Raw genomic sequence first — 288,358 nt, forward strand, 5'->3', positions numbered from 1 at the left:
CAGAAGGATCTAATTGTGAGATACTCTGATAATAAATGATTTAATATCTCTTGTTCAGGGACCTGAGGTTAATTACTTTCTACAAGTGGATTTAATCAATTCATCAACAAGCCACAATTGTTGCAATTAACAAGGCACAGTACAGTCATGGTAATTAGGAGTTCTATACAGAAGTCTGATCCCAAGCAGGAGCATGAAATGAAATAAGTCCTACTTAGCTTGTTATGACCTACAAAGGAAATAAGGGAATTGAAATGCTGATATTTCTCCCAAAAAAACCCAGATCTCCTGATTAGGGTATAAATGTGGTATACAGAAATCTGCTGGAGTCACTCCTACTAATTCTCTTTATCCACTCATTCTCTTAAAAAAAATCAAGTGTGTATGGGATGATTTGCTGTCTATAAACTTGTTTCTACTGGTTGCTTCTAAATAAAAGAAGAGCAGAAACATATGTCTTACAATAACTCTGTGTAATTGGTCAGTGTCAGGAAACTTTAAAATAAAGCTAATAAGAAAACACACATCTCTAAAAGTGACAGAGATTAAAAGAGACACCCAGAAATCTGTAATAGTCAGTAGTCTCATGAAGGGAACTCATATTACACTAAAACATTTATATACCCTGAATGCCTATTAGTTAATCTGTTCTCAAAATTATTTTAAATATCTAATATATAACAACACAATAGCGGAAATGCTAGCATTATTTCAAAATGTGGGAAAGGACAGATCAAGTTTATCATCAGTAAAAATTAATCTCAGATCAGACTATATTAAAGAAACAAACAAACAAAATATATAAACAAATAAATCTTATTTTTATATCTGGATATCTTTTTAATTTAATGCCTGAGACTGCATACAATTTAACTTATTCCACTGGAAAATTTATACTAGCAATAATTTTTCTTGACTTCCGTGCTTTTATTGGCAACGATGAGAGAAACACAGTTGAATTTTAACTTTTTCACTCTAACACTATTAAAACTAAAGAGTATCTCAATCAGAACTAGCAAATAGAGGTATAATTTTAGTCTAGCCATATAATTTACCACATGTATGTATATATATTTAAAATCATTGTCTATGCAAAGTTGAATGAAACATCAGAAAGGTTCTTAAATACCAGCTGGGAAGCTCTTAAAATAGTAATTAAAGGCCATCTAATTACTCTTTCTTCAGTACACTTGTAAAAAGATGAAGCCCAACAAACAGAAACTACTAGATCAATGAAACGGCTTAAACAGACTCCGGCAAAACACAACATCACCAGGTGTACATAGGTAACCAATAAATGATAGATGGAAATTAAACACCTAATTAATAGAATGCATCATGGGCTAAGAATAATTAGGCACATTTTTTTTCTGAGAAAGCAGGCAGCAAAGCAGACAAGGTTGCTGGAGCCTATTAATTCTTTTCTAAAATTGGCTCCAGGCAATGGGTTTCCAATATTGTGACCATAGTACAAGAGACTGAGAGTTTCTATAAAAATCTATACAGCTTCCAAGGCATTGATGACCTTCAATCCACAAACAATCTCCTAACAAATGTGGAGCTTTTATACTGCATGTAAATTAGCCTACAAAATCTAGTCAAGACTATCCCTGTTGGGGAAATGGAAAATCACTTTAAAATGCATCTCTGTAATTAATCCCCAGGTCCAGATGGAGTCTCTGTAGAATTTCACAAAACCATAACTAACTTACCAAACACTTACCTAAAGCTTAAAATTACATCAATTGCCCACCTAAATGCTTGAAGCCCAAATTAGAATAATTTTTAACTAACCAGCCCCCAAGTGATATTTAAGTTTACCGGCCTGCAGGACTACTGAATAGGGTGAGCAACATTGCAGTTTAAATGTTAAACCACAGGTTTGAGGAACATCTCCATGTAATAGTTAAAGACGAGGTTGTTCCTGTTTGCCCCAGCCCTCCCAGGCTGCTAGATAGGATTGCCAACCCTCCAGGAATTAAAGATTAATCTTTATTTAAACATGACATGTGATTAAATCTTCAGGAATATGTCCAACCAAAATTGGCAACCTTACTCCTAAAATGACCCACATTAAACCAAATGGGAACATGAGTATTAGCAGCCAGGCAGAAATAACTAAGTTCAGATTGGTTTAGTTGGGGTTAATTAAATTTGTTCCATGACTTAAACATGACAGTTAGTTTTGACACACAGAAGAGGAATTTCTGCACAAAGATTAATGTTTTAGTGGCAGATCCTGTTTTAAAATACTATGAGACAAATAAAGCCTGCAGGAGAAAAAGATAGAACTCATAAAACTTCATTAGGCTTTTCTTCCTCCCTGCCACAAGTTCCACACATGTTAGTCACACATGGTGGACAAGGGGCCTTCAGAACTCAAGTTTCTGGAGGAAAAGTGAACTCCAGCCCTGCAAACCCCTAGGGCCGCCACACAGATGGATTTACCCTTTCAAGCTGGTACCTCCTCTGCCCCTCCTCCCAGCATCATGCTTCCTTCAGCTGCCAGGCTGCAGTCGGGTCCTTCAGTGACACCTATGCCTTAACTTTTTCTGCATTTAGAAGGGAAACTGCTGTCACTGAGCCCAAATTAATGCTTCTCTCAACAGCATTAACTCTTACTGGCTTTTCAGGAAAAGATAACCTCTATGTTTGAAGGGAGAATACCATGTGGAGTAGCTGCTCCTTAGCTCCATGCTTTCATGGCCAAATAAATTCCCTCCTATGTATCACTCTGAATCAGGAAGCCACAAGTGAGTGGTGAATTACTAATAGTATACAATGAATAGCCAAAGCGAACAGTTTGCAAACATTCCAGAATCTAAATTCTGTTCAGATAATCTAGCATTTGGGGAATACATTCACAGAAATCAGAACAACATTTTCAAATGATTCACAGACAGAAAAAGGGCTACCTTTGTTAGATGATTTATTTGTAAAGAGTAACACCTCAATGTAGTGTATTTATAATGTATAAATCTTTCTAAGGTATTTAAAAGGCATCTGTGTATAACAAGGATCAGATTCTTGGTTGGGATATATGAGAGTGATTTCAAAGAGTTTTCATGTTATAACTCAAAGTCCTACCTCAATAAGATGCTTTGCCTGCTACGTACAGTTCTTTTAATATATCGTTAAATTTCCTTGCATGACTGAGCCTTAGGGGCAGTTTCCCCAATTACAGAAAGTCAAGAACGGTTAGCTCTCTTTGAAGATTCTAGCAGAATGGTCATGTGCAACAGGAATACATGGCTCCATCCATCAAGGTTCTGAGAACTCCCAACTTCCACCAACCTCGGTGGGAGCGGTGGGGAGCTCAGCCCCACACAGAAGCATCCAGCACCTTGTAGGCTCACAAACTCAGTGTTCCTTTTAAAGAAAACCTACAACATTGTTCTGTATGTTATACTGCTGCTCAGACTGCCCCAAGACTGTCTGTGAAGTGTAATATGTGGCAGCAACACATGCGACTTATCCCATGGAAGACAATTTGAAAACCTCATGAATAGCAGCAGCTCAGAATAGCTTAAATGTTTGGAGCAGATTTAGTTTAAAGCAATTTAGCTGGCTCTTTTTTTAAAATGGACATCAAAGAAAAAAATCATTTTAATCTTTGATGTGCTCTATATTATATTTGTTCCTAAGAGATTCCTAACACATGACTGGGTGCCTGAGAAATAATAAATAAGAATAGTAATAGCAATTCCTTTTAATTGCCAACTGCTGTCTCTATCATTTTAAAATGCACAGACTTTGAAAGCCATTGCAGCCATAGGAGATTTATTAAAGGTGCTGCTTTCTCATCCAAGGGTTAGGTTTCTCTTCCAGTAGCCTTGAGGAGGGTCTCAGTAGTAGCACAGCAAGAAGTAAAGTGCTATATTCTTACAGGGATTTAGTTCTTGGCACACATGATCTTTCTACCACAGTTTTCAAAGAGAAATTGCAGGGTGTGTATTTTGGTTTTTTGTTCTTTTACTTCCTGCAGTTGGAAAATCTGCCCCAGGGACCCATTTGGACCAAGAAGATGACATTCAAAGAAGGCTGCTTGCACTAAAAGAACAATTTAAAACAGTAGAATAGCTAATCTTAAATTTTCTACTTAAGGCAGTAAAGAAGGCCTAGTAATGGAAACTTTCTATTATCCACACACAAAATCTAGATTCATATGTTTTAATTACGATAATTAAGTCTCACTCCCTGCATAACAGAAGCCAAAGAACCCCCCCCCCCCAGTCATTTCTGCAGCAAGCCCAAAATATGTCTGAGCTATAACATACCTTAAAGATCGCAAGTGATGGTGAGTGAGTCCATCACATTCCTCAGTAAATTGTCTTTTTGCCTGGTTACCCTGCTGCACATTTAAATTCACAAAAATCTCAGGAAGTGCAAGTTAAAAATCCAATACACCATGAAGACTGTTTAGATGCTTCAATATGTGATGAATTTTATGCATTCTCATAGACTTTCCAGTGCCACCTACCGTCACATCTTCATAACAAAAAAAATCCAATAGCTACATTCACCACCCATATAAAGTCACCAGCAGAGTTGGCAATTAAGGAAAACAATGCAGTAGGACCTCATTTACCCAAAGCAAGCTGGCCAGCCATCCTGATTTTAGCCCACAAGCAAGATTCAATGAGGCCAGCCAGTTAGCAGAAAACAGTGGTAGATATAATCTAGGACTTCAAGACAAACATTTATGCACTCGAGTCAGGCTGCTACATAAAAGCAAACAGGCAATAAGGATGGGACATTAATTCAGATCCCTGATGAGAGGTCTTATATGTGTACGCTTGTTTTCCTCTCATCCCTAAAATTGTCAGTGGTGGTAGATGAAACAAAGAAGGAGAGTATGACAGTGATTATTTTGTTACCAACCAGCGCTGGTGGTGTTGGGCAGATTATAGAATTTTATTATTGATGACTTTGTGGAGCTTCAATTTTGTAAAGGTGCCCAGAGCACATTGGTTTTATTGTTTGATTGTAAACCAAACTAAAACTGAAGTGTGTGAATATACACATCACTTTGTTCTACAGCTGAAAAAGCTGTCTCTGATGCTTACCCCCAGCAACTATGACCTCGTGCTTCTCAGGCTTATATCTTGTGTCAACCATTTAGATTTCTACATTTGCAACTGAAATCTAAGACATTTGTGTTCTTATGAACCCAAACAACCCCAGGACTGTTCCTTGTGATGTTCCAGACACTCTTGATTTCTTGATGCTTTCATTTAATTACTGCTTACTGTTTGAGGCAGTTTTTCATCCAACAAGCTCTTTCATACACCACTCAGTACCCTAGTCAATGACGACAGTATCTGACATGAAACTTTGGAAATTGTTTACTGAAACTCCACATGTATTTTGTCTGTTTATGGTTTCATTAATGGGATATCTTCAAAACACACCAGCAAGGTTAGTAAGTGTGATCTCACACTCATATCACCATGCCAACTGTTTTAATCAAGTTATGCTTTTCTAATATTCAGATTTGTGAAGCCCATATTGTGCTTTACTAATAATTTTCCTACAACTGATGTTAATGTACCAGTTCAGTTGTTATCTAACACCACACATCTCATGGCCATTTTCAGAAATGACATTCTGTTTCCCACTTTGCAATTCCTTGGAATCTGGATGTAAAGTAGCAAAATTTATAAATATGTCAGTCGACACTCTGATATTTGCATGCTGAGGATCAGAATTAAGCCCCGTGATCAGTGAGACTTGCCTATTATGCAATCATCACATTTTGCATCCTGTGTTTTTGAGGGTGAGAGACCCAATGCACTCAGAGCCTGAGATTTGGGTCAGCTCAGTGGGGAGGAGAGCTAGAGGTCTACGCCATCTCCACAGTTTAGCACCTAAGTGTATATTTAGGCAATGTATGTTCACACACCCTGATCTAAAGCCCATTGCCTTAGTGGGAGTCTTTCAATGGGCTTTGGATCAGACCCAAATGTAGCTGCTTCATCTCTCACTTGCAAAGGAATACAAGAACAGCCCTGCTGGGATCCATGCAAAGATATTTACAATTAAGGCCAAGATGGAAATTAGATTCAGTATAATCTCTAGATCAAAAAGAAACCATAAATAAGAACACTTCTTGACTGCTCTTAACTGATTAAATGTGTATCAGTTAATGCTAACAAGATGATAGGATGCATAAGGAACAGGATGGTGAATAACACAAACATATTACGTCTTTATACAGATCAATGGTGTGGCATCATCTGTAATACTGTGTGCAGTCCTGGTCACCCCATCTCAAAAAAGATACTGCAGAATTAGAGGGGAGGTCTGAAGTGCAGTGAAAATGACCCAGGGCCTGGAAAAATTCTCATAGGAAGAGAGATTCAAAAGATTGGGATTGTTTATATTAGAAGAGATGAATAAGAGGGGACATGGCAAAAAGCTCAGTAACTTCTTTTCTTACGGTCTGATAATACCAGCACATGGAAGCATTCAATGAAATTAAAAGGTGGGAATTCAAAACTGATAAAAGGGAATATGCTTTCACACAACTTGTTATTAAATGTAGAAAACTCATGGCTTCAGGAAGTCACTAAGGACAAGATATTAACAAGATTCTAAAAGGGATTGGACATTTAGATGGATATCAAGAATATCCAGAGTTGTCAGAATGAATAGTAAATTTAGCATAAGGGATATTAAATCTCATGCTGATGGGCAGAGGTAGTCAATAAGCAGACTGTGGGCCAAATATGGACTACTAGACACTTTTGATCAGACCCTGAAATCTTTTTATTTACATATATATATATATATATATATATAGTTTTTGCTCTAGAGTCTGGACCTTGACCTTGATCAAGAAATTTGTATCTCGACAAAATAAATAAATAAATAAATAAACTGTCAATTAATTGCAGTTATCTCAAGCAATTAACACAGAACAAATTAACTTAATTTAAAAAGTTAGTTGTGATTAATCACAGTTTTAAAAGCAGTTAAACAATAATAGAATACCTATTTAAATTTATTATAAATATTTTGGATGTTTTTCTACATTTTCAAACATATTGGTTTCAGCTATAACACAGAATACAAAGTGTACAGTGCTCACTTTATATTATTTTTTATTACAAATATTTGCACTGTAAAAAGATAAAAGAAATAATAGTTTTCAATTGACCTCAGACAAGTACGGTAGTGCAATCTCTTAATCATGAAAGTGCAACTTACAAATGTAGAATTATATTTTTTTAACATAACTGCCTCAAAAATAAAACAATGTAAAACTTTAGAGCCCACATGTCCACTCAGCCCTATTTCTTGTTCAGCCAACTGCTAAGACAAACAAGTTTGTTTACATTTACGGGAGATCATGCTGCCCACTTCTTATTTAGAATGTGACTTGTGTGACGTTATTGATATAAATTGGGACCATATAGAACATGGGTTGCAACCAAGGTCCTGTAGTGGCACCAAATCTTAGGTAAAGGGGGTCATATAAGGTGTCTAAGACCAGGTTATGGGTTGCTGGTTATAATTATGCTGTCTGTATCATTTTTAGTTGAAGTTATAAATGTTGGCTCTATGCTGTTTGTATTTCAAGTTGGTGCTGTGCTTCTGGGGGAAGCATCCCAGACAAGCTGGTGTTAGCTCTGCTTAGCCTGCTTGATGGCCCATTAAGGACCATCAGCTACACAATTGACCCATGGAGAGAAGGCAGACACGCCTTGTGACTCAGCAAGGTATGCAGAGACTTGTCCATGTGACTGCAGACTCCATTTTGCTGGGATTTTCCACAGTAAGAACAAAGAGATTCTTACACCTGGAAAAGCCTATATAAGGCTGATGCATCATCTCCATCTGGTCTTCAACCCTGCTTCTTACCTCTGGAGGGACTTTGCTACAAGCTGAAGCTCTGCACAAAGGACTGAGGACCCATCCCAGCGGGGGATGTACTCCAAAGACTTAATTTGAACCTGCAGTTTACTCCATCACTGCTGCAAGCCTGAACTAAGAACTTTGCCATTACTGTATGTAATTGCAGCATGAGCTTTCGTGGGTGAATACCCACTTCTTCGGATGCAAGCAGTGGAAATTTCCAGGGGCAGGTGTATATATAAGCAAGCAAGAAGCAAGCTAGAGATAACGAGGTTAGATCAATCAGGGAGGATGAGGCCCTGTTCCAGCAGCTGAGGTGTGAAAACCAAGGGAGGAGAAACTGGTTCTGTAATTGGCAAGCCATTCACAGTCTTTGTTTAGTCCTGAGCTGATGGTGTTAAATTTGCAGATGAACTGGAGCTCAGCAGTTTCTCTTTGAAGTCTGGTCCTAAAGTTTTTTTGCTGTAGGATGGCCACCTTAAAATCTGCTATTGTGTGGCCAGGGAGGTTGAAGTGTTCTCCTACAGGTTTTTGTATATTGCCATTCCTAATGTCTGATTTGTGTCCATTTATCCTTAGAGACTGTCCAGTTTGGCCGATGTACATAGCAGAGGGGCATTGCTGGCATATGATGGCATATATTACATTGGTGGATGTGCAGGTGAATGAACCGGTGATGGTGTGGCTGATCTGGTTAGGTCCTGTGATGGTGTCGCTGGTGTAGATATGTGGGCAGAGTTGGCATCGAGGTTTGTTGCATGGGTTGGTTCCTGAGCTAGAGTTACTATGGTGCGGTGTGCAGTTGCTGGTGAGAATATGCTTCAGGTTGGCAGGTTGTCTGTGGGCGAGGACTGGCCTGCCACCCAAGGCCTGTGAAAGCGTGGGATCATTGTCCAGGATGGGTTGTAGATCCCTGATGATGCGTTGGAGGGGTTTGAGCTGGGGACTGTATGTGATGGCCAGTGGAGTCCTGTTGGTTTCTTTCTTGGGTTTGTCTTGCAGTAGGAGGCTTCTGGGTACACATCTGGCTCTGTTGATCTGTTTCCTTATTTCCTCGTGTGGGTACTGTAGTCTTGAGAATGCTTGGTGGAGATATTCTAGGTGTTGGTCTCTGTCTGCGGGGTTAGAGCAGATACGGTTGTACCTCAGTGCTTGGCTGTAGACAATGGATCTTGTGGTGTGCCCGGGATGGAAGCTGGAGGCATGAAGGTAGGCCAAGCACTGAGGTACAACCGTATCTGCTCTAACCCCGCAGACAGAGACCAACACCTAGAAAATCCCAGATTGGCAACAGCGTGATTTGTGGGTAAGAACTGATGTGTATATTGACCTGGGTCTGGGGCTTGGTCCTTTGGGATCAAGAGAACCTTTTTCTTTTATTGGGGTGTTGGTTTTCATAACCAATTATCCCCAGGACGAGTGCACTGGTGGTGATACTGGGAGACTGGAGTGTCTAAGGAAATTGCTTGTGTGACTTGTGGTTAGCCAGTGGGGTGAGACCGAAGTCCTTTTGTCTGGCTGGTTTGGTTTGCCTTAGAGGTGGAAAAACCCCAGCCTAGGGCTGTGACTGCCCTGTTTGAGCAACTGGTCCTGATTTGGCACTCTCAGTTGGGTCCCGCCAGCACCGCACCGTCACAACTTGAAAGTGAGAAAAGGCGTTCACATGGCACTTTTGTAGCCAGCATTGCAAGTTTTTTACATGTCAGATATGCCAAACATTCGTATGCCCCTTCATACTTCAGCCACCATTCCAGAGGACATTCTTCCACGTTGATGATGCGCGTTAAAAAAATAATGCATTAATTAAGTTTTTGGTTTAACTCCTTGGGGGAGAATTGTATGTCTCCTGCTCTGTGGTTTTCCCCACATTCCGCCATATATTTCATGTTCTGGCAGTCTGGGAAGACGACTCAGCATATGTTGTTCAATTTAAGAACACTTTCACTGAAGATTTGACAAAATGCAAAGAAGGTACCAACATGAGATTTCTAAAAATAGCTACAACACCCGACCCAAGATTTAAGAATCTCAAGTGCCTTCAAAGTCTGAGAGGGACAAGGTGTGGAATATGCTTTCAGAAGTCTTAAAAGAGCAACCCTCCAACTCGGAAACTACAGAACCCAAACTACCAAAAAAGAAAATCAACCTTTTGTTGGTGGCATCTGACTCAGGTGATGAAAATCAACATGCATTGGTCAACACTGCTTTGGATCGTTATTGAGCAGAACCTGTGATCAACATTGAAGCATGTCCTCTGGAATGGTGGTCAAAGCAGGAAGAGGCATACAGATGTTTATCATATCTGGCACATAAATACTTTGCAACACTGGCTACAACAGTGCCACATGCACATCTCTTCTCACTTTCAGGTGATACTGTAAGTAAGAAGTGGGAGGCATTATCTCCTGTAAATGTAAACAAACTTGTTGGTCTTAGTGACTGGCTGAACAAGAAGTAGGACTAAGTGGACTTGTAGGCTCTAAAGTTTTACATTGTTTTATTTTTGAGTGCAGCTATGTAAAAAAAAATTATAATTCTACATTTGTAAGTTGCACTTTCATGATTAAGAGATTGCACTACAGTACTTGTCTGAGGTGAAATGAAAACTACTATTTCTTTTGTTTCTTTTTTACAGGCAAATATTTGAAATAAAAAATAATATAAAGTGAGCACTGTACACTTTGTATTCTGTGTTGCAATTGAAAGCAATATATTTGAAAATGTAGAAAACATTCAAAAATATTTAAATCAATGGTATTCTATTATTGTTTAACAGCGTGATTAAAACTGCAATTAATCACAATTAATTTTTTTTACTCATTTGACAGTCCTAGTTTAAACCAATTTCTAATAACTAGAGATCAAAATGACACCTAATATTTAGAGCAGATTTTATCATAGCTGACTATTTTGGGGTGCTTACACTTTCCTCTGAAGCATCTGATATTGGCCACTCTCAGAGACAGGATAATGGATTAGAGGGACTTTGGGTCTCATCCAGTACAACAGTGACTATGTTCCTGTCCTGTTCTAGCTGCAGCCTGTAGGCTCCACTTCCAACTCACCATAAATAAAGCAAATGGCATGTGCTGCCATCATCACATTTTCAACAGAACGCCCACCAGCTGTGCATCTCTGGCACACAAATGTTCTCCATTCTCTCCCTGCATCTGTCTTAATTTGCAAATCATTTACATCCATGGTTACAAATTACACAAATAATCCTTCTTCATAAAAGAGTCAGGGAATGAGCTCTTCTCATTAAGTATAAAAACACTAGCCAAAGATCCCTATTTTCTATGATGCTGACAAGAACTAAGGAATGGACAAGGTGGTGCAGGAAAAATATAGAATTGAACCAAACTTTTTTAGGAATTCAAAAATGAACTGTTTTGTCTCCCTTTTTAACACTGTTTCTCAACTCTGCTTTTTCCAGTTCTATGCAGGGCTCAGAGTAAAAGTGCAAAAACACTTTTGAAATAATACTCTTTGTGAGATTTCTAGCCAAGTTCTGCAAACACAAAAGTTTGGATTTTTCATATAATTTTCGATATCATGAAATTCACCAGCCTGTGAGGAACTACTGAGATACCTAGTATTGGCAAACCCAAGCATTCAAACATCATGAATCATCTCACTCCACTTGCCCCTCAAAATCATGACTTAAAAATGGGAGTTTTTAAAAAAATAATACATTTTAAAGGGTTGTGGGGTTTTTTTTGCTGGGGTGGGGGTCTTATGGTACATGACCCTTATGATTCATGTGGGTATTCTCAGGCCACATTTTTCAAACTTCCCCCACCCCCAACCATGAGAGCTAGACTCTTGCTTTCTTTAAATATAAATAAATATATAAAGAAAGTTAAGGTGTTTATAGGAACATATTAATTCTAGCAACTGGGGTTTAAGCAAAATGCCAAAGAGCATGAGATTTGCCATAGAATGATGAGAATTTGCAACACTGGCCATCAATGACACTACCTGAACACTCAGACATGCCTATTTTCCCCCTCATTCTATTCTTTACTGATCAAACTCTAAAAAGATCAAGACCCAGAGTAAAATCCTGGCCTCATTGAAGCCAGTGGCAAAACTCCCATTGACGTCACTGGGATCAGGATTTCATCCTGAGTTGTTATAAGACGATCAAGAATTACACCCAAAACCTAAACAGTCTTCAACCAAACCAACACCTTACCTGATGACAATCTCAAGAGTCTCGATTTGGATAAGCAGGTAAAAGTTTGAAAGGACTCCTTGGAAATGAAAAGGTGACCAGCTCCATTATAAAGGATGAATGCAAATAAGCTGAACTATCCTAGTTTTTCAAGTCATGAACAGATTCACAGAGCACTTTAACTTCCCCTTTCAGGGATATTATTTTATTGTGCTGAATAAAAAAAAATTGCACGCTCTGCCTTCTCTCCTTTTTCCCCTCACCCTTACCTGCAAGCACATATGGTATCAACCTCTAGTGCATGGGTAAGATGACTAAAAGTCTAGGGGTTTTTTGGACTGTTCCAGGTTCCTGGGGTGTTCTGATTGATTGTACTGAAACTGGCATTTTGTTCAAGCTTCAGTGTCCAATCATCTCCCCAACTGAATCACAATTCTCCTACTCAGCCTCTTCAATACTACCTATCCATTGCCCTCTCCCTGGTGATAATATTAAGTGACGCCAATTTTTAAAAGACCGTTCATGAACACACATGCCCTGAAAGGCCAGGCTTCGTTGCTTTGCCTGTAAAAGACTTGTCCATACTAATCTATGCTATTTTTGGCACTTAGAGAGAGAAGTCAGCAAGGTTAGATACATGGCCTTCAAAGAGACTGGAGACAAATTCCCAAAGATCATTCCAAAAAGACAGGAGGAAAAGGAATGATCTGTTTCATTGGCTCCTTCCATTCCCCCTGCTATCTTGGTCACTACTGAAGTCTAGCCACTCTGCATTTTTGTGATTTCCTGATTGCTAGGGGTTCTCACCCTTTGCCTTTCCAGAGGCACCATGGGGAACAGCTGTTGTCATTTAACTAAAATAGTGGGCTCAGGGATCCAAACCAGAACACATTTATGTTTGGGACAGAAAAAGATACAAGGTGGAAAACATTAACTAGAGCGTTGTTTCTTTTGCCACAGATGTTTAAACTATGTGTATTACTTTCTGTGTTTGCAATGTATATACTTGCGGCTCATCAAGCAGGATGCATTGGTGTGGATCTGGATAGTAAACACTGACTAAGGTAAAAAGGGGAAGCATCTTTTCGGGTGGTGCATGCAATGGAGCTGTGGTTTAGGATTCCCAGTGATCATTTACCTTTACCCAGATGGCTGGTTGAGACTTAGGAATTCCCCTTGCCTGGGTTTGGGACATGCCATTAATACAAGTCACATAACTGGACTTGTACACTCTTATGTCTTGTTTTTAATTTGCGTCTTGTTACTAATACGTTCCACAACTTCGTGACAACATATTTCAAGGAGAAAACAGAGATAGGTTATTTAACCAAGTTAGTGCTGTATCCAGCAGATGTATCTGGAGAGAACACACATGCTGTGCTGCCACATGTGAATATAACACATATGGCCTAACATTCCATTCATTGAAAAGGAATGTTAATGGACAATGGTAGCTCCGTAGGTGCAATGGAGAACCACCAGCATGCTCCAACATAGCTTGGAATCAAGTCTCCGGTAGGTAGGCTCTGGCCTGGGTAGCATTGAGCATTACGCCTATAAACTCTATTCTCTGAATGGGGTTCAGAGTAGATTTTTTTTCGTTCATAAGCAGGCCCAGCTCCTGACAAGTGGCTTGTACCAAATTGAGGCTGTGTTGTGTTGCGTCTCGATGCCTCTCAGGCGGGCATGGGCAGAGCCCAACAATCAATGTGATTGGTAGCAAAGTCATTTATTTCTCTCCAGCATGCTCTTATATACAATTATGGCAGGCAATCAAGCAATTGCTAATTGGTTAATAAGATACACACAGGCACAGCTATAAATTGTCATCCTGTACAACTTTCTGATTTATTATCCTGTTTACTGCCTACTGGCAGATGAGAACCAGCCCAAGGCCAGCATCTCACTACACAGTTCACAGCCTAATTAGCCCGTCCTTGGAGTCTAAACACTTCAGCTCTCACATACCCATCTGCCAAGTTAGCAATAGATTCCCACAGTGTTGGACCTGGGCTTGAGACCTGCCTCTGATAAGCCAGTTATTGAGACATGGATAGATCTGTACGCCTCAACGTCTCAGATAAGCTGATAATGGCTCTGGCCTACCACAAATCGGAGGAATCTCCTGTTTCTGTGGAAAATAGAAATATGGAAGTAGGGGGTCTTTCAAGTCGAGGGTGGCATACCAGTCTCCTGGATCCAGGGAGGGAATGGTGGAGGCCAGGGAGACCATGCAGAACTTCAACTTCTTGAGATATTTGTTGAGGTGACACAAGTCTAAGATAGGCCTGAGGCCCCCTTTGGACTTCAGGATTAAGAAACACCAGGTATAGAAACCCTTCCCTCTCAGCTCTTGAGGAACTTCCTTCACAGCTCCCACACATAGAAGGGATTCCACCTCCTGGATGAGGAGCTGCTCATGAGAAGAGTCCCTGAATAGAGAGGGGGGAGGGATGGGTGGAGGAAAACTGCAAAGTATAACTAGCTGTTATGGTGTGGAGCACCCAACAGTCCAAGATAACCTGGACCCAGGCAGTAAGAAAGGGGAACAAACCATCCAAAAATAAAAAAGGGGTGGATCCTGAGGTAAATCTGGTACACCATCCTCAGGTGCCCCCTCAAAATGCGTGCTGTGGGCCCCAAAGTGGTGAGTGGAGGGTTGAGAAGGGTGGGGCATTTAAAGTCTCCATCATTTGTCCTATAGGATCCCTGCTGAGGCAGACCCAAGAATCTCGGTGGCTGTGGTAGTGTCTCCACAAGGCCAGTGGTGTATATAGCCTGACAGAGCATGGGGTGGCCCTGGAGTCTTTCAGGCTGTGCAGCCTGGTGTCTATCTGCTCCAAAAATAGAGTGTTGCCCTCGAAGGGGAGATCCTGGATGGATTGCTGGACCTTATGAGAGAGTCCCAAGGACTGCAGCCATGAACTGCTCCCCAGAGAAACAGCCAACACCATAGACCACACCACAGAATCAGCCACATCCAATACTGTCTGAAGAGAGGCCCTAGCCACTGCCTTGTCCTCTTCCATGATGGCCAAGAATTCCTACCTTGACTCCTGGGGCAGTGAGTCCTTGAACTTAGCCATCAAGTCCCATGTATTGTAATTGTATTGCCACAACAATGCTTGCTGATTGGCAGTATGCAGCTCTAGGCTGGCAGGGGAGACACCTTCCTACTGAAAAGATCGAGTTTCTTAGCATCTTTATTTTTTAGGAGTTGCGCTAGATTGCCCAGTCTGTCCTGTTCATTGGTGGCTGAGACCACCAGTGACCCTGGAGGTGGGTGAGAGTAAACGTACTTGAAGCCCTGGGCAGGGATGTATTACGTTTTCTCTGCCCTTTTAGATGTTGGGAGCAGAAAAGATGGGGTTTGCCTCATTGTTTTGACAAGTTTTAAAACTCCATCATGCACCGGTAGGGCCAACTTGGAGGGAGCCACTTCAGCTAGAGTGTCAAAAATGTTGTTGGTAGGCTCCTTGAGCTCCTCCACCTCTAATCCCAAGTTCAAGGCAACTCACTTGAGGAGTTCCTGGTGGGCCCTAAAATCGTCTGGTGGCAGCAGGTTGGCAGGTGCCGCAACTGCCTCATTGAGGGAAGACGAGGAGGAGACTGTCACTGCCAGCGTGGCTGGCTTTTACTCCACTGCTGGTGTTGATTGTGGCAGAACCGCCAGGTTTCGGTACCAGGGCCTGGTTCTGAGTCAGTCTCCAGTGCTGATCGTGTCGAAGCCAGGGCCCATCCTTCAGAAATTACTGAGGACGCCTGCTGGGAATATGGTCACAGGATGGGAGAGAACCCCCAACAGTTCCAATAAGGCTATTGGGCCAGCCACTGAGCTGATGACAGACCTGCAGCAAAATTGGGCCCATAAGATTCGTGTCAGTGCGGTCTTGGAGGACGACTGGGTTCACTCTCAGACTCCGAGGAGGACACCTCCCTCGGATCCCAAGGAGGAGCTGTCTCTGCCACTTGCTGGCAGCTATGGTGAGCCAGACAGTAGTGCCACACTGGGAAGCCGTGATGCATGTTTGGTGACTAGTGCCTCGATGTTGGAGACATTTGAGGCAGTGCTAGAGATCAGTGCCAGGCAAATGATGCAGCGGCAATGGGGAACATCAAGTGGGAAAGCCACAACATCAATATTTGCCACAACAAGGCCAACAAGGTGGCCTCATAGTTTTCCCCCTCGAGTGGCCTGCCTTCGAGGACTGCCCCCAGAGCTGGGCCCGGGTCTCGAGGCATAGGCTACACTGGGAGAGACATCAGGTCCCTTGCCGCCTGAAAGCCTTCCACTGTAAAGATGGCTGGTAGATGCAACGGGCCCTGACTGCTCCTAGGATTCCGTGGCAGGTCTCAAACCGAGCTCGGTGCCCTAGGTGTCCTCACCATCGGATGAGTGTCCTGGCATGGGTCTCGTTTGGAGACTCCCGCATGGCTGTCCCTGGTACTAGAGAGCATCCCCTGTCAATCCGTAGCTTCTCGTGCCTCTTCTTGGGCACAGGGGAAGGGGAGCGGTGCTGGTGGAGCATTCTGCACCGAGTCAGACACGCTCTGTGCCAACTTGGCGTGGCACAGTTCTGAAGCTGGGCGGAGGGTGGCTTCCATCAGCAGGGCTTTCAGCCAAATGTCCTTGTCCTTGAGAGGGCACGGCCTGAAGCTCTTGCAGATGTTGCACTTCTCTTTAACATGTGCCTCCCCGAGGCACTTAGGCAGCTCTTGTACGGGTCACTCACAGGCATAGGTTTGTGACAGGCAGCACACAGCTTAAAACCCAGGGACCGGGTTTTAGAGAAAGTCTAAAACAGTCGAAGAACCAAAGGTGAACCACTAGGGAACTTGCAATTGCAAGGAGCATTCCTGCAACCATCACAGGCAGTAAGAAGGAACTGAGAGGGCGCAGGGCCAGTGGCACCCCATATACCAGCACATGAGCGAGGGGCTCCAGGGGCATCACAGTTGGCCCTACGGATATCACTAAGGGAAAAATCTCTGGAGCGCATGCACCTGGGCAAGCACCCACCTAACATGGAATCGACATGAGCAAGCACTCAAAGAACAACACATAGTTCTCTATGCACAAACGAACGTATAAGACGGATGCCAAGGTTCGGTGAGTAGACTTACCAAGGAGGGAAGTAGAAAAATGGGCAACCTTAATTCTGGCATAACTCCACTTGGTTTTGACTGCTTGATTTTGCAATCTTAATATTTTTAGTGCAGGTTTGGGGTATGGATTATTTATATAATGCCATAAAGTTACACAGCATTTTACAAAATTACATATGTTCACTTATCAGAACTAAAATTTATATTCTACGAAAGTGTAGTGGGTGATCACCCACTCCTGCCTGGGAGGAGTTAAAAGTAGTCTGGGGAGGGCTGTTGCAGGGGGAAGCAGCTACTAGGCTGATTGGGGAAGCAGCTGCAGCTGGGCCATACCCCAGTCAGGCCTCAGCTGGCCCTATATAAGAGGCTGGGAGCCAGGAGCTAACAGTCTCTCTCTGCTTTCAGAGAGAGAAGGACCTGGCTGCTGGGAATCTCAGGGTACCTAGAGTGAGGCAGAGGGAAAGGCCAGAGGGGCTGGCGAGCACCAGGCTGGCAACTCCCCAGGCTTCAGGGCCTTGTCCAAGGCCCTATAGAGGAACTGGGTTGCAGAGAGAGGCAGCAGGTGTGACGGAGCGGTTCTGGCGGGACCCAACTGAGAGTGCCAAATCAGGACCAATTGCTTAAACAGGGCAGTCACAGCCCTAGGCTGGGGTTTTTCCACCTCTAAGGCAAACCAAACCAGCCAGACAAACAGGACTTTGGGTCCCAATTTATATCAATAACGTCACAGCAGGACCCAAACCCCCTTGCCTGTGATGAGTGGCTTATACTGCAGTCTGCTCTAGGGCGCGGGGGCTAGTTGGTGCGAGGTAGGGATAGGGGGTCAGTGTTCCCGGGGGAGAAAGGGGTTGCTGCCAAGAGGCAGCACCCCAGAAAACGAGGCACTGGGTCCAGGAGGGACACAGGGGCCAAGCGGCAGCCGGACTCCGGCCTGCAGAGGGCGCTCCGGAGGCTGGATGAGCTAATTCCCAGAGACAAACAACAGGAGGTGCCGCAGGGGTGAGTCCCACATCACTACAGAAATAAAATAATTTAAACCATAATTTGCTTTCAATAGCTGTTTATTTCAATTTCTCTTTCACTGCCACAACCATGTTAAAATTACATACATACACTGATACTGGCACTTAGAAAATGTTCAGAAAAGGGCAATTAAAATGATTAGGGGTTTGGAGAGGGTCCCATATGAGGAAAGAGTGAAGAGGCTAGGACTCTTCAGCTTGGAAAAGAGGAGACTAAGGGGGGATGTGATAGAGATATATAAAATCATGAGTGATGTGGAGAAAGTGGATAAGGAAAAGTTATTTACTTATTCCCACAATACAAGAACTAGGGGTCACCAAATGAAACTAATAGGCAGCAGGTTTAAAACAAATAAAAGGAAGTTCTTCACGCAGTGCACAGTCAACTTGTGGAACTCCTTACCTGAGGAGACTGTGAAGGCTAGGACTATAACAGCGTTTAAAAGAGAACTGGATAAATTCATGGTGGTGAAGTCCATAAATGGCTATTAACCAGGATGGGTAAGGAATGGTGTCCCTAGCCTCTGTTTGTCAGAGGATGGAAATGGATGGCAGGAGAGAGATCACTTGATCATTGCCTGTTAGGTTCACTCCCTCTGGGGCACCTGGCATTGACCACTGTCGGTAGACAGATACTGGGCTAGATGGACCTTTGATCTGACCCGGTATGGCCGTTCTTATGTTCTTATACTACAGTATAATATAGACAATTAGTGGGGCTGGTAATGTAATTATTTTTTTTCCTCTTGTCTGTTTGCAAACGGCCCATGAACAGATTGTATTCATTGATTACAATTATACACTGAATAATTTAGGCTGTAGCATGATCATGAGTGGTTCATTGCAAATATTTGAGCGGTTTGGATTAAGCATGTGTATATGTTTTCCTTCCCCTACTAGAGCAATATAACTCAGGGTTTGCTTATTCCTGGGGGGTGAGGGAATGTATGCGCATGCACACACGTATACCTATTACAAAATTCAAAATTCACTTTCTTCAAATATTCATTTTAAATTTGCTGTTTCAGCAAACATTCCTGACTGTAAACTTGTTAGGTTAAGCATGAAAAATGACCACCAGGAGGCCATAGTCCAAATGAAATCATTACATAAAAAAGCGAATAGCTGTGAAAATTTATTGGAAGTGTTCAGCCAGTTATACTACTTCAATAATCTTTGCCAGAATAACAGAAGGTCTATGATTTAAGGAGTGCTGAGGAAACAAGCTTTGAGGAAAAGTTGGAAACTTATCTCTCAATTATTTACATGGCCCCACTACTGTATTATCTGAGCACCTCACAATCTTCCATGTATTTAGCCTCTCAACAAAGTAGGGAAGTACTGGTATCCCCATTTTACAGATGGGGAATGGAGATAAAAAAACAGGCTAAATGACTTGTCCAAGGTCATACAGGAAGTCTGTGGCAGAGCAGAGATTTCAGCATCAGGTCTCCCAAGTCCTAGCCTGCCTCCCAAGCACTGGACCTTCCTTCCTCTCAGAGGGAAATCTACTGATAGATACACCATCATCTGTTATAATAAAATACAGGTTCTTGTCTCAGGCACAGTTCTTTGCTGAGAAAGAAGGCCGGAGGGGAGGTTAAGAAAAGTAGTGGACAGATTTTTGGAGGGTAGAAGGCATTGGCCATGCAGATGTTTAACATAGGCATTAGTCACTACCATAGTAACAACTTTATACCTATCCTTACAGGGCACCAGGTGAGGAGAATGGATCCAATCACAGGGGAGAAAAGCCGATCAAGAGAAGACATGCTTTTCTTAAGAGAGTGAATGGTCTCAATAAAGTCCAGAGAGGAGGAGAAGATATTGGGAGCAGCAGAGTTGTCGTCATTAATTAGGCACCCTTAGACAAAATAAGTGACAAAGTGGTGGATAAAACCAGAACAGCTTTCTTATTGAGGTGTGTAACAGGAGCCACTGGATAGTGAGCCCTGCTATGTGACAGGGGATAAACTTGTCAAGTCACAGAGCCAGGAAATAAAGAACAGTAGTTTACCAGTATGTCTGTGACCCACGTCTTTATTGCAGGGAGGAAAGAAAGGAATGGCGAGTGGCCAGGAAAGTGTTTCAGAAGGGAGAACATTGCAGCAGAAGGAATGTTTCGGGGAGTGTGAGCAATAAGGTCTGATTTTGTTTCACTGAATTCAGTGAGAGTTTTGCCTTTCACTCCACTGGGTGCAGGATCAGGCCTCAAATGAAGAAGTCGTTTCCACATTCCCCGTATCTATATACCTCATTAGACACAGAGCTTGCTTACTAAAGCATATAAAATGCCAGCCCTACCAATCCCAAAGGGCTCAAAGTAGATGCATGCCTAATTCTCTGGGCAGTACTTTGAAAATGTGCCCCAAAGTATGTGAAGTCAGATGGATGCGATATTGCACTTCTTACCAGAGTTATATATTCAATGCAAAACATTGCCCTCAATTCACACAGCTAACTCCCATTGACATCAGTGGAAGTTATGAGCCTGACTTGAGTGCAGTATAAAGGTTGCAATATAGAATGCAATGCTCAGACTAAGCCTGTTTAATATGGGTATGAACACACAGCAGTTACGCAGTTGTCTCTAACATGACGAAAGTATCGAAGGTGAATGGTTTTTTGTAGACATGGTTTATATTTTGTGACATACGCACGCTGACATTTTCCTGAATCGTAAGCATAACAGCTCTTTATTTGTGGGTTTAGAGCTCTCCTCTGTGAATGGAAACATTAGCTACTGGTAAAAATATTCATGTACTCTTTGTCATGCTGTTTTTATGGATGGAAATTCCATCTGTATCTTGATCATGAACTGACAAGTAAAATAATCTTTGGTCTTGAATGTTAGTCACATTTTCCCTGATGCCTTTCATAGAACTAGTGGCACACATGTATTCGATTCTCTGTAAATATTCAACTGTACCTTTATCAGATGCTATTATTTGGAGCAACCATAGGTGCTTATAACTTTTTAACCATGGGGATAAAATTTCTCAGGCTTACTACACATGTACAATGTGACTTTAACCAGAGCTTGTTTTAGGTGTATTCACCCTAAGGCTGATTTGAGCATAACTGTGGCATTATCCAGAGTACAATCTAGACTGATGGAAACTGTGTTCTCTCAATTCTCCAACCTGGGGTGCCTTTTACACTGCTTCACTGTGAAAACCACTACTCAGTCTGCTCGGACACAGCCTCCAGCATGTAAATCACTCCCAGCTATAGTGTATGAGTGCTATTGCTGGCCACTCATGTATTACACTGCAAGGCAATACCAGCAACCCCCAGTTCCAAAATTTCCCCAGGAAATCTGTGTTGTGTACTGCCCAGCATCCTCCTGTACAATACAAGCTCATATAATGTCCATCATTTTATTAATAGAAAATGATATGGGCAAATCCTCTTATCTCAAATGAAGTTTCCCAGGCACTTCAATCCAAATACACAGGTTTAGATAAAACAATAAAACAAGTTTATTAATTACAGAAAGATTTTAAGTGATTACAAGGAATGAGGCATAGAAGTCAGAATTGCACAGAAATAAAAGGCAAAATGCAACTAATACCTAACTTAAGAAGCTAAATGAGTTCAAAGCAAATGTCTCTCTCACCACATGTTCCAACAGTCTTACTGGCTGAATCCTTCAGTCAGGATCTCCCACCACTCCAATACGGCTTTCTTTCTTCTTCAAGTGTTGGTGATGCTGTTGGTAGAAAGAAAGGGAGAGATGATTTGAGGCCCTTGTTCTGTCCTTTTATAGCCTTTTCTCTTGAGCAAGAATCATCTCCAGTTGATATTCAGGAGACAGAAAACTCTATGGATAGCAACCTTAATCTACTACTTTGTCAAAATATAGATTTATTTTTTTTTGCCCACATCCTCTCTCCTGGAGAAGAGTGGTCACTTAATCAAGTGATGGGCCATTTGATCTTGTTAACACCTTGCTGAGCCATTGTCCCTGGGAAACTAGTTTGTGACTGCCCTCCAGAACATGTTGGAGCATAGCCCAGTAATGTCATACAATAGAATCTTTTACCACTACAATAATGATCAGCAGTATTCAGGAGTAATGATCATGAATATTCAAAGATACATAATTTGTACAAAATGTATCATAATTCTATGAACATAAGAACGGCCATACTGGGTCAGGCCAATGATCCATCTAGCCCAGTATCTTGTTTTCCGACAATGGCCAATGACAGGTGCCCCAGAGGGAATGCACAGAACAGGTAATCATCAAATAATTATGAAAGGGGTGAATGTAGGAGTACAGACCGTCACAATAACAAATACAGAGTTTGGATATCCTTTTAAGGAACAAACCTATAAAAATTAGGCATTCCATTTTTAATTATAGTTTTTTAAGTTACTGCATGAATATGTTTATTGTTTTGTGTGCAGATCTTATTGTCTAATTTTCTTCCAGTTAATGTTATTAGTGAAGTACAACTATTTCTCAGAGGAATTACAGGATATGATATATCTGATCCATTGAAATCACCAATGTGCATGCTTTTTTCTGTAGGCCAATAAATGATTGCTACTGTAAATATTTATCACTTATGTAATATTGTTCTTCCAGGTATTCAGACTTTATGTGACATAAAACAAAGCAATGATGTGTATCATAGCACTAAATCTGAATGGTTTAATATTTACATACATTTTACAGGATATTACAGTAACTATCTTATTAATTTTTATATAGAGTATCTATTGGTTAACAAGAGTTGAAGGTGGTATATGTAGCTTTCCAAGATGATTGGTTGTTGTCACTCACTGAAGCCCTTTTAAAGTTTCCACATTTGCTTTTGTCCTTCTCTGCATTACAAAAACAATGTACCCACCACAACCTTCACGCAATGGGGTCTTTTACCTAGAAGAAAAGCAGCACTGCCCCCTTAAAAGCTCCTTTTGGCAGCTATCCAGTGCAGGTACTCTGTGTGGAAAGGTTACAGTTATCAGATAAAATAGATTGGAAAAGGCTTTGAAAGAAAGCATCCTTAAGGGAGCTGAGGGGGGAGACTCCTAGGACTTGTACAGCATGAAGCCTATGGCCCTCCTTTTCCTAGCCATCTTCAAGGAAGTTCAGGAAGGGGGTTTAGGGCTGCTAGATCTGCCCTCCTCCTTTTATAGTCCCCTTTCACCTCATGCAAGCTGGGTCCTGGTTGGGGATTATTTGGAAATGATTAAGGAATGCATGATGACTGGGACTATACTATTGGTTGCTGAGTACTCCCAGATATTTTAAGTGAATAAAGTTTCAGCCTAATTAAATCACATCCATTGCTTCCTGTCTTTCTTGCGGCATGGCCAGACAATATCAGTGAGGGCAATTCAGCTATTCTTACCTGGAAAGATACACTCAAACGTCACTCTATAAACCTTAGTTACCATTGAAGGTATTACATCATCCCACTATTACATCACTATAGTTGTTCAGACTGTCATTAAAGCTGATGATGTTTGAGTTCATTTTTCACCCTGGTATTATTCACATTGTAGAATTTCAGAAAATTCCTGTCAGGAGGTTTTGTTGTTGAGATGGTATGGTTGGAATTGCCATTGAATGGGGGAGGGGAAAGAATGTTTAGTTAAGCTAGGTGTGCTTATACCAGTGAAATTTGCTGTTAGATTCACTGGTGAGCCATTCAGGCATTCCAGAGATGTGCTGATAGGCAGTAGATGTCACTGATTACTACCCATTGCACCAATATGCCTTTATCAAGTGGAAAGGATTTTTCACTTGTTGAATTCACTACAGGACTCCTATTTCTCTCTCTCTCTCTCACACACACACACATATACACAGGCTGTCTGGATGGAATGTTTTGTCCTACCTTTTTATTAGTTATTACTCCGTACATCTGTAATGCAGTTCTTCAAACAGTTTGTGTTAGCTATAGTACTCATCTGTCTCCGTTGCAAATTCCATACTGTCTGGGATGTTTAGGAAAAAAGGGAAGTTTATACTTTGCTAAATAAGGCTGATTCTACCTGGAGTGCAATGTCCTCCGGACAGATTAATGTCTCTGTTCTTTTTTTAACACACGTTTATTAGCGATTATGTACCCTGGGGGACATTTGGAGATTAGCATATAAAGCAGAACTGCGCTAGAAGCGTAAAACTTACTACAGGGCTCGCTTCTAAGAGGATGTAAACCTAAACTGCATGCAAGTCTCATCACATCTGGCATTTGATTGTTTAATTGGTGGTGGTGTGCACATGAAAGAAGTGTAGTGGTCTACTTAATGGCATCATCCCAGTTGTTGGTCTTTCATCCTATTTTAGCAATATGTTTAAGATGAAATCCTTACCTCATTAAAGTTAATGGGAGCTTTGCCATTGACTTCAGTGGGGCCACGCTTTCATCTTTGGCTAGCAAAGGATGTCATTTGCACCTGAAATAACCTCTATAATTTGGTGCATGTTTCCCATCAAACCTCTTGCCTCACTGTACTGTTCACAATCAGTGAAAAAGGTGAAAAGTGATTTCCTCCCTTCCCCGCCAATTGAGCTGATATGCATTTGAAACACATAGGCCATCATGGCTCAAGAAGACATGTAGCTTGAATAGTTAAGGCTAAATAATATTTGACAGGTTCTAGAAGAAGGACACAAAAGATGTTTTGGTTTGCTGAGCCAGCATTAGTAGATGTCTTTTACCAAGCATTAAAATACCAGAAATGGCAGCGTATATTCTTAAATGAGCACAAACAAGCATCCCAATCAAGGAGCGGTCCTTGCATTAATTTTTAATTTAGTTTCCTGGTACGTTATTCTTCTTATTAAGATACTGAAAGCTTACTGGTACTTTATTTTAAAATTGACTGTAGTCTGCAGCTCCCTGCAGTACAGAGCCCTGTCTTCCAAAATGGAGTCTGACCACTGATCTCCATGGCTACATCCAGCAGTCTTACTTAACAGAAGCTGCTAAGATGCTCAACTCCTTTATGTAGATTTCTCTTGTAAATACAGCCCACATAAGCAAGGGATGGGCCAGAATTGTGCTGTAAACTAGTGCATTGTATATTTCATTAAACAGTTTTCAAAAAGAATGAGCAGAAGTTACAAAAATGATTTATTTACTGAAACACAAAAGCCTGAATTTGTCAAGCAATTTTGCAGTTTAAGTGTGTGCACATTTTTGCATAAAAATCCCCTCACAATTGCATTTTTCCACAGTTATACATCCAGGTCAGATTCATGCAAGTGTGCCTGCTCTTTGATGAACATCTGGTGTGTACTTTGGACCAAAATGAAGTTGTGATAACAATTACTGCACTGTGCTTTCTCTACATGAACAATGGTGCCATAATTAATCACCCCAAATAAATAGCTAGGTTATTCCTATTGGCCAGCTTTTTTGGACTAAACTATTTTTCACAGAAAAATGCAGTTTCAGGTCACCCAGAACATTGAATGAATTTGTATCAATTTCTGAAAATTGTTTCAATGAAAACAATAAAAGAAAAAAAAACAAGTGTTGACACTTTTTTTGACATTATCAGAATGAGCCATTTTGATTTTGCAAACTAGATTTGCAAGAGGATTTAGGCACCGTTCATAAAACCACCAGAAAGGAGGTGCCCCCCTTTGCCTCCCATAATTAGGGTGCTCACCTGGGAGTTAGAAATCCAGATTTGAATCACAGCTCTGGCGGGATTAAACTCTTTAATTCAGAAATAATTAAAAATCTTCTCAAATGCCATACAGGGCTCCTCGTATTTCAAATTTTCAGAGGGCAAATTTCATGAACCTTTTTTTTTGCCTTTCCAAAATTACTAACAAACAATCTCCTCACCATTGGCTAGCTAACTATGACCCTGGAAATTTGTGCCATTTCTGTGACAAGGTCTGCAGATGAAAGGAAAGATTGGAGCCTTCTAGCCAGATGCAGATGGGTTTTGACTGCTTCTGCTCTGTGGACTGCCATACTCTTGAAATCAATTGATCCTTTCTTTTTGCATGGCCTGTATGACATGAGAATCACATCCAAAGTATAACAGCTGACTCCTGGTGGTCTGAACTGAACCATTTCAGATATTCACCGGTCACTTATTCTGCTCTATAAATTCTTGGTCACCATAAGCAATATTTCTCCTCAGCTGAGTCACTCTGAAGAGTTTTGTAACACCTGAGAATGCCAATCCCACATCACAGCCAGTCAACATTTTTGGGTGAAATCCTGACTCCTTTGAAGTCACTGGTAAAATTCCTACTGACGTTAATTGGACCAGAATTCCCCCATTTATCTTCATAACAATGATGGTTGCTGCCACATAATTTGAATTTTATAATGCCAAACATGAGATGATTTTTGTTTATTTGATGTAAGAAGCCTATTTTGTTTAGTTTTAATTGATCTTCTTAGTATGGGGTGCTTGGCAATACAGTGTTAGCTCAGATGTCATGCTTCCAGTGTCCCTACTTATGAGGACTTTGAGAAAAAGGTCTAGTCGTTAGCAGAACCAGGAAAAAAAAAACCTTTCATAGTGTTATGGAAATGTGGGATGTTTTTGCTCATTCAAATAAAAAAAATGTCATCTTCTTCTTCTTGGAACTGAGGGAAAACTGGGGGAAACTATCAGGATTCAGTTCCTGCTTGTTTCCCTGAAAAGAAAGAGACACTTTTTGTTTTAAATGGTAGTGCGGGGGGGGGGGAGGAAGGCCCCTCTGGACCACTACCTTCCTACCTTGGGAGCCAAAAGAGACAGGGAAAGGAGGAGACAGTGTGGGGCGGGGGGACAAAAGTGAAATGTCATTATTTACAGATATGTAAATTAGTCATATGGGCATGGTACCCAAAGGCCCTGGTGTGGCATGTACTGTATAACCACTGGAAGACATAGTCCTTGCCCTGAGGAGCTTATGAGTGAAAGTTGACTTCTGGGTATTTATCTGTAGATCCAGTTCTGTAAACAGTGTATCATAGTGTCAGTGACTTGTTGAGCCTCCTGGAGAGATTGGGCTCTAAGGAGACAATCATCCAGGTAAGGGAAAATCATTATCCCTTGAGAGCTTAAATGAGCAGCTACCACTGAGAGAACCTTCGAAAATAGTCTCAGGGCTGACAATAGCCTGAAAGGGAGCATCCTCTATTGGTGGTGGTCATGTCTCAGAGTGAATCTCAGAAATCGTCTGTCAGCTAGTAGTATTGAGACATGAAAGTAGGCATCCTGGAGGGCTGAACACCAGTCTCCCTGCTCCAGTTCTGGAATAATCGTCAATAAGGTCACCATCTTGAACTTTTGAGTTTTGTCAAACTTGTTGAAAGCACTGAGATGTAGCATGGGTCTCCAACCTCTCTTCCTTTTGGGTATTAGAAAATAACGAGAGTAGAACACCTTGCCTCCTATGTGTTGAGGTACTGGTTCTATGGCTCCTAGCTGGAGGAGGTGATCTATCTCTTGCACTCATGAGAAGGGTCACTGAAGAGGGATGGGGACGGGTGTTGTGGAGTGGGTAGGCAGGTAAAATGAATGGAGTACCCAATTTGGACGATCTCTAGGTTTGATGTTATGCATTCCCAGGCACAGTGTGGAATAATGGTCAGCTGTGTCAGTCGGGGGAGTGGTCAAACAGCACCTCTACCTGCCCATCAAAAGTGGTATTTAGACGTAGAGGGCTGGGACAATGATTTTAGGCCAGATGGTTTGCGTTTGGGGAATTTTCCTTTCTTTCTTTCTTTGTGGCTTGTAGAGTTGTTGAGGTTGGTACTGAGATGCATGTGTTTTGTGCAGGAAATGGGGATTAAATCATACCCTTCTGTGACTGGGTATCTCTGGAGTCCTTCAGGGTGTGAAAGGGGGCATCAGTCTTCTTGGCAAAGAGCTTCATACCCTCAAAGGGAAGGATCCTCTGCTGTGGACTGCATCTCTTTTGGGAGTCCCGACAAATGAAGTCATGATGCTTGTCACATCACCACGGCTGTGGTGATGGATGTAGGTGCCGTGTCAGGCACATCAAGGGCAGATTGTAGCAATGTCTTTGCCACTAATTAGCTATCCTGGATAATGGCCTTAAAGGAGTCACGATGTGCCTCGGGCAACTTTTCAACAAAGTCATTCAGTTTACAGTAATTTACCTGGTATATAGTCGTATTTTGCCATGAGGTCTTGGTGGTTGGTGATACAGAATTGTAGAGTGGCCAAGGAGTAAAAGTGTCTGCCGAAAAGATAAAGGCACTTCCAATCCCTGTCATAGGGAGTAGCCCTTGACTGGTGTTGTCGGCTGCAGGAGTTTACAGCATCCACCATGATAGAATTGGGTGGCAGCTGGGAAAATAAGAATTCAGATTCCTTGGCAAGGACACAGTATTTCTGGTCCACTCACTTGCAGGTTGGCACCACTGATAGTGGGGTTTGCCACACAGTCTTTGCCAGGTCTAAAATGCCCTCATTAATTGAGATAGCTATCTTTGAGAACAAAATGTGGAGGATATCAAGAAGCTGCTGGTGGGCATCTTTGACATTTTCCAATGGTATCTGGAGGGTGTCTGACACCTTTTTCGCCAGCTCCATGAAAAGATGAAAGTTTCTACCAAAGATGGTGGGGGAGGCATGATGACTTATCTGGAGAAGAGGAGGATATGGTCCTTGGTGTCATTTCCTCCTCAGTATCAGCTTCCTGTTCCTTTATGTCTTTAGGCAGTTCCAAACCCTGGATCCTGTGCCTGGAGGATTCTAGGGCAAAGCTCCAAGCTTGAGAGGTATGCTGTCGGTGTGCCTTCCAAGGGTCCCAGTATGGCTAGTGGTGTGACATATAGCCTAGTTGTGGCACCAGTGGGTGACCATACCAAGATGGTGATGGTGGTGGGGCGGGTACATCCTTGGGCCTTGCTGGTAGTGAGCACCATATGGAGCTTGGAAGGAGTACTGTGACATTATCTCCTCTGGCTCACTGTCTGAATCCTTCCTAGAGAATGGAGGGGGCATGGCATGGCAGTGGTCATATTGACAAGACTCAAAAGTTCAAGATGGTGACCTTATTGACGATTATTCCAGTACAGAGGTCTCGGTACCAAGAGATGGGGACTCGGGTGCATCCAGCATGCAGAGGTCTCTGGAATAGTGGGATTCTGCAGGTACCAATTGTCCTGGTGTCAGTAGCTGTGCCAGTGGGGATGGAGACTTTGTCCTCACTGGTCTCTCACGTATGGGCAAACTGTCACTGTGGTGAGATAGTGGATTCATGTACTAGAAGCATCTTTTCAGTGTGTTTACTCTTGTCCTTCAGTACAGATGACTTGGTGCAAAGGCCCATCGTGTCTGTGAGCCTGTCAGCAGTACCAGTAGCCGTTAGTCTTCATGAGGCATGGGTGCCACACTGAGGTGGTCTCAGTGCTGGCAGTGCTGGAGATACTGAGTGAGATGGTGATTGCTTATGGGTAGCTCAGGGCTTTCCACTCTCTTCTTAAACGATTTGTGAGAAGGGTTTGCAGCGTGTTTCCTCAACCCACATCCCTTATATGTAGAAGGTTGTGGGGAAGACTTATGTCTACTAGATGACTGGGGCTGGAGAGCTGCCTCCATAAAGGTGATCTTCTGGCAGAGCTCTCTGTTTTTGCAAGATCTTGGCCAGAGTTCTTGGCAAAGACAACACACTTATGTGACCTTCCCCGAGGCAGCAAATGCACTCTCAGTGCATATCCGCAACTGGGATCCACAGTTTACAGGTGTGGCACTTCTTGAAGCCCAATGAACTGGGCACAACCTGTGGAGGAGAAGGATTCCCGGTGTGGGGAAAAGAGTGGGAAGAATATTAAGCATCTTTCTCCTCTTCTTTTTTTCTTTTAAGGGTTTAATAAGAAAGGAAGAAAGAAAAAACTACAGCTAGAACTATAACTAAGACTAACTGAAACGATTGTTCTCTTGTTTTTTGCATAGTTATAACGGACTGCTAATGGCTCTGCCTCCAGACAGAGGCAGTTGAGGAGGAACTGAGTGGGGTTAGCCCACACATGCTGAACAGCCTCATGGCATACCATGAGGAGAGACAATGCATGTGTGAGCCTACCAGAGATTGCTACCGAAGTTCTCCAGTCAGCAGCTCAGGGATGCAAGCACACCTACAGTAGATCACCCTTAGGGACACTACTTGAAGAATCGGGAAGATGTTTGCTGAAGAAAGGAAGGACAAAGCTGGTTTTTTTGGTGGTGAAGAGAGGATGGGAACATGATGAAGAGAACAGTGAGGACTAGTAGAATTGTGAAGGGCCTTGAAAATGAGAACAAGAAGATAAATCTTGAAGTGGACGATGGAGAGTCAGTCAAGAAATTCTGAGAGGGTCAAATTTTATATAGTCTAAGTGGCAAGCTAGGAAAATTATCTTAAATTTGCTAATTGGAAATGGTGACATTTTGTTCTTTGAAGGGATACCAATTTCCATACTGAGACACTCACAAATAGTGACAGTTTTATTGGGACACTGCCCTTTAATGGAAATAATAATACATTAATTAAACAGAAACATGCATATTCTTTCATGTCAATGCTGTGGGCCTTTCACAATTGCTAATTTAATAGCTTGGTGCTTCTGTACCCTGGCATGTCTGGCTCAAGGTTGTTTTTGTCTCAGTAGTTGAGCTCTCTTCCCAAAGGAAGAATGAAGTTACTGTGGTGAAAAGTTGTTGTGCTCTGTAATCCAAAACATAATTCTTCAAAATATACCCAACCAAAAATTATGTAAATCTGGAAGCATGAAAAATATATAAATGGGATATAAAACAGTGAATATGGTTTTAATTATTAACAAGGAAATTGCACGATGGTCTGGATTTTTTTGCAGGGGAGAGTGAGTGGGGTATTTAGTAAACTATGGGTTACCATAATTTTCGACCACCAGACTGTAATTTCTGGGAGTATAACAACATGATCAAGGTTTTAGAAACACATGAGATGAATAGATAACAAGCTCAAATAAAAGGTGTAGGGTCCTGGTTCTCCACTGCCTGGCACCTTGCAATCACTTATGCTTGTGCAAGGAATATCAGTCATATCAAGACACTCACAAATAGTAGCAGTTCTTTAGGGACACCGTTCTTCAATGGAAAAATTAATAAATTAACACACAAGGAAACGTACATCTTCTCTCTGTCAGGCACTTAGACCGCTCTGGGCATGGTCATCTGGCAACTCCATGAGCTCAACTGGGCCCATAAGCTCACTAAGTGACTGTGCTCCAAGATTGGACAGAAAAGCCAACAGACCATCATTTAAGCCTTGTAGCAGTAGCAGCACAGCAGTTGTTCAATGCATTCCATGCCTACAGCTGTGCCAGACTTGCTTCGTGTACTGGTCCTTGCTCCAGCCTGTTCCCACTTCAGCCCCAGTTTCTACCTTCCTCTGAACACCCTGGCTCCTGACTCTGACCATTGGCTTGTCTCACAGCCACAACTCTGGTTCTGCAGTCCAGCTGTGCTCTAACCATGACTCTTCTGACAACCTCTAGATTGCACCACCATGGCTGAGGCTGTACATTGCTGACACATGCCCCTCTACCATGTACATTGGCCAAACCAGACAGTCTCTACACAAAAGAATAAATGGACACAAATCAGACATCAAGAATTGTAACATTCAAAAACCAGGAGAACACGTCAATCTCCCTGGACACTCAATAATAGACTTAAAAGTGGCTATTCTTCAACAAAAAAACTTCAAAAACAGACTTCAACGAGAAACTGCAGAACTGGAATTAATTTGCAAACTCAACACCATCAAATTAGGCCTGAATAAAGACTGGGAGTAGCTGGGTCACTACAAAGAAATAATTTTCCCTCTCATACTCTCACCTTCTTGTCAACTGTTGGAAATGGGCCACATCCACCTAATTGAATTGGCCTCGTTAGCACTAACCCGCCACTTGGTAAGGCAACTCCCATCTTTTCATGTGCTGTATATTTATAACTGCCTACTTTTTTTCACTCCATGCATCTGCTGAAGTGGGTTATGGCCCAGGAAAGCTTATGCCCAAATAAACTTGTTGGTCTCTAAAATGCCCCAAGGACTCCACACTGAATTATGTGAAACAAATCATTCCTCAACTGAGGTTAAGAGTAATCCTTTTTCCATCACATGAATTCCAGTAATAATGCACTCGGGACTTTAAATTCAGAGTTATTGGGGTCAGTGATTATTTCTGCAAAGTGCTGTAGATGAGCTAACCTTGTAGCAGAACACTCTTGCAAAGAACCAGATCCTGCCATCCTTACTTGAACTCAAAACTCCTACTGATTTCAGTACTAATTGTGCTTGGAAAAAGATCTGCAGGCTTTAGCCCCTTGTAAATAACGGTGTGTGTGTGTGTGTGTGTGTGTGTGTGTGTGTGTGTGTGTGTGTGTGTGTGTGTGTGTGTGTGTGTGTGTGTGTGTGTGTGTGTGTGTGTGTCCTCTGAGTACAATAACTGTAGGTCTTAAAGGCAAATAATTACACACACACACCCCCAAGTAAAATAAAGCCAATTTCTAATTTGTTTTTAATTTTTACATTTCTTTTAGATTCGACTGCCTTTTTTATAGAACAAAAGCAGCTTTCTACAGACATCACAGACTTCAGTCAGTTTTTTAAGGATACTTGGCATGAATATAATCACTGAAGAATTATATTGGGTTTAAATTAGATTTCCTTTCCTTTTAGAAAGCAAGTCACGCAGTTGCGGGGATTGGTTATTGAGGAATTTTGTTTTTAAAAGATAAGAAACAATCCAATTTATTTTCATTGGACTCTTCAGAATTCCATGGATTCCATTTGCATTCCAAATAAATGAATACTTGTCCATCAATATTATATATCTAAAATAAAATAACTGAAGACAGACTGCTCACCATGTATCATTGTATTTTCACTGGAAGAGTTAAAAGTTATTTCATTAACTTGTCTTTTGGATTGTGCCCTCTGCCATAGGTCATTTTCTAATTCAAGGAAAGGGGCTTTTTTAAGACTATGACATGGAAATGTTTGTGATTAGCCTGGCTATCCCTAGTACTTTTTCCTAGTACTTCACCTTTACTCTGGTAGGTGCAGTAGTCACTGGTTGATTTCTTTTTCTTTCAAAAACATTGTCTGTAACATATCTCTGTTCTCTCATTGTTCAGTGTTTCAGCCTTGTACAAGGTATTGGGTATTCTCCAGCAGGAAGATGAACAAGCACTCTTTAAGAAAGAGGCATGCTGAGAACACTCTTTCCACGGTGTTGTTGCCCCTTGAGCCTATCCAGATAACTAAAATGTGAAGCCTTGCATGGTTCTTTCTGTTTGGATGAGAAATCAGTGAGAGAAGTCAGCTGTATTTTTGGCATAGTCTCTTTTATGCACAAAAAATATGCAGGGAGTCTGACTCCTGTTTCCCTGAACACAGTGGAAATAAACAACAGCAGACTGTTTCCTTGCTTAGAGATCCCCTAGTCTGCTACTCCAGCTAGCTGTGCACTCAAGAAGCTCTGTCTCATATCACATATACCAAGTAGGCCCACCTTTTAGTGTAGGTACATCTCACCTCACATACTGACTGCATCTGAAGTGCATGCAAATAATTCCCATTGATTACTGCCAGTTCCAAAGGAACAGATAGAAGGTGGCATGGGCAACATTTCCCCCCCATGTTTTTCCTTCAAAATGTTAGATGGAATTCTGTGGGTGAGGTGAATGGGCTGTAAAAAGAGGTGAAGAGCTTATACATGTCAGCAACCATGGAGCTGGCAGAGTAAAGGTGTGTCTGTTAACAGGGCATTTTGGGGTATTGGTGAAAAGATACAGTTACAGTTGTATAGGCAATCTTAACTGTGCATTACTTGGTTTTCAAAAGTGAGTTTTGCTCAACTCAGTGTTTTGCAACATACCACCAAACAATTCAAACTCTGCATGAATGTCATTTTTCTCATTGCATTTTCTAGTTTTTTTTAACCAAAAATGATATGTTGTTGATAAGAGTCATTTAGGCAGTTGCACATGTGTTCTGCAATTTGCATACCAAGCCAGTCAGTCCCCATCCCTATCAGCTTGGCCCCATTAGCCCTGCTTCAGTACACCTCCTCAGCTACACCTCAGCTCATTCACTGCATTCCCCTCTCTAACATGTCTTCCCTCCCTCCCACTCCAAGCATAGAACATGTCTCCCTGAATTTTTCACTCCCTGGTATACCAATGTTTCTACTGCCATTAAATCCCCTACACTCTGCCCTGAATAATCTGACTCACTTGCAGTACCTGGAGCACAGGACAATTGTGTAACAGTGGAATTGTGTTCCTGATCATGTTTCAGAATGGTTCTAGGGAGGAGTTTCTGGCAGGGCCAGCGAGAGAAATCACAGACATTTTGGAATCTCTGTTCCAAAATGCTGACCGTTTTCTTTGAGAAAAAGATCCTCGGATCCTTGTCTAATAGATGTACCCCATCTCCGAGATACAGTGAGTGTTAGATCTTGTAATGTTTCTATCTATGCCACCCATTTTCTGGTCAGCCAGAAACCCTCCAATTTACTACTGATGTTCTTCCAGCACTTATTAATAGCTTTCATATTGTCTCAATTGTAGCAATTTTCAGACACTCAGCCAAATCAGGAGAAACTATCACAGCTCCTGGAGACAAATAACTGAGGTTGGCCAAATCTGCTCTCATACATTTTATGAGGCCTACACTAGGAATAAGGCCCAGATCATTTCCTCACAAGTGAATCACCACATGTCTGCATACCCTTGAATAGATTTAAGAGAGGGCAAAATTACACTAGTCACAAAATACAGGCTCATCACTAAGGCTAAGATTATGTCACGGAGGTCATGGAATCCGTGACTTCCAGTGACCTTCATTACAGTGGGGGCCCCGCAGCTGACCAGCCTCCGCAGGCGGCAGTCGACCCTCCTGCAGTTGCGCAGAGGCAACCCCTGAACTTCCCAGCCACTACCACTGGCAGGGGGCCCCCCTGCAGCTGCTCAGTCACTGCGAGCAGTTGTCACCCCCACCCCCTGCAGGTCCCAGCTGGCAGTGGCAGAGGACTCCAGAACTGCTCAGCACAGGCAGGGGGTCCCCTGCAGCTCTCCTGCCACCACAGGTGGTGAGGGACTCCCCCGCAGCTCCCAGCCCCACAGGGGCACCCCTCCCAGCTGCTGGGAAATGAGGTCCCTGCAGCTCCCAGCCACTGCAGGCGGGCACACCACATTTCAAAAACTATCCAAGTAATGGGATAACAGAAGATTTACAAGAGTCAAGCTTTAAATCATATGAAATGGTGGGAATGGAAACCATCTAAAAATGTACATTTTCTTAACTATCATTCTCAGTCTGGGTTCTGCAAAGATTTAGTGGGTGACATGCAGTGCTTTAGATAAAACGTGACAGACTAAAACCATTTTGACCCACATCACATCAGTAGTTTGATCTCTAGCCTGTTTGAACTCAGATTCTATATCACTGCAACCCCAAGCTCGAGTAACCCCAAATATCCCAGTATCCCTATCCCACACCCTACTGAGGCACAACAAATTTCAACAGGCTCTGACTAAGCATGTCTAGTTTAGAGGACTTAGAAAGGTCAACCTTTAAACAAAAGCCATGGTGCACCCTTAACTATCAGTGGGACTGCCACACCACTACAGTAATGGAGAAAGCTTCCATCCACAGATTAAAATTAGAACTCTACATTGCTAGTATTTAAAAGGCGCCCTATGTACGTTGTGTTCACGGAAATACTTGGGGGTGACATCAAAGTACAAAAACCTGAAAAAATCAAAGCCATGGAGAAACCTGGTCCCCTACCACTGCTTTGTCTGTCCCTTCTCCCAAATAAACTATAAAATAAAATACTTTATCATCTTTTTTTTCTTAAAAAAAACACCACACACCAACTTTTTCACAACAACAGACAGGATCTATGGTGAGACCTAAAAACAACAAGAAAAATGTACTAAACCCCTGATCCTGCAACTAGATCCACACTGACAAACCCTTAGCCATGCACAAAGTCCCACCACAAGAATGGGATTCCACATAGACACAAAGATTCCAAACACACTAATTCATTTGCAGGATGAGGTCTTAGGAAATGAACTAATCAATACAAATCTAACATCCTAAAAATCCTAATACTAACCCTATTGCAGGGGATGTCAGTAGAAAGAGAGGCCGTGATGGACATCTTTCCACAGGTGCTGGAACTAGGGGTGCTGGGGGATGCTGCGGCACCCTGTGGCTTGAAGTGGTTTCCATCATATACAGGGTTTATGGTTTGGTTCAAAGGCTTTCAGCATCCCCACTATACAAATTGTTCCAATGCCACTGCATCTTCCTTAATCTGCTCCCCATTGTAGGAAGTACTTATACCATCTAGGATTTGATGTCACTTCTAACATCATGTAATGGTTAATAAGCTCTCAGGAGGCAGTTTGGCTAAGGAGAAGGCTCATGCAACTCATTAATTACAGGAGTACTCAGATCAGACTCAGAAATATCTGCATATTAATGTTACACTGTCTGATTTGCCTAGTGACTCCCATACCATAACCTATATAACAAATACATATACACATCTGCACTGTGCCGTGCTTCTAAAATATATTTTCTAGTCCTTTTGCAGGTTTACCACCATTCAGTTATGATCATTTAGTTGTAGATTATAATGTGGCAAAAGATTCAAATGACTTAATGTAGGTTTTAGCTACTAGCATTTTGTTCTTTGTCCACTTTTCTAAAACTTATGTCTGTATCTAGTTTCATAATTCCAATGTAGTCTAATAATCCTACGCAAGAGTTGTCGTCAGCTGTGAAAAATACCTAAACCAATTGGCTTCTAATAGGACTTACTCTATAATTATACAATACATATCAAAACCCAACAGACCAATTTGAGAAAGAAGCCCCTTGTCCTTTATAAAATAAAAACATTAAACATAGTGAAAGGTGTTGCATATAAAATCAAACATTTATGTGATTAATATTTAGTTTTGTTCTTTTCAGTAAAATAAGCAAAGACATTCCTTTGTGATGTTATAAAAGATTCCTTCCAGGCTCTTTACATTTTTTAGCTGTTATACTACTGAAGGAGCAGCTTATAAACAGCCATATGATTTATATAGTTCCTTTGCAACTTGAGTAATAACCCTCCTTTGCATCAGAATTTCAGCACATTATTTTCACATATATTTGAGTCTTCTTATAAGCAAATATGAACATGCAGCCAAATGTGTCCACTAACCCCCCCCCAAATAAAAACCCACAAAAAAGTGACATGACTTTTCTGTAATATATAAAATTAAACATGCAAAACCAAATGTGCCGCTATTGTTTTTCCATGTGTCAGATACCTGTTGTTGGGGATTTCAGAAAATGTTTTCACATTAGTAACCAAAGGTTAGTATGTGGTGATGGTGGCTCAGATTTATTGAATAGTATTAGCCAAACGGAAGACTATATTTTTATTTTGGGGGGGGGGGGGAGGGAAGGCATAATTTACTGGTTGTATTAAAGACAAGAATTATACATGTGAAGTCTGAATTGCTTGGGAAAGGGGACAGTGAAAGTGATGGAGTAATAGGTTAGATTTGTCTGTGTGTGTGTACACATGTATGTCATATTACATTCATTAATCTTGTCAGTGGTTACCGGGTGTTCCTTATGCAACATAAGGACTGTAGCCTTGACAGCAACACACCTTATGGGAGAGGACCCCATTCTCAGGTCATGCATGGATTTTAATTTCTCCAGGAATGGTAGGTGTGCAACTGTTGCAGCGACTACTCTGTGCACTGTTGGTCTGTGCATTGTTCAGGTACCGCACAGCACCATCCACAACCTCTGTTCAGGGCCACTTTTCAAAAGCTCCAGTAGAAGCTTTTTTTTCATTTTGTTGAGCCCGTAGCAAAAGCTGAGCATTCAGCCTGGCCTCTATTTTGAGAAAGGATTTGGAAATAGCACTTGTTTCTGGGGACTTATGGAAGTGTTACAGAGAGTTAAGGGTGCTCCCAGAAGGACTTTCTAAATATCCCACAAGCCATTGCTTCTAGAAGCTGTGCCAGGAACTGTGGGATAGACACCCAGACATCAGTGCAACAGGGTGGTTCAGTGCAAACATGGGCATGGAACAAATCTACATCCAAAGTACTTACATCACTACGGTCCCAGCTGTTGCTTAACCAGAGATTCAGATCTCCAGCAGACACAGCCCTTCTGCACTTCATCATGCTCCTTTTCACTGTATAACTGAAACCCTAAAAATCATCCAATATCTAGTGCTCACAACACACAGAGACCAACTGAATTCCAGGGGAAGTGAGGAAGCAGCAGCTGCCCTGCCTATTTTAGGAGTGGGCTTTTACTGGTGAAGGACCATATGGGGAATGATGTAATTGGGTAGATAATTATTTTAGTGTGAAACAGAAAACCTCAGTGTGCTACTAATGATCAGTAGCCAAAACATATCAAACAAATGACCAATGCAGCAGAACTCTGGTCATAAAACGCATGTGTGCATCACTGTTATGGAATGTATGCCACTGACAAAACACGGCCAACCAAAGAACACTCTATAACCCAATCTGGAGTAGAAAGAAAGTTGTGATTATTATACTAACACTTCTGTTACAATTTGGACCCCAACTAGAGTGTTTGGTCTCTAGCTGAACTGTGCTACCAGCTGATTTTGACACAAGCAATTTCAGCAATGTGTTGGCAAAAATCAACTGTGTTTTAAAGGGGCTTTGCCATTGAAGTCTAGTGGAACTTTGCCATTCAAATCAGCAGAAACGGGATTGGGCCCAAAATATAATTGTCTGACTTGCATTTTGCAACAACCAGCTAAACAACGGAAGCTGCACACAAATGCTAGTTTCTTATTTTGACAAATGTGGGGCATAAAAACAAAATGGTTACCGTATTTAATACTAATGCAGACAGTTGCTGTGAAAAACAGAAGAACAAACATAATGTCCTTTTTAATACTGATCTCTTTTTGATTGCCCAGTAGTGCAATGATAAGAACGGGTTTAAAATTCGGTTTTACAACTCTAACCCATTGGTCAGTATGTGTTGTGTCCTCTCTGCGCCAGCTTCTCAAAGGATGAGACTCTATTAGCTCTCAAGCAACAAGTCTCGTTCTTTAGCATAAATTGTCAAGATTCATGCTTTTAATTCTGGAGGGCTTCAGTTCAATCCCTCATGTTGGCCAAAATGGCAAGCATCACATCTGACCCCAGAACATTAAAGGGCTTTCTATTATGCTGGTCAATATAATCAGACTCAGGAACACAGCTAACAATCTATTATCCTGGTGCTGATAGTGGCCAGTAATGCATGTCTTCCAAGGAAGATGCAAGACCCCCAAATGGGCATTTGTGGAATAGCTTGGCCATAGTGCAAGTTTTTCCCTACCCCACTGAATTACAAGTTGGTTTTTGTCCTAAAACATAATAGTTTCTCTCTCTTGCAAACCTTTTATTTTTTAAAAATAATCTTATCTCATGTAACTCTGGATGTCCTCATTATCCAGATACATATTGTTTAATTGAAAGTGCAAGGCTGTAGGAAAGGGTCTGTAGGTTTTAGATCTAAATTTTAACCTCCTGTACCATCAAAAGGAGTTGAGAGCACTCAGAGATTTGCTAGAATGGGCTCTAAAAAGGTGATTTAATAGGAAATGTCCTACACACATGCACAATTATAAAAACTGCATTTTCTGCTCCCCCCACCCTCTGCCTATTTAGCTATGCAGCAGCAGTGAAGTGACAAGCAGCATCTTCTAGAGGGGAGGGATAGCTCAATGGGAGGGGAGGGATAGCTCAGTGATTTGAGCATTGGCCTGCTAAACCCAGGGTTGTGAGTTCAATCTTTGAGGAGGCCACTTAGGGATCTGGGGCAAAATCAGTACTTGTTCCTGCTAGTGAAGGCAGGGGCTGGACTCAATGACCTTTCAAGGTCCCTTCCAGTTCTAGGAGATAGGATATCTCCATTAATTAAATTAATAATTACAGTCAAACCTCACAATAATCCACCCCGCCATAACGCGATCATAAGTTGGCTCCCCTTTAAGGCCTAATACCAGTGGTCCCCAACACCATGGGCCCGCCGGGACATTGATGTGCCTCTGCCTAGTGCCTAGCAGGGGAGAGAAGCTGCTGGGGACAGAGAACTCCAGGGCTGTGGGCGCCAGTGTCCCCACAGCAGGCACGGGGCCGCAGCTTCTCTCCAGCCTGTGACAGAGAGCACCGGCGCCTGCAGCCGGAGAGAAGCCGCAGCCCCGCGCCTGCTGGGGACAGAGAGCACCAGCGCTCACAGCCCTGGAGTTCTCTGTCCCCGGCAGGAGTGGGGCCGCAGTTTCTCTCTCCTCCTGGGCACTAGGCAGCACACATCAATGCACAGCGTTGGGGACCATTGACTTAAACTGACCGGCTTGAAACCCCGCTATACCACGACCCCACATTTAACACGATGGAATTTTTTGGACCCCAAACGTTGCGTTATAGCGGGGTTTCACTGTAATATGCTGACATTAGATGATGTCACTCCAAGATGTGTCTCCAGGATAAAATGTTATGTAAGTTTGTTGTTTAACAGTAACAGCCATGTTAGTTTCAGCTCTATGTAAAAAGAGTTTTCGCCAGATGAAAAAACACAAAATGAGTAAATGGAGAAAAGTTTCAAACTACTGAACACATCAGTATCCTCACTGTTAAACATTTGAATCTCATTTCCAGTTTGAATTTGTCAAGCTTCAACTTCCAGCCATTGACTCTTATCCTGTCTGCCAGACCAGAGATTTATTAGAAATCTTCTCCCCATGTAGTTACTTAAAGACCATGATTAAGTGACTGTGACATTTGGGGGACCACCCAGACCAGAAAGGGTGGCCTACCCTGTAATCTTGGATGTCCGGGTGCTGTGCAGCTGTGGTTCAGACCGACATGGGTAGCCTGCCCACAAGCATAAAGTCTCACCCTGGCTCTCACCAGCCTACTTACTCCTTGCAAGGTGACACCAACATATTTCCAGTCCTGGGCCTTCCCAAATCCATCCTTCCCGAGTTCTTAACTAGCTGACACTAGGGCCAATCCCCTCTGGTTCATCACCCCCTGAAGGTGTGAACCGAGACACCAGCTTACTTTGGCACACACGCTCCACACAGTTTGCCCAACAGACACCTGCTTGGGATAAAAATACCATATATACTTGTTCATAAGCCGAATATTTTTGGTAAAAAAGTGACGCATCAAAGAGCAGCGGTCAGCTTATAAACGAGTCTACACCAAAATTTGATGATTTTAAACTCTATGAAATCATTGAATAGCTAATACATTGTCATTTTGTTTACCTGGAGCATCTGCAGGCATGAAGCCCCTCAACTCCCACTATTCGCGGTTTGCCGTTCCCAGCCAATGGGAGCTGTGGGAAGTGGTGCGCCACTTCCCGCAGCTCTCATTGGCTGAGAACAGCAAACCGCAGACACTGCGAGCTGAGGGGCTCCATGCCTGTGAACGCTCCAGGTAAACAAAATGTTCAGGCCCACTAGTGGCTTACCCTAACGGGCCAGGAGCCAAAATTTGCCAACCCCTGAAATATAGGGTCGGCTTATGAAAGGGTCATACAGTTCTTGCTATTTTTACCTAACCATCTTGTGGGGGGGTCGGCTTATAAACGAACGGGCTAATGAACAAGTATCTACAGTAATCTGAAAAATTATTTAATAGAAAAACCACAGATCCAAAGATGAAATAGCAAGGGAGAGCAAACTAATGCAAGTTACATAGAAAAGAAACATAAATACACAACTTCAGCCATTACACTTCTATATTAGATAAAATTGCTTTTCTAATTCAAGTTACACATTGCCTTTGAACAGTTTCCCAGCATATTAGCCAGCTATGTGGGGGACCCAGCATTCACGGACAGCTTGCTACCTAGAGGCTGTCCCTCAGTTTCTGGATGACCAACCTCTGTTCCAAGCCTCTTTTAAAAGAGTAGCAAAAACAATTTCATTATGCTTGCAAGACTCAGGCTATGTCTTTAATTATATATAAAAATACTAGAAATGCTGCAATATTAAATATGATTAATATATAATTTTAATTTGAATATTTTAACATAATTGGAATGTAACATATGCCCACTGACCTACTGTTTCTAGTTTGTAAAGGGCCTGGGAGTTCTTCTACATTAACGTCACTATTTAAATGTTCAATATACATTTTACTTAATTTGGAAAGCTTTAGAAGCTTGCTGGCTATTATTTGTCAAAGTTCAGTGGAAAGTATTCAATGTAAGCATCATATTTCACGTAAATCTTCAAGTCTGAGTACAAGAGGTTACTCAGAGATAACAATAAACGTAAGAATTAGTAATACAATGAAAATTTAAAGAACTGACATTAAACAAAAGTATTTTAGTGCTTAAGCATTATGTTGATTGATTGCCTTTACAGCTGCATACTGTTCTCATTCACAAACTCTAATTCACTCTGTATAAAGGACGTTGGACAAAAACTAATTAACTAAACCGAATCCAAAATATAAAGGACTGATGTATGCTCTGACGGATAGACTGTCAACCTGGAATCTCATTAAAGTAGATAGAACTGATTCTGTATTTCAGTGAAATTTGTTCTGATTTACACTAATATTTTATTGTCTTTTGAGTTTTGAGTAGAATGCATAGATTGTCTACAGAAGATAATCCTCTTGAATTTTTGAAAAAAACTGTGATAACTTATTTTCTAAAACAGTATCAGAAAGTTTTTCTTGTGCAATTTGATAGAAAACAAGCTTATAATGGGAACACATTCCACTTATGTTCTGAACATGAATTCCATCCATGTGCAAGAGATGTGGTATTCCTAAAGAATGTCACAGTAATCTGCATACTAAACACTATTTTCTGATTGCGGTTTCAACAGGATTTTTTTGACAAAATGTTTTTAAAGCAGAAAATGCCAATTTGTCAGGAAGGTCTCTGATCTAGGATGGAATTTCTGGTCAAAATCAGAGTTCAGAATAGCTCAGGGACTAGAGAACTCACATTGGATGAGGGAGACCCAGGTTTAAGTCCCTACTTTGAATTCGATAGTCTAGGGACTTGAAACCTGGGTTTACCATATGAGTGTCCCAAACACTGGATTACTGGCTATTCTAGGGTCTCTCTCTTTTTCACAAAAAAATCCAGGTGATCTCCTTCCAATGTGGAATGGAAACAAATTCCAAAACCTCAGATATTTTTGTGAAATTAAATTCTTATATTCTGTTCAGCCACACTTCTGAATATATTAAATCCTTCTAATAATAGCCACAGAACACATTCAATTTTTCTAATTAATTTTGGGGTAGAAGTGCCATGAGAAACAGATATTCAGCCCTAGATTATTCACGTCCATTTAATGCTAACTGTCCTTTATAGTTAGGAAACTCTCATCTTTAGTTTTTATGAGAAATGTAAAAGTTACATACTGTGGCAAAGTTCCTCCTCTCCTCTAGTAGGTCCTGCGCTTATTGGCGGATTTCCTCCCCTCAGTGGTCTTCCCCTTGGATGAAACCCACAGTCTGGATCAACTCCTCCTATGTCTGATTAGGAGTAGCGAGGCTTGGGGGGAACCCGGGCCCGCCCTCTACTCCGGGTTCCAGCCCAGGGCCCTGTGAATTGCAGCAGTCTCTATAGTGCTACTTGTAACCGCTGCTTGACCGCTACAGCTCCCTGGGCTACTTCCCCATAGCCTCCTTCAAACACTTTCTTTATCCTCACCATAGGATCCTCCTGGTGTCTGATACTGCTTGATTGTATGGTGTTTCCTCAATCCTCCAGTAGTACACCCTCTCAGTTCTTAGTTCCTTGTGTCTCTGGCTCCCAGCTCCTCATACACACTTCCTTACTCTAGCTCCTCCCCCCTTGACTGGAGTGAGCTCCCCTTTTTTATACCAGGTGCCCTGATTAGCCTGCCCTGATTGGCTCCAGGTGCTCCAATCAATGTAGCTCTCTCCGGTGCCTTCTAGAAAGTTCTTAATTGGTCCCAGGTGCCTTGATTACCCTGGAGCAACTGCCATTTTGGTTCCCATGGTACTAGGGATTTGCTTAGCCTGGGGCTAACATACCTGTTCCTCAGTACTTTCCTGTAGCCATCCGGCCTTGCTCCATCACAATAGTTATAAATAAAAAGACTTTCTAAACACTTTTTAAAAAATTATTTCTTACTTGTTTGAGGTCTTTGATGCAGTGGATATTGCATTGGAGAGCTCAATAAAGTTTTGCTGCGTACAGAAATCCTTTGGTTACTGTAGTATGTGTATAGTGGTTCAATAGGTGATTTCCAGTTCAGGGAAATGACTTTATTTTCTTAATATTCTTGCCCTAGCTCCTCTTAGGCTCATCTTTTGAAAGTATTGTGCCAGTTTCCTTTCAGGATGAGGACTGATAGGTCAGACAGAGTGATTGCTTTGTGAAAAATGTTCACAGGTCCACAGGCGATAGGATGTTTTTTGTCTTTTATCATTTTCCTGTGTGAATTCATTTCAGAGTGTAGTGGATGCCTGGTTTCATCCACATTGTTGTTGTTGGGGCATTTAGTGTATTGGATAAGATACACCACATGTTATGATAGGCATGTGTAGGATCCATGGATCTTGAAAAGTATGTTCCGGAGGGGTTGATCATTGTAGCAGTGGAGCTATGTCTGCGGGTTTTGCATCTGTTGTTCTGGCAGGGTCTGGTGCCGCATTGTGCTGGTGTGTCCTGGTCTGCGGGGAGCTTGCTTCTGATGATGAGCTTGGATTTTCAAGTGGTAGTTCCTTTCACACAGAGACTGTGATAAGTCTAAAATACTTCAACTCTGTCCTCAGGGTCTGTTTATGTTGGTCACAGTATCACACCTCTCAGTTCTTGGATGGTCACTCTCTCCTGCCAGGTCAGCGCTGTTATTTTAAACAGTTCAAAGTCCTTTGCCTGCTAAGGACTTTGAATAGTGTCAAACCAGTCAAACCAAAAGTATTTTTTTTATTTGGCTAAATGAAAAAAAAATCATTTTGAGTCAAACTAAATACTTAGGGTTTTTTTAAGCCTTGGAAACTAAACATCCTCCCCCCCTTTATAAAACTGAGGTAAATTCCAAAATGAAACCTCTTTCCAAAATGAAAAGTCAAAACATTTCATTTAAAAAATACCAAAACAAACCACCTAGACATTTAAGAACTTTCCCCCCATACCAAAACAATTCACTGACGTCAACCTGAATGCATGAATTGTTTTAGTCAACCTGAATCTGTATTTTTTTTTGATGAATAAATCATTTGCACAAAAGAAATTGCCTACGGTGGCTTTGTTATCTATGGCAGTGTTGGGCAACCTGTGACCCATCAGGATAATCCGCTGGCGGGCCACGAGACAGTGTTTACATTGACTATCTGCAGGCACGACCGCCCGCAGCTCCCAGTGGCGGCGGTTCGCCGTTCCTGGCCAATGGGAGCTGCAGGAAGCGGCTGATCTATGGGTTTCAAACAGAGCACTGTTTACTATAGGCAGTGTGAGTTTCCTATTTTAATTTATTTTATATAACTTTTATCGTGACACTAATTTGGAGTATATATGAAAAATCAAACCAATGAATATCAAATTTTAACCAATATCTACAAAACAGAATATTCCCACTCTGTCCTCACTGACAGATGTCCATCCAACTACTGACCCAAGTCAACAAGGCAGATTAAACAACCCGAATCTGAACATTCCGTGTGGAGGAACAGCTGACACAAGGGTTTTCCCCAAAATAAACGAACAGACTATAAATTGATCCAAGGTGCCCCCACCAGATCCCACAGATTAGTCAACAACCTCAAAGGCAATGAAAGGGTTTATAAAATCAGCATGAACCTTACCTCTGCAATTCCTCAAAAGGGGCTCATCAATTAAACAAATAAGCAAATGTTTAAAAGAATCGTATCAATAAAATATAATACTTATTAACTTTTGTATTTCAGTAGTGTCTAGGGTAGTTACTGCCCCTTTTGTGCTAGATACTGCACAGTATAGATGACAGTACCTGCTCCAAACATACAGAACACTTTGCATTCACAGCTATCAGAACACAGTATAAAGGGGAGTAAATCCTCACCCTTAAAGATAGGGTGAGAATCAGAGGATTAAGTGACAGGAAAGGCAGTCTGCTTTGGAGACAAGATCTGGAGATGAAAAGCCTTGCAATCCTTTGCGTGTGGAGCTACCAATTACTGTGTGCATGCATCCGCACACGCAGTTGAGACTTTTGCAGAATTTAACAAGAGAAGATGTATTTTGGCTTTCTTATGCAAGAATTTTGGGACAAATCCAGATTAAACTTGAATCACAGGGAGTGACATCTACTGAGAAAAGCATTTTGAGATAAATAGGTAAAAGGCAACTTAAGCAAGGAGACAAGCAGCTGCTGGGGAATTACAGCCAGGCTGCCTTGGTTATTGTCATAAGGCACAAGACAAAAATTGTTGACCAACCACAAAGTAGCATAATAATCTTCCATAAATGCAATGCCAGAGGGTTCTGGTGCTACTATGAAATGGAATTTGTCAGTGTGTGCAAATAATGAAAATGAACTCAAGTTTTTTTCTGGGAATAAATATGGTAATGACATCTCCTCCGGCAGCTAATCATAATGATTCATTGTGTTTGAAGTTCAAAACCAATTTGATGATGAAAACATGCTAACACCTAACATTAATCAAATGCAATGATGTGGTTTTGGGAAAAATTATACAATGTAAACATTTTCTGTACCCACCACTTTTAACCTACTGCTCCAAAATTCAAAATTTGCATCAGAATTACTTAAATTTTACAATACCCAAATATGATACTGTTCAACAATGCTAGTATGTTAGCAAGTTTAACTATTAAGCAGGTTCAACCTGAATTAAAATACTCGGAATGAACATTCATTTATGCTAAATTACAAGAGTTCATAGGTGGTTCCATATAGATGTTTACTAACATGGCTGGAAAACAAGAATTCTGTTTCTCAAGAGAATGAAACCAAGACCTTTCCAAATTTTCTGTGGAAAAAAAATAATAAACTCTGACTCAACACTAGTCAATAGCCTGGCAGTTGGGGCACTCACCTGGGATGTGGGAAACCAAGGTTTGAATCCCTGATCTGCCTGATTCAGAGCAGGGACTTGAGTCTGGGTCTCCCACACTCCAGGTGTGTGCTCTAGCCACTGGTCTTTTGGCTATACTGGGGTGGGTTTCTGTCTCTCTGACCAGAAATTCCTTCCAGGACCTGAGAAACCTTTCCTGTCAAAGTTTAGTCAAAACCAATACATTTGCATGAAAAGTTTCGGTTTGGATGAATTGGCATTTTCCAACAAAAAATATGTTGTCAAAAAAATCCTGACGAGCTCTATTAAAAGACATTAATAATGTTATTACAATGGATGCTAAAAGTATTCATAATCATTTGCCACTTACTGTAATTTATCATTATTACACTGGTATTTGCAGACTGCTTGGAAAAGCATATAAGAGCTTCAATGAATGCTAATATGGCATATAGAAATGTCATTGAAGTTTAATATCCAAACTTAATGTGATAAACTCCCTTGTTACCAAAATTAAACATTTTTAGCACTTAATTTTAAATGGATGAGCACTACACAGTACGTGAGGGCTCAGAATGATTATTCTATTGTAACTAATACTCCAATATTTAACCACTCTTTCCCAACAATGTCTCCACCTGCATGGGAAGAGGGACACCTGGAGCACTTAAAACCCTGGAAGGAACAGACACATTCTGAAGAAGATTAGGGGACAAGGGGCAGTCAGTTACCAACACAGCTAGCAGCCACAGAAGGGGTATTGCTGGGTGAAAGAAAGACCCTTGGTCCTGCTTCCTACCCATGTGCACAAGGATGGCTGTGTTTGAGGGAAAGCTAACTACACTGGCTGCACATATGAAGTCTCCCATACTCTGCCCTCAGAAATCACTACACCGGGGTAGGCAACCTATGGCATGCGTCCTGAAGGCGGCACGCAAGCTGATTTTCAGTGGCACTCACTGCCCAGGTCCTGGCCACCGGTCCAGGGGGCTCTGCATTTTAATTTAATTTTAAATGAAGCTTCTTAAACATTTTAAAAACCTTATTTACTTTACATACAACAATAGTTTAGTTATATATTATAGACTTATAGAAAGAGACCCTGTAGAAACGTTAAAATGTATTACTGGCATGCGAAACCTTAAATTAGAGTGAATAAATGAAGACTCGGCACACCACTTCTGAAAGGTTGCCGACCCCTGCACTACACTTTTCATAAGTAAACACACTTCTGCTCAGGTGGTTCCACCCCCATGCCATCTTACAACCATAGGAGCCATAACTGAATCGTAAATACTGCCATATCCTGCCTTCTGCTACACTAGTTGAACCAAAGTGGTGCAAAGAACCTTAAACCTGCTCTAAATGGGCAGTTGAGTATTCCCCCAGCATGGAAAAATCCTTTACTGGCATAAAGTAGACGGATGGCTCTTGTGATCACCTTAGTCTGGCCTACTTGGTGTAGGGAGTTTCGCCTTTGACAAATGGCTCAAGAGGGCAAGCATTAAAACCACTGTAAAACTCCTTCAAATGGTTCCTATCACCTCCTTTGATTGGGGGAAGGGCATAAAATTGGCTTAAAACAAAGTGCTACTAACCCCCAAATCCTTTATTTTGCTTAACTTTTAGTCTTGGTTAAGCTGAAAGAGATAAAATACCTGTTCCTTGTGTAATAGCATACAAGTCTTCTTCTGGATGTAGCCTTTTCAAGAACACAGAAAAGATCTTTAAAATAGCCCCCATTTGTGATAAAGTACATAGAATTAAAACTTTCTATCATTTTTGTGTTTTGTAACTCAAGGCTCTTCATTCCTTTTTAGTTTGCCACTCATTTCAAAACAGATTCACCACTAATTCAAAGGCCAGACTGGCTGATTAAAATTTGTTCAAGCAGCAGCATGATATTTTGTCTTTAAAAAAAACAAAAACAAAAAAATCCCCAGTGACTTGCAATGATGCACATGTATACAGAATCACAGAAATCAGCAATGGAAAGTACCTATAAGAAAATCTAGTCCCTCCTCTACATATAGAAAGATATAGACCAGGTTTTATTATTGTGGGGCAAGATGAAACATAAAGGTGGTACATATCATTCATAGTTCCAGGAATTAGTAAGGCTGCACCATCTAAAAAGTATGTAAACTAAATATTTTTAAATGACTGTTCAGAGTCATTACCAAACATGCTAGGGTTTTGTTTGACAGAATTTCCATTTTAAATATACATACATATTATAAAATGAAACACATGACAAATATTCCTAAAATATTCAAGCTATTGCTGGTTGTTTATAGTCTAGAAGTATGACTTCATGAAACAATAATTGTCCATATCCTGACATTCTTTTTATTGGTGAATATAAGCAAAGAAGGACTTTTCCTTTTCACAGTCTGCATTTATGATTAATAATTCCAGTGCTTTATTTCTTTAGGAGATGTATATATTTACTTTTCACACTCTGAATGATTTCTGGTCCCAAGCTTGAAGAATTATCACAGGTGTGATAGCTATTACTCTTATACTGTTCAACTATTATCATGTGCCTTGAGTGGGAAGAAGAGACATGATTTATATCTGTAAATATTAATAGATGCTAAATCAAAGAAATCAAAAGGCAACTTTGACAATATCATATGTTCTCGGTTTCTCCCTCACTTTCCACATGTAAGATGACCTGGCTTTAGCAGATTTTATCAAACTATTGAGTCAATTACCTGTGGGAATATTTACAGTTAAGAGACTAGCTGCTTAGTTAATAACAGAAGATTAAAAGGAACAGACTTCTTCTTCCTACACAGGGGAGTGCTAATCATAGAATCATAGAATCATAGATCAGAAGGGACCAATATGATCATCTAGTCTGACCTCCTGCAAGATGCAGGACACATTAGCCGATCTCCCCACTCCATTAGCAAGCGACCCCTGCCCCATGCTTCGGAGGAAGGCGAAAAACCTCCAGGGCCACAGCCAATCTACCCTGGAGGAAAATTCCTTCCTGACCCCAAATATGGCGGTCAGCTGAACCCCGAGCATGCGGGCAAGACTCTCCAGCCATACCCTCTGGAAAAAGGTTAAGAATAACATATCATTGACCCATTGTACTATTTACCAGTGTGGCACTTAATTAACCTATTGACTAAGCCCGGTATCCTATCATACCATCTCCTCCATAAACTTATCTAGCTTAGTCTTAAAGTCATGGAGGTCCTTTGCCCCCACTGTTTCCCTCAGTAGGCTGTTCCAGTATTGCACTCCCCTGATAGTTAGAAACCTTCGTCTAATTTCTAGCCTAAATTTCCTAACTGACAATTTATATCCGTTTGTCCTCGTGTCCACATTAGCACTGTGCTGAAATAATTCCTCTCCTTCCCTGGTATTTATCCCTCTGATATATTTAAAGAGTGTAATCATATCTCCTCTTATCCTTCTTTTGGTTAAGGAAAACAAACCGAGCTCCTCAAGTCTCCTTTCATATGACAGGCCTTCCATTCCTCGGACCATTCTAGTGGCCCTTCTTTGTACCTGTTCCAGTTTGAATTCATCCTTCTTAAACATGGGAGACCAAAACTGCACACAATACTCCAAATGAGGTCTCACCAACGCCTTATATAACGGGACTAGCACTTCCTTATCCCTACTAGAAATACCTCGCCTAATGCATCCCAATACCGCATTTGCTTTCTTAACGGCCACATCACATTGCATGCTCATGGTCATCCTACGATCAACCAGGACTCCTAGGTCCTTCTCCTCCTCCGTTACTTGCAACTGGTGCGTCCCTAGCTTATAACTAAAATTCTTGTTAGTCATCCCTAAATGCATAACCTTACACTTCTCACTATTGAATTTCATCCTGTTACTAATACTCCAGCTTACAAGGTCATCCAAATCTCCCTGGAGGATATCCCTATCCTTTTCCGAATTGGCAATACCTCCCAACTTGGTGTCGTCCGCAAACTTTATCAGCCCACTCCTACTCTTGGTTCCCAGGTCAGCAATAAATAGATTGAATAAAATTGGACCCAAAACCGAACCTTGAGGAACTCCACTAGTGACCCCCCTCCAACCTGACAGTTCCCCCTTCAATACTACCCTCTGCAGTCTCCCCTTTAACCAGCTCCTTATCCACCTGTGGATTTTCATTTCAATCCCCATCCTTTCCAATTTAACCAGTAATTCCTCATGCGGTACCGTATCAAACGCCTTACTGAAATCTAGATATATTAGATCCACTGCATTTCCCTTGTCTAAAAAATCTGTTACTTTCTCAAAGAAGGAGATCAGGTTGGTTTGGCACGATCTACCTTTCGTAAATCCATGCTGTAAACTATCCCAGTTGCCATCGGCCTCCTGCTCCGTAACCACTCTCTCTTTTAAAATTTTTTCCATGACTTTGCATACTACAGATGTTAAACTAACAGGCCTGTAGTTACCCGGGTCACTTTTTTTCCCCTTCTTGAATATAGGAACTACATTAGCTAATCTCCAGTCCAACGGTACAATCCCCGAATTTAGAGATTTATTAAAAATCATCGCTAACGGGCTAGCAATATCACTCGCTAGTTCCCTTAATATTCTAGGATGAAGATTATCCGGGCCCCCCGATTTACTTCCGTTAAGCTGTTCAAGTTTGGCTTTCACCTCCGATCAGGGGCGGCTCTAGAGCCCAGCGGGGCAAGCAGCCGCCTGGGGCGGCCCTTTCCCAGGGGGGCGGCAGGCTGGGCCGGTGGACCTGCCGCAGGCATGACCGGTACGCTGGTCCGGCGGCTCCGGTTGAGCTGCCGCAGTCATGCCTGCGGGAGGTCCACCGGAGCCCGGGGACGACCGGACCTGCCGCAGGCATGACTGCGGACGGTTCGCTGGTCCCGCGGCTCGGCTGGACCTCCCGCAGGCAGGACTGCGGCAGCGCAACCCGAGCCGCGGACCAGCGACGCCGCCCGCAGCTGCGGGAGGTCCAGGTGAGCCGCGCGACCAGCGGACCCTCCGCAGTCATGCCCGCGGCAGGTCCGCTGCTCCCGCGGCTCGGGGGCGCCTCCCGGGCATCATTGCTTGGGGCGGCCAAATTTGTAGAGCCGCCCCTGCCTCCGATACCATAATGTCTACCCCCATATCCTCATTCCCATCGGTCCCTGTATCACTATTCCTTAGCCCTTCATTAGCCTCATTGAAGACCGAGGCAAAATATTCGTTCAGATATTGTGCCATTTCAAGATTATCCCTAATCTCCACTCCGTTCAAAGTTTTAAGCGGTCCCACTTCTTCTTTCTTGGTTTTCTTCCTATTTATATGGCTAAAAAACCTTTTGCTATTGGTTTTAATCCCCTTCACTAAGTCCATCTCCACCCGTCGTTTTGCCTTTCTCACTGCTTCCCTACACCCTCTGACCTCAATAAGGTAGGTTTCTTTGCTGATCCCTCCCATTTTCCAGTCCTTGTACGCTTTCTGTTTTTTCTTAATGACCCCTCTGAGACGCTTGCTCATCCAACTCGGTCTAAAACTGCTACCTACGAGCCGTTTTCCCTTTCTTGGGATACATGCCTCTGACATCTCCTGCAACTTCAACCTGAAGTAACCCCAGGCGTCATCTGCCCTTAGATCCCTAAATATGTTAGGCCAGTCTACTTCCCTAACTAGTCGCCTTAGTTTAGTAAAGTTAGCCCTTTTGAAATCATAAACCCTAGTCTCAGATGCACTATTGATTATCCTCTCATTTATTTTGAAACGAATTAGCTCATGATCACTCGAGCCAAGGTTGTCCCCTACAACTATTTCCTCAACAAGGTCCTCGTTGCTCACCAAAACCAGATCTAAAATGGCATCCCCCCTCGTCGGTTCAGCAATCACTTGATGAAGGAATTCATCAGCTAATCCTGAGACTAATCCTGAATCTGGCATGGAATCTGGTTTTAGGTATCTGAGCAACCACTCAGTGGCTGAGTTTTGTGAGCCCCCAAATGGGAGAAGTGTTAAGGCTGCAGTAACCCTCATGAAGTAACCTGTGTGGAAGTGATAGAAGGGCCAGGTATTCAAGGAGTTTAGAACACCAAGATAAGTTGCTTGGTCAAGATAGGATAAGGAGGTGGTCTCATGGGCCGTTAGGGTGACCACATAGCAAGTGTGAAAAATCGAGACAGAAGGTAGGGGGTAATAGGAGCCTAGATAAGAAAAAGCCCCAAATATTGGGACTGTCCTGTCACCCTATGGGCCATGCTACCCCCTCCACCACCCATTAGCCGGGAAAGCAGGTGTTTTTGAGTCAATGAGAGCTTTGTTTCAGAACTGTTAGTGTTCCTCTGTGTCTCAGGGGCTGGGAGTCACTCGGCTGTCCTGTCCTTTGGTGGAGGAATCTGATTCCACATTTGGAAGAGACTAGTAGAGCAGCTCCAGGCTTGCTGCTGTTGGGGGCCCTTTCCCTCCCAGAAATGCAAAAACTCTGTGGGTATTGAACCTTGCTCAGGTTCCATGCCCAGTGAGCTTGCGGATAAGGGTGTTGGCAACTTAGATACTTTATTACTCGATTTAGTGACTTTTTGGTTTCCTTAGCGAGAAAATAAGCGTCAAAGTGACCAGTGACAAATCTAGCAACTTTCGCTGCCAATTACAGTGACATTCAGAGAAAAAAAAAAGTCACCAATATGTAGTCACAAAATCATTCACAAGCATCTCAATAGTGTTAATAAAATTCATTCCATGCTCTTCTTACTGCATTCTGTTGCACACCAAGTCATTGTCACTGTCTCAACTGAGCATGTCCTCGGAAGGAACGACATTTCAGGGCTTCTTGGGCTGAGGTCACTATAAGAGGAAAAGAAGTTGGTGAAGGCTAATTAAATACTTTGCTAAAGCCAGGCACACTTTGGAAAGAACAGCACATTAGTCAGGGCTTGTTTTTACCCAAATGTGGTTTCTCACTGCTCTGTAGTACGTAGTGCACCCTGTGATCCAGGGAATGATGGCTAATGAAGCAGGCTGGGCGGGGGAGGCAGGTTAGCCAATGAGGAGAGCTTCACAGATGGAAGGTGGGATGGGATGAGACTGGGCTCTGTGCTCTAATGGGCAGAGGGCACCATGCCTCCAGGAATGAAGCCCTTATTACAGGATCAAAGGTGGAGCTAGCTTGATTTCAGTTCCCCTGGCTTGGCCTGGGGTTAGATGCACAGCTGTTTTCAGAAATGAAACCCTAGAAGTGTGGGGGGGTCTGGCTAGAAGATTTTTGTTTTTAAATCTACTGGGCTCCCTGCAGCGCTGACGTTAGGTCAGCTGAATGCCCTCTTCCCCCTGGCTCTGGGCTCGTCCTTTCACTAACCCTGTCGGCTCAAATCCAGGCTGGCAAGAAAGGGATGCTCAGCCGAAATTAACCAACCCCAGCCAACCTGGGCTGACGTGTACAAAGCACCCTTCCCAATGAGCAGAGGGCTGCAGTTTCCTTCCCAATGAGCAGAGGGCGCCCTTCTGATGATGACAGAGTACTGTTGTAGTTGCTTCTCAGGTGCAACAGAATGTAGTAAGAAGAGCATGGAATGGGTTTTAACAACACTATTGAGCTGCTTGAGAATGATTTTGTGACTAAACGAGTGTGTGTGTGTGTGTGCACGCGCGTGTGTATTTCTCTGTTGAATTCTCTGGAAATATTGTTTGGTGAAATTTTCGACTCCTTTTGAATGCTTAAACAACTATATTTAGCGACTTTTCAGGGTTTGTCAGATGACTTCCTGCTATGTGCCAAGAAATTAAATGAGAATAATTCATTAGTTAAAAAAAAAAAAACCCTTAATTTCACTTCAAGTGACAACTGTATAAACAGGCATGCAGAAGTAATGGTTAAGCTATTAAATCATGGCATAAGTTTAGAAAAAAGACTAGTAGGTGCCAGGCCTTTTTAACGCTCTCTATGCTAAAAGGAAGAATTGTGGTATCCAGGTATGTGCCAACACTACGTGTGACCCAACTAACTAAGCTGACTAAAAAATGCTATTGGGTAAATCTTTCAGACCTGGAATCCTACTAATTTGTAGGCAAAAGAGTCATTGGGCTATAGAAAAGTACCATTTTAGAAACTCAAAAAGAAAGACCTCCCTCACAGGACACAGATCACAGGCCGCTCAGACAGCCCACAGCCTCCCACCCCAACCAACAGCAAATACTACAACACAACCACATACACCAAACAACATAACCTATCAGGAAATCAATCTCAAAAAAAGCCTCTGCCCCTCTCCATATCCCACCACACCACACCATCACATCATCACATCAGATCACACAACACACCACAGGGGCACAGGGCACACCTGCACATCTACACATCATGTATGCATGTGCATGCCAAATGCCCCTCTGCCTGCATGCCATGGCCAAAAAAACAACAGTCTCTATAAAAAAAAAAAAACAAACAAAACATCAATCATCATAAATCATCAAAAAAAAGTGGAAGAACACTTCAACCTTTAAACCTTCAGTGACAGACTTTGAGGGTGTGTTTTGCAACAAAAAAAAAAAAAAAAAAAACTCCAAAGAGAGACTGCTGAACTAATAAAAATATGCAAATAAATTACACAAATTTGGTTTGTTTAAAAAAAAAAGACTGGAATGGTTGGGTTATTACAAATGAATCTATTTTTTATATGTTCCTCTCCTCACACTCCTTCTATGGGCCATCTTAATTATCAAAAGTTTTTTTTTTCCTCCTAACGATATAGCTCATCTCAATTGATTACACTCCTGCCTGTATGCATGCATACCACCACCTTTCATGTTCTCTGTATGTATAAATATCTCCTGTCTGTGTGTTCCATTCTCTGAAATAAATTTGTTAGTCTCTAAGGTGCCACAAGTACTCCTGTTTTTTTTCACCCATTTAACTGGCAATCAACACCTATCTCACTTTTGCAAGTATTCAAAACTACTGAAATATTTTTGCTGAAGAAGAAACTATGCTTCCACTCAGAAGTCATCTAACCCATCAGCTGGATCAGTATGTACATAAGTAACACAAATTTGACATCCAGCAAAAAGTGTGCCTTGAAGCTGTCACAGTTTTAATTTACTCACTGGTATTTATTGCAGTTTGGCAGATGGAAGATGAGAAGCAAACTAGATGTAGGCCCTTCAAAAGTCTTCCAGGCTGTGATTTAAAAACCTACTTCTAATACTCAATTGGTGTTTGATATCAGAACATTTTAGATAAATAAAAAAACATGTCCAGGAGCTTATTAAAAGCAACGTGGATCAGCTGGATTGAAAAATGTCTTTGCGATTACATTGACAGAGTCTCTTAGCTTTGTGTGTGTTTCTTTTCTTACCTACAGCCCACCTCTGTGTAGAAACCCCAGGCTGAACTCTAAGGGGCAAACCCCACTTACTTGCTAAATCCAGACCTCAAACTTCCCAGTGTTCACAAAAGTGAATGTTTTGGAACCACAAAACATTAAGAAGGAATTACCTTCAGAACACAGTGTCATTTGTTCATTACGGTTTAGTTAGAACAGTATACAAATTACCTTCCTTGACCACAGTAATTCATTTGAATAATATGTCTGCTCATCGGATCTGCTGACAAAATATGGATTGCCATTTAATTAAATCCTATTTGTTGTTACAAGAGGAGCCCCATCTATACACTGAAAATTACAGAATGGTATTATATGAAGCGGATATTTTAAAAGGCACACACTATTCAGACATTTTCAGGTTCAAATCTTTATTGTTTTAAAAGTCTACATGTCTTTTACAATTACAATAATTTGTTACTTAAATGACTCTTGTATGGTTAATGTACAATGAGTTTTTTTCCTGAAACTCAACCATGAAATACAATTTTCATCAATATGATTTTTCTAAATAGATTAATACAAGACTTCTGTGTTGTTGGGAAGGTTCAAGTGCTTCACTTTAAATCTAACAGCACAGGGATTCTTCCCTTCAGAATCTATGTGATCAATCCGTCAAAAGTGCTTTTGAAGATTGCAGATTTACCTGGGACTGATTTTCAGATCAGACCATCAAATTACAAGGTTGGTTTTTTACACATTAAAGGGCATTTTAATGTAATGAAAGAAGATGCAATAGTTATCTTTATTCATCTACTGAGGCAAACTCATGTTGAAGAAAAATTATGATTATTGGCATGCAATGAACACTCCTCTTTAAATAGTTGATGAATTTATACATATTATAAAGAATCTGTTAAAGAGTGCAAGTACTTAAATGATTTCACAAAAGGACATATGCTGGTAATAATGGTAACTAACATTTAACATCTAAATACAAGCTAATGTATATTTAACAGGCAATTAACATGGCTAATAATAAGCCACGATGCACAAGGTTTGCCCTTTGTGAAAATGAACTCCTTTGGTCCACACTCCTAAAGTTATCTGGGTAAAAAAACTGGAACAGTTATAGGGCCAGGGATTTGAATGAAATTCTTGTTTCTAAAATGTAACCCATTAAAAATTAAAAGTAGTATATCTGTGAAGCATATTGTCACATGACCTCAGTATAAAAAGATGGCCTGCTACTTGGAGCGATGAATGAGCACTGAAGGACAATCCAGAAAAGAATGAGACAGAATAAACAGAGTTTCCACTGTGTTATACTTTTTTGTTCCACGGCACTGCTTTCACTCTGTAGAATTTTGTACCTAAAGGAACTTTAAATCTGTTTTGTGCCTAAGGAAAAAAACAAACAACATTATTTCAAATTACATACCAAAAATGTTGTTCTATTTTATTCTGCGTTCACTAAGATTTTTCAGAGCAGGAAGTTATTTGCACCCCCAGCTCTTTTAAAACTGACTAGACTGTCTAGAAAACCCTATTTGTCTGAATTGACAGCTGAGACCAGCCAGTGATAGCTTACCATTAACAGGGAGATGTGCCAATTGGCTAGTAGCACTATTGACTGCTCTATGCTGCTCCAGGGGTTAGTTCTCTGGCCCTGTGATGCAGCGATAGCTCAGAGGTTAAAGCCTTTTAAAAATGAGTATTTTCCTCCTGATTTACGCAGTCTCTCCAAAATAGCTCATACAAATGCCAGGTAGGATGGCAAAATTACAGATAAACTACTTCCCCAAATTCATCTTTTGATGTGCACAGGCCATTTCCAACTAATTCATCAAGGCAAGCATAAAACACCCTCAACTAAGAATCTAGCAGTGTGAATATTTCCAATCACCAGTAATAACTACTGGGTAGATTCTGCCATATTTACTCCACAAGCAGTCTCATACATTTCAGTGGTGCTACTTGAGGAGAAGGTGGTAATGAACATGGTTAAGAGTAGCAGAATCTGGACCCATTTTCCTTGTATACTGATTTTAATAATTACATATTTATCAGTAGTATTCCCGTACCTTTTTTGCCTGGCAATATTCCTTTTCCATTACTTTTCCTAGCACCCAAGGTCTTCTAGATGCACCTGAAGCTAAACAGAATCAAAGCATTACACATGATATATTACTGTCCTCAAAGAGATAGGCCAGCATTTTCAAACATGGGTGCTGCAAACTAACCTCCTACATCAAGCTGGCTTGATCTTCACAGGGACCATGCACTTACATGTCTGAAAATTTTGGCTATAATCTTTTACACTGAAGTACCTTAAATTTCATAACTAGTAATAGTTAGCTGCAATGATGAACATATACAAATATTAAAATGAAAACTAAAACAGCTTTAGAAACAACAGGATAACTAGAAATTAGAACAACTGTACTGGGACAAATTAGTAACAAAACTCTTCATGAAGACAATTTAGGTACTGGTACATCTATATTACCACAGCAGCTAGGGAACACATGCTTATGTTGCAATCTCATTACAAAAATGCTAAGTGTTATTTATTTTACTCTTTTCAAATTGTCAGTCATCAGCGTGAAGGAAAATCTTAAAACAGGTGTGAAAGGAACGGATCATGTGATATACACACTATGCATATGATAAATTTTCAAACTGGCATATTAATGAGAAACAGCGTGTTTGAAACATTAGACTAGAAGCCAGGAATCACTGATTTTTAATGTAATGTCTGCAAATGATTCATTATGCAGCCTTGGGGAAGTCATTTAAATTCATTTGGCCAGGTACTCCATTGCATGTGCTTTGAGCCATGCCGCTGGCTAATTCTGGCTGTACTGAGAGCATATACAGCCCTGAAACAGTCACCATGAGACTCACCCTATGGTGTGTAGAATCTCTTACCCCCCTACTCCTCCCTGCTACTACTGTAAGGGGTATATAGATGGGACAGCTCTACACTGTGTCAGTGAAGGACCGAAAAAAAAATGCAGAGCGCTCGCAGAGTACAAGCCCCCCACGTTTTTTTACATTTATTTATTTGTTTTTAATATATAGTCACTGTGTCAATCCCTGGCTTTGGTTTTGCCCTCTTGGGTTAGGACTAGAATGCAGGACTCCAGAACCATCAGTAAAATCACAGCATACAAGGAAGACTGTGAATCTGTATGTCTTTAGTAATCATATTAAATAATACCTTATATAGTATATTATAGCTTTTAAAACTAGATGTAGCATTTATTTTTATACATGCAGTAGTTACATGTATAAATTATAGTTTTCCTTTACATATAAAACAAAGAAACTAAGTAGTGCAATGAGATACAGGATACTAAATCATTGCTCAGGTATTTACTGTATATTATTACCACCACCTGAGACTAATACAACTGGAAGAGTTTAAAAATCACATTTATTTTTCAGCATTTATGCTGTTTTATTTTTTGCGTTTCTCTCAGTTTAGTTAATGAAAATAGACTCACTCACTTCTGAGTTTTCAAGAACTAGCTCAGTGCATCCATGTCTGGGCTGTGCACTTTATAGAGGAATATTTAAATAAAACAAAAACCTGTTTTCATTGGCATTTCAAATAAAAATAAAACACACTTGTACTTAATATTACAGGTTTGCAAAACCCTAACTTCCATTACAAATTTTTTGGACCTAACTGTTAACCACCTGACAAGTGTTTTTTAGCAAGCAGTGGCCTTTCATCTCTTCATGCTGCCTGCTGCCCATAATCCAAAGCCCTCATCAAGGCACACATTCCTTACTCCCCTCCGTGTTCCCATGACCCCTCATTGTCACTTATCTGTCCCAAACATGAATAGTGGTGTACCATCTTTGCTGAGGGCAGCCAGGCTTTGGTTCCATTGGGAAAAAAACTGGAAATGGTCTTTATTAGTAAAGACAAAAATAGTGAGAAAGCCCTAGCTTTCCCTGACACGAGTAGCTTACAACATCTAAAAGCTGAGATTTGTAATAATATTGCAGAAATTGGCAACTCTGCAACCAGTTTCAGAGTTTACCTAATCCCATCTCTCAAAACAAGCAGAGGCAGATTAATGCAACATTGAATAAATAATGTTCGGCATAATAGGTGGACACGTGAGGGATTAATATTACTGTGAGAAGTAGATGTGCATGCCTGGGTGTCAAAGGGCAGATCCAGACACCCCATTTTGGGGAGTACTAAAATGGTAACTTCCTGTACTTGGGTACATCGTGACTAGTGTCCACCACAGCCATACCACTGTGCTCATGGCTGATCTGAGAACACGGGAGAAGAATAGTGATATGGTTCTTTGGAATTTATCCCAAACGTCACTTGTTTCATGAGGAGGTGAATGAGTGATCTCTCCTTTCCCCCGCCTTCTGCTACACAAGGGGAGCCCAAGTGCTTGTTTCTTTCAACCCTAGCATTCAAGTTTATATTTCTTTCAACTCAAGGACACAATGATAGCACTCAGTTTACATTACCAAAGATGTCTTTTGTAAGGAAATGGGTTGGAAACATTTAGGGAAAGGAAAGCTGAAATTCTACTTTATATTTCTAGTTCTTCCAAATTTTGGGGCCCCAAAATACAGGCTTTGCAGGTGCCCAAGTAGCAAGATCTGTAAGAGGTGCTGAAAACTAAGTTGCTTTGGAGGTAGAAAAGGGGCAATGAAATGGGAATGTAAATTACAGTGACCTCACTGGCTGATGTAAAAATGTGTGCAAGGAACACAGCAATGATTTTAAGAGATTACTGTAAGTGTGAAGCAGTTGCAGTGTGCCTCTCTAGATCAGTAATATCTACAAGAACCATACTCCATTTATTTTCTTTGTGAGATGCTTTATGTCTATTACTGTGCCTGTCACCAATCTTCACAGCATTCCCAGCAGTTATTAAATTTAGGACTAATAACTTAAAACTAAACTCTAAAAAAGTGGTTCTATGCACATCCTCCTCTCCACTTTTTAAGTCACAGTACTTTTAGCTTGTCATCTTTATTTGCCAGATTCACACAGAAAACAGGGAGAGACCAATTTCCCAAAACTACTTTTAATAAAGTCTCAATATCCTGTACGTCATGTGTTTCATCCAGACCTTAAAAATTATCCCATAACAAATTTCAAATTGAGAAGCTATATGTGGAAAGTTAAAGGACATTTGTGTATGCATCAAATGTATTTTTTTGTTGGAGCCCTCCTTGCGTTTAGCTGGGGATGGACACGCCTTTCGCCATCACTGTGTCTCTTGCACCAAGCCCAAGTATAGCCTGTTTACCCTCCTTTCTTTTTTTCCATCCATTCTCTCCCACACCTCCCTTTTCTGTTTCCTCCTCCTTTTCAACAACTTTTTTTTGCTTGCTCTTCTGAAAAAAAACAAACCTCTTTTAGTGAAGTCAGGGTTGGAGGGCTGCTTGATTTCAATGTCCCATATACATAAGATACTACTTTGCCCAGACGCACTGAAGACTGCTGAGGGAAAAGGTGGGGAAGATGGGCAGGACTGAAGGAGCTGCATGCCACTTTACACTGGCTGTGTTTGTTGTGTGGGTGACACAGCTTGCCTTGCCTCACTGCTCCTCTCTCCTGCCCTAGTCATACTGGGCTACTCACATATGCCCCAAGGGGAACCACTTCCAGTGCTGGGAAACACTAAATTCCTGGTTTATAAAAGCATGGCAGAAGTCTGATTGGCTCAATATGCACAATAAGGTCCTTTTTTTGGAAAGTGTCTAGCAACCTTAATCATGAAGGGGGAGTACCGTCTCTCCACAATTTAAACAAGTAACATTATTGAGAATGGGGAACTTGTACATACCCTATAATTACACAAATAAAGTATCTTTGATTTTGAAAAAATAAACCCTAAGTCTGTGCTTATAATTATATACTCCTTAACATTCTCTTTGCTGAGGATGTTCATGTAACCTCATACCTGTAAACCAATGGCTAGCAAAATGAATTGGGAGAGAAAAACATGTTGGTTTGGATACCTAGGTTCTATTAGCCTTATTTTATATTTCATAATTATAGCTGTGCCACTGTGATACATTCCGTTTTGTATTTAACGTGGGAGTTCAACCTGTTTTATAGGAAATGCAGTGTATCAGTCCCAAATTTTCTGCGCAGTGTCTGTATTCTGTAAGAGTTTGGTGAACTATTGGAAACTATGTAATTATTTTGCTAACTAACAAAAAGTTACTAGTGTTATTCATCATAACACTATGCCATGATTTGCTAATGGAGAAAATGTTCTATGGTGGCAGTTTTCCTTCTGATACCTGTGGAAGCCTTCATGAACAGATTAAGAGAGGAACATAAAACTATCTTTTGATACATGCCCTCAATAATGTTCATTGCATCCAAAACTGGGGGCACAGGGAACAGATTTTGAGAGGCCATGGCCTTTGTGTTGCAGAGAAGATTTTCAATGAACTAGCTACTTTAAAAGTTTACTTTTAAACACTTATTTCATGCACTGCATATCATAATAGCAAACAAAACACTAACAACACTGAAGTGAATAAACATAAATAGCAAACAGAAAGGAAGTTGCAGTTTCCTAAGCTTCCTTGAGGGACCACTGAAATAAGTACCCCACAAAAACCTTGAAACACAGAAAAACCCTGCTTTGATAAACTTGAGCACAAAGGATTAACAATATCTAAAGCAGCAGTTCCCTGGCTGTGGACTGCGTCCCCACATGGGGTTGAGGAGATTCCCAGTGTGCAGAATATGTCATTTTGTTCTGCACAGTATGACTTCACATGTATGGTGTGTGTGAGGTCATAATATATGGAGAACACCATTTTGCTCTACAAAATGGCATTCTCTGCACAGCGTGACCTCATGTACCATATGTACAAGGCATACTGTGCTCTTCAAAATGATGGCTTCCATGCTGTCTGGGGCCCACAAGGAAATAATTAACGAAAAGGGGTCATGCTGGCAAAAAAAGTTTGGGAACCCTTGATCTAAAGCACACATCTTCCTGAAAGAATTTGAGCACTGCTGAACTTCATTTATGTAGGGTTGAGAAACAGCAGCAAATGTAGGCATTTAAAAATCGGGAAACAAAAAGTTATGGTTCTCTCTTAATTCTCTCACACTGAACATACAGATCCATAAAATTCCATCCATGCTCCAGGGGATTTCTTTGCCTGAAGGGAAAATACCTTTAAATAAAACGGAGTCCTTGTTTTCTTTTAAAAAAAAAGTCAATTCCTTCTACAGCACAGGTGGACGTTCAAGCCTCTGCAATTGACTCAGACCCAAATTTTGTAAATAGCAGCACAAAAACAGACCTACACTGCCATCATCAAAACTTTGTAGTTATTTTAGTACCATAAATAGTAATATGACTAAGCCTAATGGTAATTTCTTATGGTACACATATCAAATGTGTATGTATGTATGCAGAAATATAGTCTTAAATGTGTTTTGCAGCATACATCAAAAAAGGATGAATGCATTTTGCTCTAACTGTCCGAAGTATTCACTTCTGGGACAATATGTAATATGGAAAAGTTCTGCCTAAAAAAAAAACCTTTCAGAAAATTACTGAATGAGGCTATAACGAAAATCTCAATGTCAGATTAACTACAACTTTTGCTACACATATACATTATGTATCTAGCTAAAACATACACCTATTTACGTAATTATTAAACAGCTGTTAGAAGAATAAGGGTACAAGATAATGTTCTGAGGCACTTAACATGATGCCACAGAGTTATCTGACACTTACCACACTCACCTGGCTTCAGATCCAGCGCAGCAAGAGACTCTGAATGTAAGAAATACAATGTTGGACTGACAGTAAATAATACATAGTTGTCATGGCGTTCGTCCAAGATAATGAGAACCAAATCGCCAACCTGAAAACTGGATAAAATAAGAATACTTAACAGCAAAATATAAAAATATAGTATTGAATATTTACACAGATTACTAAAGCACTTTTTTAAAGCATTACACAGACCTACTTATCACTATTTGAAACACATTTTAGAATTTATGCATATCTGTACATTTTGTAATGCCAGTTAATTGAGTATTAGGTTTCCTATGAGGACAGTATCAATTCCTCACCATTTAAAAATATATATATTTTTTCTCCTCACAATGTGCTTCAAACAAATTTTTCTGCAAGAAGTTACACATAAGCAACTGGGATGTGCCAGGGGCTACCCAGGGTTGTGAGGCACCTTGTCAACACCTGCTAGAAGCATGAGGGAGTCTTGTCTGTGCCTGCTGTGGATCAGCTCCTCAACTCCACCAGTCTCTGGCAACCCAAGCACTAGTTTCCAGGCCTCTGCAGGCCTCATTCTTTCTACATAGGTTAGCAATAGGCACAAACCAACCTTTGACCATCCCTCTGGAGAGATCAGCCCCTGTTCCACTGACCATGCACTGAACTCTCAGGTCATCCTCTACTCACAAAGGAATAGCACAAACCAGCTTACACGATTCAACTCAGGATCACTACTTTGCTTAACACACAGCATTTAGATATATTATAGTGAAGGCAAGAATAAGCTTATTCTCAAATGACAGTAAGAAAGAACATTGGAAAAATGATTACATATAAACAAAATTTTAACTCGCTTTCTAGAGCTTAAACTTAACTCACAAGACCTACAGGATAGTTTATCTCAAGCCCTTTTCCCATTTTTTTCAACCAGGATGACTGATATCCCCCTTCAGATATATCAGAGCAGACCTTTGATATTCACCTGAAACCAGGGTGTTCCACCTTCCTGCTGTTTACCTCTTCCTGTGAATTACTTCTGAAGTCTCCAAAAGCGCTTCATTAGCAGCTGATTCAGTGCTTTTTCACACCTAAAATGAAGCTGCACCACTGTAGTGCTTTAATGAAGACACTACCTAAACTGATGGGAGAGGTTCTCCTGTCGGTATAGGTATTCCACCTCCCTGAGAAACGGTAGCTAGGCCAACAGGAGAATTCTACCATGGGGGTCAGTTTAATTATGTCGCTCTGAAGTGTGGATTTTTCACATCCCTATGTGATGTAGCAATACCAACCTAATTTCCTAGTATTGATCACGCCTCAGTATGTTAATAAACTTCAGCTGTAGGACACACAGTATACAATGGTCCACCAGGGAGATAAGTATCTCCTACCTCTGTCTGGAGAAGTTCGGCTCAAGGAGCACTACATATGAGTGGCCTGCCTTTAACTACAAGATTTAGAGAACATAATTTTCAGCATATACACATAATTCCTCACATATTTTCCATACAATGATTATGATGACTAGTGTAACACAGGTGTTGATTACATGACATTCTTTTGGTGAACCAAGGGGACAATTGTACCCCTATGTAGCCCCGTGCCCTCTGCCAGTTGGCATCAAGAGGTCTTGGGTCACACCAATACATAGGAAGGTGTGTGGGGGAAAATATCTCTGAGTGGTAACAGCTAATTTAGACCTCATAGTTTTGAATGTGTAGTTGGGATTATGTTTTCCAGTGTGCATTACTTTGCATTTATCAGCACTGAATTTCATCTGCCATTTTTGTTGCCCAGTCACTTTTTTTTGTTTTAAAATTTATTAAAAGATCCGTTCGTAACTCTTTGCAGTCTGCATTGGACTTAACTATCTTGAGCAATTTTGTATCATCTGCAAGCTTTGCCACCTCACTGTTTACTCCCATTTCCAGATGATTTATGTATATGTTGAGCAGCATGGGTCCCAGTACAGATCCTTGGGGGACCCCAATATTAACTTCTTTCCACTGTGAAAACTGACCACTTATTCCAATTCTTTGTTATCTATCTTTTAATGAGATACTGATCCATGAGAGGACCCTCCCTCCTATCTCATGACTCCTTCTGCTTATGAGCCTTTGGTGAGGGACCTTGTCAAAGTTTTCTGTAAGTCCAAGTACACTATATCCACTCTATCACCCTTGTCCTTTCACTATTTTTTTTTTTAAATTGGGGCTGTGGAAGAAAACAAGTCCTCACTCTACGTTTGTTAGCAACAAGTCAGAGGCACTTTTATTACGAGCAATTGCAAGGGAAGACTGCGGTCAGATAGGAAGGGCCCCTGACCTTAGGCAGACCTTCCCCCTACAAGCAGCATAAGACAAGTATTTATACCTTCCCATTACATGCACCAATGGCTAATGGTTATCCTTTGTTTATACAAACTCCCTCCAGGCACTACCTTACCTCAAGGTTTCTGCTTACATCAGCATTCCATTCTTATCAACTAAAGCAAGCAGAAAAATGAGGCGTGAAGCAGCATCTCTTACAATTTTTGTGTTGTTAGGGTTACATTTCACTCTAAACCTGACTAAAACATGTACCCTGCTTTAATTCTGCTTCCACATTCCCCCCTTTTGTGCTTATAGCACAACTAATATTATGAGCCTCTATTATGGTGTTTTTAAAAAGTTTCAATGCATCTTACTTTTAATTTCCATTTAACTAATCTACTCATTTTTGTGAAGTTCCCCTTTTCGAAATTTAAATGCTACTGTGGTAGGTTTCTCTGATATCTTTCCCCCTACGAGCATGTTACATTTTATTACCTTATGGTTGCTATTACCGAGTGGTTCAGCTATATTCACCTCTTGGACCAAACGCTGAGCACACTTGAGGATTAAATAAAGAATTGCCTCCCCGCCTTTGAGGGATCTAGGACTAAGCTTTTTCAAGAAGCAGTCATTAATGGTGTATAGAAATTTTCTCTCTGCATTTGGTCCTGAGATGACATGTACCCAATAAATCTGGAGGCAGATATCACATCACCCATTATTATTGGGTTTTTTATTTTTACAGTCTTTCTAATCTCCCTGAACATTTCACAATCACCATCATGATCCTAGTCAGGTGGTCACTAGTATATTCCTATTGCTATACTTTTATTCTTGAAGCATGGAATTTCTATCCATAGAGATTCAATGGTACTGTTTGAGTCATTTAAGATTTTCACTATATTTGACTCTATGCTTTGTTTCACATATAATGCCATTCCTCCATCAGCACGACCTACTCTATCATTCCTATGTATTTCGTACCCTGGTATTACTGTGTCCCTTTGCTTAGCATCTTCCTACCAAGTTTCTGTGATGCCTGTTATATCAATATACTCATTTAATACCAGGCAGTTTTAAATTCATGTTCCTGCTTAAAAGTGAAAACTCTGTGTAATGCTTTTCCTTAGATGCTAAAAGACTGTATGGACCTCTTCTGAGATGTGCATTTGCAAATGTTTTACATCCAAATGCAAGCATCTTCTAATATAAAAACTTCCTAATGTCGTTGCTATGTTAAAGGCAAGATGTTTTATATACCACTACGGAACTCAATGACATTACTATAACTGCACAGCAATGAATACAGAATAGTTATATTAATTGGCAAATTAAGTTATTTAGTTAAGCAATTTCCTTTCCAAACTCAGAAAGAAAATGACTTTGCATGGACTGTTAAGAAGAGCAGCCAATGCCTTTTTGGATGGCTAAGTTTAAAAAGACTATTTTAAGAACCGGGAAACTTTTATCTCTGATGCCCATCTGAAACAAAATTTCAACTCCTATTAAGCTCTGATGGAACTCAAATGATATTTAAGAAAATGGACTAAAAAAAAAAAAAGTTAAAACACTAAAGATGCTGAACATTTCCTGCCACAGGACAATTAAATGTACACTGCATATGAATTAACAGACTACATGTCATGAACTGAAGATATTACTAAGACCAACCCATGAGCCAGTGAAAGGACAACAGCAGATCTGAATCCAGCCAAGCCTGAAAGAAGTGTTTTCCTCCTTCCAAGGGATCAGAGGAAAGAGCGGAATAAAGCTTCTATGAATTGAGGAAGCAAACTAGCAGCACTCCCATCTTTCAACTCCATGCAACACTCTCAATGCAGCCTCTCATCTCTGCTCAATGTCTCTAAGACAGCCACAGAGCTACATCACAAAACAACTTTCCAGTTCAGATCCAACATCTCTCAGACCTTCCTTTGCTTAATAATAATAATAATAATAATAATAAATAATATAGTTAATTGCAATTATCTTGCTTGTTCTTAATCATGATAAAATTACTTGGCACTCAGCTTGAAACACCCCTTTCTACCTCACATTATTTTAAGTAACAATATGAACTCAGATGATCAGAAGTGGGTACTAACGCATAAAATAAGATACCTTAAAGAAAAGGATGACCTTGCTGTAAACACCAACAGTGAAATCTGAAGTTAATAGCAAAAAGCCCACTGACATCTGTGCGTCCTGGATTTGCCCCCAGCAATTTTTAATAGCGCCTAGCCAGTTATCATGATAGACATCTCTGAAAAAAAGGCATCTTCAGAAGTAATCTTGGGAATTCATATGGTCACATTTTTAGCACTGCACAGTTATTCTGAATGGAGTAATTATTTCTTGGGCATAAAATCATAGCTGAAATCCGCAACTAGATTTGTCATTATATAAAAGCCATGAAATGAGAATGAATCCAAATTATGGTGATGAAGGTATACAAATCATTTAAAAATACATTTGTAGCCTCATGGACCGTGTATTGAAAGCTTGATTGTAATAGAATATAAAGAATCAAATTTAATAAAGATTTATTACTAAAGAAATTCACTGTAGTCTCAGACATGAATTTGAGATTAAGATGCTGAAAAGAATTACTACACATTACTTCCACATACTTTACCTGTACATTTGTTACTGAAGACATAAAATTTATTGAGCCATATCAAGAACAAAATGTGAGAATAAAAATATACTTACTCTCTGATCGCTATTTTTTCAGAATGTCTTGAAGACACTGAAGACATGCTTTGGGACATCTAGAAAAATAATGAAAAAGCAAACAACTATAAAATACTGGCAGTATACATTGTAGATAGGGGGCAATTAAGATTGTTTGGATTTATATATGAACCATGACAAAAATATGAAAACTAACACGTGTTCTTATTACCATCTTGACCATTTTGCTTGTGTGTATACTTTCCCTTCTCTTGTATTTTGCTTTGGTCATTTTTAAATGTAAGCTTTTTAGGACAGGGATTGAAACACAGCACATTTCAGGTACTTCCATAATATAAAAATTATGGAAAGAATAATAATTACAATAAATGAAATTTTATTTTGTATGGCCTCAAACTATAGCCCAAAACACTTTAAAGAGTTAATATTAGAGTGAAAGAAAACTTAAGAGGTAGAAAAAGAAGATTTTTTTAGATGAGATAAAAATAAGCAGAGCATCACTAAGGCATAAGAAAACTGCTGCAGATGGTAGGCAGTTGAACAGACATTTACTTTTACACTAACCGTGGTGGGACTGCGTGAAGGGTCAGAGAACTTGACAAAGCTGGACAAGAGAAAGGAGCAAGAAAGAGGATAAAGTTTATGGATGGTTTTAAAAACAATCAGGACAATTTTGGAGTAGAACCTGCAATAATTAGTGAGCAAATGAAGTGTTTAATGATTGGGCACAATATAAATCAAACTACCTGTATGTGTGAGAAAGTGGGCGGAAGCATTTAACACATGCTGGTGCAGGTAGGATAAGACTTGTAGAGACCAGGCTGAAAGGAGTTGAAGACAAGGATGAAAGTTTCAGCAGAGGTGGAAGTGATGCAGCAATGTTGCAGAGGAGGTGGAAGGCATATTAGCAAACAAAGGAGATGGAAAAAGTTCAGGTTCAAGAATTTATACTCAGTCCTGTGGTCAGTGGAGGAAGATACCTCATTTGAGAAATTATATGACGTTTTGTTTTTCAGGATAACTCCTCTTGCCCAAAGGAGTATACCAAAAAGTACCTCACAGTATCACAATTTTACCTACAAGAAATTAAGGGCAATTCATTGAAGTGCTTTTCAATATTTTTTAAAATATATATAAATCCTTCATCTTCAATGAATTTTAGCTCCTCTTTTGAAAATGCATTTTTTTTTACCTGAATGGCCACACCTCATGTATTGTTGCTCCATTGTTTAACTGTGCAGTAGATGATGTACTTTTAAATGCCATGTGTTGAACGTATTCAAATGCATAAAAACATTTTTCAATAAGATAGACCGGGCCAGTGCAAGGATGTTTCGCGCCCTAGGCGAAACTCCCACCTTGTGCCCTCCCCCCGACCCAGCCCTGAAGTGCCCCCGCCCCCACGGCAGCTCCCCCACTTCGGCCTGAGGCATCCCCCTGCCCCAGCTCACTCCTGCGCTGCACACGAGCACAAGCACGCCGAAGTGAAGCAGCTCACCCCTGCCCTGCCTCCTCCCCGAGCATGCCGTGGCTGCTTCACTTCTCTCGCCTCCCAGGCTTGCGGCGCCAATCAGCTTAGGTGCCGCAAGCCTAGGAGGCGGGAGAAGTGAAGAAGCCACGGCATGCTCAGGGAGGAGGTGGGGCAGGGGTGAGCTGGGGCGGGGAGTTCCTCTGCATGCCCCCCCCCTTTACTTGCTGCAGGTGGCCCTCCCTGCGCTCCCCTGCCCCAGCTCCCTCCACCTAAATGCTGGCGGTTGCTGCCGAAGAAAATGGCGCCCCCCAAATGCCAGCTGCCTCGGTGACCGCCTAGGTCGCCTAAATGGTTGCACCGGCCCTGAAGATAGAGCTACATACATTTTCAAACTGATTAACTAAAACATTGAAGATATGAAAATACTTAAAAAGGAAAGAAATTTGACAGATACTGAAGGCCAGATTTAAACATGGCTATCTATAATTTTATGCAACAGGCATATACATTTTAAGTCAAATCCAATAATCACCTACATTTGACAACAATCCTAGGACTAGGTTACTTTGGTGAGAAGGAATCCTTAGTAGCTACATACCCCATTGAGGGGAAAAGGGATTAATCTCCTAAAAAATTAACAGGTTTTCATAAGTGTATTTATTCTCTGAGAGATTACTTCTGTGCTGCAGACTTGTGTCTTGGTTCATTAGCACAAGTGCCAAACAAAGAGGTTGCTTCCTCTTTTCTCATCCTATAGTTTGGAAAACTTCTAGGATAGTTCAGTGAAACATTTTCAGATCATAGTAACCTAAGGGTTTTTTTAATGCACAATCAGATGATTTAAATAATGTTGCATTGTGAATGACTTCTTTCCCAGCTGCTTATTCTTTCTTTCCTCACTTCCACCCTGAAAATAAAGAAAAGCCTTTCTGCCAAAGAAGTAAATTTCAGAGAGAAACAATCAAAACAAAAAGAACGCCTTAGAAGAAACCATCTTCAAATGTACATAATGAAAAGCACCGATCTATGTACTTTAAAAACAATTTGTCTTAGAAAGTTGTGTAACTGCCTTGTTGATGCAGGCACTTGCACACTACATTTAAGATACAATTTTCAAAGGTGCCTAAAGGTTTAAGGCTCTTAGTTCCCACTAATATTCAATGGGAGCTGGCTGCCTAACTCCCTTGTGTCCCTCCCATTTGTCCAGCCTCAAATGACAGCTAAATTCAATACCTTGGGGAGTGTTGTCAAATGGCTAGACACAGAGAACTGAGACCGGATGCAGGGCTGCCCAGAGAGGGGGGGAGGGCAAGTGAGGCAATTTGCCCCAGGCCCTGCAGTTCGGGGCCACTGGAGCTGGGTCCTTCACTCGCTCCGGGGGCCCCAGAATACTCTCGCGGGGCCCAGGCCCCCGGAGCTTCTTTCGCTGCGGGTCTTCGGCGGCAATTCGGTGGCGGGGGGTCCTTCCACTCTGGGACCCGCCGCCGAAGTGCCAGGTCTTCGGCGGCGACCCCAGGCCCCCTGAATCCTCTGGGCGGCCTTGACCGGATGTAATAGTTCCCTATGACACAGAGGTGTTCTAAAACTTAATTAAGGTGAAATGTAATTGGAAAATCATTACTGCAGTTTACCTGAGAACCACAGTACTTAATTCTTACTCGTGCTTTTCTATACTATTTAATACACAAACTGTCTTGTACAGCTAAGTAACTGGTTGCAGACTTATTTTAGAAAACTAAAGAAGAACAGACTTCTGAATACTGAGCCACACTCAATACTCTGAGAAATGAAATATTTGAATCAATACTTTAAGTTCCATATTGCTTAGGTTAATAATAGTTCCTTTCAGAGTCAACCCAAAGTAAGCACTGATTATGGCTGAATTGCTTTAATATATTTCTCTTGTTTTGTGTATTTTACATTTAACATGAAAGCAAATGGAAATACCCTACAGATTCTCAGATACATGTTTTCTTCATTCTCAAATAAGTATATATTGTAGAATCTGTCTGATAATATCATTACATAAGATACTGCAATACCTTAATAAGACAGTAACAAGCTAATGTTAGGTTGTTTTTCTTTTCCACTAAGTAACTTTGAATGATATTTCATAATAATTAAGAGATGAAAAAGTCTATTATAGGATGCACATAGAACTCAAATAGCAAGTTTACACTTTTATCTAGACTCGTTTTGGTCTAAAAGAAAATATATTTCATAAAAAACATGATCCATAAAAAGTCTACTTTTGTAACGATCATAATTGTCTGCATTCTTGAAGACAGTAGATATTCCCCATTTCCTCTGCTAGAATAGCATTTCTAATTTTCTCTCACTCCACCTTTAGAGTCAACTGATGAGACATTTTCTCACCATCCCCTACTCAACTGCATCCATGGGGAGTGGGAAGGAGAAACTTCAAGAAGGGGCTCTTCCTGTAGCCTTGAACTTGAACCATGGAAATTTCCACCCCTAGAACCTATGTGGGGCAGGATGGAGGCAATCAACGCTTTAAGGCTTTCCTGTGCACCAATACTTTAAGCAGAGAGGGTAAAGAAAAGGGTGCCAAGAACCCCTGAGGATAGTAGAATCTGCTAGTATGAGAAGACTCCCATAGGTATGCTCCCCTTGCAATCAAGAGTACTGGTACCAAGCAATCAACCCCATAATGTTCTCCTACCTTCATGGTTTATTGACGAATGCTTGTGTGATAAGTGACTAGAAAGACTTAGTAGTATTGACCACAAAAAGGTGATTTGAGGGATGGGGAAGAAGCATACATCTTTGGGAATGTGAAATATAACCAAATGAATGAGTGAAGAACATGATGGGGGGAAGTTGCGAGAACATGATGGGGGGGAAATATAGGAAATAGAAAGAGATGCACCAAAATACTTAAAATGAAAAGAAAGTGATTGAAGGCAAAAGAATAGGGAGGAAGAAAAAAGTCAATGTAAGTTATATTAAAAATATTTAATGTAAAGTTGAATGACATTTAGTAAATTGTAAATAATGTCTGTCTGCATATATGAGGAATGGAGTGATCTTCCTGCCTCTGGTGGAAATTATTACCCTCTACAGATTCTACTGAAGCATACAAGCAAGAGATGACTTAAGACTATTTTTAATAATACTATCTCTTCATGCACCCAGGGCTTCACTGATGATTTCAATCTCTTTCGGAAACTCAGAAATGACAAAAACAGAGATGAGAATCCAAAGGGAAAGATAAGGGAAAGACTCACAGAAAAAGACTCTTGAATAAAAAACAAACAAAGAGAGGAACTGGCTTTTTACTCTACAGACGTTTTCATGGGGGAATCACACAGGTCCCTCAGGGGAAGCTTCTCTCACTGAGATCAGTCTGCAGTTAAGGACTTCTATCTCTATTTTTTCCCCACATTTACCCTCCTCAGTGATAAAACCACCTCAAATTACATTGACCTGGTTCAACACAAATACTATTTATATTTTCCACTTCCAATTGGTTAGCTAACCCAACAAGCTTTACCCACACACCTGCCAATGACAAAAGGGAGTTATTTCTCTGCAACTGGCAGGTGCTTCACAAAGCCTGCTTGGTTGTAAATGCTGCATACAAGATCTCCAGCTGCACAAAACACAGGTAGGATTTTTAAGGAAGCCTCAAACTTATTCTTCACAGGACAGTCCACAAACATCCCATGACAAAGCTCTTAGGACACTGGATTTTCACTTGCTTCAAGACACATCTTTTCATTTCCAACACGAAAACAGACTGAAATACTAAATATTTAAACATTTGTATTATTTCACACTAAGAAAAATACCATAACTATCAGCTCTAAGAAGCACTTTTCAGCTTCTCTCTAGATTGCAGAACCCACGTTTTATTGACCTTCGAAGCAGTACAGGTTCCTTCTCTCTACTTTATGTTTTTCATATGTCAAGATATATGTTATAACAGCTGCACTAAATATGATACAATGTTTGTAGTTCATAGTGCTACATATGGCCAGAAAAATAAAATTATTTAACTTGTTCCCATTACTGAAGAAAGGTGATAACCGCTTCACAGTTAAAGCTACGTGAATAATTTTCTATTATAAGCCTGATTTTGACTCAAAGTTTACCAAAACTAAAGCAATTCACTGTAAGTTTCTGAAATTTCCTTCTCAGAAGAAACTTTCTTCAGACAGCCTGGGGTGAATGTGGAAGGAGGGGCCAAGCCATTTGTCAAATGACAGATAAGTCAGTTTGCCAAATTGCCAAAAAATGCCCCAAATTCTTAATGCTTCGGATCATAGCTCTTAAACACTGATTGGCCAGGGAACTCCAAATTATTTTATTAGTACCCCCCTGTGAAAACATTCACAGCAAAAACATTTCAACCACTCTCAAGGAAGCAGATATGGGAAAAATAAGTACTTTTACCAATGTTAAAGTTTTTCTCCAACTATTTTAGAACAACTGTAGAAGCTCTGTAGTTTGGAGAAGGAACCTGAAATCTGAAATTCCTAGGGTCAAAGAGATGTATTTTCTTGTTCCTCTCAAAAAAGTCATCCAGATTTGGCCAAGTTCTAAAAGTTACAGAAAATTGCCATTTGCACATATGCAAAAGAATCTCTTTTACACTTGCCTCTAAATTTTCCAGTCACACTACCAGTCCCTCACCTCAGAACAGCCTTTTGGCCTAGGAAGTAAACTTGGCTGGTAGTCAAGTATCAGAGGGGTAGCCGTGTTTGCTGCTTTTACAGATCCAGGCTAAGAATCCTGTGGCACCTTATAGACTAACAGACGTTTTGGAGCATGAGCTTTCGTGGGTGAATACCCACTTCGTCGGATGCAAGATTTGCTCATGCTCCAAAACGTCTTGCTGCTTTGGCTGGTAGTGAACTTCTTCCACCAATTGCTATTTCTGTACCCTTCTTAACACTTCCTGAACAAAGCCTTATATCTATGCTAGGCCACAACCTAGTATTAGTGTCTGCATTTTGCATATGAGGTAACAAAGTCTTACGTCTTTTCTGGCGGAGGACCCAGATCTTTCATAGGGCATGCCCAAGTCAAATCAACTTAGCCAAACTGCCTTTGTGTTATATTTGTATTACTTAAAATCATCACTGATTAAGTTTACAGATGAGTAATAGATAATGAAGAGGACAGGTCACTGATAAGAGAGTGATCTGAAACACTTGGTAAGTGGGGTGCAAGAGAACAATATGCCTTTTAATACAGCCAAATTTAACTTTCTACATCTAGGGACAAAGAAGGCAGGCCATGCTTACAAGATGGGAAGCAGTGACTCTGAAAAAGACTTGGGGGAGGGAAATATGGTAGATAATCAGTTGAACATGAGCTCCCAATGTGAGGCTGTGGTCAAAAGAGCTAACGCAATTCTTATAAACCAGGAAATCTCAAATAGGAGTAGGGAGGTTACTTTACTTCTGTTTTTGTCACTGGTCTGACTACTACTGGAATACTGTGTCCAGTTCTGATGTCCACAATTCAAGAGGTTGTTGATAAATTGGACAGGGTTCAGAGAAGAGCTAAGAGAATGATTAAAATACTCCTTACATAGTGAAAGACCCAAGGCACTCAATCTGTTTTGTTTAACAAAGAGAAGAGTAAAGGAGTAACTTGATCATAGTCTGGAAGTATCTATATGGTGTGCAGTTATCTGATAATGGGCTGTTCAATCTAGCAGACAAAGGCATAACAAGATCCAACGGTTGGAGATTGAAGCTAGACAAATTCAGGCTAGAAACAAGATGCACATTTTTAACTGTGAAGGTAATTAACCACTGGAAGGCTTTATCAATAGCTGCGATGACTTCTCCTTCACTAGAAACTTTTCAATTAAGATTGGATATTTTTCTAAAAGATATGCTCTAATTCAAATAGGAATTAATTCAGAGAAATCCTATGGCTTGTGTTCCCTTCTTGCCTTAAAAGTAACACTTTAACCACTACTGAACACTTCCTTTACTGAGCCAGAAATAGAATTTTGGAATATCGAAACCCAACAGTACAATGCCGCTTCGGAAAGTTGTTCAAACCACTCGCAAAGTTTGTGACATCATCTATTACTGCTACCAGTTATTTCTTTAATTGCAATGGTACTAGAGGTCTGTGCCATATACACTGGGGAACCATAACTACAGACTTCCTTTTTAAAATGTTTTAAATAGCTGTGTTCTGGTAAGGTTGTCCTAAATAATTAACTCCTTCCCCTAGGGCTCAACCACCTTCTGGATGGCACCCGGAATTGCTCCCTATGCCTGAGTAGGTGTTAAAACATCTACTGTCTCCTTATTTGCGAAAACCACTTTTTACAATGCAGTTATGCATTCTAATTCAAATATATATGGCATGTTGAAAATTTGGTGACAGAATACAATAAGGTAAAATAAATTAAAAACACAGTACTTATTGCATTAGATAGTTGCATAATTAATTACCTTTCGACTGCCTTTTTAATGTATTCAATGTAGTCACAGAATCCCCAGTTTACTGAAGTAACTACAATTAGACACCTTCCAGCAAAATTAGAGTCCAGCTTGCCACAGAGTAAACATGGTCTTGCTTACATTGTTGTGTAAATTTTTTATTTATTTTATTATTAACATATTATTAAAATTTAAAATGTGTCTTAATTTGACCAGATGACCTTGTTAAAGGTACAAAATAATATCTAGACCAGTGGTGGCAACCTGCGGCCCATCAGGGTAATCCACTGGTGGGCCGCCAGACCGTTTGTTTACATTTACATGGCCACCTGCAGCTCCCAGTGGCCGTGGTTCACCAATAGGAGCTGCAGGTGGCTGTGCAAATGTAAACAAATTGTCTGTCGGCCCACCAGCAGATTACCCTGATGGGCCGCAGGCTGCCCACCACTGGTGTAGAGGGTCTCTAATGGCCTCTATCCTGCAAACACTTACACATTCAAGCAGTCCCACTGTGTTTAACAGTACTACTCAGATGTTGTTTAAGTATTCACATGATAAAAACCTAACTCATTAGTCAGTATACAAGTATGATGTATCCTAGCGACATCCTCCTCTTCAAAAAACCAAAACCAAAAACAAAACAAAATATAGTATCAGTACTCTTAGCAAGTATGGAAGTCCCTTCATGACTAATTTCGCATTAATCACTCTTTTCCAAATTTTCTATTTCTGCTCTTACTTTAAGATGAAGAGACCAAAGCTGAAAGCAGTGCAAAATACGCAAGGAAGCACTGAACTTTTAATAATGACATTTCCGGTATCATTCTCTTATTCAGTCTAAAATCAGATTAATTTTGAGTACTGCTATACATGGGAGACAATGTCACCTTTGAATCATCCTCAAAGTACAAATAAGTCTTTTTTCCCCCTGAAAGTTCACATCTAAATTTGGAACCTATCAAATGTGTAAAAGCAGTTTAAATTGTTCTTCCCAGTTTGCCAAACTTGAAATATCTTGCAGAATTTGCAATACTTGAGAAAGTTATCTAGTTATCTTCTGATTTGTAAAGCCAAAGCCTTACATTTTTTGGTCTTTTATATAAGTAACATTTTGTTCCTGTTTCAGTTTTAACATTTTATTTTCACATTTTAACAGTTTTCAGACAGACAATTTTAACCCTGTTTAGATAATTTTTGTTTTAAAACTCCTTAACATAGTGTAATGCTGACAGACCCTGGTCATCGGCAGGTGGGATTGAATCTGGGACCTCTGAAGCTTAGTGCATGAGTTTATATTCCATGTTTAGCTTAGAGATTAACGAGTCTGCTACAGCCTAAGTGGTCTAGGTGCCACTAGAGAGGGACAGAGTATCACACCCAGCAGGCATGGGTTACAATAGCACTTCTAATATATCCTTGTAAATCTCACAAATCTAGACAGTCTGACAACCTTTCCATAGAAAAAAATAGAAGTTTCCTATTGCCCAGTGTTTCCAAAAATAACCCTACTATTCTCTTTTGCCTTTATTGTTAATGTGCAAAATAATTAAAAATACAGTAGTACAATTTCTTAAAAGGAGAGCCTTTAGGTATTTATTTTGCTGCTGCTAGGGGAGACCCACACATTAACTTTTATCTAAAGTGACCTATTTAGTGTGTACATTGTCTATTACACATAATACCTTAAATATATGAATTTTCTATCTTAATATGATAGCATCCAAGCAAAGAGTAGCATTAAAACATGAATGCAAACTCAGGTTTTACAAACAGATAAGAAAAAAATATACTTTCCAGGTTTGTGCCTGTTGCAATTCAGGCAGAGAAGAATAACGGAAGGCGAACACTGAAGTAATTATTTTGTAAGAAACTTGGTGACAACATGCTTACATTTCAAACTATCAACTCTGGCATAGCATTATATAGGCTCCCCAGTTTCTGTACTATTATGAAGACAAGTAACAACATAACAGCCAGCATGATTTCCTAAAATAACTTAACTCTTAAATAAATCAACATATCCTTTTTCAATATCTTTATATTCTTTTCAGGTTATCCCAGTAGGATAATTTTTTGTCTATAAATTGATACTTGTGCTTACATGCATTAACCCAGGTTTACTACTAAGTTACCATTAATATGCAGAGCTCATGTTTTTGACAGCTGGCATAAAGGTTAGGGAGCTGTAGAGTTTCTACAGAGAAATTTCTGAAGTGGTGTACCAGTAATACAACTAGTTGAAAAAAATTCCGTCTGAATGATTTTCTGACAAAAATGTCTTTCATAAAATTAAAATCTTCTGTGAAAAAATTTCAGCTTTGCTGAAAAATGTTGATTTTCCATCAGGAAAATCAAAGTAACAGTTGCCTGCCTGGAAGGCTTTTGTCAATTTCACTTTCTGCAAAGTAAAATTGACAGAAGCTTTCCAGAAGGCTGTTGAAGCCCCAGGTGCTCTGACTCCCCAGAGACTCCTCCTCTGCAGAGCACTCTGCGGCCGGGGTCCCTACCCTTCCAGGGTTCATGGCTCTGGGACAACCCCACCATGCCAGAGGTTCCAGGCTCTCTGCCATGGAGCGTCTAGCTACTACCGCATTACAAATGAATAAATAAATAAAAATAGTCATTAGCTTTTCTTAATCACCATCTCTTTTTCCAAATGTGGTTGAGCAAACAAGTTAAAGGACATTTAACAATACATCAAGTATGCATGGGTAGTGCTGCAGAGGAAGACAAAATGCAAGACAAAGTAATAAAAAATTAGTCTGATCTGAAGTTAACTCAAAAAATTATTCTGTAATAAAAACAAGTTTGCAAAGTACAGAACATTTGTAACTCTCCTTTGTCCTCAGAATGAATCTTACTATTTTCAAATCGAACCAATTTTCCAAGACAAGGTTATAGTGAGATAAACCAGGGTTTCATAATGGAAAGGTGGTTGCAAACCAGTGGTGTGTGCAGACATTAAAATCTGACCCCTTTTGGAGGGACATATTCTGTCGTCCCCCACTCCAGGAGCTTGCTCTCCCCCCTCTGCACTTGGCCTCAGGAAGAGCTCACTGCACCCAGCCTCAGGAAGAGTTCACTGCTCCCCACCGCCCCAGCCCTGAAAGAAGCTCGCTCTTTCCCCTGCCCCAGCCACAGCAGGAGCTCCCCCTCCCCCCACCTGCTTACATGCCCCTGTTGCAAACCTAACATGAAAAAGCGACCATTTCACCATAATGCTAGATTTCTGGCTCCTTTGCCCTACAGAAGTTTTGATCAGAGTAATTGTTGGCTATTGATGATACTCTCAGGTTAAAAAACATGTCTGCACTGCAAGTCATGGCTGAAATTCTGTGCTGGGCTTCTATAAGACATCTCTGTCTCCTTTCCTGATTCTGGGCTGCTCCAGGGGCCAGAGTGGCCTGTGGCATCATTTACTATGAACAGCAGCACTGCCCACAATCTCTGCAGTTCTATATGCTATAGCCCTATCCTGACATGCCATTCCACTCCCAGAAACCCACCTCAGCAAGTCTCTCTATACCAGGACTTGCAAGGAGGCCTTCAGAGAACACCCTTTGGCTGTATTACTCAAGCCTGGTCTACCCTTAAAAATTAGATTAACCTAGTTATGTTGCTTTTGGCTGTGAAAAATGTTGTGCCCTGAGCGCAATAGTTAGGTTGACCTAACCTCTGGTGTAGATGTGGCTACAGCAACTGAAATCTTCCGTTGAACTAGTTACCATTTCTCAGAGAAGTGGATTAACTACATCAATGGAAAAGCTCCTTTAATCGATGCAGGAAACATCTACAGCTACAGTGCTCCTGAGGCACAGCTGCAGCACTGTAGTTATGATGCTATAGTGTAGACATAGCTTCAGTTCCTGTACTGGGGGAATTCTCCTTTGGGGCTGGAACTAATGCCCTGTGCGCTTTTTTGCCTGGCATACAGCGGCAGAAACAGGTGTGAGAATCTCACCCAAACCTTCCAAATCTTACAATTCCTCCAGACTGTATTAAGTGTGAAATGGTAAACCATTAAATGACTTCTCTTGGGTGTGAAATGAGTTGCAACTGTTCCATGGATGAACCAGCCCTGGCTTTGGCAGTGAGAATAGGAGGTTTGTAGAGGTCTTGTACAATAGCAAGTATTTGTCAATCTATTTTTAATCACTCCTGATTTAGTTCAGGCAAGCCCCTTGCTGCATACAATTAGTAAAAGAGAATTATATATTTATATTTTGCTTTTTTTGGTCAGCCTATTTCATATTTGTTAGATTGGACCACTAGTTTGTTCCCTAGAAAAGGAAACTGTCTCCTCAGCTGTTTCATCAACAAGGCTGAATTGAACCTCATAGGATTTACTCAATAATTGAGTAAAGCTATAAATGAATCCTTGTTACAAAACATAATTCATAGCTTGCCCAGCCTTTTATCTCAGCCTTAACAGTTGCAGGGCTATCGCGGACAGGTTATAAAGTGAAATTTAGACTTCCATAAATGAGATGATTTCTCAGCAAACTGCGGGTCAATATTTATGACACGTTCTCCTACAATAAACTTTTATTCATCGGAATTTATTTATATCCACAGATATACCTAAATCACCAAGTAACTTCTGGACTTTTCGACCTCACAAGCATACTTCAATCCTTACAACACTCTAGCTAGAAAGGCCAGGTAAATATGCAAGTTTTATTTATCTGGAAAAGTAGCTAAATGCAATAAAATATTCCTATTTTTGTAACTAATAGATATTAGTGCTTAGTCTCTTCCAGCACTCTTCTGTTTTACTGCTACCGGTTCCTTAAGCCAAGTGGATTTTTTTTTCCAATAAAACTCTGCTAGCTCCAAGTGTTTGGTCACCTTTCCTTATCCCAGACAGATATTTTTAACTTTATTGATGCACTGGTGTAAAATTAGATTTATGCAGTGCTGATTCAGGCCCTTGTGTAATAATTTTTCATTTAAATGGTGCTCAAATCTGGATATAGGACTGAAAGTCATCTTGTCAACTAGCTCTAGAGTTCTAACCCACAAGTAACAGGAATAAATTCAATGGCGTATGGATTGTCTTAAGGGATTTGTAATAGGATATGAGGCCTTTCACGAGGCTGTAGGTTCCAAATCTGGTTCAACTTAGTGGTTACCAAAAATTATTACTCTCTGATGGCTGTTCAGTGACCCATGTGAAATATAACTAATACAGTAGAACCTCAGAGTTACAAACACGAAAGTTATGAACTGACCAGTCAACGACATACCTCATTTGGAACTAGAAGTACGCAATCAGGCGGCAGCAGAGATCCTCCCACCCCCCAAAAAACCCCAACCCAGTACAGTACTGTTGTGACCAGGGCCCTGGTGAGGAGCCACCTATGGTCACTCAATTAGGGTGAACTGCAAAGAATGGGGCAGTCAAACCCCAAAAAGCTGGTGGATATTCCTGCTTCAACCACCATCCCAGGGGACATGAGTCCATGCTGATGGCAATCCAAAGCAGTGCGGACTGATTCAAGTTTATTTTCATTATCTGAGTCAGATGCCAACAGCAGAAGGCTGATTTTTTTCTTTTTTGGTGGTTCGGGTTCTGTAGTTTATACATTGGAGAGTTGTTCTTTTAAGACTTCTGAAAGCATGCTACACACCTCATTCCTCTCAGATTTTGGAAGACACTTCAGATTCTTAAATCTTGGGTCGAGTGCCATAGCTATCTTTAGAAATCTCAAAGTGGTACCTTCTTTGAGTTTTGTCAAATTTGTAGCGAAAATGTTATTAAAATGAACACCATGTGCTGGGTCATCATCAGAGACTGCTATAACATGAAATACATGGCAGAATGCGGGTAAAACAGAGCAGGGGACATACAATTCTCCCCCAAGGAGTTCAGTCACAAATTTAATTAATGCAATATTTTTTTAAATGAGCGTCATCAGCATGGAAGCATGTCCTCCAGAATGGTAGCCAAAGCATGAAAAGGCTTACGAATATTTAGCATATCTGGCATGTAAACACCTTGCAATGCCAGCTACGAAAGTGCCATGCAAATGCCTGTTCTCACTTTCTGGTGACATTGTAAATAAGAAGAGGGCAGCATTATCTCTTACAAATGTAAAGAAACTTTTTTCTCCTAGTGATTGGCTGAACAAGAAGTAGGACTGAGTGGACTTGTAGGCTCTAAAGTTTTACATTGTTTTGTTTTTGAGTGCAGTTATGTAACAAAAAAAAAATCTACATTTGTAAGTTGCACTTTCACAACAAAGAGACTGCACTATAGTACTTGTATGAGGTGAACTGAAAAATACTATTTCTTTTGTTTATCATTTTTACAGTGCAAATATTTGTAATGAAAAATAATCTACAATATCTGTAATTGGAATCAAAGTGTATCAGAATACAATATATACGAAATTGTAGGAAAACATCCAAAATATTTAATAAATTTCAGTTGGTGTTCTATTGTTTAACAGTGTGATTAAAACTGTGACTAATCACGATTTTTTTTAAAATCGCGATTAATTTTTTTCAGTTAATCGTGATTAATTGACAATCCCTAAATACAACATACCAACATTGTTATAAACTGGACAGATTCTATCTCCATCTTTGTTGTTGAGAGGAGCTGGCTTTCCAGGATGATACAATTCCTGTGGTTCCTTCATTCTTTTGAGTTGGAGCTTAAGTCTGTCCACTTTTGCCTTAGCTTCTAGTTCCTGCAATCGAATATATGCCATTTTTTGGTCATGTTCAAAACACAGGCGTTCTTTTTCAGCAGCTTCTCTTTCCACATCAGCTGTTTTTTGTTTGTATTCAAACTGCTGGTTTTTCACTGCAAGCATTTTCGCTGGGTCTGCTTCCTTATCACCGACAATTAATAGATTTTTCAGTTCCTGCTCTGGGGCTTTTTTCTTAAAAGACAACCCCCTCTGTGAGCACAATTCTTCCAGGCTTTTTCTGTCAGGATCTTGATCATGGGCCACTCACTGTAACTGATTTTTAACCCTTAAACTCTCCAGTATCAAAAGTAATTTTTTGACAAGCGTGGGGTTCTGATCCAAAAAACCAATTAACCTGTGGTAATGTGTATCCTGCCGACTACGCCACTGTGACCAGGGTCCTAGTGGGGAGCCAACTGTGGTCACTCAATTAGGGTGAACTGCAAAGAATGGGGCAGACAATCCCCCAAAAGCTGGTGGATATTCCAATACCTAGATTTACCAAACCAGCATAAAACAGCTTATTTATTACCTTATTGGTTACTCAGAAGTCCAAACAACACAGTTCCCTTAAAGTGATCCAGCCTCAGGTCTCCATCCAGGTACCTAAGTCAAATATGATGACTTCTGAAAATCTTATTTGATCATATAAAAGAAAAGGTTCTACCAATCCCAAAGGATTGGGCACATTACCTCCCAGGTTACTAAATATTCCAGATCTTACCCAAATACACGCTTACAGCCAATTCTTATTAAACTAAAATTTATTAAAAAACAAGAGAGTATGGTTAAAAGATCAATATACATACAGACATGAGTTTAATTCATTGAGATGCAGAGTCATAGCACAGATGGTGGGCTTTGTAGTTGCAAAGAGTTCTTTCAGAAATAGTTCACAGGTTACAGTCCAATGTCCAAATATCATATTCAAGATGTACCAGCGTACCTGGGACCTCAGTCTTGCGACTCAAACTTCCCCAGATGAAGCTTAAGCAGATCCAAGATGACAGAATCAGGACCCAAGGATCTTTATACAATTTCATGTCTTTTGACAAGTAGGGAATTGAAAAGGTAATGACCATGACTATGAAGGAGGTCCATCACCAGTACCTTAGCTACAGAATTAACATAAGGCAATTTGTTTGTTCCTCCACCATTCACAGATTATTTGCTATAAATTTCAAAGAGATGAATACAGAGATATCCCATGTTTACAATTCATTTAAATGATAGGATGTTCTTTTGATGTCTGAATTATCAGAATACAGCATATACAGGGACTGTTGATTACATTGTCCACCCTACTCATAGGTATGTAAATACACAAAAACACAAACATTATCTCCCCACATGTCTTTTGAGGGTTACTTATTTTGCAGGATGTTTAACCCTTTCTAGCCATGCCGTCACAACTATGTTAAATGTAAACTACTAAAAAAAAAAAAAAGGGAAAGAATTTTTTTTTACAAGGTAAGGAAACTGTTTCTCTGCTTGTTTCATTTAAATTAAGATGGTTAAAAGCAAAATATTTTTCTGCATAGTGAAGTTTTAAAGCTGTATTAAGCCAATGTTCAGTTGTAAACTTTTGAAAAAACAACCATAATGTTTTGTTCAGAGTTACAAACTACCTCCATTCTACTCTGAGGTTCTACTGTAGTCTCATTAATTCCTAGAAAACAACTGTCCACATAAAAAGCTTCTAAATTGGCACAAAGATTGGCAATCTCAACAGTAAGGCCAAGAAATGAATAGGTCATAAAGAAAATTATCCCTTCTCATGTTCAGAGGAATTCTCTCCAGCTCAGTGTTGAAGCACGCTGCTAAGGAGAATTTTTAGAGAAGTAAGCCGAGAAGCAATGGGGTCAGGAACCAAGGCTTTAACTTATGTACAGCCCTAACAAGAATTAATGAACTACCACTTCTTGATGTGACACTGGCATGACTAAGTTTTGCCTAATCAGTGATCCTATCACTCATTAGTCAGTAACCACTTATGAGCAGTGTTTTTTTTGGGGGGGGGAGGGGGATCCTTAGAATGACTGACAAATGAGAATTTCCTCTGAAGAAAACAGATTTCATTATCTAATTATGGATTTTTTAAAAGAAATTATGGGAACAATTAATAAATTGAAGAGATTCACCTGTACAAAACAGTCAATATAGAAGTACATTGTTTTTTATCTTTCCTTCCTGCCCCCAACACGCACACACACACATGCACACGCACACACAGGTGTTCTACAGTAGCTAAGGCCTGGTCTACACTACGAGTTTATATCAAATTTAGCAGCGTTAAACCGAATTAACCCTGCACCCGTCCACACAACAAAGCCCTTTATATCGATATAAAGGGCTCTTAATACTGATATCTGTACCCCTCCCTGATGAGGGGAGTAGTGCTGAAATCGGTATTGCCATTTTGGATTAGGGTTAGTGTGGCCGCAATTTGACGGTATTGGCCTCTGGGAGCTATCCCACAGTGCACCATTGTGACTGCTCTGGACAGCAATCTGAACTCGGATGCACTGGCCAGGTAGACAGGAAAATCCCCGCAAACTTTTGAATTTCATTTTCTGTTTGCCCAGCATGGAGCGCCGATCAGCAAAGGTGACCATGCAGCCCCAGAATCAAAAAAGAGCTCCAGCATGGACCGTACGGGAGATACTGGATCTGATAGCTGTATGGGGAGACAAATCTGTTCTATCAGAGCTCCGTTCCAAAAGACAAAATGCCAAAGCATTTGAAAAAATCTCCAAGGCTATGATAGACAGAGGCCACAGCAGGGACTCAACACAGTGCTGCGTGACAAGCGTAACGGAAAGCCAAATAATCAAATGGACGCTCACGGAGGGAGGGAGGAAGGGAGGGGGGGGGGGACTAAGGACTCTAGCTATCCCACAGTTCCTGCAGTCTCCGAAAACCATTTGCATTGTTGGCTAAGCTCCCAATGCCTGAAGGGTCAAAAACATTGTTGTGGGTGGTTCAGGGTATATGTCGTCAATTCCCGCCCCCCCGTGAAAGAAAAGGGAAAAAAATCGTTTCTCGCCTTTTTTCAATGTCACCATATGTCTACTGGATGCTGCTGGCAAACGCAGTGCTGCAGCGCTACACGGCAGCGTCCCCTTGCCTTGCCTTGCGGATGGCAGACAGTACAATAGGACTGGTATCTGTCATCATTATCCCATGAGTGTTCCTGGTTCGCCTCGGTGAGGTCGGCCGGGGCGCCTGGGCAAAAATGGGAATGACTCCCGATCATTCCTTTCTTTAAGCTTTGTCTAATGGAGATTCAGTCCTGCCTGGAATATCATAGCAGCTGGAGGCTGCCTCCCCCCAGTTTTATCTCAATAAAGTCAGTGTTGTTTCTTATTCATGCATTCTTTATTACTTCATCACACAAATGGGAGGATAACTGCCACGGTAGCCCACGAGGGGTGGGGGAGGAGGGAAGCAACAGGTGACGTTGTTGCAGGGGCACTCCCTAGAATGGCATGCAGCTCATCATTTCTGCGTGATGTCTGGGGCTCTGACCCGGAGCGGCTGTTTGCCTCTCTGGTTCTTTAGTAGACTTGCCTGATATTCTAGGCAGGACTGACTCTACCTTTAGACAAAACGTAAAGAAGGGAATGACCTGGGGAGTCATTCCCATTTTTGTCCATGCGCCCCCGGCCGACCTCAGCAAAGCCAGCCAGGAGCACCCATGACAGCAGCAGACAGTACAATATGACTGGTAACCGTCATTGCCAACTTGCAAAGCAGTAGACAGTACAAGAGAACTGGTAACCGTCTCTGCTAACTCGCAAAGGCAAGGGGATACTGCTGTGTAGCACTGCAGTATCGCGTCTGTCAGCAGCATCCAGCAGACAATATGGTGATAGTGAAAAAAGGCTGAATGGGCTCCATGGTTGCCATGTTATGGCATCTGCCAGGGCAATACAGGAATAAGGGCATGAAATGATTGTCTGCTGTTACTTTCACGGAGGGAGGATTGCCTGACAACATTTACCCAGAATCATCCGTGACACTGTTTTTGCCCCATCATGCATTGTGATCTCAACCCAGAATTCCAATGGGCGGGGGAGACTGCGGGAACTATGGGATGGCTATGGGATAGCTACCCACAGTGCAATGCTCCGGAAATCGACGCTAGCCTCGGTACATGGATGCACTCTGCCGAATTAATGTGCTTAGTGTGGCCGTGTGCACTCGACTTTATACAATCTGTTTCCAAATACCAGTTTCTGTAAAATCGGAATAATCCCGTAGTGTAGACATACCTAAAGTCATACCAAAGTTTTATTAACTGTCTATTTCACAGTAAGCTTTCTATTTCTTACCTGAGGTTCTCTGCACTTGTGAAAGAGTCTTACATCTGCTATTTATTTTATGCCAAAATGAACATTAGCAGATGAGAAGACTATTTGAGATTTTGTTTACCAGAGTGTTTCTAGCATTAATTAAAACAAACTATTCAGATGGAAATGGTAATTTAATTGTCACACAAGTAGGCATAACTTTTAAATCCAGCCTTTACCAGACTGTTACAAAAAAGTGTTAAGCAGGTTCAGTTCTCAAAGTACTGAAGACAACAAATGACACTGGTGGCAACTCTTGGTGGAATGTCCTCAGATGTCATCCCATCACTCAAAGCACCCCCATGTCTACACTAATATAATGCTGTTGAAGAGAAAAGGCAGTGAGATGCATTCTCCCCTCTCAAGAACTGAGTATACTGCTATTTCATTGCTCTCTTCTGTTGTTCTGCGAGCTCGAGCATATGAACTTTGATCTCCCAATGTGTCCGCATGATGCAATAACTAAGTTGCCAGCACAGCTTTAGGGTCCTGTACTTCCATCTCCTGTTTGGTCATGAGGGGCAAACAAAACTATAAAAAGAGACAGAAGCCCACAAGCCTGCGGAAGCAGGAAGAGGGCTCATTAGGATATGCTCCCTGGATGCTTGAGCCTGTGGAAAACCCACTGTTTCCTTTAAAGACAGGCTAGTAACAGATAGTAACAGAGTAGATTGCTCCTGCACCCTTCCAGTAGGCATTGCTTTTCTATACAGTTCTGCAGTCAGCTCCAGACGTGCCTAATCCCATTAGTATACAGCAAGAATGTACAGAGACCCCTGAAGAACCATCACTGCTATCCCAACAAGTCAATTTTAGTGTTTCAGTAACACAACAGGCCATACACATTAGAACATGTAATCAAGATTTTTTTTAAAAAGGGGGCAAAAATTAGAAAATAAAAATACTGTCTACAATATATGAGGAATTTGATCTGCAAAGTATACCATAATTACACTGGTCTACAATTTTTGAGAAGTCGTCTCGTCTGCTTCAGAGATAAAATGTGCTATTTATTATGTATTTTGATGTGCTGAATTCAAATATGACAATTAAAACAACTGATTGGCTACTGTTTCTAAGATATTTAAGTTTTTACATTTTATGTCTATGTATATTGTGTAGATGATAGAGTTTTAATCATAAATTGTAAACCTAGGTCTTTTCATGTGTTTATGTTTGCTTTACATGATAATAGTTCACCTGTCCTGTTTATGTAACACTTTAAAAATCAGCAAAAGGGTTATATAAATAAAATTTATTATGAAACAAAAAGGCAAAAAACTATTATGTACATAGTTTAGTCCTATTCAGTGTCTACTCGGCACTTCTTGGCTTATCTCTTGTATTCATTAAATGGAGCATCTCTTGTCACTGTCCAGCAATAGTCTGCAAGCATTGATGGGCTCCATTTGCCCTGATAGCGTTTCTCCATTGTTGCAATGTCCTGGTGAAATCGTTCGCCGTGCTCGTCGCTCACTGCTCCGCAGTTCGTGGAAAAAAATCTAGATGAAAGTGCAAAAAATGTCTCTTTAGTGACATGTTGCAACCAAGGCTTTTGTATGCCTTGAGGAGGTTTTCCACCAACAACCTGTAGTTGTCTGCCTTGTTGTTTCCGAGAAAATTTATTGCCACTAACTGGAAGGCTTTCCATTCCGTCTTTTCCTTGCCAGGCCACTGCATCAAATGCATCATCTCGAAGAAGTTCACGAATCTGAGGACCAACAAAGACACCTTCCTTTATCTTAGCTTCACTTAACCTTGGAAATTTTCCATGGAGGTACTTGAAAGCTGCCTGTGTTTTGTCAATGGCCTTGACAAAGTTCTTCATCAGACCCAGCTTGATGTGTAAGGGTGGTAACAAAATCTTCCTTGATTCAACAAGTGGTGGATGCTGAACACTTTTCCTCCCAGGCTCCAATGACTGTCGGAGTGGCCAATCTTTCTTGATGTAGTGGGAATCTCTTGCACGACTATCCCATTTGCAGAGAAAACAGCAGTACTTTGTGTATCCAGTCTGCAGACCAAGCAAGAGAGCAACAACCTTCAAATCGCCACAAAGCTGCCACTGATGTTGGTCATAGTTTATGCACCTCAAAAGTTGTTTCATGTTGTCATAGGTTTCCTTCATATGGACTGCATGACCAACTGGAATTGATGGCAAAACATTGCCATTATGCAGTAAAACAGCTTTAAGACTCGTCTTCGATGAATCAATGAACAGTCTCCTCTCATCTGGATCGTGAACGATGTTGAGGGTTGCCATCACCCCATCGATGTTGTTGCAGGCTACAAGATCACCTTCCATGAAGAAGAATGGGACAAGATCCTTTTGACGGTCACGGAACATGGAAACCCTAACATCACCTGGCAGGAGATTCCACTGCTGTAGTCTGGAGCCCAACAGCTCTGCCTTACTCTTGGGTAGTTCCAAATCCCTGACAAGGTCATTCAGTTCACCTTGTGTTATGCAGTGTGGTTCAGAGGAGGAGGATGGGAGAAAATGTGGGTCCTGTGACATTGATGGTTCAGGACCAGAAGTTTCATCCTCTTCTTCTTCCTCATCTGACTCAAGTGAGAATGATTCTGGTGCATCAGGAACCGGCAGTCCTTCTCCGTGGGGTACTGGGCGTATAGCTGATGGAATGTTTGGATAATGCACAGTCCACTTTTTCTTCTTTGACACACCTTTCACAACTGGAGGCACCATGCAGAAGTAACAATTGCTGGTATGATCTGTTGGCTCTCTCCAAATCATCCGACGAAGTGGGTATTCACCCACGAAAGCTCATGCTGCAAAACGTCTGTTAGTCTATAAGGTGCCACAGGATTCTTTGCTCCAAATCATTGGCATTGCAAAAGGCATAGATTTCCTTTTCCTGTTCAACCACTGGCGAAGATTTGTTGCACAAGTGTTGCAGCATATGTGTGGGGCCCACCTCTTGTCCTGATCTCCAATTTTGCAGCCAAAATAAAGGTGATAGGCTTTCTTAACCATAGTGGTTATATTGCGCTTTTAGGATGCAAAAGTCACTTCACCACAAACATAGCAGAAGTTATCTGCACTGTTCACACAAGTACGAGGCATCTCTGCTCACTTTGGCTAAACAGAAATGTGTCCCTTTGCAAAATCAAACACTGACAAATAAGAGAGCACGACACTATGATTTCTAGAGCTGATATAGGGCAATTTGTTCAGCAGAGTGATGTAAGCTTCGTTATGATTGCATCATCCATGACTTCTAGGAATAACATGATGCAATTCATATCATGTATGACGCAATACCAGCTTCAGATTGCATCATTCATTGTTTTGCCTAAAAAGCAAGTACTGTCCAAACCCAGTCATAGATTTATTCATAGATCCAGTCAAAGATGTATTTTAGTCATTTCTGGTTTAAACTGAGATCCCTTCCCTTTATAACTCACTTATCCTCCGCTATTCCCAAGTCAAGGGTCGTATATACTGACCCAATAGCATAACTTGAAAACTAGAGCCAATCAACCATTTTAAGCATCATTTTCGTTCTCAGTGACCCAGAATTAGTAAAGTTTGACTACATTTATTTCAGAAGCATTTTGGCTGTAGAGCAGTGTTACCAACAATTGGTTACATCAGACCACAAAGGTGCATAGTACTTCACAAACCCCAGAGTAATGTATTTCAGTTCATACATAATCTGTGAAAATATTCCCAATCTTGATGGCTGGATTGTGTCTTTAAACGACAGTCCTGCACTGGCAGGAGGTGGAGAGGCTGTTTTACAATGGAGCAACAGCATCACTATCTTTTCAAAGAAGCGCAGCATGTACTCCTTTCTAGCCCAGCCAGCTGTGTCCTTACTCTGCACCTCTTTGTCTCACTAAGAAAGCTAGTTCCACTGATGGCATTAGCAAAGAGCAATGGCACCACTATTCAGTCACAGTTCTACCCTGTCTATGCAGGACCAGCTGTAATCTAGCTCCAATGATACACATTTATCCAGACTTCAAAATAAATTATACATTAATTTCTTTGGCCTTAAGGAAAGAAAAAGTAAATAACTGGACAAAGTAAATTAGAAAGAAATTGAAGATATCCATTATTTTATTAATCAGCTGTAACACAGCTGCCTTTTTAATGTAGATTTTTTTCCTAAACTCTGTTTCTAGTTCTTGCCATATGCTATAATTAATATCAATTGCACTTACAAGGAAAAGAACGAGGTGTATTATGCAATAGCTTGCAACAAAAAAGTTTACATATCGTTATACAAGAGAAATTTAATTCATATAGAAACAAATACATCATCAAGTACAGACTGGGACTTTTTTTGTTGTTGTTGAAGAACTCGTGAACTTGAGTAAACTCACCAGAATTAAAGAATTCAAGTTATCCGACCAAATTCTCCTCTCCCCCCCCTACAACTAAAATAAAATAATTTAAGAAACCTCAATTTAAGCTTCAGCTTTGCTATGGATATCTGAGCATGGCCCCCTGCGGGCTCTTTCCCTTTCTAGTAGCCAGGAAATGAAAGATGTAAGTACAGGCAGATCCTCATTCTGCTTGGGAAGGGGAAATCACACACTGGACTCTGAATGCTTGATAGGAAGCAGATTTAAATATATATTCTGCAATCTCCAAAATTAAGAAGATGTGTCTTAATTTGCACTTCTTTATTTTGTTGCCAGATAGTATCCAGGAAATTCAGAAAGAGACAACCTTCCTCCATGAGAAGTCACATACTTACAATCCGTCTTGCTTCTTTAGACCAATATTCTCAAACCTTGTCAAGCACCCAAGACCAGCCTCCCATCTTCTTGCAATACTTACCCCAACTTCAGCACTTTTTTTTCCACCTACTCTCCTAAACTGAAATCTGAGCAGTAGTTTGAATTGCATGCCCCCATTAGGGTGACCAGATGTCCCAATTTTACAGGGACAATCCTAACATTTGGGGTTTTGTTTTATATAGGTGCCTATTACCCCCTCACCCACAGTCCCGATTTTTCACCCTTGCTATCTGATCACCTTAAACCCCATAAAATTCATGTGGGTTGCAGTCTGACTTACCCACATCTTAATTATGTGGCAAGCTGTTATGTCTCCTGTCTCATTTCCATTCCCTCACATGGGTCTAATCTCCCTTTTGAGTAAATTTTTTGTTTAAAAAAAAGCTAATATATTCCATAAACCATCTGAATAATTTTTTCAGAAAGGTAGCTACAAAATGGCCATTAGTTGCACAAATGCCTGATGTGCACGTGTGCATGCATTTTTGCAAGTTTACCTTATTAAAAATGTGACCCTTGGAGTTAATGCTTTTGCCTATCTTTTCAAAAGACTGGTTTGGTTTGTATGCTTTGTGAGAGTAAAAGTCTCCCTTTGCTTCCACCCCACCCTGCCGCCTCCAAGTTTTCTTCTATGGAAAACTCCCCCTGCCCCAACAATGAAAAAACATCTTATATGGAATTAGATTACTCCTCATTGCCATTTTTTTCTTTTCCTTACTTTGTTCTACTCTGCATATTAAACTCTAAGGTGTGCAGAGAATTATTAGAATTTACATTTTTAAAATTATTATTTTGAAAAAAGTATTTTATGAACAGAGAAGTGCACAAATGTTTAATGTACTTACCAATCTTTGATTTAATCGCTTATTTTCCTCTTCTTTAAGTTGTAATGTCTGTAAGAGACAGCAATCTAAAATGAATAACCAGTTTAATATTTATGTTCATTATATAGCATAAACCTGTAATAAATACCAAATAGTTTTGAACAGATGAACACTGCACTGTCCATGCACAAACTACTTTTTGTTGTAGGTTTCAGAATTTTAGGAAAACATTTATAATTTCCTCACCAGCAAAAAGGTACAGACATTTAAAGTTAGAAAAAACCTGGCAACCACCATGGTGCCGCTGAGCCTGCTATCAAGCCACTGGGGGAAGTGTCATCTCCCTGCTCTTACTACAGCTTAACCATGAAAAAGAGATAATCTGATTGATTATACTGAACTAGGAGCTGGTGTGAAGCTCAAAATAGAATTTTAAGTGAAGTAAAACTAAGCCTAACTCTGAAGAAGAGAAAGGAAGGCAGGAATGGGATTGGAGAGAAAAAAGGAAATGAGAAGTGGGTTGGTTAAACCTTTCAGTCTTGTACTTCAAAGAAAAAAAGTCTAATCAATTAAAAACAGCAGATATTTTCGATGATATTCCCAGTCGTTGCACAAGTGGGAGTAACTACACAGCTGTGACTTCACCGACATGGTCCAATCAGTCAGAAACTCTATCCAAAGCAGTACTCGAATACAAAATATAACACGCAGAAGAATGACTTACAAAAGGGGAAATAATCTGATTTCCTGATTTGTGAACTGAAATTTTAGACTAAAACATTGCATCTAAAAAAAACAAAACAAAAAAAACCAAAAACACACACACAAAATAATTGGACTGCATTATAAGAAACACTTACTGTTCTAATGTCAGTTTTTTTGTTTTTGTTTTTTTAAAGAACTGTCCATCCACGGTTATAGTACATTAGACTTTTAATTAAGATGATATAAATTAACACAGTGCCAGAGAAGTGGATGAAATCCTTTTGCTTTGTTTCTTCTGAAATTAGTTTCAAGCAATTTCTCATACTTTCTGTGTCAGTGTTTTAATTGTCTTGTTTTGAAAAGAGTAAATACGTCTTAGATTAATATGTGAAAAGAAAAATTCGTCTGCAACCACTTGCATGGAATTTATATAATCTCTGATCACTTCGTGGAATTATTTCCTTTAATGTTACTGTAAATATCCATTATTCTCTAGGAAACCCAGATGTTTGCACTGGTTAATTCCTTGATTAATTTTCTGCTATAAAAATATCAAACAATACAGTGAACAAATCAAGAATGTGTTACAACTACTTAAAATGGAAATACTAGCTTTGATTCTCATTCATACAAAGCCTGCTTTACACATCGTAAAGTGTAAGTGGCCCTTAAAGATGGAGTAAATTATATACTCACTCTCAGATCCTGTACACTAAGAGAATGGTGTGAATTAGTCTTAATGTAAAATAATGAATTATTAAATTCATGTGCACCAGAATTTAATAATAATTTACTGCATCATAACTTTACGCATGTATTGGTCATTTTCAAATCACTTTACACACAATTAAGTTGCTGAATTAATATAATAGAAGAGAATCTACTCACTCTTTCTAACAACATTATTCTCTGTTTTTCTTCAGACAACATATGGATGTTTTCACTAAGGAAAAAAGAAAAACATTTGAGAGGTTAAGAAAATATGAAATAATGCAGTTTTCCCTTTTCCAAAATGTTTATCTACTGAAAGTTACTGTTTTATGGCTGTATCTCCTGTTGTATTTGTGGTATTTAAAAGAAATATAGAATAATAATAATATAAAATTTGAGGTTATTGTTTGATATACTAAAATATACAGTATTTGAATGCAAAATTGTCAATTTTGATGGCAAATAGCACATGCTGCTGTCCTTCTTATGATGCAAGAATCAATATGGCTACCTTGCTGTTTTTTCTTGGTATATGCACCAGCATTACCATTTCTTAGTTTTCCTTTATTATGGTGTGTTCAAGTTAAATGGAAAATTTAGTACCCAGGAATTTCCTTTCTGGGTTTAACATCTGTCAGTCACTAATGGGTAGTGTTGTGTCTTGGTCTATGTGATCTCAAAGGCTTCTAAGGGATTCTAGAGAAGTCCAGCACAAAGCAAAGCACCTAATTTCTATATGCTAGAACTCCAGAGCTGTAGAAATACTTAAGACAAATTAGTAAGAAATAAAACCAATTATAATTAAAACTTTAACATTTTCACCCGTAAGGAGAGAGGCTTGCTAAATAAAATCACTTTCTGGCTCCCAATATGAAGACAATATGGGCAGGTCAGATTGTGTGAGGTGTTAACTTTCTTTCTGGAATTATCAGACACTAAATTTTAAGATTCTGAATCGTAACAACCCAAGGTGGGGAAAGTAATGAGCAATAAAACACAGCAGCAAGAAGAGAGAGAGAGAAAAAAAGAGTTAATACAGATTAGGAGTACCTTGATCTATAAATGCATTGGGAACTGGTTCTGGCAGCATCTTCCTACCAAAAGGTACCAAGTAGTCCATTTTGAAGTCTTTGATAAAGATCTTAATAAAGACCTGCAAAGACATTTTTCTCCCCAAGATGATATAGAAGATGTGGAATGAACTCTAAATCCCTCAGCAACTAGCATGTCAGATGGTTTACATGATTCAACTATATAATTTTTTTTCCCACCTGTCCAGAGTAGCTTTAGATGTTCAGAGGGCTGGGTGCATCTGGCAAAAAGACTACAGATGTTGACTTTAAGATTGATTGCATGTTCTTGGAATATACCTCGGAATACTGCAAACACATCTAAATTTATGTTAAAGCCTGTATTCTGTGGAATGTTGAGTGTTTGAGTAGGTGGAGGAAAAGAATTTCCTGAGAAATAGGGAAAGTAGAATCCAACTGTGTTAGGAATTATTCTGGCATCCTGATCATCATTTTTCCATCAAGCAAACACAACAGCATCCCAGAATTCAGAGAATCACCAGTTTGAGACTAAGACTATAAAAGATGATAGAGACTAATTAACAGGTCCTTATAGACAGAGATTATGCTTCAAAAGGTGCTGTTGTGACAGCGTGTAAAACAAGAGGCTAATCCCATTTTTGGAAAACCAATCTTGCTGTTTTGAAAAAAGTCTTACTACTCTGGACTGTAAGATGATGTGGGCATGCTTTCAATTCAGAAACTTGTACCAGCTCAGTACTCGAGGATTCCATTGCCGAAATGGGGAGCCTGTCAATACATTCTACATCCCTGTCCATCATTCTAATGGAGGATTACTTGAAGGATGAATCTTGACATCATGCCATGCCTGGTGAGTGGCTCCAAATACTCAATAAAATATCTGTAGGTCTCTTATATAGAGCTTCACCGAGGGTGGGATGTCTTGTGGACACTGACTAATTTTGTGTTGATGGAGTCTTTTGAAAGCAAGCCCAGCTTGATCGGGATCACCATCTCTCCTGCAAAGGCAGCTACCATCACTCCAACCTTGGGTAAAAGTGTTGAGTTCTCTAACTTGTAAAATGTTATGGTCCTTTTGCTAAGGGTTTCCCATTGTTAGGGGGATTATTCCACTCCTCTTGAATAACCTCCTTGAATGAAAGGCCCTGTCTCATTTACATTTTGAAAGGAATTATTTAAGCAGTAGGGTACTTTTGTTGTTTCCTCCTTTTTTAACTCTGTCAGTTGTGACTATCACATTGTAAAATACTGTCGCAAATTGTCAAGAAAAAAATGTTTCCTAATTTCCTTTGATGACCATTCATGGCTAGATTGGAATCAGGGAAAAGAGGATCAATGTTGACTTATATTCTCTTTTCCTTTTCAGCCTGTTGGTCTCAGATTCTTGACTGAATTATTGGCACAGCAAAAAGAGAACCTCTTGTGTCTTCTGCTGTCCTATAAATTTGCTTGGGCCATGGGGATTCTCTCTCTCCAATTTAACATTTGGGCCATGAAGCCCTACAGGAATTGTTTTTACTCACCCGAAAACACCAAAATAACCCTCATGAGATTAATTTTAGGGGCTAGAAGCCACTAAGGGACTGGTGGGGGTGAGGAGGGAGAAAAAATGAGACCCAGGATACTTTGAGAGATCCTTATTTCTGTGGTGTGTATGTGTTTGAGCGATTTATTCTGTGAATGGGCCAGGGGAGATATCTGCTTTGTAAATGTACGGCTCCGGGTGGTCTATGTTCTTTCTGTTCCCGAAAAGGAGGCAGGCTGGTCAGCCTGGAGGCTGAAGCTTGGAGTCCTGAGCCACAGCAAAAGCCCTGAGTCCCACTGCAGCCACCCCGTTCTCCCCTTCTCACGGGGCAGAAGCCCCGAGCCCCACACCACAGGGCAGAAGCCCCAAACCCCAACAACCCCACGGGGCTCCAGAGGTGTCCCCCCTATACCTATGGGGCAGAAGCCCTCCCCATGGCTGAAGCCTGGATGCTCTTCCCACTGGGCCATGAAGTTTTATAGTATGTTGGTGATGCGGTCCTCTGAAAGAAAAAGGTTGAGAATGCCTGCTTATGAACATAGGGCAGTTTCAGAGTAAAGGTCACATTCGCTTTAGCAGTGCAAAGAAAAAATGTAATCATGATGGAGTCAAATTGCAAATTTTATCCATTGCACATTGGACAATAATATTGCATATGAGAGTACAGTTTCAATATTTTGCAATAAATACTGGGAATTCCACTGGCAATGACTGAATTCTGCACACTACTTAACACAGTCACTAAACACAAAAGCAAGGATAAAGTACTTTGTTCATTTATCTTGCAAAAGAGAATTTGTTTTAAGAGAAAAATAAGGAAAAAACACTACTAAAACTACGAGAAAGTAAGACTCAAAATCATTCCCAAGGTCGCCACAAATTTTCTTGGAGTTTAGATTCCAATTTCCTGTAAACCTGGTGGTAAAAAGGATACTAAAAAGGAATAGGCGAGTCTAGTGACTTTATAGATTAGCTTGAGGAAAGCATTCCATCTATTAGAAGATGAAGAATATACAAAGATGCTTATGGGAGGAGTGAACAAGTAGGTGGCCAAGTCTGATATCACTGGTGAAGTGAGGAGGAATAGGCAACTTGATAAAATACAAGCAAAGATAAGCAGGTAGAGGTAGAGGTGTGAAGCGCCTTAATAGGTGAGAACAAGAATTAGACATGATGGAAAAGGGAGAACCACAGAAAGCATTTAAAAAGTAGAGGGTGACAGTTGGAAGAATGGTTAAGAAAGATTATTTTAGCAGAGGCGGGAGAGGGAGAAAAGAAGAAATATGGGTAGAAACACAATTACCTCCCTTTTCAACTTCATAGTAGTTTCCCTCCCTGTATGCATTCCCCCCAAACTTTGCATTAGACTTTAAACAAAAAACAAAACTACTGACTGCTTAAAATTAGTGCTTTTTTTGAGAAATAATAGTACATTTTTCACCAAATTTGGACCCAAATTTTGGACACTATATTTCATTTCATATCTAACATGAGAATATGCTCTCCAATAATAATTTATCATCTGTAGCCTTGGTCAGTAAAAGATAATTAAAGGAAATCATATGTTGACAATGTCAAAGATAAAAACCGTGGCGTTTTGAACTTTTTTTAAATTACTACTCTCTTAATGCTAAATTGTAATGTTTTGATAATTCAGAGGAAAATTAGTTAGCGATGAACACATTTTTTCCCCACCAATAAAAGCAACTTATTTTAATTACTAACAAAAACAAACTAGTCCTTTTTCCAGTATTGTATATAAAAATAGATTACTTTGATTTTAATGACGTATAGAGGAAACTGATTAACTATATAGAAAGTGTTCAGGAACGAATATTAGAAATAATTGTAAAATTCAGAACAAACAGTATTTCTTGTCAAAATGAGGAAGATGCAGGATCCAGATTCAAGGCTGAAACGGTAACCCTAATTGACTCTGTGCTGAAAGAATCACCCCACTGATGCTAGGGCCTCAGAGGAAACCACTACAATTGCAATTTTTAATAAAGAAAATAAAAATTAAAAAAGAATAATTAGTCATGGAAATGAATGAGAGCTGAGAATTTTAGTCATTTACTGATATAGACTAATGCCTCTATATTTAGCATTTCTTCAGTTAACTGTGAAATAAGCTGCACTTAGAGATTTTTCTTTCAAAGCAAATTTTAACAGGGGAGGCCATAGCAACTCATAACAATGTAAAACAATAAATTTTAAAGATTGCAGATACTATTTCAGAAAGGTTGTGGTCTCCATTTTATGTGGCTTCTGCATAATGAACATCTGCTATAAATGGTTAAGAACTATCAAATTTTGAGTATCTTTTGTAAGACTACTATAAATAGAAAAATGACCGGATTAAAAGGGAAAACTGCTACAATTCCAGGTTCCTGAATTTTTTTTTTTTTTTGGCAATAATGGGCATAAATCTTAAGAAGTGTCTTGACCAGGCTCCTTCACCCATTTGCTATTGCCTGGCTTCATCATCTCTCCTCAACACCCAACATGCATGACCATCTCACCTAGCAATGGTGATTCAATAGCTTTCCTATGACAACTACAGCAATTGTTTACATGGGGTAGGTCCATACTTACCCGCTGGGTCGACGCGGAGAGTTCGACTTCTCGGAGTTCGAACTATTGCGATAGTTTGAACTCCGAACACGCTCCCGTCGACTCCGGAACTCCACCACCGCAAACGGCGGTGGCGGAGTTGACGGGGGAGCCACGGAGTTCGATCCCGCGGCGTCTGGACAGGTAGGAAATTCGAACTAAGGTAGTTCGACTTCAGCTACACTATTTGCGTAGCTGAAGTCGCGTACCTTAGTTCGACCCCCTCCCTGTAGCGTAGACCAGGCCATGGAAAAGTAATATGAGCAACATATTTGTGTTTTACATTCTTTTAATGTTATTTAGCAGTTGCAAACAAGGAGCCAGCACCATATACTCAGCCAGTCCTCCATAGAGCACCAGAATGCATCCGCTGGGATTTTTGTCTGGACTGGCAGGAAAAAGGGGTAATGGCTCCTTTCATGGTCTTGTCCCCCATTCAGGGCTAAGAGATGGGGGAGAAACACCTAAATGATGGGGCTCAGGTAAGACATTGGCTCCTGTGCGTCTGGAGAAGGGTATATGAGCCCTGTTACTCTGGTTGGAGCCCCCTCTTGCATCCAGTTTAGTAGATCCCACTCCTGGGATTAAGGTAGGACCATGTTTTTCAGTTTGCTATGCACATTGTTTTATTTGGGATCAGGAAGGAATTTTTCCTTCACTGCTAGAGTTATTGGTACAGGGCATGTTTTTTTCCTTTACTCAGAGCAGTTCAGGGATCCAACAGGTTAAGTCAGAACATAAGAATCAAGATATTGCAACTTAACAGGTGGCATGTGTCCAGTGCAGATACTTGCTCCATAAGGGGTCCAGTTCCCTTATAAACCAGAATTATAAGTGGACTTAAGACTATGTCTACACTGGACTAGGTCTATACTGGAGCTGGAGGTGTAATTTCCAGCTAGAGGAGACACACCTCCACTACCTTGCAAAAACCAATTAAAACCATGCTACTCAGTGTGGAGGAGTGGGGGATGACAACAGCCCTCCAACCAGGTGGAAATAATTAAGAAAGGAGTGATGACCTGCCCGTAAGAGTTACTGCCAAATAGTTCCCAGATGAATTGAAGATAGCAAGAGTTGCAGCCTAATTCAATCACATCCCTTGCATCTGGTCTGCCTTCTTTCTGAGTGTGTGGGACAAAGTGTATATTACTGCTTTTCTACTGCTCAGTTTTAAAACATTCATCTACTCACTGAAGCCTAGTTTGTCTTCACTTTACCATTTTTTAGCCTTTAACTCAGTGGTTCTCTTCCTATTTACCACTGTGGGCCATATATGCAGCTTTCTACGTGTTACGTGAGCTGCATCCACACAATATATATACTACCCATACAACCACAAAAAAAAAAAAGATTAGTATTTGTTATATGACAGCAATACAATTCAAATCAATACAGCACCTTTCATTTCAACACTGGCAAATATATACCAAGAGAATTTTAAATTAGTAAAATAAGTCAAAAATTCATCATTTACTGTAAGAGTGGCATGGCATGGCATGGTGTACTGCCACCCTCACTTCCACGCTGCTGCTGGTTGTGTGACTGGGCCTGATCCTACCCAGCGGTGGGGGCTTGGGGACATGGCTGATATCGCTGGGCCTGATCCTGCTGGGGAGCTGATGCTGAGTCTGATCCTGTGCGCCCCATTTTTACTCCACCCCACTCCCAGCTGGTTCTGTGCCTGGGGCAAATGCCCCTCCCACCGCACCATAGTTACAGCCCTAAGGATGTCACGTGGGCCGCAGCTGTGTGCTGATTGGGCCATGGGTTGAGAACCACTGCTCTAACTTCTTTCTCTGCTAAATCACTAAAAAAACATGCATTTCTGATAGCTGGTGACATTTTAACATTTTATACATGCATCTCAAAAAAGGCATTTTGAGCAAGAATATCAGATGAGTAAAAATAAGTTCATTGAACAGCTCATTGGTACACTGAAATATTCAAGTTTCAGAGTAGCAGCCGTGTTAGTCTGTATCCGCAAAAAGAACTGGAGTATTTGTGGCACCTTAAAGACTAACAAATTTATTTTAGCATGAGCTTTCGTGAGCTGCAGCTCACTTCTTCGGATGCATAGAATGGAACATACAGACAGGAGATATTTATACATAGAGAGAACATGAAAAGGTGGAAGTATGCATAACAACAGGAAAAGTCTAATCAATTGAGATGAGCTATCATCAGCAGGAGCCATAAACACTAACCCAGGAACCTATCCTTGCAACAAAGCCCGATGCCAGCTCTGTCCACATATCCATTCAAGTGACACCATCATAGGACCTAATCACATCAGACACGCCATCAGGGGCTCGTACACCTGCACATCTACCAACGTGATATATGCCATCATGTGCCAGCAATGCCCCTCTGCCATGTACATTGGCCAAACTGGACAGTCTCTACGCAAAAGAATAAATGGACACAAATCTGACATCAGGAATCATAACATTCAAAAACCAGTGGGAGAACACTTCAATCTCTCTAACCACTCAGTGACAGACTTGAAGGTGGCAGTTTTGCAACAAAAAAACTTCAAAAACAGACTCCAAAGAGAAACTGCTGAACTCGAATTAATATGCAAATTAGATACAATTAACACTGGCCTAAACAGAGACTGGGAATGGTTGGGTCATTACACTAATTGAATCTATTTCCCTATGTTAAGTTCTCCTCACACCTTCTATGGGCCATCTTAATTATCACTTCAAAAAGTTTTTTTTCCCCTCCTGCTGATGATAGCTCATCTCAATTGATTAGACTTTTCCTGTTGTTATGCATACTTCCACCTTTTCATGTTCTCTCTATGTGTAAATATCTCCTGTCTGTATGTTCCATTCTATGCATCCGAAGAAGTGAGCGGTAGCTCACAAAAGCTCATGCTAAAATACATTTGTTAGTCTTTAAGGTGCCACAAGTACTCCTCAAATATTCAACTATACACTGGTGTATTGATCTAAATATAGTCTACATATTTTAATATAATGTCTCTTATATGCTTACTGTACAGCCATCATGCTAGTTTCCATTGCTGAATCCAGCCTTCCTTCATCTGTAATCTCTGAAGCCACTCTTTCTGTTTCAGCTGGGAGATCAGGTGCACAGGCTCCACAAGATTCTGAAGCTGTAGGTAAATATGCTGATGGAATAAAATTACTGCTTCTCATCTTATTCACTTCTTCTTCAAGTTTTTTCTTCTCTTCCAGTAATCGAGCACGATCTTCAGAAAGTGTTTCAATCAAATCTAGATGACAATAGAAACATGTAAAAAAATTTATTTTAAAAAAAGCAGCTCAGAATATTATAACAATTATTTGGACTGAAACTGAATATAGACTATTTCAAAATCTATCAGTGTTGACAGAATATTTACTTACCCTTATCCCTTTCTTGCTGTTGGGTTATTGTTTTTAATTTGTCACTAAGATCATTTATTATGTTTTCTTTCTTCATTTTTTCTCTTGTCAGCACGGTGTTAAAATTGGTCTGAAAAATCAGAAATAGCATTAGGCAGAAGTAGTATACTGTAAATGAAAACAACACATGCAAGACAGAAAACAAGGAAGAACCCACGGTATTGCCATTTGCAGTTTCCCAAACTAAGCTGAAAGGCAAGGAAATCAGCTTAAGTACATTTTTGATAAAGCGATACATATACTGGAAATGTTTCCCTTCTTGTTTTAACTCGAGTTCAATTACGAGGACTTCTGGGTTAGGACTGGTTCTAATTTTGTTTTGTGAGGTGTGGTGTACATTTGTAGCCCTAATAAAATAATCACAAGAAATATATCAGGTGTGAATAAGGCCCTTTGTATACACGAATACAATTAAATTAAAACACTGAATCTGTACATTTCTGGTTCTTTACAAACCCAGTAACACACTGTTCTCAGAACCAGTTATTCTTTAAGACTAGAGTGGATGTTGTAGGATCTTGTACTAAACCAAGTTATTTGCAATTAGAGATAAGCATAAAGTGGTATTCATATTACCACATTAAAATATTAATACTTTGAATGAACTTGAAATAGATTTCAGGGCACTGCATGAAGTTTTGGAAGGCAGTATTTCCCAATGCCAAGCAGGTGTTCAGACTAATTAGCACAAATTAGTAAGAGTCCTGGCTCATTAGCACAAACTAACAACTTTTAACAAAACAACTGCTAGTCAGTCTCATGCAATTATTTGCCCATGTCATCCTCCTCCATAAATCACTTCACTGGCTTTCCCTTTCTGCACTGTATCAAGTTCAAACCTCTTGTCTTCACCTTACAGCTTTCCATTCAAATCCCTTTTTAAGATCTACTTCTGCTGCATACACAAAAGAACATCACCAACTAATAACCTAGTAGAGGGGCAACTGGAGGTAGTAATTACATAATTAAAAAAATTAAGAAATTAAACTAGACAGATGTGTGCCAGTCATCACCTTGACTTTTTAGTAAGCTGTATCCCTTTCTCTCACTAGTCATCATCTATCTGCATACCTTAAAGCTGTAAGCTCTTTGGGGCAAGGAATTTGTCTTCCCTGTATCTGTACAGTATATAGCACATTTTGGGTCTACTATAGATATAATAAAGCAAACTTTATATAGTTCACTAAAAACTAAACCAACAAGTAATTTTCTAAGATACTGAACACGGATGAATGAAAACTGCCTAAAAGGTTCAGTGATTGCTATGCCAATCAGATACACTTCCTGCATTTTTTACTGCTATGATACATTTTAAACAAGTGGAATGATGCTACATTTTGTGGGATTTGCAGCATGTGAAAACAAAGAAGAGTGGAGATTTTAACAGAATGCCATAAGGGAGATCTTTCCTCAAATGCTCTGCTGCTGCTGGGGAAAATGGCATCTTATGTATTGACACATTAAGGTGAGAGAAATCTTATTAAAAAGTCAATTTATTGTACAGAACATTATTAATTGTCATCTGTTCTGTGACCATGAAATCTTAATTAAAATCCTCTAAAAAAGGACATATGGATGGGCAGCGGCATTCTGCACTCCATTCACAGCTTACAATACTGAAAATGAATGTAGATGTCAAACACTTCTATATCCGTTATTGCTCAGATTATTTATTGTGTAAGATCTGCTCTGGTTTCAGTATATTTGCAGACCCACATTTTTAGAAAATTTTCATTTGTCCATGAAGATTCTACCCACTTCTCCCATCTCTGCCCCTAGCAATTGATGGCTATAGTCCAAAAAGTTGGATGGCTCAAATGACTAGAAATAGTGCTGTGCCTCAGTCCTTGTCCCATACTGATGTTGCTGAAGCCGGAAGAGGTGCTCAAGTGGAGCTCCCTTTTCAATCTATTAACGAGATGAAGCTGCAAGACAGGGCATGCTCCACAAAGAGTCCTTGACTTTGTAACCCTCGCTTTCACCCTTGGTCCACCAGAGCCCACATTTGTTCACTTTCTAAGCATGCTGCAAAATCAATTGTTTTAAAATACTTTTGGGGACGGTATGAGTTGGAGGATATTTTTATGAGACCAATCTTATTTTGGTGGTTTTGTATTTTAATTTATTGACTAGACACTCATTAGCATAGGATTGGTGCCTAGAGAGATTTTTATAAATCTACAGTGAAATACAAAGTTGGAGGTTCAAACTGATTCTAAAACTCAGTTTCTACATGAGCTGGCTGTTTGGGAACAGTCATGTGACAATGAACTGCTTGGTGTTGGAAAGAGTGAGTTTAATATTGCTCAGAGATACTTTGCAGTTAATCAGAAGTTATGTTTAATGGAGTTTACCTTGGAGCTCAAATTTAGTCCTCTTGGCTGGAGAAGAGTTATGGTAACACAAACTTATAGAAAAAAACAATGACATAGTAACACTACCCCTAAACTGGGCTCCTTTCGCCCAAGTCCCAGAGAACATGCTTTTAAAAGTCCAATACATTTCTGAACCATGAAATTTAATATAATTTTATATAATATGTTGTCAGATGACAATGTGAATTTAGGAAGTACCAGATGGCAAACTAGAGATGGCAAAAATAAAAAATCTCTAAAATCCCAGAAAGAACATATCAAATTTGATGACTCCTTTACCTGCTGTTCTGCAGTCAGAGACATTCTAAAGTTTTGCATTTCTTCATTCTTTCTTTTCTCTTGCTCTTCAAGTTGCTCCAAAAATTTTATTTTCTCTTCCTCAAGTTTTTCTTGAAGCTCAATAACCAAGCTTGATGCAGCAGATAATTCAGTGGAAGGACTTTAAAAGAAAATTTTTAGAATTTAAATATGCATTACAGAAATACAGTTCAAGAACAGAAACACAAGCAAAGAAAAACCTGATGAGTCCCTGCTCCTTCCTTACTCTGAAGATAGAGCAGTGGATATGCTTGTCCATTACAGTCATTGTTCGGCTACATGGACATGGCCTGAAGCCATGAAATATGAAGCCACAGCACTGAAACATGGGCATCAAAGCTAAGTGTTTAGGTCTGTAAGCATGAAAGTGCTAAAAATAGGCATTATATTGCTGAAAAGTAACACTAAATTGCAAAGCAAGCTTTGAAGTATAGGAATTAGGTGTAAAAACAAGCAGCAAAGCATTGAGAAATAAGTCTCAAGAGACAAGGATAGTCACTGAAAGTCATTAAAGTGCTGAAGTGAGCTCTTATTTATTAATAACAGACTGGCTAGAAGACTGGGACATAAAAGAGACAGTTCCTGAGCATGTTTCATTTGATGGTGCTCAAAAGGAACTGACTAAAAGGTTCCAAGGGCAGAAATTCAGCTTTGAGGATTGTGGGCAACTGCCAGTAAGCAGTCTGGTTTACATTCCGTATGATTACTGTTGTCCTTAGGGGTGAAAAAACTCCAGAAGCTAGGGAAGTCCTGAGAAACTGAAATTCAGGAATGAGAATCCTGGTGGACTGTATCTTTAGAGATACATGCCTTTCCCGCTGCAATCATAGAATGTACCTTTTTTAAAATCTAACTTCCATTATACAGTGACACCTGTCTTAAAAAGCCATTTGAAAGAACCAACAAAAACTGATTTCTCAATGAAGATAGTCTTCTAACATAAAAAGGAGTCGAAATTTAATCAAAATGGGGAGATTGAGGCAATCTCTTACAACAGGTTTTCTAGTCAGGGTGATGGTCTCTTGCACAAGTTTCACAGAATATTTTTACATACTTTTTCAGTGTTTGTGCTGCTGTCAAAACTTGTTGCTTAACAATGCTGTTAGAAATGTACACAAACATGTTAAAACATCTAAGTTAAACTTTCCCTCAAATGGTACAAGCCAGGGATGCAATTCAAAATTTCCTGCCACTCCTAAATAAAGGGTTCATTTATTAAACTCTATTTTTAGATTTCAAGCCAATCACGTAACTTTAGGAGCAAAAAAAATAGAATAGTAACAATTATGATTGGGATGAGGTAATAGTAATTTAAGCCTGAACAGAAGAGCTCACACTATGGGGATAAGTTTTGCAGAATTTATTCTTTTTAAAGACTTCTTAAAACAAAGAACATTAATATAAATGTCATTTGGCATTGTAACTTAACAACTGGCACTTTTAAATGTATGGAAATTGGTATGAATACCATCCAGCTACTGCGAAAGGTTGATCTGTCAATCATGACTACTATAAAAGTAGTTGTTACAGCATGCTAGTGGAGCCTCTCTAGTCCCACTTTTAGCAATTATTCATGCAAAGCATGGGAGATGCTACTCATGGAGGAATTAACTTACATTAAATTATACATGTTTTACAATCTGGCTGATTTTTCTTAATCTTACTGATTTAGGTTCCTAGGCAGACAGACTGTTTAACTCATTGTTTTCGACCCACTGTATCACATTGAAAGTTATTTGGTTTTCCCTGTGCGACACAACTGAATATTCTTCCTCACTGTTATATAATTAAAGCCCTATTTGAATCACGGGATGATTGTCAAATAATTGTAGCTGAGTTGTGGACAAGACATGGAAAATTGCAGAAAAGTAATAACAGACCTTTATTAATCGCAGTAATTTGGAAAAGCCAGGGAAGACCTATTTGTTTAAGAAAAAATTGCTTGAACAATATAAGCACTCAAATATTATGCCTGCTATTTTTTTTAATAACGAGACATTTTGATGCAACTATATTCCAGTCATTAATGCGCAGGGCTGACAGCCCAAGCCTCAGCCACTGTCAGCTCAGATAAATGGGGTTCTACTTTAATAATGGGGAAAAAGTGTGTGTTGCATGCCTCAAAATATATGCTAAATTGTGGACTGTGCGAAGTAAGCTAATTAAAATCAAAACTGCGATGGAAGTCTAATATTGCGGGATTTGCAATATCACAAATTAAGTAGGGCCTTATATATAAATTCTAAACTTGTCAACGTTCAGACAAGTTTAGAATTTATATATACAAATACAACTTAATTGTGACAGACAGAGCAACTTTTGGGGGGGGCCCTTTGTTTTAAAAGAGTGGCTTATATGTGATTGTATTCTACTTTGTGGGGAAGCTTCTCCAGGAACTAAAACAGTTAGTGGTGATTACGGCAAATAAGCAAGCTTATAAGCCTCACAGAGTTACCACCTCCTGTGGGGGCATGCATAAAATAGTTCAAATTGGATTCTCCAGAGACCGACAAAAATAAATAAATAGCCTATGTTTAAACTGACTCAGAGCTTTCTCTCTGATCCAGCAAATGGACAGGACCTTCTGTCCAAGAGGGATGGGAGGGAATAGAGAAAATCCTTGAGTGTTGGAGTGACTTGACCCACTGGGGCCCTATAAAATTGATGGGTGACCTCTGGTAAGCTTTTAAAATATGTGTAGGTTCTTTTACAGCTTTTATGTTTTCTCTGTAATGCTTTTATCTTAAGAATAAAGAAGCTGTGTGGTAATTTATAGCTGCGGGCAATAGACTGGTCATATAGCCTTTGGAGAGAGAGCAAAATGTAGGAACTTGCCTGTTTAGGCAGTCTGGCTTGCTGGGGATATCTCAGTGTAAAATCAGGGAGCTGTGCAGCCTTAAAACCCCAGTCAGGAGTGAGAAAGATACAGGTCTCTGCCCAAGAGAGGCGATGGCTGGGAATTAGAAACCCTTAAATGGGTGCCCTCGGGAGACAACAGAGGGGGAACCACAAGTATCAAATATACACATTTATAAAACTTTTTTTTTTACTTCCCTGTACTATTTCTAATATCATTATGGGAGAGAAAAGTTAAAACTGTAAATCAGTGTTAAATGGTAAGAGTATATTTACCTGCCTCTAATAGGAAGCTTGATAATCTACTCCTTTTGGACTTTCCTCAAAGAAACTCCACTGAATTTCAGAAAAGTGAGCATTTGCAAAAACTAGTACAGATTCTCTATGCAAGATGCTCTCCTGTTGACATAGCTCTGTCTACACAGGGGGGTTTAGGTCAGTATCACTATGTCGCTCAGGGGAGTGGATTTGTCACACCTGAGCTACGCCGTTATACCGATATAAATCTGTAGTGTAGACCTGGCCTTACTTATTCTAGGTTCTCCTTCTATAAATAGTAAGCAAAAAAAATTAAAAATTTTTAAGAGAAGTGTAAGACGCTATTTAAACTTTCCCCTCTTCTGGATTCAGGGCTCTCTCTAAATTTCCACTCTTGGAAGATTGCGAAATAGTGTATTTTCTGGGGAAGAAAGGCTGGAAATTAAGAAAAAAGATTTTTCTACATTCCATAATGAAAGTGGTCATCAACTTTTTAAACCTGAATACAAGTAATAACATGTAATCTATTGAGTCTTTAAATATCAGTTTAATCAGTATGAGTCCACAAACACTAAAATGCCTTCATCAAAATTAAAAAAAAAAAAACAAGCAATACTTGTGGCACCTTAGAGACTATCATATTTATTTGGGCATAAGCTTTTGTGGGCTAAAACCCACTTCATCAAATGCAGTGGAAGATACAGTAGGAAGAGGTGTGTGTGTGTGTGTACACACACACACACACACACACACACACAACATGAAAAAAAATGGGGGTTGCCATACCAATTCTAACTAAACTAATCAATTAAGGTGGACTATTATCTGCAGGAGGAAAAAAATTGTAGTGATAATCAGAATGGCCCATTTAAAACAGTTGACAAGAAGATGCAAGTAACTATAGGGGAAAAATTAGTGAAAGCTTTGTATTGTGCCACTACAGGACAATTATGGTTTCCACTGAAGGAGAAAACTTTCAATTATGAAGAACAGGAAAAGGTGACCATTGATCCTAAAGTAAGTTATTTTCATAAATGATCAGAAAATTCATTTTCTAAGTGTTGTAATTTTGGAGAGAATATTTTTGTATGTTTCGTATGTCACCAAGAGGTTGAATCCCTGCTTCCATTGCAAAATTCAACTCAAAATTTCACTGTTGACTCACTACTAATGTCTCCATAATGCTGATTATTTTTCATGTTGAGAAAAACATTTAGCTGGCCAGCAGATGGACACATGCTGTGCATAGTTTGCTTTACACCATCATAAACAAATTGCTAGTGAGTAATAAACAGAGGGCGATACAGAAAATTACAACTCATGTACTGCGATTAAACACCCAAGCTGGGACTTTTAGGGAACCAAAAGCCAAAGCACCTGTCCAATAATTCTGAAATACGAAAGAACAATCAGGTAGCAAATACATGCCCTATGATTAACAGTCTAGCGGCTTGCAGTACTGCTCTACCAAACCAGCATCATCCCGGGCCTGCTGAGCGATTGTGTAATGGGACGTGAACGCGTGGACGGACAATCAGGTGGCAGCCCTACTAATGCTCTGGATAGGCAGTTGGGCTAGGAAAACTGCCGAGGAGGCTTGCGGCCTGGTTGAATGGGTGGTTACGATTGCTGGAGGTAGCATCTTTGCCTGATCGTAGCAGCAGCCAATGCAGGCAGTGATCCAAGAAGAAATTATTTGAGCCGACACAACGAACAATTGCGCCGACTTGCAGAATGGCTTGGTCCTTTCAATGCAGAAGTGCCATCCTGATGTCTAGGAAATGCAATCTATGCTCCTCCTCCTATTTATGTGGCTTTGAAAAAAAAAAAGTCAGATAACTAAATGTCTTGGCCTGTATGAAACTGTGAGACCACTTTGGGCAGGAAAGCCGGGTGCAGTCATAGCTGGACCTTGTAGAAGACTGTATAGAGGGGTTCCAAGGTAAGCGCCCTAATCTCAGAGACCCGGTTGGTGGATGTTATCGCAACTAGAAATGCAAACTTCCAGGACAGGAGAAGGAGAGAGCAGGAAGCCAAAGGCTCGAAGGGGGGGCTCCTGTGAGCCATGACAGCACAAGATTCAGGTTCCATGACAGAACAGGATCCCTGATGTGTGGGTAGAGGTGCTTGAGGCCCTTTAGGAACCTGGCAGTCATGTCCTGGGCGAAACCCAACCTACCGTCAAGCAGTGGATGGAAGGCCAAGATAGGGGCCGAGTGGACCATGATAGATGAAAGAGACAGGCCTTGGAGCTTGAGATACAGAAGGTAGTCCAGGATCAACTGCAGCGAAGTCTGCTTGGGCCGAATACCTTTATCTGAGGTCCAACAAGTGAACCACTTCCATTTGGCCAGGTAGCTTGCTTTGGTGGAAGGCTTTCTGCTGCCCAACAGGACCTGCTGGACAGCGGCCGACCATTCTTGCTCCTCCACATTTAACCATGCAGCAGCCAAACCATCAGGTGCAGTGCCGCCATTTTCAGATGCAGAGGACTGCAACATGCCTAACCAGTGCTGGCACGGCCAAGCTAGCGCTATGAGAATCACCTTTGCCCTGTCCTGCTTGACTTTTATGAGGACTCTAATCAGCGGTACTGAAGGGAAGGTGTACAACAAAGCCCCCAACCACGGGAGTAGAAAAGCATCCAACAGGGAGTCTGTTGATCCCCTGAATCGAGCAGAAAACATGTAATTTCCTGTTCTGCCTGGACGCGAACAGATGCACCTGGGGATTCCCCACCTCTGGAGATGAAGCTGATCACTTCCAAGTGGAGGGACTACTCATGGCAAGATGAGAAGATCCTGCTGAGGTTATCTGCCAAAGCATTCCAGGCCCGGGGGGGGGGGGGGAGGGAGCGCTACGAGATGGGTGCCGTGTTGTATGTATACAGTAGTTCCAGAGCCTGAGGTTTCCTGGCAAAGGGCAGATGATCTGGCTTTGCCCTGCTTGTTGATATAGAACATAGCCACTGTAGTGTCCGGCAGGACCTGGACCACCCTGTTTTTTAAGGAAGGCTTGTCAGGCCAGGAGAACTGCTCTGAGCTCTGACGATGCGTAGGGAGCAATCATAACTCGACCAACAACCTTCCATGCTGAGATTGCCCAGATGGGCTCCGTACCCTAGGTCCAAGGCATCGGAGACACGGGGGTGGAGGACTTTACTCTTGGCCTCCCTCCTACATCAATGCAGGACTCTGCCATCAGGTGAGTGATGACAATACATGATCCGGGACCCTGACCACACAGTCTATACTGTGTTTGTTGGGAGATGTAGACCGATGCCAGCCATGCCTGCAGGGGCCTGTGGTGGAGCCATGCATGCTGGACCACATAAGTGCAGACTGCCATGTGGCCCAACAAGTGCAGGCACATGTGAGTGGTGGGAAGAGGGTGGGTTTGCATGCACAAGATGAGGTCTGCCATGGCTTGGAACTGAGCCTTGGGGAGGAAGACTCTGGCCTGAGCAGAGTTGAGGACCGCTCCAATGAACTCTATGAATTGTACCGGGATTAAGGTCAACTTTTTCTCATTTATTAACAGCCTTAGGTCGCAACAGGTGGAACAAACTAGATCAAGATGCTGCTGCACCTGATCCTGGGATCAACCCTTTAATAGCCAGTCATTGAGAAACGGGTAAATTTGAACAACACTGGTGCTATGCACTTTGTTAATGCTCTTGGGGGCTGACAAGAGACTGAATGGCAATGCCGTGAACTGGAAATGGTGCTGGCCCAGTGTAAAATAAGGAAGCACCAGTGCCCTGATAAAATGGAAATACGTGACCTTCAAGTTGAGGGTGGGGTACCAGTCTCCTGGAACCAGGGAGGGGATGATCGAGGCCAGGGAGACCATGCAAAACTTCAACTTTTTGAGAGACTTCTTGAGATGATGCAGGTCCAAAATGGGTCTTGCACACTGTCCTTTGTTCCAGATTCTTTCAAGTATCCTGGGGGGTGCAGAGGCTCTCTCTTTAGCCAGCTGAAGATGAAATGGAGGGGTCTCCCATGGGCTTAAATAGACTTTCTTTTTATGGGTGGAGACCCCCTCCCCTCTCCTATGCAAAGTCCAGTTCCAAAAGGGAGTTTTGGAGCCACCTGGGCAAGTCACATGTCCATGCATGACTGAGTTTCTCACCAGCCCAGCCACATTCCTGGGAAAGCCCAGATGTGTATTGGTGTTTCCAAGTTCATTGTTGGCTTAAGTGTTTTGGGATTGGGCACTTACTGAGAATAGTCTTCTCAGGGAGCTGACCAACTGCTTCACTACAGCCTACTTAGAATCAAACAAGTATGCAGCCAATATTCATAACTTTAAATAAAAAAATGATACATGCATACAAATAGGATTAACAGATTCAATAGCTCATAACCTTTACAGAGATATGTTACATGGCATATGTAGTATAAAACACATTCTAGTTACGTTATATACATACATTCATATGCATATTTCCATAAAGCCATATGGGAGTCACACTCACCGGTACCGGTGGCACAGGGGACCAGTGCCTCGATTCCAGTGTCCCATGTCTTGTAGGGGGAGAGTGGGGCATCAGGGACCTGGGTCTTCTGACCGGAGATGAGATGCCCGAGTCCTAGGCCACAGAGATAGGGATGTACATCTGTGGTCTGGGGACTGAGGGTGCTCTACTGCCCTATGGGGCGGTCCCATGATCGGCTTGCACTTAGGTGTTGGGGCCTTAGCAGTGTCTGGCGCCTGGCACAGTGTCTGTAGAGTCAGTCGGCCTGCTTGTTCTTGGCCACTGGGGAAGCCCCGAGACAGGCACATGACCTGACATACATAATTTGCCCCAAGGCCCCCATCATTTCTGGTGCCGGCGGGGCATCTTCTTCTTTTGCCACTTCTTCGGCATGGGTGAGGGAGAATGGTGCCGGGCAGAGCCTGGTGCTGGCAGTGTGCTCTGCACCGATTCCGAGGTGCTCAGGGTGGGATCCAAGTGGGAGTGAAGTGCAGCCTCCATGAGGAGGGCCCTCAAGCAGATATCCTGCTCCTTCTGGGTTCTAGGGTTAAAATTCTTATAGATTCTGCACTTGTCCTTTATATGGGACTCCTCCAAGCACTTCAAACAACTGTTGTGGGAACACTCAGGCATCAGCCTGTTGCATGACGAGCATGGTTTGAAGCCAGGAGAGCACAGCATGCCCCGCTCCAGGGCGAAGTCCAGCTGGGGCTCTAACTACCAAACTAACCTATCACTTAACTTAATGGCTAACCAAGTACCTACAAACTATATACAAAGAAGACAGACAATGGGCTGTGAAGAACTGCTAATGCTCTTGCAATGCAAGACAAGGTACTCCGACCATCATAGGCGGTAAGAAGGAAATGAGAGGGCACAGGGTCGGCAGCGCCTAATATACCAATGCATGAGGGCAGTACTCAAGAGGTGCTACAGTCGACCCTACAGATACTGCTACGGCAAATATTTCTGACGACTGTGCATATGGGCACACACATACCTAGAATGGAATTGTCATGAGCAAGCACTCCAAGAAGAATTCATGTTCCCTGCAGACGTTTTTCTTCCTCTGCAGAAAAGACTCTGCTGGAGAGGACTGCAACTATGCCTTTCGCCTACCACGGGCTGCTGTGGCACCTGAACAGAGGGTAGCTGGCTCACCAGCTGGAGCAGCCCGCCATGGATAGGGAGCAAAGCTGCATTCCTCACTGTGCCCTGCCTGCAGGGCCAGATGAGGAGGACGGGATATGGGGGGGGAGAGAGAGACAGTGTGGGGAACACAGGGCTGCTAGGGTCACATGGACTGGAGTTCAGAAGGGCTAGTGCGGGGGACGGATTGCAGTGAAGCTGAATGGGAGTGGTGCCTGAGTGCAGCTGCAGGGACACATGAGGACAGGGTAAGAAGGGGTGGCTAAGTGGGGGTCCAGGGACACATGGAAAGAGGCAGATGGGCCTGACTGACTGGGAGAGACTGGGGTCAGCCAGGGTCTGACATGGAGGAGGCTCCCCAATCCCTAACACCCCCCCCCCAAAAAAAACCAAAACAAACAACCGTGTTCCATACTTCCCTCCACACACCCAACATCCCTCCAGGTTCAATCCCAGACAACTCCTCAGCAATTACTTCCCTGTCCCTCAGCTTCTCCATTACCCCTGACTCCCTCAAACCTTTGCACTGCTTCTGAGGGGTGTGGTAAATAGGATTCTGTACTGTAGTTTAAATTATTACTCAACGTTCTATATTAATATGCCTAGTAAATAATCTATTCGTTAAAAAAAAAAATCCTGAATCATTTTTTTCTGTATTGTAACAGACACGCTTGCTGACATTTATTCTGAAGTACATTACCAAAATAATTGAAATTGGTAAGATTATACTCTGTTATTTTGACAAATAAGATATGCAGAATTTTAAAACACTATGTGCAGAATTTTAAATTTTTTTGGCACAGAATTGCCCCGAGTATAATCTATAATTGCTTTGCACTCAATTTTAAAATTGCCAAAAAGAAGCTTATTTACTTCTTTAAAAAGTCTTAATGGAATTAAAATGTTCTACATATTAAAGACTGTTCCAGGCAGATTCCAGGCCTCCTTGTATCAGCATGTGAAAGCAAAAAATTTTGGCAAGCTTTCCTAGTGGACAGTCCTAAACCTGGGAATATAACTGATGAAAAATGTCTGGTCTCTGTCTCCACCTCTGGAAGTAAATGAAAATCCAGTATGAAGATTGCTGAATGTGAACAGGATAGAAAAGTAGATTTATACTTTTGATTAATAAAATCTGAGGAGTTCTGCTCCATCCATAACTATATATAACACTGATTCCTAATAATTAAGTCCCAAATCTCTCAAAAATTTAAATGTGAAGTACAGCCATCAGCTCTGGTAACACATCAATGAACTAAGATGATGTGTGCCAGTCATTTAAAAAAAAAAGTTTCCTTCAGAAAAAGGGCTTCTCAGGGATATTACTGTAGGCTTCCACAGTTCTATCTCAGAGACTTCAATTCTATCACCTGTAATGTCATAAATTCTGACATCCACTCTTCAGAGACATGTCTATTCCTGCTAGCACTGGCAGAAGCATGCATCGTAATTAAAAAGCTATTTTCAAATATTGTTACATTTTATTGATGATGATGAGTGCTTCTGATATTGATATTTCAGACTGTTGTGTTTTGTAAAGTGACTGGGTTTTAGTTTAAGTATGTATTATCCACAATTTCTCTTTGGTTAAGTCATGGGGCTTATGCTTCATTCTCCTCTTCTTCCTCCCCCTCCATATTCTTAAGTATCTTCATAATTTAGTAGTTTGGCTTTCATGGCACTGTTCTTGTTCTCCTACTTATCTGACTACCGCTAAGCATCTCCCCTAGCAGTCCCTCATATTCCCTTTGCCCCTTCCTGATGGGGTCCAACAAGCCTCTGTCGTAAGTTGATACCTGTTCTTTGTGCATCTTATTCCTATTTACAGTGCGCAGACACAGATTTAACTATTATCTCTGTGCTGACCACTCTTGGCCTCCCTCTTTCTGTCCAGCCCTACATATCATCGTGTCTGAAACATATCAATGGAAGGTACGTCATCAGCTCTAGCCTTAGTATCAATAAAGAATTTGGGTTTAGTCATCTTTCTTCCTAAACACTCTTCCCTTCCTCAATTCTCTATTACTGCTGGCAATTCTACCCTCCATTGCCAACGTTCACAATCTGGAGTCATTCTTCTCACACCTCTAGACCTTTCAAAATCTTCCTGCATCAAGGTAAAATAATTACTGAAACTTGTCTCCTATTACATACCCTGCCATGCTAGTCATGATGCTCAGTTTCTGTGCATCTCTCCAAGCACTTCTTCCACTCCCATCTCTGTGCCTAGCATATTTTTAATGCAAATTCCTTCTCATTCTCAAACTGCACTTGTGTTATTTTCTTTGCAACCAAAGCAATAGCTGCCTATGAGCAGAAGAAACTGATTAGCTGCATTTCTCAGTTACTAATGCTGGAATCACCAAGAGAGCTCTTTTAGATTTATAACCTATATTTAAGCAACTGATAAAAGGAACCACTGAATTCATTTCCCCCTTTCCTCCTCCTTTCCTTACAGACCTATGTGACCTCATTCATTATCAACTATAATGGTATTTCAAATAAATCTGAGACTCGAAGTGTAACAAGTCTAAAACTAATGCAGCTTGAGAGAAAAAAGAAAAACCTAGATTTGATTACCTTTATTTAAATCATCAAAATTCCCATCCCTTTATATAAAACAGACAATATGCACTTTTAAAAATCATTCAACTTTTGTACAGAGATTCAAAGTTTCAGACTTTACAGAATACTAACTTGTAAATTTGCTCACTCTTTCACTTTTGTTCTTGTACTTTACTCATGCTAAAAGAACTTTCCACTAAAAGGCTTCAAAACAAAAAAAAAGTATAAAACTGTTTACCCACTGAGTACATTTCTGTGTCTGAAAGATGAAGCAAGCCACCATTACTTAGTGCAGTTTTGCCATTGATTTTAATGGGAGTGGAACTGGGCCTAAAGTTGAACATACTTAAGACATGTGAAAGCACATAACTCCTTTAATCTAAAAAAGTAATATCTCTTTAAAAGTTGTACATCATTCTTTGAATATATGGTGCTCAGATCAACAACATTTAACTATGCACTATTTGCAGAGCTAGATTATTAAAAAAACACAGCACTTTAGGCTGTACACAAACAAAACAATGAATGTATAATATCATAGCAAATATTGCACACACTACTTTGTGTACATGCAGAAGTTTGGATAAGTGTTGCTTTCCCGTTTTCCTCCCCTTGCACACCTATGCAATTCAGAATAGATGGATTAATGAGCTAGGAACCTGATTTGAAATATCTAGTCTTCCTTGAACAAGTTTAAATCATGCAATCAACTCAACTCTTCATTTGTGAAGGGAATTTATTTATTAAAGTGCAGTATACAGCGTGGGCATATTTGGGATGAGACCTTACAAATAAGGACCTTTCTGTTTTACATGAACACAAAAGATTCCATTACATGATTCATAATGGGTGGGAGAACTGCTCTATTTGCAAAACTTTCCCCATCCTGGACATTTCTGCAGCATGCTCTACACTATGTGTTGCTTGTTTATTCATGGACTAAGAAAACACAGAAAGGGAAAGCTTTACCATACTGCCTGTTAATGTGCTTCAATGATGTTCTACAGAGACTACCAATAGACATTTGAAGTTAGTCTTGGTATGAAGACTGAATTATCTTTCACCTTTCTAAGATGGCCAACAAGGGTGCAAATTAGAGTTAAATTTTGGAGGGCAATTTTTCTTGTGTGGAGAAAAAACCCTATCCAATAAGAACTGGAATGGGACAGAATCATTGTACATATGGGCTTCTATCCAGACATTAGTTGCTTCTATTTGTCATTACCCCATAGTCCAGAAATGAACTAGTGATCTTCTAATGAAATTCTCCATATCCTATTAATCTCCTGAGTCATCCAGTCACACAGACAAATCCAGTAAAAGAGCTCGCATCTGTGTTTCTGACTACATTACAGGCGTGTCTACACAAGAAGTTAGTGAACAGCAAATTAAGGTAGAATTTACTATACACTTGCTAATCTACATTAAATTCCTATGTGGGCACACTGTGCACTAACAGTGCCTTGGGCAGTTTAGCTTAGTACACTTTAAAGAGTATTCAGCTAAAGCACACAAAGGCACTTTTAGTGCACAGTAAGAATGTCCACATGGGGAATTAGTGTGAAATAGCTAGTGCACTGTAAATTTATATCTTATCTTGCTGCTCACTAATTTATCCACATAGACAAGCCCTAACACTTCTGGGAAATCTCCCATCATAGCAATTTTATTGGTGATATGAGCAGGTGTACACATCCCCCACAACTGCCATGGAAAGCTTCCTATTTGTCACTGGTTAATAGCTTTTTCAAGGAAACCTGTCTAATATAGATAGCTTACAGTAAAGTTTGCCAAATAATTTCTATTATAAAGATCCTGTTTTTAATTAATTACATCTTTGCCCTGTCTGGCCTGAATTTTTCCATGCTGAGTGTCTGCCTCAGGTTGAATATTTTTTTGGAAAGTTGCAGTTCTCCTAGTTCAGCCATGCCCAAGCGAAATTAGGGATGACACTCTTTTGCTTATATTAATTCCTACAACTATTTCACTGAGAAGCTCTACCACCTCCTGGCCTTGGGAGCAAGAATATGATATTTGGCAGGGTGTCACACTAATATGAAGGATGTTTCTTTTGCCACCCTCATGAAAATGCACCCAAATTTGGCAATGTTATAAGCCTCTGAAAAACTGCTGGTCACTTAATACTCAGTAGAGCAGTGGCTCTCAACCTTTCCTGACTACAGTACCCCTTTTGGGAGTCTGATTTGTCTTGCGTACTCCAAAGTTATATCTCACTTAAAAACTACTTGCTTACAAAATCAGACATAAAAATACGCAAGTGTCACAGCACACTATTACTGAAAAAAAATTGCTTACTTTCTCATTTTACCATATAACTATAAAATCAATCAATTGGAATATAAATATTTCACTTATATTTTAGTGTATAGACTATAGAGTAGAACAGTCAAGTCATTGTATGAAATTTTAATTTGTACTGACTTCGCTAGTGCTTTTTATGCAGCTTGTTGTAAAACTAGGCAAATATCTAGATAAACTGATGTATCCTCTGGAAGACTTCTGTGTACCCTCAGAGTTACGCTTACCCCTGTGTGAGAACCACTGTAGTAAAGGATTGTTACCCTTTCAGTAAACATCACCTATTCTGAGCACTGAATGAGGCAGGGGAGCTATGGAAAAAATAGTATGTGATCATGTAATTAAAGACTATCACAGTGTATAAACCGGCTGAATTAAAGCTGCATTGAATTAAGGAGTACTAGTCTTTCTAAACTTAACCTTTATTGTAAATTTTTTATATGTAGTACTGACAATAGTTAGAGATTTCACTATACAAATGACAGTGTCAAAATCAAACTGATGTGGATAAGACTAGTATTTAAATCAAATTTCACCTTTTTAAAATTTTGTACTGCAAACAAATCATATGCAAATGTATAATATTTTTGAATTCTACATTTAGAGAAGCAGTAATTTTAGAACTCTATCACACTCACTGACATTTAAAAAGAAAAGGAAGATCTAATTTAAATTTTTATCCAAATCTTGGGCCACATTGCTTTTCTGCTGAGCTCTATTTCATTGGTATTTCATATTCTCAACTTACTCTCCAAGCCCATTTGTCTGTTTTGTCTACCTACCACATCATCAAATCTAGACTGAAAACTCAGAGACTGCTTCTCTTACTCATCTGTACTATACCCAGCACAATGAGATTTTTTTATTGGGGTTACTAAGTGCTAACAATATAAATAACAAAATACTGCCCTCCGTTATATTTATGTGACTATGAAAGTAAATGAAGTTTGCACAGCACTTAAACAAAAACAACATTTGATCTCTTTTTTCTGTAAACCTAATGAATTTCTGGTTACCACACTCACACTTCCTTTCAGAGGCATAAGATGATATATTTCAGGTAAGTTATCATGGAACAGCTAGCAAGTGGCAGGTTTATCTGCTGCCAGCAAATGAGCGGTTGGTTGCCAAAAAGGGAATATGGTTTCTTAAAGCAGTTTTCAGGTACCAGATGATAATATACTTGTTTCTAAAATTTCCATTGCACCGTGGACCAGCACCATAACTAGATCTTTGCTGATTTTGTGAACTAATGTGGATGATGTACAATTTGCATAGAACCAACCCTGAGTTACTCCAATTTTTTTTAAATAGCTGTCCTTTTTTTGGACAAGATGGCGAGAAGATAATATTGCACACTCCAAATGCAAGGATAAAAAGTTGTGATGTAAAAATAATTAATCTATCAAACTCTGCTTGTGCTTAGGATCTGTGTGACAGTTTTCAGTAGTTTATGAAGTTGAAATTCAAAAGCCCTATTTTTTTGAAAACATTTTAAAATGTTTCAAACCTTAAATATAATTACAGACGCTGACTTTTTTTTAAAAGCTTGTATTAAATATGGTTTTAAATCCACTACTCATTTTGAAGTTCTTTCCAGAATGTTAAGGAACAGTAATTTAACTTAGCTCTACAAAATATCTTGAGTTAAGAGTCCACTGATGCAAAAAAATGTTATCTATGAGTCTTAACAGTTTGAAACTCTAAGTCAAAATAGTTAAACTGCATCATAAATGTCTAGGAACTGAGGTGGTGTATTGTAGACTACCTTGTAAATGCAGTACACCATAAAAATTGTTGAATTATCTTATTTTTAGATCACTAACAAAGTACAACTTAATTCTTACAGTACCTCTGATTTACTTGCATCTCAAGTAGTTGTATTTTTTCCAAGAGTTCTTTTTCAACAACTTCCCTCTGTAATTCAAACTCCTTAAGGGTTATTCGTATTGCATCCTCTTTTTCACTACTGAGCCTTTGAACAAGTAGTTTTCTTTCCTGTTCTTGGTTAGTTATTAACAGCTCTTTTTCCTCCTCAAGATTATGGATAACAGCTTCAAATTTGTCCTTCTGTTCACACACAGCCAATTTTTCCTCTTTTTGCTTTTCTAGGGCATTCGCTTCCACTTCTAACTTACTCTGTAGTTCTATTATTTGTTCTTTAAGACTTTTTTCTACTTCAAAAGCTTTTTGATGTAAAGAGGTTACTTTGTTTAATTCAATTTTAAGAACATTTGTTTCTTCTTCATGTCTATCCACTAATTCTGAAATGCACAGATCTTTCTCAAATGTCATTAAAGTTCTTAGCTCTACTAGGCCCACTTGATATTCATCATTATTAACTTGTATCTTATGGTTTAAGTTATCTATCTCCTTTCTTAAGTTTTCAGTTTCCTTATCAATAAGGGACTTTAGGATCTCCTGTTGCTGAGTTCTGCTTTCTTCCAACAAAATCTTCATTTCATCAGTTTCTCCTTCCTTCAGTGCAAGTTCAACTTCTAATTTGCACCTCACGTCAAACAGATCAGAAACTTTGAGTTTTAACTTCTCTATCTGTTGCTCCTTCTCTTGGACAACTGCTGCATGAGATTCTTGCATTTGTTCGACTCTCTGCTGGTTTTCTTTTTTAAATTTATCTAAACAATCCTTGTGCTCAGCTATTAGTTTCTCAAATTCCTGCGTATGTCTGATTTGTAGATCGTTTTCCAATTCTTTAAGATGACACTGTTCCAAACTCTGAAGCTCTGCCCTCAAAAGCTGAATTTTTTCATCATTTTCAATATGAAGCTTTTTCAAATCTTCCAATACCATCTCACGTGACTGTCTCAGTTCTTTAATTTCCCAATTCTGATCTTTCATTTGGCCTTCCAATGTAAGTAATTTCCGATCTCTCTCATTCTGCAGACAAACAACAGCTTCTTTTTCATTCTTCACTATCGCAAATTCATTATCTTTATTTTGCAAAACTTCTTCAAGACCTAATAAGTCTCCTGTTAACTTTTTAATCTTTTTTTTGTTTTCTTCAGCATCTTTTAGTAATGTATCAATTCTAGTTTCATACTCACTTTTCAAAGATTGCAATTCTTTTTGATGTTTATCTTTCAGTGCTTTTTCAAGTGAAAGTTTTACTGTTTGTATAATATTCCTTATTTCTACTGATGTACATTTTAAAGAATTTGAAAAGTCACACTGTTCTTTTTGTACAAATGTTCTAAAGTGACAAAGGTCTTCTTTTATGTTTCTTAAATTAAACTGTGATTCCTGGGCAACAACTCTACACTTCTCCATGCGAGCATTTAGAGAATCCTCCTTTACACAAACATTTGTGTCTTGCATACGTCTATTGTCTATTGCATTGATAACTGAAGAATAGAGGGACTCCACCATCATTTCTGGACTTTGCGGATCACTTACTATATTAGGAGATGATGGATTTTCCTCTATTACAAACTCATTCACTGCCGACATAAAGTCCAACTCTGGACTTTCTGCTAGTGAATCCAAGTCTAAAGACCCTTGCTTAAGGGCTTGCTCTAAGTTTGGATGAGCGATTGTTTCAAAATCAAATGTATGAGCATCAATGCTGTCTGGAGACAATTCATCTAATGGAGCTGGGGGACACACAGGAGGACACAAGGGACCCTGAAGACTGAGTGATGGCGGAGTTCTAGAAGAGGTAGCAATTGTGATTCCTTTAGCACTTTCCATCCTTGGTGTAGTAGCAGATTGTGGTGATGCTTGACTATTGGAGACCTGCAAGTATAAAATTTAAACCAAAGCTTTACAAACTGAATGATAAATATATTAATTTTAAGATTTAGCTAAAATTGGCAATATTATAACAAATAAAGTAACCCGAGCACTAGAAAGTGTCAGAATCATTACACATATAACTTTTCAAAAACGGACATTAAAAAGTTAAGGAAATGTAAACTCAAATGGTTTTGACAATTTCAGCATCTTCCTTGAAATCTTTAGTTAGCAAGTGTGATGTGTGTGCAATATTAACTATATGTATATTAAAATTGTACAAACCTGTGGAAGTGATAGCAGTTGCCAAAAAATGCTAAGAGCCAGGAAATTAAAGAAAACCATCACATATTTGATATGAAAATTAATTATCTTTGCTATTGCGCTTTGTTTTCTAATACTGTCAACTTACTTTTTTGAAAAAGTATTATTTAATGAAAAAAGTTGACATGATTTACACTATAACAATATGAATAGGATGCAAAATTAAGATCTAGATGAAGATAAAAATATATCTAACGAAGGCTTCTCTCTGCACACAACTCCCCTTCTTTTTAATCAACTGTTAAAACTTTTAAAATCAAATACATTTTTAGTATTTCAACAAAAATATAAGATTTCACAACATATTTATAAAAATTTCTTGATGCAGTAAGAGGTTTTTGTATATTGCCATTCCTAATATCTGATTTGTGTCCATTTATCCTTTTCCTTAGAGAAAACCTGTAGGAGAACACTTCAACCTCCCTGGCCACACAATAGCAGATCTTAAGGTGGCCATCCTGCAGCAAAAAAACTTCAGGACCAGACTTCAAAGAGAAACTGCTGAGCTCCAGTTCATCTGCAAATTTGACACCATCAGCTCAGGATTAAACAAAGACTGTGAATGGCTTGCCAATTACAGAACCAGTTTCTCCTCCCTTGGTTTTCACACCTCAACTGCTAGAACAGGGCCTCATCCTCCCTGATTGAACTAACCTCGTTATCTCTAGCTTGCTTCTTGCTTGCATATATAAACCTGCCCCTGGAAATTTCCACCACTTGCATCTGAAGAAGTGGGTATTCACCCACGAAAGCTCATGCTGCAGAACGTCTGTTAGTCTATAAGGTGCCACAGGATTCTTTGTTGCTTTTACAGATCCAGACTAACACGGCTACCCCTCTGATACTTGTTAATGTAAATGAAAATGAAGTCATTGGGCCAAGTATCAGAGGGGTAGCTGTGTTAGTCTGGATCTGTAAAAGCAGCAAAGAGTCCTGTGGCACCTTATAGACTAACAGACATTGGAGCATGAGCTTTCGTGGGTGAATACCCATTTCATTCATGCATCTGACCAAGTGGGTATTCACCCACGAAAGCTTATGCTCCAGTACGTCTGTTAGTCTATAAGGTGCCACAGGACTCTCTGCTGCTTTCATTGGGCCAGAGAGTGTGTGTGAAAATGACACTACAGCCTGGTATTCTCCTAGGATGTGGGAGACCAAGATCAAGTTCCTGGTCCAATGACTAAGTATCCACAATGGAACAGCCTGAGAGAGACTCACATCATAATATCCCAAAGCCCAGTGGCTAGGGTCAACTGTTGTAACGTGGATGACCCAAGTTCAAATCCTTTCTCCACATAAAGCAGAAGGGGAAATCAAAACTGGGTCTCTCACATGCCAGGTGAGTGTTCTAATCACTGGGCTTAAAGTTATAAGGAAGGCTTCCTCCACCTCCTCCTGCTACTCAAGGCCAAAAGAGTATGTTTTTATTTGGCAGATTCATGTCTAATTTGTGAACAGGTTTGGGTCAACCAAAAATTAAATTTTTCAGAGAAGCTATTCATCTGAGTCATTTTGCCCAGCTGAAATAACAACAATTAGCTATAACTGGTAAGCTTTTTTTGTCTCAGCAAAGCAGGCAATGACTGAATGAACAGAGACTAAGTTAGCTCCCCTTAGGTCAAGGCTGAGCCACAATCGTAGAGTGTAGGTTTTTTCTTTTGTGGATACCTAGAGTACTTTATTCTCCAGGACTAGTAACTCTCAAATACTAAATTCACACATGTGATTTACTTGATTATTTAGAGGTTTTTCCAGTGCTGTTACTCCAAGGGCTATGTTACTTATCAGTCTATGTATACTCCAAAATAATTTTCTGGAATACACCTTTTATTTCCTAAACACTACCAACAGAAAGAGTGGTACAATTTTCAAGCAGGCAAAGTTTGAACCTCAGAACACAAATAAAACTTAAAATGTTCATTTAAACAAGCATAAAATCAAGACAAAAATATAGATGATTTTACTCTATATTGAGTCTGAATTTATATTATGGTTAATATATGGTTTTATTTCTACCTCAACATTCTGGAACAGAGGTTAAAACCCTACTTTACGATGTGTATCTTATAGTTAATATAGGAATCTCATCACAAAGAATCTTCTTCGTTAGTGCAGAATCTCACCACAAAGAATCTTCTTCGTTAGTGCAGAATTGCAAAGCACTTCAAATTCTGCTGGATATTCTGCTGTAATCCCACTGAGTTGATACACAGCCATTAAAAAGACAAACCTGAGTAAGTTATTCATATTTCACCCACACCGATCCTCCAAATTTGCTAAAGAGCAGAAGTATAACTGAAATGTGTATATCCCAGGGAAATACACAAGTAGAAACCAAAATGAATTTAATTAAAGGCATATTTACAATATTTAGTGTCATTGCTGAAGGCCAACTGGGAAATCTGTGTGCTGTCCCCGCCCCACCCCGAGCACTGGTTCCACTGTGGCCAAGGGAGCTGCGGGGGCAGCGCCTGTGAGCAGAGGCAGGCCGCAGAGCTGCCTAGCCGTACCTCCATCTAGGAGCAGTAGGGACATGTTGCCGCTTCTGGGGAGCTGCCCAAGGTGAGCGCCACCCGGATCCAGCACCCCCTCTCATGCCCCAAGCCTCTGCCCCAAGCCCCTCCTGCACCCATACTCCCTCCCTCTTAGTTAACTGGAATTTTTGACTCACTGGCAGCCCCTATTCCCCCAACATGCTGGATACTGTACCTTTAATGTACAACAGGCATCCCATGACAAAGTAGAAATATTTCAGAGACTGTTGCTCTTATGTTGTCACTAATTTTTTAGGCCTCAATTCTGCAAAGAGTTTCATGAAGAGGGATACTTATGCCTACACAGATATCTCTGCGGATAAGGATTAGGGCCTTAGTAAAGTTACCACTGCCTGCAGAATTGTTCAGTAGAAAAATGAAGCAGGGCAGTTAAAATTCCTCTATTGCTATTTTCTGCCCTCCACTGGTTCACTTTCAAAAAATTACCTTCAACTATAAATGCTAGAAACTAATGGAAATCCTGCGCTCTGCAGAATGGTATTATGATATGAGCGCTCTTAATTGTCAAACATAGGCTGGGCGTATGACAGTCTTGACTTACATGGATAACAGCAATATCATTTGTAAATTCACTAGCACCAAACATAAAATTACCAGGTTGTCAAGCCTCAGAGCTTCAGGGAGCATGGTACAATTCCAAGTGGAAATTAGAAAGATTAATGCAATTAGGTATATTAAAGAGTTTTCATGCTTCTCTTCTACAACTAGCCACTGTCTAAAAAAACTGATGCTGCACTTGTCTGTCTCAGCAGGCATTTCCTGTGTTCGTAATCAATATGGCCTTTTTAGCTCTGAAAAAATGAGGTGATTTAAATATTGAAAAAGGGGAAAAAGTCTCCAAGAAAAAACACTATTTTTCTTAAAGGGATTGTCCCATGTTTGCTACTACTATCAAACATTTTTTTCCTTTGGGGTTAAATTTCAATGTATGTAATTTCTTTCAGTAAAACCTGTAAAAAAAAAAAAAGTTGCAGGACCCCTGCTGTAGTGACAAGCATCTGGATTCACAACAGATGCTTTAAAAATATATATATCAGCAACACTTAAATATGTTTAATATTGGCCAAACTAGAAACATGTTTTTTGATGAACATGAGCCAGTACTGATGTCAGGGTGAGCATAGTAAATATCACTTCAAAGACAATGTAAGGTTCGGATGTCCCGGGGATTTCAGAAATTCAAAATTTAAAGAATGCAGCAGTCTTAACACCATATTTCAGGAAAGACTGAAATCATCCCTTAAAGATTAGCTCAATTCAAAGGCGAATGATTATTATTCAAAATTCATATGGCACACTCCAGACATACACGACATTGTACAATGAATAGATGCATGGCCCCTTTTCCAAATTGATCAAAAGAACAGAGGGGAACTAGGGGAAACAGCAGGAGAGGAGGAAAAGCAGGAGAGAATGCGGGAGGGAGAAAAGAATACACAATAAGTTTACAAGGTTGCTTGGATAATAGTGTGCTTCATGTTAGTCATGCTATTTTTTTTTAAAGTTTTATTTCACTGCAAAACAAATTTGTTTGAAGATTATGGTATAGTGTGGTTTGAAGCTGACCAGGACACAAGGGTAACACCTCTATTCTCACAAAAATGACACAAAAAAGGCTCTTTACTTAAAAGGTATCAAAGCATTACACATATCCATCCCATCTGAGAGCAAGCCTGCTTACAATACAGAAGAACCTCAGCGTTACGAACACCAGAGTTACAAACTGACCAGTGAACACATCTCATTTGGAACCAGAAGTATGCAATCACGCAGCAGAAGAGATTAAAAAGGGAAAATGAAGGGAACATTTAAAAATAAAAAAAAGATTTGACAAAGTAAGGAAACTGTTTCTGGGCTTGTTTCATTTAAATTAACATTGGTAAAGCAACATTTTTCTTTGCATAGTTAAGTTTCAAAGCTGTATTTAGTCAATATTCAATTGTAAACTTTTGAAAGAACTATAAGGCTTTGTTCAGGGTTACAAACATTTCAGTTACAAACAACCTCCATTCCCAAGGTGTTCCTAACTTTGAGGTTCTACTGTACAGTAATTTTTAACATCACACTGGCATAGTGATTATTCAGAGAGAATAATGTCACTTCATGATCAAAATCACTACCTAAGTTCTCTTTGGACATCTCTCACTCAAATAGTGACCAGGCTTATCTTTGTTTATACAGTGAGTTGAGAAGGCATGACAATCAATCATTTTGTGATAAGTGCACAAAATAATTTAGACTAACAAGAAAGTGTTGGAGGGAAGTTCCAAAAAAGAAGTTCACAAAATAAAATAGAGTGTGACAAAACGTCAGTGTTCGTTAATACTTCAATGCAGCATGAAAAACAGGACACACCCTACAATGAAGGAAAAAGAATGTAAAAAAATGGATATTACTTAATATTATCAGGAAATTAAGAGTTTAAAAGGTGAAATAATGGGCTCTGAGGATCTTCAGAAAATGATCAACATCTTCAAAACAAGTTTGAAGAACACCAGTATCCTTAAGTAAATAGCATAACCTATGATACTGTAGAAGTTTCCAGGATTATTTAAACTTGTACATCATGCCAATAATATATTGTTAAAAATGTGTTAAAAGAATAAAACAGAAGTCCGATCAGGACATTTATCCACTGCATTTGGAACAGTATTTGAAGTTATTTATGCAGTTTGGGTATAAATGAGCCCTTTCCTTTCTTCTACAATTTGTCCTGTCAATTTTGGCTTTGATCCTACAATTCATTGAGTGTAGATGGACTGCTGTGCCCACACACAATGAATCACAAGAATCACAAGGTAAAAACCTTGGGAGTAGTGGAGAGATTGAAAGATAATACAGCCGTGGTCTTTATGGTGAGATATCCTTATAGGGATATGGAAATACACCTCTCAGTTCAAGAGCAGCAAATCATGATTATGACAACGAGACAGCCTTTTCCCAAGCAAAGTGTTCATGCTCAAGGTAATGTCAGATTCCCGGTGTACTCTTCGGGGATAGGCACTTTACTACTACAGTTCTTACAGACGGAGAGGTTACTCACCTTGTGCAGTAACTGGAGGTTTTTTGAGATGTGTGTCCCTCTGTCAGTGCTCCATTTTAGGTGCACATGCTCTCCTGTGCCTTTGATTGGAGATTTTTGGTAGCAATGCCCATTCACACTGCACGTGTGCCCCACGCACGCTCGTGCCCTGTATCAAGGCTATATGGGGCTAAATGAGTAAACGGACATTGAGTCCTCCTTTATTCCAAAGCCCATAGAGGCAACTTTGAAGCAGAGGGGAGGAGGGAGGATAGCAGAACACTCACTCTAAGAACTCCAGTTTCTGCACTGGTGAGTAATATCTTCTTCAAGTAGTGTCCCCGTGGGTGCTCGACTTTAGGTGACTCCCTAGCAGTAACCCTTTAAGGAGGTGGGAATTTCAAAACAGAGTCCATCACTGAAGAAAGAATTGTGTTGCCTACTGTGGCATTTGATCTTGCAGTGTCATCAGAACACGTGTGCACTGAGGACTGTATTACAGCCCTGCAAATTTCAGGAACCTGTACGTCCTCGAGTAGGGCTACACACGTAGACTGTAATCTAGTAGAGTGTACAGATACTCTTAGAGGAGGTGTAATCTTAGTGAAACCATAAAAGGCAATAATCCATTCAGAAAGCCTCTGATCGGAGACAGGCACTCCCCTTCGCCTATCTGCAATAGAAACAAAGAGTCTAGGGGTCTTCCTGAATGACCTATTTCTGTCCAAGTCAAAGACTAATGCCCTCTTAAAATCTAGTGTACGAAAGGCAGACTCCTGTGTAGACTGATGTGGCTTGGGGGGTGAGGGTGAAGGAAGGTTAACAGTTTGGTTGATGTGAAATTCAGAAGACACCTTAGATAAAAACTTTGGATTGTGTCATAAAGATACTTTCTCCTTAGAGAGGAAAATAAAAGGATGGGGATCTAACAGCAGACCCATCTCCCCAATTCTTTAGCAAAAGTGATGGCCACCAAAAAGATATGTCTTCATAGACAGACATACCAGCGAGTATGCAGCTAGTGGTTTAAAGCAGCAGATTGAGATCCCAAAGTGGTGTGGGGGCTCTAATCTGCAGAAAAAGATTGACAAATGTTTTAGAACTCTTGCTGTGGTTGGATGAGCAAATACAGAGAAAACTTCTACTGGCACATGGAAAGCTGTAATTGATGCTAAATGAATCTTGATAGAAAAGCTTGATTTTTTTCCAATTCCAACAGGTAATACAAAATTGAAGGAAGAGGTGACTGGATAGGAGAAAATTGCCACTGGTTACACCAAAGATTATATCTTTTCTATTTCTGAAATTAAGTATGTCTCGTAGATTCCTTTCTGCTATTTAAAAGTATATTTAGTATTTCCGATGAACAGGCAGCCTCTAGTCCTGAGAGCCACTGAGGGCCCGAACTTGCAATTGGAGATAGTTCATATGGGTTGAAGTGCCTGAACTGCATCCTGAGACAACAATCAATGTGTGATTGGGAGCTGTCACAGAAGGAGAGAGGTGAGTTTGATCATGTAAGGAAACCAAACTTGTCCTAGCCAAGTTGGTGCAAACAAAATGACTTTGGCTTGGTCCTGTCCGATCTTGATAAGGACCTTTAAGAGCACTGGAGTTGTAAGATATGCATAAAAAAGACCTTTTGTCCATATAATGAGGTAAGTGTGTTCTAAAGATTGGGGATCAAGTCCCTCACAGGAAGAGAATTTCCTGCCCTCTAAGTTCGCTGCTGTGGCAAAAAGGTGGACTTCTGGTAGGAATATTTTGTTGAGGACTTGAGAGTCCAATTCCCGTTCATCATTTAGGGAGAAGTGTCTGCTGAGATCGTATGTTCTGGTGTTTTGTATACTCAGGAGGTAAGAAGCCAAGATGATTATGTGACTATGCACCAGTTCCAAAGATGTATTGCTTCACTGCAGAGTGAATCATAGAATATCAGGGTTGGAAGGGACCTCAGGACGTCATCTAGTCCAACCCCCTGCTCAAAGCAGGACCAATCCCCAACTAAATCATCCCAGCCAGGGTTTTCTCAAGCCGGACCTTAAACTCTAAAGAAGGAGATTCCACCACCTCCCTAGGTAACCCATTCCAGTGCTTCACCACCCTCCTAGTGAAAAAGTTTTTCCTACTATCCAACCTAAACCTCTCCCGCTGCAACTTGAGACCATTACTCCTTGTTCTGTCATCTGCTAGCACTGAGAACAGTCTAGATCCATCCTCTTTGGAATCCCCTTTCAGGTAGTTGAAAGCAGCTATCAAATCCCCCCTCATTCTTCTCTTCTGCAGACTAAACAATCCTAGTTCCCTCAGCCTCTCCTCATAAGTCATGTGCTCCAGCCCCCTAATCATTTTTGTTGCCCTCCGCTGGACTCTTTCCAATTTTTCCACACCCTTCTTGTAGTGTGGGGCCCAAAACTGGACACACTACTCCAGATGAGACCTCACCAATGTCGAACAGAAGGGAGTGATAACATCCCTCAATCTGCTGGTAACTTATACAGCCCAAAATGCCATTAGCCTTCTTGGCAACAAGGGCACAGTGTTGACTCACATCCAGCTTCTCGTGCACTGTAACCCCTAGGTCCTTTTCTGCAGAAATGCTGCCCAGCCATTCGGTCCCTAGTCTGTAACAGTGAATGGGGTTCTTCAGTCCTAAGTGCACTTATCCTTGTTGAACCTCATCAGATTTCTTTTGGCCCAATCCTCTAATTTGGTTAGGTCCCTCTGTATCCTATCCCTATCGTCCAGCGTATCTACCACTCCTCCCAGTTTAGTGTCATCTGCAAACTTGCTGAGAGTGCAATCCACACCATCCTCCAGATCATTAATGAAGATATTGAACAGAACTGGCCCCAAGACTGACCCTTGGGGCACTCCGCTTGATACCAGCTGCCAACTAGACATGGAGCCATTGATCACTACCCATTGAGCCTGATGATTTAGCCAGCTTTCTATCCACCTTACCGTCCATTCATCCAGCCCATACTTCTTTAACTTGCTGGCAAGAATACTGTGGGAGACCGTATCAAAAGCTTTGCTAAAGTCAAGGAATAACACATCAACTACTTTCCCCTCATCCACAGAGCCAGTTATCTCATCATAGAAGGCAATTAGGTTAGTCAGGTATGACTTGCCCTTGGTGAATCCATGCTGACTGTTCCTGATCACTTTCCTCCCCTCTAAGTGCTTCAAAATTGATTCCTTGGGGACCTGCTCCTTGATTTTTCCAGGGACTGAGGTGAGGGTGACTGGCCTGTAGTTCCCCAGATCCTCTTTCTTCCCTTTTATAAAGATGAGCACTACATTAGCCTTTTTCCAGTCATCCGGGACCTCCCCCGATCGTCATGAGTTTTCAAAGATAATGGCCAATGGTTGTGCAATCACATCCGCCAACTCCTTTAGCACCCTCAGACGCAGTGCATCTGTCCCCATGGATTGGTGCTCATCTAGCTTTTCTAAACCACTTCTTTCTCCACACAGGGCTGGTCACCTTCTCCCCACACTCTGCTGCCCAATGCAGAAATCTGGGAGCTGACCTTGTTCGTGAAGACAGAGGCAAAAAATAAGAAGGGGGAACAAACATTCCAACAACTATAAAGGTACTAAAACTAGTATTACTGAGAACTATAAAAGCTAAAACACTAATACAAGAGGAAACAGGCACACAACAGGATCAGTCTCTGGCCAAAGACTGTTGAGAAGGAACTGCGGGTGGTTTGCCTGCACGGCCCTCTATACCCTGTGTCATAGGTTTTCTCCCCCACTTGGAGCTGCTGGGTTCCAAGATGGGGACCTGCATGGACTCCTCTAAACTAAAATCCTAGTTTAGATTTGGTTTTTGCTGCCACCAGTTATGTTTAAAGTGGATAACACACTGCCTGTCCCCCAAGCTTCCCCTGGGGAACCCAGATTCAAACCCCTTGAATCTCACCAGAGAGAGAGCAACAGCCAGTTCCCCTCCCCCCCTTCCCTCTCTCCAGCCTGCTCCGGAGAGATTACACACCGAGTCAAATCCTTGACTCAACACAAAGAGGGACTCACCTACCCCTCCCCTTCCCTAGTCCTGGAGAGAGATACCTTGATTCAAACTCCTTGAATCAAAGAAAGAGGGATTCACTTTTCCCCCTCCCCTTCCCTTAAAATCCAAACAAGGGAAGAAATCAATCAAGTTCTAAAAAGAAAAGATTTTATTAAAGAAAGAAAAAAAGTACACTATCTCTGTATTACCAGGATGCAAAAATACAGGGTCTAACTTATAAAAACTGGAGAGACTTCCCCTCCCTCCTCCTCAGCATAATCAAAGTAACAGCAAACAGGAATAAAGAATTTCTCCAGCAAACACACAATTGCAAATGTAGAAATCAAATTATAAGACTAATTCGCCTTTCTAATTAATACTCACTATTGGATAGTAGGAACTACTCCAGGAGAACTTGGAGACATGTCTGGTCTCTCTTAGATCCAAAGAGAGAAACAGAACAAACAAGGAACACAGACAAAGGCTTCCCTCCACAGAGATTTGAAATTATCCTGTCCCTTGATTGGTCCTCTGGTCAGGTGTTTCTCAGATTACTGAGCTTGTTAACCCTTTCCAGGTAAAAGAGACCTTAACCCTGATCTGTTTATTTATGACACCCTGGGTGTAGGGCACAGAGAAGGTAGGCCGCATGCATGGGCTGACCAGGCACTGCCACCAAAAATCTCCGATCAAAGGCATGGGGCACATGCGCATCTAAAGTGGGGCATCCACAGGGACACTATTAAAGAAGAACAGATCTTTCACATCCTAACACTGTGGCGGTTGGAAAGAACCGAAGCAGCAATGGAGCCAAAGCCCCTCTTATGGCCACGCCACCTGAGTGTGCTCAAACGCTGTGGGCAGGAGAGGGGAGGAAGGGCAAAGTGCTCCTAATAGACACTGCTACTACAAGGTTCCACTGTTCTGCTGCACCTCATCAGCACATCCCAAGAATGGGAATATGCAGAGGACATTTGAACTGGAGACTTCGCAAAAGGAAATAAAGCAATATCTGAAGGTTTCCCAGAAAGAACTGAGACATGATGTGGTGAAAATTAAATCCTTGTTGAGGCAGCAGCTACAAAGCGTTTGGGCATATTTGGAAGAAGGACAACTACAAAACACCCAGTCTTGAAAGGCAAGACAGATTGCTGATCACCTCATCAATCTCACTCACTGTCATGAACCAAAAGTTTTCCAGGAAATAGGGAAGATCAGGAAATCTTTGGATAACTTGAAACAGATAAGAGCTGCATTAAGGACTTGGGCAGCTAAAAATAATTATCTTGAAAAGGAACTGAAAGGGTAGCAAATCACAGTGGATGTCATCCACTTTGATGAGGAATCATCCCAGACAGAAAACTTGAGTAAGACGGGATATTTACAACATTTTCCTACCCCATGTGAACCCACAGAAGCCCAGAGGGAAGAGACTGGAGTGTTAGAGCACAAGTAATACAAAAGCCCACTGTAATGGAGGAAAAAACTTCCTTGGAGGCTTATTTTGCTCAGTGCAACATCATAGCCCAAATGAACGGTTGGGGAGATTAATCGAGGGGGGGCTTCTATAAGTCAACTTGAGAGGTCCATCTCTGATACTGCTGCAGAATTTACCCTAAAATGAGATTAGGTTATTCAGATCCAAAGCAAACCCTTGATATGTGGTTCAGAGCCAGCAATTACTCTCATCTGGCCAAGAAACAGATAAATGCTAGGAGGAGAGGGAAAGACAGCAACACTTCCTGAATTGGAGAGGACCTGAGGAGACTTGTGTTCCTGACATATCCAGATACTACTGAGGACTTCCAGGATAAATTGGCAATGGACTAGTTTACAGACAGACAGCAGGACTTGCAGATTAAGATCAGGGAAAGAATGCCAAAGACACTTTCAGAGGCCATGGAATTTGCCATGGAACTTGAATCTTTGCAGGAGCCCCCAGAAGAGGAAACTGACCCTAATGAGGAAGCAGCTAACCATGAGCTCTCTAAGTATAAATATGTATCTAATTGCATGGAAATTTTACACTGGTTCATAACACCTCATGACATTTTTGAATAATTATAAAGAGTTCACTTTAGTTTGTAAAATAGAAAAAATAATGGCAATAATGCAAAAATTAAGGGAAGAGGTTCAGTTAAATGCTGGTTTTGTGAATAAATTGGCCAAAGAAGTAGGACCAGTGATTAATTTAAGGCAAACCAGGACACAATATCACAAGAGCCTGCTGAAAGTCTCTTACCCACTTTGGGAAATAAGAGGACACCAAGTTTAAGGGGCTCTACTGGGAGGTACAAGAATTAGCCCCATAGTTTTTGTTTAGCTCTAGGTAGTTATTAGACCAGACATTCTAACATTGTTAAAGAGGAGTTCCAAAACTGAATCACCTAAGTGATGATTCCCGAAATGGGGAAAACTGGGTTTCAAAGTTGGACCTCTGGAATTCAACCAAGTCTAGATAGTCAATATGGCAGATGAGTTAACTGGTCTGAGTTTCATTATGGTTAATAACTGTAATAAATGCCAGGAAAGGTGTGTTATAAATACAGTCTGTGGAAATTTCCTTTAAAGGTGTGGCCAGATGGAAAAAAAAATATTTGTAGACAATTAGTTTGCAGTAAGGAAGTTGTCCTTCATCCAAAAGCAGAAACCTGCTCTGGTAGTTTTCCAGCAGGGGAAAGATGAGGAGTGGTTAAGATCTACTTTGAGATGCGGGATCTCGGTGGAATTTTAGTTACCAAATGTTTTATGGATCTGAAACAGGAACAGATTCCTGTTCATTTGCTGAATGTTTCTGACAAACAGCAATAATAAAGAAGGGACCAAGTAGCAAAAATGTTAACCAGTGGATACAATAAATTATGGTACAGATTAAAACTGTAAGGGAGAAATTAATGAAAGTGAGTTGACAGAGTTTCTACTGGACTTGTTCCAGCACAGTGCTGTACATTTAAATGAGACACAAGCAGCCTAAGATGTCTCGCAATTCAAAAAGAGATATTGGTTGTGCTGCAATAGTCCTGCACAAGATTGATACAGGGGAAATCAGCCCATTAAACAGCGACCTCACCACTACCAGTTGCCAAGAGGCTTTATAGGCCATTGAGGAAATCTATTAGGAAGGTGTAATTGAACTTTCCTAATAGGCGTCAGCTACAGTTCCAGATAGAAAAAGATGATAGCTTTAAATTGTGTGTGTGGACTACAGAAAATTAAATTAAGTTATTTTACAGGATTTTCTTATCAAATACAATGTGAAGGAGGTTCATTCTGATTTTCTACACTGGATCTTAAAAGTGGTTACTGGCAAGTGGTAGTGGGTCCAGAAGACACGAAAAAGACTAAATTGCCACAGTCATTGTCCTGCTCTGAAAGTAAATTAATGGTTTTCAACTCATGTACTGTACATCCATATCCTACTGAACAATAAAACCTTTAAAACAGAAAGAGATACATTTACAAGTGGTTTGTGATGACCTTAAGATTGCCAATCTGAAATTGAACCGTAAGAAATGTCAGTTGTTCCAAAAAGAAGTAACTTCTCTTGGAATTTCCCAACAAAAAAATTGAGGCTGTGCAGAACTTGCAAACTCCCCAGACACTCCCATACATATAGTTTTGTAGGGCTCTGCTCCTATTATAGAAGACTTATGTGTGGATTTCCCAATATTGCAAAACAACAGACTGTAATTTAGCATTTTTAGAGTTGAAAATGCTTCATGTTTTAGCCTACTTGTATTTCAAACCTCTTTAATATTCAACAGATGTTAGTGTTAATGGACTGAAGGCAATATTGCTGTAAGAATACAAATTGCTTGACTGGGTGTTGGCTTACTACAGCAAAAGTCTTAATTTCTCTTAAAAAATTTCTCTGAAGAGAAATTAAGACAAGTCAAAAGGAACTGCTTGCAATGATTAAATCTATAGAATCTGTACGGAAAAAAAAGTTTGGGGCCAGGACAGATCAGAAATCCCTGCATTTTTTTTTTTATTTTTTTATTCAGGAATAAGGAGGAACAGCTTGTTCAGTGATTGGAAAAACGGCAGTGTTATTATTTCACAGTCATATACAAGAGGAGGCACAAGCATGGTAACCATGATGCCCTGTCCAGATGGCCTTGTTGGGAGGGGAAGACCATAAACAAGAGAGCAAGGAATTGGTTGCTCAAGGAAATGACTGTGCTCATAAAGACAGATTAAATTGCTGGTACATTCACTGGAACAATGGAAGTGGGCTGCAAGAATAGACTGCTGAGCAGTTAAAGGCCTCCCAAAGAAAGGATCATAATATGAAAATAATGAGAAACCGGAAAAAATCGAATGGTAAATGCAGACATCCTGGAATCTATTATCTCCTCAGAATACCAAAGTAAAAGCTCTCAGGTCACCATGAGAAAACTTGGAATTTGAAGATTAAATACTGTACTGGAGATTGGAAAAAAAACAGTAAATTATGGATGCAGGTTTCAACTGATTATACCAGATATCTTGAAAAAGGGGGTACTGAGATTATGGTGTGATTTTAAGACTGCTGAATATTTTGGATTTACAAAAGCCTTGACCAAGCTAAGAGAATTTCTACTGGAATTCAGGGAGAATGTAGAAATTTGGTGCAGGAACCATGGTGTTTGCACTGCAAAAGATCCCCCTAAGACAGGGAGAGCCCAAGTGCAGCAGTATCTCATGGGGGTACCAATGGAGTGCATTGCTGTTGATGAGGTTGGGCCTTTGCCTGTGACAGAGGCTGGTAATCAATATTTGATGGTAATCCTGGACTACTTTACAGAGTGGCCTGAGGTTTACTCAATAAGAAAACAAGAGATCATGATGGTTGCAGAGGTTCTGGTAAAATAATTCTTCGCCAGAATTGGTGTCTGGGTGATGCACACAGATCAAGGGAGAAACTAACTCTTGAATCTCACCTGCTGAAAGACTCTCAGGGCCTACAAAACTTACACCATCACAACAAATGTGATAGGATGGCAGAAAAGATTCCATTAGACCTCTGTAAAACAGCACCAAAAGGGAGTAGGACCAGCATAGCCCTTTCCTTTTGATAGTTTATAGAATCTCAAAGTATGCTAGCACGCCTCATGTTTTGTTATAAGTTAAGGAACCCAGCAATCTTCTCGTATGGTGTTCCTGAAGAGGAACAAAGAGATCTGAACTATGTAGAAACTCTAAAATCTAATATTGAAAAAGCTCACACCCTTCTTAGGGAAAATCTCAGGAAAGCCTCTGATAAAATGAAAAGTTTTACATCATAGTTAAATGGTGAAACTTTTAAAAAGGGAGACCTGGTTTGGTTTGGAAGGGTAAGAGCCCTAAGATGGATGAACCTCGGGAGGGACTATGCTTACTGAGACACATAAATGAAGTTGTGTATAACAGGATACAACAGGGTCCCAGAACAAAATCCAAAGTCATGCATAAAGGACAATATGAGACATTATCAAGGGGACAGAATCTCAGCTTGACTACCCTGAGAAACTGAGAATGTAGCTGTGGAAGCTAAGGCTGGAAGAGTTGCAACAATCACAGATTCCCATTAGAACAGAAGTAAAGTATCTCAGCCAGCAGAATCCACAGAAACAATGGACTGTCTTCAGGAACCCACTGAAAGCAGCCCCTTCCTGGCTGGCTAAAAGGAAACCAGGTAGGAAAAAGGTAACTCCAAGAAGATTTGAATGGAAATAAAATTGATTTGGGTTGGTGATGTAAAAATATTCTCACGGAAAAATACTATATAAAAAAAGCAAATAGTTAAACTTATATGTCTTTTTTAATTTGTTTAAAGTATTTCTTTTCTTTCTATTTGGGTCAAGTCTTTCGGGACATCAATGTTTTAAACTGCATTGGGATGATGAGCAAAGCCTCAGCAGGGCTAAACCAAGTTGTCTGAGGGGTTTCTCTGAAATTAGCTGCAAACACAGGAGCTAAGGATTCCTTGGTAAAGAGAGTGCATTAGAGGCAGAAAGTGAGAGTAGTCATGATAGTGCTTTGAGAGGGAGCAGAAGGACAGAGCTCCTTGAACTCACTGGAAAGGCAGTCTTGGAAATTAAGCAGGGAAATTACCTGCTGTTTGTTTCTAGTGATTAAGGGAAACAAGACTTTGTGTACCTACACTCTTTGTGAATATACAGGATTGCACGAAAGAAACACCATACTTGTGCAATCAATTTATCCTAATGGAAACAACTCATCAAAGCTTCGAAGAGGCAACAATAAAAAAAATAACAGAGAGGAAAATAAAGATATTTAAAACAAAAAATAAAATAATTTTAAATTTAATTTAAAATTCAGTTATCTAAATATGGACATAAAGGCAAAAAGCAAAAATGTGCACATTAGCACATAGCAAATTTGACCAAAAATTAGGAAATATTACCAGAATGATCCTAATATAAACTTTGGGATGTTATGCTTCCTGTATTTTTTCAAAATGAGACCATTTTGCTCTCACTGAAGAATTTAGACTCCCAAAATCTTTGGTAGCACATGATGAGAATTTCTCTTTAGGCCTATGCAAAAAACATATATGCCCAAAACATTAATCTTTGGATTTTGGAGAAAAGACGATTATTTAGTGAGCAACCTACTAAAAAAAAATATATGAAAATATTCTATTTTTTTCATAAACCTTACTAAAGAAAAACAAAATACCTTTTGCTCATTCAGCAGGTCTGTAATGGTCTGAGACATTTCATCCAAACTTTGTACTGTTTTTACCAGGTTATGTAGAGCAAGTACATGCTGGTGAAGAGGTTCAAAGTCACAAAGTATGGGAACCCTTCAAAAACAGAAAGTTATTTTGAAATTTTCATTTCTTCAGTACTACAATATCACAAATTCAATTTAAAATTTATAGATACAGTAAACAATCTAATCCTCATTTATTCTTTTTTTTATTTCACCAACTTTGCAGGGAATAAACTACGGCAATAACTTTGTTGCACGTTCTTTACATTAGCAACTCTAAGTAGTTTCAGTGACAGTGTTCTTTCAAATGACAAAAGAAACAAATTTAGATTTGAAGTAACATTTCTAAGAAGTTTTAGGTTAACTCCAGGTTATGTTCTGCCTCTCGCCCACCCTCAAAGGAGATGTTTATGAGTAATACTTAGAGTTACAATAACTCTAAGAAGTGATGAACACTATAACTAAAGGAGATCAAATTGCAACTGATTTCTCAGATGTTTTTAAAAAGAAACAAATTGGAAAGATTTACTATATATTAAGATACACTATAAAAGTTGAAAGAATTTAACACAACATTGCTAACCCATAAACATTTCCCCCAAAAATATTACAGTAAGACTTTGGGAAAAGATATTAATTCTTAACAGCAGAACTCTCAATGCTGTGTATATAAAAAAACAGGATGATGAGTTTGTTGTGATCATGATGCAAGTGTCTCGTGCCAAGCCTCAATACTTCCCTGCTTCAAAACCTCAATCCCTTTAAATTACATATGAACAGAAAAAGCAACATTAATACTAATATGATTAAAGCTGAACTATGAATATAACAAAAAGGGATGCGGTTTATATTAAAAAAACACATAAGCATTAAACAAGGTTTGTGTGTGCAAAATATCATATGTTAAACATTTTCACTGATTTTAGATTCACAATAAATGTAAGGTGAAAACATTATTTAATTTAACAATTCGACACCTCGTTGTCTGGTATTCTTATATAAGTAATTTACTGTAGTAACAAATGGTGATCTCAAAGGAAAAATATTGACAAAAATTTTGATGGACCCTATTAGAAAAGATATTTTAAAGAGAATTCTGTGAGCAGATGCCTTGTTATAAAGCATGGAAACTTTTAAGAATGTCTAACCTACCATCAACAGTGAATGCACTGAAATTGTCCTAACTAATTAATTTATTCACCCAATCTTGATCAAAACACTGCTTCCAATTTTAAGGATGTACTCTCTTCCCACTGAAGGCTGGTCTATACTAGAAAATGAGATTGACACAGCCATGCCGCTCAGGGGTGTAAAAAATCCACACCCCCGAGCAACATATATAAGCCATCCTCAGTCAGAGGTAGACAGAGGTAGACTGACAAAAGATTTTTTCTCTCATCCTAGCTACCACCTCTCAGGGAGATGGATTACATATGCCAACAGAACCCCTCCTGTTGACATAGGTAGTGTCTACATTCAAGCACTAGAGAAGCACAGCTGCAGCATGGCAGCTCTGCTCATTGTAGCATTTTAAGTGTAGACGAGCCCTGGGATACAAACATGTAGAGCCAATTTCAGCCTCAACCGACCACCTAAACTTAACCCCTAGACCAGTGGTCCCCAAACTGTGTGGTGAGCCCCCATGGTGGGGGCATGGAGGAATGTTCAGGGGACAGGGGTGTGCAGCAGGGCCTGGGCCAGCCCCCACCGGGGGGGGGGGGGGGAGTGCATGGAGGGAGTGCCACCCAGCCCCGCTCTGCCTCAAGCTGCAGCTCTGTTCTGTCCCCAGCCACAGTTCTGCCTCCAGCTCTGCCAAAGTTTCACTGCTGAGCAAACTGTGCAATAATGGGTTGTGGTGGTGGTGGTGGTGGTAATGGACAGTTTCCATTACTGGTAAAGTGGGGGGGCCTTAGACTAACTGCCGTCAATGACAATCAGGCCCTGAAAAATGTGGCTGGGGGATCCGATGATCATGTTTAACACATTTCCTAGTGTCCTGCATGGGAGGGAGCTGTTTATTCCTGTCTGACCAAAATCAGTCAGGCAGAAAAGATTTGTGAAGGAGTCATGTAATCCATTGTTGAACAATCCTTGTGATTGTTCCATAAGGGAGCTAGAGTTGTGAGAGGAGAGGCCCCACAGGCCTGATTTGTCCTTTTCAACCACAAAAGCCAAATGCTAATTGCAGAGAAAAAAAGACCTTTTCCTTTGATCAAGATAACCTTGTCAAGCAGCTCACCACAACCCCAATTTCAAGCTATTGGCCCAGTGTTTTTATACATTTTGTACACTGTCTACGTATTAAAGGGTCTAGTCTTTCTTTGATACAACATACATAGAACTCCTGTTAATATTATGTGAATTAAGGGGAGAAAAAATATAAATACAAACCTCTTTAAGCAGGACCGTTTCACAACCATTATATACAGAAAACAATGATCAACTGCACTGTACCCTTTTATCTGTCAGGTACTCTCTCACATTTAGGAATAAAGCTGCACCCTACTTAAATGAAATCCAGCATCTCCTGTCCATCTTCTGGCATAGCCAGACAATGCTACTAAAAAACTTTTATCTTTGTTTTGCTTTTTCATAATGGACGTTTCTTTGCGTGTGTTTGTTTTGTGTTCTGTAATTTCCATGCACTAAGCCACTTACCTGAGTAATGGTTGCACTTCTGAAGGACAAAAAGACTGCAGAAACTGCAAGTCAGTTAATGAGATATCTGGAAGTTCACTGTCAAACCTGCGAGGCTTTCGTGTCTGTATAAAAGACAAAATTTACACAATGATGAAATGATGAGTATAGTCAAGATGACTAAGGTAAGATTAAGAAGGAAAACAGTGAACAACGTATTAATAGAGAACTGATTTTTTAAAAATCTGTAGTATCTCAAAAGTTTTTATTCTTCTTATAGAAAGCTCTAGTCTCATTTTTTTTAAAAAGTCTACATGCACATATATTTATTAACCTTCTCTATTATGTTGTGAGTAGCAGTTCTTCCTCCTTCTTATCAAGTTTTTTAATCATAAACGTGATGTGGGGGAAAGAGAAGGGAGAGCAGAGGCTTGAAAATTAGTTTGCTGCTAAACAAACAGCTAAATATTAATTTAAATGAGGAGTTACAATAATAAAACAGGGGGCATTCTTTTTGACCATGTATGGTACTATTATAAAATGCCAAGGAGTAAAATACTGAAAAAGCACTTTATGGGACAGAAAGTCAGAAATATAATGACAGGAGCAACATTTCATAATGATCAGAAACATGGAGACATGCCATCGTTAGAGTCAACCAAGTTGAATCAAATCAAAGCAGAAACCTGTCCAACTCACAATCATGTTATAATTGCTTGCCACTTCAGACAATTTAGGATGGTGAATATATCCCATTCCACCATCCAATGAATGTGTGAAAAATATGGGAACCTTCTGCTTGCTTTTATCACCTAATAAATTCTATGGCAGTATTATGCTGGTCAGAGTAGATCATACTGATCTCTCCTGGCTTCAAAATCTTAAATATCCTTTTTTTTTTTTTTTTTTTGCTCACTGAAAATATCTGTATTGATAATCCCACAAAAATTTAACTTGGCTTTAAAAAGAAGAGTACCAAGTTGACACTTCCCCCAGTATCATATTGCCATCCATGATCATTTCTGAATCAAAGTGTCATTACGCAGCTTATATCCCTAATTTTTTATCTCTCTTCATAGCAAGAGACAGTACAGGTATTCTGAACTCATGGCTCAGTGCAACTCTGGTTTAAAATGTGCTACTCAACAACAAAAATTCAGAAGTACTATCAACCAACCTCCCTAATTTGAGAGATTGGTATTACTTAGTTTAAAACAGGGATGGGCAAACTATGGTCTGCTGGCCAGATCCGTCCCTTCAGGGCTCTGGATCTGGACTGTGGGATTGCCACCCCCATGGCGCCACGGGCCCCGTGCTGCTCCCAGAAGCGGCCGGCACCACGTCCCTGCAGCCTCTGGGGGAGGGTGGGCAGCGTGCAGAGCTCTCTGCACTTCCCTGTCGGTATCTCCCCTGAAGCTCCCATTGGGGCTTCAGGGGAGGTCCCAACAGGCAACTCTGCTCCCTCTTCCCCAGGGGCTGCAGGGACGTGGTGCCAGCCGCTTCCCGGAGTGGCGCGGGGGCCCCAGTGTGCGCCACTGCCACCCCGGAACCGCTCCAGGTAAGCAGCACCGGGCCGAAGCCTGAACCCCTCCTGCACCTCAACTCCCTGCCCTGAGCCTCGTCGCACTCCTCCTGCACCCCAAGCCCCTCCCTGCTGCACCTCGCACCCATCCCTGCATCCTAACCCCCTGCCCTGAGTCCTGTCTGCACCCCAATCCCCTGCCACACCCTGCCTGCACCCCAACCCCTTCCCACACTCTGCACCCCTCCCTGCACCACTGCCCTGAGCCCCCACCCTCACTGTGCAACCCCTCCTGCACCCCAACCCCCTTCCCTGAGACCCCTCATACACCCCACACCCCTCCTTTGCCCCAACCCCTTGCCATTAGCCCCTTCCTGCACACCGCACCCCCTCCCACACTCTATACTCTCTCCTGCACCATAACCCCCTGCCCCAGCCCTACATTTGTGGCTCTGCAAGCATCTCCCCACACAGATGTAGCCCTCAGGCCAAAAAGTTTGCCCACCCTTGGTTTAAAACATCTGAAAATTGATTCTTTTTGGTTTAATTTTGCAAGTGTTCCAATCCAGGCAGCCAATTAACTGCTAGACTTGCAAAGTAACTTTGCCTACGCTAATGTGTGAATATTCAGATATTGATTTTCCTACAGAAACTATGATTATACAAATACATTTAAAAGCCTCAAATTTCTGACTGTAGTAGAAGATATAGCACGGAATACATACACAAAAAGATGGAGGCCAAGAGTCAAGTCCCCTAAACAAACGATTCCTTAAAAAAGACTTCCCTGTACAAAGAAACAAACTTTGGTTATTTAGCAGTCATGCACACAACATTCAAACACACCACAAAGATGGAACACAACAATCTATTGTACATGTAAGTGTTGCACTAACTCTGGCAGCTCACTACACATTTGCATTCTTCGACAGATGATAAAGTCAAATTTCCGCAGGATTTCAGACCAAAAAGCATGTCAGAATTCTGTCCCCCATTCAAGCCTTTTTCTTTTTTCATGATGGCCCTCATACCCAACCAATCATCCTCTTTATAGATCTCCAAGTATCTTCTCTCCTCTTTGAATTTTCCCTCCAAAATCCCTTTTTACTGTTAATCTTTTTTATCCAACACTATTTACTACTCTTTGTTTGCTTTGAATTTAATAAAGTAGGGAAAAAGAAAAGAAAACAATAATAAGCTTCACAATGGGCCGACGTTAAAAGGTGCCCTGGACAAACTTGTATTTTGGCACCCTTGGCCCCCGCTGTCTCCCCAGGCTCCCCACCCATCTCCCGCATTGCCCTTGCTGTTTCCCTGGGCTCCCTCCCCCACATTGTCCCCCAGACCCCTGCTGCCTCCCTGGACTCCCTCCCCCCATCACCCTGAGGCCCTGCTGCCTCCCTGGGCTCTTCCCACCCCCCGCCCCATCATCCCCCAGGCCCCTGCTGCCTCCCTGGCAGGGCCGGCTCCAGGCACCAGCATTCCAAGCAGGTGTCTGGGGCAGCAATCTGTAAGGGGCGACAGTCCATGTGTTTTTGCCCCCAAGCAGCGCGCCGAATTGCCGCCGCGGACAGTCCGTGTGCCTGTAGGGCGCCATGCGCATTTCCACGGCGGTGGCAATCCGGTGGCAGCTTCTATGTTCACCTGTCTGCGGCGGCGCAGCTTCTGTCTTCCGGCTGAAGACAGAAGCTGCCGCCGAATTGCCTCTGCCATGGCGGAAACGCGCGTGCCGCCCTAATGGCACACAGACTACCCCTGCCATCCGTGGCGGCAATTTGGCGCGCTGCTTGGGGCAACGAAAACAGTAGACCTGGCCCTGCTCCCTGGATTGCCCTCCTGCATCGCTCCCAGGCCCCTGCTGCCTCCCTAGGCTCCCCTCCCCCATCACTCCCAGGCCCCGCTGCCTCTGCGCCACACTGTCTCGAGCTCCCTTCCACAGCCTTGCACCCCAGGCATGCCCCACTCCTTGTCTCTTGACTACATAGCCGCCCCTGACCATGGCACCCTGGGTGGTCGCCCACACTTCCCACCTGTAAGGCCAGCCCAGCTTCATAGGAAAGAGTAAGATTAATCACATTTTTTTTTGTTTTTAACTTTGTCCTGCCTTTCTCTACTTCTTTTGCCTATTATTTCAAGTGTTTGCCCAAATGGTCTTCAAAGAAAGGATTTTTTGTTGTTTCTGTAAAGCAGAGCACAAGTTCTGCCACTGAACAAATATTAAGCAACATCAAAAAAGTTACTTTAATAAGATTAATATAGAAGTTTGTATACATCAGTTTAAAGTAGTTATTGCATTAAATTATAAAAAAAGTTAAATAAGTTTTTTTAAACAAAGATTTTAAATTAACTGAGAATTTTTAAAAAATATTTTGAATTAAATATATGGCAAGGTTTACTAATTTGTTGGCACACTTTAGAAAAGTAACTCAATTTTAAATATATTTTGTATTTGTATATATTTTGTACATATCAAATTTAAAGTTATTTCTATTCACATGAACATCACTTATACAACATATCATTATTCTGGGTGCTCCAAACTATGCTCTTAAGACAGCTCAACTACGCAGTGTTCGTTGTTTGAAAACTACAGAAATGCACTAAAATGGTAGTTGTGATTTAAGTTACAGAAGAGGAAAACACTTACTAAACAATTTCCCAAAAGAGTCCCTTTTTCCCTTTTCAGCTTCATATAGATGCTTCCCATCTTTTATTAAAGCACCAGCCCACTACAAAAGGGAAAACACATACAGTTAGCATGGTAAGTCAGTTCCTATGATCACACAAAGGTAAACCTTGAAATCATTTAAACTTGCTTACCTCCCTGTAGTGTTTTATGAACATTTTTCTCCTTACAACCTCAACAACAGCTAAACAGTACATTTGAGGAACGGTACTGAGAGCCTCTACAATCTTGACTCTTTCTAGCAGCTCTGTTACAAGGCGAAACAAGGCTTGCAGTTTCTCTCCATCTTGGTCTGCATGAAGCATCACAAAGCAACACCATCTATGGAGTAAAATATACCAGTAGCTTCAAGATCATCAGATTTTTAAAAGCAAGGTTTCAAGGATGTTATACCGATGCACATTTATCAAAATTAAGTTCACACCCTGGATTATTTTTTCCTTAGAGTCTCGTTTTGCTTTTAAAAAGATAGCTGTTGATCAGTCACCTATTTATTTTGTTTATGTTGTGGACAATACATCTATTTCCTGAAAAAGACATTAACAATCCTTCCCAAACAGGGTTTTTATTCATGTTTTTCATACTGACAATGCCCTGAAGCGTACAGGACAGCTGCAGAGTGAGCAAGACACTTAATTTTCCATTGAGCAAGGCTGAATGTGATTACACTAATCACCATTTAGTTCTGGACAGCATCTGTCTCATACCGCAAATGTTAGACAATGCTTTCATTTTACTAGGCTGTCATTGCATGAAATCTTTATGTTAACATACTGTAAATAAATGACAAATTACTAACTAGTTTAACTTATTCTATCGCATCACAAACTGCGGAAAAGTATTCTGTTTAAAACATATATTCTGAAAACATTACTCCGCTTTTAAAGTGCCATAAATCTACATAATTGCTTATCATAGGTCACAAGACATTTTGTCCATAGAAACGTTTTCACCAATTTGGATTGTATTAAGTACAGGAAAAACAGATTTAACTATTGTACAAAAAACCACATACTATGCCATATTACTGTGCCTGACTTACATCACAGACATCATATAATATGCGTAATTTCAACCTTCATCACATTTCCTCCCCCGTCCCAAAAATCTATATGTATTAATCCAGAAAAAAAATTAATCCAGTAAATACTGTATTTAAGATTTATTCATATGGCACTTTATATGATAAACTCCAGTGACACAGACCAAAAAAAGCTTTAAAGAAAACTGACATCACTTACTTTAGTCTGACTTGTAGATTATTTGCAAGCTCTTGTTTGGCAGTGGTACATTTCTGCTTAATATCTAACAGTTTCCTGTGATTAGTTAACATAATCATCAGCTGATTTGCATGACTCAAACACAAATCAGGTAGCACAGAAGGATCTTTCAAGTTCTCAGCTCTCTTCTGATTAGCCAAAAATCCCTATAAAAAGAGAAATGCTTGTTAAGCGGATTTGTGTGACAAAATGAAGAACGTTCGCCCCTTAGTTGGTTCTATATCAGTGTCATTGTTTACTTATTTACATAGCACATTCCATCTGTAAGGATGTGAAACAGCTTTAACATACTTACCTGGCCTCACTCTAAGATATGATGTGATCACTGAACAAGGTGGTATTGTTTTTCCAGGGTTTTATTCCTTAAATAAAATTCTATTAATTACTATCAACAAATAAAGAAAAAAGAACCACTGTATATTTAAATATTATTAACAAAGACCAGTGCTATTTTGTAAATGGGCTAATTTAACATCCCACAGCAAGCAAAGCAGCATATAGGGCAGTTTATTTTCTCCTTAGAACTATAGTCATATAATGAAGTGCAGATGGAATATTCTCACACATCAAGAGGAGAACTGTCCCTTTAGTACTTTTTAAATTTTAAACTGTTTTGTCAAGTCTTGCAACGAAACTATTTTTATAGGCTAAAATCATTCCAGTTATCTAGTTGCCTTAATCAGGCAACTTTTTCTTATTACCACCTGCATCATAACTGAGCATCTTGTGGAACACTCCTCTCACTCTCAGTAACATGGTCCTCCATACCTATTTGACATAATGGAAATATTTTTAAAATATACTGCCAATAATTCACATTTTAAAAATTCAAATAGTAAAAAAAAATAATGCTCAGTTTGACAAAAACAATAAATGAGAAATAAAATAATAGCTAAGCATAGATGGATTTATTTCAATGATCCTGCACAACAGAGTTAGCTTTGATGTTTCTGTAAAAGTACTCTTATATTCTTATTATGTAATGCCCCCTATTGACCATAACTATACATGCAAAGATAATAATTCCCAGCTTTCAAAGCTCGAAAATGTTCTTTAAACTTATATTAACCCAGGGAATAATGTTTACTTTTGTCTTGTGCTTGAATACTTGTATTACCTGATTCCTACATGGAAAATAATTAAAATATTTTCCACCTTTGAATCAAAGTGCAACCAAGACAAGTTCTTGTCTAATAACATTTTGACCTTCAACTAACATTTTGGCTTCATTTCACGTATTACCTGTATTTGTTGCTAAGGCACCTGGCATGTCATTTACTAGATAGATAGATAGATAGATAGATAGATAGGAGTGCCCATCACTGTCTTGGGAACTGAACAGTATTACAACTTTTCCACCAGCTTCTTTATATTTATATCTATATACTACTAGTTTGAATAAACCAGATAAGATTAATCGCCATGGTGCCACATAGGGAGTGAGGTATTTTCTCAGGTAGTCAGGACACAAACCAGGCACAGCTGTAGTAATCTAAGTTAACACATTGAACTGCACCCAAACCAAAAAGAGAGCCCATTAATTCTCTGCAGAATTGGTTTAATATGCTTCCTGAGGTTCACACCATGAAACAGGTGGGCAACTGCAAATCAGGAAATCATTTAAACTCAAACTTAAACTCAAACAATTCAAAGGCATAATATACAGAAACACCTTTTGTGTCATTATCCCTACCATTTCCAAAACCGTGTGTTGGAGCGGGAAGGACTACAGGAGGAACAGAACAAAGGTGGAGATTTTCAAAGGCACAAATGACAGAGATATACTGACTTTCAGCAGGAGTTACCTGTCATTTGGCTCTTTGAAAATCTCCACCAAAATGGCTAAAAAGTTACTGTCTCAGAAGGTGACAACAGTGAACTTCTTACTGAAGTTTCCTATAAGTCATAACAATTGTTCCAAGTTAGTACTCTTTCATCAATTTTGTAAACTTCTAAAAGACATAATGTGCTAAAAATAGATAGCTTGCAAAATGTTAAAGACTTGTTCAATTGCCCTGGTATTTTACCATGGTTATTCGCTGCTCTTGGAAGAGTGCAGTAGTAAACAGCAACTGCAACATCACTACGCTCTTTTCCTCTTCCATTATTGGTTGGTAAACGTTTGAGAAAAAATGCATTCCCAGGGCCTAATATTAATAGATTTCAGAAATTTCAATAAAAGATCTTTTAGATTTTATCATTCCCTTTATGGCATTTTCAACCCAAACATGAATACATTGCGCAAGAGCATGAAACTCACTAGTCTAGTTTCAAAATATGAAACTAGTGAAGAGAAAAACTAAACAACTGGCACAAATGGGGAAAAGTCAATTTTAGCAACGTAAAAAGTTTTAAGCAAAGGGTAGGGTTTTTTTCCTTTAGGTATAAAAGCTAATTAGAGTAATTTCTAAAAACAGTATTTCATAGAGCAGTTAGGTGTCTTCATATATTAATAAAGGCATTGTTTCATATTTTGAAGCTTAATACATTATCCTTAATAAATGAACTGTGTCCTTTTACTTCTTGATATTAATTAGCTCTAATATACACATTCTACATTTTCTCATCAGATCAGTAGACACCAAAAAAGTTGACTGTTAGTAGCTGGGGAGAAATGTTAAAGACTTCCTTAAGTTAACTGCATGTTACTATGGTGATAAGGTGATGTAAATGCTAATGAGTTAAAAGAAGAACTATCAGATGAAAAGCCGTCGGATAATATCAGGGTAACACTGCAAAGATGGGCAGGAGTTCAACCCTAATGTATATTAATAAGCTTTGGTAGGTGTATGAGTAACTTATTGTAAATGGTGTCAGGCTGATGGCTATACGTCATCTCTTCCTCTCCCTCAACAGGAGCCAGCCATGGAGATCAGACTTTTGCATAGGCGTGGGAAGTAGGGGTGCAGGTGGTGCTACAGCATCCCCAGGTTTTGCATCCAGCAGCCCAGCCGCTGGTCCCACACCCCTGCAGTCCCGCTCAGCTGCCAGCCCCGCACCCAGGGGCTCCGCTGCCGTTCTGGGGTCCTGCTTGGCCGCTGGCCCCGGGGGCTCTGCTGCCAGCCCCAGGGTCCTGGTTGCTGGTCCCAGCTCTAAGGGGTGTTAAGGATGTGGACAGGGGAGGGTGCAGCTCAGCACCCCCACTCCAAAAACTGTTCCAGCACCACTGGACTTTTGTCTAATATTAGAGTTTAAAGAGGTCAGCAGTATTATTCAATAATAATCATAATCAGAAAAGGCTACAACTGAGTGGCACATCTTTCACTGTGTTCTGTCCTATGCAAAGGCAACTATTACCTCTTTACAACAGAGGCCTTGGCAACTGTATGTCCTGCCTCCCACAATGGAGGAAAAATGCACTGGTCATTTTGATGACTGGCAAGTGCACACTGTCCAGGCACTAACATAGCCCACTCCTGTGACTATAACCCAAAAAAGCATGAAACTACCAAACACATTCAACACCTTCTCCCATGCCAGTCCTTACCTGTGGGAAAAGCTCCCAATCAAAATCCTCCTTCAAGTCTTTTTTCAAAACACACCTATTCTGTAATGCACACAGAAAAGTGCTGTTAATGGCTAGATAAGTAGAGAGCTGTGATTACTGGTTCTGACTTGCTAATAATTGCCCATATCCTCTTATTCCTGTTACTCCATGTTCCCCAATACCCAGACCTCAGCCTACTTGTTGGTCTGATCCACCTGGTATTTTAGACTAATGTTTTGTGAGCAGAGACTCATTTACAGTCACCAGTAGAGGCTTATTCATATGAGCTGTTCATTCTTCAAGCAGTTTCCCTGGCTCCATATCATTGTGCAGAAGAAGCCTGTATCTTATTTTATGCAACTGAACCAGTTACATTATAATTGTTTGTAAAAGTAAGTCAAATTTAGAGGTATACAATCCAGTTTGTAGCACTATTTCTAAGTTTAAAAAAAAAATCCTGTGATAAGAGGATTTCAAGACTCTTAGTACAATTACATGTTGGCATGGTCTGAAAAAATACAGAAAGGAAAGGAAATGTTTAAAGTCAAAGAGAAGCAAAATAATGTTTTGATTGTTAGATTTTAAATGGGATTAGGTTGCCTTCCCTTTTTGGATATTATTTATTTGCTGGTCACTAAAAAGTAGACCAGAAAAAGCAAGCTTAATCATCACAGCCACTGGTAATCGCAATGGCTCGAGGGAACAGTGATCTACCACAGTACCATTACGTCTGTTATTTTGATCCTGTAAGATGCCCTGCCCAAATCAAGCCAAAGGGAACCAGTTGATATCAATGGCCGTGCCATCTTCAGCTGAATCTTTAATACCACCAGTCATGTGAACATGAGTTACTTGCCCATCTCTGCCTCTCTCTTGAGAGTCATTTTTTCCTTCCTCTCCCTGTTTCTCTGTTAACAGATTTATTTGGGCATAAGCTTTCGTGGGTAAAACCCCCACTTCTTCAGATGCAGGGAGTGAAAATACAGATACAGGCATAAATATATATTGGCACATGAAGAGAAGGGAATTACCTTACAAGTGGAGAACCAACGCTGATGGCCAATTCAGTCAGGGTGGATGTGGTCCACTCCCAATAACTGATGAGGAGGTGTCAATACCAAGAGAGGGAAAATTGCTTTTGTAGTGAGCCAGCCACTCCCGGGTCCTTATTCAAGCCCAAATTGATGGTGTTAAGTTTGCAAATGATTGTAGCTCAGCAGTTTAATTTTCACTCATGCATCTGAAGAAGTGGGTTTTTTTTAACCTATGAAAGCTTATGCCCAAATAAAATCGGTTAGTTTTCAAGGTGCCACCTTGTTGTTTTTGTGGATACAGACTAACACGGTTATCCTTCTGATATTACTCCATTCTCACTTTTCTCTTTTTGCCTTCTGTGTAATAAGAATTTTATTAACTGAACTGGCCAAAACAAATCCATCCCTGGCAATACTGAAGACTATAACCAAAACATCAAGCTGAAAGCAATGCCTTTGACAGTCCACTGCTGATGAAAGGATGCCAAGTTTCAAAGACCATGTGCTTTTCCTACAATTTCACAGCAACTAGGTTGCAAATGAGAAAGTGTCAGAGACAGAAGCTGCACTTTTCCCCACACAGTGTAAGTTTTTTTGTTTGTCTGTTTTGGTATCCCAAAAGAAAAAGAACTGAACAATAGCAGCTCAAGACAATCTAAACAAACTTTCTGTTTTCCTCCAAAAGACAACAAATACAATCTTTAGTAATAAAGGACTGTTAAGACCACCATATATACCTGAAGAGAAAGCTAATAGGCAAAATTGTTAACATGTAGCCTTACTGATTTTTTTCCATTTCAAATGCTTTCACTGTTCTTTTTTCTGTGCATTTAATAAAGCATTAAGAAAATCTGTAAAGGTGGTTGTTCAAATGGGAAGAGGCCAGTTATAACTCGACACAAAATTTGAGTCGATACTTGTTTAATGTTTTAACAATAAATAAGGGGGTTTTTTTGTTTTTGTTTTTTTTAAAAACACTTTAAACCTTGTGGGACTAGACACTGTCTCATCAACACAACACTCTACATGTCATTTGGGTTAGTCAAGCAATGGCAAAACTGGTTAGAGGCTATACAAGAAATGTCCTATCTCTCTATGCAGACATTGCTTGCACTCCCTATATGCATGCACAGATCCAATGCAGGTTTTAAGTGATATAGAGGAGGCTTTGGTGGCTCTGTCATTCTACGGTAAATCTCACCCTTTTTAAAATTTAATAGAGTGTTGAAGCAAGATAACATACAAGTTTATGGTCTCACCTTTCAATTTCAGTTTAAGAAATTGTTTTACTTCTGCATCTCAAATCAAAAGGGCCTTTGGTTAAAATGAAAGACTGTTAAAGATTTCAAATACCATATATTGTAAAATGGACACTATTAGCTTGGGAACAGAACTGGAGTGAAATAGGAGCTGTATTTGCTAGAGTAATGAGGGAGACCTTGCTTTCCATGAACTCAGTTCTCTCAAACATTTTTTTTTCATTCCAAAGACTCCTAATTCGAATGAAAGAAATCTACATACATATTTGCATTTTTTCCTGGTTATGAGAGATACAAGGTGAGTGAGGTAAAAAACGGTTACTCATCTCCTCGGAACGGTTGTTCTTCGAGATGTGTTGCTCCAGTCCATTGCAATTAGGTGTGTGCGCGCTGCGGCCACAGTCGTCGGAAGTTTTTCCTGTAGCAGCACCCGTCGGGTCGGCTGTGGAGGCCCCTGGAGTGGCGCCTTCATGGCGGTGAATATAGGTATCTGCTGTAGGTCTCCGCCTCTTCAGTTCTTTCTTGCCAGCTACTCCGACAGAGGGGAAGGTGGGTGGGTTTGGAATAGACATGAGCAACACATCTCAAAGAACAACAGTTAGGAGAAGGTGAATAACTGTTTTTTCTTCTTCGAGTGCTTGCTCATATCGATTCCAATTAGGTGACTCCCAAATCCTAACTAGAAGGTGGGGTTGGAGTTCATGGAATCACTGACTGGAGCACCACTCTGTTGAATGCTGCATCATCTCTGGCATGCTGGGTAATCATGTAATGAGAGATAGAAGTGTGAACCAAGGACCACACTGCGGCCCTGCAGATCTCCTGGATTGGGACCTGGGCCAGGAATGCGGCCAAGGAGGCCAGTGCTCTTGTGGAATGTGCCATTAGTGCAGGGACCTTTTGCCAAATCATAGCATGCCCAGATACAGGACGTGACCCATGATTAAATCCTCTGCCACGGAACTGGGAGTCCTTTCATCCTGTCTGCAATTGGCAAGAACAGCTGGTTCAACTTACGGAACAGCTTGGTGCATTCATTGTAAAAGGCCAGCACTCGTCTAACGTTTAGAGAATGTAGCCTTTGTTATAGACCATCCGCATGAGGTTTAGGGTAAAAGACAGGTAGAAAAATGTCCTGGTTGGAGTGGAATTGGGATACAACCTTTGGGAGAAAGGCCGGGTGAGGCCTAAGTTGCACCTTGTCCTTATAAAAGACAGTGTACGGAGGTCAATAGATTAGGGCTTTAAGCTCTGACACTCTACTTGCTGAAGTAATGGCGACTAGGAAGGCTACTTTCCATGATAAGTACAGTAGCGAACAAGTCACCAGGGGTTCAAATGGGGGTCCCATTAGCCTGAAAAGGACCAGGTTGAGATCCCATGCTGGGATTGGTTGTTTAATCTGCGAGTATAGCCTGTCCAGACCTTTCAGGAAACGATTGACCATCAGGTTGGCAAAGACAGAATGGTCAGCCGCTCCCGGGCAGAAGGCAGAGATGGCTGACAGGTGTACCTTGAGAAATGATACCAAGAGACCCTACTGTTTTAAGTGCAGTAGGTAGTCCAGGATAAGCGGTATGGGCACTTGAATCAGAGGAGTAAGACCCTGAGAATACCAGATTGCAAACCTTTTCCACTTGACCAGGGAGGTAGCTCTGGAGGAGGGTTTCCTGCTATCAAGTAGGACCTCCCTAACAGACTCAGAGTACATGAGCTCCAGTGGGTTAGCCATGAAGCTTCTAAGCAGTGAGGTGAAGAGACTCAAGGTTGGGATAATGGAGGTGACCGTGATTTTAGGTGATCAGGTCTGGAATCGGGACAGTGAGATTGGAGTGTCTACCAACAATGTGGTGTTCCAATGCTGGCGAAGACAGGCTGGTGCTACCAGTATGACCACTGCCTTTTCCCTGCAGACTTTGAGGATGAGCGGAATTGGTGGGAACGTGTACAAAACATAGTCTGTCCAAGGGAGGAGAAACGTATCCGCGAGAGAGCCCAGACTATGATTTTGGAAGGAACAGAAATGAGAGCATTTTCTGTTGCTCTTTGTGGCAAACAGGTCAATTTGGGGAACTCCCCACCTCAGGAAAATGTTGCATACTATGTCTGGGTGGATAGACCATTCATGATTGCGAAAGGATCGGTTGAGATAGTCTGCCAACTTGTTCTGAGAACCTGGGAGGTAAGACGCTTCCAGGTGAATAGAGTGGGCTACGCTGAAGTCCCACAGCTTGAGGGCCTCCCAACATAGGGGAGAGGAAAGAACCCCACCCTGCTTGTTTATGTAGAATGTCTCAGTTGTGTTGTCCGTCATGACCCCCACATACTTGCCTTGCAATCAGGCTTGGAAGGTTTGACATGCCTGTTGGACTACTCTCAACTCCTTGACGTTGATGTGGAGAGACAGCTCGTCCTGTGACCAGAAACCTTGGGTCTGTAGTTCGCCCAGGTGAGCGCCCCAACCCAATGCTGATGCATCTGTCACCATGGACAGAGAGTGCTGGGGCTTCTTGAAGGGGCTCCCCCACATACCTCCTGTGGGTTGAGCCACCAGTGTAGAGATTTGAGAACCTGCACCAGCAGGGTAACCACTGTGCCCAGGCTGCTGCGTCCCAGATGGTAGGCCAGCGTCAGCCAAGCTTGGAGAGGTCTGAGCCTCAGCCTCATGTGCTGTACAACATACGTACATACTAGCATGTGGCTGAGGAACCTCAAGCAGCCCCATGCCGTGGTAGCAGTGTACCGTCTGAGGCTTTGTATGATGTCCATCATTGACCGAAAGCAAGCCTCCAGCAGGGATGCCCTGGCCTGGCCAGAGTCCAAGACCGCTCCAGTAAACTCTATCCTCTGTGTTGGGCATAGGGTTGATTTGTGCTTGTTGAGTAGGAGACCCAACCTGTCGAAGGTGGACCTTATGAAGCTGACCTGTCTCGCCACTTGGTCCCCGCAATGTCCCCTGAGCAGCCAGTCATCGAGGTATGGATACACCTGCACCTGCCTCCGGCCTAGGAAGGCAGCCACGACTGACATGCACTTGGAAAACACTTGTGGGGCCGCTGACAGGCCAAAGGGGAAGACTGTGAATTGGTAATAGCTGTGGTTGATCACGAACCTGCAGAATCGTCTGTGGGCAGGAATCATCACGATGTGAAAGTACACGTCCTTGAGGTCTCCCAGATCCAGAGCATGAATAATTGCATTTAGGGAAACCATGCAGAACCTCAACTTTTTCATGAAGCTGTTGAGGCCTCGCAGGTTGAGGATGGGTCTGAGACACCCTCCCACCCCCACCCCATTGGCTTTGGGGATTAGGAAATAATGAGAATAGAATCCCTTGCCCCATAGCTCCTGAAGAACCTCCTCCACTGCTTCTGCGGTGAGGAGTGTTGGGACCTCCTGTATGCGGAGATGCTCGTGAGAAGAATCCCTGAAGAGAGATGCGGAAGGGGGTGAGAGGAAGTGGAAGAGCAGAATATCCCACTTCTACTGTGTGAAGGACCCAGTGGTCTGATATTATCTGGGACCAAGCACAGTAATAATGGGACAGACAGTTCAGGAAACAGGAATGAGGATACGGTACGTAGACTGGTCCGCCGTCCTCGGGCGCACCTTTCAAAAGGCCTGTGTGACGGAGCGATTCTGGCGGGACCCAACTGAGAGTGCCAAATCAGGACCAATTGCTTAAACAGGGCAGTTACAGCCCTAGGCTGGGGTTTTTCCACCTCTAAGGCAAACCAAACCAGCCAGACAAAAAGGACTTTGGTCTCACCCCACTGGCTAACCACAAGTCACACAAGCAATTTCCTTAGACACTCCAGTCTCCCAGTATCACCACCAGTGCACTCGTCCTGGGGATAAATGGTTATGAAAACCAACACCCCAATAAAAGAAAAAGGTTCCCTCGATCCCAAAGGACCAAGCCCCAGACCCAGGTCAATATACACATCAGATCTTACCCACAAATCACGCTGTTGCCAATCCTTTAGAATCTATAATCTAAAGGTTTATTTACAAAGGGAAAAAGGTAGAGAAGAGAGGTAGAATTGGTTAAATGGAATCAATTACATACAGTAATGGCAAAGTTCTTAGTTCAGGCTTGCAGCAGTGATGGAATAAACTGCAGGTTCAATTTAAGTCTCTGGAATGCATCCCCCGCTGGGATGGGTCCTCAGTCCCTTGTGTAGAGCTTCAGCTTGTAGCAAAGTCCCTCCAGAGGTCAGAAGCAGGATTGAAGACAAGATGGAGATGAGGCATTGGCCTTATATAGACTTTTCCAGGTGTAAGAATCCCTTTGTCTTCACTGTGGAAATTTACAGCAAAATGGAGCCTAGAGTCACATGGGCCAGTCCCTGCATACTTTGCTGAGTCACAAGGCATGTCTGCCTTCTCTCCTTGGGTCAATTGTGTAGCCGATGGCCCTTTAATGGGCCATCAATCCAGCTATGCCGGGCTAACATCAGCTTGTCTGGGACACTTCCCAGAGGCAGAGCAGAATACAAACTATAGACATTACAGAGCCAATACTTATAACTTTAACTACAAATGATACAGACATATAGACAGCATAATTATAACCAGCAACCCATAATCTGGTCTTAGACACCTTAGATGACCCCCTTTATCTAAGATTTGGTGCCACTGCAGGACCTTGGTTGCAACCCATGTTCTATATGGTCCCAATTTATATCAATAACGTCACAGCCTGCTTAGGGCCTGATGATGGTCACGCCAAGCCCTGGCCCTGGCTGGGTGGAGGCTGGGAAGGCTTACGCCTGCCATTCCTGCCACGCTTCCTTGAGATGTCCTGCCTGTGCAGTGGGGTTAGAAGCGTTGCGTGGGCTGAAGCTTAAAATGTTTTCTGAGTTGTTTTTTGTACCTCCCTGGGAAGCCCGGATGCTTGGAGCCATGAGTTCCTCCTCATTGCTATGCCCAAAGACAAGGTATGCGCGGCCAAGTCCGCATATCCAGTGAGACCTGTAAAGAGGTCTGTGCCACTGCCTTGTCCTTATCCACTATGTCCCCAAACTCTGCCCTGGATTCAGTAGGTACCAGTTCTTTGAATTTCAACATGGTGTTCCATGAGTTGAAATTGTACCTTCTCAGGATTTCCTGTTGGTTGGCAATCCTGAGCTGGAGCCCTCCAGTTGAGCAGACCTTCCAGCTGAAGAAGTCCAGCTTTTTGGAATCTTTTGGGGTCGGTTCCTGGTGCCCCTGCTTCTCTCATTCACCGCGGCCACCACCAACGAGCAGGGCTGAGGGTGAGTAAATAAGTACTCGTACCTCTTAGAGGTGACAAAGTATTTTCCCTCTACCCCCTTCGCTGTCGGGGGAATGGAAGCAGGGGTTTGCACAGAGACCTACCCAGTATCCAGTTTTTAATCAATTTAATGTGTGTGCAACGTTAATTTTATATTGTTCTAGTTTTTTAATCAACATGCCATGCCGTACCAAGTCAAAACATTTTACAGAAGTCTATTACATCAACATTATTGCCTTTTATCAACCAACATGTAGTCTCATAAAAAAGAGATATTAATTTAGTTTCACATGAACTATTTTCTATAACCCATTTTCATTTATATTAAATTACATTACCCTCCTTTCATTCCTAAATAAGTTCTGTATCAGCTATTATCTAGCCTAGGATCCATGTCAGGCTGACAGGTCTATAATTATCTGGGCCATCTCATCTACCTTTTTAAAAATTGGCAAATTAACTTTCTTCCAGTCTTCTGGAACTTGCCCAGTGCTTCAAGGGGTTTGTTATAGAAGTGGATGGGTGAGATTGTGTGGCCTGCATTGTGCAGGAGGTCAGACTAGATGATCATAATGGTCCCTTCTGACCTTAAAGTCTATGAGTAAGACTTATTAAAAAATCAACATTAATGGTCCAGTGAGCTCCTCAGCTAATTCTTTAAAACTCTTGCATACAAGACATCTGGATCTGCTGCTTTAAAAACATCTAAAACATTAGTAGCTTCTGTCTGACATCTTACAGAGATACTAGCGGAATGGAAAAAGAGTGTTATCGTCACCATATAATGAGACTACATAATTTAGTTTCCCCCTCCAATAAAGAATATTTATTGAACATTTCTGCCTTTTCTGCATTACTATTGCTAATTCTGCCATTTCCATCTAGTAATGAACCAATACCATTGTCAGGATTCATTTTGTTCCTAATATATTTTTTAAAAAACACCCTCCTGCTTATTTTCCATATCTCTGCTGGCCATAGCCGCCTTCTCCTTGTGTCTCTTTGCTTCCCTTCAATAATTTACACTAACTTTTTCATGCTGAGAGTTGATTTTGTGTTTAGCATCTTATATGTCCAACTCATACCAAAATGCTCAGACATACAAACGGGAAAATAATCTTGATGGAAACAGAGGGAACAATATTCTCTACTTCATTAAATATATTTGTAATTTAGTCAGGATTTGGGATTGTACGATGCAAAAAAATTATCATCAAAATAGTTGCAAATTTAAATACAAAAACGTGAGGACTTTCAGAATTATGGTTCCCACAGCAATTTTAACGTGACCACTTGGCCATATGTAGCTCTGACAAACTATGCAGTTTGTCAGAGCTACAGTTACAGTGAGAACTGTAATTTTGGATTTTCTCTGTGCATTTATTTGACCACTGTTTTATATCTAGGGTTTACAGTTTCATTTGTTTTACTCTGTAGAATGATAGGGGGAAGTGGGTTAATGTGTACAAAAGTCCATTTATTTAAGTACAATATTTAAGTTTTTGTACTGGCAACTACCACAGCCAATGTTTTAAAACAACAAAAATCCTTACATTTTTTGAATGAATGACCCAGTACTATGTCTACATCCGTGATAACTTAAAACTACCAAATGAAATTACCAAATTTGCCCTTATGGACTGAAAATAAGGAGAAGACATTTCATCCCAAAGGTTAATTCTAGAACGTGAGAAGTAACCAAAAAAATAAGAATAAGGAAAATGCACCTTCTACCCTAAAAAAACCACAGCTACCATGTTTTTGTAATATTCTTGTATATAAAGTTAAATGTGTTGGAAATTGTTTCACATAAAGAGATATGCTTAATTGTTTTATTAGAATATTGTGCTACATTAATCTATTTCCCCCACCCCAAGAAAAATTTTTTTTTACCTGAGCAAGGTCTTTTTGTTCATTTACCAGTCTGCTGCAGCTAGCTATCATCTGGTCCAATGCATAAAGCCTGTCCTCAAGCCCTTTAATCGCCTTCATGTTCTGATTATCTAGTTTGGCAATAGTTTGTCGACATTCTACCAAAAAGGGCTGAATGATCTTTGGATCAAGCTAAAAGATGGAAGAAAAGAGAGACTGTAATTATACATATATTTAGAGGCTTTTAAAAATAATACTTCACACTGTGTACAACAGATTGCAACTCATTAATAAAAAGATGATGTCAACACTGACGTTGAATGATTGGTGCAGGAGCAAAAAAATAAAATAAATAAAAAAATGAAATGAATATGTTAGAGAAAACAAAATATCAAAATTAATCCAAATTATTTTGCTCTCTTAGGGTATGTCTACACTGAAGCCTAGAGAGGAGGTGGGCTTCAGAGCCCAAGCTCCAGCGGGAGCCCCAACAGGTACACGGCTATTTTTAGCACCATCGTAGGAGCCTGAGTCTGTAGACCCAGACTCAGACTCACTACAGCAGGCTGCTGTTTACTGTGCAGATGTACCCACAGTTCCTTAACTTTTTATTTAGTTTTTCACTGGGAGTTTCTTCTGTATCCCACATATTCTGTTTTGGTGTTGTTATTGTTATTTTACAATTTAGTCTTTGTTCTTACTTGTGGCATAAAATTAGAAATAGTTTGGGAACTATTAGACTATGCAATCCAGGTCCTTGAAAATGAAACAGTGATTAATTTAAAAAAAAATGGAAAACTAAAGTGACAGCTCTTCATAAGATAGGCACATCTATTCACTATAAACCAATAACTGAGGACGTTACAGAGCTGTACCACCTCTGGATTACGTTTAAAACTTTTACTAAATTTAAAGTAGTCACTAATTTTTTGCTGGATGAAAAGTTTGACTCATCCACCCTTACAAGCCCACTATCACCAACAGATGTTAAAAGAGTAAGAATAATATCTACAGAGCTTTGGAGTGATTCCTCCAATTCAACTTCAAAATTAGTGAAAAAAAGTAGAGCCTTTCAATACAAATTCTTCAGTTATAAGAGAATAGAAAGATTACTGTTTCAATGGAACACAGTTCTGAACAAACTAATTAAGAGCATAGAGCATGTCACCCTTCGATAGTGTGGCATAACAAGTTATCTACAACAGCTACTGCAAACCTGGTGTTGCAAGAGAGTTCAGTAAACATTATCTTTAGGGAACTACTCTAACATTTAGTCACATGAGAACTCTCACTCTGAAGTCTATGATACCATATACATAAGTGAATACCTACATGAAGAAAATGCCTACATAAAAGCCAGGAGTACATAATCTAGGACCTAAGATATTGTAGCAAATGCCAGTATTGCTGCAAATGTTGTGGGATGTAGCAACATGAAACTTTGAAGGAGGGATACTACAACATAAAGAGGTACTAGAGTTAAAGAGATCCCCATTTACTCCAAAATAATAATAAATAATAATAATAATAATAATAATAATAATAATAATAATAAGGAAAGTAAGAAAAAGAAAGCAAGTTGGAAAGTGATTGAACTTGGAAGAAAAAAACAATTAGAATTAGCCTTAATTTCCAGAAAACAGCTGAAGTTAAATAGCCACAGGACATCTCAAATGATACAATACTTCAGGATTTTTTTTTAAGCTTTTTGAGACGTCATGGAAGGCAGTTTTAAAACTGACCTACCTTGTCATGTCTTTCTAAATGAACTATTTGTACTAAAGGTTCTCAAAAAGTTTCAAATACTGGATGAACTCTTAACAGAGTCATCAACTGGATCCTCCTCCCAATTACAATCCCATTCATGACTATATATCGTCCTTGTCGCAACTACAACAGTTGTTTACATGGAAAAGTAATACACCTCTACTGCGATAGAACGCTGTCCTCGGGAGCCAAAAAATCTTACTGTTACAGGTGAAACCACGTAATATCAAACTTGCTTTGATCCGCCGGAGTGCGCAGCACCGCCCCCCCCCGGAACGCTGCTTTACCACGTTATATCCAAATTCATGTTATATCGGGTCGCGTTATATCCAGGTAGAGGTGTATTAGGGAATTACATTATTTTTAACTAATGCAGTTTGTGGTTTTGACCTTTTGGAACAAAAAGGATCTCGGTTTCTCTCATTTCACTCTTCTGCACATACTACCCTGCTGTCTGATCTCCTCTCTGCCCACCCTCTCCTGCTGCGTTTTACTCTAGTCCCATTTGCAGGATCTGACGACTCCTTCATTGGTAGATAGCAGCTTCTGTCTATGGTAGTTTCTTTCCCGCCCCCTCCTGATTACATAGCAGCAGCCCTAACAGAAGCAACTACATTAGCTCCTTGTTGCCAACTGCTTTTACAAGAAGCTATGTCTGGATGTCTATAGAAGCAGTTAGAAGCAAGAAGCCAGCACCATGCAGAACATACTAGTTCATAAGGTAATAAGGTAATAATTGGAGATATACCAATCTCCTAGAACTGGAAGGGACCTTGAAAGGTCATTGAGTCCAGCCCCCTGCCTTCACTAGCAGGACCAATTTTTGCCCCAGATCCCTAAGTGGCCTCCTCAAGGATTGAACTCACAACCCTGGGTTTAGCAGGCCAATGCTCAAACCACTGAGCTATCCCTCCCCCCATTGGTGGTTCATCCTGGACCACCAATGGTCATAGACCAGAGCTTGGAAACCACTGCTCTACAAAGAACTCAAACAACAGGAAGAATTCCATAAAGGAGATTAGCAAGAAATGCCATCATAAATCAGTTGCATGGTTCATATTTCTAAATAGCAATGAAAAAAAAAATCAATAAATTAATGCTAGCCTATTCCAGTTTTACATGTCAAAATGTCATCTCAGGATAAATATAATACCAAATAAGCATTCTGCCACAGGATATATATTTAGATATTAGGCCTGTCAAGCAATTAAAAAATTAATCATGATTAATCCCACTGTTAAACAATAATAGAATACCATTTATTAAAATATTTTTGGATGTTTTCTACATTTTTAAATATATTGATTTCAATTACAATACAAAGTGTACAGTGCTCCTTCATATTTATTTTTTATTACAAGTATTTGCACTGTAAAAAACCCAAAAGACATAGTATTTTTCAATTAACCTAAAACAAGTACTTTAGTGCAATCTCTTTATCATAAAACTTGAACTCACAAATGTAGAATTATGTTAAAAACACTGCATTAAAAAATAAAACAACGTAAAATTTTAGAGTCTGCATGGCCACTCAGTCCTACTTCTTATTTAGCCGATTGCTCAGACAAACAAGTTTGTTTATATTTGCAGGAGATAATGCTGCCTGCTTCTTGTTTACAATGTCACCTGAAAGTTAGAACCGGCGCTCTCATGGCACTGTTGTAGCCAGTGTCACAAAATATTTACATGCCAGATATGCTAAAGATTCATATGTCCCTTCAACCACCATTCCAGAGGAAAATACATTCATGCTGATGATGGGTTCTGCTCGATAACAATCCAAAGCAGTGAAGAGTGACGCATGTTCATTTTTATTATTTGAGTCTGATGCCACCAGCAGAAGGTTGATTTTCTTTTTTGGTGGTTCGGGTTCTGTAGTTACATCAGTCTTGCTCTTTTAAGGCTTCTGAAAGCATGCTCCACACCTCATCCCTCTCAGATTTTGGAAGGCACTTCAGATTCTCAAACCTTCGGTCGAGTGCTGTAACTATCTCACATTGGTACCCTTTTTGCATTTTGTGAAATCTGCAGTGGGAGTGTTCTTAAAATGAACAACTTGTGCTAGATCATCAGAGACTGCTATAACATGAAATATATGGCAGAACACAGGTAAAACAGAGCAGGGGACATACTATTCTGCCCCAAAACAGTTCAGTCACAATTTCTTTTTATTTTTTTTAAATCAAGCATCATCAGCATGGAAGCATGTCCTCTGGAATGGTGGCCGAAGCATGAAGAGGCATATGAATGTTTAGCATATCTGGCATGTAAATACCTTGCAATGCTGGCTACAAAAGTGCCATGCAAATGTCTGTTCTCACTTTCTGGTGACACTGTGCATTATCTCCTGTAAATGTAAACAAACTTGTTTGTCTTAGCGATTGGATGAACAAGTAGGACTGAGTGAACTTGTAGGCTCTGAAGTTTTACATTGTTTTGAGTGCAGATATATAATAAAAAAATCTAAATTTGTAATTGCACTTTCATGACAAAGAGATTGCACTACAGTACTTGTATGTGGTAAATTGAAAAATACTATTTATCATTTTTACCGTGCAAATATCTGTAATAAAAAAATTTACACTAAATTTCAATTACAAGACAGAATATATATGAAAATGTAGAAAAACATCCAAAATATTCAATAAATTTTAATTGGTATTCTATTAACAGTGCAATTAAAACTGATCAATGTTTTTAATCGCGATTACTTTTTTTAGTTAATCACTTGAGTTAACTGTGATTGACAGCCCTATTAAATATTTTTTTTCAGTTCCAATTTCAAAGTTTAATTTTAAATCAACGGTGTTCAAACACTCAGCTGTTTGTTGTCTGTATTCTTGTTGAAACAACATAAATTAAAATGTTCTAATTACAACTAAATACTCTCATGCTGCTTTGATGTTTTTATTCTGGGAAAAAATAGGTCAAAACCGATCAAGCACCTACATTTGTTCTGCTTATGGACAACATTACTCTCCGAAGAGATGCAAAAATCTGGTTGAAAGCTTTCAAAATAAATTAACATATAAAATTATTTTTATAACTGGAAGTAGAGCAACTTTATTTTAACAGGAATCATCTCAGTTTTCACCTTTTTGAATATTTACAGAAGGCAATTATAGTTAAGTAATAAAAGGTCAGACATAATTGCAGTAGTTGAATGACAAATGTTTCTGGCTGGTCTCTTGGCTAGATGAAGGCAAAGGGCACAAACACAGAATAAAGGGAAGTTGGGTCAAAGTACACTGTGTTACAAATGTTACAAAATGTTACCTATATGAAATGGTTAGAATTATATAACCTATACGTTCTTTTCCAGGTTTACCGCTTTTATATCGATATATTTATAACAAAATAGCTGTCTTTAAACTCCTCCTATTGCCTCTGTGTCACTCAGCATTCCAAGTGCTGCATTCACACTGCTGATAATATTGACGGCATTAAAGGTAATACATTTTGCACTTGAAAATTTAATTTCTGTTTCCAATTACCTCTATTTAAATGTGGTTTAATATGCCCTGAGGTATCCCCATACAGACCCTGGTAAGTAAATGTGATCGACAATGGGAGTTGGGCAGAAGACACTCAGATTTCAGCATTAAGAATGTTTCTTTCATGTGCAGAACCAAAAATGGAACCTGTTTCCAATTGTATTTACCAGACAAGGTGGACAGATGGAAAATGTCTGAACTGATTGCAGACTCCCACTTTTTGCTCAGAAACTTTTTCATACGACAAGCAGAATTTACTTTTTTTTTTTTTTAAATAGCGTATTGTAATATGTCGCCACATATTCTCTCTTTAAGTGTGATCAAATCACAAAGCTAATACTGATTACGGAAGCCTTAGAATCATTCTGAAAAGTATCAGATTTTCTAAAAAAGCCAAACAAACACACAAACAAACAGGAAGGGGTGCAACAACTTAAGTTCTTTGCAAATAAAATTTAGGAATTCTAATTAAATCTAAAATATGTCAAATCTTCACTTACATACCATCACTTCCATAACTGCATTGTTGTTGTCAAGGGGAAATTGGGTAATTTAGCAGCTGGGTTGGTCTCTGCAATTACAGGTCAGGAGAAAGCTGGTTCCTTTGCAGTGACCAGACCAGATTATATGAAACTAGTTGTAGCCACCTGGGACATAAGCTTGTATTTAGAGAGACTTTAGCCTGTACTCCTTGAAGCTGGCTCAAGTATCAATTGCACAAACTCACAAAAGGAACACCTACTCAGAGTATCCCTCGCGCCTCCTCATGACACCAGAGACTTTTATTGTGTTGGTTTACAGGGAGCATTTTACTGGAGTTGCACAACTATAATGAATGCAAAACTAAGATCCCAAAATAAAATATAAATTTTTTAAAAACTTGTTTTAAACTAAGAATTACATATTACAACTAGTAAGAAATGAGAAAGGATTCATGAGGAAGAGTTTTTAATAGGCTACAAAGGTCAATAGTTAAAAATCAAGAAAAAGATAATAAAGTCACTAACAAGCAACCATCTAAAAATTACTCAGAGCATGGTGCTTCTCTACTGGAGACAGAAATGGAACACCCAGCTAGATATAAGCTACTCTGAGAACATATCTATATCCATCTGCTGGTACAAATGTCAAAATCCATTTAATGGGCTCAATTTTTTTTTCCCTGTGTTTTTAACATGATAGAGGATTTAATCTTTTTTGTTTAACAGAAATTGTGTTATACATCCGTGGGATCAGGAACATCCTTGATTTCACACAGGTTTGGGTATATTTTGTTGGGTAAGTAACATCACAAAGTTAGCGAAGGAAAAAAAAAAAAAAAGGTGTTGCCATGCTAGCCACAAAAATAAATGCCGTTTTAGTTAAAAAACAAACAAAAAAGAAAAAAAAGAAAAAAAAAACCAAACCACCACCACCAACCACATTTTGGACAACTAATCTCATGAAATTGTAACCAATCTCAGGATAGCCCAATTTTCAAACTAAGCAGCCCTTTGATTTTTTTCTTCTCCATTTTCTCCTTTGTTGCAGAAAGTTGCAGGAGGAACAAAGTTAAAACAATTGACGTCAGATCAACATTTACTTAAACAGCAGCAGCATCTGGAAACCAAACAAAGATTAAATGGGAAATTCCTATTATTTCATTAAGACATCTTTTTTAAGTGTGAACTTACTCTGCTCATAGAATCAAAACATTTTCTGACTAATGATTCCACATCATTAGGTCTGTCTTGAACATTTATCCAGTCCAACAGAGAGACATTGAAGGAAGGCAGATCAGTCTCGTTAAGCTCCACTGAAGTTTTACTGTCCTCAACAGTAGTGTTTTGACTGGATTCCCTATCTTCTTTGACATTTCCAGGATCTGTGCTGTCCAGAGCTGAATGTTCCACAGACTTGCAAAATGAGCCTAAAAGTGATTTATTGTGCGCTCTAGGTATATCAGAAGAAAGCACCAGTTCAGCAGACTTCTCATCTTCGGTTTCTTCACTTTCTGCCCCTCCATGCCCAACAGAAGAATCCAATCTTCCTAAACACTCTCTGTAACTATGTCTAGTTAGGCACTCCAGCAGCGGGATCTTGGACATTATAGAAACAGCTGTCCCCAAGCTTTAAAATAAAGGACAAACAAAACATCTATCAAGAAACTAATCTTACAAAAAGTTTAAGGTAGGCAATTTTTTGTTGCAGAATTTTTAATTTTTTGGTGCAGAATTCCCCCAGGAGTAAGCTTTTAAGAAAGCTATAGGGAATGAATATTCTAACATATTAAGTTACCTACTGTATGATACCAAATACAACAAAAGTAGTACAAATGTACAGAATTCAGAACTTCTACTGGTTTACTAAGAACTGTGGAAATACAAAATCATGAAAACATTTTTAAATGCCGTGATTGTGTGGGGCACTTTCTTATCGAAGAGTCTAACAGCAAACCTACTGTGTGAGTTTCAGCTTAATATCATCTATGGACTGCAGATAGTTTGAATATGCATTTTCAAACTTGAAAAGCAGCTTTTGATAAGAATATGTGCAATCTTCCAAATTGGCCATTATGGCAGCCCAGCCTTGGTGCTGAAGATGTTCATCATGGACCAGACCTTCACAAAAGGAACAAAGCTTCTTTGCAACCTCATACATTTCCTATGCCAAAAAAAAAAAAAAGAAAGAAAGAAAAAGTAAATTAACAGAATTAAATTATCAGTCTAAACCTGAACTCAATGCAGTAATGCATTCAGTGCAGTACTCAAATGTTTATCATACTTCAAAAAAACTATGGACTGTGATGCCTAACAGAAAATTAAACACTGAAAGTGTAAAAGGAAGTGTTTAAATATGTACAGTTGTTTGGCCCTAAAAACATCCCTAAAAACATTTACTGAAAGTAATACAACCTTTCTTTACTTTTTTTATTTTTTAACAAAAATTGTATTAGATGACAGAAACTCAATTTACTCAAGACCTTTTACTGAATGTCATATTAATCCAAAAGAAAGTAAGACAGTCCTGGCCCCAGAAACCTACAACATAAATTAGCCAATACTCTTCCAACAAGAAATCAGATCAAATATCAAAGCAGTGTACATCATCTTTTTTTTTTTTTTTTTTTTTGGAGTATGGGGTTTGCAGAAGAGGCAAACTCAGGAGGAAAAACATTGTGATGAAGAAGTGGTTATCTAGCTCATAACAAAGGGTAGGAAATCTAAATGTAAAGAGGCAGCTTGGAAAACAGCACAAGAAAAAGATGGTAGGAGGGCAGGTTGGGAGACATGTAGGAGGTGAGGAAATTAATCAAAGGAAGGTTTAAATTAATTCTTAAACCAGATGCAACGTGAGTAGCAATGAAAAGTGCCCACAGTGCAACTGGTGACCACCACAAATTTATTTCACATATCATTTAACAGCCATCAAGAGTCAAGAGTTTTGTTATCATCAACCCAAGATACAGCTGAATCAGAGATTAAAAACTCTGCATCCTATTAACAATATACTGAAGTACTGCCCCTTTACAACTAGTTTTGTTTTGCTTTTCAAGTTTAAAAACTGCAAATTTTCCTATTGTAAATGACAAACAGGAAATGTACTAATTTACAGCTAACAGTTTAAAAAGAACAAGGTACTTAAATTTAGGAAGATAATTACATTAAAGGAGGAAAGATAACTAAAGAGAAGTCTTTTGGTTTACACCCCAATCTTTACATACCTTTGAAGTTGCATATTCTGTTAAGCAATGTCCTCCTGATTATACTTATGTGTTTGGTTTTAATATCAACCTCTCTACCTATGAAAAAAGAAAGGAAAGAAAACAGTGATACTTATTGTAGATTCCACACTTAACTAAGCGGTGACTGCACATCATCCACGGTCAACTGTACACATGTACAGCTTTGTGTGTGGAAGCTAGAATAAGATTGATTTTCTTTTTTAAGTTATTCATATATGGTGAGATCAATATTAAAACCCAAACACATAAGCATTCGTCAGAATACATTTGCTACTGAGTGTGTGATGATGAAAGTACATTAAATTCTGGGCCAAAATGTTAGGCATTTTATTCTACGAAGATAATCTAGCTCCCAAATTTTAGCTCCCAAATTTTAAGTTACTCAGGCATTGCTGCGCTCAGTGCTGTAACACCTGCTTTAGAAGCCTAATCTAATTTTCAAAAGGGAGCCTGACTCTCAGTGATGGTCAATCAGACTTTGGCTCCTAACTGCCTAAATTCCTTTTGAAAATGAGAAAGGGCCCTAAATCAGTCAGCAACACCTGAACATTTTTAAACATGTAGGCCTCTCAAAAAAAAAATGTTAGAATTGACTTTAAAACATCATGCAACTTTTCAGATCCCGCTTCAAGTCTCTAGCAACATGACAATATTCCACTACATCCAAGTTAACAACCTTTTGAACATTTCTATCTTCCAGACTATTGGCAAAATGAATTCTTGGGTAGCATCTGTGTTTATAAAGCTGTGTATTTATACAGTCTTCAGGAAAACCTTAAAATTTCACAGTAAAGTCTCGCAAACACTTAAAAGAAAACACGTCACCGGATTAAAAAAACAAAACAAAAACAAAACAAAAAATCATCTTTTGGGATACATTCTTAAATTTGTTTCTGTACACCAGAAACTCTAGGAGTTGTCCAATAGACTGGCAGAAGGATGGAATTGCTGCTACTCTGTTGTCATTCTAAGCCACTAGAAGAGGGGATAGTTTACCCCATATTGTACATTACTCCTAGGGGAATTCTGTACCACTGCACAATGCAGAATTTTGCAGAAATTAACATTGTGTGTGTAGAATTTCCTTTCCCTCACAGAAATGAGCTGCAGTGCTGCTAGGCATCACTAGGTGCCACTGGACTCTGCAGAGTCGAGCTTGCACATACAAGACACTGCTGGGGGGAGGGAGAAGGAGCTAGAGGGTTCCTGGCAGCTGCAGTTTCCAACATGCCCTGAGGGAAGGAGAGGGACAGGAAATACCATGGAAGCCTGGGACCAAGCATCAGACTGTTTCTACCTCTGGATCCCTAGGCTCTGGGGGGAGGAGGGGAAAGCGGGGAGAACAGGTGTCTGGGCTCTGGGAAGGAATGGGGTGCAGATGTATTGGCTAGGAGGGGCTCCGCAGGTGCACTCTGGGGGGAAGGGATTGCAGGTGTCTGGCCCCCCTGGCTGGGCCTGGGGGGGTGGGTACGGAAGAGGGGCAGATAAACAGGAATTGGGTTGTCATAGGGGTTTATTTAAATTTCTACTCCTGGGGGAATTTTTGTGTGTGTCTGTATTGTTACAGACATATTTGCTGACAGACATTTTTTAAAAAAATTATCAAATTAATTTAAACTAGAGTGATTATGTTATGTGGTGTTATTTTGACTAATTACATTTGCATAATTTTGATTTTTTTGGTGCTGAATGCCCCAAGGAGTATTTATATATGAGAGAATGTAACAGGACTAAAAACAAGCTACCAAGATAGCAAAATGCCTCACTGTATGTAAGCATGTATAAAGAAAGCATTTACCTTCTGATACCACCCAGTTATATATTCCTCTTTTCACCACAAAAAGAATACCATCAAGATGTTTAATAAAGAAAAGTCAGAGCATGTACAAAGATCCACAACATTTCAAGGGTGCCTAAACAAAACACCTGCAAAATGAGAATTTGACATCCACAAACAGATTTACAGAGCAATTCCTTCAACTGAACACCATGGCATGGTACACTGAAGATACATGCTGAGAAGTCTAAAATCAGTTAGATTATTTGCAAAGCGATTCGGTTTCCCCAATCATTTTGATGACCATCTGAGCAAGAGGATTTCTCCCTATTCAGGAAAAAAGATTGGATGCCTCCCACATTCCAGTACTTCAGATATTTCTCTGTTTACAACAATAGTGGATAGTTCTTTTATCCCATGAGACACCACTAGAGATCAAAGACTATTCTAGCACTGTTGGACTGTCAAAAAGGGGTTATCTACTGGACCTAATATCTTTTTATGTCATGTGTTGGGGCTGTGCCCTGAGTTAGTTTCTGACATTTTGTTCCCCAGCTGGCTCTAACCTTCTCCAGAGCCTGTGCACTGGAAACATTACGGTCTTCCCTCTCCATGAAAGCCTTCCTTTCCTGGGAGTGGATTACTATCTGAAAGGCTCTGTAAATAGAAAATTAATTGATCCAAAACTCCACCTCACTATTCAATATATTTTGCTCCAAGAACTGAAATTTCCTATTGACTGTGCCTCCTTGCACCTGACTCACCATCCAACTCTGCTTTGTTTCCCCATCTTTCCTGTACTATTAAAAATTCTTGTCCTCCTCATCTCCTCAATTCTTTCGTACAAGCCCTCTCATACTCGACATTAGAGATAAAGCAATTTAGTATACAAAAAGTAGAACAGATAAGTAAAGAAAAATCAAAAATTTTAATCCCAACATCCAGAACTGACAAGAAAACTACCCCATACAACTCAATTTACATGATGTTTTCAGAGTCTTATACCAATCCCCACCCCTTTTTTATCTATATACCGTTTCATAGAAATTGCAAGACATTCAGCACAGGGACCATGGTTTACACGTCTGTATGGTGAGATGAATGTAAGGTGGTCAATGAATAATCTTGTCCCACCATCTCGCATCTACATTTCTGTTGACAGCTATTCCAGACTCAAGATGATTTAAGTAAATTCAAAAAACTCTTTAGAGGGACCTCACACTCCATACAGGATTTACAAAATTTGAGATTCTTGATACAAGTATAGGTGTCCAAAAACAAAGGGAAAAGATCCAGAAACAGTCCCATGACACAATGGAAATACCCTTCAACAGATTTTGAGAAGGCAAGGAGCATGCATTCTATTACTGTCTCTCCCTGAGAGGACAATACATTGCACTAAAGTACTTTGAAATTATCTAATAGAAGACATATAGACGTTAATATGTATTTCCCAATTTTAGATACAAAACAGGTTCTGAGAAGCATCTAACCGAAATCCACACATTCAGTGGTAGAGCACAGGAACAGAATCTCTGACTCCCAATCTCCAGCTCCGTGCATTAGTCACTAGTGAGAGCTCCAGGAAAGCCTGAGAATGAATATCCTCTACACAGGTCATGAGCAATACATTTTTGTAGGGTTCCTGCAAAGAGCTCTAGACTTGGCCTAGACTTAGCCAACTGATTGGCTGGAGAAAAGCATGAGGCAGAGCCTTGAAAGAAGGGAGGGCTAGTCAAAAATCGCTTCTCTCAGAAGCAGTCATCCTATTTTTTGTAGTGAAGGTCCTGAGATTGTGGTACGCTTCCCCTAGCATGTGTTTCCTTCAGAGATCTGTCTGAGCATCTCTTACAAGTCAGGGAGAAAAGTTCTGCTAAAACTGGTTGTCTGCTGGTCTGCCAGCATGATCACCTGCCATAGATATATCATGATGCTTATGCTGCCTCACATTCAGTTAGAAAGCCTCCTACATCTCTCATTTGTGAGCAAGCCACTCTATCTGCTGAAGACAGAAACTGCTCAAGTGAGAGTAAGCAAACCTCTGAAACATGTGGAATGATATACAAGACAGTAGTACTAACTCCATCTGCTGATTAAAGTTATCCCAGAGTATCTCAAATGAGAGGAAAACTTAAAATAGTGAATTTGTGTAAAAATGATTCTTGCCAGGTCTTAGTAAAATAAAGAATAGCAAATGCTTAGTATGCTGGTAAGGAAAGAACAGGATAGCTTATGCCTGACTAGGAAACATGACATAACCTTTATATACTTACTACTTCCTCTCTCATTACCAAGTCCAGTATTCCTTTTATGGATTGCCCTCTACTGTGCAGACCTAGAGGCAAGACCCTTCAATCAGTAACTAGGATACTGATTGGAACCCAGTGATTTTTTTCTTCTTCCTCCGAGAATTCAGGTGATCCTCAGTCCTATTCATTTGTCTGCAGATATCAGTTTCCCCTCAGATCTCCTAATCTGCCATAGAAATTACCTTTTCTATATCTGCCTTGAGTCCTTTCTGGGCCTTAAAATTGTCTCCCCACCCCCTTTTGGGGGAGATGTTTAAACTTCTTTTGCTTTTATATACCACCTTGCAATCAATTCTGCCATCTTATCCAACACACACAAGTGTTCCCCAATGAAAGAAGATATTCAACATTTATCTTGAGGGGTTTTTTTATAGTGCTTATTTTAGTACACTAAGAATCCTCTACAAATTGGGGCAAAACTAGTCCCAAAGGAAGAGAAGCGAAAGGGAGCTTAGTTTACCCTCTACTTGATACTGAAATATTCTAGTGGCATCACATCAATTTTAGACATAAAAAGGCTAAAAAATTATTCAAAGTCAAAACTAAAGATGGGGACCATACATATTTGCTCCAATATCCCCCCAGAACTCTCCCTTCAGATCTCAGAAAAATCATGTCTCCACAGTCACATTCAGCCATCACACAGGAGGTTCTGTTGCTTTTCCTAAAGCCAGGTTGGTTACCAGAAAAGCACTCTCCCTCTGGTGACTGAGGAATCAAAGCTCAAGAAAGTCCAGCTGATCAAGAAACACCTTGCCATTTCAAACCATATAGGACCAAGGCTGAGTACAGGCCTTCACGGCCAAAACAGCTGTGAAACAACCTTTCTCCGTTAATAAAGTCCTCTCTCTACAGTTAACAGGAAAATTCTAGTGCACAAATGCACAGCCCTGGTCAGCATTATGGGTGAACTTTTGCCTTGAAGATAGACATGTGTAGAGTGTAGGGCTCCCAGCGAAACCAGGAGGCACAGAAGAATCTTTATTATTTACCCTGTACCAGGGAGTACCTCCTCAGGGAACATGGGAGGTTTCTTTACAAAGGTAAAGCAATTGACAGGCATCCTGCATTGCCTTGGGCCCCTTCCTTACCTCAGAGGAAAATGAACAGATTTTAAAGCCAGAAGGGAATGTGATCATCTAATTGGACCTCTTGCATAATGCAGACAAAAAAGCAGCATCCAATAATTTCTTCATGAAGCCCCTAACTTCTGTTTGAGCTACAGAATATCTTTTACAAAGATATCCAGTCTTGACTTAATGACTGAAAGTGATTGAGAATCCAACACATTCCCAGGTACATTGTTTCCAGTGGTTAATCAGACTGTAAAAGTGTTCCTTCTTTCTAATCTAAATTTGTCTTGCTTTAACTTCCAAAAATTGGATCTTATTATTCCTTTTTCAGCAATGTTAAAAAAAAATCTACTATCAGATCTCTGCCCCGCATATATACTTGTAAACCATGATCAAATTAGCTCTTAACCTTCTCTTAGATAAACTAAATAGATGGTGCTTCTTTAGTCACTCTGTGTAAGGCATATTTTTCTAGGTATCAAATCATTCTTGTAGCTCTTTTCTGAAACCTTTCCACATTGTCAACATCCTTTTTAAAGTGTGAACCCCAAAACTGGACACTGTATCCCAGTAGTGATCTCACTAATGCCACATACAGAGGTAATGCAGAAGAAAAAGCTCTATTTGGACATTCAGCTTTCATATCAATGGTAAATTACAAGAGGCTGTCATGGATTACGGATTTTAGATGTTACTTTTGCACCTCAGAACCAACCCCTATACTTTAGGGTTCTTTACAACAGTCAGGCTGAACCCTTAATTTTATTTACTAAGTGTGCAAGAAAAAATGCAAGTTACAAAACCAACATTATTTAATCCCTTTCTTACATGAAGATGTTAGTGTTACAACGTAAATTCTCAGCTGGTTTGAAAAGATGTGACATTTGTCAGATCAGTTTCTCCAAATACAACCTTTGTATTGTATACAGAAAAATACAAATAAGTAAGAGAAGACTAGACATTTTTGGTCAACACAAGCTTAACAAGAAGACAAGATGTCTGCACATAGACTAAATTTACCCAGGGCCGCCCAGAGGATTCAGGGGGGCTGGGCTCTTCAGCGGCGGGGGGGGCCCCCGCTTCGGCAGTAATTCGGCAGCAGGGGGGTCCTTCTGCTCCGGGACCCGACACCGAAGTGCCCCAAAGACCCGCAGCAGGGGCCCCTCGCCGCCGAATTACCGCCGAAGACCCAGCACTTCGGCGGTGGGTCCCGCTTCAGTGGTAATTTGGCAGCGAGGGGGTCTTTCCCGCTCCAGGGGCCCCGAAAAACTCTCGTGGGGGCCCCGCAGGGCCCAGGGCAAATTGCCCCACTTGCCCCCCCCACCCCCGGGTGGCCCTGAATTTATCTGTAGATTATTACTATAAGTGGTCAAGAGATCAGATAATGGTAATTCAGATTTTCTTCCAGTGGAGAAAATCAGGCTGTCTTCTTGTGATCACTGATGAATAAGGGACTGAGGAGAGACCATGCTAGCAAAAGCCACTTCTTCCTTCTCCTACAAAGAAAGAATCCTGGAATCCCTTTCTACTAGTACTTCCGGTAGCAAAAGAGCATGGCGAAACTGAGGAGATTGATATTCTGATGTCTAAGCAGACTATTTGAATGGCCTGGCTAACGTTTGTTCTTAGTTCTTCTACTGCAGTTCGCTAACGCTGATGTCATCTGTCTGGGAGTCTAGCCCAAAATGACCACTTGCAACATCACAAACTAGGAACTTTCTTAACAGGCTGGCTACTTGCAGAGTAAAGTTCTGTAAAAATGTTGTTTCCAAGCAAGGTGACTCAAAACCTCGTTGCAAACCATTTACCAGAAGAATTTATGATTAAGTGAGAAAGGTATGACTGTAATGCAATCAAGTCCACCTGGACTCCAGTACAAAAAATATTTACTACTTTCTTCACCTTTTGGCTGTAACTTGAAGACCAACTCCAAGTGGGTTCACTTTAGCCTAGATCACGCTGTCTAAAGGCAGACCAAAATCACTGCAGCGCCTTTTTGTCAGGTTCATGTGGAACTTGACAATTTAAAAAAATCTCCAATAAAATCCCTGCATATTATGGGTCATAAGCGTGATTCTATCACAGGCAATGAAAGTTCCTTATGAGCAACTTGGTAACTCTGAGATCAAATTGCTTACACGGAAGGCTGTTTTCCTAGATATAGTGATTACAGCTCAGAGTTAGTTAACTTCAAGTTCTAGTAACCAATCCATTTTATACCAAGTTATGCAAGAATAAGGTGATGCCACAACTCTTCAAATTCCTATCCAAGATGCTATGATGCAATACCACCTCAAATGAAACTATTGTCCTCTGAATATTTCCCCCCTACTCCTGTGTTCCATTTCTTCCAAGCTCTTCTCTTTACACTCAATGTTCCAAAGTCTTTGGAGTTTAACTTAAATAATACTAAAACATAAGAAGGTCCCTTCAACTTTGTATTTAATTTGACACCAATTCCTTAAGTAATGATGTCCATAGAAAGATTGTGTCTATTCTGCTGATCATATTTTACATTTCTATGACCTGACTGGCTTGAAGCTAGAAGAGCATATCAGAGTTCAATCCATGACAGAGCAACTTTCTTTTGCATTCTTTCTTAGCCATCAACTCCCTTGAGAGGCTGGAGAGGCTTCTTTCGCTGTGGTATTTTATCTTCCACTTTTGATGTTCCTTTGTTCCAATTTGAGGCATTTCCCTCCCCCCACTTATTTTAAGATTGGTTACTGTGGAGCCTTTGCATCCTGATAAACTCAGGAACTGACTGGGAGGTTCCAATGCTGGCAGTTAAGACACACCATAGCAGAAATGGCTCACGCTTCCACTACTTCTGCCGCCCTTTTGGACCACAAAACCTTAAAGAGCTTGGAATATTCCTCTCTCATATGCTAGGGAATTCAGAATCAGAAGCGAGAATCCTGAAGTCTAGTTTTTTCACAAAAACTGAATAGGAGGGTAAGCAATTTTCCATTTCTGGGGGTATTTAAGTGGAAGAAGCAAAAGAGGTAATAATAAGAACCTTGCACTACAACTTATGAGGCCAAAGGGGTGCTGTTAGAGTATCTGTACTTTTTCCAATCTGATATTTTGCACTGCAGTGGAGATTAAAGGATTCGGTAAAGACGGAACAGAGAAGATCCATTCAACCAAGATTAAGAAAGGTCCACTATGTCGTGATTTGTGTGTCTGGAAAAGAGTAGTTTTGTGCCCTCTTTGGAAGCAAAAATAAGTCTGTAAAGCTAAATTATATCAGACTATTTGAAAGTTTCAGTTTATGATGCAGAACTAAGCACATTAAACTCAGAATATGCCAATATTTCTTAAATTCCCAACTTCCTACAAGATAACCTCTCACTGTACTTAAAAGAACACCATGTACAAAAATACGTTTGCTATTCCGAGCACAGGAGGATAGACAAACCCAGGTTAATGTTCTGCATGCTGAGCAATTATTGAAGAAAACATCACTTAATTCCTCCAGAAATTCAGAGAAGCTCTCCAGAAACACAAGCTAGTGCTGAATGCTTTAACAGAACTTCTATTTAAAATCTCACTCTGACTTTCCTAATTGTGATCATCTCAGTTCAATAAATCAGAGCCTCACATGCTGTCAATGGAGCTGATGACAGTATAAGGTGTTGTGTTACCAAGAACTGGAATTCACTGCTAAAACTAACTGTTTTCCATAGTTTTCAATCGATTGGCCTTCCATTCTATTGCCCCTACTAATCCCACCTGAAGGAAAAAAGTATATCACACATTGTTTGCGTATAGAGCTCCTCAAACTTACCTCAAAAGAACAAAAGTTTTCAGGAAAGCCAGGGCTCTTTTCGTCCTCTACCATCCTGCGGTAAAAGGAAACAAGTCATCAAAGTCCTCTATTGCCAGGTGGCTGAAATTCTGATTAAAGGACTTCAAAGATTTCAACATCCTAAATCCATCTCAGTCCACCAAACCAGGTCCGTCTTCATCTTATGATTGAAGTCATACACATGTAAGGTGGCTACTTCATCTTCAGTCCATATGTTACAGTAAATTGGACAGAGGCTGTCTTGCTTCTCTTGCTTGCTCGGACGTTGCTTTCAGTAGACTACAAACAGTAGCATCCCTAATTCACATAACTCAGTCTAAAATTTCAGCAGTGTTACACAGCTCTGTCAATCATTACTTTAGATTTCACTGCTGTTTCTAAACCAGACAATAAATAAAGCAAGCAACTATGAGAAATTTCAATTTATCTCGCAATTTCTCTTCTCTTGAATAGTTACATTCATTTTTCTCAACTAATCTTAATTACTTTGGGTGATTATGTTCTGAATGATGTTTTCTATATGCAGCAAAGGACCATTAGTATAACCTTGAAAGTTATTGATTTCATTCTCAAATTACAGGCTTGGAAGTATTCACTGGCTGATTTCTAAGATGCAAAGAACCAAGCCTTATCTCAGTGACTGACAGGTCTGGTTCTGCCTTCTAGGCTACACAGCTGAGGAAAACAGCAAAGTATGAATAGTGAACCTTGCTAATACTATTCATATATCATGTAATAACAAGTTTATCTAGCACATACCATGCTAGCTGACGCTTACAGTTGTCAAAACACAGAACTCAACAGTAACAAAATTAAATGATCCTTGCATCATGTCCTTAACTTCACTAGCCTCCGGCTCTAATGGACTGTCATGGGGAGGGAATGCCAAGCAGGAAGTCATCAACTGAAAAATTCCTGACACTGGACATTGTGTATGTAAATTTACGTATGAAAAGAAAACACCTACTAGTCAATTTACCATTATAATGGCGCACAAGAGAAAGCTACAAAGCCATTTCAGTGAAGCCTTTTAGCAGCTGGTCTAATAGTTCCACAAAATACATTTCCAGCTACAAAGGAGGAGCATCAGATTGAAGTGAATGAACAAGTTCTCTTCCTCTTGTCCCACCAAACTAGGAATGTAGCCAAATAATCATACTATGGATTGGGCCCCAGATCTAGTCACAAAGCATAAACATCAATTTATGGATGTGTCTGGACACAACTTTCTTAGACAGAGCTAAGAGCTCATCCAGCAATTCAACCAATAATTCAGCCACAGATGGAATGAATGGTAATGGCAACTTGGCCGGCCAAATAATCATAAGATTTTAAGAATGTCTTTTTTTTTTTAAATAGTCTTTTCAAGGGGGTGTATAAGAGTGGCTTTCTAGTGACTGGAAAGGGAGGGTTTCCTAGAGCAGAGATTACTATGTCGACTTTAGAAGCCTGAATATTGTCTTAACATTAGTGAGTTTTTGGTATGAGTTTGGTTGCCCAGACATTATGTGGACAAATGAAACACCTGATTTCTCTTCCTCAGAAGGGTAAGTTGCCCTAAACTGATAGCTTGTTTTGGATATAGTGGCAATATCTTGCATACAAAAGGCAAATCTGCTAATAAGGGCAGTCCAGAGTAGTATGAATCTTCTGGTGGTCCTTCAGTCAAAGATTAAACCTCATCATTTCCAATATCTGAGGAGGATTACCAGCATGAGAGTGAAAAGGGTTCATGGTTCTTGTTTCAAAAGTAGATCCGCACATTCAGACTTTATTATTCTTTCTTCACTGGAGTAAAAAGAACAACCTGGGTAATGGCTTGGGACTTGTGGCATATCTGTTCAACCCAGATTGGGAAGGCTGAATCCAATCAGAGGCCTGCCTTACCTCTAGTCTCCACAAAAGCATTTGCAATTTCCAAAAGCAAAGAATAGCCCCAAACTGAATGGTGAGAGGCAACAGCACAGGTGAGTTTAGGCTGAGTGGAAGTAGATCACTTAATTAGTTTTAGTAAACTAATTTGATCCTTGAAATCAAATTAAATACATCAGTAAAAGCTTTACTTTAAACAAAGACTATGCCTAGCGTAATCTACTAATCAGAGAGCTAACCCCCAGTTAAAGTATGGGGGTTGCAGATTAGTCTGGGTCAGCAATATCTCATTCACTGCACAGTGTATGACTGCTTGCCTTGTGCAACTGGTGCAAACAGTTTATGTCCCTCAGAGGCCACATACTGAACCTTGAAGCCAGAGCTGCTGAATTGGAGCAGAGAGAATTACTTATAGAGTTGGCAAATAGGGTCATCGTAGAGAAAGCCCATCTCAGAACTTTAATTAAAGGGGAACCTGACTTTTGTCACAAACTGAATAAGCTTTTAAAAGACTGTTTAGACTAAAAGTTGGATGAGAGCTGATAGAAGTCAAGGACAAAGATATCTGCTAGAAATGTCAGTAATACAAAAATATCTCTGTACTCAGTAAGAGATATGATAGAAATTACAGTTTAACTGGTATAGAGACATGTTAAGCTCACAGAAGCAATTTCTGTTAAACTTGCAAATTGTTACGCTAAGGAGTTTAATAAGATTGGATAGTTTAGATACAACAAATCCTGCATCTTGGCAGGGGTTAGACTAGATGACCTTTGCGGTCCTTTCTAACCCTATGATTCTATGAGACCCACTGTTAAAAAAAAAAAAAGAGTGTATATACAAATCAGAGAAGTGTAAAAAACTAAAGCCCGGCAATGAAACAGTACCTTGACATAACAGACATTACTGAACATTGTGTAATCACAAAAAACAATGGGATACTGAACATGTGGCTATAAACTATACATGTAGGACTTGGGTTAAAGGGGTAGAAAAGCAGTACTAGACCTAGACTAAAAGATTCCACAGAATCTACTGAAACAGAAATTCTAAGCAGTGAAGATCAAACAGTTGAATCCATATTAATACAAATTATAAGAATACAAATATTCTAGTAGGCTTATACTACTGGCCTCCAGTTCAGATAAAAGGATATTTACGAAAGTAACATGCTGGAGTTGGTTCAAGTAATTACATTTGAGCCACAAAGTGACAATGACTCGCATATAATTAAGCTTAATATGCTTGAGGAAAGAAAGGTAACAAAAATTAGTGCAGTGACACTGAAATGTAAATAGGAGGGTTATATTTAAAAAAATGGGAAGACTAGTTGACATAAGGTATTTAGCCTTTTTAAAAGCCTTTGACAAAATGCTTCAAAAGAAACTAAACATGGTGTGAAATGCAAGGTATTGTCATGAATCAGAGCCTGGCTACAAGACTGACTAAGAAAGAATAAATCGTCAGTTTTCATCATGGCCAAAGGTTAACAGTGAGGTGCCACACTGGTCTTTCAAATACATTTATCAATTATCTGGAAGGTGGAAAAATTTGCAGATGACTCAAAATTTAATCCATGTTGCAAATTAGCCGAATGAGCAACAATTACAGATAAAATTCAGTGTTGATAAATGCAAAGTAATGCACATTAAAGGGAATATTTTGAACTACTCATGTACCTTACTGAATTTTAATTTAACTGCACAAACAGGAAAGAGACCTGGGCATCACTGTAGTTAACTCAATGAAGACATCTGCTCAATGTATGGCAGTAGTCAAAACGCAGTCAATGTTAGGACACAAGGAATGAACGGGAAAACATCAAAAATGTGTCATAAATCTCTGGTATACACTCATCTAGTATGGGGTATTCCGTTCTGGTCACGCCATCTCAAAAAGGATATAGTAGAAGAGAGAAGGTTCAGAGATGGGGAATATGAAAGATATGGGGCATGGAAAGACACTCATATCAAGAGAGAATGTAAGTATGTACCATAAAGAAGAGAGAAACAAGAAGGGCCATGATGGAGATATACAAAATGATGACTGGTACCAAAGAAGGAAAACTGGAAACTTCTATTCACTTGATCTCATAATACAAAAAAACAAGGAGACATTCAATGAAATACAAATATAGAAAATGCAAAACAGATAAAGCGAAACTTTTTCCTTGAATATACAAGTATATTATGGAATTTATTGCCACAATATCAATGAGGCTAAAAGCTTAGAGGATTCAAAATTTTGACCTTTATAAAGGATGAATAGTAAATACTTAAAAATTAGCCAAGTTTTAGAAGAGACATAAAACTCTCATTATTCAGGACAACAGACAATCTCTATTGGCATTTAGGATAAAACTTCTCTTAGTTTCCCCAAAACTAACTGCAGGGTTTTCTTGCACCTCTCTCTGTAGCATCTGGTTCTAACTACTGTTGGTGACAGGATACCAAATCAGACATTAGTTTGATCCAGTATGGCAGTTCCTATGATAGTGGTAATATCATATTCCTTACAGAAACATATTCCCTTGCTCTTCCAGATGTTTCTGTCCTCCTGGCACAGACTAAGAAGGTTCTATATTAAATTGGTGATCAAGCAGCCACACTTGAACAGACCCTGTTAGCAGTCACATAGTACTGCTCTGCAGGTGAAGTCTTCCTGTTTATTTGGTTAATCTGTTTATATCTCATTCTGATTTTGAACAATTATTTCAGATAGCTCAGTAAACAGGTTTTAGTGAAGCAGAATGAGAATTGGATGGAAAAAGGAAAGGAAATGCTAGGAATCCTCCATATCAAAATCTCAGATACAAATTCGTAGGCATTGTGGTATAGCAAGGGGTTGGACACCAGGTAATTTTCAAAGTAACATTACCAAAAGAAAAACAATTATTAAAATTTATAATTGGAAGCAAGAGTTAATTAGATGGATGTATTAATTGGATTTTCACAAAACTAGTTCAGGAAAACCAAATCAAAATATTGAATTACTGATTATGGTTATCAATGAAAATGCACTCAGAAAATGCACTCATAAAATTTACCAAGTACTCTTTTTTCCTATACATTAAGGTATGCCCATAAAACAAACAACTGAATTTGACTTTGAAATAAACAAAATGTTTAAGCAACTAAAAATGACAAGAGGAACTATGCAAATGAGTAAAGTATATAAAAAGAAAGGTACATAAAATGAGTGATGTAATGTAGCAATATTTTAAAGCAACATCTTAACTAAACATGAAATTCTAAAATACAAAGCAAGGTTGATTAACTATATTGACTTGACTATACCAAAAAATTGAGTGTAAAATTAAAAAAGCTATGTGCATCAACCACAATGATTTCACTTAATTCCTTAGGACACTAACAGCATCAAAAGGTCATTTACCCTAATTAAGATTAATGAGCAGCTAAGCATTATTAACATAATTCAACAGCTAAACTTAAAGAAACAGTATCACACAACCAAGTATAACATCAGTTTAACTAATTTACAACAACTAGAATTCAACTTGACATCAAAACTTTTAAACTAACAAATGAATTAGGATTAAACTAGATAGGTTGTATATGACAATGTAATTGTAAGTAGCATCAACTTAAAATTTAGCAAAACCATTACTACGTCTCTTACTTCTGTCTTAAGGAAATAGTATTCTGAGGACTAAACATGATTGTTAGGGCAAATCCACAGTCATATGACCACTACAGCTCCAAAATAAGCAGTATTCAGGTAGTATACTTCAGCTAAGAATGTGTCCTATGACAACATGGAAAGCAAAGATATAATAACCACATACATTGTGACTGTTACAATAATACAGGGTGAATAAACTAGCTTTGGGTTTGGTGGAGTTAGACAATTTTACAATCGTGAGAGTTCAGTTTTATCATATTGGTTAATCAAATTACTTTCTGAAGTTGAATCAAGCAGGCTTAGGGGAACAGTCTTTAGAGAATCGATATGCAGACACTGTATAGCAGGGAGATACTGGTGTTTGAGTTAATTAACAAAAGAAAGAGAGCTCTCTGAGGGCACATCTACACTGAAAAAAAAAAAAAATCAAACACACAACACATCACAGTAGCAAGTCTCAGCGGTCAGGTCAATTGACCCAGGCACATGCTATGGGGATAAAAACAGCAGTGTAGATGTTCCACTTGGGCTGCAACCCAGGCTCTGAGACCCAACTGATCACCCTTCAGAGCCTGGCTCCAACTCAAGCAGCAATGTCTACACAGCTATTTTTAGCCCCATAGCGTGAGCCTTGCAAGCCCAAGTTAGTTGACCTGAGCTCTGTGATTCGCTGCCATAAGGCTTTTTTATTTGTTTGTTATTTATTTATTTTTGCAGTGTAGATGTAATCTGAGAGATTATTGAAGGTAATGACATCCACCAATGGGTAAACCCTGTAACAGAAATATCAAGAAATATATTGCTTTAGGTATTTGAAACAGACAAAAGGTAAAACAGGAACTTATTAAGTTACTACAAGAAGTATAGAGATAAGGCTAGTTTGGCGTGCAATGTATTAACACACTACATAACTCTAGTTAGAAACACACATCACAATTAAAGTTAGTGTAAAATATTCTTAAATTTATAACACTCAAATAAGGGCAGAAGGGAGATTTCGAAATTACTCACTCACAGTGTAATGTTACAAGACAAAGGGATCTGAGGATGCTTCTCTCATGAGAAGGTAATTCTCACACATACAAAGACATCACGGGGGGGGGTGTAAATGTGTAGAATATAGAGAAGAAAACAGTGTGTTTAAATCAAAGTAATTTAAATCACCAATTTCAATCGTGATTTAAATCAGCAAGCAGGAAACCTTGATTTAAATACACCTCTACCCCGATATAACTCTGTCCTCGGGAGCCAAAAAAAATCTTACCGTGTTATAGGTGAAACTGCGTTATATCGAACTTGCTTTGATCCGCTGGAGTGCACAGCCCCCCGCCCCCCTCCGGAGCACTGCTTTACCACGTTATATCTGAATTTGTGTTATATCGGGTCGCGTTATATCGGGGTAGAGGTGTAACTGATTTTAACTGTGTTTTGTGTTTGTAAATTTTTGTTTTTTCCTAAAGGGGGTGGGGGGGGACAGGGATGACAAACTTTCTTGGTTTTTCAGTTCCCAATGGGTTTCTGCACTTTACGTGACCTAGTCATTGAAATGAACTAGTTAAATAAACTGAAATTAAGAAAATATTCTCTCTGCACTTGCAAAAGTGGTGATTGCTGTAAAAAAAAAAATACAATAAAAATAAAAATAAAATTTAGCGTTTGAACTCTGGCTCCAGATGCTTAGCCAATGACTTCCAGCAGTTCAGTGGTTTGATTTTCCTTAAAAATTAGAAACAAATATGTACTGTTGTTTATCTGGTATTTAATTTAAATTATTTTAACAGATAACAAGTTAGGCCTTAACATAAGTTGTCAATTTCAAATTAAATTTGAAATAGATTTAATTTAAATTTAAAAATTCTATTTAAACAAAAAAAAATCTGATTTTTTTTTAAATCATTGATTTTTATACACCCTTGCAGAGCAGAACAGTGATTTAAGAAAGTTGCTAGTTTTCAGTAGCCTTTGACGTTAGGAACTGAGTCAAAGACAAAGACAACATAACAAAGTTTAACCATCAAATACTGAATTTTCACAGAGATCTTACAGTATAGTTCCAGATTTTTAAATGTATAGTTATGATCTCAAGACCAGCTTTTTAAGCAACAGCAAAAAGCTTTAGTAAACTGGTAACTGTTAGATCATCCTTAAGACACAAAATGCAAATATTATTTCCTCCTGATTACAGTGTTCTGTAGATGAAGAACAAATGACTGAATTTAGGCACAAGTACTAAGCTACAATACATTAGGTTTAAGCCATGTAACTCCATCCACTTATGATTCTTAGGAAAAGATTTCAAATATTAAGGCTGCTAAAGGCTTTATTTCTTTCCTACTTCTAGAATAATCTTTCTTGGTATTTAGTTTGAATCAGGATATCTTCAGTTTATTAATTTGGAATTTCAAAGAATCAAGAACAATGGTCTGGATTTACAGAACAAGAATCTCAACTACAAGGGAGTTGAAGAGCAAAAATACTGCCTTTCTAGAATCTTGAAGGCCAAATTCTAGCTTTCCTCGAAGCACAGAAATTCTCTGGAATCTTAACAAATTCTGACTTTTAAATCTTCCTATGGTTTAGAGCGAAGTGGGATTTATCTCACCCTTCAGTTGTCCAGGAAGTCTTATGGTGTGGAGGTGATTTCTTCTTGGCATCTTTGATCTTCAGGAAGGGACTCTCTTTCTTAAGGCTGCTTATATTTGAGGATTTTGGACCTTTACGCTTTCAAAACCCAGGTTATTGTCCATAAAGGACTTCTAGTTAAAGAAACCCTCTTGAGAGAGCAAAGTCACTGAACACTTCTTAAATGAATAGGAGGGCTCTTCTTGGGTAAAGATCAGGATGCCTCACCATTTGGAACCTCAGGACCTGCACTGCATCTCTCAGGTGAAGAGAACTGCCTCTTAATGGGGAGAGAACAGTGAACTGATATTTTGTAACACTTTTCATACTGTTATTCTTCCCATTGTACTGAGGGGCTTGGTCTACCCCTAAAGTATGTGTTTGGCAGTTTCCCACTGGCCTTTTTAAATTTTGGCAAGGTATTTCCTTTTATTTAAGCTTGGTAGAATACATTAACTTCGGCAGATAATATCAGTGTTTACTTTTAAGCATTTTTCTATTTTTATCTGTTTACATTTTCACATGTTCAGGAAGTTATTCAAATCAGACTAGAGTGGGGTCAGACAATTATGTAAAGACAGAAGATGCTGAGATACAGTGACTAGTAACATTTCCACTCTCCCCACGCCCCACCCCCATTTGTTCTTGAATTCCTCTTTATGTTGCTTCAAAACAGACACCATGAAAAAGTACTCTGAAGAGTACAAAGTTAGAGAATCCTCCTTCACAATCTCTCTGAGGGCTGTACTATCATGCAGCAGTCACCATGGTTTTATTATACTTATGATCTTCCAATCACAGAGTGAATTACAGGATTTTCCCAAGAGACAGATCTTGCTGATGTGTTTCATGAGCTGTCCAATACACAAGCCTATAATATCCAAAGACAAACTATAGGACAAAATTAACTGTGGAGAAGGGGTATGACAGTTTATTAATTTCCCCTTTAATAATACTACCACCTAGCTCTCATACAGTGCTTTTCATCCCTAGATCTCAAAGCAGTTTACAAAGAAGGTATTATCTTCATATTACACAGGGGGAAACTGAGGCACTGGGCAGTGAAATGACTTGCCCTAGGTCACCCACAAGGCTAGTGACAGAGCTGGAAATACAAGACCCAGATTCTAAGTCCCAGCACAATGCTCTCTTTAAATTCTAAACTTTTTTTTAATCTGGAATAATTTGAAGAATTCCTTGCATTTTACGGATATGCTTCTTTTGCAAAGCAAAGCAGCAACATGGCATCAGATAAGTAACCACACCATTTTACCCCTTTATTGCTGACTGGCAGAAGACTGCCATGAAAAGGCATACCACACACAGCATATGCTCATCCTTCTGGGATCCTTAAAATAGGTGATCAGGACCCAAAAGAGGCATTCTGAGATATGTGATTTCCTACAAGTTAGAATACTTGCCAACAGTAACTAACAGTTCTGAATAGGATCTACATGTGTTTATGGATAAAAATAAGGGAGTGCAGTAAATAAAAAATTGCACACACTGTCATAGGATGTTAGTATCTCCTTCAGATTAAAGAAAAAATAATCTGACTGATTTTTATTAAAATTATAATCACATTCATTTTCTATACTCAACCCAGCAGATTCTCACAATGTAAGGTTCTGTCCAGAAGAAACAGAGCCTTAAGCAACACACACTAACTATGTAGTGTGGTTCATTATCAAAGTTAAAAAAACAGAAAGCACAGCTCCAGACTAGAACTCAAAGAACTGCTTATAGAGGGGAGGAAACTTGGAGGAAAAGGGATGGGGAACTCAGCTCTCCACTTGCTGCTCCATATCCTGGGTCCAGTTCCCTCCTGTGTAAGGCAAGGACGTGAAGACATCGTAATTACTACAGTCCTTGACCTTATTACCCACCTTACACAGTGCCAATCAAAGTCAGGGAGAAAGCTATATGGATGTCAGTCTGGTTGTCTCCATAAATATTCAAGTATGTTATATAGCCCTTATATTACTTGAGCACCTTACAATTCATAAATTTTATCCTCACAACAACCCCGTGAGGTACAGAAATATTATCTACTTTCTTATGGATGGGGGAACTGAGGTACAGGGTAGATTAAGTGAGTTGCCCATGGTCACACTGGAAATTTGTGGCTGACCCAGGAATCCTCATTACTCCCAGGATGTGGAGCAGGGGTAGGCAACCTATGGAATGCGTGCCAAAGGTGGCACGAAAGCTGATTTTCAGTGGCACTCACACTGCCTGGGTCCTGGCCAGCGGTCAGAGGGGTTCTGCATTTTAGTTTAATTTTAAATGAAGCTTCTTAAACATTTTAAAAACCTCATTTACTTTACATACAACAATAGTTTAGTTATATTTTATAGACTTATAGAAAAAGACTTTCTAAAAATATTAAAATGTATTACTGGCACGCAAAACCTTAAATTAGAGTGAATAAATGAAGACTCGGCACACCACTTCCGAAAGGCTGCTGACCCCCAGACTGGAGCATAGGTGCAATCATTCCATAACCCTCCCCACAGAGATACTGGGATACACATCTTAATAGTCACATCCCCACTTTTCTCCAACCTTTTTTCCAAATCCCTCCATGTTGCTCCAAAGAACCATCATTGTCCTAGTCTACAGACCTATCCAGTAAACTAGAGTTTCTGGGTCACTAGAACGAATCAAAGAGTTGCGGGGCTGACTGATGTCATCTCCCTGCTCTGGGCATTGAGACCTGATGCATAGGGTCACAGTACCATTGAGGTTTGGCTCAGCTGACCCTCCATCATGATGGGAGGGTGCGGAGGGAGGAGACGGTAGCAGACGGGTAAATCTGGGTGAATAGCCCTGTGACCGTATGCACCAGGTTGCAACACCATGCACATATATTTGGCCCAGCCAGCTCCCCGGGCCAAATATGCGTACATGGTGCTTAGGCTAGGCCACACCTGAGCAGTGCTCAGACCCCAGAGGTTGCAATGGTCAGAGCAGGGAGCCAATCCCAACCAGTCATACAGGATATGAGATGTGAGGGAGCGGTTGGTGTCATATTCTCCAGTAAGTAACCCCCACCGTGTACCCTTACGCCCAACAGCCAGATGACCCTACCTTCCATACCCTACCTTGACCCACCAGCTCAGACCCCCATGTACCCGTAGCCCACAGACATGAATTCCCCCCATCTCACCTCCCAAGCCCCCAAAATCTTCCCTCACTGCACCCCCCAGCTCCTTCTGCCCCCCAATATATTCCCCACAGACCCCCAAATCCAACCATATCCTGCCCCACATAGACCATGAATGGGGTCTGTGTTTGGCGGGGGGTGGGGGTGGAGACTATTGGCTTGCCACCCCTCATTGGACCCTTCTGCCCTGCAAATCCTTCCCCAAAACTTTCAAACTCTCAAATCCTTCTGCATTACAATCCAAGACCCCCAAATCCCACCCCTCACACTCAAGGCCCCATGTACTTGGGGGCTGCTATGGGGTTTTTTTTGGTGGTCTGTGTTGGCTCACCTCTGCCAGTTGCAAGTGGGGCATTCCGTAGCTATTCATCTCTGTTCAGAGCATCTATAATCTTAGTTCTGAGTCCTTCCCACCCCAAGGGGCCACTGGAGGGCTGTGGAAAATTGGGTCAGGGGGCCTCTCTGGGGGGTGGTCTCTGGGTCGCAACCACCTATCAAGGTTTACAAGGGGATGTTGAGCTTAATAAAGGTTGGAATACCACTGCATTAAACCACCTTCCTCCCCCAGGGAGATGGGAAATCTCCTCTCCAAACTTAGAGTGAGAAAGTAATGTGCATGTGGGGGTAAGAACACTTTATTCTCTTCTCCATCCCCAAAATGTTAGAGATAAGTTTGGGCCCATTAGATCAAAGATTTGTCCATGTCTTCTAAGGACACATGAAAGTCAGGTTATTAAAGCCAATTTAAAAAGTTGTTCCTTGTTTGACAAAATTAGCAGGCAAGGGAAGAAACTGCCCTCCACACTGGGGAGTGCATCAAGCCCAGCACATTGCCAACACAATTCCTATTAATACTGCCCCACACAGAGAGAAGAAGGGGTTAAAAGCAACACCAGGGAGGCAGCTCGAACCCACTAATCAGAAAAGGGCTTATTGAGCCCACCAACAGGAGCAAGCCTTGCTGAAGCAGCAAATCAGGGCCAGTGAGGGCCATATATAAAGGGCTGCTCAGCAGAGCTGAAAGGAGTCTCTCACTGGAGGGCAAGGGAGGAGGACTGGCTGCCTAAAGAAGTGCCATAGATAGAGCAGTGCTCGGCAGGGGCAGCAGAGTGGGAGGGTGAGCTGCTGGCTGATGCCTTGCTACAAGGGCTGAGAGGGTGCAAAAGCTACTGGGGAAGTGGCTCAGGGAAAATAGGAAGCAGGTTGGAGGAGGGCAGCAGGTGGCTGCGGTTATAGGGTCCCTGGGTTGAGACCCAGAGTAGCAGGCGTGCCTGGGTCCCTCCTCTCCCACCCTCCCTTGCACTCCACTTGCCAATGAGGAAAGTGGCCAGTATCTAGACTGCAGATTTCCCCTGAGGAGAGGGGCTGGACCTTGGACTGCAGTAGGTCGCTGAGGCAAGTGGGGGGTACTAAGGACTACCGGTCCCCCGGAAGGGGGGAGATACCGGAGTGGGGGCACAGCCAGAGGACCATGCTCAGAAGAAGAGGCTGCAGTTTGGGAAGTGACGCAGATCCAAAGAGTGGCATGACACCTCTAGCTGAAGGCGAACTGGCAAGTCAAGCGCTAATTCCCATAACGGCCAGCAGGAGGCGCTGCGATGCTGAGTCCCTCCCCATCACAATACTGTTGTGTCATATTTAGCACTTTTATTTATAAAACAGTTAACAAATTTTATTTTTGAGTGCATCAGATGCGTCAGTCATCAGAACTGAGTGAACATTTTAGTTCCAAGACAGATAGTCTATTAAAATCCTACTGAAAAAAAAGGATTTGTATTACCATTATGTATCAAGTTGGACTTGCCTATTACATGTGGTACAAAATATCATCCAATGTTTGAAGACTTCAACAGTTACCCATGTACAATGAAGATGACTAACATTTTTATCATTTGGCTCACTTCTATATTGCCTTCATTTTCATTTAACCTCTGCTAGTCTGAAGAGAAGCAATCAGTCCAGGTACTGAATGCAGTGTTCCACATTCCTGAACCTAGTCTACACTGTTATCTATACCATGTACTTCATCTGTAGATGCCTTTATTGTAGGAAACATTCACTTCCTATCTATACAAATACACTAATTTAGAGAGATTCAAATGGAACTCAGAGTGTTTTAGTATGTAAGTGGAAAACTAGCACTCAAAGACAAGTAACTAAAGAACCAAGATCTATACAAACTTTTGGGAAATGAGGCTTATTTTTTTAAACCTTCCAAAACTTAGATAGGAGATTGGAAAAGTACAATTTTTAAAACTGTATCGACCATGATTCTATTTGGTTTAATAATATTTGCAAAACAACTGGTAAATTATCCTGTCCTCAAGCTGAGATAGACTAAGCATGTTGAAAATAAAGCAAAAGGCATTAAGGCTCAAACAACCAGAGAAGTTTTAGTGTCCATACCAGCAGCATACATTTAGCAAATACCATGAATCCACAAAAATGTTTCCTGAAAGCTCTATTACCGTGACACATGCACCGCAAAATGGCATCCTGTAACCCCCATATTAATCACTCATATATCGTTGTGATATTTTATACTAAACATGCCATGTAAGATATCATATGAAAGGTCATGATCTGTTGAAACCCACTGTTCTGTGCAAATATGTACATCATTAATGAGTATGAAGTTACGAGATTTTGCTGTATGGTTGTTACTGAAATATGCTGCAAGTTTGCTAGAGACATACAAAGGACTCCCATCCAGAAGGGTGTTCAATAACCATTAATTAGCAGACGAGCTGCAATCAAAGGATTTACAATTAAATGGACAGTTGCCCAAACACCGCACAATGGGGACTGCTTAACTCTATGGGTTTGGCTACACTTGCAGCTGTACAATGCTGGGAGTTAAAGCTGTCTTCGTACAGCTGTGCAGGGAAAGTGCTGCAGTGTGGCCACACTGACCGCTACCAGCACTGCAGTGTGGCCACATTTGCCGCGGTGCTGGGAGTAGTGCATTATGGGCAGCTATCCCAGCGTTCAAGTGGCTGCAACATGCTTTTCAAAAGAGGGGGGTGGGGTGGAGTGTGACAGGGAGCATGGGGGAGACAGAGAGAGTGGATTTTTGGAGCTGACACTGTGTCAGCTCCCTGCCTTGCAAGTTCTGACCCCTTTCCCCACCCCTCTCTCATTCACTAAATGAAAATAGCCTTCTTTGTTTTTTCCTCACAGACCAGATAAGCAGCTGCTCCGAAATGGACACCCCCCCCCACTCCCGCCCGCCGTGCTGCTTCTCTCCTCAAGCAAATACTAGCTATGGACATTCCAAAGGGATCCCCCTGCCTCTGCTCATTCACTGCAAACAGGAGCTGTGTTTGTTTTTTTAGATAAGCAGCTCCCCCGAGTTCACAACAAAACAAAGAGAGGCATCACAACAAAACAAAGAGTGTTATCTTTACTTAAAAGCATTATGGGAAGGTTCCGGAGGTCAGTTACAGCGTAATAAAATTAATCACTGTTTACACTGGCACCCCAGTTCTCTTTATTCCTCTCGTCCAGATGGAGTACATGCAGCACTGTAGCCAGGGAGATACAGCACTATAAGTGCCTTGCCAGTGTGGACGGGGAGTAAGTTACAGCGCTGTAAAGCCACCACCAGCACTGTAACTCTCAAGTGTAGCCAAGCCCTATGACTCAGTTGCACAAGTCCACACCAGGAGGATTGCTCAACCTATTGATTCAGCAAAGCCCGCCAGGACATGTCTGGGCAAGTGTCTTCTAGACACATGGACTGAGGGTTTAAGAAACAGTGGCATCTTGCCTTGGCCTTTCTCTGCCCCCCCTCGCAATGCTTGAAGCAACAAGAATGCTGAGAAGACAAAAACTTCAACTGAGGAAACTGGTCCAGGCTCAAGAGAGACCCGTATATTAAGAACTGTAACATGCAGTGGGGTGAGAAAATTGCTTGCTAAATACTACCTAGTGTCATAAGGTTTAAAGTTTAGATTGTGCGATTATCTTTTATTTTCTTTGGTAACTATCTCTGACCTCTGATGCCTACCACTTCTTATTTAAAATCTCTTTCCGTAATAAATCTTTTTTATATTTTTGTCGCAATCCGATGCATAGTTATGGCTCTGTATGGCCAATTGTCGGTCCACGGCCATCTTGTCCTGTTAAAAGGACAAGGCAGCCTCCATCTTGGACCAGGTTCTTGTTGCACAGGAGAGGGCAGAGATGCTATCCTGCCCAGCAACACTGGTTGTGTATGCTTTTCTGTTTTGTTTTCTGGGTCATCTAAGGGTCGGGCTAGTGCCGTGTGCAAAGACCTGATCCTGCCCAGCAACTTGTGGTGTCGTGTGCAACATTTTGGTGCTGTGTGCATTTTCCCGCTCTTTTTGGGCCCGGTCATCTGGAGGTCTGGCTAGTTCTGCCTAGCAACTCCAGAGTACTGTATACAGAGACCTAAGTCTGCCCAGATACCCCAGTGTGCCGTGTGCAAATCCTTCCGACGTGGGGTGGCAACAGCTCGAAACCTGGAGGGAGGGGGAACCAGGGAGCCAATCAGAGACTGACACAAGGGAGTGAGACCTTTCGATAAAACTAGGTTTCCCCCCAAAAAATCTTGTCTTGACCATCTTTTTTTTTTGGTGGAGTGTCCGCGTGTTAGCTAAAGGGCCTGATCAACCTTTTGGCCAGGGTCTCCTCCCGTTATAGCTAGCTCGTAGTGTGGAGTATCCGCGTGTCAGCTGAAGGGCCCGATCAACCTTTCAGCCAGGGTCTCCTCCCGATATAGCTAGCTCGTGTCGTGTCGTTTTGGATTTGTTATCTTGTGGATTTATCTTTTGGATCTATTTTTTGGTTTTTGGATTTCTCGCTTTGTACTTGGTCCCAGTCGCCTCATCATGCTCCTGGTGTCTGTTCTGCTGGTCAGCTGCTCCTGGAGTGCGGTATTTACTTTTTGATTTCTGACAGTCAGTTTAGCTAGCCCCTTATTTTTTCCCCTCCCTAACTTAATACCAAGTGCTGCTCAGGATTGTACATTTGCATATTTGCCTAGCTAGGATGTATAATTGTTCCAGTTGTTATTAAATTGTTAAATGCAGAATTGTTGTTGTGAATGAATCACTGCTCCGTCTGTGTCTAGTGTGTGTGGTTAAACTTGGGAGCTGTCTCTACTTAGAGAATAGCTGACCAAGGGGGTCCAGTCCCCGCGGTCTGAGTGAGTGGAATCTGCCCAGCTGCAGCCGCACCACACTCTGGGTTTACCCTCTGTGTGAAAGCAAGGGTGGCTGAGGCAGTGGCCTGTGGGTCTCTTTTCTGTGTTTGCACCGGGCACCGCCCTGACGAACCTGATTCCCCTCTGTGTGATTGGTGTGTCTGACTATCTAGTGTGGTGTGGCGAGCAGTTTACAGCACATTGTTATTGGTTTAAATTTGTTTGCATTGTTTACCTGAGTCCCAGTTGGAAATTGCCTCCTTCCCCGGCCCAAGTTGTAACCTTTCCCTAAATAAACGCAGCCACCTGGCTTTTCAGTGTTACCCTGGTCCTGCCTGTCTTTTCCTCACTCAATACCAAGCTTGAACGAACCCCCAGCTAATTCGGACAATTTTATCTAAAAAACTGTGTGATTTGTTTGAAATTTAATAGTGAAAAGCACAAGGTCATGCATTTAAGGAGTAATAACAAGAATTTTTGTTATAAGCTGGGGACGTGTCAGTTGGAAGTAACAGAGGAGGAGAAGGACCTTGGAGTATTGGTTGATCACAGGATGACTATGAGCCGCCAATGTGGTATGGCCATGAAAAAAGCTAATGTGGTCTTGGGATGCATCAGGCAAGGAGGTGTTAGTACCATTATTCAAGGCACTGGTGAGACCACATCTGGAATACTGTGTGCAGTTCTGGTCTCCCATGTTTAAGAAGGATGAATTCAAACTGGAACAGGTACAGAGAAGGGCTATTAGGATGATCCAAGGAATGGAAAACCTGTCTTATGAAAGGAGACTCAAAGAGCTCAGCTTGTTTAGCCTAACCAAAAGGCGGCTGAGGGGAGATATGATTGCTCTCTATAAATATATCAGAGAGATAAATACCAGGGAGGGAGAGGAATTATTTAAGCTCAGTACCAATGTGGACACAAGAACAAATGGATATAAACTGGCCATCAGGAAGTTTAGACTTGAAATTAGACAAAGATTTCTAACCATCAGAGGAGTGAAGTTCTGGAACAGCCTTCCAAGGGGAGCAGTGAAGGCAAAAGACATATCTGGCTTCAAGATAAGCTTGATAAGTTTATGGAGGGGATGGTATGATGGGATAGCCTAATTTTGGCAATTAATTGATTTTTGACTATTAGCGGTAAATATGCCCAATGGCCTGTGATGGGATGGGATCTGAGTTACTAAAGAGAATTCTTTCCTGGGTGTCTGGCTGATGAGTCTTGCCTACATGCTCAGGTTTAGCTGATTGCCATATTTGGGGTCAGGAAGGAATTTTCCTCCGGGGCAGATTGGCAGAGGCCCTGGGGTTTTTTCGCCTTCCTCTGCAGCGTGGGGCACGGGTCACTTGCTGGAGGATTCTCTGCACCTTGAAGTCTTTAAACCACAATTTGAGGACTTCAATAGCTCACACATAGGTTAGGGGTTTGTTACAGGAGTGGGTTGGTGAGATTCTGTGGCCTGCGTTGTGCAGGTCAGATTAGATGATCATAATGGTTCCTTCTGACCTTAAGTCTATGATTCTAAGTGCGTGGGAAATCTCAGCTCAGGTACAAAGGCTGGTGCATGTTCTCTCCATATTGAGGGAGAGGGGCAGGCAGAGTAATAAACTTACACTGTTCAGACTTCTGACCAAGGGCGATCAGTCCAGGGGTGCAAGGCTGGGAAGAACTGGCTGGTGCCTCTATGTGATTCGTGAGTGGCTTTGGGAGCATTCATGCAATCTAGCTGGGTGTGGGACTCCACATGCTGTTGTGCTGAGTGACAGCAGCTCCTGGAGAGGTTTGCTGCTTGTCACTAGCAAAGCATTGTGAGAGATAGCCCAGGCAGAAGAGTTAAGGGGGTATAGCAGAACCCCAGTTCCAGGTTGCACCCTGGGGATGCCATTACAATTACAATTTATGCTGAGATGCTCTGAAGTTTCTTCAAGCAACATCAAGATACAGAAGACCTTAGCACACTTCAGTACATCCAAACACGAAACTGAGGCATCCGAAAAACTGCCAACACCGATATGATGCATATACCGCTTTTTGAATCAACTCAAATTGACGACTAGCCTGGAGTTATTATTGATGTGACATGGAATTATTCTGATTAGTATTAAATCCACTAAATTCTCAAGGATTCAAATATAACTTACCACAGCAAGTTGTGTCCGCGAAGCTACTGTGTGAAACACCGCAGGCATCATGAGAGATTCTTCAACTTTTAATTCCATCTCATTCTCTGCTGAAAATGTGGTTTTGGGAATAGCTGGTGGGCGTTCACATAAGATCATCTCTTTGTTAAACAGGAAAATTGGGTTTGTGTCCTATATTAAAATAAAAATATCTTCATAAAGAACTTTGAGAAAACAAAACATGCACATAATCCAATCAACTAATTGCACTAGCATGTTCTGAAAACAGCATAACTTACATAACTATTCATGGCAAATTATATGAGTATTGCATCCAAGAGAATTATATGTAAAACCACTCATTTCCTGATATGAAAAGCCAAGAACAAACAAAAAAATTCTTCAGAAAAAAAAAAAATACATAACCCTCACCCCGCCCCCCTCCAAAAACCCCACACATCACTAGAAAGCTATAACTCTCGCTTCTTCTCAACACTTTGTTTTGTAAGGGGACAAAGAGAGATACTATAGCATACACTTACTGTTCCAGCACTGTAACTACAGACTCTTCTGTCTGCTGCCATACACTCCCCTCCATTGACAACCAGCACCTGGTGCTGAATGGCAATCTTATACTTGGTTTGGATTGCATGTTTAAGGTCGGACACACTAAAAGGGAAAAACAGGAAATTTAGTATCAATATATTATTTAAGCAACTGATCTTCTCTCATGCAAAATATTTCTGTAATATACAAAGTAATTTTTAACTCTAACAGCAGTAGAAAAAAAAACTAATTGTGAATAAGGGCAAAATGCATGGTTGTGTAAATACTACAATCCATTGTATTCTGGCTACCCAATTCGTAGACTAAGAGCAAAAAATGACCCATCCTCAGAGAAATGTGTTTACAAAATGATACATCTCAGCTATTTACACAAGAAGCACATCTGCAACTGTAATGCTGGAGTCCAAGATTAACATGCATTTCTGGCAATTACTGCCAAAGTTATATTAACTCTGTACATGAGCCAACTACTGGCTTAGTTTAACTCTCATCTTCCACAGTCTAATATTATGTTAGGAGAAGTTATAAAAACCGTCATACTAGGTCAGACTAATGGTCCACCTAGCCCAGTATCCTGACTTCCAAGAGCGGCCAATATCAGATGATTCAGAAGGAATTAACAGAACAAAGCAATTATGGAGAGATCCATCCATGTCATACACTGCCAGCCTTTGGCAGTAAGAAACTAGGGACACTAAGAGGATAGGATTGCATCCCTGACCATCTTTGCTAATAGTCATTGATGGAGCTATCCTCTCTGAACTTATCTAATTCTTTTTTAAACCCTGTTACAGTTTTGGCCTTCACAACATGCCCTGGTTCTTGTTATCTGAAGGGGTAAATAATACTTCCTTATTCACTTTCTACACACCATCCATGATTTTGTAGACCTCTACAATATCCCCCTTCCATACACCCCAGTTGCCTCTTTTCCAAGATGAAACGTCCCAGTCTTTTTAATCTCTCCTCATATGGAAGTTGTTCCATATCCTTAATCACTTTGTTGCCCTTCTATGTACTTTTTCCAATTCTAACATATTTTTTTTGAGCTGAACTGACCAGAACTACATGCAGTATTCAAGGTATGGGTGTACTTATGATATTTTCTGTCTTATTAGCTAACCCTTTCCTAGCTTTTTTCATTGTCGCTAAGCATTGAGCAGATGTTTTCAGAGAACTATTCACAATGACAACAGGATCTCTTCCTTGAGAGGCAGTAACTAATTTACACCACATCATTTTGTATGTATAGTTGAGATTTTGTTTTCTAATATGCATTACTTGCATTTAGCCATGTTGAATTTCATCTGCCATTTTGTTGCCCATCCAGTTTGTGAAATCCTTTTGTAACTATTGGCAATCTGCTTTAGACTTTACTATCTTGAGTAATTTTGTATCATGTGCAAACTTTGCCACCTCACTGTTTACCCCCTTTTCCAGATCATTTATGAACATACTGAACACTGGACCCAGTACAGATCCTTGAGGGACCCTGCTATTTACCTCTCTCCATTCTAAAAATTCACCATTTATTCCTACCCTTTGTTTTCTGTCTTTTAAGCAGTCCATGAGAGGACCATCCTTCTTATCACATCTGCTTACTTTGCTGAATAGCCTTTGGTGAGGGACCTTGTCAAAAAATCCATGTACACTAAATCAACTGGATCACTCTTTCCCACATTTGTTGACCCTTTCAAAGAATTCTAGTAGATTGGTGAGGCATGATTTCCCTTCACAAAAGCCATTTTGACTTGACCAACAAATCGTGTGCCTCTACATGTCTGATAATTCTGTTCTTTACTACAGGTTCAACTAATTTCTTGTTACTGAAATTAGGCTTACTGGTCTGCAATTGCCATAATCAACTCTGGAGCCTTTTTTTTTAAAAATTGGTATCACATTAGCTATCCTTCAGCCATCTGATTCAGAGGCTGATTTAAGTGATAGGTTACATTACCACAGCTAATAGTTCAGCAGTTTCATATTTGAGTTCCTTCAGAACTCTTGGGAGAATACCATCTAGTCCTGGGGACTTACTGCTGTTTAATTTATCAATTTGTTCCAAAAATCTTCTCTACTGACACCTCAGTTTAGGACAGTTCCTCAGATTTGTCACCCAGAAACAAAAGCTCAGGTGTGGGAATGAATCTACTGTAAAGATGGATGCAAGAATTAATTGAGCTTCTCCGCAATGACCTTATCTTCCTTTACTGCTCCGTTAGAACCTCTATTGTCCAGTGGCCCCATTGGTGATTTGGCAGGCTTCCTGCTTCTGATGTACTTAAAAAAAATTTCTCTTAGTTTTTGTGTCTCTTGCTAGTTGCTCTTCAAATACTTTTTTGGCTTGCCTAATTTTACTTTTACACTTGACTTGCCAGAATTTATACTAGTTTCTATCTTCCTCAGTAGGATCTGATTTCCAATTTTAAAGGATTCTTTTTATCTCAAATTGCCTCTTTTACTCTGTTTAGCCATGGTGGCATTTTTTGGTCCTTTCAGTGTTTGTTTCTTTTTTTAAAAAATTTGGGATATACATATAGTTTGAGCCTCTATTATGGTATTTTTAAAAAGTTTCCATGCAGCTTGCTGATATTTCACTCTTGTGACTGTTCCTTTTAATTTCCATTTAACTAATTTACTCTATTTTGTGCAGTTCCCCTTTTTGAAGTTAAATGCTATTGTCCTGGGATTCTTTGGTACCTTCCCTCCAACAAGGATGTTAAATTAAATTACATTATGGTCACTATTACCAAGTGTTTAGCTGTGATCATCTCTTGACCAGATCCTGTGTGCCACTTGAGACTAAATCAAGAATTGCCTCTCCTCTTGTGGCTTCCAGGACCAGCTGCTCAAAGAAGCAATCATTAATGCTATCTAGAAATTTTACTTCTGCATCCCATTCTGACGTGACATATACCAAGACTATATGGGGATAGTTGAAATCCCCCATTACTATCGAGTTTTCTTATTTTTATATCCCCTCTAATTTCCCTGAACATTTCATAATCACCATTACCATAGTGGTCAGATGGTCAGTAATATATTCCTACTGTTAGACCCTTATTCTTCAAGCATGGAATTTCTATCCATAAAGACTCTATGGTACAATTTGATTGATTTAATATTAGATTTGATTCTATGCTTTCTTTCACATATAGTGACATTCTCTCACCAGCACGACCTACTTTGTCATTCCTATAGATTTTGTATTCTGGTGTTATGTCCTACTGATTATCATAGTTGCACCAAGTTTCTGTGATGGTTATTATATTAATATCCTCATTTAATACCAGGCACGGAAGTTCATCCATCTTAATATTTAGACTTAGTGTATTTATATAGAAGCACTTATAAAATTTGTCAATATTATTTGTCATCCTTCATGTGACTGGCTCTCTGCTGTTTCAGATAGACATATATGATAATTACACATACTTTTGGGACTTATCACAGAATAAATGAATGTGACTTTTTCATTTGATTGTTTCTCTTCAGCTCCTCCCTGTACTTTATCAACTTCTTTCCTCACCTCTTTACTAGGGTATAGAGAATACTCATTAACAGATTCCCCCTCAAGGGATGTGTCTGTCCCAACTGTGAGATCCTCCACAACTGCTGGCTTCCCCCAGACCTTAGTTTAAAAATTCCTCTACAACATTTTTAAATTTTACATGCCAGCAATCTGGTTCTGATTTGGTTTAGGTACAACTCATCCTTCTTGTACAGTAACTCCTCACTTAACGTTGTAGTTATGTTCCTGAAAAATGCTACTTTAAGCGAAACAATGTTAAGCGAATCAAATTCCCCCATAAGAATTAATGTAAATGGGGGGGCGGGAGGGATAGGTTCCAGGTAAATTTTTTTCACCAGACAATACATATACACACACACACACACACACACACACACACACTCTCACTCAGTATAAGTTTTAAACAAAATTTAATACTGTACACACAATGATGATTGTGAAGCTTGGTTGACGTGGTGGAGTCAGAGGGTGGGATATTTCCCATAGAATGCCTTACTGCTAAATAATGAACTGTCACTCGGCTGAGCCCTCAAGGGTTAACACGTTGTTAATGTAGCCTCACGCTCTACAAGGCAGCAGGAATGGAGGGAGGAGACACAGCAAGGCAGAAGGTAGTAGTGTGTGTGTGTGCGCGCGCGAGAGACAGACACACACACACACCTGGTATGTGAGAGAGATACGCATTGCCCCTTTAAGTACACTGACCCCACTCTAAGTACCTTGCCTTTTTAAGTAGATCAGCAAGTTGAGACAGCAGCTGCTGCCAGCAAGCACCCTCTGTCTTGAGCTCTGTCGTGTCCCCCACCAACTCTGTGGAGATAGGGTACAGGAGCAGGGGGAGGGAGACACCCTGACATTAGCACACCTCTTCTCCCCACCCCCTCTGCACAGCAAGCAGGAGGCTCCCAGGCAGAAGCCCCATAAGGCAGTGGGGGGAGGGACAGCTGAACTGCCAGCAATTAATAGCCTGCTGGGCGACTGCAGCACAGGGAATTTAGGAGAGCTGATGAGGGACTGCCGGCCCATCCCGGTTCCAAGCCCCCATCAGCTAGCTCCAACGAGCTGCTCTTTTTGCAAGCAGTAGACAAAGCAGGCAGCTGCCAAACAGTTGTAAGGGAGCACTGTGCAACGTTAAACGAGCATGTTCTCTAATTGATCAGCAACGTAACAAGGAAACAATGTTAACTGGGACGACATTAAGTGAGGAGTTACTGTATAGGCTCATTCTTTCCTAACAAACATAAAACAGTCCTTCCTACACCATCCATGCATTGAGAGCCTACAGTTCTGACTGTCTACCTGGTCCTGCATAAGGAACTGGAACCATTTCAGAGAATGCTACCATGGAGGTTCTGGACTTCTAATCGCCTACCTAGCAGCCTAAATTTGGCCTCCCTCACCTATCTTGCTCTATGTCACTAGTACCTACATCTACCACAACCACCAGGCCCTGTGGCTTCTCCCCAGAACTCCATGCAAGTCTGTCTAGATGTCTCAAGAGATCCACAACCTTTGTACCCAGAAGGGAATTTACCATGTGGTTCTCCTGGTCAACACAAACCCAACTAAATACATTTCTAATAATTAAATACCCTATTACTATCACCTGTCTGTTCTTAGTAACTGGGGTCCCCTCCCCCGGAGGGATAGCCTCATTGTAAGAGGATACCATGACATCTGGAAGGAGGGTCTCAACTACAGGTTTTTTTAAAAATGTTTTCTGTATTTTTATCAGCTAGTATTGACTGGTCCATTATACATCCAGTAAATGCTAGAACACTTTATAAAACTCCATTTTAACATCAGCAGGAAATATCCAGTCAAATCATGATGTTGCATTGCAACATGTCAAGATGACACCACATTAGACAATCCATACTGAAGACAACATTCCAAATGTGGCCAGACACAAAAGCTTTATGTCAGTAAGACACTGTTACCTGTTATGTACCATTCCAGCAGCCTTTTATTTTTTCTTCCTGATGCTAATCTATGCCCACAATCCTTATATTATTGCTTACCACGACATCAGGCATCTTTCTTCCACTGTTTCCCTTCTCCCTTTCTGGGCACATTTCCTCAATGATTAAGAAAATACTTCAGAGCAAGTTAGAAATTTTATTTTAGTTTTGTTTTATCATTTTAAATACTAGTGAATTCTTGGCTGCTTCAGATCAACAGAATGACATTATTTTATGCATAAAAGTAATGCAAAGTATATCAGTTACGGACTACACTGATAGCACATTTTGGCTACAGCTGCATATTAATATTAAAAATTGCATGGCTCCACATTTATAGGTATAGGTATATTTTTCTGGTAGTGGAGGATAATTAAAATGAGTACTAATTATGTTGAAACATCCAGTTGCAGAGACTGTAATGTTGTTGCTTACACACATGGAGGATAATTTCAGTATTTTGTCTAGCGTACACACACACACACGCTTTATTTTAAAGAAAAAACCCACAGCAGTTCACTCATTTTCTTACTTCTGTACCGCAAGTTCTGTGTCAAAGGTGAGGGTAGTTCCAGTGTTGACCACAAATACATATAACTTCATGATGATTTCTGTGTGTTCCTGAAGTTTACACCTTCCACCTTGGTGGTATCATTTAGAAACTGCAAAGAAATCCAAGCACATCATATCATTTACAGTTAACTCACTTTTAAAAGAAAACACTAGGAAGGTAGCTAAACCACAAAAGCAACTTATTAGATCTTAAATCTTTCAACTGACAACATACTGGAAGGGCCCATGGTGGGTTCCAGTCAGTACACCTGCATTGTGGCAGAACTGATGTAATTGCTTCCAAATCATCCCCAGTAGATGATGAGGCACTGTCAGATATTGCCATTTATTATTTCGGACTATTTTGTGGCTATTTGTTTCAGTAGTATGAAATAAAACTATACAATTATTGTATAATGAACATAAAAGTACATCACACAAACCAATATTTGCTTACATCTCTAGAATGTATATTTGTAGTTTATCATCTATAATATGTTTTACTCATATCCTCTTTCACCACACAAAATCCTTAACAACAAATTTGGACTAGCTACCAACATTTTGAAGGGCTTTATCTTTGTCCCCAGTTTTTGTCAGTCAGAATTTGTTTGGTCTAAAATCCATTTTAAATATATGGATAGAAAGGTTACGGCAGTAGTTACGACTCTTATTTTTGTTGGTGCTCATCTTAAAGTGGATTTGCTGACTGGTGTCCCCAAGTTCCCTCCGCAGTACCCCAGCAATATGACCTGATATAGGGTATGTCTACACAGCACAAGCTTACCTACCTGAGCTAGCTTGAACCCAGCTATAACAGCAGTAACAACAGTAATGAAGTATGAGTAATACAAGCCTGACACACACACTGAGTACGTACTCAGCTCATTAGCCTACACTGAAGCACACACTATACTGTCTTCACTATTACTGTTACCCATACTAGCAAGATTCAATCTAGTATGAGGGTAGGTTAACCCCGGCACAATTTTTGCTGTGTGGACATACCTATAGTGACACCTTTTGTCCTTTATCATGACCCCTCTCCTTCCTGGTCTATTGTCTGTTCTTGTTTTGTTTAGTTTTATCTTTGCATCTTTGTTTTTGTTTAGTTTTACCAGGTCCCCCTTCTCACTCCTCTAACCACTAGAAGGCTAAATGCTACTTAGAGTTACTCCTGGGGGAATTCTGTGCCAAAATTTAAAAATTTCTGCAACAAAATATTAAAAATAATGCACACAATATTTTAAAAGTCTGCAAAATTCTGAATATTTTAATTGTCAAAATAACATGCTATAATCACACCAGTTTCAATTAGTTTTGGTCATTTATTTCAAAATACCTATCAGCAAGTATGTCTGTAACAATACAGACAACAAAAAAGATTCAGGAAATGTTATTTGACAAATAGATTCCTTATTAGGCATATTAATACATAACTCAGATAATAAACTACAATACAGAACCATATTTCCCGCACCCCTCAGAAGCAGTGCAAAGGCTTGGGGGAGTCAGGGGTAATGGAGGAGCTGAGGGAGAGGAAAGTAATTGCTGGGAAGAAGTCTGGGTGTGAACTTGGAGAGTTTGTTGGATATGGGTGGGAAAAGTATGGAACAGCTTTTTTGGGGGGTGGGGAGGGGAGGGATTGTTAGGGAGCTTCCCCCATGCAGACTCTGGCTGACCCCTAGCTTCTCCCATTCAGTCCGGCACATCTGCCCCTGTCCCCATGTATCCCAGCACCCCCGCAAAAAGGCGGAACTGCAGCAACTTTCCGGCAAAAGCTTTTTTCTGCACAAAAAAATTAAAAATATGCACACGCAAAGTGGCACAGAATTCCCCCAGGAGTATTAGAGTGGGAATATGTCCACTTCAATTGAATTCTGGGTCTTTCCATAGACTCAACCCATCCTTCCCCAAACAAACACAGCCATTGAAAAACGAGATGCTTAAAGTTGGAGAGGCAGCAACCTACTATCTCATATACATTACCACTCCTGCCACATTAGGGTCACTGACAGAGCAGTAAGAGAAGGCAAGCTCTTTGGGGGAGGGATTATCTTTTTGTTCTATGTCTGTACAATCACCAGCACAACAGGATCCTGGTCCACAACGAGGGCTTTTAGGCACTACCGTAATACAAATAATAATTAAAAAAGGCAATTTGCTTTTGAATGGCTACATACCACTTTATGTGACACCAGAAGACCACATTTGCAATATGGATACAGAACACAAGGGATTTATGCCACTTGAACCTCCATACTGTTTCTTTTTATCTGCCTTGTACAAGGAGGGAACATGTCTCCTCTCAACTCTTCAGGATGAGGAACACTCAGCTGAAGGGAAACATTTCAATCTACAGCATCATCTCCGAGTACTAAATCAGTGGGTGTGCATATCCACACTGCAATCACACCACTCTCCTTTTATGGCAGGTAAACTAAGTCAGGCACATAATCCACCATAGCATCTCATGTACTGGCCCTATGCATCAGAAAAGCTGCAGTTTATGGAGGTTTGTTTTGTTCTAATAAGTAGTTTCTTGCATCCTTCAATGTCTACCTCATGCAGAGCTAGGGTGACCAGACAGCACGTGTGAAAAAATCAGGACAGGCGTAATAGGAGCCTATATAAGAAAAAGCCCCAAATATCTGAACTGTCACCCTATGCAGAGCAAAAGGTATCACCTGTTCTTTATGAGGCACAATAGTGCACTTAGCTGGCACAGTGTGGCCAATAAGATCTGACCTACCTATAGAAAAGAGATTCATGTGTTTAAATCCTATGGACAATTAAATCCTTCCCTTCAACACTGGAAAAAAGGCTTAAACACACAACCAACGTAATATTAACAAGAACCAAATACATGCTGGGAACTTTTGTTTTTGAAAGCTGGATTTGTTATCTTCCTAAACTGTCTCAAGGTTGTTCTATTTACAAAACTAAGAACGTTTGAGTTAAAGCAACTACTAGAGGTGACTGCTATTGAATCCTGGGTCTTTCCATAGGCTCAACAATTATAAAAACCTAAGAATATTCTGAAGCGGAACCTTGGTTATTTAATTTCATGAGTTCAAGATCATCTATTCCTTACCCCCTCCCCCCGCCCATTCTGAATTAGGTTCTAACAGGTGTTACCATTCTACTGGACTATGGCACATGGCATTTTTCAAATCTGATAACACAGGTTAATAGCCCCAGATCTGTGCACTAGTCTGCTTATCAGATGCTGTACCTACTACATCTGACAGGAGGAAAGAGGTGAAGTCTAGGCCATCTGAGAAGGGGTCCTCGTGTTCTGATGCCATCTTTCTGACCTCACTCTTGTCCACTGATACGCTACCAAAATTCAGGCCCGTAATTTTCCACTAAGGCAGATGGAGGCATTAGTATACAAAAGGCTCAGTCATTTTTACTACCATGTTATCCAATCTTGCACTAGTGAGGAATTAAGGGTATGAATTTTGCTATCATAAATACACTCAGAGGAAATCAGAGATCCTCCCTGCTTGAGAAAGGAGACACAAATTTTGTCAGAGCCGAAAACAATCACTACTGCACCACTATCTGAACAAAAATGAGCACTCTTTCCCTCTTCCTTCTCCTGTCTTCTGTTGCATGCTTGTGTTTGGCCCTGGAAAAAGCAGAATTTGACAAAACTGAAAGCTTGAGAGCAACCACTTCCAAATTAGTAAACAGTAAACAGTTTGAAAAAACACATTGAAAAAAGCTCTTCTGCTGCTGGAGGAATTTTAGAAAGTTAGGTCTTGTCTACCTGGAAGAATTTTACTAGTTATAAGAGTATATAATCCCATCTGGACACACTTATTGCAGTATAGTAATTGTTTTTTTCAGTTTAGCTTAAAATTTCTTTCCAAGTGACAATAAACCTAAAAAAGCCACTAGTATACTAGAATAAGTGTGTCCAAACAGAGGGATATGGCAATATAACTATTGATTTACATTCAAACTTCAGGTTATTCCAAAGCAAAAAACGCACTTCCCTTTGTATACAGACACTGAAAATAAAATATAAGGAGCAGAAGGAGCCAAACAAAAATGGAAGCGTTAGAAAGGCACCAGACTTAACAGAAATTGAAATGGAGGGTGGAGGAGACAAACGAACAAATAAAATATCTACCAACTCAAAAGGCTAGCTCTGGAAAAGTTCAGAAAAAAAACTTCCCTTCTAAAATTCTGGAGCTGTGCTCTCTCCCCACCTTTTCAAATATACATTTGTGTATTTCCTATAACCAAGACCTCTATTTTCACCTCGGGGGTTCAGAGAAAGCAACACAACGTTATATACAGAGCACCCAATTCTCCTCTCACTTCCACTAATTTAATCCCAGGTAAAACACTGAATTTAGTGCTAATTTGCACACCGGTGAGAGAGGAGGACAGTCTCAACAAAACTGTTAGACTGTGAAATGATCTGGTGGAATCTGAAGAATGGACTAGCAATCATTGCTATAATTTCAAATCTTAAAAATACAACAATTATAAATCAGTGCCCATAAACAAGTTATCACAATAAGTTGTTTTCACCGTGACTATATTTGAATCTCAATGATGGAGAATATAAAACAGTTTCTATAAATCACACAAACACAAACTTGCTAGACAAAACAGTCAAACAAAGCCCAGCGGGAATTAAGTATGTTTTGTTATCCTCTGATGTTTCAGTATGGAGAAAGCTAATGGTGCTAAACATCATCTATTCTCTTAGGATGAAATTCATCCCTATGCAGAGGGCTAGTACAAGGCTTCTTCAACACTTATGTGGAAGAAAAGTCCTATTTTGCAGATTTAAGTGGCACTCACTTGTAAGTGGGCCAAAAACTTTGTGCTGCCCCCTGTACACAGGGGTTAATTTCATCCTCAGAATTCTTTCATAATTCTTAATGATAAAGCTAGTATAGTCATTTTTTATATTTACAACAAAAAACCAAAATCATTGCCAAGATCAAACCAAAAATATGCCAATCTATAGGATAAACTGTCACACATCACCATGTAGAAGACTTAACTTAAAAATTTTACCAACTTCAAGGGAAAAAAAAGGATTACCTTCAGGAGCTATACAGAGCTACCACCTTCTTTAAAACACGGCAGGATAAATAAGGTGCACATTTGCTTCAGTTGATTTTGGCAACAGAATGGCATGACTGTTCAAAGTGAGAGTAAAAGACCTGAAAACAAAAGATACAGAATGTAATTAGGAATATTCATAGAACATTTGGTTAAAACTGAACAATGAAGAAGTTTTTATTGCCAGCACTGCACCTCACAGGAGTAAACTGATGCATCTATGTTATAAAGAACATTTAATTACTCTTTTTTTGTGACATTTTGCTTAATATTTGTTTTAAATATTGCACTTTCAACAAACTTTTTCAGTAACTACAAAAAGAGTTAGACTAACTTAGGATTAGTCAATTGATGTAAAACCAAAAATTTAGTTACATATGCTAGACATACTTAATTAAACTTGAGACAAAAACCACCACCAAATTATAGCTTAGATACAGAAGGAGCAGACAACTCAATATCCAGGGGATTCTTCAACAAGTAAGGAAATAGTCTAAAGAAACTGAGAACCAGTGGTTAAATTTTAAATATAAAATATGCAAGTGTTTCTTCTAGTAGTACTGCTTCACTACGTTATCCTAAAATACTTAAATGGGCACTCTCAGGCTTAAAAATATATCACTACACAGAATAAAATCAGTGTTTTTAAAAATCGAATTCACCTTTACTATTAGTGCCGATTGCTTACCTTTTTCCTTTATAGTAGCACTCCTATGAGCCGAAGAGATATCACAGGTGTGACAGAGAGAAGGGAGAGATAGAAAAGAAAGAAGGGAAGGGACAAACACAAAGTGGAAAGACAAAAACAGAACAGGGGCTATGACCAGGTACCGAAGGCACAGCACAGTCACGACCTAACTTGTGATCAGGAGAGTTCTATAAATGAGATCTTTAAGATACAAGATGGGAATTTGTATTACCAGACAAAATACAATAGTTATAAATCATGCCATTCAGCTTATTGGCCAAGCTACAATTTAAACACAATACTTGCTATAGCAGACAGAAGATAGAAAAACATGAATAAAAAAAAAAGATTAAAAAAAATAAAAAAGCTACCCAAACCAGTACAAGTAAAAGAACACAGCATCTAAAAGAAAAAAAAACAGTCAAACACAAATTAACCAAACAAGTTATATTTTGATCTCCTGCAAAACATTTTCACTATTTTGTGTGGTGAATTTGCAGTCGAAGTCCAATTATTAAATCTGTTTAGCTTCTCAAAATATTACAAGATGCAGATTATTTTTTCATTTAGTGGAACTCTGAAAAGCTGAGGCAATTTTGGAGATGACTAATGAGATGCAGTTAACTGTACTGTCACAGAGTTCTTTAAAGCTTATTAATTTCATTGGAAAGTTAACTGACTTAGCTCAAAATTGCTTATTGAAAACAAAAACAAAAACCACCCAACCAACCAGTGCTGAATTTGTAATGAAAAAGGTGCTGGGGCTCAAGCAATTTTTTTTCTTTTTCTTTTTTTTTTTTTTAACATTCATAACTGATGCAGCAAGCCCAGAGGTGCCAGGGATATGAACTGCCAAGCCTAGAGGTGCCAGGGTCAGTCCTGGAAAAATTTAAGCACTGCACCTAACAAACAAAACCCTCTTTTGCATCCATAAAAACTGGCCGATATAAAAGCCTCCTTATAGGCATACAATACCAACTTTTCTGTAACAACTCTATAGAACTATGGCTTTCATAGCAGTCCAAGCTTGATTTATCATGTAAATGGTACTGAAGTAACTTTTTGGTGCATTTGTGCTATATGTGCAGAATCTCCATGTTCCATTTTGCCTGAACCATCCTTTCAGACTACAAATGATTGCCAGGCTCATGAACTGAAACTGGATTACTGCCCTTCTGGATAATGGAGAGAGAAACAAATACGAAGTCCCACAGTTCAGCTTTAAAGGCGCACTGCCAACTTGATTTTTCTTTAGTTGATACATTTCAAATAATTCAAGTTTTTTATAGCCCAACATTTAAAAAAGCACGTACAAATTTCCTTTTTAAAAACAAAATTGTGTTTCTGATCCCCTGTTGATTTGCAAAAGGGTTCTTTGCAGACAGAAAAGGTGAATGGGCAGACCAAAGCATGACAAAAAAACAAACAAAACATTCTATACTTAGGTCCACCTTCCTTCCCTTTCCTCTGCCAATGTAATAATGGTAAAGAACAATTACTATAATCAGTTTAAACGACATTATAAACATGAAAATTAAATGTAAAGTTAACAATTTTATGTTGCTAAGACCTTAGTTTATTGCAGGGGTAGGCAACCTGCGGCACGCGAGCAGATTTTCAGTGGCACTCACAGTGCCCAGGTCCTGGCCACTGGTCCAGGGGGCTCTGCATTTCAATTCAATTTTAAATGAAGCTTCTTAAACATTTTAAAAACCTTATTTACTTTACAAACAACAATAGTTTAGCTATATATTATAGACTTATAGAAAGAGACCTTCTAAAAACATTAAAATGTATTACTGGAACGCGAAACCTTAAATTAGAGTGAATGAATGAAGACTCGGCACACCACTTCTGAAAGGTTGCCGACCCCTGGTTTACGCAAAGTGAAAATTCAGAAATGCAGTGTGTCACTTTATGCTTTGTTTACTCTGTTATCTAAGCTAGAGGCTCTTACTACATCAAAATTTTGAGTTTCAAATTCTGTAAGGAGTAAGCGTGTTTAAATACAACTATTTACACTAGATTATTATTAGTTTTAGGGTGTTTAGGAGCTTTTTAAAAATATATTTAAGCTAAAACAAGTTGTCAGGGCTCCTTTAAGGCTGAGATTTTAATTTACAAGTGTCATTAAACTTAAAGTTAGATGTTGCCATAGCAACTTTAACTCTGCTTTTGTACTTATGCATTTCAGGGTGGATAAAAATTGATTAAATTTAAATAAAAAATAAAATCTGTTTTTAAATACAGGGTTTTTTAAAATAAACCTATTTTAAAATATTAAATGATGACAATCTAGGTTATTGACAATCTAGGTTATTGTCTAAATTTACTGTAATCTATTACAATAATTTACATTAATTTAATAAAATATTAAGCAGTACATGTTTGCAGCCAAGTTTTAAAAGGAACACACGATCTGGTGCAAGAAGTGGAATATAGCTGAACCGGTTGGTAATAGTAACCATACTATAATTTAATTGAATAGCCTTATGGGGGGTGGCGGGAACGACACCAAGGAAGCCCAACACAGTAGCAGTGAACTTCAGAAAGGGGTATTACACAAAAACGAGGAAGCTAGTTAAACAGAAATTAAACAAAACAGTCATTACAGTGAAATGCCTGCAAACTGCATGGAAACTTTTTAGAAACACCATAACCGAGGTTCAAATTAAATGTATACCCCAAATGAATAACATAGTAAGAGCTCAAAAAAGTGCCACTTATGGCTAAACAAAGTAAAAAGAAGTGGTTAGAAGCAAAAATGCATCTTTAAAATTTGGAAGTAAAATCCTACTAAGGAAAATAGATAGAAGCATAAACTGTGGCAAATCAAGTGTAAAGGTATAATTAGGCAAGCCAAAAAAAGAATTTGAAGAGGAACAAGCCAAAACCTCAAAAATTAACAGCAAATTTTTTTTTAAGTATATCGGAAGCAGAAAGCCTGCCAGTCAGTGGGGCCAGTAGAGGACCAGGGTGATAAAGGAGCACTTAAGGAAGATACTGCCATTGTAGAGAAGTTAAATGAATTCCTGGCCTTGGTGTTCAGTGCAGAGGATGTGAGGGAGATTCCCATACGTGAGCTATTCTTTTTAGGTGACAAATCTGAGGAACTGTCCCAGACTGAGATGTCAATAGAACAGCTTTTGGAATAAAATACATAAATTAAGCAGTAATAAGTCCCCAGGACCAGACGGTATTCACCCAAGAGTTCTGAAGGAACTTAAATATGAAACTGCAGAACTACTAACTGTGGTATGTAACCTACTGCTTAAATCAGCTTCTGTAGCAGATGACTGGAGGATAGCTGACATGACAACAATTTTTTAAAAAGGTTCCAGAGGCGATCCTAGGAATTATAGGCTGGTAAACCTAAATTCAGTATCAGGCAAATTGGTTGAAACTATTGTAAAGAACAGAATTAGCAGACATATATATGAACATGATTTGTAGGGGAAAAGAGTCTACACGGCTTTTGTAAAACGAAATCATGCATTGTCAATCTACTAGAATTCTTTGAAAGGGTAAACAAACATGTGGACAAGGGTGATCCCGTGGATATAGCATACTTTTAGAAAATCTTTGACAAGGCCTCCCATCAAAGGCTCTTAAGCAAATCAAGCAATCATGGGATAAGAGGAATGGTAAGAGATGGGAAACAAACGATACATAAGAACATAAGAACGACCATACTGGGTCAGATCAAAGGTCCATCTAGCCCAGTATCGTGTCTTCCGACAGTGGTCAATGCCAGGTGCCCCAAAAGGAATTAAAAGAACAGGTAATCATCAAGTGATCCATCCCCTGTCGCCCATTCCCAGCTTCTGGCAAACAGAGGCTAGGGACAACATCCTTGCCCATCCTGTTTAATAGCCATTGATGAACCTATAACTCCATGAACTTATCTAGTTGTTTTTTGAATCCTGTTATAGTCTTGGCCTTCACAACATCTTCTGGCAAGGGTAGGAATAAATGGTCAGTTTTCAGAACGGAGATAGGTAAAATGTGGTGGTATCCCCCATGGATCTGTACTAGGTCTAGTGCTGGTCAACATATTCATCAATGATCTGGAAAAGGGATAAACAGTACAGTGCAAAATGTTCAGGTGGTATAAAATTACTCAAGATAGTTAAGTTCACTGTGAAGATTAAAGGATCTCACTAAACTAGGTGACTGGGCAACAAAATGGCAGATGAAATTCAATGCTGATAAATGCAAAGTAATGTACATTGGAAAACAATTCCAACTGTACATACAAATTGATAGGATCTAAATTAGCTTTTACAACTCAAGAAAGATCTTGGAGTTTTTGTGGATAATTCCTCTTCTCTTCAATCTTCTCTTCATGGAGTCTTTGTACCCTTGGGCTTCCACATCTTCTCTTACTACCCTCTTCCTCCCACGCTTTCTTTGCTGGTCATTCTTCTCCCACTCTTATTACACATCCAGCCCACCTCAAACATGTGCTCTTCAGCCTATCAATCACATAGAACCCCAAGTTCACCTTCCTTTTAATGTCTTCCATGCAATCTGTCTACCCTCCACTTGACTGCCATTCTCCTCAGTATATATTTTACTACCTGCATCTTTTCTTCCATCTCCATAAGACCCACTGTTTACAAACCACATAGCAGGCAGGGACAAAAACGTAATATAACAGGGTGGCCAAACTCTGGCTCACGAAACACATGTGGCTCTTTTACTATTAAAGTGTGGCTCACAAGCCCATTCTCCAACTATCAGACTGGGGTGGAGGGAGCTTGGGACCTCTGCCTTGCAGTGGGGTGGTGGGGTAGGAGCTTCTGTCCAGTGGGGAGGAGGGTCTCGGGGCTTCAGCCCTGTGGGGCGCACCTGCCGAGGAGTGGGGCTGAAGCCCTGAGCCCCAGATCCCCTCAGCAATGGAATCCGGCTCTCGAACTTCTGAAGATTATCTTATGTGGTTCGGAGGGCCAATAATTTGGCTACCCCTTCAATATAAGCTTCTCCTTTCAGTATGTTACTTTAATTGCTGGTTCCACAGTACTCCTGACACCTTTTTCACAGCTGCTGACACACACTTGGTTCTTCTTTTCAATTCCCAGATCTCTCTGCAATGGTACTAAGTGTACCTCCTAAGTACACATTCTTTTTTCAGATTCAGCATCTCTCCAGAAACACCAATCAACAGCTCTTCTTTCACTTTTACTAGTTTCATAAATTCCCTTTTCTGTGTGTTATCTTCAAACTATGGTCTTCAAATACAGATGTCCACTCTGATAATTATCAATTCCTCTTTGCTGTCAATCAAAAGGGTCAGATTATCAGCAATCAGTTTTCTCTCTCCCCCACAAGCTTCATTCTCTTACTAATTAACTCCTAAACTAGGATGAAGAGAAATGGACTCAGCACACTGCCATGTCTCAAATCCACAACCACCTCAAGACTCTCTGAAATTCCATATACCGTTATCACCATAGCTGCTGACCCTCAGAACAGCCCCTCTATTATCTCCACTTGAAATCTCCCTCCCCCATCAATCTCAATACTCCAAAAACCAGCTCCCATGATAGCACGTCTTGTTTTCTCAAGATCAATAAATGCTACTTATGCCCTCCATTTATCATTCTTTCAAACTTCTGTCTCCTTGCAAATATCGCATCTTTTTAGTACTCCCTCCCTTCCTAAAGCCATGTTACTCCTCTCCTATATTTTCCTCCAACTTGTACTTCAACCTTGTCTCCAAATATCTCTCAAGGACTTGGAGAGGTTATCTTAGAGAGTTTGACACAAACCAGAAGTCAATCATCAGTAAATAAAAAATGCAGCATTCTTCACTTTCAACATAATAAAAAATGTAAAATATAAAAAATTTTAATAAATGTATGTTAAGCTACCTAAGTGCTTAAATAAAAGGGAATCCTCCTGGTTACCAAAAAGAAGCAACAAATTTAGTGTAGTGGCTTTATTTAGTAGCCAATCAACAACATATTTTTAAAACAACCAATGATAACCACTCTCTCAAGGAAAGTAACTAAAAAGTACAAATGCAAAACACGATTAAATTAGTTATTTAATCAATGTTTCCTGTGTGCTGATTTATATAAATAAATAAACAAACAAATAATGGAGATATACCCATCTCCTAGAACTGGAAGGGACCCCGAAGGGTCACCGAGTCCAGCCCCCTGCCTTCACTAGCAGGACCAAGTACTGATTTTGCCCCAGATCCCTAAGTGCTCCCCTCAAGGACAGAACTCACAACCCTGGGTAAATCGTTCTGCTCTGTTTCATGTCAATAGCTTTTTATTAACATGCCCATTGTGCGTCGTCAGTGCAATATACTAATATACACACACATATACATATATACACATATACATATATATATATACACACACACACACACACACACACACACACACTTGGCAGAATTCTATTTTTATTTCCTTATAAAGCTGATGGATAATATCAATGTTTATTTTTCAGTTTTTATCTATTTAAATTTTGACTGTTGAGGGGGTGTCAAACAATTATTTAATGACAGCATATGTTGTGATTCAAAACATTAACGCTTTACAACCATTAAAACACAAGTGGTCAGCATCCCATGTCAAACTATGAGAAGTATAGATCTTTAGACTCTAATACTTCTAAAGCACCATTTTTCTTAATTTGCCTATCCATACACATTGATTACCATAAATGGAAATATTTTTCATCAGTGTGTGCAGAAGATGAAATCAACATTTATCAACAAAAATCTAATCCTTCCAAGCCTAAATATATGGAAGTATATGCAGTTTTATAAAATACCAAAGTGTGTGTTACTTAACAAAAGCCACCTTAATGGCACAGGATACACCATTCAGACTTTAAACAAACCCAACCCCCTTACCTTTATAGAGTAATGTTCCAAGACAATCCCCTCTCTGGGAAACAGGAAATACTGGCAGTGCATGAAAGTATAGTCTTCTACATAATTTTATGCTCTCCTTTGGTGAGAATTTTTGAGATCTATATATCTTCCTTCACTTTACTTGGAGGGGAACCCTATTTTGTGAGAACACTGGCTGAAGCTCCCAGTGCAATCACTGTTTTAAGTTTCTAAAGCTTCACCCCATAATTCAATGAGAGAGACCTGCAGAAAGTGACAATGATGTGATCCTTTACTCCTGCTCCAGAACTGTAAATATAAATGTACGTGCAATACAGGACTAGATGAAAACATACTTTTCTTCTCACCTCTGCAGAAGCATCAAAGTATAGTGACTGTGAGTATGCAGCAACTGGGCCACATCAACAGTATAGCAGCAGTAAATTGAAAATGACTATGCCTGAACAGCAGAGAAAGTACTGTGCATGGAAGGGTAATTTCTAAGTTGTTGGTGGCACAGAAAAATATGGAATCTCCACAATCTTAAGCAAAACCTACACCAAAAATTCTAGCAAAAAAAGTAATTTCAAATAGGATTTTGTGCGTCGCTTCACACTGTAATTATGTATATGTGTATAACTCAAAATGTATATAACACATTTTAGTTCTGAGGCTTAACTTTTATTCACTGCATTCCCTTTACTATGCTCCAAGGCAGGAAGCCTAAAGGGCAGCCTATTATACTGGAACAGTCAAAGTTAGCCATTTGACTCTTCCAAAAGTCAAAACTGCACTAGCTTTCTCTACTTCCGGTACCTGAATATACTATAAGAATTTTTCTGCTGTATGTTTAACCTGCTGGCAACCTGGCTTATCTGTAAGTAGTTTTCTTTCATAGAAGAACGTTTATTTTTTTCTTTCCCTTTTGCTATTAAATTGATGGGGCCTTTAGGTCCTTCAGCCAGTTATTTCCCTCCTTTTCAAAATAAGTTCCCTCCCCACCTGCTGAATGCATGCACCCTCTCCCCCCAAATGGCTAAATTCCAATTTGCCATTTCTGTTAAAGTACTGGTGTCAAAGAAATTAAAGTGTCACTTATTTAAAAAATAAAAACTGAACAGCTGTGACAGGTTTTTAGAGCTTAGCATAGTGCTAAAACTGATTTCACTGAAGTCTATGACAACTTTCTCTTCAGTTTCTTTCAATTCTTTTGTATCTGTCTGCTGATTTTTCACTTGACTAAATATTGTTTTTGTCTAGAGGTATGCTGTATTATTTGAAGTATCATTTGTATTATTGTTTATTATTCGCCCTGACTCCACAGGGGTGTGTAAAAGCTGTTTCTGTTAACATCACTGTTCAACATCAGCACTGATTAGTTGATGGATAACCTTGAGGAAGCTGTCAGAAGCATTCAAGTGAACATCATTCTGTTGGCTCAATTCAGTATATTTCTGCAGCTTTTGGCCATTCTGGTTGAGCAAAAGCATCATGCCTTAGACCGGTTATTAAGCCAGATAAAACAAAGTGTCATGTCATTACCATGAAGCAGTCTCCAGCTCAGGGGTCGGCAACCTTTCAGAAGTGGTGTGCTGAGTCTTCATTTATCCACTCTAATTTAAAGGTTCTGTGTGCCAGTCATACATTTTAACAGTTTTAGAAGGTCTGTTTCTATAAGTCTATAATGTATAACTAAACTATTGTTGTATGTAAAGTAAATAAGGTTTTTAAAATGTTTAAGAAGTTTCATTTAAAATTTAATTAAAATGCAGAGCCCCCTGGACCGGTGGCCAGGATCCAGGCAGTGTGAGTACCACTGAAAATCAGCTCGCGTGCCGCCTTCAGCACTCGTGCCATAGGTTGCCTACCCCTGCTCCAGCTCCATATCACAACCAGCACAATATTAATCTGTCTGGATAGGACATCAAACATGTGGCAGCTCTCAAGTATTTGAGCAGTGTCATGGACACTGGAGCTTGAGGATGCTCAAAAGATCTGAACATGCATATAGCAGCAGCAGCTGTCACATTTCGGGTCCTTCACCAGCCTTTGTGGTAATGTCATTACATGATGTTTGCTACAAAGCTGAGGCACTATAAATCAACAGTTATACCAACTCCAGTGCATAAAAAAGTGAAATGTGGGCACTGAGGAAAGCTGAAGAATACTGGACTGATGTTTTTGAGTCCCACTGTCTTCATCAACTGCTTCATATCAAGTGGCAGGACAAGATCAGCTATTAGGATATTTGAAGTCGAACATAGGAATCACCTCCTTCAGCATTGATTCAGTTTCAGCAGCTTTCTTGGGATGAACATATCATTCGAATGGAAGACCAGTGAATCCAAAACCTGTGTACCAAGGAATGTTGATATGTGGTTGGCTATCACGGGGGCATCAAGATTGCCATTGATGGCTATAAACCAAATATACAACCAGACTACCTTTAAGCACCTTGTCAGCGATCAATCACCCAACTTGCAAGGGGGCCATGTCCTTTGGGATTTGCCATAATGATGATGATGATGAACAGCTTGATTGTTCTAGAGTTTCAATAGCCTACTTGTATCTTCACTCTGTAGCCATTCTATTTTTGACTGTATAGCTACTCTTTGAAGTGATCCCTGGAGTTTTATGCTCCACCATTCTAGTTAACATTTCATATGCTTATTTTGGACAGTATTTTTAATATTCATAGTTTTATAGAAATATGATGACAAAACTAAAATCAGACAGATTATCTATCTTTGGTAAAAGAATGTGAGCCAACCCCATTTGCGAGCTTGTGGATGCTAGTCTTTTAGAATTAGACACTGAAATAATTCTAATACACATCTTTTGTCTGATAAACTGCTTAACTGAGGAAACAGGCACAGAAGTAAATGGTTACTAAAAGGTGACTCCACATTAGTCAGGAAGTAAACCCAGATTGGATTTCTGATTTGTTTTAATCACTGAGAAACACTCCCTGCTCCAATTATGTTCTTTCCCTTCAATTACTTTACCCTTTTTAATCATAGAAATAAGCAGTTTCCTCTCCTGTGTGGGTATGATCTTTGATTCACAGCTGGCTGATGGAGCATTTTGTTTTTTTAACCACATTTTTTTTTTAATCACCTCAGAAGCATTGCCAAAATACACCCTTTTCTCTCCAATGACAAACTGAGGTTCCTAACTTCTTGCTGTAAAGAGTGGTATATTCAAGTATGTGTTGCTTCAGATGGCTTAGTTGAAATAATTAACTCATTACCCACTGAGGGAGAGGTACTGCATGTGGAAACAAAATCTTTGGAAAAGAATTACAACTTGTAGAATCTGGTCCGAAAGTTTGCAAATGGTTCTGCGAGGAACATGCACCTGAACTCCTTTTTTTTTTTTTTTTTTTTTCCCCTTTTTTTTGACATCTTGACTTTGACACTTGAAGTTAGCTAGGAAAGTGGGTGAAAATTACTAGAAGGGGACAAAAGATGGCACCATTTAAATCCTAGTGAATAACCACGGCACAGACAGTTAACTCCATAGCACAGAGTCTTTACGTTAATTTTCTTTAAAATCTCTAGTGTCTACCTAATTCACAGTCTAAGATCCCTTGATAATTAAGGGCTGCTTAAAATGTGGTTTGAATTCAGGGTCGCTTGGAGTGTTACTTTTAAGACTGTTTTCTTCCTCTGCTACATTTCTGCATTCTGACAATCAGGCACAATTTACTAAAAGACTTGCCCTGAAGCACTAGAAAACTTCAAAGAATGATATTTAATAAATTTCACTTGATTACCCAAGAATGGAAACACTGCAGATGGCAGAGAAAGTAAAGGAACAAGATTTAAAAATACTATTAGTATGTATAAATCCCATGGAGACTCATGAACCTTTAGTATACACATCAAGCTAAGCATCACCCATAGCTCTTTACAGAAGTACATTATTCCATACCATATACCTCAAGTTTATCACACTAGAGTCAATCACACATATTGGCTTGCATGGTAGCAGCAATCTATGGAGACACCTAAAAATGGAAGGAATTTAGTTTTCTTCAACCTCACTGGACCTCAAAACACACACAAGTTTACAAGCGTTGAGTTTTTTTATTATTATTTGAAAGTACATCTAGATTAAGGTAGCTTAAAAATAGCTAAGGAGCTACTGACATCCATTACAGGGACACTGACAACTAAAAATCTAGTCAATTTCAGCTGCAGATACTACACTTGTCCCTAATTCTTCACAAGAAATGTTTTGGTTTGTTTTTATAGTCATATTGTCCTTTTTTAGAAAATGTTATGTTCCTTCACAGTTGCTGTGTGAAAGACTCACAAAATCAGAAGCAACTAACTATACAAGGGAAACAGTGAACGTGGTAATAAAAAGTGATGTCAAATGCGAAAGTAAACCATTTTTTGTTCTCTGTTTGTAAACCACCTAGAACAATGGGGTCCTGGTATATGACACTACAAATTCATTAAAAAAATAAATAATATGACAAAAAAATCTGATAGCTTCCCTTTAAGACTATACCTTGTGTTAACTGAACATCAGTAGGTGAAAAAATTCAAGCTGGAATGTGAATTTTTAGCTGACAGTGTCCCTGTTTTGACCAAAATTGCCATTTACTTCCCTATTTACTATTACAGTAACCAAACAAATCTGAGTTTATGAGCAGAATAGTGATTAGACTGACAATTAAGCATAACAAATGTAAGAGAAGTTTGCAAATTAGATTGTGACATAATAAAAATGAACATAACAAAATAAGGGAGACATACAGATTAAGTAAAACAAAACTGAAATTGTGACTTCTGCACACAATAGCAATCTGTACTCCAATTCATTAAAGGCATCAATATTTTTTGGAATATGTTCACCTGCACCCATCTTTTTTGTAAAGCATTATAAAGCCGTTCCATCACTTGTGCAGGGAAAGCCCCTGGTGGTCCGGGCCCATTTGTTTACCTGCTGCGTCCACAGGTTCGGCTGATCACAGCTCCCACTGGCCACGGTTCGCCACTCCAAGCCAACAGGGGCTGCCAGAAGGGCAGCCAGCACATCCCTTGGCCCACGCCACTTTCTGCAGCCCCCATTGGCTTGGAGCAGCGAACCGCAGCCAGTGGGAGTTGCGATCGGCCGAACCTGCAGACGCAGCAGGTAAACAAACTGGCCTGGACCGCCAGAGGCTTTCCCTGCACAAGCGGCAGACCAGCTTTGAGAAGCACTAGTCTACACCACACAATTAAGTCAACCTATGTTAGGACAACTGACAGGCACTGCAATAATTTACTGTCGTTTTTCATGTTCACACATATACAAATATAATGTGTTTAAAGACCTAAACAAGATTTAATTAACTGTAAATCTATTTTTAAAATGTACACTACAACATCAAGATGAATAATTCCATTAATCCCAAATAGTTGCCATGACAGAAAAGGAGAACTGTCTAAATACTTTTCTTTCACCAAAATAAATAGGGATGGCAATTTAAGATGGTATATAGTGTTCTACACCTAAAGTATTTATCCATGGCATGATCAATATATCTCATCGGACTGCACACTATAATAGAACAGAGACAGTAGCAGGAACCACACAGTTTCATAGTTGAGCAGAAGTTTTTTGGCTGTAGAGTGAATTGACAATGATGATAAAAAAAATTCTACTCAATTTCACATGGCCATATCATTGCTGCGAGAGCTGCGTTGCTTCTAATAAGACAGGAAGGAAGTCAAAAGGTTGCTTAAAAAATCAGGTTCATTGCGGGAGAAGAGTGAAGGTGATACTAATATTAGTATGCCACATTTCCTGTCACCTCCTTCCCCTCTCCACCCCACAAGGGAGACTGACACTTACCCAAAGTATACAAAGGAGCTACTTTTCTGGTTGTCCCTAAATTACACTAAAAATCAACAAGTTTGCATCCACGTAATTTAACAGATACGTCAAGAGTTGAGAAAGAACTAACACTATGTTCACAAAGAATAATATAGAGAAACTTCGTCTTGAACCACCTCCTAATATTTAGGGCCACTGGCAGACAGGTGACACATGCTTCACAATCAATACCAAGAGTAAGTCATCCCATGTGGATGAAAACTCCTATAGAGTGCATACATAATTTATGAAAAACAAAATGAAACCTTATACAAGTGCTGGATAACATGAACAAACCAATTATGTAAGCATATAAAGTGTTAGTTTTATGCAAATAATGGTAGAACTGAGGTACAATTTCAAATGCTGAACTCTAGAATAACTGCCTCAAACCCTTGTGGAGATAAACTATCGGAATACAGTATCGTCAATTCTGAGCTAAGTTTGTATTTTAGCTGTACTATAAAAGCCTTTACTTTAGTCAAGGACTGGGAAATCAAATGTTCGTTTCATTTGCTTCTTCAAACTTCGCTGATTGCTACTTAAAACGTATTTCTTCAGTTTGATTTGATGTACACCTCTACCTCGATATAACTCGACCTGATATAACACAAAATTGGATATAACGCAGTAAAGCAGTGCTCCGGGGTGACAGGGCTGCGCACTCTGGTGGATCAAAGCAAGTTCGATATAACATGGTTTCACGTATAATGCGGTCAGATTTTTTGGCTCCCGAGGACAGCATTATATCGAGGTAGAGGTGTATTTACTTCAATTTATATAAAAGACAGTACCTATTGCTTCATACTAAGAATGCTTTAGATCCTTTAAAAACACAATGACAAAAATTCCCTCCTCATAACAATGTGAATTTCATCTGACCACACCAGCAAAGGAAAAAAAAAGGCAGAAGCAGTTTAAAGACTGAAACAATACTCTTTGTCCATCACCAGCCCTTGTCATAACTTTTCCCTGTGTCCTTCAATAAACCAAGGAAGAGATATGGCTTTGCAAAACCATAAAAATCACCACATTTGCATTATTACATGTGATGGAGTGAACTCACCCGGCACTGGACAGGGAAGGGTTAAGTCCTCGCTATGAGCTAAGCAAGCCACTCCCCCACATCTCGACTGGGCATGCTCAAGGTGAAGCACTTCTATAAGAGAGAGCAGCCCAGCTCAGTCTGGGCTGACTGCCGAGGAGGAAGGATGATCCCTGCTGTCTCCAGCCCGGGAACAGCTAGAACCCCTGATTGTGGAAGCAAGAGGTGCTGAAACCAAGTGCACGCAGACACCTGAGAGGGACTGTGAGCACTGGGGACTGCACCCACCGAGAAGCCCGGAGACCCCAATGATGCCTCAACGAAGACTCCCAGAGACATGGTAAGAAGTGGCCCAGGGAGGACTAGTTATAGTCCTGTGGGAAGCCAGTGTGTTTAGGTCAGAGCCCTGCTAGTTCAGTGGTGAAATACTCTGCCACTGCTAGGGCCCTGGGCCGAAACGCAGTGGAGTAGGGAGGGCCCAAATCATCCTAGGTGACAGGCCACTAGGCCTGACAGCCCTAAGATCCAGGGCAACTCTATTGAGTCTGGCCGCTAGGCCGTAGAGCCCTGAGGCCAAGAACAGTCCAATGGACTTATTCATGGAGTGGACTCACCTCCACATGAGGTACCCCCTCACCCCCACATGGGGTACCCCTACCCCCACAAGAGTGAAAAACTAGTTCCAAAGTCAAAGGGCCCTCAGCAAACACTCTCCAACCAATCTTCTTCCCTCCCACACTTTGTTTTATTTTTTTATACCAGCTCATGCATCTCTGCTTATCACAACTGTAGAAATATTATCTAAGACCACCTCTCCCTGTATGTAAGTAGGTCTGAGATCATTGACAGCTTTATAGGTCAATACCAGAAACCTTGCATTCTACACAGAATCCAGAGTCAGTGAAGATCACAAAGCCAGACCCCATGCCTAAGGCAGGAAACTCCACTAACAATGAGGCTATTGCATTTTGCAGCAATTTAAGTTTCCCAATATATTTCATATAGAATAGATTGTAGTAACCTACCCTTCAGTTAACAAAGGTGTGGATGACAGCTGCAGTAACTGCACCCAAAAGAAAGGCAACTTCCTAGACATACATAAAAGGAAGACAGATAATCTGATCACCATAATATTAAAAAAACAAAACAAGATAAAACAAAAAAAACTTATAGCACAGTGGCAACTCGTGTCGCCATTCCAGCTGTTTTCCAAGAACACACCCTTTATTTTCTTTTTCTTTTAAATACCAAAAAAGTCCAGTTCAGTAAGTAGGTTGCAGGCATTTAAGACTTTATAAAGTTGCTGGTATTGAACCATATTCCACACACAACTCAACAGGTAGTCCATGCAGATCATAGACTAGTGTAATATGCTCATGGTGTGATACTGCACTTATCTACATGTGTAATGTACTTCAAAATGTTGGAGATAAGGCATCCTAACCCTGGCTTCACCAGTGGCTTCCTATGGTCTCTTGGACAAGTCACTTAACTCCCCTGTGCCACAACTTCCTTCAACATCCCTGATATTAGGATAATAAACTATTTTGAAATCTATAGACAGCACGTAGAACACTAAGTATAAGTGCACCCCTTCCATTTATGCCAAATATGGTGACTGGATGAAAAACTATGCATTGTCCTCCTTTTAAATGTCTCATTTCCTTCCTGTTTCATTACTGCATATTCTTTTTTAGCATATGTAATTACCACTAACTTAAATACATGACAAGCCTTAACCAACAGTGGAGACTTGCACAAAGTGCTCAAAGCATCTGATATTTCATCAAAACTTAGTAGCTTCACAGTGGGAAAAATGTTTTTACTTTGATTTTTCCAAGATAATGGAAGACATCTCAACTATCCAATTAATCAAATAAGAACAGTACCTAACAACTTTGGAAAGAATCTCCATTTCTATCCCATACTGTTTTCTAGTGAAAATGCAATCTGTTTTCAATTCCAGTTTATTGATACACTAGCAGTGTAAAAAAAATGTACCAAAGAAAGTTTTAAAATGAAAAATGCCTCACCCCATCATCTAAGGTGAACACCAAAATGGTATAACAAAAACATACACATTTCCAAGAAGACTGAGTTCAACCTGTCCATTTTCAAATTCATTTGAACAGATGAGTTTTATTAATACAGTTTTACTTCTAGATCACAGATCTGAACACCATTTGGTAGGAACCAAGAGTGTATGATGGCTGTTTGGAGAGACTTACATGAGCAAACACTACCCACTCATTTAACTTTTAAGTGTTCACATCTCAATTTACCCATTTAATGGCAATTGCAGCAGACAAGCTAAACACTGAATGGACATGCCTCTCTAGAGGCAGCTTCTCCAGAACAGTAGTGAAAACTGGAAGAAGATTTATGCTCTAACTCTTCTATGCATTTTAAGAGCAGATAATATGTTTGTCAAGAGCAGCCGCTACCCTGGAAAGCTTCTAATCTAGAAGATGTACACAGAAAGACACAGTATGCACAGTGAGATGGGGAGAAAGGAGCTATATTTATTAAATATTCTTAATTGATCTTCAGGGTTTGTTACCTGATACATGCAGGTGGGCTGAACCAGCAAGATCCAGCTTAATAACCTGATGAGAAGCCTAGCCCATCTGCTATGCCTGTGCTGGTGGGAAAGAAGAGGGCAGTGGAATTTCTACCAGGGTGCTATTCTTTCATATCAGCTTCTGGCTGACAACTGTCAGATAAATATTATGCTCCACCACCCACTTCTAGCTAATGAAAGGAAGAAGTAGATTTTTATCCCTTCTCCAGCCTCCTTACTGCCCCCCTTCCTTCTCTTAAAGTTTCCTGGCTACTGTGTGTGCATGTATGTGTAGTGGTAGGGAAGTGTTTCTGTTACTCTGCTCGTCTCAGCTACCTACTATAGATCCTCCTCCTCCTTTATTAAGAGCTCCATGGCCGGATTCTGCTCTACTTCTCCCAAGCAGGCACATGAAAAGCAGGAAATGCACTGGCACAGTTTGTCTACAGACTGACGAAAGTCACACTAAATCAGTTTATAATTGATTCATATTTGGAAGGTTAGCAGCAAGGATTGTAAACAGTTTTTTAAATGAATGCTTACATTCCGCATAAAATAGCTTAATTAGGCACCTACACTCCTCAAGGAAAACTTCCTAACCTGCCACTGGCAAGCAGATTTTTAAGTCTTAACATATATCAATGATCTGTGTTGTAACTGCATTCACTTCATTGGGTTCAGACCTCATTAGTTCATTCAAATCTCCCATTTAAAAGTCTCAAAAGTTGTTAACTGTTAGGCAAAATTTACTTAAAAATAAAAAATGTTTAAATTAATATGAAAAGGTGAAATTTATAATACACTGGATTTGATAAGTACCCAGTGCAGGGAGAGAAGGTGCTTTCAGGTCAGACATCAGTATGTCTATGAAAATCCAATATAAAAACAACAGTATTACATTAAAGAAGAGCAGATTGCTAGTGTAAAAAGTAATCTGTTCAGTCTGTCCTGGTACTGCAATTACTTAAGCATGTGCTTAACTTTACTAGTAAAGTTCAGTGTGTACACAAGTGTTCACAGGATTAGGGCCTTGACTGGCAATAAGCAATGGCTGTATCCTACACTTTAGCAAGGGGTTTACAGCAGGGTGCTATGAGAAAGTCTAATGTAAAGATTTGTCTTACAAAATATAATACTTTAACATAATCTGAAATAATCCCAGGCTTGAGAGTTCAATCCTTGAGGAGGCCACTTAGGGATCTTGGGCAAAAATTGGTCCTGCTAGTGAAGGCAGGGGGCTGGACTCGATGACCTTTCGAGGTCCCTTCCAGTTCTAGGAGATTGGTATATGGTAAATTTCTACAATTGTCAATATAAAAAAATACATTTGACTTATTATTCCTTTTCAACTTTAAATGTGCTCAACTACTCACTAACCACAAAATAAATTACTCTGCAAAATCAGTTCCCAATCATTTGTAGTAACAGTCACAAGAAAGCACAGCAAATGAACCCTAAACAAGGTAAAAATAAAATTCAACTTGAGTCTAAACTGTGTAGTGTGAAAGTATTTTTAAGAAGTAATGACAAGGAGAATCCAATGTGAAAGAGTAGTAGATAACATGTGATTGCTAGAAACTGGAACACAGCAGAAGCTGAAGATACAGCACGTTCGCAGACCTAATACTTCTTACAGGGTTTGACTGTTGTCAAAGGCGGGCACAGAAGCATGGACAGGCTGAGTCATTCCCTGTAGTAATTCAGGGCGAATCCCTTTCCCGATAGTGGTGGGAAGGGAACAGAGAGCACAGCCCCGCCCGGCCAGCCCCGCTCCCTCGCGCTGTTTACAAACAGCCTCTGTCAAGGAGCGGGGCGGCCCCAGCCCTCCCCAATGAGACGCTACCTCCCGGGTCACTCTGAGGGCGGCCCCCCGCTCCATCGTCACAGGGACCCCGTTCCCCGAGGCATGGGAGGGGTCCCCCCTCTACCCCCACTCGCTCTTTCTCTGCGGCGCCCAGCGGGTGTCAGCCGGGCGCGCTGCTGGGGACAGGCCCACGCAGCCCAGTGAGCCGCTCACCCCCGCGCCCCACCAGCCTGCGGGGAGGGGGCGCCCCCACCCCGGGGGGGGCTCCCCCTCCCCTCAGCAGCCAGGAGGCGGCTCCGTGGTCCCGCTCCCGCCCGCCCCGGGCGACACTCACCCACACCGGCGAGGCGGCCCCGCGCACCATCCTGCGGTGACCGGCAACAGCGGCTCCTCACTGCGGCTGGCTCCGGCCGCAGCCAGCAGAGCGCGGTCGGCGGCTCCCTCGGGAGCTTGGGAAAGCGCCGGATCCGGGGGGGGGCGGTTGGGGGGACTCCGGGCGCCGCTCAAGCCCCACCACCGTCCTCCTGGCGCAGCCGCTGCCGCTGTTTGTTATTGTCGTCACTCTCTTCCGGCGCAGTGTACGCTGGGTAAGGGAAAGCCGGGAGCGGGAGGGGCACCATAGAGAGGAGGCGAGCGCGGGACAGAGCGGAGCCGGAAGGAAGGAGAAGGCTGACGGGAGGGGGCCCTCGCGGGATGCTGAACAGCAAGTTACTGGGCTCGGAGACGCTGAGGGCGCATGTGCGCGCAACGAAGCGCCACGCAGAGGGGAGAGCCGGGTGTGTGAGCGAGGCCTGGGGGCGGTGGCAAGAGGCTGGTGGTGGGACTGAGGCCCCGTGAGGGGAGGGGGCGCGGCTCTGGGGTGTGGGACTGAGGCCCCGTGAGGGGAGGGGGCGCGGCTCTGGGGTGTGGGACTGAGGCCCCGTGAGGGGCGCGGCTCTGGGGTGTGGGACTGAGGCCCCGTGAGAGGGGCGCGGCTCTGGGGTGTGGGACTGAGGCCCCGTGAGAGGGGGGGCTCTGGGGTGCGGGCCTGAGGCCCCGTGAGGGGAGGGGGCGCGGCTCTGGGGTGTGGGACTGCGGCCCCGTGAGGGGCGGGGGCGCGGCTCTGGGGTGTGGGACTGAGGCCCCGTGAGGGGAGGGGGCGCGGCTCTGGGGTGTGGGACTGAGGCCCCGTGAGGGGAGGGGGCGCGGCTCTGGGGTGTGGGACTGAGGCCCCGTGAGGGGAGGGGGCGCGGCTCTGGGGTGTGGGACTGAGGCCCCGTGAGGGGGGGCCGGGCTCTGGGGTGTGGGACTGAGGCCCCGTGAGGGGGGGGCCTGGCTCTCGGGGGTGGGACTGAGGCCCCGTGAGAGGGGCCTGGCTCTGGGGTGTGGGACTGAGGCCCCGTGAGGGGGGGGCCTGGCTCTGGGGTGTGGGACTGAGGCCCCGTGAGGGGGGGGCCTGGCTCTGGGGTGTGGGACTGAGGCCCCGTGAGGGGGGGGCCTGGCTCTGGGGTGTGGGACTGAGGCCCCGTGAGGGGGGGGGCGCGGCTCTGGGGTGTGGGACTGAGGCCCCGTGAGGGGGGGGCGGCTCTGGTGTGTGAGTGAAGCGCAGACGGGGAGAGACAAGAGTGGGTGTGTGTCTGAGGGCCAAGCGCCAGCCACTCCTACCCTATTTTGCATGTTCAGTTAGAATTACCTTATGTGACACCAGTTCCCTTTTCTACTGGCCTCCATAGCTATGGTATGTGACTGGGACTAAGTGGTATGTCTGCAGTTGGAGCAGAGCACGTGATTCCCAGCTTGTGTAGACATAAATAATAGCTGGCACAGGCAGCAGCTAGTGGCCTCACAGGCTATCCATGGCAAGTAACCTGCCGGAAGCCGGTGGGTACATCATAAGGGCAGCTAGCCCAAACTGCCACTCAACACTAGCCCTTCTACCCCTGCTGTGCCAGGGGCACCATTTGAGGGGTAGGGCAGGAGACCCCCCCCCCCAGTTTCTTACAGGAGGTGTGGGAGCTCCCAGGTGGAGCTCTTAACTACAGCACAGCATTAGTGTGAGATGTAGTCAAGTATCGGGGGGTAGCCGTGTTAGTCTGTATCTACAAGAAAAGCAAGGAGTCCAGTGGCACCTTAAAGACTAACAGATTTATTTGGGCATAAGCTTTCATGGGTAAAAAAATCCTCACTTCTTCAGATGCATGGAGTCCAGATTCCTTATTGTTTTAGTGTGAAATGTAAGTTTTGCAGGGGAGATCTGCCTGTGGGGCAGGGAGTCAGTATTTTGTTTCAGAGTAGCAGCCCTGTTAGTCTGTAGCCCACAAAAGCTTATGCTCAAATAAATTTGTTTGTCTCTAAGGTGCCACAAGTACTCCTGTTCTTTTTTAGTATTTTGTTTACAAACAGAAGCAGGGTGATTAAGATAAGAAAGGGCTGGTGATTAAATTAAGTGTCTGGAAGTCTAGCCTGTAAAACAGGAATCCCTGAGGGGGGTATTTTTGAGAGAACACAGGGGCCTCCAAAAAAATACAACCAAGCCCTCTGAGCCATGGTTACATTCAGACAAGGGGGAGATTTGGGGGTATAGGTGAAAAGAAGGGGCCAAAACCAAGGAAAGGGATAGCAGTGGTACAGAGAAGTTCCCACTCTACCTGTGGTACTTATGTGTCCCCATCATTATAGTATCTAAACTCCTCACAAAGTCTAAACTATTTCTCTTCACAGCCCCTCAGTGAGGTAGGTATTGGGTAGCCGTGTTAGTCTGTATCCACAAAAAGAACAAGGAGTACGGTGGTGCCTTAAAGACTAACAGATTTATTTGGGCATAAGCTTTCATGGGTAAAAACCCCACTTCTTCATATGCATGGAATGAAAATTACAGATGCAGGCCTTATTATATTGACACATGAAGAGAAGGGAGTTACCTCACAAGTGGAGAACCAGTGTTGACAGGGCCAATTCAGTCAGGGTGGAGGTAGTCCACTCCCAATAATTGATGAGGAGGTGTCAATTCCAGGAGAAGCAAAGCTGCTTTTGTAGTGAGCCAGTCACTCCCAGTCCCTATTCAAGCGCAAATTAATGGTGTTAAATTTGCAAATGTATTTTAGTTCTGCAGTTTCTCTTTGAAGTCTGTTTCTGAAGTTTTTTTGTTCAAGTATCGCTACTTTTAAATCTGTTATAGAATGTCCAGGAAAATGAAGTGTTCTCCTACTGGTTTTTTGTATAAGCAGCAAAGAGTCCTGTGGCACCTTATAGACTAACAGATGTAACAGGACTCTTTGCTGCTTTTACAGATCCAGACTAACACGGCTACCCCTGTGATACTTGGCTTTTGTATGTTACCATTCCTGATGTCCAATTTGTGACCATTTATTCTTTTATGTAGAGACTGTCCGGTTTGGCCAATGTACATGGCAGAGGGGCATTGCTGGCACATGATGGCATATATAACATTAGTAGATGTGCAGGTGAATGAGTCCCTGATGGTGTGGCTGCTGTGGTTGGATCCTCTGATGGTGTCGCTAGAATAGATATGGGGACAGAGTAAGCAGCGACGTTTGTTACAGGGATTGGTTCCTAGGTTAGTGTTTCTGTGGTGTGGTGCATAGTTGCTGGTGAGTATTTTCTTCAGGTTGGGGGGGGCTGTCTGTAAGCGAGGTCTGGCCTGCCTCCCAAGGTCTGAGACTGAGGGATCGTTTTCCAGGATAAGTTGTAGATCGTCGTTGATGTGCTGGAGAGGTTTTAGCTGAGGGCTGTATGTGCTGTAGAACAGTGCTGATATCCCCATTGCACGGATGGGGCACTGAGGCACACACAGACTAAGGGCCAGTTTTTCAAAGATATTTAGACACCTAGTGGGATTTTCAAAAGCACCTAGAACAGAGGTGGGCAAACTACGGCCCGCGGGCCACATCGGCCCACAGGACCCTCCTGCCCTGCCCCTGAGCTCCTGGTCCGGGAGACTAGCCCTCAGCCCCTGCCTGCTGTTCCCCCTCCCCAGCAGCCTCAGCTAACTGCACCACCAATGCAATGCTCTGGGTGGCGGGGCTGTGAGCTTCTGAGGCACTGCAGCTGCAGAGCCCGGCCTGACCCAGTGCTATGAGCTGCACAGTGGTGCAGCTGGCTCCAGCCGGACGGCACGGCTGTAGCGCCACCAGCGCTCCAGGCAGCGCGGTAAGGGGGTAGGGAGCAGGGGGGTTGGATAGAGAGCAGGGAAGTTTGGAGGGGTAGTCAGGGGTGTGTATAGGGGTTGGGACAGTCAGTGGGCAGGGAACAGGGGTTGAATGGAGACAGGAGTCCTGGGGGGCAGTCAGGAAGGATGGGGGGGTTGGATGGGGTGGTGGGGGGCAGTCGGGGGACAGAGAGAAGGGATGGTTGGATGGGGTAGGGGTCCCGGGTGGGGGGGGCAGTCAGGAAGGAAAGGAGGGGTTGGATGGGACAGCGGGGGGCAGTCAGGGATGGGGGTTCTCCCCTAATGGCCCTCCATACAATTTCCGATACCCGATGCGGCCCTCAGGCCAAAAAGTTTGCCCGCCCCTGGTCTAGAAGGTTAGGTGCTTTGTAAATGCCATTAAATGCCTAGATGCATATTTGGGTGCCTAAAAGGTTTTGAAATTGTGTCCTTAAGGTACTGGGCTGAGGTCATGCAGGAAGTCCATGTGGGAAGTAGAACCCAGGTGTCTCAGGGCTAGCTCTCTACCCAGCAGACCAGCCTCTCTCTCTCCTGCATGCTGCAAAAAAAGAGGCTTCTGATAGATGGGAGCAAAACCAAGGCAGCCGGTTCTCTGAGACTCCAGCAAATGGTTTAAGGAGGTTGGGATGGATATCATGACTGACAGCATGAAAAGCAGCACAGAGGTCAGGAAGGATGGTGAATGAGTCAGATGAGAGGAGATCACTTAACTCCCAAAGGGTGGTAGGTTCTGCCCTCATGCTGGGTTGTAGACCAATGGCTGCTGTGCAGTTTTACATTTTAACTGAAAACCATTTTGTCGTCATTTTTGTTCTGAGTTTGAGAAAAGGGAGGAATCAGAAAATGTCATAAAAGTACTAGATGTGTTCATGCCTCAAAGTTTTAGGGTTTCAGCTGTATCCAGGCCAGGGTGGATAAAAATCAATTATTATTTTTAAAAAATCAGATTTTGTTTATTTAAATTGGATTTTTTTGATAAAATACTTTTTTCCTCAAAAAGTAATCTAAAGATAGTTTTAAATAAGATACATTATAGCTCAAAGATATCATCATGGAATAGAGATTATAAATTCTAATTCTATAGCATGAGACAATATATTCATGTAACGTTTAAGAAAAGTTTTGTAAATGAGTTACAATAGTACATGGATTAGGGACCCAATCTTATGGGGTTCCATAGGCTTCTGTATAGACTATTTAAGTTAATCTTTCTATCTACCCAATGGGACTCAGTGCTCAGTCTAGAAGATACCATCAGAGATGTTTAGTTTTGCAGTTCTCAAACTGTGGATTTGTGTCTCCATAGGTAACATGCTTGTTAACAGCAAAAATGTTTTTAAATAAATAAATAATACTCCTCTCCCCCGATATAACGCTGTCCTCGGGAGCCAAAAAATCTTACCGCGTTATAAGTGAAACCGTGTTAATCGAACTTGCTTTGATCTGCCAGAGTGCGCAGCCCCCCTCCCCTCCCCGGAGCACTACTTTACCACGTTATATTTGAATTTGTGCTATATCGGGTCACGATATATCAGGGTAGAGGTGTATATAGAGGTGAGAAATAACAGACCTCAACTCTATTGTTCCTCTGCAAATTTGTGTACACAGAGTCAATCCCTTACCTCTCTCTAAAAGTGAAAAGTTTCAAAAAGTTCAATGAATAGAAGATTTTTGGCGGTGGAATAGATCTGGACAAGAAGTCTGGAGATCAATGTGAGAAGTGAGGGACATATGCTTGTTTTATTAAAATATATGTTGCTGTTGAAGAAAATCCAGAATACTTAATGTTGTTGGTTTAGTTAAATAAAACAATTTAAATGTCTGTCTGGTGATGTTCTCCTCCTAATACAGCATGGCAAGAAAATCCTCCAAATATTAATGATTAACCTGTTATATTGGAGATAGTTCACCTCCCAATGACTCCATAAATATCTGCTTCTGTTACCTTTGGTAAATGAAAATAACCAAACAATTATTCATTTTCTGATATAGCTGTAAAATTAATCTGAAAAGTTTTCAAAATAAATCACTGTTTAAAAATGTATAGTCTATACCTTCTAAAAATGAAACCTACATCTATCTCTGAGATGTGAAGAATATGTATTAAGGTTATAACAACCAACAAGAATGCACTTTTATGTAGAAAACCATGATTAAATCGAGTCTTCCTGACTAGTGATTTAAATCAAATCCACCCTGATCCAGGCCAATTCCAGAACAAAGAACAGAAATTTCATCTACAGTGTGTCCATAAAATCGATCATTATTGTACTTATATGTATTATTCACTGGGCACGCTCTGTGTGCTCAGCACTGTTGAGAATATGCCAGAAAATGTAGTTCTGGAGCCAGTGTGTATCCCTGGATAAGATGGCTCAGATAGTTAAGTATGAAGTGCATAGTTATTAAGCACATGTTAATATTTGAGTGGAGGCACTGATGGCAATAGAAATTTTTACTGGATTAAGAACTAGATTTGATCCTCCAACTTTCTTTCAAGAGGAAGAGGAGCTGCCCAGAGCTCCTGTGACTGTTTATTTTTCTTTCCTGCCTTCAGTGGCCCTGATATACCTCAGGTTTTTTTCTCAACTTTAAAATGTGGAATTTTCTTGGTGTTTGGTTTTAAATATTCTCCTGAGAGAACTGCAACTCAGTCACCTGTAGTGTTGTGCTTAAGAGCCTTTTTGAAAATAACTAGCCTTTAAATCAGCGGTGGGCAACCTGCGGCCTGTCAGGGTAATCCATTGGCAGGCAGAAAGAGAGTGTTTACATTGGCCGCTGCTCACAGGAGTCCACCTACCTAGAGTCGCTTGCAAGATTGGGGCCTGCTGTAGTTCCAGATATCTGGCTTCCAAGACAGAACAGAACTCAGACTAACCACTTTTTTTCAGTAAGTGTACTAATCTTTGCTGTATTACATCATGCCAGACAGTAAGTCAGTAATATACCTACTGTAGATGTATAACATCTTCCTCAATGTTTTTAGCCAGTGCTCAGTGAACCTGAATCAAAGAACTCTGTAAATACTACTCAGTTCTCTAATTTTGTAAAGCTGACTGCCTACATAAATATGAGTATATTTTGGAAACTCTGATACCCTGGATATATGGTGCCTCTGTAAGAAATGGCGGGATTCAGTGCCGATTAAGACATCTGTTTTTTAGTTTTATAAAGCATATCAGACCTTTCCTCTCACAAAAGCACAAATGGAAAACTACTAACTAATAAACACTCATGGGAAAACATGCTGTGGTAACTGCTTCCCTCCCCATCCAATTTTTTCACATTTACTCTGTTCGCTCCTTCTCCACACCATGGAAGACAGGGTAGCATATGGCCCTTTGTAGGTAGCAAACACTCACTTTCTCATGTCAGTATGGTGCTTGAACATTGAGAAATGCTGACAATTCCAAAACCTGAAAGTGAAGATTTCATTAATGTCTGTCTTGTTCTCACAAATTAAATCTATCTCATTAGAAACTTCCTGTCCTGCCCATAGTATCACGTGTCAAGATGGGAAAAAGAGGCATTAATAGAACGGTAACGTGGTAGACAGTATGATGAGTATTTAATTAAGCATGTACTGTATATATGGGGACTTGTGATAAAAGCATCATGAGATTCTGAAAAAACAGAATATACTTCTGTAAAAAGTTCAAGATAAAACATTGACAGCAAAGCAGGTTAATCTGGTTTATTCCTGGGTCATTTCTTCATCTTGCTCAGGGTGTGGTGGCTTATGACTAGATGCTTCCATGCCAACCAATTAGACATTTTCTTTTAAGATCCTGTCTGAAAAAGTTTGTTGTAAACTTGTAGCACTTCTTGTATTAAAGGCAATGCTTACTGGTATTTATACTAATTTATATTGGCATATTTGTCAGATGCAACAGATTGGAGGTATGGGACACCTACAGCTATGGAAAGAGTTTGTAATGCTATATTAATATTAAATTTATCATTAATTAAAACAGTGGCTCCCAGTCTTTCCAGACTCCTGAAGGGGTACAGTAGTCTGATTTGTCTTGCCTAAACATCCCCCCCCCACCCCCGTTACACCTCACTTAAAAACTGCTTGCTTACAAAATCAGGCATAAAAATTAGGGCTGTCGATATTGCTTGCGCTAACTGCCATTAAACTTGAAATAAATTAAACTTGATTAAAAAAAATAATTGCAATTAATCACAGTTTTAATCAAATTGTTAAACACTAATAGAATACCAATTTAAATTTATAAATATTTTGGAATTTTTTCTACATTTTCAAATATATTGATTTCAGTTACAACACAATACAAAGTGCACAGTGCTCACTGTATATTATTTTTATTACAAATATTTGCACAGTTGAAAAGATAAACAAAAGAAATTGTATTTTTCAATCCACCTCATACAAGTACTGTAGTGCAATCTCTATCATGAAAGTGCAGCTTTCAGATGTTGATTTTTTTGTTACATAACTGCATTCAAAAGTAAAACAACTTAAAACTTTAGAGCCTACACGTCCACTCAGTCCTTCTTGTTCAGCCAATCACTAAGACAAACAAGTTTGTTTACATTTACAGGAGATAATGCTGCCTGCTTCTTATTTACAGTGTCACCTGAAAGTAAAAACAGGCATTCACATGGCACTGTTGTAGCCGGTGTTGCAACTTCACTTACATGCCAGATATGCTAAATATTTGTATGCCCCTTCATGCTTCAGCCACCATTCCAGAGGACGTGATTCTATGCTAATGACACTCATTTGAAAAAAAAATACGTAATTAAATTTGTGACTGAACTCCTTGGGGGAGAATTGTATGTCTCCTGCTCTGTGGTTTTACCTGTATTCTGCCATATCTCAGATGATGACCCAAGATATGTTGTTCAATTTAAGAATGCTTTCATTGCAGATTTGACAAAACGCAAAGAAGGTACCAATGTGCGATTTCTAAAGATAGGTTTAAGAATCTGAAGTGCCTTCCAAAATCTGAGAGGAACAAGATATGGAACATGCTGTTATAAGTCTTAAAAGAGCAACACTCTGATGCAGAAATTATAGAACCTGAACCACCAAAAAAGAAAATCAACCTTCTGCTGGTGGCATCCGACTCAGACGATGAAAATGAATATGCGTCAATCTGCACTGTTTTGGATCATTATCAAGCAGAACCAGTCATCAGCATGGAAGCATGTCCTCTGGAATGGTGAGTGAAGCATGAAGGGTTATACAAATGTTTAGCGTATATGACACATCAATACCTTGCAACACCAGGTACAACAGTGCTGTGTGATTAATTATTATTTTTCTCATGATTAACTGATTAATATTGTAATAACTTGACAGCCCTAATAAAAATACAAAAGTGTCACAGAACATTTTACCATATAAAGTCAATTGGAATATAAACATTGTACTTACATTTCAGTGTATAGGCACAGTGTATAAACAAGTCACTGTCTGTATGAAACTTGAATTTGTACTGACTTCACTAGTGCTTTTTATGTAGCCTATTGTAAAACTAGGCAAATACGTTGATGAGTTGATGTACCCCCTGGAAGGCCTGTGTGTAACCTCAGGGGTATGCATACCCCTAGTCGAGAACCACTGGATTAAATCTAGATGCTCCCCGCCCCTCAACGTTAGTGAAGGGGAACAGAGACCTGTGCAAGAAGGTGTGAATATGAGGAGTAAGTGGATCTGCTGCATGTTGCCTCCTCCCACCTGAAACCTCTGCTCCAATCCTGTAAAGTTATGACTCCAAGTTGGCAAGTGGCAGGCCAAAGAAGCAGCCAGACACATCAACCTGCTCCTCTCAGAAACCCACAGAATCAGAATAGCAGTTTAGATTGGTGTTAACACCATTCAAGAAGTATTGATTCCTGCTCCACAATGTTCTCCCCCTCATGTGGTGGTGGTAGTGCTGATTATGGTCTTGGGAAATAGGAGATAGCTTCCTCACAAGTAATCGTGCTATGCCATCCAAGGCAGAGTCAGCCAATACTGTTAATTTGTCCTCCTATACCAAAAGGACAGCAGACACTTGCTTTGGTTTTAATCAGGCCACAATTTTATTATTAGATGTCTGGGACTACCCAGCAGATAAGTGTTCAATACCGGTAACTCCATGTTCAGTCAAGAACTACCAAGGGGGCTTTTGCCAGCCCCCCCATCTTTTCCAGTCCAGGTCCCCCAACCAACCCATTGCTGGGACTTCACCAACCACGCCCTCCCCTAGTACGAGGGGCTATAAGCAAAGGGTGTTAGCTCCCTACTGGACCATTCACAGGCGCCCCAAACGCCATCACTCCCACTCACCACCCCCCCCCCCCGTTCTGTTCCTTTAATCAATACCTGCCTTTTAAGTCCTTTACCAAGCCTCTCCTTCTCTACAAAGTACCTGCATGGGACATCAGCCACACAGAGGAGCCAGCAATTACCTTGGGTGCCTTTCACCCCTCCCACACCCCAACCCAGTCTGGTTCCCAGATAGCTCCTGCTGTCTCCCTTTTATATTGGCCAACAACGTGTCTGCTTCCCAAGTCTCACAGGTGAACCCCATCCACCCAAAATAACTCCATTGTCGTATGCAACACCAAGATCGTTCAGGATGCCAGTTGCCAATGACACCAAGTACTGCAGCACACACTCTTCTGTAATGGGCCATATTGGTGACCAGCTTTCTAGCTCTTGAAATTACAAGAAATAATTAAGTATCAGAGGGGTAGCCGTGTTAGTCTGGTTCTGTAGAAGCAACAAAGAATCCTGTGGCACCTTATAGACTAACAGACGTTTTGCAGCATGAGCTGCAAATTTCCATTGCTTGCATCCGAAAAAGTGGGTATTCACCCACGAAAGCTCATGCTGCAAAACGTCTGTTAAGAAATAATTAAAACCTCACTCATAGTTCAGCCATGTGCCCAGAGCCACTGATCTCTGCACGACCAACATCAGACACCAAGACTCCATAGCGCTAGCAGCATTTGCTCAGGTTCCTCGCTGGCTCCTGGTGCTAAAGCTTTCAAAATTTTTCACACTGAAAACGAGACAAGGCATCTGCTATGCCATTATCAACCACAGGCCTGTGCTTGGAAGAAAACCGTATGTTAAGATATAAACATTATAGCACAAATGCCTTCACTAACCTCATAATCCTGTGTGATCTGAAAGTTTGGCTATTGTCACACCAGAAACGCACCTTTTTATTAGCCAGTTCCGGTTCCCAAATAACCACTGCAACCAACACTGGAAAAAAATCCAGGTAAATCATGTCACTCACTACTCCGTTTTGCATCCAGAGTGCAGGCCATTTCTGGGCACACCATCTGTCCTAGTAAAACAGCCCAAAGCCCCTACCCTCAAAGCATCCAAATGGATTTTCAAACCAGCCTCTAATGCCCCTTCCTCCCTCCATAAAGACACTCCATTAAATTGGCTCAAAAACTGTTCCCACACCTTCAAGTCTTCCTTCCTCTCTCTAGTAACTCATATAAAATGGTGTAGCCTTGGTACGTGTGCTGTGGGCCGCCACCAGCTGAGCACAGGGGCAACAACCCTTCAGGCAAAGTTAAGGTGCCACATAATAGACTGCAGCTCTTGGAGCGTGAGTTTCTTGACACCTATAACTATCTGAAACTTATCCTGAGGGATCCACAATATGCTTGCCCTTGTGTCTGACTTACCTAGGGATTGAGTTAATTTCATGGAAGGGCCCTCTGTTTTTTTCCTGCTCTAGGGGTACCACCAACTGTTTAGCTAGGGCCTGAAATGTGTTCAACAAGTGAATATAATCTTCCAACCTTGCCTGTCCTGCAAACAAAAAATGGTCTAAATAATGCACTATTTGCCCTACACCAGCTCCCTGCATCACTGTCCAGTGCAACGTTGTACTAATTTTTTTAAATATTAAACAGGATACTGCACAGCCCTTGGGCATTGCTGTGTCAAAATAAAATTGTCCCTCAAAAGTAAAACCCAAAAGGTTGAAAAGCAGACTTGATATCACACTTAGCCATTAGTTCCCTGAGCCACATGACCTAACCAGATGCACAGCTTCATCAATGGATGAAGAACACATGGAACACAGAACCACCAGTCTTCATGGTTAACGGAGCTACCTCATGAGTATGAAAGGTGATGAATTAATTGATATTCTCCTGGAGCCTTCTTGGGGACCAAGCTCAGGCAGGAAACCCACAAGTTCTCCATAGGTAATTGCTTGAATGGCCCTGCTATCCTACCTTCATTTAATTACTGTGTAATCTTTTTTTCTGTACAATATCACCCACCCCTGCCACTAACTTTAATTTTTTTTGACATCACGTGACTCCTAGTCCCCGTAAAGGGGATCTGAAATCTCACAGTAAACCTCTCCCACAAATATGACCCATCTGCTTTGTTAGGGTAATCTCCCAAGAGTGTCTTTAACTCCTCCATTTTAACTGGCCTTGGTGCCCTTGCCTGTTGCACTGCTTTCAGCTCAGCCCCCTCCCCTGCTCATGTTCTGTCTCCCAAAACTGTGGCTGGCACTTGACCCTCCCCAATTCCTGTTTCCCCCCCTGTGACCTTTCTCTGCCTCTCTGGCAAGAATGGGCTGAATGGGCTTCAGAACATATTTTGCCTTGATTTACAGATGCTGTGAAAACAACTGCAGTCATTAAATGCCCAGTTAAATATTTTGTGACTCAACCCCTTCCCAGTCTTGCTGTGAAATGAACAGGCCACTCTCCATTTGGGCTCCCAGTCTCCATAGCATCATCCACTCCAACCACAGCATAATGGTTTGGTATGTCCCACTGTATCCCAGTTTGTGTTGCCACCCTCAATCTGAACTGCTTGTCATAATTAAACCAAGACATGCCCCAGAACATGGCTTTCTGCTCACTTTAACATTTTCAGTCTCCCCATTGGGGCCCGGGGTGTCACTGTCTCTCCACTCGAGCCAGTACTCTACTCAGCACACCATTCTTCTTAGAGTGCCCATGTTGGTTCATCCTTCTGCTTCCTTCTCCTGGTAACAGTAGTTTCTCCCTCCTCCGTGATCCCCCCTCCCCTATGAATGTTCCTCTTTCGCCATTAGTGATCCCTCTCCTCATTGATGGTCCCCTTCCCCAGTCTGTGATCCCTCTCATCCCCATCTGTGATCCCCCTCGCTTATACAAACTTCTCCCCATCTCTCTCCCTGCATGCTCCCTCCCCTGTTTGTTATTTCCATGCCCCCATCCCTTCCCAGTGCTCAACAAGGGGCCAACAGTCCCCTGACATTCTCCCTTCCTAAAATTCTGCAAAAGCCAGAATGTTCACACCAGCACATCCAGGTCCCAGATTAACAATATTTACCAGCATCATGTTATATATAAAAAACATTAACAATTAACAAAAGAGCATTTAACATATTTAATATTCCATATCCACTTCTTTATACTATACTTGATAATATTCATTAAATCACTACATAGAACCAATAATATAACCACTCTTACTTCTCTGCTGCTGCTGGCAGTAGCACTGCCTTCAGAACTGGGTGCTCAGCCAGCAGCCACTGCGCTCTCCTCTCTGCCTTCAGAACTGGGCAGCTGGAGAGTGGTGACTGCTGGCCAGGCACCCAGGTCTGAAGACAATGCCGCTACCAGCAATACAGAAGTAAGGGTGGCAATGGCATACCATGCATTCTTTACTTCTGCATAATGGTTGACCTTTGTGCTGGAAAGGGTGGCTACAGGGGCCTAAGACAAATTTTGGGGTGGCCATAGCCCCCGCAAGTCCCCTGTAGCACTGTCCCTTATCCTGCTTCTATCCCACCCAGCAATACCCACTCTATTTTTATCTTATTATGGCAGTGGCCCAGAGGGATCTGCAGGATCCGGGTTTCTTCACACACACCCAGAGAATCTCCTACACTCTCATACTTCCCCCCAGGGAAGCATGACCCCAGTTTGCATATTACTAACAGTCAATTTAGGCACATCCAAATACAGACACTGGCAGGGGGTATCTAATACCAGTCTCTCCTGTGGTAAGACATGTTCCAGAGGACTGGGAAGGGGCAAATAGTGCCCATCTATAAAAACGGAAATAAGGACTGTGATGCTGTATGGAATATGTGGACCTCTTTGTGATATTATTGATACCAATATAAAATTGCAATGAATCTGACCAGATACGCTGTGTAATGTATTTGCAAAAATGTTATAATTTGCCAAGTATGATAATTGTGTTTAAATGTTTGTATCATCTTTGTATGGTGAGTTTTAGACATAGATTGTATATCTATATTTCCAAACTTCTGCTGTGTTTCTGGGTGACACCCCCAGACAGATTGGTATCAGCACTATCTAGTCTGTTCCATGGCCCATCCAGGATCATCAGCTGTACAAAGAACCCATTGAAAGAAGCCAGGAGCTATACCTTCTGAGTCAGCAGGACTTACAGGGGCATGCCTATGGACAGGGGACTCCAAGGTTTTTCCATGCCATGTGCTATGAGTTTGTGTTTGGGACAAAGGAAGTACAAGCCACATGGCAAAGGATATAAAAAGACAGCTGCATCATCTCCATTTTGTCTTCATTCGTGCTTCCGACCTCTGGAGTAACTTCTCTACAAACTGAAGCACTGAACAAGCTGTGTATGTGTTCCAGAGGGACTTTCAAGCCAGCAAATTCACCAACCCTGTTAAGAACCTGATACATGGACTTTGTAGTCTTATCTATGTATCTGATTGCTTGACCATTTAACAACTCTCTTCTTGTTCTTTCTTAATAAACCTTTAGTTTTAGATGCTAAGGGATTGGCTGGCAGCATGGTATTTGGGGTAAGATCCAGACTAATATTGATCTGGTAATGTGCCTGGCCCTTTGGGGTCAGAACATTTTTTATAGTGAGCAGAGTTTCTAAATAACTTCTCAATGTACTGGACCTATGTGCTGATTGGGAGCCAGAGAACTGGAATGCAATACAGGGGGCTGTGTGATTTCTCTTTTAGCTTCTTTATAACCAGTATGGGGGGGATCAGAAGCACAGTTTGCGACTGATTGGTAAATCTAACTTCAGTTTTAACCCCCAGTTTTGGGAGAATCTGCTTGCCCTTTTGCAGCCTGTCCTGACCTTGGCATTTTCAGTGAGGGCTACCCTAGGTCAGCATTTCTCAAATGCAGCCACCGTGGCCGCATGTGGCTACCAGGAGCTTTTCTTGTGGCCATAGCCTTCTGCAGGGGAGCAGTGGACCCTCCCCCAGAGCCACCAGCAGGGGTTGGACCCTGACCCTTTGTGGAGCCACAAACATGGGAGGAACAGGCAGCCAGTGAGTTCCCACCTTCCCAGGGGCAGTGATGCTCCAGCTTTGGGCTTCAGCCCTGGGGTGGCAGGCGGCAGGCTTCAGTCAAGGGGCTTTGGACTCTAGTCCTGGACCCCAGCCACATGGCAGCGGGTGCTGGCCCTTGGCTCACTACCACCCCTGCATCACCCCTTGCCTCCGCTGTCTCCCTACCCACCTCCCCATCCAGGGCTTAATTTGTCCTCTGACTTGCCAGGGTTGTGTAAGTCTGTTGTGAAAATTGATATTTGTATGTTTGTTAATATAACTTTTCACAGCCTCCCAACTAACTAGTAAGTCTGCTGTGAAAAGTGATATTAACAACTATTACTTTTCACAGCAGCAGACTTACTAAATAGCAAGCCTTTTTTTAAAAAGCAACCAAAAAAGCAAAAGGAACAAAAAGACAAGAATGCGCAAAGCACCTTATTTCTGTTTCTAGTCTGTTTAGAACAAGTACAAAATAGAGACAATTGTACATGATTTTTATTATTGCATCTGCAAAAAAACCTCTACATAAATAAATTACGATGATTTGGATATGTATATTCATTTGTTCTTCCTAAAGTTAATTAAGTATTTTAGGAAAAATTGTCAGAGTGAAAAGGTGGCGGCTGTGCTCTGAGGCTACCGAAAAATGTGTTCTGAGAACCCCTGCCCTACGCACTCTGGGTCACAAGGACATCCCAGGGAATTACAGACCAGTCATCTTAACTTCAGTACATGGAAAGATAATGGAGCAAATATTAAGCAATCAGTTTGCAAATACCTAGGAGATAATAAGGTGATAAGTAACAGTCACCATGGATTTTTCAAAAACAAATAATGTCAAACCACCCTAGTAGCTTTCTTTGACAGGGTAACAAGCCTTGTGGGTAGGGGAAAGTGGTAGATGTGGTATATCTGGACTTTAGTAAGGCTTTTGATACTGTCTCGCATGACCTCAAATAAACTAGGGAAATACAACCTAGAGGGAGTACCTATAAGGTGGGTGCATAACTAGTTGGAAAACCATTCCCAGAAAGTAATTAATAGTGGTTCACAGTCAAATTGGAAGGGCACATCGAGTGGGGTCCTGCAGGGATCAGTTCTGGGTCTCATTCTGGTCAATATCTTCATCAGTTATTTAGATAACAGTATAAAGAGTATACTGATAAAGTCTGCAGACAATAGCAAGCTGGGAGGGGTTGCAAGTGCTTTGGAGAATAGGATTAAAATTCAAAATGATCTGGACAAACTGGAGAAATGGTCTGAAGAAAACAGAATGAAATTCAATAAGGGCAAATGCAAAGCACTCCAGTAAGAAAGGGAACAATCATAGAATCATGAATATTAGGGTTGGAAGAGACCTCAGGGGTCATCTAGTCCAATCCCCTGCTAATCAGTTACACACATACAAAATGGGAAATGACTGCCTAGAAAGCAGCACTGCAGAAAGGGATCTGAGGATCATAGTGGATCACAAGCTAAATATGAGTCAACAATGTAACACTGTTGCAAAAAAAAGCAAACATCATTCTGGGATGCATTAGCAGGAATGGTGTAAGCAAGAGATAAATAATTCTTTTGCTCTATTCTGTACTGATTAGGCCTCAACTGGAATATTGTGTTCAGTTCTGGATGCCACATTTCAGGAAAGATGTGGACAAACTAGAGAAAGTCCAGAGAATAGCAACAAAAATGATTAAAGGTCTAGAAAATATGACCTATGAGAGAAGATTGAAAAAATTGAGTTTGTTTAATCTGGAGAAGAGAAGACTAAGAGTGGACATGATAATAGTTTTCAAGTACATAAAAGATTGTTACAAGGAGGAGGGAGAAAAAAATTCTCCTTAACCTCTGAGGATAGGACGAGAAGCAATGGGCTTAAATTGCAGCAAGGGCGGTTTAGGTTGGACATGAGGAAAAACTTCCTAACTGTCAGGGTGGTTAAGCCTTGGAAAAAATTGCCTACGGAAATTGCAGAATCTCCATCACTAGAGATTTTTAAGAGAAGGTTAGACAAGCACCTGTCAGGAATGATCTCAGTAATACTTAGTCCTGCCATGAGTGCAGAGAACTGGACTAGATGACCTATCGAGGTCCCTTCCGGTTCTACAATTCTATGATTCCACATAATTGCTGTGGAAGACAAAAAACAACTATTAAAATCAGTGGCATGCAAATTGTATACAATGTGGTCATGGTTGCTTAAATCAATCTGTTACTCACATGACTACAGCACAGCCTGGCAAACAGTCTTCCACTCAAGGAGTAAACAAATCTGAAAGCACACAATGGATTCTCTGTCTCCAGTGGGAAAATTATGTCTCACTGACACAGAGAACATGCCTGCATTTCTACATTGTGGCTTGAGATTAATACAGTAAAAGTGTGTTTATATTTCTTAGTGTTCTATGTCTGTTTTTTATTTAAGAAACTGAGAGTCGATATCAGGTTAATAATGAAAAATATGAGCTAGCAAAGCATTACATGTTTAATGAAAAGTAAACTTACTTTGTTGAATGTACTTAACATGTAAAACTTTTAAACAGTATTACGTTCTAAAAAACCCTGACCTTCATAGTTTAAGCACATACTTCCTAAAAAGCCTGATTATGTTTTTCCAAATAAAGCTTGTGTCCTGTATTAAAATAGAGAATATAGTTTCTACTATGAGGCTATACTGTTGGAGCTTAATCTCCTTTACTATTACTTGTATGTACTCAGATTATACACATCAGTAGTACAGACATTTTCCATGACTCACAGGTGAAAGCATTAAAAAAGAACTCATTCTGTTTAGTCAGACAGGTAGATGCTTATACAAATGATTGCTCTCTTAGGTCACAGCTTCTGGAAATAATCATAAATGTCATCAGTACCTTTTAGATAGACTAGTTTTTGAAAGACTGCATGCTTTCTCTTACAAATGTTATTAAAATTTCAATTGATGTATTTGTGACTCTAGCAAGCCACATGCCAAGGCCCCTAGGCCTCAATGAGCACCGACAAATGACAAACACTCACCTGCGTGTTAGCATTGTTAAGATAGATGCTAAGTTTATAAAAATGTGTTTAGACTTGACAAAATGCTTGTAGGATGCTGCATGTATTGATCTCATTTATAACATCTGTAGCCCATGGTACAAAGTTATGTGTTTGCATTGTAAACCTCTAATAGTGTGACTCAAACAGGAAAGAAGGGTTAATTAATGTAAAGTGCTGGTCCTGCAAACAAGAAGGCCCATTGAAACCAAATGAGTCATTGTCATAGAAGTCTAAATAATAAGATGGGTGAACTAGAGTGCCTTGTGCTAAAGGAGGATATAGATATAATAGGCATCACAGAAACCTGGTGGACTGAGAGCAACCAATGGGACACAATCATTCCGGGGTACAAAATATATCGGAAGGACAGAACAGGTCATGCAGGGGGAGGAGTGGCACTATATGTGAAAGAAAGTGTAGATTCAAATGAAGTAAAAATCTTAAGTGAATCCACATGTTCCATAGAGTCTCTATGGATAGAAATTTCATGCTCTAGTAAAAATATAACATTAGGGATCTATTATCGACCACCTGACCAGGACAGTAATAGTGATGATGAAATGCTAAGGGAAATTAGAGAGGCTATCAAAATTAAGAACCCAATAATAGTGGGGGATTTCAATTATCCCCATATTGACTGGGAACATTTCACTTCAGGACGAAATGCAGAGATAAAATTTCTCGATACTTTAAATGACTGCTTCATGGAGCAGCTGGTACGGGAACCCACAAGGGGAGAGGCAACTCTAGATTTAATCCTGAGTGGAGCGCAGGAGCTGGTCCAAGAGGTAACTATAGCAGGACCGCTTGGAAATAGTGACCATAATACAATAGCATTCAACATCCCTGTGGTGGGAAGAACACCTCAACTGCCCAACACTGTGGCCTTTAATTTCAAAAGGGGGAACTATACAAAAATGAGGGGGTTAGTTAGACAAAAGTTAAAAGGTACAGTGACTAAAGTGAAATCCCTGCAAGTTGCATGGGCCCTTTTTAAAGACACCATAATAGAGGCCCAACTTCAATGTATACCCCAAATTAAGAAAAACAGTAAAAGAACTAAAAAAGAGCCACCGTGGCTTAACAACCATGTAAAAGAAGCAGTGAGAGATAAAAAGACTTCCTTTAAAATGTGGAAGTCAAATCCTAGTGAGGCAAATAGAAAGGAGCACAAACACTGCCAACTTAAGTGCAAGAGTGTAATAAGAAAAGCCAAAGAGGAGTTTGAAGAACGACTAGCCAAAAACTCCAAAGGTAATAACAAAATGTTTTTTAAGTACATCAGAAGCAGGAAGCCTGCTAAACAACCAGTGGGGCCCCTTGATGATCAAAATACAAAAGGAGCGCTTAAAGACGATAAAGTCATTGCGGAGAAACTAAATGGATTCTTTGCTTCAGTCTTCACGGCTGAGGATGTTAGGGAGATTCCCAAACCTGAGCTGGCTTTTGTAGGTGACAAATCTGAGGAACTGTCACAGATTGAAGTGTCACTAGAGGAGGTTTTGGAATTAATTGATAAACTCAACATTAACAAGTCACCGGGACCAGATGGCATTCACCCAAGAGTTCTGAAAGAACTCAAATGTGAAGTTGCGGAACTATTAACTAAGGTTTGTAACCTGTCCTTTAAATCGGCTTCGGTACCCAATGACTGGAAGTTAGCTAATGTAACGCCAATATTTAAAAAGGGCTCTAGGGGTGATCCCGGCAATTACAGACCAGTAAGTCTAACGTCGGTACCGGGCAAATTAGTTGAAACAATAGTAAAGAATAAAATTGTCAGACACATAGAAAAACATAAACTCTTGAGCAATAGTCAACATGGTTTCTGTAAAGGGAAATCGTGTCTTACTAATCTATTAGAGTTCTTTGAAGGGGTCAACAAACATGTGGACAAGGGGGATCCGGTGGACATAGTGTACTTAGATTTCCAGAAAGCCTTTGACAAGGTCCCTCACCAAAGGCTCTTACGTAAATTAAGCTGTCATGGGATAAAAGGGAAGGTCCTTTCAAGGATTGAGAACTGGTTAAAGGACAGGGAACAAAGGTTAGGAATTAATGGTAAATTCTCAGAATGGAGAGGGGTAACTAGTGCTGTTCCCCAAGGGTCAGTCCTTGGACCAATCCTATTCAATTTATTCATAAATGATCTGGAGAAAGGGGTAAACAGTGAGGTGGCGAAGTTTGCAGATGATACTAAACTTCTCAAGATAGTTAAGACCAAAGCAGATTGTGAAGAACTTCAAAAAGATCTCACAAAACTACCGTAAGTGATTGGGCAACAAAATGGCAAATGAAATGTAATGTGGATAAATGTAAAGTAATGCACATTGGAAAAAATAACCCCAACTATACATACAACATGATGGGGGCTAATTTAGCTACAACGAGTCAGGAAAAAGATCTTGGCGTCATCGTGGATAGTTCTCTGAAGATGTCCACGCAGTGTGCAGAGGCGGTCAAAAAAGCAAACAGGATGTTAGGAATCATTAAAAAGGGGATAGAGAATAAGACTGAGAATATATTATTGCCCTTATATAAATCCATGGTACGCCCACATCTCGAATACTGTGTACAGAAGTGGTCTCCTCACCTCAAAAAAGATATTCTAGCACTAGAAAAGGTTCAGAAAAGGGCAACTAAAATGATTAGGGGTTTAGAGAGGGTCCCATACGAGGAAAGATTAAAGAGGCTAGGACTCTTCAGCTTGGAAAAGAGAAGACTAGGGGGACATGATAGAGGTATATAAAATCATGAGTGATGTTGAGAAAGTGGATAAGGAAAAGTTATTTACTTATTCCCATAATACAAGAACTAGGGGTCACCAAATGAAATTAATAGGCAGCAGGTTTAAAACAAATAAAAGGAAGTTGTTCTTCACGCAGCGCACAGTCAACTTGTGGAACTCCTTACCTGAGGAGGTTGTGAAGGCTAGGACTATAACAATGTTTAAAAGGGGACTGGATAAATTCATGGTGGCTAAGTCCATAAATGGCTATTAGCCAGGATGGGTAAGAATGGTGTCCCTAGCCTCTGTTCGTCAGAGGATGGAGATGGATGGCAGGAGAGAGATCACTTGATCATTGCCTGTTAGGTTCACTCCCTCTGGGGCACCTGGCATTGGCCACTGTCGGTAGACAGATGCTGGGCTAGATGGACCTTTGGTCTGACCCGGTACGTCCTTTCTTATGTTCTTATGTGAAACATCAAAGGACAAAGACTTTGTTGATTGCCCAGTAACCCCACCCATGGAGAGGAGACTGACATATATGCCATCAGTTTGGACTCTGGGGGAAGGAAATAAAAATGCCTGACCAGAAGGAACTGTATCTCTATGACGCTTGGAATTTGGAGAGAGAAATGTTTCTATGCTTAAGCAAGGGATCCCCAAGCTCCTTAGCTTGAGTTATCCCTAATGGATATATAGAGCTTGCATATTACAGCAGCTTCTGTTACCTCTTGGAACTTAAGACTAACTCATTTGTATATGTTTACCTGCTTTAACCTTGTAAATAACTCATTTCTTTTTCTCTGTTAATAAATCTTTAGTTAATGTACTATAGGACTGGCTACAAGCACTGTCTTTGGTGAGAGATCTAAGGTGCAATTGACCTGGTATAAGTGACTGGTCCTTTGGGATTGGGAGTAACCTATATATTGCTGTGATTTTCGGTGTAAGGGACCATCTGTCAAAGCAAGTCTTGCCTAGGTGGAAAGATAATACTAGAGCAGTGTTTCTCAAAGTGGTGGTCCGCGGCGAGTTTCCTCATAAGAGCGTCGACTAGGCCACCGGTCCCTGGCACATTGGGAAAAAAAATTGCCAGTCCCCCACATCAGATAGCTTGAGAAGCATTGGACTAGAGTACCCAAGCGAACTGTTGTGACTCCATGTTAAGGCGGTTGTAGGGCTTGAGGAGTTCACCCTTGATACTTGGTTGGTGAAATTTAAGTGTAGAACAGGGGTCAGCAATCCTTCAGAAGTGGTGTGCCGAGTCTTCATTTATTCACTCTAATTTAAGGTTTCGCATGCCAGTAATACATTTTAACGTTTTTAGAAGGTCTCTTTCTATAAGTCTATAATATATAACTAAACTATTGTTGTATGTAAGGTAAATAAGGTTTTTAAAATGCTTAAGAAGCTTCATTTAAAATTAAATTAAAATGCGGAGCCCCCTGGACCAGTGGCCAGGACCCAGGCAGTGTGCCACTGAAAATCAGCTCACGTGCCGCCTTCGGCATGCGTGCCATAAGTTGCCTACCCCTGGTATAGAACATACAGCCATTTTGGGGTTTGTGCCCTGGTTCTTAACATTCAGCTCTGAAGTTGGCACTTATGGTCATGAGGCACTCCAGACAGTTTGATAGTATTAACCAATTTTATCCCAAAGTATGTTTGTAACTCTTGGTAGTAAATTCACACAAAATCAATCAAGTTGATACTATTTTCAGTGAAAGTTTAAAATGTTATAGCCTTGTGAATCTTTTATTTTATTTACAGTTGATTTTTGCCTGCACTGGCAAAGTGACAGCCCCCCAGCTGCTCCAAGAATATGAAGAGGGCAAAGTGGCTTAAAGAAACCTTGACCCCTCTTCCACAATCCTTGTTCCTGTCTCAAGAACAAGAACAGAAAATTGACCCCATGTAGTGTAAAGTAGGAGCTACACCATCCAAACTACTTTTTGTTAAAGAGCTTTGCTAGCACTATTTATTTCTGCTAGATACTAAAGTTAACAGTGGAAATCACATACTTTTTGTCTGTCTGTTTTTTCTATAGTTAAATGCCTGAACTATTCATCTGTCTCTTAGTTGTGTCATATTTTATAGTATGCCATATAATCTATAACATATTTCCTCGCTATTTTATAGCTGGTCTTTGTGGTTTATCAGTTGCATATTGCAGTTCTTAAAGTCAACTCTAGAGGTCACTATAAACCTGTAACTTGAATTTTGAACTTCAAATCTCTTTCAAGATTACATCAAGCAATTTGTTGTGAGGCTATACAGGAAAACTGCAGTATCCTTTCATGTAAACTAAAAACTCTGGGGTCTTTTGTTTATTTGTTGTGGTTACATGTTTGTCTGGATGAAAAGAAATGAATTATCAGATATGGTGAAATCTAAATGAAAAAATCTTCAAGCAGACAAAGTGCAATGTTCATTTAAGGATATTTAAGGGGTCTATTTCACTCCTTTTCTTCAGTCTGTTACTTATCCTCTCTAGACCATTCGTACTATTTGTTTTCCTGATTTTTTGAGTTAGAAAGGATGAGTTTATCATACTGGCATTTTTGTAAAACATTGTGAATTACTGTGTAGAACTGACATTTTTGGTAAGGTGAGGCCATTCTTTATAAATACATTTCTTACATTTATTTATATTACAGTGATGCCCACACACCCCTGCAGGGAGTAGTGTCCTCACTGTCCTCTGTCTTGCATTTCAAATTACCTTTACAGTCAAGGATCTCTAAGTTGTCTGTTCTCTCTTACATACATATATATACACATATATAATATACACACACACACAAATAGACCCAAGAGCAGCACTACTATTCTCACTGAATATACATAATTTTCCAAAAGGTGGGGAGGGTGAATTTAGAGGTCTGGGAAAACTTGACATTTGGGAAGCCAATAAGATTTAAGTTCTGACTAGAACTAGACAGAGGATGGAAATGTTGTTTCACAAAAGACTGAGTTTTCAAAATTTGGCTTAGTTCTGAATCAAAGGAATCCAAAAATTTCAAAGTTCTCTGTGAAAGAAAATTAAAAGTGAATAATATTATATACCATTTTGACAAAGTAGAAACAGTACATTTTGACTAAAAAAAAAAAAGTTATAATTAAAGCTGTCCAAAACACAGGATTTCCACTTCATGGGAAATTTTATGTTTTCAAAATTTGTTTTTGTTCTGAATCAGAACATATCCAAAATTTTCAAAATTTCCATGAACCAGAAATCCTGGAAAAAAAATGGTGTATTAGAGAAACCAAATCTGCTCCCTGGAAACCTGGCAGCTATTGAGTGAAAATGACAAAAAAAATGTCACTTTCACTCAGCAGCTGCTGGCACTTCCAAGGTCTGTGAGTCTGGGATCTCAGCTGCCCTTGGAGTCTCGCAGTCAGCATGGCAGGGCTGTCCCAAAACTGAAAATCTTGGTAGACCAGGCTCCCCGGCAGCTCAGTGAGCTGATAGGTTTCCCATGGATTTGCTTTGATTAACTGAAAGTTCATTGAACAAGAGCTGCTTCTGTGAAACATTTTGAATTCAGCAAGTCAGCATTTTCCAGCAACATTGTTTTACTGAAAGTTTCCAACAAGGTCTAATTATAATATATGATGTAATACAAAATAAAAACATCAGAATGAAAAATTGTTAAGAATAGCACATTTATATGCATGACTAAGACAGATTGAGTAAAATGGATGTAACCAAGATCCATAAAATTTGTACCATTTAAAATAATTCCAAATAATTCAAGGTATGGAAATGCACAGTGAAGGTACCAAACAATCTTGGGAGGATATGAAAATGATGGATGTATCTTTGAATATAAATGTTGTCTAATCTGAAGCCACAAACACTAAAATTCCCTAGCCATAATTATATTATTACACAATGTCACTATAGGACAGAGATAACATTATCTGCCTTAATTATGTCTTTATATACCTTAAGTATTTGGATTTCTTTTAAGTGCAATCTTAACACTGGATTTCCTGAGTTTGTCACACTTGGTTTTAGGATCATTACAACTTCCCTGTAATGTTTTATCCTTAAGTTACTAGTATTCACCTTTAACATAGTTTTTAACTTGAATATATTATTTGGAAAATGAATGAGCAGTGTGGTGGCAAAGTGTTAGACATTGCTCCATGCTGCCTTTCTGAGAGAATTAAATCATTTTGGGTTATCTTATCTTTAACTACTACTATAAAGCATATCCTTTCCTAGGATCAGAAATAAACTCCAGGATCCCTTATCACCAGTATTCTACTACTGCGTAAGAGTTGGGTAACCCACTGGGAAAGCGTACATCAGGACTTCTTCCAGTGACTGGTCAGCAAAGGAACTAGCAGTTACTGCTGCAGCTCAAATGCTAGGGATCTGAAGGTCAAGAGGGTGTGTATCAAATAATAATTCTGATCTATGTGGGGGGATAGCATGATTGTATATGAGTCACAGTCAAAAGATTTCTTCAGAACAGATTTTTGTGCTAAAAAACTATGATAATCTGCAAATTCTGACTCACCAAAATAACCATTTCACTGGTAAGGTTTTGTATTAGAGTTGAAGTTTGATAAAGATGGGGTACCAATGCTTTTTAGTATCTGCTGAAGATGGACGTGAAAGCCTTATGGAGTGCTGGAGTTTGTTTTTAATAGCATTGTAGGCAATATGAAGTTGGAAAAAAACGTCAACTGCCACTAACTGTAGTTTTTGTTTGCTAATAAAACCCAAGGGTCTTGATTCCTAGTCTTATTACTTTAGCCACAATAACATCCTTTCACTTTCAGATATTGTTTTAGTTTCTATGAACAGAGTTGGTATTCATCCTTTTTTTATTACATCAGAAAGCAATTATCTTTGACAGATTAACTTGCTCTGCCTTCTGTACATTGTGTTTGTTCTGATCTTATGTATATGGACTTTGGCTCTGAACAGGCTTCAGGCTGTAATATAACTCAAGAAAGTTTGAGTCCTATATGGATGTCAGCTGCCTAGAGGCAAACATTTTCACAACAGGATGGTTCAGCTCAGAATCTACTAGACTCTAAATAAGAAAAGAATATACAAACTGAGGGGTTTGAGTCATTAATGTGTTACTCCAATTTTTTTATTTCATCATCAATTTCAATGGAATGACAAGCATTAAACTGGAGTAATTCCCTGGGTGAATCAGGCCCTGAATAGTTTCAATACAAATCCAAGCTATTGGCAAGCAGAGTGGAGCTGATAATCTTGTAGTTTTTAACACTTGCTACAGCTGAATTCTCAGTCATGTGCGGAATGTTTGTTTCACAAATTTGTTTTTAGTAAGATATCTGACTTTTCTTCAGTTTACAGATTTTTACTGTGGGACTTAAACATGTGCTCAAGTGCTGACCTGAATAGAAATGGACCTAAACACAAAAGATATCCGGGCCAGAGTAGAAATGCAATGGTTATTCACTCTGAGTTCTCCTTATAAACCAATTCATAACAATCCTTCTAGGCAAAGTGAAGATAAGCTGTTATGAAAGCAGCTGATGTATTGAAAGGGAGCAGAGGAAACAATGGGATAGAAAGGCATTACAAATGAAGAGGTGGGAGCGTAACTTTGGGTCTTGGACTGACCTGGCCTTGGCATGTAAAGTTGAGAGCCAGGACTTAGTTACTTCATAGTCCAACTAACTGGCACTGTAAGAATTATGATTAAAAATTTAAACCCATAAATTTTAGCTCTTAAATTATATAATTTTAATTTTAGATAGTATTTACACTGAAAAGGTAACATTTGATATAAGAAAGTAAACTTGAGAATCAAACAATAGAGAAATGCATGCTCAGTTGTGTTCACAGTTTTCCTTAATTATTGCTATGAGGGTGCTCAGGAATGTCTCGCACATCTTGCATATATTTCTAAATTGCATCTAAAAGTTTAACAGCTTTTCAATCAGGTGCAGAGCATGTATTTGAGCCAATAATAGCAACTCTCATATGAATTTAACAAACCTATTAATCCAGAGTTTTTTTAAAATATGGTTTTATAAAGTCTCTCTCTAGATCATTATTTAGTATTATTCAAACTTCTCCAGACAAAAGTTCCTTGTCTTACAGTGTGCTGGTAGCTTTTTAAAGAATAAGTTACCTTCTTTTCAGACAATGTATTCGAGTACTTCCAAATCCATGGGGTGCTGAAACATGATTATGTGCTAGGCGAGGCAGGAGACAGGATAATAAAAAGTATTTTAAAAATGCACGTTTTATTTATTTGTGCTCCAAGTGTCATCTGCACTTGCCATGTGTATACCTCTAGATCATTTATGGGGACACTGATTGTCACCTTCCCACTCATCTCATAATACTCAACAGAAATTACCAGAAATCTATAATAAGATATCACAAAAGAATAACATTTTGTAATGTTAAATCAAATGGAATCTAAAAGATTTCAGATCTTCCTAACACAGAGGGAGAATTGGTAGAATGTTTCCTATTGCATAGCTTAAATATCGAATGTTACTGGAAGGAGAATCAAAAGATATGAAAAAAAAACTCTCGCTAAGAAGGTCAGAACTCCCAGTCTCACTGCCAGTTGCATTCAATATTGACAATTTTAAGAACATGTTTATTCTTTATTCTCATTAATTATGTAATTAATATATTTAAAATCAAACTATTCGTCTTTTATTTTTATCCATTTTTATGTTTAGTTAATATCTAAATTCCCTTATAAAGACTATAGGCCTCCCAGTAACTTCAGTACCCTAGAGAATACTGCCTTACCCATCTGAATAGTTTGCAATCCTTTATAACATTACAAGAATTACTACAACTAACATACTTCTCCGGTCCTTATTGCTATTCTGCTTTCATTTATGAGTTCAGTTGAATGTCCAGAATTCCCCAAAGAGATATTCAAAGTAAATTTCAATCTCATCAGTTCTCTGTGTTGCTAGGACAAGTTAAACTCATATTTTATTTTCCATGTTATCTAGCACCTGCCATTGGAAAATGGAGATAGTTTTTTGAGCAGGTCCGTCATTTATTATGTGATTTATACAGTGTCTAACACAATGTGTCCTGACCTGGTTAGGGCTCTTAGGTTCTACTTTAATACAATTGTTAATAATAACCTATTCCAGAGATATGTAAATAGCTAATGACTATGATCTGTTCTTTCCATACCTGTATGAACTTCAAAACAATGTAATATTTATCTGAAAAAAATGTTTACTTTCTTCCCTTATTATTATAATACATATAATAATGAAATTCTAGTTAAGGGATTTTAGTGTCTGTGATCCTAGATGATTTTTTTAGATGATTTTTTTTTTAAATGTCCCCTGGTTTGAGGTCACAACAGAGTAGAGTTAAGGTTGTTAGGTGCTTTAACTATGCTTTCCAAGTTTGGATTGTATTTATTTATTTTTAAGATAAACATACAGAGTTAGTTAAATAGTTGTTCTGAGAATAATGCTTGTGATTTGTTTTACCCACCTGTTAATGGTATGTACTCTCAACCTTACCTGGTCCTGATGGGGAATTTGTGTCCATTGTAATTTATACAAGAGCCTATTGTACGTGACCTGTATAAATTACAGGGGATACTTAAGGCACTGCATACAAATGTTTAACAGATAGGCATTGCACATCTGGTGGTAGAATTTAGGTTTGAGCACCGAGTTTATTTTGTTGTTTAATAGAGATGGTGAGCCAAATTCATCCCTGAAGAACTCCACAGATATTAGTGGAATAGCACCAGCAATGAATGTAGCCATGCATATCTATTTCCTGTTTACCTGATTTTTTCTCTTTGATATGTAAATATAACTCTTTGAGTGTTCATTTGGTTACTTTTCTTCCTTTATTCCTCACACTATTTGGAAGGGCCCAAAAGGGGTCACACAAGAATGAGGCGACATATCTTTCTCCTAGGATTAAGCCTATATTCTTCATACATCTTTCATCTTCTACCAGCCTAATAGAGTGAAGGACTGAGCTTTGTCCTGAATTTGTATGTTCATGTGCGTGTGGCAAATACTTAGTTTAGGGTTTTTTGTTTGTTTGTTTGTTTTTTGTAAGAATACCTTGACAGTATCTTTGTAATTTGAAACACCAAATACAGATTGACTTGAAATGAGTGGTAAACATTTTCACTGTGGCATTTCATCAAAAGTTACTGAAATAATCAAATGTGAATGAATAAACAAAACTATAAATGATAACTGATAGATCTATTAAGGGTAATGGCAATGAATATGATGGCAATATCCTAATATTTACTCTATTTATGTTCCCTTTGATATTTAATTATTTATTTATTCTGGACACTACCATTTTTCTTATTCATTATTTCTTTGTCCAAGTCAATTACTAGTAGATTATGAAGCAAAGTTTGTTTCTTCATGTTGTAAGCCAATTGCAAAGGAGTAGAATAATAGAGACTCTTTCAAGGCTGAGCAGACAAAGCATGAGATTTAGGTTTCTTCTATATTGACTGATTCATTTCTGACAAACATTTCCAAAAATGATCTAAAGAGAGGGAAATATGAAATATTTTAGAAAACTTTACTTCATCCACTGCTTGTACAAACATCTCTGGCCACCAGGTGACAGTGGAGGTTAAGTAACTACAGCAAGAAGGAATTTAAGGTAAAGTAAATAGGAAACATGGAATCAGCAAGATAAAATAATACTGGAGGATGATATTTTACATGTACTGAAGGATATTATTTATTTTTGCTACAGCTTAATAGCTTTACCCCAAAGTGTTTCTTTCCCAAATTACAGTAGTTATTTAGCAATGGTTAAACTGACTCTCTCACAGCAGGAGTGATCTGGAATAGAATGCTAGAACACAAAGCTGTATTCTAGCTTCAGAGACAGCAGGTGGGATTATCAAAAGCACTTAAGCATAGAATTGATTGAAATTTCCCATTCAAAATACTTTTTCCAATGGAAAATGGCTTTCCAACTAAATGGAATTTTTTGCAAAACCATTTTTGAAGAATAATTTAATTGTTTCACAAGAAAAAAAATATTTCCAAACCAGCTCCACGAGAGATTTAGATGCATAAATCTCATGGGAAAACTATGGGACTTATTCTCTCAAGGAATTCAGGAGCTTCTGAAAAATCTCACCCAGTAAATCTATTGGTTTAAAGATTCATAGGTTCCCAGGTCAGATGGGAGCACTGTGATTGTCTAGTCTGAACTCCTATATAACCCAGGCTACAGAGCTTCCCAAAAATAATTCCTAGAGCAGAGCTTTTAGAAAAAATTCCAATCTTGATTTTAAAGTAGCCAGTGATGGAGAATCCACCCCAATTTTGGTAAAGTGTTCCAATGGTTAATTACTCTCACTGTTAATAATTTACACCTTATTTCCAGTCTGAATTTCCCTTGCTTCAATTTCCAGCCTTTGGATCATGTTATACCTTTCTCTGTTAGACTGAAGAGCCCAAATCAAATATTTGTTCCTCAGGTAGGTACTTGCAGACTAATCAAATCACCCCTTAACCCTCTCTTTACTAAACTACATAGATTCAGCTCGTTGAGTCTCTCACTATTGCTTGCACCCAGCTTACCAAGCAATCCACATCACTCTGTATCTGTGACCTGTCCTCTTCATTATTTACCGGTCTCCCAATTTTTGTGCCCTCTATAAACTATCATGATGATTGTAGGTTTTCTTACAGGTCATAGATAAAAATATTACATTGCACAGGTCCAAGAACAGATCCCTGAGGGACCCACTAGAAACACACCTGCTCCATTGTGATCCCCTGTTTATAATTACGTTTGAGACCCATCAGCTTTTAATTAATTTAACGTGTGCCATGGTGATTTTGGATTGTTCTAGTTGATAAAAATGTCATGTGGTACCAAATCAACACCTTATAAACATGTAATTATATTTCATCAGCACTACTACATTTAGCAACTAAACTGTTAATCTCAAAAAATGAAAGCAGGTAAATTTGACAGGATCTATCTTCCATAAACCCATGATGATTGGCATTAATTACATTACCCTCCTTGAATTCCTTATTAATTGAATCCCATATCCACTGAATTATCTTACCTGGGATCAAGGTCAGAGTAACAGGCCTATAATTACCTGAGTCATCTCATTTGCTCAGCTAGAACAGTGATAGACTCAGTATAAAAGCCTAAACAGAACAGGCAAGGGGTGTGAACAGACATAAGATGTTTAAAAAGTCAAATAGTATCAGAAAATGTTTTCTAGTAGTCACCCAACTAGAATACACCTCCTTCCCAGTGTGTCTGTTTGGTCCACATTTTTAATAGGTAATATTTCTAAAATATTATCCTCGTGATGAATTCATCATGAAATAATCTTTTGAAGTAAATATCGGGACCCAATTATTTCAGCATAAACATACTTTTAACATAATGCTGTTTAGAATGGGTAAGAACCAGTGTACTTCTGAACGCAGGAGCCTGTGTGGCTTGCAGCCAGAAAAAGGCTGTTTATGGGGCAATCTAGTTCTAGGTACAGACCAGGTACAGGTACAGCCCAGATCTACAGCAGGAGCACTATACTGGTAGAGCACTTGCAACGTCCATGGATGCCCCTGACACCAGCAAAGGCAGGAGCTTTGACCAGGCTCTAAAAGGGAAGCTGGAAGCAATGTTTTATTGGTCTGACATAGTCTGCAAAATGGTGTGGGGAGATGTTTGAGTATAGAAGCCTCATATTATATCCATAGCTGCAGCTACAGTAATCTAAGAAGAAAAGCATTGCCACCAAATCATGTTCAGTATAGAAAGTAGAATGTTCTAAGGCTGAAAAAGGTTAACAAAAGACTAAGGTAGTGTATTGCCTACTCAAGAAACAGAATAATTCTCCTCAATTCAGATTGCAAACTGAAGTCGACATCTGGACCACTGAAAACAGAAATTTAATTCACATAGAAATGGCATTTGACCCTGAGTCACTTTTCAGGTAGGGAATGATGAGACGGCTTGTCCTACTCTAGCAATGGAATTTTTGCCATTAGTAAGAGGGCTGCTGCTAAAACTGATTTCTAACTCTACCAGTAGAAAATGTGACAGTTAGAAGATATATATTGTATTCTCAAAGAGTCTGGAGGCAACATTTTGTACAAGTCTAATTTAGAAAATAAAAATTCTCAGAGACAATTAGAATAAAGAGAACTAACGTATTTAAGGGAAAAAATGCATATAAAATACAGGATATGAAATTAGAAGTTAACAAGATTATAGAATACCTGAGGTTGAATATCTATCCCTAGTACTAATTTGATCAAGAGCTATAACCAAATTACCATTTTTACTTAGTTTTGATTCATTGTATTTTCAATATAGGATTTCCTTGTGGAATGAAGACTTCATTGGCCTTTATATTCAATAGTTGTTTTACATTGATTTCACTCATTTTAACTTGACATTTGGACTGCATTCCTAATAATATGTCTGGCATGTGATATGAGACAAGATCAGAAATGTAAGGCAGATTAGATTTGTGTAAGGTATTGGGTATGGGGCAAAGGGGATTAAATTTAATATAGTGGAAAAGTAGAATTTTGTCCTTCAGGTAGCTTTTTATGTTCTAGACTGTTAACCTTTTTATTATAAGCCTCTTTCATATGCGCAGGTGACTTTTTTCAATATTTGATCAGTGGTGCATCAAAAATACACAATCTGATGTGTATATCTGATATTCCATCAGAGGGGAATTAACTTTTACTTTCTCAGCCATAGTGCTTTTTAGTTTTTCTTTTCTGTACATTTAGTACCCCCATTGGTCTTGTTGCTGAAGTTTGTCTCTCACACATTAATAATTTTATTTTGTTGCATTTACCTAATTTGTATCAGAGATTGCTGAAAACAAATAAAAAGACAGACATATTTCTGGCTCTATTCAAAATGAAGATGACATTATAATCTCTTTGTGTAGAAAACCCTGATGGGGTGTGAAAATTAGTTTCAGACTAAGGCTATGTTTACACCGGCAATTGAAGAACAAAACTTTTGTCTTTCAGAGGTGTTAAACCTCCCCTACCCCGAAATACAAAAGTTTTGCCACAACAAGCACCAGTGTGAACAACGCATTGTCGGCAGAAGCACTCTCCTGCCGACCACACAAACCCCACTCGTTGAGGGTGGAAGTTTTTTGTCAGCAGGAGAGCCCACAAACAGCGGCTACACTGCACGACTTTTACTGGCACAACTGTAGTGACACAGCCATGTCGCTAAAAGCTGTGTAATGTAGACAAGCCCTAAGAGATACATTCTGTGTCTCTTATGCATGTACTCCACTGATGTTAGTGGGACCACTTATGAAAAAGGGGAGTAAGATGTGGTCACTAGTCTGTAGAACTCTTAAAAAAAAAAAAAAAAAAGCAGCATGGGTGTATGTGGAAAATACCCTCCCCTTATAGATAAAGAGAATGAGAGTATGAACATGCTTAGAAGGTCCTGCTAAAATCATCTGTAAGTGTGTTTGATTGCAGGCATTTTATTAGCAGGAAACAGTTCCAAGAACAGGAATATTGAAAAAAAAATCATCTAGATTAATGCTTAGGCTCATGTCTGTAGAGCTGACTACATGGAGGTCAGTAAGTTATGAGCTGTATGCTTCAAAGAGTGACTATGAATTACATAGTTTCCATTTTGTCCACATTATGTAATAGAAGCAAAATCTGGCAAGCATTATGTTTTAGGGCATTTAGGGCAAAAATTTTAATCTGATTACTCTCACTTGCTCAATGTAATGCTCGTCAAGTCTTATCTTTCAGCTCTGTAAATTAACGTGTTATAAAATTCTAGCATTTACCTCAGAGAATTGTCTAAAGCTTGTTGCATTTTAATATACTAATAATTTTATGAAATGCTCGTGAAATTTAAACTTGCTAATAATCAAACAAAATATTCAGCTATGAATTTAAGTATCTATAGAATAAACTGCAAAAATTAGCATCACACAAGCAAATTACTTCTTGGGTTTTTTTCCAAGCACAATCAGCTATAAAAACAATTTATTATGAATCTGGCTAATACAATTTAAATTTCAGAATGTTCAGGTATCAGGATAGTTCAGGTATCATAGATACGATGAAAATGGATGCATAGCATTTTTGCTTACCACTACATTTAAATACTTTGCTTGTTAAAGTTCATTTATGGAGGGCAATATTTCTCAAATTCTACAGCTACAATCTCTTCCAAAGTAGGCAGATTCTGCTCAGGGGAAATTAAAAGATATTTTTTTCTTGCTTGCTTGATCATTTTATGTGGGTCTAGGCCAAAGTAGACCTGTACAGTAAGGTACTGAATATAGTCTGAGTCTGAAGTACAAGTGATCTCGGAAGAAGGAAAAAATGAGGGGCTACCCAGTCCACATTTCCAAACACAGATTAATTCTTTTAGGAGAAAGGGGCAAGTGATGATTCCCTTAACACACCTTCTTAAAAAGGTATCTACAAGCATTACCTGAGGTGCTCTCAACCCAAAGCTCAGGGTAACTGTACTCTTTGTGAGGCGGTGTCAGGAACAAATCAAAGGGGGACACAGCACATCTATCTGATTAAAGATTGGCACAAACCCAATCCAAACATACTATTTTATTAGATCTCAAGCATACACAAATATGCAAAAGGGTTAGAACACCTTCAAACAATAGTTACCCACGGTCTGGAGAGGTCTTGAGTAGTCACACAACAAGGTTTAAGTGGCCAGCAGTCCGCACATCTCTGGGGATTTCAAGAGATGTCCAGAAGGTCAAATCCAAATCACTCAGACCTCTTTCTCTTTTTATGCTCAAAATGTCACATAGCTTATCAATCACCAATAACTGCTGAAGCAGTTTATTAAGGAGAAAGTTTCAAGTGGCTAGTTATACAGATGTGTTTTTGCAGAGCCTGTAGTCTCCTGCCCCCCCTGAAGTCAAATATAGATAGACTTCCTGTCTTTCCAAAATCGCATACTTCAGCAGTTTGAAAGAAGCAGGACAGGATGATGCAGGATCATGCTCAATTCTCATGGTCACTCCCCCTCCTTTCCTGGCCGGCCTAGTTATGCTAAGGCTGCTACAAAGGCCTTGCAGGTGCTTTTGGCAATAGGCATAATTATCAACATTCCAGTACTGGCAGTGGCCTAGGCATTCTGCTGCACTGCCAATGTCTCCCCTAACACCGGGGGAGGCCTAAATATTTTAACCGAGCCTTATAGAAAAATACTGTAACAGTATTTAAGAATTCTTGGTACAGGGGAAAGTTCTTGATTTAATTTATTTTTGCTCTGGTTGATCTTCTAATAGCCAAACATTTGATTTTGTAAATAGAATGATACTATTTGGCCCTTATGTAGCACTTTCATTGCCTGTTATTCCTCTGTATTTCCTACGTTAACACTTATTGTACCTGTTTTATACATAGGTAAAATGTGGCATAAAGATTAAGTAGTTTATGAAGGTCACACTAATTCAGTGGCAGAAATGGAAAAATAACCCAGATCTCCTGACTCCTCAGTTCTTTACTCAAATCACTAGAGCACATTGCTTTCCCAATAGAATATAGAAAAAAAGTAGCACATCAGCATGGTTATTTCTAGTTAGAGCTCGTCTGTAGTATTAAAAGTCACCCAATCTCAAAATTGAAAGCAAAGAATTAGATAAAGAATGAAACCACAAGGCCTTGCTCATCAGAGCACAGACTAGAAGAGCCTGGTTGATGTTGAACTAGTATTTAGTTTATGTTAGCAATCACTGCATTCTGAGAAACAAGGTTAGGGCAGGCATTCTTTTCGGTTCCTAGCTCTATAGGTTATTAATTTGTGGAGAAATGTCCTTTGTTTTCTCCCACTAGTAAACCTACAAATGCTTTTAGAAACATTTTCCCCCATAGTTATTTTGAGATGAGCAATGGCCTATCATCTGGTTGACAATTTGCAAGCCGATAACCATTAGCCACTCAGGAGCCACCACAGATGTTCTGAGGTGAAATCAGATGCATAGTTCAAGCATTAGGCTTTACAAATACCAAGTTCTGGTGAGCCTAGTAAACTTTCTTAAACAGGTAAAACAACATAAAAGTCCAGATAAACCTAATAAAGAAAGATAAGGACAATGGATAGGGTCTCCACACTTCCTACAAAGAGAAAAAGATGCTGCTTTGCACAGAAGCTCATGCTAGCTTGCAAAATGATTACTATAAGTTAAAGAAGCAGCTTCCCTCTAGAATTTAATGGGCCACCAGTAAGTAGAGGCACATGCTGGGAATGATTCCTATCTATAAAAGGAGTAAGTTTGTTAGTAAAAAGGTGATTATGGGCTATGACCCTGATTCTGTAAGTACTTATGTATACAAGTAGTTCTATTTATTTCAATAGCACTACTCGTGCTCAGATAGTAATGTGTAAATGTTTTTAAGACTGAGTTGTGAAAAAAACATATAAACAATTTAAGACTAAACCTGTTTGCATTGAAATAAATGCAGTAGCAAGTCCTCTGCTGGAATATTAAGATAAATTAACTAGACTGAGAACTCAGGTTTCCTTTCAAGCTTAAAATGAAGTTCTACTCTGGAAAAATGACTACAAAGTAGTAACATTTTACTCAACACATGTATATCTTGGTTGTACTCAGGGTAATATCTGTAAGAGTGACAAATGTTTTCCTTCTGTTAGAAATACAGAGGTAGTATTGCTACAGGAGAGAGAGCATTACATATAATTAAATGAACTAAGTTCTAACCTAGGCACAATTCTGCTGTTAGCTGTAATTTTGCAACCCAGAGAAGATACTGGAGATTTCACAGTTATGTCTGAGGTCAGATTTTAAAAGGATTATGCTTTATTATTGTTGGACCAGAAAGAATACAACTTGACTTTCAGATCCCAAACTCTGTTTACAGGGCTGACAGTTATCAAAAAGTGTTTTTTGTGGAGGGCTTTTTGTTTGTTTGTTTATTTGTTTTTTGGTGAGCTAAGTATGGTTTTATCTGAATTCAGAGTGACTATAAACAGAATTTCCTTGGGTAACTTCCACAAAGATAGTTTTCAGAGAGGTGCTGCAGTTTAATTTATGCTCTCGCTTTAGTATGTCTACATTTTTTTAATTAGTTTTCTTAAATTACTTCATCTTGTGTCTTAAGCCTCCACCAAACCCTCATGTATGTTTTGTGGATGTAACATCAGCTGCATGGAATAAATCCACCAGGTCCTTAAAATCCTCTTACCTACCAGTCAATCCAAATGGGAGCCTGTTATGATGGTAGCTGCCATCACAATCTTTTGGGATCTTTTTGAAAGTAATGCTTGGAGAGTCAGTTGAAAAATTTGTAATGGAATAGTTTTCCATTAGAAAATGATGATTCACTGGAATAGAAACATTTTGTGGGAATATGTTGATTCTGTCAAAACTTTTGATGGAAATCAGGTAGGCTGTGTGGCAGCCTGGCTGATGGGCAAGCAGGTTACTTAGCTTCCTGGCTTCCCCACTGGTTTGCCCCCTGGCTGCCAAGATCTTTGGCTAGCCATCAGGCTCCTTGGCTGCCTGGCCAGCTGGCAGGTGGACACCAAAACAGAGTGTTTTCTTTCATCAGAAACTTGCAGTGTTAATATTTTGTTCTGATGTGAAATTAAACAAAAGAAATATTAATTAAGCAGTAGAATAGACTTCCAAGTGGAGTTGTGGAATTCCTGTTGTTGGAAGTTTTTAAACACCTGTCCGGTATACTTGGCCTTGTCTCAGTGCAGAGGGCTGGACTAGATGACCTCTTGAGGTTCCTTCCAGCCCAACATTTCTATGATTCTATAAAATGTCAACAACCCAGAATTTCCCACAAAATGGAAATTCTTTTCTGGCTAGCTCTGAATGAGTGTAGTCATTTTAAAATGACAAGGCCATCCACCAGGCCAGGTCTTGTAGTTGACTTAGCAGCAGCTCATGAACAACTGTTCTGCAGGCCACTAGCGGAAATAAGTGTGTCAGGACAGATGTCTGATCTCTGTCAATTTCTCTGAGGAGATCAATAGACTAACACTGTGACGGTATCATATTCTGATTTGAAGTTTGACTGCTTAGGAACTAACAAATCTAACAAATGGGGGATAGTAGATGCTACTAGTATCAATTAACTAGCAGCGTCTAAATGGTCTTTCCCAGCAGGGGTGGCTCTAGTAATTTTGCTGCCCCAAGCACGGCAGCATGCCACGGGGAGCACGCTGGCGGTCGCCGGTCCTGCGGCTCCAGCGGACCCTCCGCAGGCACGCCTGCGGGAGGTCCACCGGAGCCGCCTGCCGGCAACAGGCAGAGTGCCCCCCGCGGCATGTCGCCCCAAGCACATGCTTGGCACGCTGGGGTCTGGAGCCGGCCCTGTTCCCCAGTAAGGGGAGATTAGAGAATGAGTGATAATGAATATCATGCAATAGTTTCTTGGGGAATGACTGTATAGTCCAGAGCAGAAGGACATGGCCCCATGTCTTAGAGTTCCATACTGACCATAAAGCAAGAGAGTTGTAGTGAAAAGAGGCTTTTCACCCCCCACATACTGTGTAATTTAAACTACTAGCCCAGTCTCAGTCTAGTGGAAGTATCTCGTGAGTATAGAAGAGTAATAAGAGTTGTCTTACCAGGAGAAAAGAGCTCTTCATATCTTAGATTGTAAGACCAGGCTGGATCATCATAATGGTTCTTTCTGATCTCTTGTGTACAGGCCCCAAAGTAATTCCTACAGCATTTCTTTAAAAAAAATAAAATAAAAATCTAATCCTGATTTTGAAAAATTGCCAGTGATGGATCCAGCATAACCCTTGCTAAATTGTTCCAATGGTTAACAGCTGTCAATGTGTCCCTATTGCAGCACAATACATAATCCAAAAGTTATTGCTGAATTAATAAGTCAAAGTCATATCTTGTTGTGTTTAATGGTGAGCTGTCGATACTAAAAGTGACAGCTTATGAAATACAGTTAACAGAAGAATTGAGGAAGGGAAATGCTTTTTTAAAAAATGTGAAGATTAATGAAAATCACTTTAAAAGCAGAAAGGAATCTAAAACTAATGCCCATAAACAGTTCAGACTGTCTTTAAAACATTTTTATGCTACAAGAAATCTACAAATAAAAATTTATTTGGGGAGAGAGTGCAACTCCTGAAAGAACCAGTATGTATCTTCTCAAACCATCTGAGGTTGGAATGATTGACATCACTCCTAAAATGAGTATTCTCAGGGAGTGGCTTTATTATCCTCTCATTTACGCAGGTTGTGTTCTGGTGTCAATCCATTGCGGCACTGCTGACTTACCCCTGTTTAAGTAAGAGGAGAATCAGGTTCAGTATGTTGTCAGTTGGACTCTAGGGTTGCCAAGCAGTGTGTGGGTGGTTTGAACAAAAATCTCATTACTAGCTACATTTTGTGTATGAAATGCACCTCCCACACACTGCTTTGAAAATGTAACCTTATGAATTCTTATTGTGTATCCATGGTAAAATAATTTCATTTTAAGCTCCCAGTCTGTGACCAGCTGTCCTACTAGCAGATCTATGTGATTGATTTTTTTTCCTAAGCCTCTCAGAAACAACACTTTTTTCACATGTAGATGTAAGACTTGATTTCAGATTAAATGGCACAGCCTTGGGCATCAGCATGTTAATATTGCATGATTCAATTTGAGGATCTGAGTTTTGACCTCATGACAGGAACTACACCTGAGGGAAAAACAAGGTTGCTTTCTGGCAATGTACAGCCGTAGTCACCAGAATTGTAAACAAGCATCTCAAAGCTTGGGGGCTCTAGCTCAGTAGTTTACCATCATTTGCCCAGTAGCATCCCTCTCAACTGAAAGCTTGAATGTACTACTTAGTCTTAAAGATCAAGTCTAAAAAATCCATTGAAGGTCATGCTGTTAGGCAGGATAAAAATTCACACTTTCCTCAATAAGTGAAAGGGAAGTCTTAAGTTTTTGATAGGTAACTTATTACTTAGTAATGTTCTTCCTGACATAACACTGTCATAGGTGTAATAACATGTTAGTTAGTAAGGGGAAAGGTAGCATAGACAGAGTATAATGGTGCATAGTGTTTTTCATTCATTGATCTTAAAGCACTTCACAGAAGAAGGGAAATATCATCACACCCATTTCACAGATGGGGAAACTGAGGAGCTTAGTATTGACACATAAATTCCACCATCTTTAAGAGGTGTTTTTGTTTTATTTTGGTTTAAGGAAATGAATCAACACTTTAAATTTGGACTTGCAGCATAGTATTGGTAGCACATTCTTCAATGTCAATGGCTTCTAAACCTTCTATTTTCTGAAGCATCTACAGCTGTTGCTGTCTGTGCTGATTTAGCTGCAGTTTCTGTAAAAACTCTGTATTTGAAAAGCCACATTTGTGGATTCCTTTTGGATTTTGGGAACTCTTTCTTGTGGCCCTGCCTTCTGCCCACTTTTATGAAAAGGCATGAAGAAATCCCCATGTCGTTTACAACAAAGCTAATTTTGCATAAGAAGCCAGATGCCTTTGACCTTGTTTCCTTTCATTTATGGGTAATCATATTTATTTATTATGATTAATCACATTTTGTATACAAAGCTGTGATCTATTTTTTCTTGATATATGAATTCCTATATAATACAGGCTATAACTTGAACTTGGATGTCTCAGTGATGGCAGAATTTTAAAATACCTAGACAGATAGATTAGATAAACAGACCTTTATTTTACTTCTCTTTTATTTTATTAGTCTCCACTGCTGCTGTCAGAGGCTGCTGTTTGGATGTTAGAATTAATAAGGAATCTGGACTGAGCAGCACTGCCACATGCTTATGAAACAATCAGAACTACAATGTCAATCCCATGTTTCTAGCTTCAACACCCACACTAGATATTCAGTTATGTGATAATGGTAACAGATTTGCCAAGAAGCTATCATCGTGCTTCATACCAGAACCTTGAATCTCTTCACCTGTATAAAGAATGAAGGAAGACTCTTTAATGAATATTGACTTTGGCTACTGCACAAACTTACCACATAATCTTCAAAAATACCTCTTCATTTAATCTTCTCTTTTCCCCCCCTCTCTGAGCTAAAATCCTTTATGATGGATCCATCCTAATGGGAGCTGAAGCCGCCCACTTGTAAAAGCATCATTGACTTCACCACTTGAATGGAAGAAAAATAGTCTGTATCTGCCAGTTGTAGTTCAAATGTCATTTTTTTTAGAATTCCCAGCATGGGATCCAGTTACATTTTTGTTAGGGATCTATTGCTGACCATACAAAGATTTAAATGACTAATCTTATTCACAAATTATCATTCACTCCCTCTTGGTGCAATGGTATATATCTCCAATGGATCATGGTTAAGGCTATGTTTATGTCATGGATGTCATGGAAGTCACCGAATCTGTGATTTCCAGAGACCTTAGTGACATTTTCAGCTTCAGTCCCTGGAGCTGTGGGACTGGAGCTGGCAGCCAGCGGGGCCCCGGCAAGGTTCCAACAACAGGCGTTAGCCTCCTCAGAGGGCTTGTCTACACTGGCAAATTTTGTCGCCCCAAACTGCCTTTTGGCAACAAAACAGCAAGAGCGTACACACTACAATGGGACTTTTGTTGTGAATGCCCAGTTTTGGAAAGAAAAAGAAAACCTTCCACCCCATGAGAGACTTTAGTCTTTTCCTCTCCCTTTATTGTAGACAAAGAGCCAGTGTAGACACTGCTGATTGTTTTGTCGACAGAACTGGCTTATGCCAGTATCTCACAATGTCTGCTCAGTGTTTTGATCTCTGCTGCCCTGCAGGCATGCACCCCTCCCCTTTGAAAGCTCCGGGAAGTATGTGTGTGTTGCTCCGTTTGGGGAACTAACAAAGAGCAAATCATTGGAATGCTCCTGTTCTGCGCTGCACTAGGAACACAGTGGCAGGCAGACTGCTGCTGCGGGTTGGGGGGAGGGCTGGGGGGGACCGACTGCTGTGCTGCTTTGCCATTCCTCAGCATGGAGAGCTCACAGAGCTACTCATGATGCTGCTCTCGGCAGCTGAGGGGGCTGTGGGAGAACTCAGAGAGAAGCCCAAGATGCTCAGAGATCAGCATTTCCTTCCCACAACACTGCACTGTGGGATACATGCCCACGGTGCATTGCTCACCCTGTCGATGATGGTGTCCCCAATGCGGACATGATCTGTCAACAAAGGGAGGAGTTGTGAACACCCTTTGGCAATTTTTGTTTTGAGTGTCGACATACGTTTTGGTATTGTTTTGGTATTGTAGACAAGCCCAGAGTCTCCCTGCAGGTTTCCAGCAACAGGTGACCCTGAGGAGGCTGTCTCCCTGCAGGGTTCCAGTGACCAGGGACTGCTTCCTCAGGCGGCCCTCCTCAGGATTCCAGCAACCTGAGACAGCCTTGCAAGGGGGTAAGAAGGAGAGAACCCTGTAGCTCCCAGCCACCACGGTGGCAGGGGAAACCATGGAAAGAATGGGTCTGCCGGTGCAAATCCCACACATTGTTTTACTATGCAGAGTAGAGAGCCTCTGCTCCAGCCAGGACTCTCAGGTTTTCTAAGATCCCTGCTCCCCAGTGGGGGACTTCCCTGACTCTGGGCAACTCCCCAGGGTCAGCCGCATTTCTGTTTCACTTTGGGGAAAAAAAATCAAATGTTTAGGGATATCAGAAATTCTTACGGAATGGAAATTCTCAGATTTGACTAGCACTAGTTACAACCCAGTAAATGTAAAAATGACCGTGTCTGTCATTTCCCTCAGGGTGTTGTGGTATCTAATTAATGCATGCACGTTAACAAACACAAGGTAATGCACCAGAGGAGAAATAATTTCAGCTACTCATATGCATTGCTTGATTCTAAATCAGGTCTAGTCACTCAGGAAATAGCCCTGTGGAGTCACTGTGGATAGCTTAATGAAAAAATCTTCTCAATATGTGGCAGTAAAAAAAAAAAAAGTCAAGATGCATAAAGAATGAAATAGGAGACACGGAGACTGTTATAATTGATGTCACTATACAAATAGATGGTATGGACTCATTTGGACCCTCCCCTTTTCAAAAAAGATATAGCAGAAGGGGTCCAAAGCCAGGCAGCAAGAGTGATTGTGGCACAAAAGGCTTCCATCTGAGAAGATACTGAAAAGATTTGGGCTGTTTAGTTTTGTCTGTCCCCTACTGTGTGGAAAATAGAACTCCCTGTGGTCTCCAGCCCAGGAAATTATAAGGCATTGCTTTCTTTGAAGCTATCTATACAAAGTGGAAATTTTAATCAATTCAGTGCAACAGTTTTATGAGAACTGTTTTTTAAAAGATCCGTCACAAAGGAGAGAAATGCAAAATTGCAGAAATAACAGCTTATGAAAGATATTGCAGCAGCTCTAACTGATGCCATTTGTTTTTCATATTTCTGTCCTGCATTCTTTATTTCAGGAGCACTGATTAGAAAACTCATAGCTTTAAATGTTGAGTCTGAACGTGTGATCAAAGAACAATGCAGAAGCATGGTTTTATACCCATCTCTTCCCCATTATCTTTTTTGTTTGTTTACATTTCCCCCCCTTTGCTCCTTCTCTTATTTCTTCTGTTATGCTGGGGTACAATTTCCAAAAGCATCTAAATCCCATTTTCAAAAGTGATTTAGGAGCCTAATCCCATTGACTTTCAGCGAGATTTAGGGCAGGTCTACACTTCAGGTCTAAAAAGCTGCAGCTGCGCCACTGTAGAACTTTAATGAAGAAGTTACTACACCAATAGGAGAGCTTCTCCTGTCAATGTAGTTAATCCATCTCTGCAAGAGACGGTAGCTATGTTGATGGGAGAAACGCTTCCATTGACATAGCACAGTCTACACCAGGAATCAGATCAGTATAATTGCATCACTCAGTGGTGTGGATTTTTCACATCCCCGAGTAACTTCGTAACATAGATGTAAGTTAGTAGAATAGAATTGGCCTTAGGCTCCTAAGTGCTGTCATTTTTGAAAATGGAGGTAAGTACTTCTGAAAAAACTTACCCGTTGTCTCTACTTTTATTTATGTATCACAGATAGCACAAAAACTTTTTGGGTTAATGACACCACCTCGTTATTATAATTTACTCTATTTTCTACAGCAAGATTCAGTATTTGAGACCAGAATTCTATGCTCTTTACTAGTTTGTGGTTGCAACAGAGAATGATATTGACCATGTAATAAGACACACATGAATCTTTAGTTCAGAGTTCAAAACTGTTGTGACATTTGAACAGTACAGAGTAGGGTGACCAGACGTCCCGATAACAATGGGACTGTCCTGATATTTAGGCATTTGTCCCGCGTCCCGACTGATGTTTGGTCGGGACGCAATTTGTCCCAAAATTTCGCACTCCTGTTTCTTGGGGTTTTTTTGTTCCGCTGGTGGGACTCAGCCCCTCCCTCCCCACATGTGTCCTGATATTTTCTTCATCCCATCTGGTCACCCTAGTACAGAGTAAACTGAGTCCATTCAAAGTTTTTTGGGGCCCTCTATGAAGAATCCCCAGTTTCTTAAGAAGGGCCCAGGCAGACTGACATCCCAGGTAGCCAAAACTGCCCCTAAGAAAGGTCATAATGGAGAAGGTCTGTTGAAATCTCATTTAACATCTTAAAAACAAAACATAGACTTTATAAATTGCAGGATTGGGAATTTCTTCTTTAATGAGGGAAGATCCCTCTGCTATAATTTAAACTTTGGAAACCACTTTTGAGTAAGCAGTGTTTTATAGGGCTTGAGCCAATGCCCATTTCAATGGGCACTGAATCAGGCCTTTGCTGAATTTCATAAGCTGTATACAGCTTACAATTTAAACACCAGCTAGTATCTAAGAAACCTTTTTCTCCAACTAATACATTCTTATATAGACAGGAGTATATTTTTTCAGTAAGTGTTTTTGACTACAATGTGAAAGGACCAATTCTACATTTACACGGAGAACTTTACACGGGTGTAACTCCATGTATTTTGATGGCGTACTCCTATTTGCACTGGTATAAGTGAGGAGAGAGAGAGCTGTTATGTATACTGAAGCTAACTTGTCTATGAAACTATTACATTGGAAAGGTCAACCATCTGTCATTACATAATTATACTTAGTGTGGTATGTTCTGAAGTCTAATTTGTTTCTGCATCAGTTGCTTCATTTACAACTAAATCCTAGTAAATGGTCTGTGAATCTATAATCCACATATATCCCCTTTATGTTATGTTACTCTGGTTCTTGACTGAAAGCACTCCAGAGAATGTCTGTGAATTATAGGTAATAATGAAGGAGTTGTTGGCTCTAATAAACATTAAATTCAGGCAAAACAAATATATTAAATTATTAAAAGCCATGGAAAATCATGGCCTCTTGATCTTGCAACAAATGGAATCAACAGGGTTAAAAGTATGTAGATTTATTTTGTAGGCAAAGAGTACTCTTTTAATAGAACTATTTATATTTACATATCACTGAACGTTGACGTATTTTACACTGAAATTCCCTGAATAATATTGGGCCAATTCCTAGGCCATGGCATGTTTGCAGCATGGAACCTACCAATACTGTGTGAACTAGCCAGAAACTGCGGAGGGCAAACTTGAAGACTGAAGGCAAAGGTGCAACCACCTATATGACCTAAGGAGACTTTGAGTGAATATACATGAATTCTGCAGACACGCTGAGAGAGGAATCAACAGGATAGTAAAAAGATGCAGGTTGGGGGGGATGTTCCCTTCATAATTACACCAGTGGCTGCAACTATGCCCGAAGAGGAACATTTACATGTATATACACGCAGCAGCTATGTAAGTCTCATTTACAAATTATAAATGCTGGAGTGCTGAGGGAATGATACTGAGACGGCCCGAACGTTCACAGTGTTTCCCTGATTCCATGCATGATGTTATGACAATGGACTCATGGATCTCGCCTCCCCATGAAAGACATTTATAATTAGGGCCCTACAAATTCATGTTCCATTTTGGTAAATTTCACAGTTTCAGATATTTAAATCTTGAATTTCATGGTGCTGTAACAGTCTGGGTCCTGACCCAAAAGAGGGTAGGAGGTGCGGGTTGTAAGGAGGTTGCGGTATTGCCATCCTTACTTCTGTGCTGCCTTCAGAGCTGGGCGGTTGGAAAGCAGCAGCTGTTGGCCAGACACCCAGCTCTGAAGGCAGCACCTCTGCCAGCAGCAGTGGAGAAGGGAGGGTGGCAATGCCATACTATGCTACTCTTACTTCTGGGTTGCTGCTGGAGGCGGCGCTGCCTTAAAAGCTGGGCACCCAGCCACCAGTTGCTGTTTTCTGGCTGCCCAGCTCTGAAGGCAATGCAGAAGAAAGGGTGGCAATACTGAAAACCCACTATAATAGACAGATTTCATAGGGGAGACCAGATTTCACAGTCTGTGAATCATTTTTCACGGCCATGTGTGATGGGTTGCCCACTTTAAGGTGCCCCCTGATGTACTGGGATGCCACTGAGCCCACCTGTTCCTCCAGCCTGGGCTCCTTTTACCTTCAGCCAGGTTCTTCAGCCTCCTCTAGTGCACACAGGCAGGGCCACACCCAGCTGCAGAAAGACACACACACTGAGATCAGCTCTGGGAAGACTCAGCTTAAGGGTCTTGCCCCAGCACTCAGGTGTCCACCTACCTTTGAGTGCAGACCCAAAGGTATATTGTCTTGCGCTGTATAGAAAAATCTGCACAGCTCAAGCTTATAAAAATTCACCCTCTCTCTCAATGAGAAGAGAGATATGTACAGCTTCTTCCCCTCCCCCCACCTCATATGGATTGCACAAACTGGGTTATGTTATAAACAAGAAATAAGTTTAACAACTACAAAAGACAGATTAAGTGATTATAAGAGATAGCAAACACAACAAAGCAGATTACTAAGCAAATAAAACAAAAACACACAAACTAAGCTTGATTCACTGAAGAAACAGTTAACAAAATGTAATTTCTCACCTTAAATGTTGAGTTAGGCAGGATGCAGAGTTTCTGTAGCTCAGAGTTCCAGTTACTTCTTTTTACAGACTGGACCCCTGTCCCAGTCTGGACTCCCCGCTGCCTTTCCCTTCAGGTTAGTTCCTTTGTCCCTTCATGTTCTTTCAGCAGTCCTTCTTCTTGGGTAGGCAATAGCGGAGAGTCCAGATCGACCCCCTCCCCAGCCCTTAAAAAGGATTTACCTAAGGTGGGAATCCTTTGTTTGATCCCCATCCCCCTACAGTGGAAAAGTACCAGCAGTGTCCAAGGTGGTATTCTGTATCAAGTGGCAGGGCCACCTGACCTGGTAGTGTCACAGCTATGTCCCAAGACTCCTCTCCAGGAGAGAGATATCTTCAGTCTGATTGTTTCTTCCTAATGGGTCATTGAGGAGGATCGTCTACTATTTGGTGGGCATTCCCCCCCAAATATACACACAATTGCAATTGTTACATAGTCAATATTCCTAACTTTAGATACAGAAATGATACATGCATACAAATTAGATAATCATATTCAGTAAATTATAACCTTTCCAATGATATCTTATATGAGCCATCTTGCATAAAGTATATCTTAGTTATGCCATATTCATATAATAACCATATTTCTATGAAAAATATGGGGGTGTAACATCACACCTTGCATTTGGTAGGGCCCTATCTATAATGGAGATAAGGCCAACAGACTAGACTGCCCTACAGGATGCCTCTGTCCGAACCACATGCTACTCTGCAGTCCTTAGTTTAAAAACTCCTCTGCAACCTTTTTAATTTTACATGCCAGCAATCTGGTTCCTTTTTGGTTTAGGTACAACCCATTCTTCCTGTCTAGGCTCCTCCTTTCTGAAAAGGTTCCCCATTTCCTAAAACTTGAATCCCTCCTTCTTATTCCATTGTCTCATCCACACATTGAGAACCTGCAGTTCTGCCTGTCTACCTGGCCCTACATATGCAACTGGAAGAATTTCAGAGAATGCAACCATGGAGGTCCTGGACTTTAATCTCTTACCTAGAAGCCTAAATTTGTCCTCTAGGACCTCACTCCTATGTCAATGGTTCCTTAGGGGGGGAGGGATAGCTCAGTGGTTTGAGCATTGGCCTGCTAAACCCAGGGTTGTGAGTTCAATCCTTGAGGGGGGGCCATTTGGGGATTGGTCCTGCTTTGAGCAGGGGGCTGGACTAGATGATCTCTTGAGGTCCCTTCCAACCCTAATAATAATCTATGATTCTATGACCAATAGCTCCTCTCCAGGACTGCACATAAGTCTGTCTAGATGTCTCAAGAGATCTGCAACCTTTGCACCAAGCAGGCAATTCATCATGCAGTTTTCCCAGTCATCACAAACCACCCAGCTATCTATAGTTCTAATGATCAAATCCCCCATTACTATTACCTTTCTCTTCCCAATAACTGGATTCCCTCCCCCAACGAGGTATCTTCAGTGAGAGAGGATACCATGACATCATCTGGTAGGAGGTTCCTAACTATCTAAGTGCTGGCCGCTGCTTCCCACAGCTCCCATTGGCCAGGAATGGCAAACTGTGGCCACTGGTTCCTTTCAGTTTGTCAACTCAAAACATTTAATTTGGCTTTTCCAAAGGGAAAATTTTGTTGATATAGATCATTTCCCACAGAAAAGATCCACGAAACCCAATTTTTAGCCAAGGAAATATTTAGTGAATTTTTTTTGAACAATCCTTCTGTGAGTTGAAGCCACTGGCAGAGGTTACACGGCCACTGAGGGAAGAACTTATTTATGATGGCTTGGGGGTTTAGTAAACAACGATCCCATTAGACTTCATAAAGATTTTTAAGAAAATGTTTATATACTAAATTTTCCACACATAGTACTAAAGGGCTATCATTACTAAAGGAGGAGGTTATCTGCAGCGGCCCAGGAGCCGGCCAACAGGGCTGCTAACAGGGGAGTTTGAGTGGGAGTTCAAGGGGGAGGCAGAAGGGGGCGGTGCCGTGTCCCCCGAGTTCCCCAGGTAGGAATGCTGAGCGAGGCTGAGACAGCAGCAGCCATGAGCCAAGCAGCGGAGGATACACCGAGGATGAGAGCATGCAGCAGCTGCGGTATGTACATGGTTCTAGCGGGGGACCCAGAACAGTACTATGTATGCATGAAGTGCCGCCTAATAGAGCTGCTGGAGGAAAAGATCCAAGGCCTAGAGCTGCAGGTAGAAACCCTGGTAGAGCATAGAAGGGGGTTCGAGCAGATGATGGAGCAATGGCAAGCAGTGACCGAAGGGGAATGCCCAGGGGTACAGGGGGAAGCAGGGGATAAGGCCAGTGAGGGGGGACCGCCGGATGAGAAAGATGGGCGGTGGAAGCATGTGACCGTGAGAAGCAGGCTGAGAAAAAGGAGAGCCAGTGAGGGAGAAATAGAGCTAAGGAACAGGTTCGAAGGTCTGGAGAATGAGGAAGGGGTAAAGCAGGTTGTAGCTGACGGTGGGAGGCCAAGGAAAAAGAGAAGAGTGGCTAGTCCGATAGAAAGAGGGGAGGAGTCTATGGAGGCAGCACCAAGTGTGGGCCAAGGGAGGATACAGGATGGCTTAACGGGAACCACAAGGAATGATAGGAATGGAAGGAGCTTGCAACCAGGTGGGACGGACGATAGGTTAGAGGACCGCACTGTCCCCAGGCAAAGGCAGGTCTACGTGATTGGGGATTCCATACTGAGAAGATTGGACAGGACTGTGACCAGGGCCAATCCGGAGAACAGAAGGGTGTGCTGTCTACCGGGCGCTAAAATACGGGATGTGGACCTGAGGTTGAAAAGGATCCTAAGAGGAGCAGGTAAGAACCCTTTGATCATCCTTCATGTAGGAACGAATGACACGGCTAGATTCTCGCTAGAGAGGATCAAGGGAGACTATGCCAGGTTGGGTAAGACGCTCAAGGAAATTGAGGCTCAAGTGATCTTCAGTGGGATCCTACCTGTCCCTAGGGAAGGGCGCCAAAGGGGTGACAGGATCGTGACGATTAATAGTTGGCTGAGGGAGTGGTGTTACAAGGAGGGCTTTGGGATGTATGGGTACTGGGAGGCTTTTGGGGACAGACAACTGTTCTCACGGGATGGGCTCCACCTAAGTAGGGAAGGAAGTAGACTTCTAGGAGGGAGGCTGGCTCATCTGATTAAAAGAGCTTTAAACTAGACACTGGGGGGAGACGGTTGGGAGAGGTCCAGGTGCTCTCCACGCCAAATTTATACATTGGGAGTGAGAACAACAGGATAACAACAGATATAGCCAGAGGGGGACGGTTAGGTGTAAGGAAGAGGGGGGGGGACGGATACTAGATCGACAGGTCATACTGGTAGTACTGTGTCCCTACCAAGTTGGGTGAAAAGGGTGAGAGGAGCCAAACAGCAAAAATTAGGATGTTTGTTCACCAATGCGAGAAGCTTAGGTAACAAAATGGAGGAACTGGAGCTCCTAGTCCGGGAATTGAAACCGGATATCGTAGGAATAACCGAAACATGGTGGAACGGTAGCCATGACTGGAGTACCGATGCAAAGGTAAAGGTGGGGGAGTAGCATTGTATATCAATAATGAGGTGAAATGTAACGAAATAACTAGCAATGCAATGAATAATACGGAGTCTGTTTGGGCAATGGTCACATTGGGGAAGAAAACTACTAGAGCCTCCCCTGGGATAGTGATTGGGGTGTACTATAGACCGCCGGGATCTAGCCTGGATATGGATAGAGAGCTCTTTAATGTTTTTAAGGAGGTAAATACTAATAGGAACTGTTTGATCATGGGGGACTTTAACTTCCCGGATATAGATTGGGAAACAAATGCTAGTAATAATAATAGGGCTCAGCTTTTCCTAGACGTGATAGCTGATGAATTCCTTCATCAAGTAGTTGCTGAACCGACAAGGGGGGATGCCATTTTAGATCTGATTTTGGTGAGTAACGAGGACCTTGTTGAGGAAATAGTTGTAGGGGACAACCTTGGCTTGAGTGATCATGAGCTAATTCGTTTCAAAATAAATGGGAGGATAATCAAAATTGCATCTGAGACTAAGGTATACAATTTCAAAAGGGCTAACTTTACTAAATTAAGGTGACTAGTTAGGGAAGTGGATTGGACTAACATATTTAGGGATCTAAAGGCAGATGACGCCTGGGGTTACTTCAGGTTGAAGTTGCAGGAGTTGTCAGAGGCATGTATCCTGAGAAAGGGAAAACGGCTCGTAGGTAGCAGTTTTAGACCGAGCTGGATGAGCAAGCGTCTTAGAGGGGTGATTAAGAAAAAACAGAGAGCGTACAAGGAGTGGAAAATGGGAGGGATCAGCAAAGAAACCTACCTTATTGAGGTCAGAGGTTGAAATTCAATAGTGAGAAGTGTAAGGGAAGCAGTGAGAAAGGCAAAGAGCTGGGTGGAGATGGACCTAGCGAAGGGGATTAAAACCAATAGCAAAAGGTTTTTTAGCCATATAAATAGGAAGAAAACCAAGAAGGGAGAAGTGGGACCGCTTAAAACTTTAAACGGAGTGGAGATTAGGGATAATCTTGGAATGGCACAATATCTTAATGAATATTTTGCCTCGGTCTTTAATGAGGCTAATGAAGGGCTAAGGAATAGTGATAGAGGGACTGATGGGAATGAAGATATGGGGGTAGACATTACGGTATCTGAGGTAGAAGCCAAAGTTGAACAGCTAATCGGAAGTAAATCGGGGGGGCCCGGATAATCTACATCCTAGAATATTAAGGGAATTGGCGAGTGAAATTGCAAGCCCGTTAGTGATGATTTTTAATAAATCTCTAAACTTGGGGGTTGTACCGTTTGACTGGAGATTAGCTAATATAGTTCCTATATTCAAGAAAGGGAAAAAAAGTGACCCGGGTAACTACAGGCCTGTTAGTTTAACATCTGTAGTATGCAAAGTCATGGAAAAATTTTTAAAGGAGAGAGTGGTTACGGAGCATGAGGCCGATGGCAACTGGGACAAATTACAGCATGGATTTACGAAAGGTAGATCATGCCAAACCAACCTGATCTCCTTCTTTGAGAAAGTAACAGATTTTTTAGACAAGGGAAATGCGGTGGATCTAATATATCTTGATTTCAGTAAGGCGTTTGATACGGTACCGCATGAGGAATTACTGGTTAAATTGGAAAAGATGGGGATCGAAATGAAAATCCGGAGGTGGATAAGGAGCTGGTTAAAGGGGAGACTGCAGAGGGTCGTATTGAAGGAGGAACTGTCGGGTTGGAGGGAGGTTACCAGTGGAGTTCCTCAAGGTTCGGTTTTGGGTCCGATTTTATTCAATCTATTTATCGCTGACCTGGGAACCAAGAGTAGGAGTGGGCTGATAAAGTTTGCGGATGACACCAAGTTGGGAGGTATTGCAAATTCAGAAAAGGATCGGGATATCCTCCAGGGAGATTTGGATGACCTTGTAAACTGGAGTATTAGTAACAGGATGAAATTCAATAGTGAGAAGTGTAAGGTTATGCATTTAGGGATGACTAACAGAACTTTAGTTATAAGCTGGGGACGCACCAGTTGGAAGTAACGGAGGAGGAAAAGGACCTAGGAGTCCTGGTTGATCATAGGATGACTATGAGTAGGCAATGTGATGTGGCCGTTAAAAAAGCTAATGCGGTCTTGGGATGCATTAGGCGAGGTATTTCTAGTAGGGATAAGGAGGTGCTAGTCCCGTTATATAAGGCGTTGGTAAGACCTCATTTGGAGTATTGTGTGCAGTTTTGGTCTCCCATGTTTAAGAAGGATGAATTCAAACTGGAACTGGTACAAAGAAGGGCCACTAGAATGATCCGAGGAATGGAAAGCCTGTCGTATGAAAGGAGACTTGAGGAGCTCGGTTTGTTTTCCTTAACCAAAAGAAGGATAAGAGGAGATATGATTGCACTCTTTAAATATATCAGAGGGATAAATACCAGGGAAGGAGAGGAATTATTTCAGCTCAGTGCTAATGTGGACACGAGGACAAACGGATATAAATTGTCAGTCAGGAAATTTAGGCTTGAAATTAGACAAAGGTTTCTAACCATCAGAGGAGTGCAATTCTGGAACAGCCTCCGAAGGAAACAGTGGGGGCGAAGGACCTCCATGACTTTAAGATTAAGCTAGATAAGTTTATGGAGGAGATAGTATGATAGGATAACGGGCTTAGTCAATAGGTCAATTAAGTGCCACACTGGTAATTAGTACAATGGGTCAATGATAGGATATTGTTAGCCTTTTTCCAGAGGGTATGGCTGGAGAGTCTTGCCCGCATGCTCGGGGTTCAGCTGACCGCCATATTTGGGGTCGGGAAGGAATTTTCCTCCAGGGTAGATTGGCAGTGGCCCTGGAGGTTTTTCGCCTTCCTCCGAAGCATGGGGCACGGGTCGCTTGCTTAAGGAGTGGGTGGATCGGTTTATGTGGCCTGCATCTTGCAGGAGGTCAGACTAGATGATCATAATGGTCCCTTCTGATCTTGAATTCTATGATTCTATGATTCTAAATCATCCCAGCCAGGGCTTTGTCAAGCTTGACCTTAAAAACCTTTAAGGAAGGAGATTCTACCACCTCCCTAGATAACCCATTCCAGTGCTTCACCACCCTCCTAATGAAAAAGTTTTTCCTAATATCCAACCTCAACCTCCCACACTGCAACTTGAGACCATTACTCCTTGTTCTGTCATGACCCTACAAGGGGAAGGGGAAGGGGAAGGGGAAGGGGTGGCGGAAGACAAACAAACCCTAAGAACTTTTGGGTAGAATGCTGACTGGAAAGGGGCTTAGTTTCTCTGCTCACAGTTCCATCTCCTGCTGTTTGATTCCTACCGTGTTCAGGGAAACAGACTTCGTAAATAAACAGGATTGCATAAAAGAAATATCTGACTCAGTCATCAATTTATTCTCTAAATATTTGAGATCTTGTAGGTTGTTTCTACTGGCTAGGCATTGGGTCAAAAGGGGTAACAATAGCTTAGAACCGACTGACTTTATTATACCTATACATCTTTACTCATGATCAGTTATTTAATTTTCCCCATTGACACAGCTGGCCTCTAGCTAGCTGGTTAACAATAATTCAGACCAGATGATGAATGTCAGTCTCTTACCTTTCAATCTTTGTTTAAGATATGTTAGGATAGTTAAAGACAAAGACAGAGTATGCCTTAATTTCTGACATAAACTGCTGGCATCCAGGTATTTATTTTTCAGCCATGGTGCCAAGCTTGTTAACTGTTCAGTTTGCCAATTTATTGAGCTTCTATTCATGAGAAGTTGGCTAAGGCTTTTTGAAAGGGTTACACAAACCCCATGTATTATGTAACAAGATGGATCTAAATTCTGCAGCAATTTCTCTGCATTTCTGGTGGAAATTCTGCTGATACTTCAAATGCATTTTTGAATGGATTGTTATTAAATTAAATATGAAAATGAAAAGTTGAATCAATATAGTCATCCCCGTGTTATTGATTTGATATTAAATCAGTTACAAAACAATCTCTTCCATGAACTCTTCCTGCTTTGTATTTAATGGGAAACTTGGCTATATAAGCACACTATCTAAGACAGCAGTAGGTAGCTGGTTGATTCAGTGGTACTTTGAGATCATCAGAATAGATACTTTAATGTATTTACAAAGGACAAGCAGAGGCGTTATAACAATTAAGGGCCAGAACCCGAAAACATGTATTAGCAAGCTTACTGTGTGCAGCCATGATTAATCCCACTGTAAGGGTGTAGTTCAGGATTGTAGACTCAGATAGCAACACACAACTCTGTGTCTTGCTGCTTTAAGTTATTCACCTCTCTGAATGGAGCATTCCTCCAACCTGGACAAGACAGAGACATTCAGGACCAATAGTTTCCTTCCTGGCCAACAAGAGAGCAAAATGCAAAACCAAGAAGAGTTTGCTTCAGCTCAGGGTTGTGGGAGAAGTCCCTCAGCAACTACTCACACCAAGTATACTATATGCACCCTTTCCTCTGATTCTAGTAGGCAGATTGAATAACTTCAAGGTGGGAAAGACCCTCCATCTAGTTCCCTTTCAAAGGCCTGCCTATTTAGAGTGGGGCATGTACACTATCACAGCCATCAGTGGAACTTCCCACAGTAATAAGCACTACATCTGGTGCAAGTGTTCCCAGGAACAGACCACAACTTTTTTCCACATAGAATGGGTGACTGGACTCTGGCGCATATTGCAAAATTTTCTCGTCAAAGTATGGTCATTGTTATTATTTGTACTAAAGTAGCACAAAAAGCCCTACCTGAGATTGAGGCCCCATTCTTCTACGTGCTATAAGAGAGACAAAAAGAACAGGAGTACTTGTGGCACCTTAGAGGCTAACAAATTTATTTCAGCATAAACTTTCGTGGGCTACAGCCCACTTCTTCGGATGCATAGACTGGAACACACAGACAGAAGATATTTAAGAGAGACAGGCTTTTTCCTGAATTGTTCACAATCTAAGTGCACAAGACAGACAAAAGGAAGAAGGAGAAAGAGGCAGAGAGAGGTCACCGGCAGACCAGAGATACAATCAGATCTCCTGTACACCCAGTCCAACACTAGATTATGTTGCTTCTCACATTAAATTAACCATATATTTACAGAAGAGAGGAGCATAGAAAGAAGTGGAAAAATAATTGTTCAATCGAAATCAGAATGATGTGCACATTATTCGATGTACCTCCTTTTGGAAAAACGTTCAGTAAATGATTATAGGGTTGTTTGTGTATTTTTTGTTTATCACAGAAAATACATTAAACAGGTTTATTTGAAAAATGATGTGTCCTTGGAGTAAATGAATCTGAAATAGACAAGACAGTAATTTAGCAAATGATAAACAATGTTGTGTAAGGTACAGTTCTCATGGCTGACTTAATTTACTCAAATAGATAAATCCATCAAAGCATAGATTCACAACATTTTTGGCTCTTACCTTCTTCAAGCAGTAAAGCTGTGGCACTATCCATGACACCAACACTGCTGAATCCGCTTTTAAAAACAGAACACAGCATTGTATATGAATACCCACCCACAAACTTTCACTTCTGATGTGCATGCATCTTTCTTTGATTCTATAATTGCCTTGTGTATATTTTAAATTAAATTACAGTACATCGCTAGACAGCTGGGAATGCAATTCATAAAACTACATTCATGTGGTACTGAACTTTTAGCACAAAGTACAAACCTGGAAACATATTTTACAAAAATACATGCCAACATGGGACTTGATTCCGCAGTCAAAAATTCATCCAGTCTTCAGCAGGAGTTGTGGCTAAATCCAGACATAGGATGGGATCCAAAAGGCAGGAGTACAAGTTGTAAGTAAACAGTATCGCCAATAAATAGCAAAATAGCCTGCTTTTCCATACAGTAGTAGTGGAGGAGGCAGAGTGGTGCAGTGGATCAGGCATGGGACTAAGAGTCAGGAAAGCTGGGGGGAAATCCTCAGCAAGTGTAAAAAGTGTCATAGACCTTTTGAAATCAATGGCACTATGGCCATTTACTTCATCTGAGAATCTGACCCCTAAGAGTTCCATTCTCAACTCTACCACGGACCTACTATGTGACCTTGGGCAAGTAACTTCACCTGTGTGGGTATCTGTTTCCTTCCCACTATTTGTCTGCCTTCTCTCTTCAGGGTTAGAAGCTTCAAACTGAAATTAATGAGGCTCTGTACAGGATCAGGGTTGCACGTGGGCAAATCTACCTGTAGGATTCAGCTCTTGGATTGTAAATTCTACAGGGCAGGGACCACCACTTCCTGTTCATAGAGGGCCCTTACTGTGCTCGGTGCTGGTTTCTACTGTAATATAAGTAATAAATAATAATGTCAAATTGAAATTTAAATGGGCCCTAAGATATAAAGTTGAGTAACCACAGTTTAGCCTCATTTGTCCTTTGCAGATTTCATTCTTTCTTCCCATAAATGTATTAATGCCCTTTTCTTTACTTTAAATGTAACACCTCAAATAGAAAATGTAGATAAAGAAAACAACCCAAATTGGGTCATACTGATCTGTGCAACAGTGAACAACAGAACCGGGAAATATCACTTTATGATCATAGCTGACATTGTCTATTTCTTATTAAGAATGGGTCTTTTTTTCAAAGATAGCCAGAGCTGTATGGTCATTTTATATAAATCAGCACAACATAAAATCATTTACAATAAATGGCCAGAGCAGACAGTGGGTCTGAATTAACAAGCCACAGTCAGTTCTTTTTTTTTTTAAGTTTCTTCTTTAATAAAAGAATCTATATTATAAAATAGAGTAGAGAGTCTGCTTCTTTACTTGACGTGTACATTTTAGAGTTTTGCAGCTCTAGGTTATTGTGTATTATAGAAAATGCTATTGAAATACAGAGAAGGTGTTACACAAATCTAAGAATTTCAAAGCGTGCAATCCAAAGTTATTTGGTGCAATATGTGTGCATAAATGGCAGGGTGCTGCTAAAGAGGCCTTAATCAGCTCCTGTCACTCCATCCCCAATCCAATCCCCCTGTTTGGGGCTGGGTAGATAGCCTGATGCCTGCCTGGTAACTGACAACACCTGCCAGCCTCATTAACAGGAGCTATAAGGTTGGAAGGCAGGCAGGGGAGAGTTGAGACCAGGAGGGAAAAGTCAACTTTGGAGGGGCGAGGTCAAATTGTGTAACTAGGGGGAAATTGGGGAGGGGGATGAACACACAATTAAGAGCATGGGTGTTACACCTGCTTGGAGGGTTCCTGAGGTTTTAAGGAGTGGGGCCAAGGGGCTGAATCCAACAGGGCACAGTGTGCACCTGTTACAACCTATCTCAGGAGAGTGGTTAATAGAATTACACTCTTATTTGAGTCTGTTACTATATAGCAATTTTTGCAAATTTGTTGTTAGCAAGTATGGGAAGGGATGTGTCTAATGAAAGCTTTCAGAAAGCCAAATAAATGTACCACAGGGCATTGAGGGCTATTTGGTAAAAGATTTAGGGCCTGATCTAATGCTCTCTGCAGTCAATTATCTTTACTTTGATTTCAGTGGGTTTTGGATTAGGCCCTTACCTAAACCTTGCTTGACTTGCTCATGTGAATGTGATTCTCAGGTATGGTCTGTTTGCCTGAAAACTCTGACTGCTGTCTGGTCAGCTGATGTTACAAATATAAACTGGTCAAGCTACACAATGATTAAGTCATAGGTGCAAAAGAGTGTCAAGGCTAGTAAAAAAGCTTGTGGGTTTGTAATGCAAAGTTTCCCCACCAATATTTCCACAATAGCTTTAATTGCTGCTCTGTTGGGACATCAGTCCCCAGAGACTAGTCCATAGAACTTAATACAGTAGAACCTTGTTTATTCATACTAATATCTGGGAAACAGTGCAAATTACAGACCTTGAGTGTTACTGATTGGGCACAAACAAAATATGACTGTCACTGGCCTTGTGGTTTTCTGTTTGTTTTTGTTTATCACAAGACGGACTGTAACATATTTAGCTCATCTATTTGATAAGTGTAATTTACTTTTCAATCAGTGACTCTTTGTAGTATAATAAATATACTGTAGCATATTTTGTAATGTTTGGGGATTTGTAACTTCACTATAGTATCTTCTATGACAAGATCTCTGGCAGTATGTCTATTCTGCAAGGGGGAGGTGTGATTGCAGCACAGATAGGCAGAGCCAAAATAGCTTTATAATAATAGGTATATCTCCATATATTTATCTCATAGAAGTGGAAGGGACTTTGGGTCATTAAGTCCAGTCCCCTGCCTTGATAGCAGGACCAAGTACTGTCCTTTTTTTTTTTTTTTCCTTTTCCCCCTTGGTACTGAGCCCCAAATCCCTAAATAGCTCTCTCAAGGATTGAGCTCACTACTCTGGGTTTAATAGACCACAGCTCAAGCCACTGAGCTATCCCTCCCCACCAAAAAACCTTTTGGAGAATGGAGGCATTGATCCTGCTACCTCTCATGTGCTAAGCAACTGCTCTACCATTTGAGCTAATTGCCCTTACAATCTTTTGCTTGTGCTAGCTGCTAAAGATAGCAGTGTAGGTGCAGCAGCATGGGGCTAGCTGCCTGAGTATGTACATAAGGTCCCTGTTAGACTTATAATCAGGAGGCTGTGTGTGTTCTGAGTGTTTTGTGAGAATTGTAGATTAGCAAATTGAGTGTTAATAAGATGCTATCAGATTTCCAGCAATAACATTTAGGGAGAACTAACATTTCTGCTGTATTGTCTGAGAATAATGAGAAGAACATGGCATGCACTTGTAGAGTGGGTACTAATGTAGGCAGCAAGGTAAAACAACTATTAGAGGTTTATTGTAACTTGCTGAAACTAATCATAGATTGTCAGGGACCTCAGGAGATCATTTAGTCCATACCCCTGCTCAGTGCCGGACTGATCCCTAACTAAATCCCCAAATGGCCCCCTTAAGGGTTGAACTCATAACCCTGGGTTTAGCAGGCTAATGCTCAAACCACTGAGCTATCCCTGTCCCCTGTGACCCTTAGAACAATTAAGAAAAATCTCTGGACTGACTTCAACCAAACTTAC

At 40.4% G+C, this 288,358-nt stretch overlaps 1 protein-coding gene across 4 annotated transcripts; it reads right to left on the reverse strand.

The window, feature by feature from the left end:
* Positions 1 to 56,910: 56,910 nt before the first annotated feature.
* On the reverse strand, positions 56,911 to 229,246 carry RB1CC1 (RB1 inducible coiled-coil 1). Of its 4 annotated transcripts, none has more exons than XM_039522880.1 (24): positions 228,972 to 229,246; positions 209,799 to 209,920; positions 204,709 to 204,838; positions 198,659 to 198,785; positions 198,138 to 198,308; positions 169,271 to 169,473; positions 168,504 to 168,939; positions 161,591 to 161,761; positions 148,622 to 148,806; positions 147,515 to 147,701; positions 147,342 to 147,423; positions 145,420 to 145,481; positions 143,194 to 143,297; positions 140,500 to 140,626; positions 122,017 to 123,917; positions 106,499 to 106,658; positions 103,806 to 103,914; positions 103,432 to 103,672; positions 95,416 to 95,470; positions 93,844 to 93,891; positions 69,295 to 69,353; positions 64,274 to 64,401; positions 58,583 to 58,653; positions 56,911 to 57,899 (listed from the first exon to the last, which is right to left on the reverse strand). In XM_039522880.1, exons 3-24 carry the CDS (start codon positions 204,777 to 204,779, stop codon positions 57,822 to 57,824), a joined length of 4,776 nt encoding a protein of 1,591 aa, XP_039378814.1. In that variant the 5' UTR covers positions 204,780 to 204,838; positions 209,799 to 209,920; positions 228,972 to 229,246; the 3' UTR covers positions 56,911 to 57,821. The 4 variants fall into 4 exon arrangements, with proteins under 4 accessions (XP_039378814.1, XP_039378813.1, XP_039378815.1 ...); XM_039522879.1 differs by having other exon boundaries at positions 64,265 to 64,401; XM_039522881.1 differs by lacking the exons at positions 198,659 to 198,785; positions 204,709 to 204,838; positions 209,799 to 209,920; positions 228,972 to 229,246 and adding an exon at positions 179,504 to 179,558 and having other exon boundaries at positions 64,265 to 64,401; positions 198,138 to 198,264.
* Between the last annotated feature and the right edge of the window lie 59,112 nt (positions 229,247 to 288,358).

Source organism: Mauremys reevesii, linkage group 2 (assembly GCF_016161935.1).
Source record: "Mauremys reevesii isolate NIE-2019 linkage group 2, ASM1616193v1, whole genome shotgun sequence".
NCBI lineage: Eukaryota > Metazoa > Chordata > Testudines > Geoemydidae > Mauremys > Mauremys reevesii.

What these genes read in the sequence shown, in the direction of transcription:
- RB1CC1 (XM_039522879.1), bottom strand. Translation starts at nt 204,779, where the DNA reads ATGAAGTTATATGTATTTGTGGTCAACACTGGAACTACCCTCACCTTT. An exon ending in AGCGATTAAATCAAAGATTG is followed by an intron (nt 69,354 to 93,843) that starts GTAAGTACATTA and finishes TTATTTTTCTAG; the next exon opens with ATGTCCCAAAGCATGTCTTC. An exon ending in GAAAAAATAGCGATCAGAGA is followed by an intron (nt 64,402 to 69,294) that starts GTAAGTATATTT and finishes TATTTTATCCAG; the next exon opens with TTTTCAGGTTGGCGATTTGG.